Source organism: Ciconia boyciana, chromosome 6 (assembly GCF_034638445.1).
Source record: "Ciconia boyciana chromosome 6, ASM3463844v1, whole genome shotgun sequence".
Taxonomy (NCBI): domain Eukaryota; kingdom Metazoa; phylum Chordata; class Aves; order Ciconiiformes; family Ciconiidae; genus Ciconia; species Ciconia boyciana.
Window position 1 is genome coordinate 8,165,067 of NC_132939.1, and position 288,358 is coordinate 8,453,424.

The 288,358-nt window shown below is 40.1% G+C and overlaps 2 protein-coding genes and 2 long non-coding RNA genes across 10 annotated transcripts; 1 reads left to right on the forward strand and 3 right to left on the reverse strand.

Annotated features, from left to right (window-relative positions):
• Nucleotides 1-33,193: 33,193 nt before the first annotated feature.
• On the forward strand, nucleotides 33,194-42,208 carry ARL14EP (ARF like GTPase 14 effector protein). Of its 3 annotated transcripts, none has more exons than XM_072865139.1 (4): nucleotides 33,194-33,333; nucleotides 37,523-38,029; nucleotides 39,056-39,186; nucleotides 40,664-42,208. In XM_072865139.1, exons 2-4 carry the CDS (start codon nucleotides 37,607-37,609, stop codon nucleotides 40,890-40,892), a joined length of 783 nt encoding a protein of 260 aa, XP_072721240.1. In that variant the 5' UTR covers nucleotides 33,194-33,333; nucleotides 37,523-37,606; the 3' UTR covers nucleotides 40,893-42,208. The 3 variants fall into 3 exon arrangements, with proteins under 3 accessions (XP_072721240.1, XP_072721238.1, XP_072721241.1); XM_072865137.1 differs by having other exon boundaries at nucleotides 33,322-33,461; XM_072865140.1 differs by lacking the exon at nucleotides 33,194-33,333 and adding an exon at nucleotides 33,395-33,518.
• An 8,044-nt stretch (nucleotides 42,209-50,252) lies between these two features.
• On the reverse strand, nucleotides 50,253-53,045 carry LOC140653571 (uncharacterized). The gene is made up of 3 exons (XR_012043157.1): nucleotides 52,948-53,045; nucleotides 51,579-51,653; nucleotides 50,253-50,309 (listed from the first exon to the last, which is right to left on the reverse strand). It is a non-coding gene; the product is annotated as an uncharacterized lncRNA (long non-coding RNA).
• Nucleotides 53,046-65,762: 12,717 nt separating this feature from the next.
• On the reverse strand, nucleotides 65,763-77,623 carry LOC140653046 (uncharacterized). 2 transcript variants are annotated; one of them, XR_012043013.1, is made up of 3 exons: nucleotides 77,497-77,623; nucleotides 71,752-71,809; nucleotides 65,763-69,840 (listed from the first exon to the last, which is right to left on the reverse strand). It is a non-coding gene; the product is annotated as an uncharacterized lncRNA (long non-coding RNA). The 2 variants fall into 2 exon arrangements; XR_012043012.1 differs by lacking the exon at nucleotides 77,497-77,623 and adding an exon at nucleotides 73,907-74,017.
• Nucleotides 77,624-80,133: 2,510 nt separating this feature from the next.
• Nucleotides 80,134-190,613, reverse strand: MPPED2 (metallophosphoesterase domain containing 2). 4 transcript variants are annotated; one of them, XM_072864418.1, is made up of 7 exons: nucleotides 190,199-190,613; nucleotides 184,926-185,169; nucleotides 149,498-149,679; nucleotides 128,085-128,310; nucleotides 86,293-86,408; nucleotides 83,482-83,595; nucleotides 80,135-80,369 (listed from the first exon to the last, which is right to left on the reverse strand). In XM_072864418.1, exons 2-7 carry the CDS (start codon nucleotides 185,051-185,053, stop codon nucleotides 80,251-80,253), a joined length of 885 nt encoding a protein of 294 aa, XP_072720519.1. In that variant the 5' UTR covers nucleotides 185,054-185,169; nucleotides 190,199-190,613; the 3' UTR covers nucleotides 80,135-80,250. The 4 variants fall into 4 exon arrangements, with proteins under 4 accessions (XP_072720523.1, XP_072720519.1, XP_072720520.1 ...); XM_072864419.1 differs by lacking the exon at nucleotides 190,199-190,613 and adding an exon at nucleotides 188,977-189,045; XM_072864421.1 differs by lacking the exon at nucleotides 190,199-190,613 and adding an exon at nucleotides 188,889-189,006.
• Between the last annotated feature and the right edge of the window lie 97,745 nt (nucleotides 190,614-288,358).

Here is a 288,358-nt window from a genome sequence, read left to right on the forward strand (position 1 = left end):
CTGCAGCAACCTAATTCTGCAACGGCCAATATGAAGTTGGGATGGTCTGGAAGCAAGCTGGAGGACTGACTGAATAAGAATGGAAAATTATCTCCCATTATTGGGAAAATTATCTGAAACCTACAGAATTAAATCCTATCAGGAAAATGAAAAGATACTGCTCTTCACCAGAAACAATCACCTACGCAGACACAGAATGGAGAGCAACTGGTTCAGCAGCAGCTCTGCACCGAAGACTTGGACGTTATACAAGCTAAGCATCAGTCAACAGCATCACACCGCTGCAGGAAAGTGGGAATGTAAGGAGTAGAGCCTACAAGACACAACTTACTTCCACCACTCAGTTCAATGTAAGAGCCTCAGCTGAGATGTTATTCCAGCTTTGGACACAGAACTTCAAGGCGTTGAAAAACTGGAGAAAATCCACAGAAGAGTAATAAGAATGGAGAGAGGCCTAAAAAACACCTTGGGAGAAAAAGATTTAAATAAATGTGGTTGCTTTGCTTACGGGAGGTAACACTTAGGGGGGGAAACTAGTGGAACCTTTTGCATGCTTGAAGACTGTTACAAAGAGAAAAGGAACAGTCAGTTCTCCATGTTCACAGTGAACAGAACAACTAATGAAAGATTCAGAGTAGTCACTAGCAAATCTTCCGAAAGGTACAGACAGCTAGACACTGAAATAAATTATCAGGGGGTTGGGGAAGGAAGGAAGGGAGAGAGTGGGGTCTGTGGAGTAGTGACCACTACAGGTCTTCAAGAACACATTGAACCTGTTGGGAGTGACAGAGAGAAAGTTCATTTGCCATGAGACAAAGGAATGAAGCAGATAACCTCCTAAGGTCACCCGACATGTCTGCTTTTGAGATCCTTACGGACGTGTTTATTTAAAGGGAATGTGTCGGTTACTCCGGATCTCTCTTATAATAGATATTTTAACTTATTTCATTTTTAGCTTTTTTTACTGAAAGATATTAGTTCTCTTAACTTAATTTTATTTATAAGATTTATCCGCATGGACATTTTCTTTGGTCTAGTGAAGTTTTAAAAGCGCTAAAGTAATAGGTAAGTCAAATTGCCCTTCACTCATTTCAGTTTTAAACATGAGTTTACTTCAGTTAAAACTAAGCATATTATTAATTTCAAGAATTACTCCATTCTGGATGAGAGAATTTTGAATTCAAATTGAAAAATAGAGTAGCTTGTAGTAAAGAAGTATGTAAAAAAGATAAGTTTTCAAAATAGATCTGTAAACACCTGTATTGTCTGTTGTGCATTTTGGAATAATAAAAATAATTTTGTTGCACTTCTGTTATGTATGTCTTAATAAGCCAATTAAAAAACTTAAAGAGTCCACCTACGGACTTTACTTTACCACCCATACTTTACTATGCAAAAAATCACACTTTTTTTTCATGTAACTAATATGACCACCTGAGACATATTTGTATTATATGGCCAAATCACATCCAATAAAGGACTGGTATATTTTAGCCTGATCCAGTAGTGTGATGATTAAATATTACATAGTTGTAACACAACAGAACTGTGGATGAGAATAAAGATTGTCATTAATATTTTATTTAAACTATAGGGATTAGAACATGTCCAGAGCTGCGTCCACATCTCTGTCACAAATTAGCTTGCATGTAAAACCAGAAATTATACAGCTCTCGTTTCATCCATCAGACAAATGCAACCACTCATTTTAATTATGAAAACAAATCTATTTGGAACCTTGGAACTAAAACTGTAACTAATGCAGTCAAAAGAATATTGATGTTAATAGCTGAATGCTAGCAAAAAAGTCCTAATCATGCATCACTGCAAGCTTCCAGGCTCTTACTTTTTATCTCTCACACATCTTAGGTAGCAATGCTGAGGTAAATACCAAGTCCTAGAGACTCAAAGATGCAAGAAAAAGGTGCTCTCCATATAAGCACTAGCCCCTGCCAAGCAAATTATAAGCCTGTGGGAATACTTCTTTCAAACACTTTCTCAACCCCTGTCCAGTACCTAGACATGAGTTCTACCCAAATCTCTTCCATGAAGCTGGCTTTTTGAAAAGATGGGTATGTCATACACCAAAAGCTTTGTGTTTTTCAAAATATCAATAAAGGAACAGCAAAGAAATAATTTACTGATTTATCTTCTTTTTCTAATCATAAGTGATCACACAAAAGGCTCAGGAAACATCTAAGCCCTACATGAAGTCTTGCTGTAAACATCGGCAAGCTTTGAATGTATGCCTCCATTCATATGAACCTAGTGCTGGCATTTACCCTGAAGTGAAATCCATTCCAAACCATGTCAACAATTATTTGTTGTTCTACAGACTGACTGCAAATATTGCATTGTCAGTAGTTTCACTGATAGAAATTCTTACAAAAGGCTGGCTTGACTTGAAGGTATCTTGGACTACCTGTGACAGTTTGTAAGAGACTTTATCTTCTCAAAGTTCACTTCCCATTCAATGCCCCATAATCATTTCATTAAACTTACTTTTACATCAATGTTTTTCCAAAATGTTAGTGAAGGTACTTGCAAGTCATGACTATTAGTGTAGTTTGAGGTCCAAATCTGCTCTGAATTATTATTTAAGAAAAATATTTAAGAAGTAATTTGTATGCTGTCTGCCTAGCTCTATCATGATGAATAAATGGCAACTCTGTCAAAAGGTGAAAGTCTTAGTATGACACGCTACTTTAAATACTAAATTGGTGGGTAAGCTTTTAGAAACATTTCTAATAGATTCCGATGTAGATTTGCAAAAATTCCTACCATGGGCCTAACCCTTTCCTTTGAAATCAATAGAAATGCTTTTCAACTTCAATAGAACTATTCTGCCAACAGCATACTTTCCAAAAGCTGCATATTAATTCTATTTTTAAAGGCAGGCTCTGCAAAAAGCCCTTATATGTCAGACTTTAGAAACCAGCCTACAGAAACTAACTTTAGAGGTAGTAAAAGCTAAAATGGACTGAACTATCTATTTATTTACTCCCAGTTAAGTAAAATTATCTTTTTTTCTTGCATAACCCTGAAAGCACGAAACCTGGAAAACTGTAATTTACAGTTAAAGCATGGTGAAAGCATACAGGATAGAGGCACCACATAGTGTTAAACTGTCCCTTGAAGACCTTTGAGAGGGACACTTAATGCAGGATTCATTGTGTTGTAATTAAGTCTTTCAAATACCCAGATGTATAGATAAACTGCATGAAGATTATTCATCTCTGCTGCCACATCTGTGGGTGAATTAATATTTCTATCATTTATTATGCAGACAGTTTGACCTTGATCTTATGAGTGTCTGTGCCAGTTGTACTTGAAGCTCTCCAGACATCAAGATGGGAACATGAAGTGCAGCAGCAGTATTCATAGTCCTACTAATTGAAATGACCTTTAATCCCAACTGCCTTTTTAGGCAAAAAGCACACCCTGATTTTATAGAGGCAAAGTAATACACGTACTCACCTTGAAGCCATTAATAAAGCATCAACATATTAGCATCAACCCACTGTTGTCAATTCTCAGCTATTATTCCCTGCCTAAGTTCTGTAAATCATTCCTCCTAGCTTAAAACAGGTTGACACTTGCCTTTATAATTTTGGCATATAACTGGGCTCACAGTATTTTTTACCATATTGATAAATAGAAATGCAACTATCCCTACTTGTATTAACCCAACTGATGCATAAGAATTTATTAGCCATCCACAAATCCTCAGACAAATCCAGCCTGAGACAGAGGTAATTACAAATAATAGGTAGAAAACAGGAATGTCAGGACTCTGGCTCATCCATGTCAAGTTGAGGCTGCACTTAACTTGGACTATTTGAATGTAAAGGGAAAAGACAGCTGAGCATGGTGTTACTATGCCATGCTCCTTCACCCTCCCACCTCAGCAAGTGCATTTTGCTTTGTCAGTATGCAATATTTAGCTGCACACTTCATTTTCATTAAAAAATACAACTAACATCTTGGTTGAAACTACAAAAAAACTATGAAAAAAAAGAGCTAAGCAGCTATCTGAAAAATTCATTTGGAGATGGCAGCCTTGAGATTAGTGGCTCCCGTCTACTCGGGCAATGGGATCTATAAAATTTTTCTGTGTATCTCATGTTTCTCTTCAATTTATGTTATTAACATTAGCTATCAAAGCCTTGGTCTTTCAATGTGACTTACACTGATAGACATTACAGCAGCTCACAAGGCTGCAGCCTCTGGGAAATATAGAAAACAAGACAGGAGCAGGGTTAGAGAAAGGACATACTTGCAAGAAATCAAATGTCAGTGTTTCATTATGTGTGGGTGGGGAAGCAAAAGAATTAACTAGCTATGGTTTACAGTCATTAACCATTAGTTTTCTTTCATATAGCAACTCTAAGAAGCAAGAGGTAAAGTCTTACTTCACACCAATAATCTCTTAATTCACTGAAAAAATACTGAGGGGGGTCAGATGTATTACTTGTACAGTATGACATTATTCCGTATGAGAAAGGAAGGTAAATTCTAGATCTAGTATCTTTGGATTACATTTGACTATACTTATATACATTGAATAATGCTACGGACAGATATATTGTTCAGTCAGAATATGAATCTAACCCCTATAAAATATATCCTTCTTAAGATACCAACATTCAAAACATAGAAGGTAATCCAACATTATCCAATGGCTTTTAGAAAAACCTTTGAACAACTTAAGGAATCCAATTTCCCTCTTGGTTCATGTGTTTACATTTAAAGTTTCATTCAAAAATTATCTTAGCTTTCATTATCTCCTTCTCTCACTATATAGTATTGGCAAGTCTTGATGCTTTTGTGAATGCTGTGGAAATTCCCAGTCAAAATAATATGATAATGAAGAAAAATGTTAAGAAGTTAGAAAGAAAACTTTTGGTTCAGACACTGCCAAAATTTATGTCACAGTGAGGCAAAGGGTTATGGATGAGGTCTATGCCCTGGTAATACTTGCCTTTTCAAACAGGCATTTAGCATCATCAACAGCATGATTCTATATAACATGAAAGTAGGGTATGCACTTCAGCTAGCCCAATGATCGAGAAATAATAAAGACAGCTTAAAATTAATTCTTCCCCCACTTCCAAATAGTACCAAAGACAGCTCTGCCAAGCAATGGATCTGGCCCAATCAGTTAAATTTCTTTCCTGTATGATTTCTCCTTTTAGAATAAATATCTGAATCTTCATAAACCACATGTGAGCTAATGCTTTAGATGGGAGACTGATTTACACCATCAGTGTAAATGGATACAAAGCTTACCACGTCGGCTTTGTTTACACAGTCTAGCCTTAAGACAAGTAGATCCTGATCTACAAGTATCTGGATGTGTTCATATACTTGGCTTATTATGTCTGGAACTCAAAATCACTTTACACTGTGATGCTTAGTTCAGGGACAATGTAAAAGCATAACCAAATCAACTCCTGTCTATGCACAATCCAGTTACTTAGTATTTCTTATTCATCATGTACAACACATGGAGGACTGCCATTTTATTAAGCATTTCTCTAAGCAGTGTAGAAGCTACCTTGTCAAATTTCAATATCCGGCTAATAAATTCATTAGAGATAATGAAGGTGCAGCAGTTTGACAAAGATTCAGTTCACCCCAACACAAGCCCCAAACATCACCTCTAAGAACAAGCACTGTAGTTAATGGAAAGTGTGTTGTCTGGAATGGTCTTATGGACTCATGAGAACCAGTCAAAAAATATTTATTTTTGTCTATCTAACACTATAATATTTTAGAATATTTATTTTAAGAATATTAGGATAAGAAGGGGAATTACAGAGTATTCTGATATAGGAATATCCGTTTAGTTTTGCTTGTACTGTGTCGACCAATATTGCTTTAATAATAAAAAATAAAATAGCATGAGAGCAAGCCTGGGAATGAACAACATTACATCAGAATAACGAAGCCTCAGTTATGAATTTCAATGCTTCAGGGGTTAAATACTCAAGGGTTTGTGATACCCTTAAATAATTCAGTCTACGTCCTTTCCGTAGATGTCTGATCCATTAAATATTCACTAACACTTTGAAGACTAGAATAGTGTCAGATCTCAAATTAGAAAATTTCCTTTTAATGTCACTCTTGCGTTAATTTCTGTCATATTATTTCAGGTTATTTGCCACATCTCAAACTAGGTAATATTAATAGCACAAAAAAGGATCTTCTCTTTCTTGATAACTCAGTATGCCATATGAAAGAAACAAGCAGTTCTGCTTTTGACATACACAGCCCCATTGACTTCAAAATGGGAAAAGTGACGTGCCCAAGCATATGGCAATTGATAAGGGAGACTTCAGGACCTCCAGACTCTAGCAAAGCTGAACAAACAGCACAGTTGGAAGCATTATACAATTGGTAATATTACTATACTACACCAGTTTATTAAAAATGTATCCTCACACTTGATCTGAAAATAAAATAAAAGCTTAATGCCCATGACAAAAGGAAGAACAAGGGATAAGTGTCAAATTGTAACTCTACTACGAGATGAAAAGAGCCTAATGCAGACCTGCCAGGTTTTGAAAACAGATGACTGAACTGGGAAATCCCTTCAGTCTTGGCATGACATCACTAAATAAATCCTTATTATGTTATATGGCTCCAAAAACATTATGCAAACAGCTGTTCAGAAAGCATTGAAACAAGATCTTTCACATATCAGGAACTTTGTGTCATAAACGGATTTTCCTGCTTGAAACATGTCACACTCTCCAGGCGAACATGTATGTGCCAGGCAAAGTATTCCCCGCTTACCTCGGCTGATTCCTAATGAGAAATCCATGCAATTTAGTTATTCTTTCAATTTGTGAATTATTTACAAGTAGATGTTGATAACTGTTTTATTTGCAATGGATAATGCAACCCAATACCACTACAAAGCAAGATGCCTTAGTCACATTTCTTTCTCATATCAATGAGGGGACACAGTAAGGGACCTATTTTCCCAATACATTCCAACTACTGCGTGAGTAATGACATGGCAATAAATATCATTGGTCTGTTTGTGACTAGGACTTATTACTGTGAACCTGGACAGGCTACTGAACATTTGACAATCTAAATTCATGTCAGTGAAAACAAAGAAACTAAAAGCACTGGAGATCTCATAGTTAAAACAAATCAAGCAGTATCACTATGTCACAAAACAAAAGACCCTCAACCATGCAAAACAATGTAGCAAGAAATCAATCACAGAATCAAAAATGTTACCAGCAGGAATTAACTGCATAATACTATCTAGTCCAGCGTTCCCTCCCTTGCAACCTGGTTTGCCATGTTTCCTTCTACAGGGAAAGCCTAAGATGTCTGAAAGAGGGGTATTCAGGGAACAGATATTTCAAACTCATCTTAAATTTCACATCAGTAGAGTTATACAGATGGAGCGTGATGTACAGCACAAGCTTCTTCCCAAAAGAAAACAAGAGATAAAGGAAACTGTAAACTTGCTGAATTAAACAGAAATGGGCCATGTCCTCACAAAGAGACTTTTCATTATTTATCAACTGTTATGCAGTTCAATGACTGGGTCTGATGACAATTACTGCATCCCTGACTCATCAGGTATGGACGTTGTTAAGGGAAAAATATATTGTGTGGGATCCAATAGCCCAAGAGAGATGAGGCTTCTGCAGCTCTGTACCCTGAGGTCTAACCAGCAGCAAGGTGAATGCATATTCCCAAGTAGGCATACGCACACAGAGCACGTATATACACTACACATATACATGGCTGGCCACACAGATCAGCCACCAGAGTGGCTGGCACTTAATTTCATTCCCTCCAGTCTCTCCAGCGCTGGCACCCAGGCGCACGGGCCCTCTGGCCTGCGGTGCCAGGAACACAGGCCCTCACTCGCTCCAGGTGCTGGCACCACGGACACACAGGCCCCGCCGACCCCAGGGCCCACTCCAGTTGTTGCCACATAAGCCCACTCACCCTGATCTCCCCAGACGCTGGCACACGGACACGCAGGCCCTCTGACCTGTGGTCTGACTCCCGTTGCTGGCACTCAGACCCAGGTACACGCACGCACACAGAACAGAGAGTCCCTCACCCAGGAAAAGAGTTAGAAAGGAATTTAACAGGAAGATAGGACAGACTGTGCCAATCAGGGGCGAGGCATGGCCAGACAGGCGTACCAACCAGCAAGTTATTTACACCAGCCCAGCCCTTTTTATTCCCTTATTGTTTCCCACACTTGCTGCTCCCCAAATCACCTAAATCCATCCCTTTCCCCACCTTTGATTCCTCCGCTAAACAACCCATAGTAGGTCCTCCGCCATCCCAAAATGCTCTTCCCCTGCGTCTCATAATGCATCACATATGCCTAGGCAGCGACCTCTCCCAGTACGAAAGGTGCTCCAGTGTTGGCTCATCGTGATGGGGTTTCACACCTGGAAACTGGGGCTGATGGGGGCCGTCCTGGGGAGGGCCCAGACAGGGGGGTTCCTTCCTCCAAGTCCTTAATTTGGGTTCCCGCCGTGCCTTTGTGCCTCTGTGTTCCTCTGGGCTTACAGAGATGAGCCTCTGATGGGCTGACAGCTCTCCTGCGATGGGCCTGGCAGCAGCTGAGCAGAGCACTGCTTTGGCACACACCCCCACCATTTTCTCTCTATGCCCCTTTCTGGGTGTGCAGACAGACTTTTATCTCGTAACCTAACAGACATGAGCCAATAATACAGCTGAATATTTAAGAAGCATCAGTTTTTGGTGTTCACACTTACTCAGAAGTCAAATTAAAAATGCTAAACATCATCGGTTTGTTAAACACAGGGATGTGTATGTCTCTCTCATGAAGTCAAGTGTCAGTCCCACCTAGGCCTCATTAGGCTTGAACTCCACAATGCTTTATAAATTTTCCCGATTGTTTAGCAAAACTCCAAGAGAAGAATAGTCTTTCTTTGGCATTCATTTAAGGCATCAAGGATTGCTGGCCAGACAAATCTTAGTGCCCATTCACTCTCTTAATTGATGCTCAGGATTTCAGGTTGTGTAAATCTTTTTAAGGATTTTAGGTAAAAAGGAAAAAGCTACTTATTTGAGTATTTTACATTTGTATTTAGAAGTTTTATTAAAACAGCTGCTTTCCTCTTCCTTTCTTTACCACATTTTCTGGCTACTGACAGTAGCAGAGAGAGGCATTCTTGCACATTTTCGATCATGACATTGCTAACAATTCACATCTACTCCATAGAAAGTCTTTTGAAGAGCAATTCTAGTCACTTTTTCATGTCAGTAACTCTGTTCTCATTCTTTTCACATGATAAGCACCTAAAATCATGCCTACTTTTCCAAATTGTGTGCATAGCATTTTGCCTACCTTATTCAAGTTTGCAGATTAAGTGTTTCAGTATGCATATATCCAGTTATTCAGTAGTTTTGCTCTAATACTAACTGGACGCAGTCAAATTTTCAATAATTGATAAATGGCAGTGACATTAAGTACTGAAAACCATCATCAGTCATCCTCTGCTTAAGATGCTAAGTGGATGTTTTCAATACTGCCTTTGACTTAAATGCACAACAGCGTGTGTCTTTAAAAAGTCCTCAGCTGAAGGACATATGGCACAAGCTAGTCAGTGCACTGCATAACTATGCAATGCTCATATTCTGCAGTGAAAAACATAGCATAAAAACCTTCTGAAGGACTTCTGAACCGACTCTAGTTCTCTTTGGAAAAAAGCTATCTTACACAAGTAAGTCCCTCCAGATCACACAAAGGTACGATAAAGTCTATAAATAAGCTATCACTGGTATTTTTAAATGTTTCTTTAGCTGGCTTTCCACCTCTGCTGCTGAGCACAACACTGAGTCTATTTTACTGCTGTTAGAGTAAGAATCACAAAAAATAAGAGAATGAAATTGATATTGTGACAAGAAGAAATGCACGTATGATTAATGAAACTCACAAAAGTCTGCTTTCAATGTAGAACAAAAGATAATTTCCCCTTGCACCTCTTCAGCTCAGACAGCCTTTGGCATTTATTGAGCTCAATGTTTTGATTTCAAGTAATGTTTTGCTTTGCCTGGATGAGAATGACCTTTATGTGGCACCTGCACTAAAGTAAAATTCATTGCGAAACCAAGGCCAGACAGATTTTCCTGGTGAACACTTGAGTTTCCAAAATAAATCACATTGTAATTCAGTGTAAGCAATACTTTCAGGAACGCAGCTTTAGTTATCTAAATTAAAATCTCCACAAGTCAGGTTTCCTAAATCTAATTTACTCTTTAGTACATTAATGTGTCCTCAGGTAGCTCACCAGAGTAAGCTATGAGTCTGTATAACAGTTGCCTGAAGTTAGGCTCTGAAATTCCACCTAACTTGTAAGACTTCCTGCGTTGGAACAGTCCTTTCTAAATTCTTTCATGAAAATGAGACAAACTCTAAATCACAAACAGGCTTTTCAACATAAGCACCCTTCTCATCTGCCTATATAGCATTAACAGCAGCAATGAATTAATGCAAATTAAAGGTCGGGTGCTTAGGTTCAAAACTCACTTATGGGTGGCTTCCCGTTATCTTTATGACATAAGTATCCTGAAGTCTATTCAACTCCAGTGTAATTTAAGAACATCTCTGGGCTATGTCCCTTCCACGAAGTTGAGAAGAGATGAAATGGAGCCAGTTACTTATCATGTGGGAATGCCTTGATACCAAATATCTTCAAATGTTTGAAAACAAAGCACAAGACTTAGGAGAAATCAAGTGAGGCTTTATCCCTGAAGCATCATCTACAGGACTGTATGTGTTTTTCCAGGTCATATAAGTACTGTCAAATTTCTATCACAGACATCTATTTGGATGTTTTAGTTGCCCTGGGACCTGAAAAGGATATCTAGCTTTCCACATAACCGATATTGTGTGTCCTTTCCGGAAAACACAAAACATAGATACACAAAACATACAACTGTTAAGTGTAACCCTTAAAAAAGATAAAGCAGATAAATTTAAAAAGGAGAAAAACTGACCAAGCCGCAGTACAGCAGAAAGGGAATCTCTGAGTTCTAGTGATTAACAAAGAAATTGTGACTCAACCCTACATTGTTGCAGACATGTAAAATCTCATCCTAAGATCTATTAATAGAGGGCTAAGAGAAGCTATAAAACAGAGGAAGAGGTTTTTTCTCATTCCGTCAACACTGGTAAGGTTTCAGTTTGAACAGCATGCCCGGTCTGAGGGTTTCACACTTCAATTACAAGGTTTCTCAGAAACTAAAGCTACATAATTACAAACTTAACAAAGATTGACTTTGCATTCAACAGAGCAAAGTAAAGCATATATTCAGCAGCAAATGCGTGAACACAATGCATGTACGCCAGTTCTGACAATGCATATTCTTCACTTATTTAAAATCAAGAAAGGGCATACTCAAAAAAGTGGAGGTAAAGAAAGAACGTAGAAGAAAAACCTTTTAAACAGTGCTTTTCTACATAGTTCTTATATTGGCTTAAATCCAAATGATTTCTTGAGGACTATCTCTGCTTTCCTGGTAAGTGTGAAAAAATACCTTTTTTTTTTTAATCAACTGTATCTCAAAATTCAAAAATCGAAACATAGGTCCAGGCACAGGCCTAACCTGAGCCATCAGATAGCAATCTCATCACATTTTAGTAGTGTTGAAATCTGCATTTTGATCTAATACTGATTTTTCATAGCTTGATTATTTATTAGTAATTATTTTAAAGTGAAATATAATATCTATAAAAGACTCTTTGAAAGCAGAAGCAGTACTGAAGCAGAGGCGGCCCATTTTCCTGAATAATAAGTCAGTAAAACTAGAGCAAAGCCTAAAGTTGTTTTTAAAAATTTCACCATAATCCTTTTTTTACTCCCACCAGAAAATTATCTTCAATAACTGTAACATTCTGAAACAGTTGTAGTATCAGATGTGTTGATTTCCAAAAAAACCCAAACCCTGTCTATAAGCAAACTACCCTTCAGTTTCCAGGGAAATACTCTTTAAGTGGGGATGGCGAGATTCTCCTTTGATATGATACTACGATACTATTCTCTGACTTTAAAATGTACCCCAGCACTAGTCATAAGGAGTTAGTTTCCTTTTCTTTCCATGGATAGGGATCTTACCCTAGGAATCTTCCACTGATCTTTCTCATCCTGTCAAAGACTCAGAAAGACTGAAAGTTCACATAATTCTGGAGTGAAGAGAATTTTCTTTTTAATTCCCATAGGTCTTTTCTAGAAGTCTTACTACTCTCTGAATCAACTCTTACAGACACAGTATTCAGAAAATAACCTTATAGAAGTGTCCGGAACAGTACGAATAACTAGGATATTAATAAACTGATATAACCTCTTTCTCAGCTCACAGAACACTAACAAGCAAACTAGGCTGATTTATCTGGTGATTTTACCCCACAGACTGTTTCAGAATATTTCCAAGAAAAGTGGTAAAGACTCAATATCTGAAATCCTATCAGTCTTAGCAGTCGTGTTGGGTCACATAAATTAAGTAGCATAATTCTTTTTCAGCTGAAGAATGTCAACTCTTACAAAGAATCTTTCGCGTACCACTAAGCACGAGTATAAATATGAAGTTTCCCACATATGATCGTTCCCACATATAAACTAGAAATTCAGACTCCTTGAACTGCCAGAAGTAATATTCAATTACTTAAACTTATTTTAAAAGATGCTAAAACTAGCTGAGGATAGCTGAAGCACATTCAGGGTGGGGGGATGGGAGGGAACAAAACCAAAACACCTCAAACAAACCTCATCAAATATACACACAGAACTTGATTCTTAAAAACTGTCCTCTTAGATAGCATCAAATAACAGCAGAGTAGCATACACAGAACAACAGAGATACCAGGCACAGCATACCACCTCAGCTGACAGGGCATTTCATATTCACAGAAACAATATTTACCTGTTTACCTGCTTACACTCAAATGAGTGATACAGTTATTGCGTGCTAAGAATGCAACGGAAAGTCAATGGAGAATTAAGCATTGCTGTTTGATCTATACTCTAAATAAATATCTTCTGCAAACACCTATGTCATATAGGTGTCTCATTGTGCACGTTTTAGCTGCAGAACTTCCCAAGAATATGCCTTACCCCACGTGACATTGTGCCACAGTGACATGTTTGACAGAAGGAAAAACTGGAGATAAAGAATATTTATTTGTCAGTGATTATGTTAACATAAAATAGTAAAATGCAGGGAGAAGTAATAATCCTTTGGGCTTTTTACAGATAACAGATTTAGGAAGAATGCTGCTGCACAGATCATCAGCCTTGCTTGCCAGTCTAACGATACCATCGCTCTTTGCAACCTTCTACTGACTGCCCCTTCTCTACTGCATTAACCATAAGCTATTTGCCATCGCTTTCAAGGCTCTTTATGATTGATCCTTCCTAGCCATCATCTCTCATCAAGTATTTAGAGGCCTCCAATCAAGCTATAGTGACAGCTTCCATCATCTAGTTGTTAATTTTTCAGACAAGCACCTCTATACTTTCTGTCAAGTTACGAGTTGACACATCCAAAAAGGCACTTTCTGGTTCTCCTTCCTATCTTCCCTTAAAATTCTCCTTTGCTATGATGCCAATAAGAAGAATATTGTCGTGTATGAAAATGTTATGTTGTGTTATTTTAAAGACATAAATTATTTAGTCCTCTTGATAATGCTTTAGAATTGGTGGTTTATTCTGCCTCTTATGACAAGATAAATGTGCAGGTCTCCCTCTGAGATAAAGGGAAAGCACTCACCAAACCCACAGAATTTGTTACTCATTTTAACCTAGAGTAATGTAACAACAACTCCACAAGATGGCATTACACTACACCCGGGTGGAGGAATAGGAGGCACTGGCACACACTCACTCTCTTGACTGTTTATTTTCAGGGAGGATTCAGTACTCACCAAATCATTTGTAAATAGCCAGCATGCAGAAAACTGACATCCCAATCTCTGCTCTTGAAAGTAACATGAGAAAACATATAAAGGAAATGAAAAGGAAGAACAGTAAAAACTACAATTTTTCCTTTTAGCAAACATGGAGTACTCACTTCATAGATGATATTTTATACAGAAACAAACTGCATGTGAGCAGTCTATGGGATACCATAGGCTCACTGTCACTGCAGAACCAGTTCAGTTACATCCTGAGCAGTGATACTCACTCAGTTCCTACCAAACACAATTCTCTAGCTGAAGCAGTGTTTTTCACTCAAGCTGACTGGCCCATAAGGGGTGTAGGTTGACATTTAAGTATAGTGAAAATTAGCGTCGCATCAAAATGGGGACTCAGCCTCTCTGTGCAATTAATAAAAATATCCAGTTAGCTAAAGAAAAAAACTGCAGTGTAATTTGGCATTCTCCTGAGAGTCAAAGAAATTCCTTTTAAATTATTGCCAGCGCAGATGACGCATACTACCTCTGCAATAAAAACATGGCATTATGAGATTTCAGGGGCCTATTGCAGATAAGCCAGAATCACACCAAGATTAAGACAGTATCTTCTCAGAGTCTTTGGCAGGAAAGCAGTGTTGAAGGATGCACGCAGAGGCTGAGACAGAATTCTACAGCAGAAGAAAGATCCTATGACCTGTAACATCTCAGAGGCTGAGCAAGATACTCCAGGCAGCTAGAACTATTCCAGGTCTCTTGCCCATTTTCAGATAAAATAGATTTGTATCAAAGCTGTCACTTGTTTAGTCATTGTCCTGTTCAATGGTACATAGAGTCACGGAATCAGCAGTACAGCGTGCACTAAACTCCCAGTGCCAGGAAAGTGTCATACCTCCCAATAAAAAAAGCACTAAAAAACCTAACTAATGTAATCTACCCCTTTCCCAGAGATGAAGTTATGGGAGAATCTATTAAAACAAATACCCACGGCAGCTTCTGCTTTATTGTTAGTTTCATCTGAAACACTGCAGGCCAGATCTAATTCAAGGCCACCTGCTGACTTCAGTGGGCTCTGGGTCAAGCCTTAGCTGAGGAAGACTTTTCAGTTATCTCTTTAACAAGGCACTCAGTTGATTAACAGCCCTCCTGCCTGCTACTCTAATGGGAATGCTTTTATTTTTATGCTTCTCAGGGCAGCAGATATGCTTGTACAATCATCAGCAAGAAAACTTTAAAGAAAAGCTGTGTAACTGTAGCATCCCCTAGTGTATTTACACTGCTTAGCTGTTACAGAAGATCCCTAGAACTTCACTGGGGGCAAATCCTCGTTTCAGGATCAAGCTATCATCATAGCAAATGAAACACTGATTTTAACAGAACAGCTGATCTTTTAGAGTGTGGCTTTCTCCAAGTATCAAAAAAATACTGATGTTAAAAAACCCCACAGGAGATAATAGTGTGAAAAAGCAATAACTCTGAAAACTTTCTGAACTGAACAGAGATCACAGGATTTCCAAGAACTGCAAGATACAATATGAGCTCACTGTTCAGAAGATATTTGTTGGGTTAAAAAACACTGAGAAGGATATTAAGGGGCAATCAGTTAGGAAGAAGTAGAAGTCTGTGAAAAGGACAAACTAAGTCTAACTACAGCAGCACTATATTCCCCACCAGGAAGACTACAATTAGTGTGTAAGGGGGAAGGAACGGTCTGAGGCCATTTTGAGTAATAGTGTAGCAAGCAGCCCGAGCTGTTCACTCCAATCTAGCCCTTATCTCAAGCTATGCTTCAAAGAAAACTATGTGCATAACATCTTCCTTTCCAACCGCACTGGAAAATGACGAAATGAAAGTTGATACAAAAGGCTGGACGTGTGCAGTGGGTCTTGCTTTCTGAGGAATAAACACAGGACTGAAGTAGAAAACTGCTCAGAATATTTCTTCTTTGTGACTGTAAGGGTCACGTATCACACTTCATATTGATATGGTATATTTTCTATAAGTTCATAATGAATTATTCGATTTTATGCATTAGATGTCTCATGAGAAGATTTTCATTATTTTGCAAAGGACCAAGCTTAAATTCAGATGGCCATATTCACATTGCATTTGTGTTGCTACAAATCTAGAATAACTAAGTTTGAAAAATATTTCAAATTACATCTGACTACTGGAATTCTGCCCTGGGCTGCAGTGGCTTAGCCAGTCCTTAATAAAATTGATACATAAACTGAAATTAACATTAAAAATTGATGAATCACAAGATGCTTAAACTACTAAAGACAACATATCTGTAAAAAGTTTGGATTTTTTTTCTGTTTGATAGCACAGAGAGCCATAACTGTCTCTTTAGATTTAATCTAAGTTTAATTTTATTTGCATTGTAAAGAACCAAAGAAAAGTGCTAATGATCAAAAAACTGAACTGTAGGTTAGGATTTAGGGCTAGCATCAACACATTATTAAAGTGCAGTTCATGTAGAAAAAGGGACAAATTACGTATTTCTACTTATAAGATCTGGCCCCAGTCTGCTATTTACTGCATTTTTTTTTTTTTGTCTGACAAAAAACACACTTTCACTGTCTGTGCCACAGAGCAATATACAACAGAAGGCTGAGCTTGAATCTTCAGTGTTTTACACACTGTAAATTTCTACTTGTGACACTATAGCTTGATTCTTAACTTTTAAAATTGGGCAATGGCAATCAGAAAAAAATTGTATTTTTAGATGTAGACTGTTGACTAGGATTTTTGTTTTGTTTGCATTACATTACTAATACAAATACTACTGCTCGGAATACTGTTATATTTGAAAGAATAGAAAGGGTGATTTTCACAATGGCACAACATTGTGATTTAAAGTACCTCTAAAGACGAAAAGTAAACGGGCTGATATTACTTATTCCCTTCGAAATTATCCATGCTGCTTGTCACACAGAGAACTTTCCCTTCCCATTTTTTTCCTTTCTGCTTCATCATACAGTTGATGTTGCCACCAATAGTGAAAGAAACAGATATTGTTCCATAAATTATGCATCGATGAGTCAACAGTCTGTTGTCCCAGGAAAGATGGGACAATAACATCCCTTATTTTAACTAACACGCGTGGGAGAACCCTTCTTGCAAAGAAAAACTGTTGGCTGTGCTGTCTCGACACATAGTCATGGATCATCCAGTTAGCAACCCGGAAAGAACTCAGATCCTCCTTCTCCAAAAAGCACAAGTCCCTGCCACCAGAGCTAACAGATTTCACTGAACTGACAACACTCTTGGAATACATGAATTCACACTAAGAATGGAATCGGGAACAAAGAGGAGCAATGGTTGCTCACTCTAGTTTAATACGTATGATCAACGTATGTATTTGTAAAATGAATAAATCCACTTACTTTACAGAGGCTTTAAGGATACAGCTAAAATCTATGCTAAAATTTCATTGGCTCTAAAGAAAGTTGTAAGTAAATCTAATTTTGATTACACTGAAGAATATGCCATTTCTTCAAAAGTAACAAAGTGACACAAAATAAAACATGTTCTATATATGAGCAAGCAAGGACTACAGCTAGCAGAAATACAGCCAGACGCATTATAATCTCATTCCATGTTTATAACACACGGTCCAGCTCAACAAGAAATTCTGTGTTTGATCCGGGATTTTTTTTTTTAATTTTCTAATAAATATAGAAAATAAAATTGAATGACCCTAAAGATCCCTTCTGAATTTCTGAATTTATAATCTTTGACTCTATAGCCTATTTATATCTGTGAAAGGCAATAAAAAAATCACTATCAAATTCAAACTGTCTATTCATTAAAAGTACCCTCTTAATACTTGTGGGAGTCCTTTTTTCAGTGGCAACCAAGGTTAACCCTTCAGAAAGTATGCAGTTGCTTATACCCTCCTTGAAACCTTTTCTCAATAATTGTAAATAACTGCAACAGAAGAAAGATAAGAGAATTGGACCCACATCATTACATTCTAGCAAAACAAGATGATGTGCTGACATTTCTTTCCCTTTAACAACATAAATTACAGGATATTATTTCTCTCCTGCACTTGACATTCAAATGACTGACTGGGAACATAACGGAAAGTGTAATTACATGGGTATGGCAACACGTAATTAGTGGGGTAAAACTAGTAAATCCTGTCTTAAGTATTGCAGGCCAATCCCAATTGTCTGGTTCCTGGTATTTGAAAACCCCACCCAGCTTAGTAATTTGAACTGAATATTTGATTGCAGATTCACTCTAATAACCCTCTTTAGGCTTTTCTTGGTTTCCTCAGAATTTAGAAATAAACTAATTTGTCTATTGAATAAATATCCATCCCTAGCTGCTTTGATTCCTGCATATATGTAATGGATTTTAAATTACAGTTTTAACCTGATCCTTCTTTTTTCCACCCCCATTCAACTCCATGATTTCTGTTTTTCTTTTTTTACTACAGAACATTGAAATACACTTATTTCATAAAGACTGTAGTAGTCCCAGTTAATCTATCTCTATATCTAAAGTGCAACAATAGTCAGAATTGTCTGATGATGCTGAATACTGTTTCTCAGATTTTAAACATACTCAGTTTAAAATCTAGCATCACCTAGTATAAAATTCAACATTCAACTTCAAATCAGAACTCTACTACATAAGTAACTGCTCACGCTTTGGTTTTGCAGTGTGACACCGCATGGAATTTTAGAGCATCACTGACAAGACCTGAATGGAAAAAGATTTGCCAAACGTGCACAGGAAAGAGGTAATTGCAGTGATATAGCAGCTTACAGCCAAGACTAAGCATGTTGCTCTGGAAGACCACAAAGTAACATCTTACACGGATGGAATGTCAACGTGTGACTGTTGACACACCTCTAATTTGTTCATTAAGGACTAAGTTAGCCTACAAGCAAAAAGTCAAGTCAGCGCTTCCGTCTCACCCCTGCAATGGGTCTTGTATAATGCATCTCAAGAGCATTTGAGCTGGCTTCTCTTGTTTTTTTGGCCCTCTCCCTTTGTGAACTTTAGTGACATTTCTGAAGACCAGAAGAGAGGGGATAAAGAAAAGCTTAGCATACTGAACCATAATTCAGTGTAAATAAATATAGTTGCTATCAAAGATTCCCACACGTAGAGAAATTATTCTTCTATACTAACTGCTGTCAACAATTGCTTGTCTAACCGCTACAAAGAGCTACTGCGTTATACTCAAGGCCGAACAGATCCTTGTAGGGAGACTTATTTAAAAGCATGATTTGCACAACGTTTTGAAACCATTTGAGATGTAGGCTGTTAGTACAATGAACAGTCACAGAACAGCCAGAAAATTTTCTCTTCTGTTTGAATTACCATGTTTTAGTAGCACATACCTTCTTCTTGAGTCTTCTCATCCTAATTTGTTCATAGCCAAAATGTTGACATTTGGGTAAAAACTGAGTGGATCAAGACTCTTGAAATTTAATTTCTTAGCTTATGGTTGTGTAACATTTCAATATGAATAACGTATTGTATAATTTTATTCGCAAATTTCATAAAATACTGTGAAAAGCTCAACAAAGGCCACAGCCTCATCCTCTGTTTTCTCTAATACAACAATAGTGTGATTCCTCCCCCCCAGTTATGGGCATGCATTATTATTACATGCCAGTTCAAACTTGTTTGCTTCAGCACGTGAGCCAAACTAGAGTTGGTAAGCTTATTCTTAACCCAGTCTCTATAAGCTAGTTATCTCCAAACTGTTTTCCACTTGCCATCTTGTGTTTTCTTGAAGCAGTTGTTTTGACAAAATAACAAGAGTATTTATCCGGTCTTATCTAATGTTTTAATTCTTACATGCCTATATTCTGGGCTCTCAGTGTTCATAAAATCGTGCAAAACCACAGAAAAAAGTGCACAGTTGGTGACCAGGAGAGTATTCTGTACCACCTACTCAACAAGTGACTGCTATTTTGTAAACTAAAGGGAAAGAAATAATTGTACTGGATTTTCTCATACTTGCTTCCTAAAGTTAAAACATATTACTTTCCTGCTATTTCCCCTATTTTGAGAAACCAGTGTACCTTGACTGCCAGAAGGACCAAAGCCAGATTTCTCACACGTTGTAACTTTATCAAGGGAAACTAACTGGAGGGGAAAAAATTGCACTAACTTCAGAACTCTGGTCTCTTCCGTTACCACCATTTATTTTGCTTCTGCCTTTTTTGCTGTTTACATCTTTCTCTTTCCATCCTTTCTTCCCCAGTCCTTGCGTCTTACTATCTTGCATTCTCAGTTCATATCAAACTTCAGTTCTCAGTCAGTCCTCAATGTTCTTCCATTTATTCTGTCCCAGACCAGCCTAGACTCCTCTCATTTTGTGTTTTCCTCCATTACCTTTTCCCCTTCTGTTCATCTTACCAAGTTCTGGCATAAATTCGTTCTGCTCTAACATCTGCTTTAGCTTCTCAGAGCTAAACATTTTGCAAAGCTCAAAAAGTTTTCCCACAGGGTTGCAGTGTACAGGCATCAGCCTGCTTATGCTTCTGTTTAAAAAAAGATAGTTCAGACATCATTTGGTGCTTGGGGAGACAAGAGCCTGAAAAGGATTAGACAGTATATACAGTTTTTCTATGCAAATTACTATAACATAGCACATTACCTCTTTTCTGTTAGTCATGATGCTATCTGGAGAGTAAAGACAAGTAAAAATTATTAAAACCCATCCTCCTTGGTGGCATAAATAATCTATTCCCCACAAACACAAAATCTTTCTTCTGCTTTTTTATGTTTGCCATTACTTTTTGATGCTTTCCACTACTTAAAAAAAAAAAATCAGTGCTAAGACACAAAACCACACTGAAAACAAACTGTTAAATATAAGTCTGACCTAACTCCAGAATCCTTACCCTGATCCAAGCACAGTACACAGTGACCATATTTCACTTCACAAAACTAGCTTCCCCCTCCTTCAGCAAAGAGCCACCAAAAGAATGAAACACTGTGTAGAGTACAAGTTACCTCATGGGAACAAACACTGAACAAAGCAGAGGCTTCTGTGTACTTCACTGTGTTATACCACTCCAAAGAGTTTGTGGCTACTAAAAGAAAAAGCACTTACATTCAGAGACATCTGATAAATATACAAACCATTAATTTATGAGATGATATTCTCCTGAGACAGAAAACTGTGGTTCCATTGCATGTCCCTTACTTGAGAAGCCACTAATCTGAGACAGGATGAGCCTGCACACCAGGGTCTTTCAAGCCTCTCTGCATTTTGAGAAGATTCAGATTAAAATCCAGATTAAAAGCATCTCTCCAGTCAGATCAATACATACCAATATTATAACAATTCCAGCGGACAATTTCCAAGATGTTATAAAATATTAACAATACAAAATAGCCCTTTAAGGGAGAAATTTCCTCAGCCTGTCACTCGTAACCTATTTGCTGAACGATTATCCGGACAGGTTTCCTAATACCCATTTACTTGCCACAATAGAAGAACAACTAACCTCTTGGGTTTGCTCTTTTTTTTTAATGCAGCAATTGACACACAGAAATCGTAGCCCATAAATGTGGCTCCTGGTTGCCAAAATTAAAAAACTGCATGTGTATATATGACTTACATTTTCAACAGGACGCTTATACACAGCTAAGGACTTTTGATATGCTAAGGACTTTTCCAAGGACTTCCTAATATTTCAAAATCCATGGAAAGCATTAGAAAGTAACTAAATGCATGCTTATCATTTAGAGTAAGAGTCACAGAGACTTCAAAAATTCTTCCATTATAGTACAGTACCATAAAGAGGCTGTATGAACATAATATGCATAAGCTTTGAAATAGAGGAAAAGAAAACAATAGAAAACACTATAAACACAGAGATTATAGAAAAGAAAAGGAAATTACGCAAAAGGAAAATAACATCTTGGTCACAGTCCATTAAAGTGAAAAAACAAAGAAATGTTCCTGTGATATGTTTATATACTTAAAATGACATGAATTCAAGATGACAAGTGGCCCAAATGTTTGTCTCCTATAGCTGGAGGATAATAAAGACAAGAAAACAAAACAAAACAAAGCATGAAGAGAAAGGAAAATATTCATTTCAAATGTCTGAAATGTCAGCCTTTTAACTCCCTCCTCCATAACTCCGAGAAGTCTTTTCATTAGCATAGTTCACAGTTAGTGTCACTACACAATTATGAATACTTTGTAACTAAAACTAATGTCTATAACTCAGTCCTACCATATTTCTTTAAGCACAACTGTGGGCTCTGTGAGCACTTCCCAGCTTCCAGAGCCTGACTACATGGTGGCCACCATCCCATTCTTCTCTTTCAAACAAACCCAGACACGATAAGAACTGTCACACATTCCAGCAGGTCCCTCAGTCTGGACAACCAGACACCACACCAAGCACATCAGAGAACGTCCTTGGTCTGCAGTGTAGACGAGACCCTCTATTATCTGTATACAACATGTGAACTTCGGTATTCAGGTAGCTAGTTTATCATGTACATATAAAGGAGGCCATAAGCGTTGGGAATGGGGAGAGTATCTTGCTTACCAAACTTTTAAGATGATTTATCAGCTATTGCCCTTTCTTAGTTCTGCTCTTCAGATGTCTTGGAGAAACAAACACCCTGAACCAATAGCCCATGACAAAAATTTCTCAAGTATAATTTGGGAGAAAATGTTCAATGAAGATCTGATCCTACGGTGGCACTCTGACAGCACGGCAGCTCTGCCCAAACCGTAAAGATGTGATTTTGCCTCATCAGAACTATTTAAAATGCCATACATGAGAAATGAAAATAAGAGCCAGATATTAACTGCATAAAAGAAAAAGGCACCTGCTCCTTTGAAAATAAAAACTGGGAAACTACCAGGAGATTTGTTCAAAGCAATTAGCAATTGTGTTACTATGGGAAACCTGCAATGATGTATAGCTGACTAGATACCAGCTGGACAAGCAGATAAAGGGAATCTTTTTGTTCACACTAAAGAACAAGAATCTGGAATCTTGATGCAATGGTGTTACTCCCGATATCAGAACTGTTCTTTGTACTTCAGGATTGCATGAAGCAAATTTCAGAAGCAGAATTAACCCCATGACATCATGAAATCATAATTTCCCTAGGATTTCAGTCACCACTGAGCACGTTTTTATCAGCTATGCAAAAGCATGTGATACTTCCTAACATAACCAGATTGGGAGGAGGCTGGATGGCTCAGTAACTAACAAAACACCTCAGTGAATTTAAAAGAAGTCTCTACCATCAAAAAGAAGAGATTAAATATCTTGCTGCTGACTAGAAGAAGAAGATAAGAGCATATTCTATCCTCAGTCGCACAGAAACACTGACTGTCCTACATAAAGAGCATTAACACAGTACACTGACTTAACAAAAAATTGGTACTAACAATCAAAGCATGAATAAACAAGAAGGTACAAAGCAATTCAGTTGTCTGAGAATGACACGAAGCTGTTCCAAAGTAAGAAGCAGAAGAAAAAGTCCTAAACAATTTACTAACTATTACAGTTCAGGAAAACTGTAGACTCTCCAAACATAAATTGATTTAAATGGTGAATAATTTATTTTCCACAGTAAGTATGTTTATAGATCATAGTAAATTCACATTACTGACACAAGAAACAAAACTTTTGAGATATGATAGCAACAAAGACTTCTTAGAAGAAGACAAGGAATGCTTATATCAGAAATATTATTGGGGAAAAGCAGAATTTTGTCAGAAATCAAACAGCAAACTTACATGCTGTGACTACCTCCAAGACAGACAGCAGAAAACCATTACAGATAAAATGGTAGCAGGTCATTCTTGTGAAGCTAGTATGCAACTTACCCAGGGAAAAACTTAAAAAGAGCATTTGAAGTTGGCAATGAAAAGAGAAGAATATTAAGACATAAATTAAGTAAACCCAGCTCGTGGTATGAGCTGCCTTAACAAGCCATTTGAAGATATTCTAGGAGAAGGTGGTCAGATATAGTGAAAAAACCAGACTCTCGAACCCTGGAATCTCAAGGCACTCACTATTGAGCCTGCACCATGTGCCTAAAGCAGACTCCAGCTGATCCCAGGAACCAGGGGTCAGACACACACACAGAGCCTTCCCTCAGTGCTTTGTGGGCACGTAGTGACTCACTTAGAGGCCCTAATGACCAGGACCTTCCTCTTCCCCTCAGCTACGATGCTGGCACTGGAATGATACTAAAAAACCTCGAGAAACAAGAAGTCTCAGTGAAGTATACAATGCCATTCCCTCCTCCCTCCATAAAGAAATTTTAACTGCATGTTGCATGGTATCACCATCTTTCTTGATCTCTAGCTTTCAATAAAGGCATAACATGAAAATTTCTAATTTGAAAAATAAATCTCATAATTACTGTCAAAACTAAGAAACTTTTTCTAGGTTGTCTTTAGGATAGTTAAACCTTTTCAGTTCGGTAATACCTTTCTTTTGTCAATACAGCTGCTGGTGTTAACTCATATTCATTACCTCACGAAGCTGAAGTGTCCTCTTTTAAGTACGTTACTTGGCTTCAATAAAAGCTATAAAGAAAACTGTTGCTGTAACTTATAAACGACTGTACAACACTCTAGATTCACTGTAGATTGACTGACTCGTAAATTGGTTTGCTCCAGCACATGAAGTAATAGTATCAGTTTGACTTTGACGCTCTAAAGTACATCAACAAAGTGGTCTTAGGTTGAACATGTTTTATTGTGGTTTTTTGGGGGGGATGGGAAACACTTGAATTTTCTCCCATCATTTATCAGAAGCTTTCCTGTTTTACCTTTCAAAATGACAGACAGGGACAAAAAAAATCAAAAATCTGATTGCTTGAACATTTTAAAATAACACAGCCTAATACAATATGTAATGGCTTTACATTAGTTTTTGGAAGTTAAAAACCACTATGTTTAGATTCTGACTATTTGCAGTATTTGCTGGTACCTACTAACAGACCTATCAGTTGCAGACAAATGCACCATTTTCTTTCCAAATACATAATGATGCATGAAATCCAGGGGGCAACCAGTGTGTTTTTAGGTCACCAATTTTTCACAAGGCTATAAAACTGCTGGACAATGTAACTGGCTCCCATGCTTTAAGAAAAAAAAAATAAGATCACTCTCTAATTTAAAATAGAAAGGATATAAATAAACTTGATTTCAGTAAACATTTCATGGGATAACTGTCTTGTTTCTACAAGGATTTCAAGGAACCATGGCAATTCCCATAGCTACAGTTGATAGAAAAGTTTGATGTACAGTGAGTCATGGAGCAGAATGCTGTAGAACTGAAGAATACAGTTACAGAATTTTGTGCAGAGCCTAACCGCTGTAACAGAAGAGGACTGAAAAAAATCTAAGCTCACAGATACATTTATTTTTGGCTTATGTATACACTCAACTGCACTGACCATTTTAATACCAAGACTTTATGTTTGATAAGAAGTTGTGCAACACACTTGATAGTCAAACATAAGAGTTGGTTTCTGACATTCCTTGTCACAAGCATTTCAGGGCTCGCTGTTCCATGAGTGTAACTGAGGAAGTGTGGTAGAATTGATGTGTTAGTGTCCTGGTTTCAGCTGAGATAGAGTTAATTTTCTTTATAGTGGCTGGTATGGGGCTATGTTTTGGATTTGTGCTGAAAACAGTGTTGATAATACAGAGATGTTTTAGTTGTTGCTGCACTGGTCAAGGACTTTTCAGCTTCCCGTGCTCTGCCAGGTGCAGAAGAAGCTGGGAGGGGACACAGCCAGGATCGTTGATCCAAACTGACCAAAGGGCTATTCCATACCATATGGTGTCATGCTCAGTATATAAAGCTGGGGAAGAAGGAGGAAGGGGGGGACATTTGGAGTGATGGCGTTTGTCTTCCCAAGTAACCATTACACATGATGGAGCCCTGCTTTCTTGGAAATGGCTGAACACCTGCCTGCCCATGGGAAGGAGTGAATGAATTCCTTGCTTTGCTTCGCTTGCGTGCACGGCTTTTGCTTTCCCTGTTAAACTGTTTTTATCTCAACCCTCGAGTTTTCTTACTTTTGCTCTTCCAATTCTCTCCCCCATCCCACCGGGGGGGGAGTGAGCGAGCGGCTGCGTGGGGCTTAGTTGCCAGCTGGGGCTAAACCACGACAGTTAGGAACAGTAAGCTTGGCAAGCAAAGGTACTCTTGCAGCAGGGCCTCACTAAAGCAACAGGTTATACTAAAATATGCTTCCCATATGAATTATACCAGTACAATTGCACCAATAAAACCTTGCACACGTGCCCTCAGGGGCATAAGTCTACACTGAGACTTGCTAGGTGTTACTCTTACTTTGCTACTGAACTGCTTCAGGATTTCAGCATGTCATTCAACTTCTCTATGTGATATCATTTAGGACCTCCTCAATAAGATAACAAACTGATAAGTGTTAAGATAGACGTGATTTGCCCTGGAAAACATCCTTTTAGAATATAATATGTATCAGCTACTCATAGTAGCAGAAACACTTTTATGCCAGTATAGCCATGTCAAGACAGTAAAACTTTTCTTTCAATAAAAATATCACAGGAAAATTTCTCCTTTTACACACAATATCATACACAAGAGTTTCCAGGATATGGCTAATAATCACTGCTAGCAATCTGTGCTGAACAGGTTTTCCAAAATTAGGACTTAACTACAGCCCTTGTCAATAGCTGATGGCAGCTATACAACCAACACTCCTAGACCTGAATGCTGCTCTGTCCATTTCTTCTCAAATTTAGTGTTCAATTAAGAGAGCCTTAGAGCTTGCTCTCTGTGGCAGACAGCATGGAAGAAATGCAGAATAACCAGGAATCAAGCCCTACTACTTAATAGGAAACAATCATACGAGGCTTCCTGGAATGATGTATGACCCATAAACCCACACTTACATTCAGACACAATGCCCACTCATGGGCACATATTCATTTTCTGTGCTATTTGCTTCCTTGGACACAAGAGTGCATTGGGAAGAAGTAACAGATAAATAGACAAATGCTTGAGCATACACCAATGCGAAAACAGTAGTTTCCCCATTTGTATTTGATTCACCTACTGTCAGATTAACAACCTTCATTTTCCATCAAACCAAGCATGGAGAGGACATTTTTCTTAGCGAAGGTCAAATCCTAAATTCCTTGAACACCCTAACCTGTTACCAGTGAGTAAGCATTAACTGGTCTTAGGTCTGTGCAAATATTAGTTGCTCTCTAAGATACTAGAAAGATGCTGCATGAGATTGCTTTAAATAACAGCAAAAAATAACGTCCCTGCTTTCTGAATCAGAAATAAATTCAATACCTTTACAGATGGGTAAAGAAAACTCCTCCCAAAAATCAGCACCATCTGAGACACAAACGTTAGAACAAAATGCTACCTACTGGGGCTTTCTAATGAGATACAAACCTGGCAGAAAGACACTGCACCAGGGCCAAAGGACAGCAGACATCCATGTTTCTAAGCACGTTCTCTTCAGCCCTGAAGCAAAGAACACAGTATAGTAACAGGGTGATGCTACATCATCTGTGAAGTTGCTCAAACAAGAGGAGCAGATTGGAAGTAGCAGCCAAAATCCTGCTCAACACACAAAAAAGAAAGATCTCACTGGGCAGACAGACAGAACGTTCCAGGCAATAAATTTATAAAGACTACCAAGAAATCAGCCTGGAAAGGGCAAAAGATTCCCAAAGGGGCATCCCAAAGTCAGATGCCAGTAAAGCAGATGATTCTCATTGTGACACAGCGAGAATCAAAGTGTTGAGGGGATTTTAGGTTTTTCTCAGCCTGACAGAATAGAAATATATTACTCAAAAAACGCAGTGTGATATGAATCCAAATGTTCAACATGTGTGGGTCAAAATTTAAATGCAAATTTTGAAAATAATCCATAATCTTTATAACATTGTCAAATTAAAATAAAAACAAACCACAACCAGGCCAGAAAATTATTTAAGCCAGTATATGCATGCTTTTACACCCATATCTTACAAAATAAGAGTTATTACCATGTCACAAAATATCCCAAGGTACTTTTTAAGTTTGGTTTGGTGGGTTTTTTTTCCCCCCAGACTTTTGGCAACCTTAAGATTTGGTGTGAAAGAAACAGTTCTGTTGGTGACAAGTCATTAGTTCATGACTCTTAGATAAAATGCAGCACTTGGCATCACATTTTTTACAAGGAAAAACTCGTGTGGGCTACTTATTTACAACTCTCTTTATGGTTTAGTGAATGTCTTTATGCTGGTATTTGAGTTTGTTTGGGCAAAAGCATGAAATCACACTTACCCTTATTTGTAATAAAATGTATTTATTTAGGTGTCATTCAAACAAAACTACAGGTCCTTGTAAAGGGTAAAGACAAGACAACTTAACAAATGGCAACCCAAAAGAAAAAAAAAAATCAGTTGGACAACATAAATTTAATGGCAACATAATAAATTCTCTAAGGTCCTTTTCTTTCTTCCTTCCACAAACCAATGTTTTTGTTCCACAAGCAATATTTAAACAAGCTAATACTTACTCCCAGACTGTAATGATCAGTCACAAAAGAAATAAGTCTCCTGAGCTGGGGATCCCCATAGCATAAGAGAGTGTACAAGGTGTAAGAAGAGTGGCAGCTCCCAAACACATCTTAGGATTTAATCCAACTTTGTCACCTGCTTTCTCCCATCAAATATTTTATTTTTTTTTTAAACAAGAGCCTAGTAATTCACAATAACGCTTTTAACTAATACTGCCCCCTTTCTGCCTTGAGTCTTCCTACTTCTTATGCAGCTTCTAAGGTTCTGAAGTGCACCTCACACAGAATTTTGCCCCTTCACACTGAATTCACTGGGGTACTCCTTGATAGTAAAGGTTTTATTTTTTCCATTTATGCCTAAGTGCTCCCTACCAAAACTGTAAGCTTTTTTCTTCCTCTTTCCCTGCTACAATCACTCTCTTTATCTCTGATTTTATGTTTCTGAAAGAGCACATGACAATACGTCGTAAAAAAACCACAGAAAAACTCAAAGCCAACATCTATGCCTACTTAGTGTTCCAGCACATTTGCTAGGAGCTAGACACAGAGAGATGTTTGCCTAAAAACTCTGAAGAAAAGAAATAGGTTGTATTGGTTGTAACAACCAATTGGTTGTAACAAAAATATATAACCTAAATGAGATGCTTTTTTTCCTACCAAATAGGCCAAATATAATAATATGCAAATTTTATTTTCATTTAACACTTAAGTTTAAAAGAGACACTTCATGTCATACAAAAGGATACTAGTGGAGTATCTTAATCTGTTTCACTTTAATAAAAAGCAATTTAACAGCATTCTCAAACTTGCTTAGTCTGAAGAAGAAATTAAATCAAATCTCTGACCCTTACCAGCATTTTGCTGGTTGCTAGGCCAGCCTACCTGGATATTACGTAGATAAACTGAATTTCTGGAAGTTTTCTATGGATAAACTGTAAGCTCTTAAAACAATGCTGTTCATGTGATAGGTAAAGTTATGAAAAACTTAAAACCCAGGTAGTGCTCCTGGAGGAAAAAATTACCAAAAGACTTACTTTTTGTGCTTTCTCAGGTAGTCCCCTCCTGTACAAATTTTCACTTGATTATCTTTGAAATTGAGCTGAGCTACCTGGAATTTGTACTGTATTGAATACAGTGCTAGTATCATCTTTCTTCTGAGTCTATCCCAGTGTTTTGCAGGTCAGTAACAAATCTGTCACTGGTTCAAATGCTGGAAAATTGGGGCGATAGAAAGACATAGCAATTTTTAAGTGTTGATATACGTCAATACTACTTTATTCAATTTTACATGTGAGTGAACTGAGGCACACACTAATCACTGAATCTTAGCAAGCAGACCAAAACTAGATTCAGAGTATGACTTCTACTACTCTTCAACGGGAAATCCATTAAAAATTACCTTGACATACATATTCCTTTGCAGCACAAGCTTTGACAGTTTTCAGATGCACTTATGTATGAAAATGGCATATGGAGTCAACCTGCATTGGCAGAGAAACAAATTTAAATTCCAGCCCAGTATTATCAAAATATATGAGAATATTTTTACCACATCTAGTCTAGCTCATGATCCTGTTACCTTTCACCTTCCATATCTAGAATTTTTATTCTAAACCCCAAAATTCTCCCTCCTTAAGGCACAATTCTGTTTACATAGATAAAAGCTAATGTGATCAACCAAAATCAGTCTAAATCCATGCATGGCAGACTTGTTACAAGTTAACACCTGGATAACCCAAAACCTGTATCTAGCCCTATACAATCAGCCTCACAGATGGACACTAACACTGAAGAAGTGCACACACACACCTCACTGCTCTTCTTATATTTATTTAATACAAATTGATATCGCAACCTGTATCTCAAAAATCTCCTTTCATGAATTATTCCCCTTCATTAATTCCACACATTTCATTCTAAGCAGTACAAGTCAGCAGACAAAGCCTTATTGCAGCCTCCTTGAACAATAGCACTTCGCCATCTCTCTGTCATCATTGAGCCAATGCATGACTTAAGCAATATATATGGAATTTATAATGGCTTTCTTTAATGGTCAGATGGAGAAACAGAAAGTGGAACAGCCTACATGCTGTTACTGTCACATTACAATTAAAGCTTTATATTCCTGTGCTTTAGAATCCTGGGTATCTCCTGAAGCAAGTATAAAATTATTTCTCACCTCCAAAGGTTTTTAATTATTCTCAGACAACTATTCCACCAATTCTTCAACATTCTTGCAAAAAGATGAAAAGATATCCTGATTTACAGTCTTGTATTTTAAAGGATACAGACAATTGCTACCTGAAAATATCCTTTCGCTGATCTCTTTACCAGGTCTGACAAAGACTACCGTGAATAACAGACTGCAAGAGAAAGCCCCCCACTTCGCTGCTTTGGATCTTTCGTGCTGTTTCTAACACTTGTGCCCAGTTGGCTTCAGTACTTCCTTATGCTAAGATTTTTTTTCTAATGGCAAAATATAGCAGAGCCTTAAAAAACTACTGCTAGGCCTCAAGAAAGTTGTGTATTTTTAACTTTTTTAGCTTAAGTTGGCTACATATTTCAAGCCAGTTGTTTTGCCCTTTAAGGCAAATTTAGTTTCTTTTAGGCTTGGCTAGTATTTGCCAAATCCAAGATTCAGACATAGCTTCAGCTTAAGAACCCTTCCAATTAAACCAGGCCCAAAAGCTGTTTGAATCACAACTTTAACCACCTAGATCTACGCCCAAATATTTATGGTGCCTCAAGACGGGCTTCTATTGCACTAATCACTACCCTAGCTCAGTCCCAAAATCATTTATTTGTTTAGAAAGAGGTGTCAGCTGTTATGGTAATATCCATCATCTGTGGCAAGCCCCAAGTAATGAGTATGTATTACTCACTATTCTGTTATTAATATTAGTTTCTGTGGCTCATTAAAATTATGTTTTTAGGTTCATGCCATGCCTTTCTGTATTTGCTCTGACTATAATTCAGCTTCTTACTATTACCATCCACTGAAAATCTGCTGGAAAGACAGTAATTATTTAGTTATAAATGATTGGGGAGGTAGACTTAAGCCTTTGGCATGACTAACTGGGTGCCCTTAATTTGTTGCTAATGTTATTGGGCTGTGATATATTGATGTACTACGGGCAATAGCTCTGAGGGGGCAGAAACATAGAGCAGATGATCTCACAGATCTTTTCTGTCTCTTTGTGTCATAACTCAGCAATATGCAGTTATTTTGCGGGACAGGAACAACACAGGCAGAGTAGCCCAGTGCCTAAGAAGACTGCATGTCACATCTCATTTATGAGAAGGGCAAGGTTTTCAAAAGGCTATCCTGCCTTTGAAGAGGTTTGGAAAGAACAGTCACATCCTCTAAAAAGTTCTGGGTTGAATCCAATCTGGAAAGAGAGCAACCTGACAGAAACAGAAGAAAAATACTCTCATCCAGCACTTTTTTGTTGTAAACTCTTAACATTCTAAACAAAAAATAGATAAACCAACAAAAACTTTCTACAGGCATAAGTGGTAATTTAAGGCTTTCTTTTAGATACCACTAACTTCGTTGCAATTTGAAATCAGTGTATTATAAACTTAAGACACTTATTAGGACACCTGTGTTCTATTTATTAACATTATTGTTCACAAAACATCCAAACGCTCACAAAACATCCAAACATAAGTAGGGCGTGTTGTCACTATCTAGCCATAAAACAAATTAATAGTCAAAATTTCATACCTCCTCCCTGGAAAGATCCATTGTCCTGAAAACATTATAGAATTTAAAGAAAAAAAAAGTCACACACTTTTGGGAGACATTCTAGTGACCAAGAAACTCTTTTTTTTTTTCCCCAATGAAGCAACAGATTTTCAAGATTTTATTTAAAATAAATAACAGCTTCAGTAGCACCGATTTCGGGGCGGGGGGGGGGGCAGGTAATAGCGTCGCGAGAAACCTGGGAAAAAAAATATGACTCCCTGAAAGTGCCCTAGTCTGGTAACACTGAAAGCTCTCCCTGTTTTAATTAGCCAGACTTCCTCATCAAGCACCCACCCGCGCCCGTGCGCTGGTAGGGCGTGGGGGCGGCTCGCTGCCCCCCCTGCGGCCTCCGCCGCCCCCTGCAGCCGCAGCGGCGGGAGGGCTGCCCGGCGGCGGGCACGGCAGCGCTGCCAGCGGGGCAGGGCCCTCTCTTCCTCCGACTTTCCTCGGGGGAGGAGAGGGGTTGGCACAGCTTCCACTCCGACCGCAAGCCCGACATGCTTCCAGTGCCTTCGCCAACTCCAACAGGCGGCAGGCCGCGGTCTGCCCTTAGAGCAAGCGCTGCTTTCAGTACACTTCACTCGCCTGGCACCGCACCCGGCCCTTCGCGACACGCGAAGCAGCCGCTGATATCACCGTCCGCAGCCCTTCTCCCCCAGCAGCCCCCAGCGCCAGCACCCGTAAAGGACGGCTGCGCTTCCCTCCTCATCTCCCAGCCGCGACCCCAGCCGCCGCCTATCCCATCCGCGCCCAGGGCCGACAAGGCTGCAGATGAGCTCCCCTCGCCAGGCTATGCTTAATCCGCCCCACGCTACCACGAACCGCCCCCCCGGGGTACGGGGGATCGTTGCCCCGGGCCTGGGGCTGCCCCACGCCGGCCAGGCCGCATCACGGCCCGCCTCCACAGGGAGGAAACAGCGCATGCGCACCGCCAGCCCAACACGGCGGCACGTCACGTCGGGCACGAAACCACCGCGCTCGAGCCCACGCTTGGCCACGTGACCCTCACACCCCCTCCCTCCCCGCTGATTCCTCTGTAGCGATCGGTGTCGCCGCTCCCCGTCTCCAACCGGAAGCGCCGCTCCGGGCGGCTCGGCGGTTCCGCTGCTCTGTGGTAAGCCGGAGGCCGGGCGGGGTGAGGGGCGGTTAATGGCCGCTACAAGCAGCGCCGCAGCCGCTGGGGGAACGCGGAAGTCGGGTGCCGGCGTCCCGGCGCAACGGCGGAAGAAAGTCCCCGGCAAGGTACCGGGGTAACCTCCTGCCGCCCGAGGGGGTGTGCGGCCGGCACCGGGAAGGGAGGTGCGAGGCGGTGGGCCGCGCCGAGCGGTCGGGGGGGGAGCGGGGGGGCGGGGCGGCGGCGCTGCCATGCCGGGCCCCGCGGAGCGGCCGGGAGGAGCCGTCCGTGGCCTGGGGCCGCGCCCGGCTGCAGAGAGCCCTTGCCGGTGGTGCCCAGCCACCCTCGGCCGCGGGCGGGCTCGCTGCTCCCCTTCCGCCCTGCTCTCCGCCCAGCCGGACTGGCAGGCTGGCCTCTCAGAGGGTTAGTGCCCTCCGCAAAAGCAAGCGAGCAGCTGGGCTTTCCTCTGGATTAGCGCACGGTTCTCAACACGCAGCCCTGGCTAGGGGCTGTCGCCGTTTGGATGAGGGTGCAGTGCTGTGCAGCTCTTGAACATCCAGCGTAACATATTCAGACATGGGCTCACATCTGCAATTTCAGGACTGTTCCTTCCCTTCGACTTCTTATAACCCAGTACTGCCAGTCTAAACTGTAGTTTCCTCCATCCTCTGTTTCCACCTGCAGCAAGAAGCTAGAAAACCCTTGCTGAACCTCTGCTAGTGCGGCAGGCTTACTGTGCACAAGTGCTTTGCTGTGCTGATCCTCGTTGCTGTCTTCTGCTTTAGGTTATAGTGTTTGGTGCAGTAAACACTAATTCATGATTTCACAGGTGTGAATACAAGCCTTCATTTAAGTACTTGGTTTTTGAAGCTCTCTCCTCTTTCCAGCAAAGAAAAATCAAAGGCAAAAAGCTGTGTACTCCTCTGAAGGGGGAGGAGGGAAGAAATGCCTCTGAAGCTTCTACCAAGAATTCTTACAAATCAAGTGGATGAGATACATAACTTACGTCACCAGCACACTATCGTTTGAACGAACTGTGGCGATACATTTGATGTGCTTTCCCTCTGTTTAACATAGTGGTATTTAAGGTAGCATAGTCATCTGTCGAAACAGATGCCTGCCAAAGATAGCAGCATAATAATGTCCTGGTTTCGGGGGACCAGGACAAATAATTATTTTCTGTTCTATAGAAAATAAGTTATTTTTTTAATTAGAACATCTTCCAAGAGTTCTGACTTCTAATGCACCTGCAAATTTTGAAAATTCAGATCGTCAGTCTTACATTGACCTAGCGTGCTTCCTCATCTACACACACACCCCACCTGTCTAAGCAGGAACCAGTCAAAAGTCCACATTTTAACATTTGAAGCAAGTTTGGTGCATAGCCTACAACAGACTTCTTTGAATTATTTGGTATTAGCTAAATTGCTGTTAAAGTGTTAACTCAGCTGCAGTGAGCTTTGATCATACAGTTCCAGTTACCTTAGTTTGAAAGACAAACTTTGTGCACCTAATGGAAAAAAATATTAGTTCTGAGTATAGCTGGTTTACTAAGATGGTAAAGTTTGACAGGTGGTCTTTAAAGGAGAGAAAAAAAAAATCATTCAAAGTCAGTTCCACAGTAAAAGTGCATAAATAGGCAAAGGCACTGGAACTTTTATGCAGTAAAAACAGAGCACTCTTAGTGCTCAGCAGGCACTGAGAATACGAATTTTTAGAACTTCATTGATAGCTACACTTTACTCCTTATTGGTATTGTTCAGTGCAGATCTGAAGAGCTGTGCAGGGTCAAAACTTCAGGAGAGGTCTTAGTTAACTTAGAATACAGACATTTCAGTGAAGAAGAGTTCAGATAGCCTAGAAATTTAGGACTGGACTAGTTCTAGTCCTTAAAATACAGGATTTAGGTTTTCACCTGAGAAATCAGTGTTAAGTATTAGAATACTTAAGTCTTTCTATTTTCAGGTAACTTGCAAAAAACAGAACCAAGTTTGCTTTATTTCCAGAATGAAATACACACCCTTTTTTTGCAAACTCAGGTGTTTATAATGTTGTGCCTCTATTATTCTTGCTTTAATTTAAATGTGAAAGCTGCAGCATTCTTAACAATAGGCTGAGAAAACTTGTTTAAAAATAATTGTTCAGTTATACTCAGTTCTGTCTTGAATCAGATATAAAATTATACTTTTAAAACAAGTTTACTGGCCTGAGTATAGCCCAGCATATCATTTATATTTGGATCAGTTAAATCACTAGACAATAGCATGTCCTATGCAAGACCTTTAAATTACTGTGCATACAGTTTAATATATGGAAATGTGTTGTGTAATTGCTTCAGATATACACATCCGTTTCAGAAAAACTGAAGTATTACAATCAAGAGATTTCTGCTGCAAAAATGCTCCAGGCAGTGGCTTTTCAGAGTAATTTTAAAAAGCCTATTAACTTCTCATTGCATAAACTTACACATTTCATGTCATTAGGTTGTTTGTGATGCTATTTGCTTTTATTTTATTGAAAGTAGCATCCCAGACTTTTTCCATTATACAATTGGCTGATGCTTTTATTGATTAAAAAGCCGTATTACCCTGTTTGGTGGTTAGCACAAATAACTGTGTCATGGTTTAACCCCAGCCAGCAGCCAAGCACCACACAGCTGCTCACTCACTCCCCCCACAGTGGGATGGGAGGGAGGATAGGAAGGGTAAAAGTGAGAAAGAGACTTGTGGGTTGAGATAAAAACAGGTTAATAATTAAAAAGAATGTTTTTTAAAAAATGTAAGGAAAAGAAAAAGAAAAACAGGATAATAAAACCCAAGAAAAACAAGCAATGCAAGTGAAAACAATTGCTCACCACCAACTGACCAATGCCCAGCCAGTCCCCCAGCAGCAGCCCTGCCTGCCACCCTCCCCCCCAGTGTTATTGCTGAGCATGACGTCATATGGTGTGGAATGTCCCTTTGGTCAGCTGGGGTCAGCTGTCCCAGCTGTGTCCCCTCCCAGCTTTTGTACACCCCCAGCCTACTCCCCGACAGGGCAGTCTGAGGAGCAGAAAAGGACTTGACGCTGTGTAAGCACTGCTCAGCAGTAACTAAAACATCAGCATGTTCTCAACACTATTTTCAGTACAAATCCCAAACATAGCCCCATAGAAGCTACTATGAAGAAAATTAACTCTATCCCAGCCAAAAGCAGTACACTATGCTTTTTAATTTGTCTGATTTTGTCTTTGCAGAGTAGTGTGTGGGTGAACATTAAGATCTCAGGTTGTATTCATTGTAATTAAGGTTCTTGGAGGTTTTGAAAGCAAATGAATTCCTTTCTTTTGGTAGAAATTTGTCCTTTATATTGCAGTACAAAATAGCGCAAGATGGGCTCAGGCTCTGATGCTTTAGGGCCAGCATTGGATTTGCAACAAACTTTGGCATGGGTACGAGACCACTCTGCAGTAGCTAGCTTTGTATTTGGTAACTGTGTTTGTGTTTAACTTTAAATAACTGCCCAATATTTACATCGAACAGACATGGCACTTGGAGAGAGCTGCATGTAAAGGCCACGTGAGCACAACTGCACACATCTAGAACCACCGATCTTTGTGTATACCACAGGCTGTTTCTTGAAATGGCTGAGGTTGATTCTGTGTGTGTGGACTTGCACCTGGTATACACAGGAAGAACACACAGGAAAGCGCTGTTGGACATGAATTGCCAACTGACATCAGACAGCCTGTGCAGCCTACCTTAGCAGCTTTATTTCTAGAAACTACTTGGAAACAGGATGGATGAATTGTTTAGCCACCAGCAGTCTCTTCCTGTGGGCCATCTTTGCAACTGGTCTTGACTAGCAGGGATTGTGCCAAGAGAGGGGGCCCCCAGGAGACCCATGACCAGAGCAGGCTGCTGTCTGAACAATTCATCCACCTCATACCTTGCTCCCAGATTGCTTTTGAGAAAGTAATGCTACTAAACATTTTTAATTGATACCTACTGTAGCTGGGAAAAAATGCTGCTGAAAGGAATATAAGATGCATGGTTTAATTCCAGAATTAAATTCAGTGTATTTTTAGTCTTATCTAGACTAGGAGGCTATAATTTCTTTACATGTTTTTTAAATTACTTAAACCTAGTCTGTCAAGCTTACAGCTAAGGGTTTGCAGCACAAATCTGATTGATTTTAATGCTTTCTCTAGGGTGATCTTCATAGAAACTACTAAAGACTTCAAAGAACTCATTTTAGGCAAAATAAGTGAGATAAGTTGTTCTGATAAAGTAAAATGGATCCTTGTTCAGTTGGAGTTCAGCTTCAAGCTACCAATGAATGCCATAAGACCTATTATACCCGTCACACTGGTGTCAAGACTAAGCAAGATATGTCTTCGTCTGACCTCCTGTTACTTCAGCTTAGGACTGGAATAACCCTTGCAGAGAACAATACAATCTGCTTCCACCATGCAAAAATTTACATTGAAAGATTTGAAGACTTGCAAAAATCATGTTGTGATCCCTTTAATATACACAGAAAACTATCAAAGAAAAACTTACGTGCAATTGACTTAGATGACGCAACTTTTCTAAGTGCCAAGTTTGGAAGGCAGTTTGTACCTGGTTGGAAGCTTTGTCCCAAATGTATGCAGATAATAAACGGAAGCGTGGATGTTGAATCCGAAGATCGCCAAAGAAGAAAACTTGATTCGGACGTATGTATATGGACCAGTTTTCCCAACCCCCCCCTAAGTTCTACAAGCTATTGGAATTGGGCTTCATACAAGTCCTATGTAAAGAAATTAAGTTTTTTAATAGAAATATGAAAAGGTGTAGTCTTTTAGATGTATGGGAGTTTGCTGTATTTAAACCTTTATTTGGAAGACCTTAAAAAAATCCTCTTTCCTAATTAAACATTATGGCCTTTTAAATTCAAATGATTGTGTGTATTAGGGTGACTTACAGCTCCTAAGTTTATGTAAATACCAGACTGCTGCTGGTATTTTAAGCTGTTACTCAAGCCTTACAGAAAAACAAGCTCATGTGCTTAAAACTGAACATTGCAAAGGTTGCTTCTAAGGATGTTGAGATAAACTTCTGGTTTAGTCTCTTCAGTTAAAAAAAAAAACCAACACTTTCTCTAGCAGTTCATTACAAAGTGAACGTGCATTGAGGTGAATGAAGTGTACTCTTGTTGTGGTGTCTGAGCTGTGAAGGCCATGGTGTTTGTTCAGGGGCGGTAATGAACTGGTGTGGGAGGGTAATGCTTTCGGTGCTGAGTTTGGAATACAGCTTTACCATTGTTGGATGCATTGTTCAGAGTGTATGCAGGTAATCAGTAGAAGAGTGAGCAACCAAATCAGCAAAAGCTCATCCATATATGCCCTGTAGCAAAGCAGAATTGCCTTCTAGGAGCTGTTGTCCCTTTCAGCCTAGGGGCTATTGCCCAACTGTATTTTTCAATTACATGTCAGTATGATTAGGAGACTGATAGGGCATGAAACTTGAAAGCATTGATTAAAACTGCTACTGTAAATCTTGTATTGTTGGAGTTTGAGGCTGGTACAGTTGTCCAGTATAAAAAATTTTAAGACTTAAGTTGTTTCTCCTGGGAAATCCAGTGCTTAGAGTTCAGCTCAACAATTTACCTAAGTTATTACAATATCCTGGCTTGACTGGACATTTTCTTATGAATTTAGATTTGTATTTATAATTGAATGAGATTTTCTATCTTTGTTCAGGGGCGTACAGCTAAGGCTTTAAAGTCTCTACAGTTTGCTAATCCAGGACGACAGACTGAATTCACTCCTGAGACCAGTAAAAGGGAAAAAAGAAGGCTGCAAACAAAAATTGCATCATTTAATTCAGACAGGTGAGCTGTTTCCTGTGTTTACATTATCTTTAACTTTCACTTCAAAATAAAATAGCCTTGATGGTCAGTGTCCTTGTAACACTATAACATTTTCTATATGGATGTTTGTGTGTTTATGGATTGCTTTTTTGTTTTTGAGGATGTTAAAGCTCATTCTCATTACTGAGATGAACAAAGCAGAAGATACAGTGTTAGCATACAGTCCATATTTCAGGCAATTAGAATACAAACAAGTATTTGGTAAGGCATGACAATACTACACAGATCATAGATGAAGCTATTAATTTATGCATAAACTCAAATTATGGTAATGGGCTAAATTTGAATACAGTAAGATCAAGTAGACTACACTTAAAATACTGGAGTTGTCATCTTTCAATAAACTCAGTAATTACACTTTGTAAACAAAAGCATGCAAGCTAGGACCTTACCTTCCTTTTAAAAAAGGAAGTTAGTGTCCAAGTTGGACAATACTAGGTAACAAATTACAACCTTCTAACGTGACTGATTTTAAAATCATGCTTTCTACAGAGGAAAGGTCTATGCAGCTGAATTTTGTCTGTCGTTTTCCACTAAAAGTTTGGACCAATTCAGTCTTGTCCTAATAGGAGAGTGACAGAAGTCCCAGCTTTAACTAGTCATACGATATTTGTTAAAACATGCAAGAAAGATCACATTAATACCTTTCCCCTAAGTTTAACTTCACAAGACAGAAACAGACACTAGATGTGCTGTTCACAAACTACACATCCTTTTCCCCACCATTTGTTTCTTCTACTCAGTTTGGGCACAGATTGCAACCAGGGAAATTTTGATGAGATGTTAGGAAAAATTTTCCATGTATCTAGTAAAACACTGGATCAAAAGTGTTGTGGCATCTCTGACATTAGAGCTATTCAGAACTCAACTAGATGCAGCCCTAAGCAACCTGATTTGAGTTGACCTGGCTTTGAACAGAGGGTCAGACAAGGTGACTTCTAGAGGTCCCTTCCAAGCAGAGTTTTTCTGTGATTCTGCAGTTTAACAGAACTGTTACAGAGATAGGTAATGATAAAAGCATAAAAAATACTTTTAAATTAGGATGTGTGCACCCTAAATGATTCTACATGACCTCCTTTGAGTTACAGCTACACGTCACAAGAGAAAAGTAAATTAAGGGAGCTTTTCACATCATCTGAAAGGTAATCTGAAGTTTACATCATATAACTAAGAATATTCGTAAGTGGCTGAATAAGTGTGCTATTGAAGAAATAAAAACTTCCCATTCTTGAAATTATTTCAAAAGCACTATAGTGGAGATACAATTGGGACTGAGAAGTGTTGTCAAATACAGTAATATATATATATCTTTTAAATTAAGAGAGTGTTAAAATGAACACCTGAAGAAAGCAAACTTCTGTCCGCAACTATTAGCAGCTTGGCATCAAAATAGGTGGATTTTTTAACATGGAAATAACTGTTGTTTTTTGTTATACAGGCAAGTTATACCAGCCAAGAGTAAAGTCTACGATAGCCAGGGACTGCTGCTTTACAGTGGGATGGACCTCTGCGATTGCCTTGATGAAGATTGCCTGGGGTGTTTCTATGCTTGCCCCAAGTGTGGCTCCAACAAGTGTGGAGCTGAATGTCGCTGTGACCGCAAGTGGCTATATGAGCAAATTGAGATAGAAGGAGGAGAAATAATTAGAAATAAGCATGTTGGTTAGTGTATATGTGCAATGTTTATCCTGAGTGTATATTCCATGCTTTGATTAAACACAGCACATTCATCACTTAGTGGTTTAATGAAAGCCATTGGCATTTATCATTATCCACATGATTAATGTGCTCACTTTCACATTCATTTTCAGGATTATTATGGAAATACGCTTAATCATACTACTATCTTTTCCTACTTCATTCTACCTTGTACTCAGTCTTGTTAGTCATCCGAGTAAGTTCTCATTGAAGTCTTTCACTGTATTTAGGTATAAGGTGCTAAATTTTCTTGACATATCCTCAGCCACTCACCATCATCTCGTATACAGTTTTGCATAGCGTACCGTCTCCATGTATCCCTCATTTTGCCTTCTCTAGTTCAGGATCTCATGGTTTTGAATCTGTTTTATGTGAAACACTCTAAAAGTTCTCAGTGAATTTACATGCAGTATTAATAAAGCTCTCTCCAGGATTAATGCTGTATTTTCTATCGATTATCCCAGCTACATCTGATAAATTCAATCCTGTTCACTTAAAGGAATTCAAAGGCATTTAGGAGTTCAGATCATATCCAAGTTACTGGGATTTGAGATCAAGTTATCCTTAGGAATTCAAGCCTCACTGTTAAAGTGTTATTAAACTGTTAAGGCATTGGAAAATATGTTAAAGTATTTAATTATGATACTGTTTTGTTGGTTTCTGTATAACACAATTGAAATAATTTTGCTGTGTTTGTTATCAGTCTGTAATTGGACCAGACTGTTAATTCAACAGCCCTCTCCCCTTTTTTTATTTTTGCCCTTTTTTTTTTAAGGTAAATGTTTGCATGCAGCTGAAATGAATTTGAGTGTCTGTTTCCAAACCAAGAGTATCCAGACTGCTACAAGAAAAAACTCAATTGAATTGAAATTATGTTTTGTTGATGCAGTATCTAGCCTCAGAACATCAAAATTCTACAATATAACAAGATTTATGGGAAAAAGATTTTATAATTGAAATCTTAGTAACATTAAGTGTTATTCCTTGGTATTTTTGTTGTGTTTTGGATAAATTTCCTACTTCTGTGATAGACTTGGAAGATATGCATGTTTATTGGGTCACATTTATTCAAGAATACTGTAAACTATTGATTTCTGAAGACTTATTTGATAAAGTTGTATAATCTTGCTATTTGTTTAGAGTATTTTCTTTTCTGATAAGTGTCATGAAGGTTGTGTTGCTAAAATCCAAAGTTATGCTTTGAGTTGTACTGACATCTGCTGGTCCTAGTAAAGTATAAACATCAATTTGTACTACGTTTTTATTAAATCTGCTACAAAATTAAACAGACTTTCTTTTTTTAGTCGGTATTGGCTGTTCTTCCAAGGATGTCTCTCTCATTGGCCTTAGGCTCCAGCCATATTTATCACAAGAACAGTCATGTGAGTTTTAGGGAGAGCACCATGCTCTTTACACTCTTTTCCAGACAGCAACACCACAAATGCCTAATAGCCACGGCTTCCCTGACATGCAAGTGGCATTTAATACATTTTATTTTATTGACTACAGAGCATGCTTATCCTGACACAGCAATTAATCTTGTGTGCTTGATCCATGTTTGGAACCGTTTCCTCTTTTAAGCAACCTTTTGAATTAGATGAAAAAATAGATAGATACCTCCATGAAGGTGAGAGGGGGGGGGAAAAGCTGGTCTAATCTTGTAATTTTTATGTATTTATTATTTTTTACATTAGATCAGAGTCAGCAGTACCCATTGTTAATAAACTTAACAGGCTTCGAACTGTTTGATGAATATAACTTATCACTTAAGTCCACAGTTAGACTTTGGATTCAGTAACTGTTACAGCATTTCACTGAAGTGAAATGCAAGTCTACCAGTAGCTTAAATTGCCTAGAGCATCCTATTATTAGAACTGTATTTCTCCATCTCCATTACGTCTCTGGAAAGCATATTCAGTCTCTGATTTTACAGATTCACTAGCAATGAGTACTTTCCCAAATAAATCACTGAAGTTGTTTCCTAACAAAATGCATAGGACTGCTGTTTAACTAAAAACATGCGCTAAGTACTGGGTACTGTTCTAGAAACTACAGGACACTTTGGGTTTTTTTCCTGTAAAACAGGGGGGTTTGGTGTTGGTTGTTCACATGTCCTGCTTACATATTTAGGGCATTTCCATTTAGCTGTATTTCCTTAACATGCCTAGGTTGTAGTGTGTTACTAAGTTCAGTAATATATTTTTATACACTTCCATGTCCCCTTCATCTGTTTTTCTGTTAAAAGACTTTGTTGCAAGTCAAACATTACCATCTTGCTAGATATAGAATGCTTACAGCTATGAATTTCTCTGATTTTTTTTCCATGTGTTTTTATAAACACCACACAAACTTATCCCATCAGCATAATACACAAGCTATTTTATCATCATCTAGAAGTGATGCATATTGTTCCAGGTAGCATACGTAGTTCCCCATCTTTCAGAATTACTCTACAACTAAGCCTGTTAAACAGTATGTTCTTTTAACATAGCTAACAGAAACAACTGCTTTCCATAAAAGCCAAAGTTCATAAGCCAGGTATAATAACCACTTTAAACTCTGCATGCATTAAAGAAAAAAAGCTAAGTGGAGATATACCCCAGTTACTGTGTTAAAACTTGTCTTTTGATATTAATTGCAAAAATTAATGCCTAGACAAAGTTTACATATTCAAAAGAGATAAATCAATGACAATAAAAGAATCTGTTTTATGAATAATACATATCCCATGGATCAATTTGAGTTTATTGAACAGAAGCTCCAGATTTGTGATCTCTTAAGTACAGTGTTAAGTACTGTTTTGGTTTCTTCCTCTCACAGAGCAAAATTCACATCAGGTTTAGAACATGGTCAAATTTAACATCTTCTAAAGTCAGTGAGAGCTCTTTTGAGGACCTTGTGAGAGTTACCACAGACTTTTGGGGTCATATGTGAGACAGGATGTGTCCTTTCCCCCCCCCGCCCCTTAGTAGAGTTGAAAGTTTCAAACTGATACTGATGAAACATTCCCTGGGGTGCTTTCTGTTAAAGAAATAATGATTGTAAATACTCAAATAACAATATAGTACAGTCAGGTAATTAACTAAGAGAAGGGGTTACATTAACATTTTTGGCATCTATGCTACGAAAAGGCATTTATCTTTGGGAGACACATTATAACCTTATCCTTAGACACAGCATGAATTTGGTTTTCTTTTAATCAATTAAATTCATAACTCTTAGAAACTAACATAAGGAGACTCTAGCTTTTGAATCTCTTGGCTGACCGTTCAAGACATCAGAAACAGCAGGAAGTAGACAGACCTACACAAAAGCATGATTTTATAAACCCAGAAGTCAAATTAAAGCCTCTAAGGGAAAAAAAAAGAAAACTGAAATAAGGTGACTATTTTTTTTTTTTTTCCTGATTTTAGACCTGGTTTAATGTTCTCTTTAGCCTTTTTGTGTAGGTGGTTCCTCCATGGCCAGAATGGACCAATAAACAACTGCAGAAGAGCTCGCACAGAAATCCCGTAGTGACATAGCTACACAGGGGTTAAGTATTCAGGTGGACGTGTGTCACTTGGGATGTGACAGAAACAGCTACAACTTGCTGAAATCAGCATTAAAGCCTTCCAGTTCTCCTAGTCTCGTGAAAAAGCATAAACGTACAATTTCCAGTTTCAATTACTTTGTTTTCCTCTAAAATTAGAGTCACATTTTTGGTAATATTTGTGTCTTAATAAATGCAGAGTTTTAGCATTTTTCAACTGATTTCTCAGTGGAATATAGGATGTACAGACGTGTAGTAGCTTGTCCCTCATGATCCAGATAATTATCCCCAGTAATTCTTCAGCAAACATTCTTAAAGTTTTATTCACCTTTATACTGACTTCTAACCAGTCAATATCATACTAACGACAACTTTATTTAAACAGGCTAAACAGTTGCCTCCAACTTTAAGTTATACATGCTTTTAGATCCTACTAATACTAGAAGAACAGTTTAGTAAAAGGATTATATTTGTATTTAAAGATCTTTCTTTAATTACAAGTTGCATCTAATATTTACCAATGTGGAAGCCATAAGCAGAACTATTCTTATATTCATTCACTGCAATTAGAGTTCAAATTAACAGTTCTCCTCCGAGCGCATATTAAAAAAATATTGTAGGGAGGTGTGACGATTGCAGTTAAAGTGCCCCGTTCACTCCTAGGAGGGGTTTTGTTCGAAACTCATTATCCTGCTCTGAAACGGGTGTTTTACATTTTAAAAGCTCCTCAGAGCCAGCAGAGGGCATCAGCTTACTGCAAAGCTGACCATGAACGTCTCCTGGTGCACCTCGTAGAGATGCGTTCCCAGTCGCCTGAGCAGAGGGGAGTTCATTATCAGATAGATTCAGGAATCGAGCCCAAGAGGAGGAATGCATTACCCACATCTGTGAAGCTGAAATATAGCAGATCCAAGTACAAGATTAGCACTTAAAATTAAGAGAAATGGATTTTCTTTTTGTTCTTTATAAAAACTTCTCACCCATCCCCTTCCCCCAAATACCTTGCCAATTGCTAGTTCTTTAAGTAGAGATCAACACAATTCTTTATAGATACATTTACAATTTACAGTGTTTGCTTTGAAACCTTGGTTTAAAGCTTCTACCTGAGGATCCCCTTAGAAATTGAGTCTTAGGTAGCCGAGAAACCCACTCACAGCAAGGTCCTGCACCCATTAGCAAAAGGGGAGACTTTCTGACATGCACACTAGTGCTACTGCCAGCGTGCAATGCGCAGCTGAAGAGCCACGCATGTCCTGTTTCCCAGACAAACAGATAAAATACTCTGACGGTATTTTACCAGAGTAGCTACAATAGCAACCAGAAGAAGCCTAGCATAAACTGTGGTAGGCCAGGGTGGCGAAAGACAACAGGGGCAGCTGGGGATGCGAAAAGTTTCCCTGGGTCTCCTACTATTACTAAGTAGTGAGAAAATTGCCCTAATTCTTCTTCCAGCTTCCTTTGGCAGCCTTTCACATGTACTCACCAGCAAATTAAATCTGTATAGCACACTAAATGACTTGCCCTTCTAGGCTCTAGTTAGGGCAATATTAACAACTAGAGTGCAATAAACTCAGTTGTCCATCTCACCCACAGGTGACCACACTATCTACTACAACCTCCTGAGAGTAAACAGTGATTTACTGTCCATGCAGAGCCCAAGACTGCAACCAGCAATTCTCTGTAAAAACCAGCAATCTGCTGTAAAAGCAATTCTCTTCTGTCACCTTCTGATTTTTCTCCTTGTTATTTTTCCATTTGTTCTTGCATTTTAATTGATAGCTCTACCTACTTTAAATTGTTCATTTTAGCTACTGAATTAATACCATGAAGCAGACATTAATTTACACATTAAAAAAAAGAACAAACTAGTCCCAGCAAGCACCAGCTAAGCATCCCAGGTGAGCCACTTACCAGAACCATCAGAACTCAAAAACTTCTCAACGAGAGATCACTGTGATCCTACTCAATTCACAGTTCTTAAGGCCTCATAAGTCATCTAAGAAACTGGAACTAGGGATCAAAGTATGTTTTCCAGAGCCCAGCCCAGATAGAGAAGAAACAGTATCATAATTGAATGTGTATATAAAGACTACAGAGCTATTCCGTTAACACAACTACTTTGCTTAAAGGTAGAAAATCAGAATTTACCCACTTTCAGTAGCAAAGTAAGTTTCCTAAATTCAGTAGTTCTTGTTCTAGTTCATCCTTCCTAGGAGTACCTGATAATCCAGACGTAATCAAGAGAATGAGTTTTCTCCTCACTTCATTTTCTATTACAAGTTTGTAATACAAAAAATCCCAAAAAAGAAGAAACAAACAGAAACCCCTCCACCATCAAACCTCCAAGCTGCTCCTTTCCTTCTGTTTTATAGCAGGGTGGTGCTCTGGCAGGCGACTCCCTTGGCAGTTTCCAATCAGATGGGCTGGATCCTGCCAGCTCACTTCAGCGTTGGTGCAACCTTTCTCCTGACACCCAGCTCTTCTTAATAGGTATTAGAGTGACGATTATATTTCAGCTTAGTTTTCAGTTGTTATCTTCGTGCTGCTTCCTGGGAATTTCAGCTCAATCTCTAAGAAAAGAGAAAAATCAGAGTTATTCCTCTGTTAAATATACTTGCATAGTATGCTTAACCTCACGCCAGACTCCTTAAATTGTACAGGCTCCTCAGATCATCACTGAGGGGGCCCAGATCTCAGCTACACAGTTCTATCAAGCCAGTTTGTTTCTGTGTTTCATTGGCAACAGCAAGCTGTTCTGTCTCGGTACTGAGCTCGTATTAAGTCCTGTTGACTTCAGTGAAATTATATAGGTGGGTAAGCAGGCCAAGCAAATAGATGGGCTCTGCACAAGTGAAATGTGTCATGATAAAGCGCTGAAGCTGACAGGACTGTTGGGACAAAGACACCCTTCACCCTCACCTCTTATGTATGCTTTTGTTCTGACCCAGGAATAGAGCCTGGGGCCGAGGTCCTATGATCTTAAGAAGCCACTGTGGAAGGCAGCTACAGAGCAACCACCAGTGTACGCCTGAAGTAAAATCTCCTGCTGCTGCTGGAGTCCCAAAATAAAATGTTTGGGTAACCTTTACAGGATTGTCCCCTAAAGACCAGGTCCGGGGAAGCCTGAAGTCCCTATGAAATGTTAAGTGCCAAATGCCTGGGTCTGGCCTTAAATATTTGGGCTTCCCGTTGGAGTTCAGAGTCAGGCTTGGAGACAGGGACAAGGCAGCCAACATGGAGAGGTAGAATAGGTGACTTCTCATATGCTTTGTGTTGGATGTTGTCATAATAAACTAGCTGGGTAAAAAGCACAGAGTAATTAACTTACATTAATGAAGGCTGGTTATATCTCTAGCAAACCCAGAATTTTATTTTTCTCAAGAGAAGGTTTTCTTCCTACTGTTGTGTTTTGGGTTTGTTTTCGCTTTTATCAAAAAACCAGAAAGGCACAATTGATCAGCCTAGTCTGTGCCAACTGCTCTGCTTTATGACTCCCCTGTGTTAATTTCTTGCCTGTGAACTGCTGACTCTTTGAAGTAAAACATTGGGCTTGATCTGGTTTGGAGCAAATGAGAATGCAGGGCCGCTGACAAAGGACATCCATCATAGGAATCGCTGCAGAAGATGTCTGCAGTTCCTCCTCCGATGTGAGTGAACTGCAACGTCCAGCTCCACATGCATGCCCCCCACCCCAACCGGGTACCTCCGTCCCAAACTGGGGTAACATGCTGAGCCACGGTTTTCCTCCTGTACTGTCTGAGCACATACCGATTCCTTATTTTTAAGTAATATTTTTTCCTCCAGAATGGCAGAACCTAACTCACTAGCTTTGTACCTGTAATTTATTTCATTTTTAATGTTTTTAATCATTAAATTAGATTTTGGGGCACAGTGCCCCAAATGGTCTAAGGCTGATTCAGAGCCTGAACCCCATCAGGTAGTTTTTACTTCGTCCGAATCTCGGTAAAGCTGTGTGTGTATGTGCGAGTGCATATAGGACCGTATATGCAGTTGATCCAGCCAAACTCGTCGGAGCTCACCTCTCAGAAATACAAGGTGCAAATGACATGCTGTGAGTCACCACTGATCCGAGTGGATTTGTCTGAATCTGCCCAAGAAGGAAGATGTAAAACCACTTTTCTACCTAAGTGGATGTTCTGTCCCGTAAGGTACGAGTAAAGGGGACCTGCGTTTCATTGACTTTCATTGGCCTTAACAATTATTCAACAGTTAACTGGAAGGTTGGAAATTATCCTTCTGCATCTTCTGCTTCAGCGTAATCTGAAAGGCCCATTCATCACTCAGTTACAGCTGGTAGCTGGCTTGGTATTTTGATATTACCATGTGCAACAGAGAGAGCTCCTGGAGGAACGGAGCTGTAGCTCTTTCCCCCTTTACATTTCTCCTTTCCTCTGACTCTGCTAATGTCACTTTTTTTTTTTTTTAAAGTGAGTTGAAAACCTTTGCCTACCATCCAGCACTAGTTGATGACGCTTCTCACATGTCAGAAATTGCTACTGACATTTCAATTTTGCTTTATTTTTCCTCTTTCTTTGATAGTATTATAGAGACCATTTATATTTGAATAAAAAGCAAATAATGCATGTCAGAGTAGGCATCAGGGAATGTCAAATTGTTTTTTTCCAATTACAACTCTATTTCAAATAGGGTAATGCAATTAAAGGATAATTACTAGAAGTGCAAAGCCAAGGTTATGATCAGAAATGGTTACCCTTTCACTTCTAAGTCCTGTCTTACTAAATAAAATGTTCCTGTGGGGCAAGTTACTCTGCATATCTGCAGGTATCCAGAAGCAACTAAAGGTCTGGCATTATGAGTAGAGTGGCTCTTTGTGTAGAAACTGCCATATTAGGAAAAGGGGACAAATAGGTGGCTTTATCACTGATTAATAATTGCATACATTCACTTCAGGCTAGGATAGTAACAATATATTAGTAGTGTTTTACAGGCAGTATCACAACATGCTTTTAAATAGTAGCCATGGTAAACTGTTATTATTTTCTTAATACTGAGCTGTAGTTTGATTTCTCATTTCTTTGACAAACTATCAGCAACAAAATACAGAAGAAAAAAAAAATAATTACAGAGTGCTCAACGCTTTGCTGGGTGGCTATGGAGCATGTTTAGCAGGGCGCTCCAGGGTAGCCACGACGAGGACCAGGGCGGGTTGTCTCCCCAGCAGAAGGGATTCGGTGTGGCAGGCGAGGTGCAAGCAGAGCCTTCAGTCCCTGAGTGCAAGTTCAGCCCGCCAGCGAGGTGCAGCAATCTCCGCTGCTATAGATGGGTCCAGCTCTCCGCTGCAGCCCTGCAGCAATCCAAACAAACCGACTCCGGTGGCGTGGCTCCGGGTTTTCATCCCTGTGACGCGGGCCAAAACGGAGCTGAACGAGTAGGTTTGTACTGCATCCCGAGGGGGCCCTTTAGCTGCCTGCAAGGCCACGTTCGCTGTCCTTTCAGATGGCAAATCTCCATGCTCAGCCTGAAGCCCTGCCAGAGGGGACCTCCTGCCTTCCTGCGTCCTCCTGTGCCCAAGCACGGCGGCTAGGAGCAGCCCGACGGCCAGGGCCGGGGGGCCGGGGCTGCTCCTGCGATGCTCTCCAAGAGTCACAGAGCCGAGGCCACTGGGACTAGCCTAGAGAGGGGCTTCAGAGTACCCCCTCCCCTGCGGAGCAAGTTTCCCTCTGCAGTTTGGTTCTGTCATACAAGGGGTGTTGTGGTGAGTCAGAAGTTTTCAGAAGTTTAGGATTCCTTTTTCAGAGCTGCTTTCGCCTCTGTGGGGACAAATTCAGCGTTGCTGTATCCCGGCTCATCTCAGGGTCCGTTTGGTGGGAGGCTGGCAACAGAAGAAGTCAAGCTGTCTGAACTACAAGGAGCTAAAAATTATTTTCTCATGACACAAGCGTACATCATTAACTAGCATGAAGCGTTAATTAGCATTACCCTTTGTCAGCCCCCGTGTCACTGCCAGTGCCCCAGGGAACCGGGCTTTTTTTCAGTTGGCTCAGAGGAGGCTAAAGGGAGATCTAAAAGCAGCCGATAACTATGGGAGGGGCAGTTATAAAAGTAAGGGTGCTTCAAACTTTATTCAGCTAGAGTCACGGACTTGCACCCTTTAGAAGGCTGAAGCTGGTGAAAATTCTGCGTGTCTGCAGGGGCCTGTCTCCGGGAGCCCGCTGGTGTAACGCTCGAGTGTCACAAACCATTAGTGAGGTTTGGCCAATCTGTTTTATTTAAGTGCATGAAATAAACCAGCAATCCTTTATTATTAGCTGCTTTATTTGACTGGTAATAGTGCCTAAAAGGGGCCGGGACTCCAATTTGCTCCACTTTGAACCACTGTTTGCTGTGAGAGCATATACTCTCATTTTCTACGAGAGCTTCAGTGGGACGGTGACTGAGTCTTGAGCCCATTTTGTCTGTCTTCAACATTTTTATGGAGGTGGCTGACAGGCAATGCAAACTAAATGTAAACTGCATAATGAGAGCAAGACTTATTTTAGTAAATGTTCAAAATTATTGACAACACTTGGGTGAAAAATGCAATGTTTGTAACTGAGCATGCTAGCTTTCCTCTGCTGTACCCCACAAACTCATGGTATCTTCTCAGCAACCAGCCGCTGAGCCCTGGGGAGCTACGCGCCTGAGATAACCTTGAGGGGTTTTGAACAACCGGCAACCTTTTTGTCACAGAGAATTACTTCGGTGGCTACACAGTCTCTGGACAAAAAGAGAGAAACCCAGCAAGATCGCCAGGCAGGGACTGCTCTTGCGGATGCTGGAGCTTTTCAAGTGCAGGAGTGGCTCAAGAGAGGGCTGGCTGGAGGCGAAGGGCTGGGGAGGGAGAGGGTGCTCAGCAGGGCAGAGCTGTTAATCCCCTTGTGCTCCTCTAATGAGAAACCAGAAGGCGAAGCTGAACACATAGAGAATTTGCTTCCTAACATTAACATAAAATTAACATTAGCATTTAAAACAAGCCTATAATAATACTAAAAAAATATATTTATTTATAAATATTTATAATATTCATTAAATAATAAATTGGTTTATTTCTAAATGTCAGCCTTATTTCCAGGACATTTATTCTGCCTGCATCCCACTGTACCTGAGGCAGACAAAATCTCCTCCGTGTACAAACCAGGCGAGCGGGGCAGAATAGCACACCGGGAAATGAGGATCCCTATGGAGCAAACAAACAGCAGACGAGCAGGCGAGTTAAAGCGTTTCCCTCCTTCCCTGGAGATATGTCCTTATCTTGATAATTGGAGGAATAATAAATAAATAAATAAAATGTCTTATTTAGCCATGGTGGTGGTGTTGGAGTCCTTTGTCTGTAGCATAGTCAGGAAAAACTTTTGGATTGATCTGGAGTGCACAGGCCTATTTTCTATTAAAGTGTATTAATGCCAGGTTCGTGCAATTAGTGAAAAGTCAATTCCCATTACTAGTTAACACTATTGAGTATCTGCTTTCTTTAATAAAAAGCTATGTCCAGCATAAAGACTATAAATCGATAAGCAGCCACTTTCTAAATCTATTCTGTCTCCTCCAAAAATGCAGAGAGAGCACTGCAGTTCAGAAGGCGGAATAGATTTAGAAGAAGAGATCCCTGCCCGCCGAGAGCTGGCATGCCTGCTGCGGACCCTGCCTTCGCACATCCCTCTCAACAGCAGCGTGGTTCCTGCCGTGACTCAGCTCTGCTCTGGAAAAGCCTTTGCTCATTTCTACGAGCCGTACCCGTGCAAAGCGGTGTTAAAATCTTTGCATTCATTTAGTGGCATCAAAGACCATGCTGGCAGAAATCCTCCACGGAATGAAGCCTTCTTGCATGCCTGAATCACATATATGCCTTATGATCCAGCAGCTGCTGGAAGTGCCTGGCCGAACCTGGGACAGACCTTGGAGGGATCTAACAACTCCTGCCAGCGGTGGCCAGGGTAGCCGGCGTCTGCTGTGCACAAGCCCTATTGACAAGGCTGCAGAGTCATACCTCGCTCTTACGAAGAGCAACCGCTTATGCTTTAGCAATGGAAGGTCTGCAGTTTGCATACAGCTGTCACCTGGTATTGCATATTCGCTATGTTAATTCCATAAGTAATAATTACTTTTTGGTAGGAGTCCATCTCCCGTTGTAGGACTTGCAGTGCTTGTGCTGGAACAGCTGCCCGGATGGCATGCACGTTTAATCCTTACGGTGTCTAACAGAGCAGTCTACGGGTTTCATACGCAATTTGATCACGTTCAGTGATCGCTGTGGCAGACAGCTGAAAGTTATGCTGTCATTATAGAGGAGCAGCAGAGAGAAACCTCTCCTAAGTATGCTTTAGTAATGCTGTCTCCTAGGACAGATTTTTTTTGTCTGTGTATATTTATTTCTATTCTCATTTGAAGGTACAGATACTCAGCCCAGTAATCAGGAGCCAGCTGGGTGGCTCACCTCACAGAAACCACGCAGGCTTGACGAAATAACTTACGCTGTTCACGCAAGGGGACGATGTCTGATCAAATTTGGTCTTCTGTTTGGGTTTGCGGTATGCGGTAAGGACTTAGGGCTGGGGACGCTGTCTTCCCGGTTGTAATGGAAAGAAATTGCATCCTACCACGATGGCGGAGATTTCTGAAAGGGCGAAGAGCACCTGAATGCTTAGTTGAAAATCAAATAGGGACAAGTGGCAAAGGGCTGTTTGGTGCCTTTTAAGCTTCTATGTACAGGTTTCATGTCTTGTTAGCCCCCAATAAATGAGGAATATGATTAGAAATTAACCACAAAAATAAAAAGGGATGAAAGAACTTGTCCTGGGTAAGAAAAATTAAAACAAACCAAGAACTGGGGGGAGAGTGAAAGAAGATTCATTGTTCTGCTTCTGATACCCGAGGTTTCTTGGGTTTAGTATTGGTTTCCAGCTGTGGCCCATGGATGTGCAGAAACCCAAAGGCTGCTTCTAGGGAGTGAACAAAAGCTAGCTGAAAGACAGCTGTCGTCGGTAGCCTTTTATTTGTTAATGGCACCTGCAGAACCAGGAGGAAGGGGAAGAACGGTGGAGCAGAATAGATTATAGACTGCTAAAGGAAAGAAAATGTGTTTTCTTTCTTTACAGACAAGCAAGGAAATAAAGCTGGTTTGCCTATTTTAATGATCATTTGCTAAACATCTGAGCAGTTGAGTTGTTAGTCTGAATGAATGTAGATGAAATTCAACATAGACAAGACTATTTGTAGAAACTTGATTTTTATAGACACACGGGCAGTATTTTTTCCCAGAAGTATTACATTTTGATTTAGCTGAGGACCAGAAATTATGTGATTTAATTACACAATTGTGACTAACACTTTGTTACAAATACTGAGTAGTGAAAATGGAAGCAAAATGCAAGCTATATGGTAGGTAAACATTTTCTTTTAAATTGTTGCCTGAATTTGAATAATTAATAAATTGGAGGAAGTTGCAATCTGCTTGTGGAAGTTCCAGAAAAAAGAAAAAGGAGCTAAGCTCATAAGGTAAATTATTAATGTTGGTATATTCGCTTTGCTCCAGTTATTTGTAACGTAGGAAATGTGATTTGCGTGTGTATGTCATTTTAATATTAACTCAGTTGCCAGCTCAGATCTAAAATAATGAGACAGATCCAAGTCTTTCATTTCCAGAGAAGAATTTTTAATGCAAGTGAAATCAATATGGCAAAAGATCCTGCCCAAAGAAAGGCTAAAAACTGAGCGTAGCTGTAATGCCTGAGGACAAGAGGGTTTAGACCCTCCATGTTCTTCACCCGTGACAGATGTCCACACACACGTCGAAGCTGGTCAGTAAGAGGATAAAGATGTGTGCTTTCACCTTTGAGTTCAAATGCATGCTGTGATCTTATCTGCAGCCAGTTGGATTAGGAGCAACTATAACAGTATAAACAAGAGTAAAAAACCATCACATGCTTAAACACAGCTGCGTACAGCTGACAGAGCCTGAGCCAGAGTCAAGAGCTAGTGGGCAAGAGCTAACATCCTTGATGGAACGCTGTTGGGGAAGCCTGCATTTCAGCAGGAATGTTGCACAGCCTCTCTTCTTTCCATTTACAGCTCTTCCTTGTTACTCATAAATACAAATTTCCAGTCCCTTTTTTTACACTATCTATAAATATCTCCAATAAGTGCAGGAATAAAATTCTATTAAAGGGAATTTTAAATTACAGCTATATTTTTAGATTTGAACATTTTCTTAATTTGGTTTCAATGTTTCCAGAAACACTGTGATTTTAGTATTTGCAGCTGGTAACTGTGGGACAACTCTAGGCTCTGAAGCCTTATATTTTCTAGGCTCTGAAGCCTTATATTTATACCCCGGCATACACACAGACCCACTATCACTTTTCAGGCTTTGCTTTGCCAATGCTCGAGAAGGACCGTCTCTGGGACTGAGAAGGTTGTCTGGAGCTTCACGGACCCATCCAAATCCAGGCAGAGGCAAAGCTGCTTTGCATGTTGTTGAGCAATCATTGGCACTGAAAAAGGGTCAATTTATCTCATTCAAAGTCTGTGGTTTAATATCAGTGTGTGAGCAGATGTACTAGCAATGCCTGTGAAACCAACCATTGCAAAAGAGCAGGTGACCTCCCCCCGCGCCTTTGCCTACCAATTTAAGAGTGCTCAGAGCAAGGTCCTTCCTTTCAGCCTCCACCGAGGTCCTAGTCACGGTGCTAACCGTGCAAGGGACATGGTTGCAAGCCCTTGTGCTGACTCTGGGGAGCCCACCAAAATACCGTCCAAATACGCTATAACACTGCTGGCTGTACTGAGGCCTCAGCGGGGCTTGAGGCTGTGCTGGATCCATCGCACGACTTGTGTGAAACCCCCGTGCTCCTCGTGCCAAGGATCCTCACACCAACATGCAAGCCAAGGTGCGTTTAAGTTTCCTAATGCTGATCTGTGAAATGCCAATGGTTTGAAAAGTCTTAAAGGCCATAGCAGTAGAGACAAGGAGAGGACCCACATTTTGTTTAGATACCTAAAATGGGTCCTGTTTGTGTTTCTGTGTAAACTATCATTGAAATTGTCTTGGGGATCAAAAGGAAATGGCAGACTGAGGCTCATCTAGCTTTGAAGCTGCTTAAAACAAGGAGGGAACGCCCTTATTGTAAAGGGAGGGCAGAACTTCATTTGCAAGACATTCGCTAGGAAGCTGGGTAGATCCCCCAAGAGAGCAGAGCTCCTCTCGGGGCTCCCCCTGCTTTCTGGTACTGCTGCAGCTCCCTCTTCCCCATCTTCGCCAAGCTGTGCCTGGTGCATTTGTATAAGAAGGGGAAGACCGAACCGGAGAGCAGGCTCAACCCCGCAGGCTGCCTGAGCTCCCAACGCCCTTGCTGAACAGCATCCATGTCAATAGGAAGGGTCGTCGTTCTTTCAGCCCTTCTGTGCTCAGCCCACTGAAGGAGGACTTGAGCCTCAGCAAGGTCAAGTTCACTTATGGCCTTCAGAGACCTCTGCAGCGTGGCCTTCCTCCAGGTGTGAATGAGCATAATGCACAAGGGAGGAAAATTTGGTCATAAGAAAAGCTTGGTCCTATCCATATGCACTGCGGCTATGACCTAGGCTTTTGGCTTTCAAGATATGGGAAATACAAAGCATCGAGTATAACTGTGCACCTTGCTGTAGCTGATTATTTTAGATTTTGAACTGGTGGTCTGCAGCTCTTTCTAGCATCATTTAAACATCGATTGCAAATGAACTGTAGTACTGTGTAGTCTCTTTCTAACAAAATCTGCAAATCCACATTTTACAGGTCTGCTTCTTCTAATAGGGAAGGCAGAAAAGAGTATAGTCTGCAGCCTTGAGGTACTGGAAGCAATTTTTCAAAATGTAAAGCTTACTGCATTTGGTATTTCTATCAGCTGCAATGCAGTTGCTCCTCAACATCAGCCCCACGCTGGGTGGTTAGAATTTGCAGGGCTAAGCCACGCCGTATTAACTGTACAGTCTCGTGATGACTAATAGCGGCATGAGAATGAAATATTACTCATCTGGCCCAAAATCTGCTCTCCCTGGGACATGTATGGCAGAAACAATAGCGGGAGTTGGCTCTTTTTTTTGTGACTTGTTCAAATCTTGTGCCAAGTCCCCTGCAAGGGTCACTACGGGCTTCAGCGTGTGAGAAGAATAGCGTTGTCAGGCAAAATTCAGGTCTGATTTTCATACTGCAGAAGGTTAGTGACTCTGGTGGAGTTATGTCCAGGTAAAAATGCCTCTTTACTTAATTCAAAGGGTGCTGGACCAGAGGTGAAATCACTGTGGAGTTTGGTTCAGCATCTTTCTTGTTTATAAGACTGGCAGGGAGGTACAACTCGTATTGTCTTGGGGTGGATCCAGCTTTCAAACTGAGCTGATGTTGCTGAGTTGCCCTGCACAGAGGCCAGGAGTATGCTGGTTTCTTAAAGGCTTAGAAGTTTCCCTTCTTATTATTTTCCACTGACTGATTCTGTATTCCCCAGAGGCTCCTTGTTAACAGCGCAGACCATCGCCAAAAATTAAAAATAAAAAAAGAGGGGGGTGGGGGGAGAGGAGTGATGGGAATAAAAAGACATACCTGCAGCAGTCCTTGCCGTATATTCCCTCTGTGTCCCACCGACGGTGTCACGCGGAAGGGAAATTGTTCTATCAGTGACTATGTTAGATTCATGACCCCACCACAACCTTGAATTGGCCTTTAGTTGTCGCTGATGGGAACTGAAGAACAGCTCCTGTCGACATGATTGCTGCTCTCCAATGAATCAGAACACGCAGGGCACAGAGCAGCACATTAAACTAGCAACAGAAATATATCACTGTACTTTTATATAGATGTATTGCTTTTGCCCAGGCATATAAATGATTGGGCTATCCACTTATTTTTTTTCCAAGGACTATAAATTAAAAATAAGCTAAGGGTTTTGAAATTATGTTCTCTCTCTCTTTTCCCACCTCCCCTTCTCTCTCTCTTTTTTTTTAAAGCTGGGTAGCTATTTTAGGTCTACAGTAAAACATTTTAAAGGTAATCTTACTGCCTATGTCTACTTGACCATCCTTTTTCTAAAAGAAATCTACTACTGCAGTTCTGGCTCAGGTAATTTAACACTTCGTGTGATCACACTAAGTGTATGTATCCCTGTGCTTCTTTTGCTGCTAACGAACCCTTACAAGGCTGTATTTTTTAATTTAGTAAGACAAGGATCTGAAATGGCAAAATCTATGTATGTCATGTGGGGTTTTTTTCCCCTAACAAATATTTCATAAAATAAGATTATTTCAATATACCTTAACCAAAGGTCACTTTGACTTGAAAGTTAGTTTGATGTACAGCTGCATAATTTAATGTAGTGCCTCAAAAATGAAAAGGTTTCACCATTAAACTGCATTTAATTTTTGCAACTTTCTCTGCTCGCTGATTGAATCGTCTTTTTAAATCATCCATTTAATTCAGAGGTGATATCACCAAACTTGCAGAGATTGGGATATGTTTTGTCCATTGCACATTGCCAGCTCTTTGCAAACAATTTATCACTTACCAGCTTTGCAGCCAGATGTAGAAGGAATAAGCAAGCTGCTGCCCTTGCATTCTTCCCCCATCTTAGGTTTTTCTGGGATAAAATGCAGAACAAGAAGCCATCCAGGAGTCCACTGTTTATGGTAGGAGGCCGAGGCAGGCATGTAGCACGGTGCTTGTTCCAGTGGAAAGCAAGCAGCCCTGCAGGTGAGCTTTGGAAACCCTTGCACATGCCAACAGCCCCCGGTCACATAAGTGGAACAACTGACTTCCATGAGGCAAATTTTTCCTACAAGAATCTGTGGGACTGAGCCTGCCAGAACGCGTTCTGCTAGGTTTTTTTAATGTGTTATAACAAGATCTTTACTTTTTTAACTTTACTTTTCTTGGACTGGCTGCCAAAGAAGTTTGGTGTTAACCACGTGTCTGTGTGTTGGATGAAATGAATTTGCCGTCCACCATGTGACTTGGTCAAAGAAAATAAATGAGCTGGTCCCAGCTATTTCCCCTCAACAGTCATAAACACTGTAATAGTAATTCCTATGTATCTTTTCACCAAGCTTTGGATGATTGAATCTTTACTGTATACCACTTACTACCAAAACTAGTAAGGCACAAATAAAAACCTGGCTGCCTTATTATCTTTTTAAAAGACCAGTAATTTCCAGATCTAATGATAATATGGTCATTCGACATTTTGAAGCTTTTAGCCAAACACTATCCAGGATAGCAATGCTTCACCATGCCATGATCTTGACAATATTTAAAAATTAAGTCCTTTTTGGTCTTCTGAGCAGCAAGTGTAATATCAAGAAACACAGATTTAAAGGCTTCTTAGTGTGGGGAGGGTGGGAAAGTGCAAAAAACCCCTTAACCATCTAACTGCCTAGCAAGTAACGAGACCTCCGTCCTCCCGCTCTGTTGCCACCCAGCCACTGTGCTTTAATTCCTTAGGTGTTTAAGTGCCTCCCAATAAATCTTTCTAAACGCTCTTGGCATAGCCAGTTTGCTGAAATCTTCAGAGTGCTGTGCGCTTCAGTACATAGCTTGTGCTGAAATCCTATCAAGACCCACAATTAACCCAGGGATTACTGGCTAATGGGTGGAGGGGAGCAGCTCCTCTTCGTTGTGTTTTCTCAAGGAAGGGAGCCAGAGTTGCGGAGAAAGGATTTATAGTGATTATCTACGTGGAGACAAATGCTTCGCTTGCTTGGAAGGAGAGCGCTGAGATGGGGACTCAGACGTCCTTTGCTGGCCAGTTCAGGCAGTTCTGGGCCGCTCTCCGTTGACCGTGCCGTCTTCCAAAATGCGGGACCAGTGAAGTCCGGAGCGCTGCCTGGAGCGGCCAGCTGGCAGGCTTGGACTCTGCTCTCACGGTGCCACCAGCTAGACAGACCAGTCTCCCCATGGATTTAGACCCTTTCAGAGCCCGGCTGAAAGCCCGTCCATGTCTGCATTCTTAGGGTAACGGATGCCGATAACCTGTTCTCCAGATTGCTATTAAAAAAAATAAAATCATTCTATTTCAAGAAAAAAAACAACTTCCTTTGTGGCTGAAGGACTGCCCCAAAGCATCTGGTTCGCTCCCCGGTACAGCTGCAATTTGCCACCTGGCCTTAGGAAAGCCAAGTAGCTGGTACTTGTTTGCTGAGCTGGGGAATTAGGAAGTTTTGGGCTCTTTTTTTTTCCATTTTACAGAGCTGCTGTAAGTCTTGACTCTCTAATAGCTTTACCATATGCTAATTGTTTACAAATTAACTTTTGAGCATGACTGGTGCTAAACTCCAGACCTAATGAAGTTACGTGTCTGAGGGTTCGCTCCTAAGCTGCTTTAGGCTGCGAGAGTAAGTCTGTTTTCATTGCTCTCTGCTCAGGCTCGGAGAGGGACTGCTGGCTGCAAGGGCATTTCTTCCTCTCTGTGCCCATCGGTGGGGTGCGGAGGGGGCAAAGCCAAGGCTTGGCTTTTGCTCTTCACCGAGAAAGGGACGATCTCTCGCTGAGCTGGGGAGCAGCTGAGGTGTTTCCCTCTGGAGGAGGGAGCACTAAGACTAAGACTAAGGCTGTGAGGCCAGTGAGCCTCTGCCAGCTCCAGGGGGGAGCACGCCTGCATGTTGTTTTCTTCGTTAAAATACTAAGTAGTTCTCTAATCTGGTCTTCAAAGGCAAGGGAAAAGCTCTTATGAGCAGTCACAGCAAAGAAAGAAAATGAGAAATTATTGGAAACTGTCTCAAAGTGGGGCAGCGGTAGCCAGCAAGCAGCAGGGGCAAGGTGCTCTGTGCCCAGAACTATTTACATCCAACTGTAACTCAAATCTTGCCCCTGATCCTAAGCGAGGTGAAGTTCAAGTTATCAGCTGTCTTGTAACCACCAGTCCCCAAACTCAGATAAACTTAAAATACTTCCACCCAGTAAGTATAACTGGCACTTGAAGGACACATAGAAAGTCATTACTGAAAGGTGCTAACTTTTCTGATAATAAATTAGTTTTCTGACTCGTTGAATGCTTTGTCAGCCCAGACAGGAGATTGTTTTATAGCAAAGGTCTGGCATACTGTTTGCTTATTGATGTTATGAATGTCCATGATTTTATTTAGGGTTTAGGTTATCACCAGATGTTGAGATTGTAGAGGGAAAAAAAAATCTTGCAATGTCCTCGCCTGATCTACTCAACTGTTCCTCCAGCAGCTCACGTGAAGGGGAAGGTTGACAAATTTCTGATATCAAACCCAGCTGTCAGAACAACACGGGGTAATAGCTGTCCTTGTCAAACGCGCCAATTAATTCTCCAGCGTGTCAATGTGGGTATAATTGATAGACTCCACAATCTGGCTGAGTAATGAAAGTCAAAAGCATTACTAAGACCATTTCACTTCCTAAGAGATTCCATAATCTAACCTGAGCTGTCAGTGCTGTGGTGAGGGGCGCTTAAAAAAAATCCAAAACAACAGTTTTCTGCAATTGTAAATAGAGGTTTCATACGACTCTTCATTTTAAGGGTAGAAAAGGATGTGAAAAGAAAGGATATGAAACAATGGCATAATCTTGTGGAGTGACAGTTTTATCCAAATACTCCATAAAGTGGAATAGAAAATATAATTAGAGGAATTGTTTCTCTCTGAGAATCCGTGTGTTCTGGAGGTCTTTCTTCTAATGAGTGAGTTGTTTTTAGAAGAAAACGTGGCTATTGTCTTAAAAGCTGCGGCTGTGGAAAGGCAGTGTCAACTCAGCAGGCTCATTAGCATAATCCTTTGTCTCATTTAGAAATGTTTGTTAAGAACTTCTAAAACAACAACAACAAAAATTGCTATTAGAGTTCCGTGACTGCTGCGCTTACTCATCCACTTCCATTGTAGACTTTGTTGTAATAAACAGTTTGGGGTCTTCTCGCTTTAGAGGGTGGTTTTTATATTAGTCACTCGTTTTATTAAAAAGAAAAAAAAAAGGCTTTCTTCTTTATCACCGTGGCACAGGGATAAGGTGGTTGGACCTACAACCAGACCTACCGTGGTGGCATGTGCCAGCCAGAACACCTCTCTTAAGTCAGCTCTGCCAGCAGATGAGTAACTCATAGCTGTGGAGTCAACATCATAATAAAACACAGAATAAAATCTTCAGGGATAAATCCAAAAGCCATACACACTAGCAAGATAATAGCATGAAAAAGAAGGACTGGCATTCGCCAAAAACCTGAGTAGAGCGGGTGCTGCCCTGTCCTGTGTTTGAACCAGACCTCTGCCTCTGCTCCTGCCCACGCAGACGGGAAGGAGGGATGGCAGCATCTCATCTCGCAGCCTCCCCTAACATACAGCCAGGCTTTCAGTGCAGGAATGCATAGCGTACCTGAACTCCCCAGGGGAACGAGGAGGGACATTCCTACATTGACCCATGAAATCTGTCTCACCCCCTTTCAGCACACAGCATTGGCTCAGCTGGGCTATCGCGACTGGGGATACTGCAAATGTACCTAGACTCATCAGCATCATTTAAATGCCCCCGAGAAACACCTGCTGGCTACACGGAGCAGGGGGCAAAGCCAAGCCCGCTTCTCTGTGCGCAGAGGTGGCACAAAGCATGCCCAGGAGCCCTGGGGAGGGAACTAAGCCACCTGGGATTTTAATGCATGCTCTGAGAGAGTCTGAAATAAGAAAACGGAGCTTCTAAGAGAATTTAGGATGGCATTTTATGGGGAGGGACTGTAGCACTGGTTCTTTGTGCAGTTCAGGAGATGATTGAAAGACATTACAAGCACAGGCAATGATGAGAAAAGCAAGTGAAAAAGGACCGTCGATGCTGGGTAGCTCCGCTTTCCTGCTTCCTAGGATTTATGTACTTATGGATGAATTTAATACTTGGTGATCAAAAGGGTTCAAACAGTGGTTGTATTAATGATTTCAGTATAACCTCTAAATCCCAGGATGGCAGTAGAAATCTTCAGCTTGGTCTTAATCTTCTGACACTTTTTATTAAGAGCTAAATTAAGTGCTGTTGCCTTATGATAAAGCAGCTTACGGGAGTCTGAACTGTGGTATTGTCACTACGGTGTACAGCGTACCAGAGCACTCTGTGCTCTGATCTCAATTCCTAGTCAGACGAGCTAGATCTTTCCCAAAAGTGAATTACTGAAGGGAAAATCTCCTCTTTGATAGTCTTTTGGCTTTTTTGTTGATATTTGGTTAATTCTCACCCGGTCTCCTTATCTATGGCTCCGAGTTTGCAGAGTGATGCACAGTATTGCCTATGTCTGTTAGCGTGCATTACTGTTGCAGATGTCCCAGAACCCTTGGGAGCCCAAGTCCTCCCACCCATGCAGGCTGTTTTGGCTCCCCGTTGCCACTCTTTCTTCCTGTTTTCCCAATAAATGTTTGGGACCTGCTAAAAGTACCTGCATGGCTCCCAGCTCATTCAAGTATTATGCACCTTGCAACAAAGACCTACCTTATTCCGGAGTTGAGGACACCTGTGATCTATGTTTTGTGGCCAAGGAAATATTAATATGCCCCAAAGAAATATGAGAATCATCTCACCATTACTCTTCTTCTCTTCCTCCCACCTGTTCCCTAAAGTATATTGATCTTTGATGTGCTTGTTTTCTTGAGCCAATATGAAGACAGTGTGTCTGAATCAGGGATGGAAATAAGTGATATTTGAAGCTGTTCTCAAACCTCAGGGTAGTTTATTCTGGCTTTGCTATGTCAATCCCAAAGACTACTGAGTTTCTAAGTTAGGGGTAGTCTTATCTGCTAATTAAAGGTAATGCTGTCCCCAAAGACCAAAACTGTCAGCCCTAGTCTTCATTTTGGAGCTAAAAGGTATCATAAGATCTGATACAGAGTGCCTTGAATGAAGGACAGGGTCTTTGGGGTTGACATGCTATTGCATTCTCCCCATTGCATTATCGGGGGGGTGTTAAGGACACTCCTATTGCAGAATCAAATGGTAACACAGAAGCCAGATAAAATCATTTTCGTAGCTCATAGTTTCTTCGTCTTGCTTACATCGGAGGCCCCAGAACTGGACACAATATTACAGGTATGGTCTAACAAGTGCCAAGGACAGGGGTCTAATCACTTCATCTACTGGCCGTGCTCTTTCGAATACAGCCCCGACGCTGCTGGCCGCCCGTGCTGCCACGGCGCACGGCTGGCGCATGTTCAGCTCACTGCCTCCCATGCCCCACTGCTTTTTTCAGCCTGGCTGCTCCCCAGTACTGTATCACAGGGTTGGTCCCTCCGAAGTGCAGGAGTTTGCGTTTGTCCTTGCTGAATTTTGTAAGGTTTCTGTTGGCCCGTTCCTCCAGTCTGCTTCTATCCCTCTGAAACACTCCAAGCTCTTTGGATCTAAAGTGAAATGCTAATGTTATTTTAATGTTCCCAACATACGCTGTGAGGAAGGCAGGATGTTACACTGGCAGATCCTATTTCCTAAAATGCATCTAGGATATATCTAGAGAAGAAAAAAAAAGGGGGGGACGACGACACAAAGTATCTCTCCATGCCCCCCCGCCCCGACCTGAGGTTAGTTAATTCCCTGTTTGGGATAAGATACATGGCAATAATATCTCCATGTTATGGCCTTCAGTGAATGCAAGGTTTGAGACTTGAGGGAAAGACATCCATAAATTCTCTGAGTGATGAATGGTTGGCAGTTTCATTTGAGTACTTTCTGCTACAGATGTTTAACATTTTCTCCCCAAGGGCACATGCCAGAGAACAGAATGAGGAGACTTTTTCATCTGAATACTTGCATCTCTAGTACGAAGCAGGCATGGTCACCATGGGCCAGCAGAGCCAGAGCAGTTGCACATGGAGCACCCAAGTCATGAAGAAGAGTGGGAACACAACCGGGTTGTGGTCTTGGCAGAGGCCTGACAATAACGCGATGTGCTTTGCTGGGCAAGGTGGAAGATGCGACATTCCCAGCTGGCAACTGCTGGTAACTGAATACTCCCAGATGGAGGCTGAAGGCGATACGATATTCCCAGCTGGTAGCCAAGGTCTGCCTCAGTGCGTTCCCATTCGTACATGTGGCTTCTCTATACAATGAGAACGGGTGGGCGAAGTGTAATAAAGCAGCTGGTCTATTAGAAGATAAGCTTTGTGGAGAATAACACAAACATGCAGAATCCCCTTAATCTTAAACTTTATTACCCTAGATAATAGGCTTTGGTAGTGACAACAATCAGTTGAAATGCAGAATTGTCTTGGCTCCCGCAGCACCTGCCGTGTCAGTCAGTCAAAAGCCATCTTCTGCCACACAAAAAGGTGGCTGCTTGGTACGAGCAAGCTAAAAGTTTTGTTTGTTCATTTTGAAACGGCAAGGGAAAGCTGGGCATCCTCCCTTTGCAGATTTAAGCGTGCACTCTGAACCTGCTGTAGGGGAAAGGCTACAGCGATATGAAAGCCTGCTTGCTTTCTTTACCTCCGAGGAGTAGGAGCAAGGCATCTTTTGTCCACTGAAGCCCACTTGAAAGAGTATTCCTGCTCTGAATTAGGTCAAGTTTCCCAATATTCGACCAGGAACGAGAAAGGGAAATATCATGAAATCTTTCTGTAAAATCTTTATCTCTGTCATTTGCAGTATCTCTGAAACAAAATTAATTTAGTTATGAGGCACAATTCAGAAGAAGCATCTCATTCTCTTTTTGGTGGAAAACTCGGATCCCCGAAGCCCAATGCACACGTGCAATCCCCACTCCTGCAAGTGGGCAAGTAGAGAGAGCTTTCAAATGAAAAAGCATTTTACTTTATAAATGGCCTTGGCTTTATTCATTTTTCTGGGTTTTTTTTAAAGTTAAATATTTCCACAGTCCTATGGATCAAAATATGAGGCCAAAAAAAATCTGCTTACCACAAGCTGTTCTTTTGTTTAGAAATATTTCAATAAGAACTTTGGTTAAAAGAATAACTACAAAGTGACAGAGGGTAATTTTAAGTCATGAGATAAGAGCAGTTCTAACAAAAAAATCTGTGCCAATTATTTCAACTTTCTGGTGCTCTCTAGTAATAGTTGCAACAGGTAATGTAGCAGAAGCTCTCAGTGCAAGATACGTAGGGTAGGAAAAGGGGCTAGTTTGGGGAGGAGGTGTTTATACAGGTCCAGGCAGTATAGTTAAATAAGTCTAAATGTTATGAGTATTAAAGCTCGGTCTAGTGGGTTAGATTTTGATTCTTAGTTTTGCCCACAAATTCAGGGTCTTTCCCTTTTAATGTCTAGTATTTCACTGTCTCCTTTGAAGAAAGTGATGAATGGAGATTTTTTTAAAAATAAATTGAAACCAGCAGCGTATTTTGGCTTGCAGAACTATACACAGAAAGGGAACAGAAGGTGCATTGGAACCTGCGTCGCCCTCTGCCTCTCTCTGAAGACAGAAGAAGTTAAACCCGAGGGGAGGCAGCCCCGAGCGAGCGGTGGAAAAGCATCATCACAGCAGACCAGATGCCGTCATGCAAAGTGGCTGGATAAGAACTGGGAAACAAGGAAACCTAAAAGAGGAGCTTAATACCATCTCAGCAGAGCTTTAGAAGAAATGCTGCTCCGAGTTTAATTTAGCTCAGCTGAGTTGCCTTTGAAACTCGTCATCTGGTCCGAGCGATTCGAGGGCTCCGGACCAGTTCAACAAGGTTTATCGGCCTTGTGTCTCAGCAGGACCGAGACAAACTCCCCTCCTTCAGATGGTTCCACTTCCCCTGGTCGACACGACCAAGGCACCTCGGCTTCCTTCGCGATGCTGTATTGATTTTTTTGCCGTCTCTCTTTCCCTAAGGAATTGACTGCACTAGATCAAATTAAGAACAATCTGAGCATTTAATGGGGCTCCTTCAATACGATGAAGTTTGATTGCTTGAAGTTGAAGTTCATGATAATTATTTATGCTGACAGCACCCTCACAGGCAATAAAGACTGACCCCTTCCTGAAGGCCTCAGTCTCTCCATCAGCAAATTATTTTGATCCTGCTGTGCTTACCTAGTACACATACTTCTAATTATTAAATATGATAATTATGATCAGAGAAGAAAAAAATATTTCCACCAAAGGCTGGTATCAGAATTCTGATTTTGTTTCTACTCTCTGTTACCAAATAAAACCACTGTGCCTGACTAGCATTAGCAGTGCCAGAGCTTGCCTGCAGTTGTGAGATGAGTAGCAAAACCTTTGAGTCCACTGGGTGCAGGATCAGGCCTGAACCCGCTCTTCTGCAGTTCCACAGTACCTAATAAAATCCGTTCGTGATGAAAATTGCGGCATTTCTGTGTTGTCCAAGAGATTTGTCCCGAGGATTGCCAATAATCATGACTCTTTGAGTTAATAAACAGGTTTATCTGCGAGCAGCTATTTTTCATGAATGACAGAGAAGTTGAAAATAAATCTCTCTTGCAACTTCTTGAGCCCTGTTATTAAAAACCTTCCCAGTTGGGTATAATGAAAACAGTCCTCAAACTCTGTGCGTCTGTACGCGTATCCCATAAAACCAGCTGCCTTGACACGTGTGGATGCTTGTCAATGCACAAAGCATCGACGCACTTTCATTTTCGGTTTATATACACACACACATAAAAGTGAAAACATGATGATGTTGTATGTGTACACGCATATAAAAATACACACACATATGTCAAGTAGCCCTCCACCTGCAGCTGCTATAAATGAAGCAGCCCAGCTCCTCAGCAAAGTGTGCAAATTCACAGCAGCTGATGGGCTGCTTCAAAAAGTGTATGAGGTAAGTAAGGAAAGAAGGCAGTTTTCTGATTTTTTTTTTTTTGTTCTTTTGTAAATCTTTCCTTCCCCCCCAAAACAACAGCTACATCCATCCTACTTTTCTCTGGAGCATAACCGTCAAAATATAACGCATTTTGGGACAGCTCTGGCCCCACATGTATTCTGCTTTTACAGCAGGGAGAAAAGCAATGAATATGGCTTTCACACAAGAAATATAGTACTTACCTAGGTTGTTGAGTCCTCCTTCTGTGGTGGAGAGGATGGCTATAGGGCTCTGATGCAGGTTCATAAAATCCTCGTCCTTCCTTTGAGCAGCCAGCCCAGGATCCCTGCTCTTCCTGTCCCGCTCTTTCTCCCTAGCACAGGCTTCTTTCTCTACGCAAGTTCTGAGTATTAGAGCTTCCAAATGCAGGAACAGCTGCCTTGCATTACTCAGTAATTCCCCAGCCAAGGGACTGAGTAGAAAAATTAGTCTCTTAACTCGTCTAAATGTAAAAATGATGTTATTTAAGAAAAGAGTTTGTGCATCAGTTAGAAAATGTGAAGATTCAAATGAAGCTGCATGGAGGGAGCAGACCGTCGCTGGGACAGCGCTTGCTTTCACGCAGTAGTAACTCGCGTGCTGCAGCAGCACAACTCCGCACCCACCGCTTCGGCCGGACAGAAAAGGAGCAGCTGATCAAGGGGGAAGCATGTCTGAGGGGTTCCCTTAGATGGCTATGTTTGTTTCTTGTTTTGGCTTTCATTTGTCATAACTTTATCTTGTCTATACCTTGGTTCACCCGTTTTAGACCGTACGTTAAAACAGATCTTGTCTCAGTGGGTTGCTCTGAAGCCTAATGATGGCTTGTTCAATACCCTGAGGGGCCAGGCGAAAGGAGGATGGAGCTGCCGCCCTAGTGCAGGTCCGGGTGTGCCTTTGGGAGGGAGTGGGCTACTTGGAGTGGGGAGGGGTATTTCAGCAGTATGGCTTGATGCAATTAAAGAAAAGGGCTCAAACCTGCTTCTCATTTAAAAAAATAAAAATAAAAGGAGGAAGGCAGGGAGGCCAGAAGGAAGCTGCTCTGTTTCTTTAAGCGACAGGGTCTGTGCAGGCTGCTCTGCAGAGCTGTTCAGGCCATTCACAGCCCTGCTGTAAGTTTTCCAGTAATACTGAACTCTGGGTGACCCTCACAGGCAATAATTGCTTTAGCATAGGTTTGACAACAACAGCAAGAAACGCTCTAAAAATAAGCACAAGCTTAAAATAAATTTCAACCCTGGAGACCTGCTCGTGTAAAGAATCCAGTACATCTCCCGCGTTTTCCTTGATTAGCATCACAGTTCTTGGCAGTTCAAAAAATGACAGTTTTCAAGGGATTTCCAATGCCTCCTGCTCCAGTTTCTAACCTGGCAGGGAGCCAGCCTGCGCTGACCGTGGATGGCCCTTAAAGAGACCTCACGGGGCAGCTCTGGGTCAGCATCCCCGCTCATTTACCCCAATATCTAGCTTATTTAAAGGTGGGATATGGAGTAAACCCAATTTAATTGCAGTGCCTGGGATAAATGTCTTTCCTTGCTCTGTAGCTGTAACATAGTTCATTTAACATGGGTACATCATTGCTCGTAATGCAGAGTACCCAAAAGCTGCCCACCAAAACCATGCTAAATTAGTCACCCTTGTGTAGGAAGAATGAAACAACTTTCTGCCCATCAGAAGGAAAAGGGGAAATTTTGGCTGCGAGTGCTGAAGGAATTGTTTGTTCTGGAAGAGGTGCCCACAGGACACATGCAGAGCAGAGGCATGCCCACTATTCCAGAGCACTTCTAGAAGATTTCCCATTATAACGAAACACCTGGAAATTAGCCCGTATCCTGCCAAGGTTTTAAGGCAGTACATATACCTTGCTGCTACACTGAATGGGGGGTCCAGAAATCCCAAATCTTCGCTAAATTTGATAGAAAGTAACTCTTCTTTCGGTAGGGAAGAAGAAAGCGTTTTGCTTAAAGAAGATGAAGTTTGCTTTTTCTGGCCCATTCAGTAGTGGCCGACAAGGGAGTCCCTCTGAAAAGCTGAGGACCCAGAGCCAGTGAAGTTCAAAGCTGTCAGCTGTACTGTATGGAGCATAGGATGAATTTGGATTCAGTAGGTAATGGAGAAGGGAACCAAATTATTATTCTCTGGCTCTTTTTAAGGACATTTTTCTCAGTTTGCCAGGCAGCTGTCTCACAATATGAACTACTGAAAGTTAGAACGTACCTGTCCACCTTGCATACCCTCCTCTTAATTAATGTTTTAGAGCATGGTATCTTAAGAAAAGGCTGTTAGGACACTGGAGAAGAACGATGGACACATGCATGGAATTGCACATGGCAGTCAGTGAGTTATCCAAGCTCTTGTGTTTTATCCTCATAGGAAGACTTCAAGTGCTTTAAATACCAGTGGATTCCAGGATGTGGTGTGTAAGGCAAGAGAAGACATAATTTCTCTGCATACTATTATCTGCAAACTGGGGTTTTTTTTCTTTTCCCTCCCCCTCTCAGATAAAAGCTAAAGTTAGATCCCAATAGTAAACTGAAATATTCACCTGATAGCAGATATTCAGATATTCCAGGCAATCCTAATGCAGCACTGTCTCCTGTGACAAACCAGAGATCCAAACTCTGGGAAACATAAATACGAAGAAATCTACATCGTTCTCTTGTTTTCTGATTAAATACACTTCTGCTCTATCATTACTGATGGGGTCAATTTGGTCCAATGACTTTTGATGAGACAAAGTGGTGGACTTGCCGTTTGGTTTTTTTAAGTGCCTACGTCCTAGAAAAAATTGCCTTATCAGCTTGCTAAATAACAAAACTCGTGAAATTGCTTGTTTTAGTCATCATTTGAACTAGTAGTAATTATGCCTGTAATAGTAAAATGAGGTTTTAATGCTGATTAATGAAACTGCTAAGCTGTCAAGACTGCTAGTCACACTTACGGATCTCTGGAGACTGTTCCCTAAAATAGTTGCTATCGTATGTGTAATATGGCTTTTTTTGTAGGACCAGATGTGAAGCATATGGTGACCTATTACAGTAGGGATGAGCTGTAAGTCCAGGCTGAATTATATTGGACAAACTATCCAAATGGAAAGATAACATCCAGTGATTATTATAGGATCATGGCAGCTTTCTAGAGTGTAAGGGACAATGATGGGCTTGGGAAACTGCCTAGCTCAGTTAATCATTCCTGCTTGATAGAGTAATACTGGTATTCTTTTATGCTTATTTATATCCTAGAAGAATACCATTCTGCTGTGCATGCCAACACACTGTAAAACATATTGCTACTGCCTACCACTTGTTCTCTCTCCTGCCTGTTTCCGGTACCCGTTCCCGTTGCTTTAGGGAAGTCCCGTGGGGCGGCGGGTGCTGGCCAGGGGAACCTGCAGCGTTCCCCAGCGCTCAGCCTGACGGCGGGCAGGAGCAGACCCCAGAGGTACTGCTGCAGAGGAGGAAACGTGATGTGTGATTGAAAGGTTCCTGTGCCATCCAGACCACAAAGAAGTACGCAGGAAAATAAGAACTAATTACGTAATGAAACTCACTGCTCTTTTACGCAGAGACAGAATCGTCGTGTAATCGGGCACATTTTACTTCCTTATGGCCATTCAGGTGGTGGGGCAGGGTCCTCACCCAGAGGAAACCAGTCCACTGCTGCGCTGAGCTCTGGAGGGCTGTTGCGAGAACACTCGCGTCCCCTGGCAGCAGGAATGAGGGCAAGACCCTTTTCTGAATAACCGTATTTCCTCATACCCATTAACTTGATCGTTATCCAATACTGTACTCGGTCTTCAGTATGTTGGCAGGTACTATCCAGAGCAGAATATAATGGACTGCTTTTCAGTTTTGCTACTGCCACTTTGTAATACTCTTCGGTATGACTCTGTCGTTTTATGAACAGTTTAACCTATTTATTCATGTGTAAATGGACAATGGTTGAAGATTAGAGAGGCTTCATTTGCTATGAAAAGCTACTATCTTCTCTCAAAGGAGAAAGAACCAGTTGAACTACATGGCAGGTCATCTACTTCTTACTGTGGATGTATCAAATTATCATCACAGTGTTGGCCTACGCATATAGTAACAAATAGGCAATAGCGTGGCTACACACTGATTTTTAGAGGCCAGAAAAGTATAAACAGCTATTTCAGTAACTAATATACAAATTAATATGCAGGATGATTCATAGGCACATGCATTGTGTTTCATATTAATTTCTAAAATCAGTGCTATAATTGCTGCTGGTCAAACTTACTTCAGACAAGATGTTCTTGTTTGAATGTGTATTTGGAGGAGGGAGTAAATTTTGTGTTATCTCCTTCTAAACACATTTCCAGTATTTCTTTCGTTGCCATATTCTTGGGCTTTAAGATTGTTCCATCAGTAGAAGTGCTCTTCTTATAACCCGTCAGGTCTTGCTGTTTCGTCAGAGATTTCACAGCACCCAGTCCTGCATCCCTAACCCACTCGAGCAGTTTCACCAACTTCATAAAATATCAGATCCACAGAAATGCTGAAACTACTTACTGCAATTCTGTAATCACACAAGGCCGATTTGTTCCAGTAAAAGTCCTCTTCAAATTGTCTGGCAACAGAAAGAGGTATTTTCATTATATGGCCAAGCTTTCTGTGACAAATAATGCTACCACAGCTTAATTGGCATTTATACAAATATTCAGGCCTGTAAACGATACTAGTGAAAGCCACAACTACAGCTGGGGTTGTCTGCATATGGTTACTACACTCCAGATAGATAGTTCGTTCCTTGGAAAAGTCTGTTTTCCTAGTAACGTAGTTACAAAGCAGTCTCTCAAGTGCCGCTGTGTCGGGAAAGCACATCACAGACAGAAGGTAATGACTGCTGACACCAGACCAGCTTTCCTCTTGTTCCATATAAAAGCCAGCAAACTCTAAATCATCAGCGCAACCATGCTGCTTACCTGCCCCCATTGTTCGAGCATGGCTTTACAGCAGGGAGCTAAATCTATCAAAACACAGTTTAAGAAAAAAATTTACTGCACGGCGTATAGAAGTCCGACTGGCTGGTCTGAAAAAAATTAAACTGGGATTAAGATTTCAACAAAGAGCACTTCCTACCCAAGGAATAGTGCCTTGTGAACTAACTCACAAAAAAAAACCCCAACACCCCCCCAACCCAAACACACACAAAAAATCTGAAGTGGGATGGTCTTAAAATTGTTCCTGTCCTGGGCACTTCGGCACACACCCTTGCAAGCTTTATCAGAAGAAGGAAAATTTCAGTAAACAAGTCACAAAATACTGTTTGTCTAACATTTGCAGTAGTTATAGCCTACATACTTAAGCCTGGAAATCCAGTATGTCTTTAGAATGCCCTTTCTGGTATCTATTGGTTATCACTGGTTCAAATAACAGCTTTAATGTGAAATGTTTTGTGGGGTTTTAAATTATTTTGTTTCTCTGAGTTAGGATTAGGAAGCTGGCTCATTCTCATTCTAAGATCTTTTCAAATAAAAAGCTGTGGGGAACTGAACAGCAGCAAGCTGTCCGATCAAGAAATAAGGATTCAGCCCTTAATTTGGCCACAGGTCACTGGTGGGACTGTGGCTGATAAACTTAATTTTTGTCTCATGGCTGCTCCAACAGTAAAAATAGCATAGTTGCCCGCTTTTTGCTTTCCCTGATTCTTGCTTGACTTGGGCTTCACAGTAAAGGGACTCTCTTACCATATTGGACAAGTAACACCAAGTCGAGAAGGTCTTAGCCTTGCCTGGAGTGCCGCTGGCATGGCAAACAAGAGCCGCAGCTTTTCCAAGCAGCAGGTATTTGCATAGGCGATTGTTTGCTGTAGGGCATTATACTAAGAACAGTAAATTTTATCTGCAACTATCCACTGTCCTTAAGTCTAACTGGTAACTGTAGTAGCTCCCAAGTAATCTTGGAGCAACAGGTAAGATTTTTTTGCATAGGACATGTCACAAAACTGGATTTTTTTTTACCTACTCCTAGATACCATAAAGTGATAGATTTAAATGCCACCAAAGTGATGGGGTGTCCAATAGGATTTTTCAAATGCTCCTGGCAACGTAAAGATATCTGAAAATCTGGCCTCAGTTTGATAATAGAAACGCAAATCAAAGATAAAAATAAACCACTTGAGTTTCATTTTAAGCTGATAAAGCTGTTGAATTTCAAAGTTTTACATCTAGTATAATTGATTATGAATAATAAGCCTATGTATTTTGTAGTTTTAAGTCTACAGTAAATTCAATAGCACTTTGTACAAGAAGTTGTTCTGTTGATTAGGAGACCTTCAATCAATACAATTTAGCTCCTCTTAGGAACTGCCACTCTCCCAGCCTGAGTTGGGCTTAAGCCAGATGCCTTGTAGTGTCAATATGATGCTCAAATACATTGTCTCCAAAATTCTCTAGATACCTCCTAACTCAAAGCCAATGTGGTGTTACTGACAGAGCTGTAGTCTGTATCTTACAGTAATGTAAAGATTTTGTACCTGCTTCAGACCTTTTAAAGAATCTATGCTAGTGATCATCTTCAGAGAGTTTGGACTAAGCTAATTCATCACTTATTTGCCTGCTGAAGAAAAAACATAAAATGCACTTTAACACTTCAGGACGGTTGATGAAGGTTTTGCTGTGCGTCTAAGAGCTTGCTTGTTCTGTTACCAAGAGCTTGGTTTTACCTGTTTATCCTTCCTCTATTCTAGCTTGATTAAAAATGCAGGAATCGGCTTTGATTTTTGTTTTCTGTCTAGCTGGAAGTCTCCCCTGTCACAAGCCAGCCTGTGTTCCAGGATCCTGGGATGATTTTCATAGCAGCAGCTTTGTTCTTGGGGTAACAAAGGAATTGGTTTCTCCATCTATTTGCAAAGTATACAAAAAGGAAAACTGTAATTAAAGAGCTAGAACACTGCTCAGGAGATGCAGATTCAGTTCTTAGGATTGTGAGATTTCCTGTGTGATCTTGGGCAAGTTGGTCACTTTTCAATCTGTTAACTCAAGAGACTCCTTTTCTCTACCTTTTCAGCATCTTGTCCCTTTAGACTCAGCCTTACATGGGAGATCCCTTGTTATGCGTGTAATGAGCTCCCAAACCAACCAGATCCATGCTGACTTTGGGCAATACTACCTATACCGACAATTAACAAAAAAAGAAAAGTTACACTCCAATTGCAGTGACTCCCAGCAGCCAGAAAACAAAAAATACTTTGCTGAAATACTCACATGCCAGTGAATGTTGAAAACGCTTGTACACAGTATGCAAAAAAATTAAAATTTGTTGGGTTGTTCCTTTTCTAACATTTCATCACGGAAAGCCCTTGGCAACAAACTGACATGTTTGAGCCACATTAATAGGAACAGTAGTACAAAAATACATTTTAATGGGATTTGAGAAAGACTTAAGTCTTTTGTTTTATACTTTTATATCTACACTTTCACGTCTACTTTTGAATGTTTTGTAGTTTAAAAGTCTTCTCTCTTAGGACTCTTGCAGTCCTAACTCCTCAGTTCATAAAGCTGACAAGTCCTATTGTACCATGGAGCCATCTACCTAGATAAATACTACTCACTGTTTGAGGAAGACATGAAGGTAGGCCATTCATTCGGTTATCCTAAACTGAGGTACATGTTTTTGTCAGACCCTCTCCCATTAATCTAAACCTTAGGTACAAAATAAATTACTAAATTGTGTAGTACGAACTGCAGGGAAATGCTGCCTAGAAGAAATGAAGGACTCCTCTTGATTCTATTATATAATAAAGTTAATTGAGCCTGAGGAAAACTTCCTCAGAAAAACTTAAGAGGTAAACCAAAACAAGATGTATCCTTATAGCCACATCATAAATAAATCGTTACAAAACTGGCTGGTTCAAGCCAGAGGTGGAGGTATGGAAAGTGATAACTAGATGGGGAAAAAATATATCAATATGGATGACTGAAACACAATTTCGTGCACTAAAACTCACTCAAACTTCTCTTGCATTTTCTCTTGATTAGGCTGACAAGAACTGAAGTTGAAAATGTTAAATCCTGACTTTAGCCTTCCATGTTGCACTTCGGCTGCACTCATTTATTAGGGTTCCTTTCTTTGTGCTTCTATAGGTCAGACAGTGCTTTGATGGCTGGGACCTTCTGCAAAAGTGCATAGGGTGTCCTACGAGGACTGACAGCTGACATAGTTGTCCCAGCCTGATCATAACATTATTTCATCCGAGTAGCATGTGAATGTAAATTAGCAACATGATGGTGCATAAAAGACTGGTTACTGCAAATGAGGAATCTGCAAGGAAGTTAGGATCTATATCCCAAACCAGAGGAAAGACAAAATACACTGCTTTGTGTTGCAGGCTTTGCTCCTCACAACTTTTACAATGCATTTCTCCTTCCAATAAGAAGTTAGCATGTTGGGCAGGGAAAATCAGGGTCCCTGCCTATCTATAACTGCTAGAAAATATCAAGATTAAAAAAAAAAAGGGGGGGGGGGGGGGGAGAAGGGTTGAAAAGAAAATTCCAGAAATGTAATTCAATCAGGTGTGGTCAAAAGCAAGGTCTCAAAGAAATCCCTTGGGTCAATTTAACACAGAATGGAAGGGCTACGGAGTTTGGAAGTCTCCCTGCGACTTAAATTACAGATTGTTTCCAGGAGTTTCCTTAATAAAATTTGCCTAGGGAGAAAATATTGGTGTCAGTGAGGGGAAAAAATCTGATTCACGGAAAATGGAAAAGAGAAAGGCAGCTTCAACCAGGAGTTAGTCATCAATCTATTTCTTAGACAGAGTCTTGGCAAAACCCATTCTCCTGGTAGAACTTGCCTGGAGTAGACCAGATTGATTTGACAGTCTCTTAGCCTAATAAATGCTTGACCTCAAGGTCTGCTGAATTCACTAAATTCACTATGCAGAGAGAATTGGGAACCAATCACCTCTGGGGAACATCCTGTTCTGCAGCCCTCCCCTGATAAAGGCCTTGACTGCTTTCAGCCTTATCGAGATGACTAGATGAAAGCTGCTCTCAGAAGAAGAAAGGTTAATCGACTACGCTGCTGTTAATCAATCACTTGGAAAGATTCAGCACTTACAATAGGTAGGTCCCTCTTCCTGCCAAGAGGTTCTTGCATGTTAACCAGGGACCATCTCCTCCAGTTTGAAGGATGAGTAATAGACAGAAACACAATCCAGATAGATGCCAGGTGTCTGATCCAAAGCCAGCTGAAGTCAATAGAAAGACTCCCAGTGAGTTCAATGGGCTTGGATCAGACCCCAGAGAAAGACTTATTATCCCAGGTTTATTCTGCATACAGATATCGAGCTACTTTTAGTAGTGAAGGATCCTTGAAAAGCAGCAGATTCATCACACTTTTGCCTCCCTGTGAAATCAAACTTCTTCAAATCATACTGTGTCCCATTTACCCTGATTGTCAGATATGGCTGACATCCAGCAAAGGAAAATTACCTGCCTGTGACAGCAAAGACAGACACATACATTTCAAAATCTCTAAAGAGTACAGAAAGAAAAAATGCCAAACTGCTAATGTTTTCCTGGCCTTTTTGTAATAGCCAAAATGATAGCTTTCTCAGAAGAGGAAAAGCTAGATCAATTTCTGAAAGGACGAAGGAAAATTGAGGGAATAAAATTAAAAAGATCCTGCCATGGAGAAGAACAAGCTCAGTGCTGAACAACCAGTGGTATGCAAGGTGAAGCTGACAGAGCCAGAAAGGAAGAAAACACAAGAGAAAATGCACGCTCAGAAAGTACCCCTGAAGATTAGGTATCTCTCTACATTAACAGCTGTGTTCAGCACCAACATCAACGGGTGACAAAGCAGTGACTATCTTCGACGCTTGTCTAAATGGAAGTAGAGAGTCTTAGCCTGTTGTTACACATCCAGGCCCCCATATCCCAGTGCAGAACCCCTTGATAACTCACCTGCTGCACCGCACAGCCAAAAAGCCATACGGCAAACAGTTGAAACCAAAAGATACACACCTTTAGGACATCTACAGCTCGATGTACCAGTTTATTGCAGAGTCTGGTACAGACTTTTGCTTCTTCAAGGCATGGCTTCTGGTATTTTCTCACTACCAGTCTTACCCAAGGCAGACTCCTGGCTGAACTTATGCCAGCCTTACTCATCTGGCTCCGTCTGCTGCCAGAAGGCTTCAGGCTGGTCAAATCCTGGAACAAAGCTGCTGGCTTAACATTTTAAAACCCAGTTTTCACTAGAGGCAGATACCTGAAGTGGAAAATGACAAACTGGTGCCGTGAACTGTACCTGTCCTAGCTAGCGAAGATGCGCCAGGTCCTTCAGAAGGCTGGAAAGCAATCCAGATGCAGTGGCTATTCTCTGCTCGTCTGGAAGTTCATGGCACTACGAAGCATCCCAGGTGATGGGTATTTCCTCCTTATGCAGTGACAACAAGCGACAGATCAGTAACGAGAATGATCTGAGGTGCGCTATATATATGATTTCTATGTGCTCCAAGATAAACGCTTTATCTGAGGAAGGACAGCCATCTTAAATGTAGCCATGTTCTTTGCCAGTAAACAGCTGTGGCTGCCAATACCAATTCCCTAGGCCTTCCCGTTGCTGGCTGAAAAAACCCCACAAGACAGATCCTGCATCTACATCTGAAAGGAAGGACTGATATTTGGTGACTGTTCTCCCTTTGGCTCAATTGATAAAATAATCAGCACTGCAAGCAAAGCAGAGCAGAGCAGATACCATTTAAGACTGAGAAAACCTGACAAGAAATTCCACATACAAAACAATAACTAGATTTAAGAGGTACAGCAGCTTCTTTCCCAGAGAAGATGTTGGTATAGCAGCCTTATAAATCTGAAAATTTCAGCCTAACTCCATAGTTATGTGTAATGCGCATTGCATCAAAATACACAAGCAGCCATCCTCGGAGTAGCGCTCTGCTCTAAGAGCCTAGAATTTGTTGTCTATAACCTTTGTATCAAAATAATGTCAAAAGTGAACAACCTGCTAAGATAAACGGGAATACTCTGTGGCTCCCCAGATCTTGTTTCATGTTACTGCAGATGCAGATTCATGAAAACAGTGCCTTATCTTCTCATGTTTGAAAATGGATTTTCACAGCTGTAAGTTATATTTTTCAGCAAGATTCTGGTATTACATACTTAACTGTATTGCAGCAACACCAGCAGGTCCTGTTGTGTTTGCCATTCTACTGGCATACACTGAGCCACACTCCCCTGCAATTCTCTTGCCAGTGGTGGATCCCACTGTAGCCACAAAACTGAGAAGAGATCCAGATAAAAACTGATATATTTCATCTATGACTATTCATTTCTTAACCCACGGGGGATGAGCATAAGGCACCTGCAGCTCGGTACTAATGACCAAGTGAGGAAGTACAAAGGTTACTGCCTAATCAATTCTTCCTCTTGTCGCCTGGGATAGTATCCTACAAGGCTTAACTGCGCAAACTTGGCTGCACTGAATTACAACATCTGAAGACAAAATCTCTTCTGTCTAAAAGGAATGGAAAGATGGATGGCAGAGAAACGGAAGGAAAAGTCTGAGTGCTTTATTGACCCAACTGACATCCTATGAATGGTAAGCAATAAAAATTTATTGAGAAATAGAAAAGTTCTTACTTACCCTTATCACTGCCCCCCCCAATTGTTAATGCCACAGAAAAATGCAAAATTCCCTTAAACCACATATTTAAAAATCTTGCAATTTTATTTGCATATAAAGGCCGCTAGATATAATATCACAATAAATTTAAAGAAACAACTGCTTTTCTAAATTCCATTAACAAGGTAACATAAAACAGAACAAAGCTCAATAGCATTTACAGTGATAGAACAGAAATAACTATCTGCATCAATATTTTGTGCTAGCGAGATTGCATTTACACACAGTGCAAAATAAGAAAAAGGAAATAAAAAGACAAGAAGAATATTTAAATATAAAGGACAACTAAGCCTTATTTTAGTTAGGCTTGATTGTATCCATTTGACTCTATACATGCCTGAACTACGACAAAGATTTAACTCGGGCTCTTGAAGGCCTTGAGCACTTGGAAAATGTGACACATCCTTCATAATTTAGATGTGCTGTACAGCATAATTTTGCAGATGCTATACTGGCAATATTAAATCCTAGCTTAGTTATAATGCACAAAAAATACATATATATATAAATTCATATTTAAAAGGAGTCCGCATTTACATTTTTTTTTTTACTGCATGAAATACCTGCACTTTGCAGCTTTCACCCCCAGTCTTTTAAAGCTAAAATAATTTAAAAACAAACAATAAAAGGTAGATATCACATACAGGCTGTGGCTATCTATATCAGTCTTTAACGTATAAAGCAGGTAGAGACAAACAATGGAGAAGTCTATTCTCCCCTTGCTGCATTCTAATAGAAACAAGTTTCAGTACATGCACACATATCAAGAGGTAAATGGACCCCAAAATATTGTTTGTGCTACTAAAAAAATTGATATAAATGGAGATGAAAAGCTAACGTTTAGACCTAGGGAAAAAGAAGACACTTAAAAAAACCCCGACAATAACATAAGTTGTGCAAATTTGGGTGTTTTTAAATGCTGCCTATTTTTTAGCTTATAATATAATATTAAAATAAGGTCTCTCACTTATTAAAAGAAAGCTTGGCTGTCCTTTTGAGAACACTATAACAATTTACAATGGCAAATTTATTGAAAAACAAAATTCATTTTACAAATTCACAACGCTTTATCAATTTAAAATGAATGCTGCATTTCCAAAAAGCACAACCTCTAACTTTTCTTCTTGTTTCTTTTGTACCAGCGATTTACAAAAAAAAAAACAAACCAACCCAACAAAACCCACCCAAACAAACAAAAAACCCCAAACCCCAAACCCACCCCAAAACAAAACCCCCATGGTTCCCCAAAATTCTCCCTCCCCCCCCAATTTTGAAATAAACATGTAACAGAATGTAAGTTTTATAATTAGAAAATGGCAGTTTATAGACCTTCCCCAGTTCCAAATGTGCAGTAGTGCTTCATGATCCTTGAGGGGTTGGAAGGTCAAATATAATTGGAGGGTTGGTTGGTTGAAAGCTGACTGTACACGTTGAAGCATTGATGTACGTTGTGTAACCGTCTGTCATAATGCCATAACCTGTAGGGAGAAAGTGTCACACTTACTGTAATATAAACAAACGATACTGCCCGTGGGCAGCTGCACTGAAAGCTTGTCGTGGGATCAATGCTTTGGAATAAAATTAAATTAATCCCTTCAAAATGATACAAGCTCTTGAAAGCTGCCGCAAAGGCTTGACTAAAAAAATACAATGTACTGTATTTGAAATAAGAACTCGTGCTTTTGTTTTATGTACAAACTTTCCCCCTGCCATGGAAAATCCTCTGTTGCAACTGGATACAGCAGAAACAGAGACAAAACCACACAGGTACTTCTAATTACTTAGTTAGTGAGCTGTAGTTTGCATGGCTGTGATGTCTGTCAGAAGAAAAAGACCAATCAGGAACAAAAAAATTTAGAAGTGACTTTGGTTTTGCCTACAAAAACCCCTGTCTGGGCTCTGGGCAACGAACTGAACCCAATAAGCTTTCCCCATGCTAGCCCCTATCATCCAGTTCCTCATCATAGGACTGCCAAGCTGGTGTAAAATATACGTATGTACGTACATACATACGTACGTGTACACACGCGCACACACACGTATGTTATCTGCTAGTGAAAATTGTGACTAAGGAAAGGATCTCCTGCTATAAACACAACAGAGCACTGGAGGTCAATGGATGACCCCCAGCTTAAGCAGAAAATGGAGGTGAAGGTTAAAGAGATGACGCTTTTCATTATGAAGTGATCTTGATAACTCACTCCCAAATAAAAAAGCAAGAAGAAGTGAGTATTAATCACAGGTTTTTCATCATGCCAAGGACTTGACTCCTCAGTAACACTATGGCATCAGTTTCAGGACGCTGAAGGCTGTTCTCAGCCTTCTAAACATCTGGCCAGCAATGCTCTTGTTCAGACTGCGTCCGAGGAACCAGCAGCAATGCCGTTTCTCTGCTGGCCTCTGCCTTCTCTCCCACTTGCCGCACAGGAATAGGACACAATAGAGGGTTGTGCACTCCAGTAATTTTGGGTAAGTGGAACAAACTATAGCAACCCGTGAACTGAGTCACACCTGAGCCTTCAATTCAGCAAATGTGATGTGAGAAAACGAATTATAACAAAAGTACAGAGATACTGAGAAGGCAGAAGCTCTCCTCTTACAGACATTCTCTCAAGGACAAGGAGATAGGGGCTCCAGTTCCACCAGTGCAAAAAGTGAGAGAAAGCTTTGCCATTGTTTTCAGCTGACATCCACAAAAAGCTAACAAAGAAGCTAGAAAAAATCTTGGAAGAATTTGGCACCAAATGTACTTTAAAAAAGAAAAAAAATAATCAGAGTTTCATGGAGGAAGAGAACTTCCCATTGCTAACCCACAGGGAAAAAATGTTTTTCTTTTAAACCATTATGATACAGTACAGATCACTGCTGTCTGAAAGCTAAGATAAATACAGCTACCCACAGTGTCTATCAGAAAGAATAATCACTTCAGAATTGCTGCACTGTCCGCCTGTATTACTTTATTTATTTAGACTGGCAATTTTGATTTAGATCATCTCATGGTGGGAAAAACCTTGTTTGCAGTTGTTCTTGCTTATCAACCAGGGAAAAATCCTGCATCACCAAAACGTGTGTATAGCCTCTGTTGATTTAATGGAATGTGGTGCATGTTCATCTCAGCTGGAGTTAGATGAGAATTAATTGCACGGTAAGATAATGCTCTTAACACTTGGCTATTTCTTTCTGTACTGAAACAAGCTGTTCTTATGTCTTCTGCATAAGTACTAAACAGGATTTTAACTTTTTTGTAGTTATTCTTGTAAGAATGTATTTGAACGTTCACTTTTAATATGTGCTACCACCTTTCCTATGAGATTTAAATGTAAGGTGCTACACATGGTTCCTTGGTGCTTTCTCATAATAATGATCTTGTACATTAAAATACCTTCCTCTCCCATTAGTTAACACTGTTACAACTAGAAGTTTCATCATCCAGTGTGCCTACAAAGGCTGGAGACAATTTACATGTTTTAGCTGGAAGTCTTGCTGTATTCACATATTCTTAATATGCAAGGATTAATATTTATACAAAATATCCAATCTTTTCCTGGGTGCATTAAAAGACTGCTATTCATGCCACTATACTTAAGGTCATGTCAGTATTTCCATTATAAACTCTTTATTTACAGATACCTGGCATAAAACTCATTGTATGAAGTCACAAGGGCTTCAGAAAAACCAACACCACTAGTTGAGAAAGCTGTCCTTTTTTATTTTTCTTTTATGAAGTCCTCCAAATCTTTAAGCCTATGGAGAACCTAATTAGAGTCAATGGAGAAACCTCCAGGGGGGACAATATAAAGCATTTAATGTGTAATTTTGAGTTCTAGGGTCACATACCCTTACACTCTCTCTCAGGCAGAACTCCTAGTGTGTGTGTCTCAGCCACATGAAAGCTACAAAATTGTATTAAATATTTAAGTATCTCCAAAATGGATTTAATCTCTCAGTCTCTTCCACTGCCACAAACTGAGCTTATTGTTTCTGAAGCTTCACACTCGCCTGATCTGGTACTGACAGTGGGGAAATATCTTTTCTAAAATATGAGACTGCTGGAAGGTAGCATACACAGTACAAACTGTATTACAGGATGCTTTCAGCAATGTATGCAGAGTTCTGGCAATCTCTCCTCCTGGTGTCTGACTCAAGATGCCCTCTTTTTGATTGTCCTTACACGCTGAGGGAGGTGAGCTGAGACAGTAAGTTGTCTTTGATTTTCTTTTTTTTCTAGCACCTTTCTTGGCTCCTGTGCTTGGAATAATGGGGATAATTTTCATTTTGGCTTGCAAGTGTGGGGAATCTCATCTGTTTCTCTAACCAAGTTTGTCAAAATTTGAATTGCTTTCAAATAACCTGTACAATACAACCTTTGCATAGTGAAAGATGTAGGTGGCTAAATGTAGCACACGTTCCTGAAACAGTCTGTTTTAATTCTGGCATAAATTTACAAAGTGCTGCGCATGCAATCGCTCCCCTCAATTCCCTACCTACTTTAGTCCAATATGCCATTATCCGTCCTTTGCAATACACCACTGACACGCGCTTCTTTGAAACCAGCCCGAGATCAAAGAGAGGAGTAGCGCTGCTCCTTACCTTCATGAATCCCACCAAAGACATGGAGTTTGGGCCTTACTCGCCTCTGCACCGTGTTCAACAGTTCCACACAACCCACTCTCTGCAGCTCCTTTGGAACCCAGTCTCGAAAACCTGAAGGCAAAATGCAATCAATACTATTAATTTTCTCTATTCAGGTAAGGTTTCACGTAGTCTTTCAGGAAGTCATAATTCACGGAAGGTTTATTACATTATCTGTAGTCGTAACCTCTCCATTAAAGCACACAATGGCTTTTAAGAAATGTATCACTGTCACTTTGTCTTCTTTAAGATTTCCTCCCTCCACCTGCATTAATATTTTTCTGGATGTGATTTGTTTTTTTAAACTATAGGTTTAAACTCATCTTCCACCTTGAAACCCTGGGACATTTATTCCTGGCACTGCTGCAGATTTTTCTTCCCTTTCCCTTGGCTCTTACAGCAGTCAGCTTCCCAAGCCAGCTAGGTTGTTACTCCAGAAACAAAATACCTCAGGAAGATCAGCTGATCTACAACCCAATACCTCTGCCACAGCAAAGATTTAAAATACAGTCTCCCACAACTCCCCGAGGACCATGGTCTACAAATGTCAGGTTGCTTCTGAGTCCCTAGTCACCAACGACAAGCAATGTAGCAAAATAGCTTCCAACAAGCTAGTGCTAGTTGACTACACTGCCACTCAGTCCTACAGATAATATGGGAAAAGGCACAAAACTTGACATCAGTTACTACAGAATTCTGTTGCCTGAACTAGCACGGAAAAGGATCAGCAGGGCAAGGAGAATGAGGAGCAGTAAAAGGGAAATCAAGAGCCACATCCAACTGTAGCACCGTTCTACTAACTTTAAAGTAATTACACCCTGTGCCAAGTTTATCTCAGGTAGTAAAAACATGTTGTGACATGAACTTGACTGGATTTTGGAGAGAACAAAGAGTCCAGTTACAGCTCGAACTCCATTAGTATTTATGTAATTTAAAAAGCAGCATTTTGTCAATATTATCATGCAGGCTGAGACTTAGACCCCCTCCTTTTAGGCACAGTACTAACACCTAATCTGTGTCTGTAGTTAAAATAAGGTGCCAACCTTTTGAAATTGAACTTCATTACCTCCATCAAACCCAAAATTTAAGTACGCTTATTCAATTAAAGCACTCATTAGTGTCTGCAGCATCACAGTATTTCTCTATGAACCCAATTCAGAGCAGATGGATTAGCAACCCCTTTAAAATAGCACCCAGGAAACATTATAAACATGCTTGTGGGGTTTTTTGCTTCTTTGGGAAAATAAACAGATTAAAAGAGTGCTATTCAAAGCGTTGTTTTTCAATATCCGGTGTGCTCCACTGTCAGTGGATGGTGTATCGCCGCTTTATCAAAGCAGCATGCTGGTAGCTCTAGTAAGATTAAAAAGAATTTGCAGATCGTCTTACAACATTCTCTAAGTAGTATTAAAAGAGTAACCAGGATATGAAAGGAGTGATAAGTACATTACTGGTCAAAAACTTTCTGTACTTTTTTTTTTCCTTAGCTCTGCTTAGATTGCTGACTCTTAATTGTGGTACAAAACATAAGCGTGCATTAATTCCTGACTCCATGGTCACTGAGAAGCTCTGAGAGCACTGAGCCAGCCTGGTAGCACTTAAATGCTGTTTTATAATGGCACCTTGCAATTCTGGGAAGTTTTCTTTATATTCACTACCATCTCAAAAGTCAGTGACTTCATGTGATCATGTGATGATCTGACCCCTCGGATTTCAAGAGCTTACTAAAACCCTGACAAAAATCACAGTGTACTAACAATAATGGTAATGAAGAAGAGGCTGACACACTTTCTTATCCTGATAAGCCATATTTATAAAAGGCAGATGCTCAGCAGTTGTAAAACCGACTGAAATATTTAAAATACGGTCCTAGACTGCTTGCCACATATGTCTTAAAGAAAAGCAGTAAATAATACGTGATACTATCCTGTGGGGTACAGGATAGGGAAAAATAGTGGGAATTTTCAAATGGTTTTAGTGTGGGATTTAATTACTTTAGATATGCCAAAACTGAGTACTCCTGCCTCTCCTGAATGATCATCTTGGTGTCTTTTTGAGACCATCAGAACTTAGTTTAGAAATCATAATTAAAATGGGGATCAGTGAATTACTCACATTTACAAGGCAAGCAAAATTTAACTAAATGAAAAACTTCAACTACTTAATGTAAAAACAAATTATGCATTCATAGACTTGTGCTCACCTGTCATTAGTTCAAGTAAGGAACAATTATCTGAGAACATAATTTTATTCCTTCACAAATTTGCTATAAGCCAATTAATGTCTTTAAAACTACTGTTACATATTCTAAGTTTACAAGGACATTATCAAGGAGAATATGTGACTACATACTCCTGAACTCTTGCCTGCGTACTCTAAAACCTTAAGGAAACATGTCACTGTAGTGGAAAAATGTTTTAACAGTTTGAGTCAATCTCTGAAAAATCATATGAGATTGGAAACTGTTGGCTAGATGAATACTGTTCTTAAATAAAACGTCAAACTATAATGGCTACGGAATCAGATATTTGATCTTCTCTAGCTTGAGTTTAAGAAAAAATTTAGATTTTATTAAGAAAACACCTGGAAGCTCAACAGATCTGCTAAGCCTAATCATCACTTTACATTTCTTAGAAAAAGACTTTTTAATTTGTAGTTTTGAGTGAGGGTGCAATTACAGTATAGCTGTATTACAGCACTATTAATTTTGCTTATTTTGAAAGTAAAATTCTCATGCAAAAAATCACACACATCTTTTGTTTCACTTACCAAGGGGAGGTCCATGTGTCATTAGTATATCAATTCCCTCAGGAATAAGGTTCCACTTGTCTAGCAAAGACTGACCTCTGGGTAGATTAAAGCCCCATCCATTAAACCACGGTGTCCTTTGGGGGAAAATAAAATGAACTGCATCAGTGTAAAATAAAAATCTCTTCCCTTCTCCAATTTTTCTGAATTAAAACAATTTCTGTGCTTCAGAGATTACTTGCAGACAGCCTTTTTGAAGGGGATGCCTCTAAAACAAACTGGTTCAAATACATACATACACTAATCTCTACATTTGAATTTAGATTAATATCCTATGCTGTTTCTGTACTTCAAGAGTATTCAGCCCTGGGGGCGTTTACTCACTAGAGAGAAAGGGAAAAAAGTTAAAATAACACAGTCTAAAGCTAAAGCTTTTTTCCAAAGTCTGGGGATGTTCAGACATAAGAACTCCTTCCTTATGTTACCTACCAAAACAAGCAAAAATCTCAAAAGTTTTTTGGAGGCAAGAGTCAAATTCTCACAGCACAGGACAGCTAGTGGGTAACAGCTCAACAGGAAGGCTGTACGATGCCGCAGTTGTAAGTACCGTCTGTTCGACGGTATTTCACTAAACTCTAACTTGCTCCTTTGAGCACTTATATCAGAACATTGTCACATAACTTGGCTTTGAGCTCCTAAGCCACCTAGAAGTCTTGATCACACAATGTTTAGCCTCACAGTGACTTTTTCAACAGATCTTACAATTTAAAATTCATTTAGTATTTCTTAAGGAAAATGGAGATCCTCAGTCTCCACCATCACAGCATAATGTTGTTCCGAGACATTGGTTTATCCATCAACCCAGGCACGTAGTAATGAAAAGCAGACCTTCCAGGAGTACTTCTTCAATGTGTAACAGCCAAACTGAATCATTTTGATGCAGGTATATTATAATAAAGCCTTTCCTTCTCAGGTAGGTACACAGAGCAATTGTTCTGAAGAGACACTATAATATTTACACCTGTTACTAACAACTTTTCATACAGCTGTTAGTATAGCACTAATTTTAGGAGTTTTGATCCATGTGTGTGTTTCCTAGAGCTCAGGCAACATATTTAGACTGGGTTGCTTCATTCTCTAGATAGGACACTCCTGTCTCAGCCCTAGTCATTTGGGGGCATCTTTCTGAGAGTTCAAGCTACTCCTGCAGTCTTCTGTGTACTGCAGTTTTGAAAATAAAAAATAAAAATTGGGGGGAAAAACCAACCACAAACTGACCTTAAAGAAAAGCATATCTGTTAAAAAGAGAGATCATTAAGAGTCCTACATCATTTCCTTATGTAATCTGCCTCCTGCACCCTCTAAATTATGCATTTTTCAGCCTCGAATATGCATTTAAGTGGAAATTTCCTGCCGAGATTACATCTCTAATTTTTATTTTTTGTAATTAAAGTAGTTTGTTTTCCAGAGACAAGAATTTGACCAGAGAAGATTATACCCGGTTATACGTATGGTCTGAATTCCCGACAATCGGCAGCATGGGAAAACAGCAGGCGCTGCTAATGTAGGAGCAGGAAGGTCACTGGTGCCTCAGTAACAAATAATAGACATATCCCATGTAGTCCTACTGAACCAATACTTGTACTACACACACACAGGAACTCGTTCAACCTAGCAGACTTCCTGGATGCTGGATGAACGCTAACAAAAGATAAGAAAATTAGATGTTAGTTAAACATTTTATGTGAGCTATGGGTTCCTCACGTGCACAGCAATGAAACTTCACCTCTCACTGCTGGCTAACTCTGCACCCACTGAAACACTTTAAAAAGTTCATGTTGTAAACTAAGGTCAGCGTACCTCACAGGAGGTTTGTATGTAACTGAATTAAAACTGAAGCATGTGTCTTAGCTTTAACAAAATCACAAGTGTTTCTGCTTTTCTATGATTGACCTTTCTGAAACACATATCTAAATTTCCTTTCCTATTAATGCTCCTAGGTTTTAACGTATCAAGATTATCATAACCTTCAGGGCTGCAGTTAAAAGTTAAAATATGGTTTGGCTAAACATTCAGCTGCTTAAAAAACAAACACACAGAACAGAGGTTGAACTTTTCACTGTCAATTAATGATTCTTTCCCCACTTGCATTTCTCCTGCAGTAATACTGTAGTTATTATACCATAGTTAAACGTGAAATGTGAAACCACATCTGTGATCTCTCTGGAGCTCTTTGGAGACTACAGCCACAGAAAAACCTGGACTTGTCTGCAGGTTTTTTATTTTATTTTCTTCTGAAGCACTGGGGGAGGAGGAGGAGGGGAACCTGAGCTCCAATATATTCTTCATTCACCAGCCTCTGTAATTAGCTGTGACTAACAGGCACCACATGGGAATCCACTTGTAAGAAAACTTTCGAGAAACCTTCCCCATTATGCAGCATGTACACAAAAAAGACGGTCAAGTACTTCTTTAATATACCAAATATTTTCATACAAAGTGAATAAATCGGGGAGAAGAGAGGGCACGACTGGAAGAACACCTGGATTACAGATTTAGGTTTCAGACATGTAAAACACGAACCCGTACTGCATATTCAAGGAGAGTACTGTGCCCTCGCTAGGCAAACCGAGAGTCAGCGGCCCCTGCGTCTCTGAGGCAGTTCAGGCCTCACCAGAAAGCCAAGAGGAAAGAGGACGTGTTCAGAACACCACCACTAAGAAAAAAAACCCGGCTTTATGGCACAGATTCAGGTTTAGATGAGATCACAAGGAAGGTCATCCGATGTTTGCACTACGCTGTGTTGCAGTGCAGACAAAATGGAGTTGATGTACTGTGAATCCCATGAGAGGACTGATGAATAGCTGTTTACCCCCAGCAAACTTTAAATGTGTGCAGGAAAGACAAAGCCTGCACTGTAGGTAGGTAGCATCCTATCAAGGGATACCGGATAGGGATATTTTACTCCCCTTAGTTCCCTGTTTTGCATACGTAAGAGTTAAATAGAGTTGCTCTCAACTTCTAAATAATTTAGAGGAAAAAAAAATCTGCATGTAGTTACGTGCCTTCTGCAACATCTTCTTGAGCTGATTCCTTACTGGGAGAAACCACCTCATGTCTAGGAAGAAGTGTCTATAACGAACTTTGGCAGCACCCACCTGTGGTAAGTTGCAATCAGGTGCAAATAATTAGTAAAGGCTACTTAGTCATTAGTAACCATACTTAAGATCTGACATATTTTTCTTTCCTATGAGGTTCTAAGTAAAAGATTTCAGTTAACTCGTAAAAAACATTAATAGTATACTTCATTTTTAAGTAGCTGGCAAGAAAAGAAAGCAATCAGCTGTTGAATAATGCCTCAAGGGAGGCATAGACGTAAAAACCACAGGGATTAGTAATGAGAGAGTACAAATTATTTTGTCATTTTACGTTTGACGGACCAGAACACTTCCTCATACCCCATGCACGGCATGACGCGGGTCCTGCTTGCCCGGCGTGTCAGCCCGCATCTGGGAGGACCTAATTGAGCCTCCGCTCATCAGAACCACACGGCACTTCACAGCATCCTTCACATGCCATCAAACCGTCACAATAATTCTTGATCCCTGGCTCACCTGACAGCTCAGCCCTCCCCTGACTGCAAAGCCTCCTCATCATTTAGGGATAGCAGTTATGCTGGCACCAGATGTGACACAGGGAATATCCTCATGAAAGGCAGACACCTGGCCCATCGTTACTCTCTTCAGTTCTTCATTTCTACACAGGAATCCCCACAGATCCCCCTCCACCTGGCATTTTGGAAGTTACATTTTCTGCAATTAAAAGAATGCTTATGCAGCAGGCTGCGTATTATCTTCACACCTTGTGCTGCAAGAGACACAGACATCACTTGACATGATACCAAGAAGGAGGGGATCTTAAGCTTTGCGACAAGACTCACCCTCCTTTTGCAGGTGCCTTGGGAGAACCCCCTGACGAGACACACAAATCCATCTGTTTTTAACAGCAGAGAGCTGCCTCTTCAGCAGGTGACTGGATCTCCCTTCTCCCAAGTAACTTTGTACAGTTTTACTATTTTACTGTTACATTAAAAAAAGAGTACAGTGACGGAGCATTATTTTAGGACACAAAATCACAACCGCTCCTTGGTGCGTACACCTCAGAAGCAAGACTGTCTCACGGGGAAACAGGAGACACAAGGCCATGGCCAAGTTCATCCTGGTGATACAGGAATTTCAACTCCTTCTGGAACTTTAACATTTTTAAAGGATGGTATCTCTCTTCTCTGGCTCATGAATTTAATTACCTGATCCTCAGAGTTCAACAACTCAAAAGGTCAATGTACAATGAGACCTTCTAGATTCCAACAGTAAATCCATTTATTTCAACAGTTACTTCTAAACAGGATTAAAAGAAAATAAATTATCTCCCGGGTTTTTAATCCCATGTATTCATTCATTTTTAAGGCTACCCAGTCTTTTAGAAAAGCTTCAATTTTATCCTTAATCCAATGAGTAAAGTGCACAGGAGGCAAAAATCTCAGTCTGTTTCCTTCCACAGGACAGCAGCCGAGGGGGTGTCTAAAAGGCATGGCAGCAGGAAGCACTTCTACACAACTAATAACAATAATGAAATGCTCTTTACTTTTGTCAGCTTTCAAACTGAACACACAGACCTGGCTCACGAGGGAGAGAGACAGTTCCATTAGCAGAACAAAAACGGTGGGACAGGACACCGAGATGCATTCCCAGACTTGTTCAGTTACAGGACTAGCCTACAGACATATCCCCGAAGTATCTATCACAGTCCTAGATGAAAGCTGCAGCAGTGCAGCGGACTAGCAGAGAACAAACTGCAAAAGGGGTAAAAAAAAAAAAAAAAAAAAGTGGCCTTTGTGCACAGGAAAGAAAAGCCTTTCAATCCTCCTCCCTCCACCCTGAACGCCGTGCACAAATGTTTGCCAGGGCAGAGCAGCACACACGTGCCCGTCTCCATTCAGTCAATGGACAGAGCGTGCCTAGCGGGAACACACAAAAAGGGACTGTAGCGTGGGGCAGGGAGAAGGGGAAGAGAGTGTGTGTAATCATGGAAACAAAAGGCTGACTAGGGCAAGTGCACAATGTATTAAGGAAGCACATTTTAGAAGATAAGAGCTTCTGGGAAGGCTCTGAAACTTGCCTTCAGTGCTACAAAAGCATTTTTTTGGTTAAGCTCTTTCTTGTAGTGAATATTCAAATGCTTCTTCATAATGTAACAACAACCAGGAAATCCTAAAGGCTAAATGATTTCCTAAATGTGCTCACTGGATGTAATGTTGTGACACCAGTAAAAGGCGCAGTCTGGTGGCTCGAGCTGTATTTCACTCCCACTAGCATTTACCTGCTGTGCCTCAGTGTCCCATTTAGAAAGTGAGGACAATAATACACAACCAAAAGAAGCATCACGGGGCCTGGTTCCTTGGGATTTTGCTTACCCTGCATCTTTAAACAGCTGAAGCTCTCACGAAAGTGGGTTACCAGTACTGTGATTAAGTTAGCCACGTTACTGTATGTATCTCCTTATTACTGACCTGCACAGAAGTCAGGAAGTCTCTAAAACATAGTTCTGCGATTTTTACAATGTTACAAAAACCTGAAGCCTCAACAACGGCTGGTAAATTTTTTTGGTAGGTTTCTTCTCTCTTTCAACTCACATACTACAACCTCTAAACACTTGCTGGTTGTCTAAATGACAAAACATTTGAGAAACACAACCCCCACACATCCGCCATGTTTGGAGGGAAAGAGTCTGCATGAAGCAGTCCTCCACAATGAAAAGCGGCCACAACCACCTCATCACCGCAAGCTAGCGTGACCTGGTACGCTCCTTGCACCAAGCTGTTCTCAGTTTCCACCTCAGATTGTACAAACTGGTCAATGGAGGTTTTACCTTAGACTCCTCTCAGATAGAGACCCGTGCTTGGATCTCTGAGTGGCAAGAAAGAAAAAGCTAGGACCTCAACTGCTGCCATTCAGCACGTTCCATGGATGTGCTGATCTGGACCAGACTATCACCTAAAACAGGGACAGATACAGAAGTAAGTGCAGCTTTACCCATCCATATGGCTGGAAAACAGTACGTGAAAAGAATACCCTTACGCATCTTGCAGTTCTTCCCTCTCCTACTCTCTGCGCATCTCTGCCTTTGCTGCTTCCAGGCTGCCCCAACTTTTATTGACAGGTAACTGAGCTCTGGTCCCCAAATCTAAAGCCTGCTGCTTCTGTGGATAACTTTCAGTGTTTGGCTTCTCTGATGGCCCATACCAATGGCATCTTCCATCCTGTGTCTTGAATGCTTAGTGATGCATTTTGGAGGAGGAACATAAAACATCTGCTCAGTTCACATGATTTGTGTTAACAATACCAGAGCACCAGAGACAGTATTCAAGACCACAACTTGTCTTCTGTGGGGAAGAAGGAAGCTGTGTAAAGAAACACATAAAAACATGCCAGGGTTTAAGAAACTTGAGGCCAAAGGAGCAGACAGGCAGGAGGTTAAAATGCCAGCAATGTCATGGAGGATCACAAGACACGGAGGACAGCAGGACGCAGAGCACAGGGCTCCCTGAAGACAGGGGGAAAGAATGAAGCAGAGGAGGGGACGACACCAGGAAGCCAGTGGATACTGGAAAGGAGAGGAAGGGAGTAGATGAATTTTTAAAGTTTATGACTCAGACAACCTTTGCTTAAGTATCTGAATTGCTCATCAAAGAGGAAATTTCCTCAAATCTTCTGAGGTTTTCCACTCCCTAACTGTATTGCAATTATTTTATTTAGGGCTTTACTTAATGAGATCTGGGAGATATTTTAATAACCCAAAAATATGAAAATAATTCAAACTTGACTCAAGGGCTAATTTCATTCTACTTTTAAAAAGAAGAGAATTACAAAGGCCTACTAATAGAAGCAAGCATCAGACCTTGCATATTTCTGTGCTGCATACGGTTGAGGATGGCGTGAAGGATAGACCTGCTCTAAGCTAGCACCAGCCTCAGCTGGGTCCTTACAGTAAGTACACTGTGTTTCCCGCATGGCAATGGGAGCACCGTGGCAGCACCTCAGGCCTACGAAGTACCATGCTGGACTGATTTGCAGAACCTCTTCTCGTTCCAGAGTGGGCACATTCTCCCCTTCATTCCCATACTGCATCCCTCTGCAGGGTACCTGCACCCTTGAAGCGTAAAAGGATGCTGCAGGATTGAAAAGAGCCTGAACTCCTCAAATTGTTATGGTAGAATTTTGTGGTCTTTGTAGAAACATAGAGAATCATAGAATCATAGAATATCTGTCTAGAGGAAGGACTTCTTTGGCCCAGGACCTCACCACAACATAAACGGAATGTCCATTCTGAGGGACAGGCCAGGGGGAAAGAGGAAAGAAAAGGAAAAAAAGCAGCTGGCTGAAATTTTAATTCAATTTTGCTCAACAACTGTGCATGTTATACAATGAAACTTGGGTGCCTGGTTTCTTCTAGTAAACGTGATCATAATACGTTAGTTGTATTACATCTTAAATTAATTTTCTACATGCCTCTTATTATCCATGCAGGAAATGCAAATTGACACAGCTTCCACCCCAGGTAGATCTGGAAGAGAGTTTTATTAGCAGCCCTGTTTCTGTAATGACAACACAAATTAAAGTTGAGCAAAAGCAAAAGGGAAGTGAAGATCTCTCCAACACATGCATATTTGTGCCTATTTTTGATTCACCTGGGGAGTGTGCGTTCCTGTGACATGTAAAAAAGCAAAATCTGTATAGATGTAAGTGCACCCTGTAGCTTCTGTTGAATACTTTATAGAAGTAGCATTTGGAAAACACTAACTGAAGATGGCTACCTTTAAAAGAAGCAAGCTACATTTCAGCGAAACAAATGGTGCCAGATATAGGGCAGTATAACAAAGCACTCGAAAGTAGTTATGCCTGCCTGCCCTATTCGTAAATTTGGTTCTTGTTCCTAAGAAACAGCCTCTAGAAACGTCATGTTTTTGAATGCTACTTAAAACAGAATTCTTTAGCATCACTAGAGAGTCTCCGTAGTTCCTCTGAAAGGCTATGCTGGTCAGAGAACACGACTGCTTATTCATTAATAAATGCTGAAGCCACAAACCAGAGGAATTCCAGATACATCTTTTAATGTAGCATTTCAGCACCTTTACGTAACTTCACCTCTGCACCCTGTACTGCTCTTAACACATGTAACTTCATGAACCAACACAGAAGGTGAGTCTTTCCCCAGAGGATTCGTTTTGGCCGGGGACTCCCTAAGAGCCGCTGGCCAAGCCAATGTACCAGTTCACTGCTGCCCAGAGGGGCCACGGCCCCCCAAAAAACCCCTCGTCAGTCCTTGTACCAGCTCCTGTTCTTGCAGGCCCCATCTGTTTGAACCCTGACTAACAAATGAGGGAGAACACTAGATCATGTCACTAATTCTGCAAGCCATGGGGCAAAACCCAGCCACAGATGATGGGGGAAAAAGCAACAACTGGGCTACCCGAAAGAAATAATTTTTCTCACTCTCTTGTTCTCTGAAGATAATCCTCTGAAAATGAGAGAGACTTCCGTTTTATGCTTACAAGAATACCCACTAGACACCACATCTATATTTTGTGCCACCTTAGGAATGAAACCCATCACCAGTACTCTTAATCTCTCACGGCAGAACTATGGTTAGTACACACCTAAAAAGGACGCAAAATTAACATGAGTTAGAAAGCCTCTCAAACAGCGGGCTTACATCAGAGCTAAACTTAAGTCTTATTTTTGCACTGCTTTAGAGCTTTCCATATAACACACTTCCATGCTCTAGCACATAGAATCAAGAAGAAAAGATTTCGGTCTTTGTGCCCTTAGGTTCCAGATGTCTGGGCTGCCCTTGCTTTTCCTGATCTAATTTCCAGAGTTAACAAACCAGTTTGTTGTTTCTGAAAAGTAAAAAACAACCCAAAAAACCCACTAAGCACAAACCTGCATCACAATCACAGGAACTTGAAGGCTTTCAAAAACCCTTTTCAAGTACCTTACAAGTAATAATTAATTTAGCCTCAGAACAGTCTAGATAAGCGCTGTTTATACAGGTACTGTGTAGAACCAGATTGACTACACCAAGAATAAATTTGCCGGAATATATGCCTAAGTGATTTGCTTAAAGTGAATCAGATGGTAGACACAGAATGCTGCCCTCCATGATTTTCATCATTAGTCTTTAACAATAAGTCAATTATCCTTATCTACTCCAATGATTTAAAATCAGACACTGAGATTGCTTATTGCCAGATGGTGCTGTTTATCTATAAATACCATCACTATTTTTATTTATGTTTTGCTCAAAATGCTGCTTAGCATTCTTCAAGAAGAAACGGAAACTTTCCAGAATGCCTGGTAGGAAAACCAAACGAGGTTCACATGTATTAAGTCTTCCACGTACACATAGCCCAGGATATTTAATTGTAGGAACTCGTAACATGATCTTCTGAAAATTTACAGAAAAGAATGGAAACAGTTAGTTATAATTAGGCCACAGGATGCTCCCAGCATTTCTTGTTTGTTTGAAGTCTGTGCTACCTTCCTTTTCAGCTTATTCCTGAAGCTGGATGTCAAGTCGCTTACCCTCGCTAACCAGATGAAAACAGCCAAAACAATCGAGTTTCCAGTGTCACAATACATGCTTATTTGGGATTTAGGTACAGTATAGAATATCACGGCTGGACTTTAAGCAATAATACTGCTTTATGGTTTAATTATAAGTTTTAGGAAATGTCATTTATTTAAAAGATATGCAGATTTGCTTCATTTTCTTCATTTATTACAGCCTTTGCTTTCTGCAGAAATTTAACATCTGGCCTACTCAAAATTTCACCTTTACTGAAAACTGCGATGCTACTTTGGAGTCTGCAGGAAGGGAAAGTTAGCAATTCCTGTCCAATCTTCATCCAAAAACATTGCTACTTAATTTGTCAAATTCTGTCAACCAAGAAACTAAAGTCATCTGGGGAAAGGGGTGATCATGGATCTCCAAATGCATATCACACCTCCTTCTCAGCTCAGGCAACCTCAGGAGACTTGTATGCTAACAAAGTTCACACGTACAAAAATCCTATCCCCGATATTACATGCATACAACATGTGCGCGTGTGTGTATATATATAAATATATATGTATAAAAATACTTTTATCTCCTGTTGCTCTGCCTGTGACAAGGAGTCCAACAAATAACTTGAAGAAATGACGCAATGTACTCCCAAACCAACGAAAACTCCAACTGCTGTAGCACTCAAGCATGACCCCAGTAATATAAGCTAACATTTTCAGGTTATCACCTGGACGAGCTGTCTTATGTATGAGCCAATTTAGCAAATCAATTAAAGTAATACAGTTACTTGATCAACAGATGAACACAGAGAAAAAAAATGACAGAAGAGACTGAGGGGGAAAAACATATGAGGGTCATAAAAGAAGCAGAAGCTGCTGAAAAGGCTGCGGAGAGCATTTGGCATCAGAGAGGTAAAAGGAGCATTCTTTTAATTGAAAAGGATCTGTTTAAGCATGGGTCACCCGCTTTTGTTGGCTTCAACATCGTTAAACAAGGAGTTCAGATTACATGCTGGTCAATTTACACAACATTTAATTTTAGGCTCACCCACCTTCATGCTGTCTCTTCAAAGAGGTTTGTGGGAGATGCAGATTACCACAGACTGAATGAGAGTTAATTTGACTCTTCTGGTGGGAAAAAAACTACCATGAAAACTTTAATTAGAAACCAACGTAGTAGAATTTTTACCTCAGTATCAGTGACCCCACCTGCTCAACAAAATGCTATTCATGCTCTTTCCAGTTCTCACCTTGATGGAGAGAGGATTTTGACCCCCACATCTCTCCAAGGCAACATGCAACACGCAACACCTAATTCCCCTCAAGAGATTGTTAATGGAACGTAATTAAGTGCAAGCAAGCAGCAGCAAAAAAAGAGGTAGGGAAGATGTCTTTCTCATCAACCACCAGTCAAAACTCCAGGTTTTATGGAAAGCCTGAGTTGCCTCCTAGTTGGATTGCAATGTAGTTCCAAAACCTCTGCGTAGCTGGCTGACCAAACTGCTTCTCCCGGAACCGCAAAGCACCAGCCCCAGTCAGGGGCGCAGTCCAGCCAGCAACGCGCTGGCACGATCAGACGTTTCCAGTGCTGTGCATGCCGTGCTATAGGTTCACAATTACATGTTGATCCCTTGGGATCATATACAGTCACATTTTTAAACAATACACTTCCAAAGAAAAGTTGTGAGCTCATATTCCAAGTTCTCACCTGAAGTAATCTTTTTACTGGTGAGTTACAAGCCTATGAACTGGTGGTTTATACTAGAAAGGCAGACTGACATTTAAATAGAGTGGCACTAGAATAATGGCTTTATATTAGTATTTTATGGGAGGCTGAATAACCACAGAGTTAACATACTGTATTTTCTGGCAATAAAAAATCTGTTGAAAACAAAAGGTCATTTTATTTGATAATGTAAACGAATTAGATTTGTATTGTATGGTCAAGAGAGTAAAGGAAAGATTAATTCTTAGAGGAGAAGCCAATATATCAGGATGGCTAGGATTCGTTTGGTTTTAATTCTTTAACCATGCTGTGAAGCCTGTGGTTCATAACCCACAGCCGTATATGGCTGTACACTGTAGGTTTTAATACAGGTCCCGGACTTCAGTCTGATCTGATAAAAATCTGAAACTTGCAGTAGGCCATTACGTGGGCAAACTATTCATTTTATATTCACCTCCTTGTCGTGTCAGTGCAGAGGTCATCTAAAGAGGGGGCCTAATTAATCAAACTGTCAGAGCCAATGAGGAGGAGCATGTTAATAGGACTTTTATTTCACCCAGGAAAGCAGTGGTCTGACAGGAACCAGAAAATATGGCCTTGATGTTGCTGTTTATTAGCAATGCTGAGATCAGTGGTAATAGGTGCCAAGCAGCCTATGTTTGATAAAGCACTGAATGTCAAGAACCTGCACCAACTAGAAATTAGACTGACAAGAGGCAAGAATCTCAGCATATTGATAGCTACCGGAGAGCAGGTACGGTTTGGATGTGATCACAAAACCAGAAACTGCACAGGACATGTTCTCGTCTCTTCAAAAGTAAAGCAAAAAAACCCAAAACAACCCCCAAACCACCTCCCCACCCCCAAATACCAAAACCCACCAGCTATTTTCCTTCACTTAAAGGTGAGGCTTTCCAATATTTAACTCTTATTTGGCGTATATAGGCAAACACAGTGGCACTAGCACAGAAAAGCCCTAAATTTCATACAACAGTGCTGAACTTAAAGTATTGCCTTGATGGGATTCCATGGTGGTATAAGGCCAGCACACTGGTGCGGCCCTACATCCCTGTTACCCCTTGAGAGAACTGGCAGGATTGTGAATGGTCTAAGAGCAGTTTAACAGCTGACACTAACTGATCCGGACCAGTGCAGAGGCTGCGCCAGATGAAGGAAGCATGGCACAGGTAGCAGTTAGGTCTGTGCACCTCTTGCCTCTGTTACAACGGGCACTCAGTGAGTTAAACCCTGGCCCCACAAAACACAATGACAACGCTGAAATAAATGCAGTGAAGATTTAATTTCTTACCCAAAGCCTTTCCACAAAATTGATGTTCTTAACACTAAGTGCATGCCCATAGTAAAGAAGAAAACAAGCATATCTAAAAGGGAGTGAGTGGGAGATATAAGAGATGCTCACAGTTTTTGAAGGGCACTGGACTCATTTTAGCAGCAGCCACGGCATTTGCTGTGTGGGTGATATATGTAAAATTTTAAATTAATTATTTTGGTAATGCACCCCTACGTGATTTCTCAGTCTGCAATGTATTTTATACTTCAGGCCATGGTAGGCTTTATAATTAACTACTTTCTGAAGCCATTTTAATTAATTTTTTTTCCCCCAACACCATTATTTCCAAATGAATAGAGAGCTAACATTAAATAGCCTTCTAAATAGAGAGCTGCAGGAATCTACTCTTGTAGGATAAAGCACTCAGAATCACACCCCTAGCAATGCCCCCGGAAAGGTTTAAGCAGAGAATGTAGCAGCTGAAAGGAAATGTGCTTGCTGCCAAAGGGGAACCTTGGGCACTGACGCAGCATGCAAGTCCCTGGCTAAGTCGGAACCTTTCTTGGTGGAAGAGGAAAGCTGTTGTGTTTATGGCTGCTGCCATGGATCCAAATATCCTCATCCTGAATTATCATCTTTTTTTTTTTTTCCTTCCCTGAGAATACTCCATTGTCTGGATCTTCCTCTTAAAGCCAGCAATACTAAAATTGGAATCAAACGATGCAGAACCGAGTTCTGTGCCTCTCACTCGGGTGAGTCAGCCTCCCGGGCAGCCACGCTCCATCCTAGGGCTCGCAGCCGGCTGTCGGAAAGGCAGGAGCCCAGGGTAGTCCTGCCTTCTGCGCAGTGGAGAGCTGTCCCTCATGAGTGGGCTAGCACATCTACAAAGCCTAGAGACTTGCAGTAAGATGTCTACCTGTTACCCGTCTTGACCGGAGTTTAGATCACTGAGCACCAAAGTGTACATCATTATTTTCTTTGTGTACATTATTATTTTCTTTGTGTACATTATTATTTTCTTTGGCAGCAAAACCACTTGGAAAACCTCCTGCCCCTCTCCTGAGCCTTCCCTGCTCCTCCATGCCACAGGCACCGCTCCCTTCTTGTGGTACTGGTGAGACTGAGATGGGGTCACTGACATCACCCGTGTTTAAAAAAACACTGGAAGATCTTTTCAATTATATGGTTTTACAGGATTCCAGTCTTCAACAGCACAAATAAGGGTCTGGAGAACGGTAGCACTGAGCTCAGGACTGGTCATTCAGGGCAGGAACTGCTTCTCTGATGGCAAAGCTCCCTTAAAGCTTTACCATCAAACTACAGCCTTAAAGACAACAATGCACCCCTACCGTAAAAGAAACATATAAAGAACAATTAAGACACTCTTTCCTTCCTAATCTTCGGCTGTTGACAATATCCTTTCGAATGGTTAAAATTATATTTATTTCCCCTTACAGTTTCATACTTTCTAATTTAAACAACATAAGGCATGCCCCCTATACTTCACAGAAAATATGTCAGATTGAAAATAAATGCAGAAAGCTAAAATGTGGTCCAAATGACTACCTTTTGGAGCTTTAGATGGCTGTTTTCACAGCGACAAGAAAAATAAACATTGGTGGGTAAAATCTTAATGGTTATGAGCCTCATTTTACATTTCTCAGTGGCAGCAGTGTTAAAAACATGTATTAAAGTCAGTTCACCGTTAGCATACGAAGCAGCACAAAAATTTGGAACTATGTTAAGTGAATATCTTTTTAAAAAGTATTGAAGAGGGTTCTTCTGCCATTGGCAATGTATTACTTAGCCATTAACATAGTGTTTTATTAGTGTTAGGATTTTATTACCTAGATTGTACTATTAGTTTATGGGAGGGGTGGGGGGGTGGGGGTGGTGGTGTTAGGTTTGAATTTTTTATAATGTCACACCTTCATTCACTATCATTGTGTAGTTAGAGTATGACCAAGCAACTACTTCTTCAAAGGCTTTGTAGAAGTGTATTCTTTAGATTGTTTGCCTAACTTGACGGAGATATTGCTCTTATTTTGAAACAAAAGAAAATCTGCACGTTAACGCCAATGACATTGCTATAGGAACCTTATTTACAGTATGATAAAAAACCCAGTCCTTTCTTACAGCCTCATTAAATCTAAGCCTCATTTAACTACTAGGACATTTTTACAATGGGTTTACTGACATACTATGATAAATGTCTGTATAACATCCTTCAACAATAGCCCCGACTATAGCCACAACCACAATGTGTATAAACACAGCATCAGTTTAACAATGCGCTGTCCTGAATAGTAGGAAGTGAAGTAACACTAAACACATTTTTACTAACCCCCACATCTCCAAACTTGCGTTTTGCTTTAGGTTTTTTTCATTGGTTTCTGTTTTGCTTTGGGGGGCTGCTTTGTTTTGTCTTCTCAGTGGGAAAAGAAACATTCCCCTTAAAATGATGAGAGTTAAGATGCTAAACTTTTTAAATATTACAGGATCCCTTTGAAATTTTGACCTAGGCAGAAAAGTTTCCTGAAATTTGATTCTTTAGATAAAAGGGCTGGCAGCAGGATGAAAGCAGCCCTACCCTTTTTTCCATGTTAGAGAAATGAATGGAATGGCTTATGAATACATGTAACTCACCCATTCAGGAGCCACACTGGTGCCTATTTGTCCTGAAATATCAGTGTTAAGTTACTGTGCAAAGCAAAATAACTGTTAGCCAGCATGAACTCGACCCACAAGAACAATGAGGGCCAGAACAAGGTTTTTAGAGACTTAACAAACTTTTCGAACTTCAAGGTAATGCAAGGAATTAAAAGACATTTCTGTGGGAATCATGCTTTCAAAACACCTTTATAAACGGTTAGCCGTTGTAACTCCCTCTTGCAAGGACCAGAGAGCAGGAGTACCAGAACTGTATGACAAACTAAAACTGAACAGGCTCAACTGCTTTCCTGTTCGTGGCTGGCCTCTGATTTAATTTCACATCAAATGACATTGCAAAGCTGGACATGGTAAACCTACAGTATTTTCACTGGAGACTAGGGTCTGACATTCTGTCTAAATGAAATTTCCCAGTTGTCCCAAGCACTTTTTATCTTATTTCCATGCTAGCAGTTTGAAATGTCACTATGTATTGCCACAATGACAGATGAGCAAAGGCACAAGAAAGCAACAGAGCTGGTTTCTCCAATGAACCATGCCTGGCAAATGTGAAAATTTACTTTTGCCCCTGGCTCGTGGTCCAGTCCCAGGTATTAACGGTAATAGAGGTAAGCTCTGCAATGTGACTTTACACAGGCTGAAATATAGAGCAGTGGTTAAGAAAACTTGGTATGTATGTATGTACATACATGCGCACACACACATTATTAAAAAACACCACTAAGGCTCACATCTTGCAAATATTTTTTTACTTTACCACTGCAGGTTATCTCACTAAGGCTAATGAGAGACTGACAGCAATAAAGCCCCTGTAATACAGAAGATTGAGCCATGTGGCCATCATACATATTTTATGTGTATTAATAGACTGAGGCTTGGATGGTATCAATGAAAAAATAAAAATACAGAAAACATCCTTCAGAAAACTTTTGCATACAAGATGATGCCTCCTGCTCACTGGGATTTCAGAATCTGCAAAGAGTTCCTTTCAGTGACAGTGGGGAGAAGACCATGGTAACATTTATCATTACCCTAATTGATGTACTTCTATTAACTACAATGGATTGTTCTACGGACAACTTCAAGATCAAACTCTGAACTTGGGTTTCTCTTTTTTAAATCCCTTCTTCTTGCTGTAATGAAATAATAATCTTCTGCCTTTAGAAGGCAACTTCTTTATATAGGCTGGCTCATGTCATAGAGCTGGTAACCACTAGAAGAAAAAGAGATGTGTTTATATTACCAATTAACACCTAAATATTGCTTACTCTCTCTCTTCCATTTGAGTAACTGCTCACTCTGGATAACACTCGTGTTTACCTCACCCCAATGAGATACGAAGACTTGCCACTCAGGGCAATGACTCCTTCTGAGCAATGCTAAAAAAGGAGCAGTGAGCATTAGTATGCAGCAACCTCCATCTAGAAACATCCAGCACCCGTACCAATGTGCGTGAAATGCTGGTCGCACTGAAGTCAATGTTCAAAATTTCACCCATGATTTATTTTTCAGTAAGTCATCTCTCGCTGTTCTGCTCTTTGATATTGCTTTGCTTCTGAGAGCGCAGAAGATATGAAAAGGTGCATTTCTATTAGCAGCATCCACTTTAAAACTTCACATTCTACCCTCTTTATAAGGCCCTGCTGCCATCCATTCTCTGATACAAGCTGTTATTCAGCCTTCACCTTCCCTTTATACTCAGAAGAAATAATTTTTGACTATCACAATACCTTCTGTGTAAAAAAGAAGAGGTCATCATGGTCTCTCTTATAAGCATTTGGAAATGAACTTTTGAGTAGTAGAGGTGGGGTAAAAATAGGATCCTGCATCACATTTTTGCTAGATTCCCCTGAAGATGTAAATCTACACAACTATTTTCTTTATCAGTACACAACTGAGGCCCCAAATGATCAGAATCTTCCATGACTGAGATGATACGAGTGAGATATACCATATATTGGGGATATATCTTCAGAGCTCAATAGCGGGATGCATCTGAAACCTTCCTCTTCCAGGGATGCAGATTACCTGCCCCCAGGAGACGCACAGCCTGGGCCATTTCCTTAGCTTGCCATTCCCTTGCTACAGCTGGGAGAAAGAAGGGGGAAGGGAAGCAGAAGACTGCGAATGGCGACTTCAGATTATTCTATACTCTAGTGGTTAAAAAAATTCCTCAGGAAGTCCTCCTCATGAGGAGACATGAATTAAATACTCTTTAAAAAACAAACAAAAAACTAGAGAAATAGCCTCACCATCCCCTACAGGCAAGGCCAGTAAGTCTATGCATGCACGTGCACACACACATATACATGGTATATTCCATATATATTTTTTCATGTATATATGAACAAGATATGCTATATTACATGCTATGCAATTATAAACAAGTAAAAAAAGTGCACAGAAAAGGAGCATAATTTGGCATGGTAGTTTGACATAGTTGCATATCAAAACACAGGTCCTTATCAAACTTTGTTCATCAAATGTTAGAGCAGTTCAACTTCTGTCTGTAAATATGACTTTTTAGAAGGGAGAGCAGTATTTAACTTTCTGTTTCAATGTCTAATTGCTTAACTGCAACTTGTATTCAGATGAATTAGATGAATTTGCAAAGTGTTTAAAATACAAGCTATTGCTGGCTGTCATCAGGAATGAGTTTTCCACGATGCTTAACATTTTTCAGTGTCTAAATCACTGTCACGATATCGTTATTGAAGTAAGTCTACCCCTGCTGTAGCTTTATTTCTTACAGTGCATCAGGAACAAATATGATCTGTTGTTATTAGGTACAGTGAATGCAAGTCTATTACTACCAGAGTCCTTGTCAGCTAAATTTAGCCATTCAAAAGTCAAATGTTTGGTACAAGCTAGTTTGCTGGTCTCCTTTATAGGCAATGGAGAGAGACAAGCCCTTGCAAAGGGTAATTCAACTTGTCCACAGGCTGATGTTTAAAGCAGCTGGGATGGATTGCAGGTGCTGCTTTCTATCCCCTCTAACTAAAAACGGAGCTGAGGAACTCTTGCTTAGCTCCAACTCTCAGCTTTTAAATCCAAAAAAACCCCATCAAACCTCCAAACCCCAAAACCACCACCAACAAATCTACCTTAAGGAACATCATGCATTATATAAAATAAAGCTTCTGCAAAAACATGGTGAGAAAGGTGTTTGTTCACATGAGCGTGCGTGTATCTGTACAGCATATAAAATCTGACACCTAAAAAAATATATATACCAACTTCTGGCAACATTGAAAACCCTTCAGCATGTTTCTTCTTTGAAAGTGTGCAATGCTTATAAGAAGGCAACTGTGATACTGCTTTTAAGCTATTTTAGTAAGGGCCCTTGACAAGCTTCACATAAAATATTCAGCAGTGATGCTTTCAAGTCCACACAATTTAACTTAAAAAGCTCTCCATTTTCAGCCCACCTTATAAATAGGGTTATTATAAAGGTGGTGTGTGGATTAGATGCTTTCCCTTATCCATTCCATCTGCCTTTCTAAAGCGTGATAGTATGGGACTGCATCACAAACACAATTTAAATTTGAAAAAAATTAAAACTGAAAACAATTTCTTTTTAGAATTATAATGATTTAGTGAAAGTTTTAATAGTTTTTAAGAGATTTGGAAGAATTTCACATACTGTTTCAAATAGTTATGTTTACATGTCCAACAAGTAACAGTACAGTTGAAAAGCAGTTGGAATTAGAAGGGTCCTCTATTTATTTAGTCCTCCAGTATGAAACTATATTGGCCTGGGAAGGCTTTTGTCTTCTGAACTCACTTTTAAAATGAAATCCTGACTTACAGGACTGAGGAGCCAATGCTACTGATTTCAGAGGGAGCTGGCTTTTATCCCTAATCCTTTTATTTTTATGTGCATAATGAACCAATACCTGCTCAATGTAAGGAAGTTCTTAAAATAATACACCAAAATATTAGAAAACGTCTACACTGTGGAAAACACAGCACCCACTTAACTTCTCAGACTATAGCTGCAATGAAGGACTCTTTGCAGGCATAAAGCAAAAGCCATTCTCAAATTCTTACAGGCCTGGAAACTTCAATGTATTTTTCTAAGCTATTTAGATGCCAAAGCTGGCATCAAGATGGAGATACGGTTGAGCCTGTATGCTGTATTTCATAATGTAAATCTGCAGCTCTTAATCAGGCAGAATTCCAAGTACAGTATTTAAACTCTTCTCACCTGTGTCTGAGAACTTCAGGATCAAGGACATAATTTAAAGCCTCTTGAGATCAATGGAAAAAATCCTATTGGCTTCAATAAGCTTTGGATCAGACTCTGAGGACCACAGTCAGAAAGTTATCTAGGACCTAAAAATGCATCTAGTGAGTTTTCCAAAGAACCGATGCAGATTTTCTGCGGATGCTGAAGACACTTTTATGACTGAGTGCTTTCCACATGGATTTTGAAAACAAAAAGATTTTCAGTTGAACTATGCCAATTTTGCTAGCTCAGCATCAAAACTTCTAGTTATCTTAGTCTTCCTCTCAACTTTTCTACATTCCTATCCCAAACTATACTAAACAGACATTTTCTTTATTCTTTGTTCTTTGCAAATCTGGTGCCTCTTTTTTGCTCTCCTTTTTTCCCCCCTCTTCTCCCCCCTCTCTGTTTGGTACACTTGGGAATTTTACCCTTGACAACAGAATTTAATGATAAAATAGAGACTAATAACACTTTTAACTTCTATTCGTGTTATGCAAAGATATTTTAACTTCTGTTGAACTCAAGCTATAGGAAATGGTGATTTTAAACTGGACTTGATACATTATATGGTCATTGAGATATTTGCTATAAATATTTTAGATGGTAATTCTATTCTTCCCAAAGAGAAAATTACTTAATTATCAGGGCCTTTTGCTCACACTATTCATGGAAACAGATATACTTTTTTAGCATATTTAAAGATATTAAATTATGAAAACCAGTTCACACAGGGTAACTATCAGAGATAATTATTTGATAGTTCATTATGATGACTACAGTAGATTTATTTATAGCAAGTGCCATATTTTATAACATGGTACCAAAATCAGATACTACTTCATAGCCAAAATTCCTCCTTTGGCACTAGCAGATTGAAAATCACTGCAACCTGTTAGCCCAGTCCTGTTAAAATCCAGACACACTTCTCTTTGCTATATCATTATTGCATGGCCACTGCAATCAATTTCCTTGTCCAAAGCCACCCAGGTCAGTCTGCTGTCTTAGAAGAGCTATGTATGCACATAGGTAAATATGATTTGCCATTTTCTACGTTTTATAGTCTATAATTTAACCTTTAACATATGTTTACCAAAGCCTCTACAAGCACAATGTCTTGTTTTAGCTGGAGAATATCAGGCATACAATGCAAAGTTTATATAGTAACTTCTGCTTGACTGCAAAATATATCAAAACAGAGTGAGTCTCTGTCCGTCTTGGGGGGAACAACGGTCCTCTGTCTTCTCATCCCAGATTTGACAGTCATTTACAGGGACTGAAACTTTATCTCCCACTGAAATGAGGAGAAGCTTGCCCATTGATTTAAACTGTATCAAGATTTAATTCCAGGTGACTATTAGCGAGACATTTACTGCAAAGTTATTGCAAAACATATTTCACTGATGATAATGATACTAAAACATTGGAAATCCATGAAGGTGAAATCAGAAGGACCAGACCAAATGCTCACTGAAGACAACGGCAAGATGAAGTGAGCTCTGGCTCATACCTTGCTTACAAAGCACCATCTTCTTTAGAGCTAGCAAAACTTTACACAAAGGATTAGAGGCATGTTACTGATTATCTGTATAAAATCCCCATGGAATAAGATGTAAAAGAGTAGACATGAATGGTGAAAACACAGTGAGGAAGCAGGAAGAGAAGAAGTAAGACCATGTTTCCACGAACACAGACCATTACTGACATGCATTCAGGGGAGCCGCTTACAGCAAATGACATTTTTCACACCAAAATGTGCAGAATGGTCTCCTCTGCTTACTTTCAGCAGCCTCATCGCATATTTGAGAAATCAAGCATAGAAACCACAGCCTGTAAACTTCTTTGCTTCAAGTTTTAACAGCAACTTCTCAATCCTGAACAGTTACAAGTGCAGTGTATCTGACCAGGAGCCACAGAGCAGCAGCATGAGATGGATTTTCTGTTCAGAGCCTGGGGAGCTCCCTGTGCTGCTCAGCTACCTTGAGGGCAGCTGTTTTAAAGAATCACCATACCAATGAAAAAATCTAGTTTCTGGAACAGAATATAAGAACAAGCGGTTTCTATACCTTTACCAAGTTTTCCCTTTCTCGTCAGCTTTTGCCGGAGTAAAACAAATTCACCTAAAATATACCATCAGAGTGGGGTGAGAGGAGAGACCAATATAATTGGAATCAGAAGTATTACATGAAAGCTGTGATATGAAGTCACAACCCCCTCTGCCTCCACTGTTTATTCCAACTAGAATAACATATTTTGCTCACACCAATATTTACCTCCTTGTCATTTAAAGAGAAAAAAAAGTCAGACCAACTTTTAAATTAACTTACGCACCATGCCTCCATACGTGATTAATATTTCTTGAAGGATAGTTAAGAACAGCAACAAAAGAAAAACCTAGATTAGTGTAACCGTGCAGAATTTCTTCTTGAACTACAGCTTATTCCTCAAACAGTAAGATTTAATTGCTCATGTTGTAAGGTCAGCTGCTACAAAATTATGACTATCAAGATTTTTAATGCACAATTCAGCATGACGCTTCTGTATGAAAGGCCAGTGCTTTCGACAGGTAGGCTGAAAAACACAAGGAACTTCCATTACAGAAACAAAAAAGGCAAACAAGAAGATCTGTGAGAGACCCCTGGGGAAGATTTACTGCAGTGCTTGCTTGCTATCAGCCCTGATGGACTGAATCCATCACCAAAAGCACCACCTACTCCACAAGCTTCTGCAGACTTTGTGAAGAGCACTACAGCTCTCCAGAAGTCACAGCTGTACCCAAGTTCACCACGTTCATCTCAATTTGCGTTAGGTGCGTTCCAGAAAGCATCACACAAATCCAGAAGTACAGAAATACTGAAGTTTAGCTTACTGTGTACGCACTTTTAGTTTGCAACGAGTGGGATTGCTTCTTATGATCTGTTGCTAGTTTCCACTATTCATGATGGAAGAATGCTGATGTCTTCAACTCTTTTATCACTTGCAAAAGGCATTCAGTCTCCAAAAATATTTCTGACTTTACTGATTGGTTGCTTTCTTGTGCAATTTATTTTAAATAAGTTTCCATGGGAAAGGATATTTTGGAATACACAATTAGAATAATTACCAACTAAAATTAAAATAAAACCATGGTGGAATGCCATTCAAAACCTTCAGCACATTGTTAGCATAAACTTCTCATATTGTGTAACTAAACATAAAACCAAGTGTCATAAGCAGCTGCAACCCCTAGCACAACAGGGGGGGAAGACTCTACTAAGTAGAAAAGCAGGCATAATGAATTCTAGTTTATATTAAGTACATTATTACTGGTTTAGACAGCTAATTATTTTTAACATTTACCCTCAATCTGTAACTACCCACATGAAGTCTACACTTGCAACAACATATTAAAATCATTAATATCCTAAAAAGTAAGCAGTGTTTAATTGCTCCTAAAGTTAAAAGCCAAGCCACAAGTCCTGGCAGAAGTCCTCAAATAAGCTCTGTGAATCACAGTTCGCTGAAAAAGATTTTTTACAGGATGAGTCTCTGCTTTTGGGGAATATATTTTTATTGTAGCTCATACAAGTAGTTCATATTAATGTTTAATTAAAATGGGAAAAAAAAAAAAAGAAAAAGAAAAGGACTTAGAATCGGAAAAGCAAAGGTGCCACCTGCATGACTAAAATCTATGTATGAAAGACTAGGTCCATTATCTCGGCAATCTTGAAAGACTAGGCTGACCAGAACAATAGCTCAGTTTAAAACCTGAAATAAAGGTAATACTTGGTAATACAAAAAAGAAAAGAAAGAAAAAAAAAAAAAAAGATATAAAATTTGCTGTAAGGAACTTACTTTTTCTTTATGTATTTGGAAGTTTTAAGGTAGTTTTATTCTGGTAAAAGAACAAATTTTAAACCATTCGCTGTGTTCAATCATAAGTTAATTCTAATTTGCACCCAAAGACAGCTTGAATTAATGACAAAAAAAGAGTTTTAAAAGCATAAGTCATCACTTTATAACCAGAAAAACTTAAAATGCGTAGATAAAAAATATAAAGTATAAGAATGCAAAATAAAAATGTAATGACTCTAACATATATTAAGCTATTCTGTTATTTAAATAAGAGTAAGTAGCATACCATCCAAAGTTAAGAAGAATGGAACGCTGCCAATCAGCGACAATCAGCTTTCTTCAAATAAATAATCACTCATAGATTTTTAAGAAGTACAAAAGCACAAACAAGAGTAAAGCTAATTATAAAAATCACTTAGACTTAAACTGGCCCACCCTGAAAAAAACTCAACACTTTCTTTTACAAACGGGTTACTTGGCAAATGGTAACATTTATTTTCCATCTGCCCCTGAGGAATTTCCATAAGTAATACTGTCTACCTAATCTTTCTGCAGCTCCTTTACAGTGCCATCCAATGCTCTACTTCCCATAGCATGCCCTCGCTCTGCACCTTGCCCCTGTTTATCTACCTTATCAGCTCAGGAAGAAATTTCAGCAAAACTCTTCCTCTGGTCACTGATATCTCTGGGAACTGAACCCATTAAGATATTTCTGACCCCTACTCATGCTATTTTAACTGTCTGATGTACAGGAAGGAACTGATAAAAATAGGATTACAATGCCCTTACAGATGAACTAGCAGGAGGCTTGATTGTGATTGATGCCTGAATAAATATACAATAACAGGCCCTAGATTTCAACACTGCTTTTGATAGAAGGTAAGAAGAAGTGTCGGTTTTCACCGCCTGGACTGCAGGACTCTCTTCTCAAATACCTGGGAAATGCCTTTGATTGAAGATTGAATCTTCTACTTTTAGTCTGATTTTAAACACAGAGCAGGAGATGGTTATTAGTAGGTAGGAATGAATATTAGTATTATTTTGTGAGGTACAAAGGTGCATTTCTTCCCACAGGTGCTTACATGTGGCCCACCCTCAAGTTCAAGTCAAGGTCTAAATTCCTTTTAAGTCTAAATACCTTCCCCACAGATACTCACAATAGTCCCAGGGTGGGTCTATTGGAAAAATAAGCAACATCCTAACAGCTCCGTGGAAAACAAACGGGCTGGACTCGGAGTTTGGGGTGGGGAGAGGAGGGCTGGGATTGCCCAGGTCTTTGACAATTCCTCACTTCCTTGGGAGAAGAAGTTCTCAACAGGCAGCCGGGTACAGACTTCGTCTGGGGAACGTTTTCTATAGTAATGGCACATTTGCCAGCCCATTGCTGGGTTCAGATAGCAGCAAGAGAGCACAGTATTTCCAGCAAACAAGTTCAGATGGTTTTCCCTGACTCCATTCTACTGCAGTGCAGATTGAAGCCTGCCTGCATTCTTCTCATCTTTCTTAATAAACTAATTATTAATGAGTGATGTATTTACCATCCCAAACAGAAATTTCAGGAAGTAAACTCAGTGCACAGTTTTTATTAACCTTCCTCTTTTCGGAGAAGAGGGCTTCAAGTGTCCTGAAATCACACGTTATCAGCTCCCACTTCAAGTAACACAGCTATCTATTCCACTTCAACAGTATCTCAAATACGCCCCTTCTTATCCTGCAAAAAATAGACACCTACTTAGCTTTCCAGTGCCATCCAGCCAAGTGCTTAAGCAAGTACACAAACTTCAAGCAGGCAAACAGCCCCACTGGCTCCTTCAAAATCATTCATGAAAATAAGTCTGCATCTGCTCCGTACCTTGCTGGATCATCTTGCTAAAAATAAGTTAACAGTAATACTTGGCAATTTCACAGTGCTTCACGTGCTGAAACTACTGTCCAAATGGCAAGCAGTGAGGAAAGCATATAGATATTATGAGCTTCATTTTGTAGATGAAGAAATTAAGGCAAAGAAACCAGTTACTTGCTCCTCCTCGTACCGTGAGACAGTGTCAGAGCTGGGACTCCCCTTCCCTGTTCCCTCACCCGTACGCTGCATCCTTCGGGCATCCACGTGGCCCTTTAACTGGAAGCACAGTCAGCATATACAGCAGCTGCCTAGCAGGCTGCAGGTCTGCAAACAAACTTTAAAAATTAAGTTCCACCGATTACTACAGTCTGCAGCAATTAATATAGATCAAATAATATAATTAAAATTAGTCATATCATTAAACTGTGATACATACCAGCACAGTATCATTCAAGAAGCAGTAGAAGCACCAGACCTCCTTGAAGACACATGTTCTACTCGTGTAGTAACTGTGCTAACTATTCATTTCAAAGGCATTTCTGACACGCATATGCGACCAGCTCTCACAAACCATGGACACCCTTTAGAGCACTCACTCTCCGCTACACCAAGAACCCATGACCCAACAGTTCGCCTCCTGAAGAAACCAATGCGTTTATTGTATCTCCTTACCCACTTATCTTTCTGAAATATGTCTGAATTAAAATTATTTCACAGTGGTCACCTATGTGAAATTGCCTTTCATGTACATGCATAAGCACAAATCACATGGCTTTCTGATGGGAGGGTACAGTAACTTCTTAATGGATTTCTCAAGAGTTCAACACACTAAGAACATACGACAGCTAAGTAACACTGTTTAAAAATATATCACAGCCACTTTCCTTTACCTGCCTTATACAGAAAGCACTTTAATTCAAATGGGACATCCTTACGTATACAGAATTAGAAAAATACACACCAAACCTGTCACTCCGTCTCTCACTATTCATTATTAGCAGATCGTACTGAAGTACCAATTCTCTTCTGAAGTCATCATTCAACAAGACAGTAAATCCCATTTTAGCGTACCCAGCACTAGATCAAAACTCTATCAAAACCCCAAACCAAAGCACTGCAGCAACAAGATGCAAAGCCTTTATGCAGTATAAACTTGGCCCGTTCAAAATTTGGAGCACAACTGCAGGAGTAACCATGTCCCTCCGGCAGTTAGCACACACTCCCTGTTTTATGCTCTGGGGAATTAATCAGAAACTCTGCTGACTTGGAGGAAGTCACTATCAACAGGTACTATGGCAGAGCTCAGACCCAGTATTACCGATTGTGCAAATGAGATTACGTTGTCTCCCAACCTCCCCTCCCTTCCTCAACTTCAGTGGGATTTAAATGCTTGCAGGGTGACATCAAAATCGCTCTGTTTCAAGTCATTTAATACAGCACCTCACTGCTTAGTGTCACTGGAGAAGTTGCCCTCTTCTGCAGGAAGGAGCAAGAAGTCCCAGCTCAGAGCAGTCAGCAATGTATGAGCAGCGTGCACGCCACGAGTGATTTCTTTGTTCAGATTGCAGTACTCCCCAGCCCCAACCAGCCAAAAGGTAACAACAAGTGCTCTGGTTTTATGTTACTATAGCTCTGGATTAGCACAGTCGTAAATCAGGGCTGTGACCCATATTTTAATACCTTTTCTTCTCCTGGTTATGATGATTCAGTTGTGATTTGAACAGCATGCCATTCCAACCAAGCTGTGACAAATAAACTCTCCACACTACATGTTATAATGTAAAAATTGATTTTTGCACTAAGCTTGTAAAATCAAGCCAAACATACATAAAAGAAACAGAAATTTCCCAAGATCGTTTTTATTCAACTGCTGATGACACAACTTGTTATTCAAGTTCATACAGATGCACATAATGTAAATGGAAAAAGTCAGGAAGAAACAGATTTTTCCTACTGCAATTTAAAATATCTCTGAATTTGAATGAAATATAAATTCAGTGGGCAACTAACCAAATGATACCCCAAGCTGCACAGCAAGAAAGTACTTAAACCCATGTTGAACTTAAGGACATGCATACATCTTACAAACTTCACAAGGATGAAAGTGTGCACTTAAAATTAAGGCAAGAGTTTACTGTTGCTTTTGCAAACAGGTGAATGATTCAAATAGAGATATATATATGTCTATTGTATATGTGTATATACACACGCACATACATATCCATATATATATACATACATATATGTCTATTGTATGTATATATGTGTATATATATATATGTATGTATGTATATATATATTACAAAATAACAAAGCTCTGCCCATGAGGACTGCTGACAAGTAAGCAATGGACAATTCAAAGCTTGAAATATTAACAGAAGAATTCTATCTGGAGTACTCTTGTTTTCAAAATCAGATCCTCGAGAAGCAGTGGGAAACGTGGTGCTGATCTATACACCGTGAATTAAGGAGCGATACTGAGAATTATCTCCTAGCAAGTCTAAATTCAGCACAGAATAAAATTATGGTGTAATTGGGGTGGGGGGATGGGTGGGGATGGAGGAGGTGTAATTGCTCTAAAAAAGGAGAATTATAGCTACTCAGCTGCTAAGATTTCAAAGTGCTCCAAAATCGTAGCTCTATTTCATCACATTTAATTTTCGTAAATACATTAAATTCAGTCAAGTCAGTAGATGAAAATAATATAGTAGATTGTATCATCCCAGACTTTGGCAAAATGTGATACAATCCCTTTTCAAAAACCTAAAATTGGCTTGCCTGTGAGGACTATCACACAGATGAATAGTGGCTAAAGGGCTATAAACAAATAGATTACAGCAGCACAAGGGAGGTGCCAGTGGATTGCCACAGGGATTGGTATTAGGATCAGTTTTATTTAACATCTTTATTAATGATCTGGAAGAACGGGTAAACAGTATGTTAATTAAATTCACAGATTTCAATATAGTGAGAGGTGTTATAAACATGACAGTGGGGAGAGAAATTATGCAAAAGGAGGTTAGAAACACTGAGAGAAGTAAGAAAACAAACGGGATTCCTTCTGAAAGAAATGCAGGCTAATACATCTGAGAAGAATTAAAAAACATAAATAATCAGTGAGAGGAAGAAACTCAAAAGCCATTAAGCTAAAACAGAAGACCTAAGGGCAGCAGCTGACAGCAAATTATGTATGAGCTTGCAACATGAACGGGAAAAAGAATAAAATGATCTGGGCTACACACATGGATGTATCACAAGACATCAAAAAAGACACCGTGATGCAAGTCCGGACTTTCTGCAGAAGCAATGAAACATACGGTCACCACACTACATCAACTAGCCAAGTATCTCTACTCAACCATAGAGCACATTAGTGACATCCATGCAGAATACCGGGGTGTGGTTCTGAGCCTCTTCTGAAGATTTAAAAAAAAAAAAACAAAAAAACCCCCAACCAACCCAAACCCAACACCTGAATATAAAAAAACCTCACCAGAAATAAGAAAGAGCAAAAGAGAAAAACCCGAAAGGATTACAAAGATTGAATATGTGATGCAATCGACGCAGGGGCTGAAAGATACAAGAATATAAACATCACGAAAGGTACAAGAAACCTTTAGGCTCATCTCATCAAGTACGGTACAATTTGTATTTTTTTAAAACTGAAATGAACACAGGAGGAAGGTAAGTGAAATAATAGTTCCCATTAGTAACACCAATTACACTAAGGAACAATCTCAAAAGGAATTAAGTAAAACTCCTTTCCTTCGTTCATTGAAACTGGGCAAAACACTCAAAAATATAGCATAGGAGACAATCCTGCGATGGCAGAGTGACTTAATAGGTCTTTTCCATCTCTAACTTCAATGATTCCATAAGAGACAGTAAGCAGAGAGACAACCCTCTGCAAAATTAAATCACTGGGAATCAACCAGAGAATGAAAATTAAATCACAGTAAAGTATTTTCTTCTTTGTAAGCATTAGCATTAATCACATGCAAAAGTAAAATATTAGTTAATCTGATTCTCTGTGCCTTCCAGACTCTGGTCGAAATGAATCAATGCAGGAAGAGTGATTTCTCTGATAACTGGGGAAATGATAAGGAGGGAGGAAAAAAGAAGAAAGAAGAAAAAAACCCAGTAGAAATAGCTGGTGAAAATTAAATGACCAAAAGAGGACTAGAGAAAACCATGTTATGGGGCCTATTTCTTCTGAATTCCTAATAAGAACAATATATGTAAAATTTCACAGTGGTGGCTTTGAAACAGCATTATCCAAAGACAGCTAGAATTGGAAAGCAAATCACCTTGGACAGTACAAACTATTACTAATTTAAGTGACTGTTACTACTAGTCTGTAAACCTCTGAAAAATGGCTTCACTATATGGGACCTTCAAAGGGCTAGCTCTCCGTAACACCTCGGGTTTGCCGCAGGGAGAAGGTGGTGGTAACCCAGGATCCCAGCTCCTCCTCAACCAACACGACAAAGAGCGGGTGCCATGAATTTGCAAAGCACAGTACATTTGGGAACCCCTTCTCCTTAATTGCTGTGAAACAGGTTACTGGGGTGTGCGCAAGCGGCTCACTCAGCTATTTGCGTCAGGATCACGTCAGCCGCGAGGCACAACCGAAGGCATTACACCTGCACTGCGTCAGCCGAGGGACGGAGGTGTCACGCTGGCATTTCCCTCCGCTCTGCAGGCCATGAAAGGTCGAGCTGGGCAAACCCCAGGCTAATGAAGCGGTTTGTAGCTGGGGGTGAGGCAGCACAAAGCCTTTCAAATCAGCGGTCAAATGATGGCACGAAGCGGTAAGGCACCAGTTCTCAGCGTAGCCAGCGAGAATTCAGGTGTAGGCTTCACTGGCAGTCAAGACTGGGCCAGTTTTGCGAAGGCTGGTAATTTAAGCTTGCGCGCTAGAGAAATTGAGGCGTGTACAGAAAAAATGGGCATGAGCACAGCGAGAGGCAAGCACAGCTGCTGAGACAAACCCTGCTGCCTCAGGGCCAGGGTTTTTTCCAGACAGCAGCCTAAATTCTTTAGTTCAGTGACAGACTTTATTGAGCTGGCAAAGAAATTCGTAATCAACATAACAAAAACTTAGAAAAAATAAAGCCAAAGGAACAGTATAGAAAAAATAACTAGAGGTCTGGTTTGTTTCTTCTGATACATTTTAAAAATAGATACTGTCCTCCTACGGGGAGGAAATACTGTATTTAATGAGAAGCATAAATCATTATGCTTTTATAGTTAGTAATATCTTCTATAATAAAACTAGATTAGTTTCTCACTACATATGCTGTTTATTGTTCAAATTTTACGGTAAGTTCTAATAATGGAAGTGTTACAGAACAGTTCAGTTCGAGTTTTTTTGTTTATATTCCACCAACTCTTAGATTATTTTTTGTTATATATACACATCAGCAGAAATCTGTCTGGCTTTCTACCTACTGCGGAAAAATACACACTATCTTAAATGACCCTCTGAATGTCATGGGGGTAGATTTATCTTTAAAACTCTATAAAAGAGTTTAAAACTTAGCCCGCTATTTGTGATCAAAGCTTGCCTTTTAATCCTCGCATTTAAAGATGGGGCAGGTTCTTATTCAAAACGCACCTAGCAAGCGGTTCTGCTGTGACAGGATCCGTCCTGCAGCTGCCGGTTAGCTCTCTATCAACGTGTAGCCACAAACGTCACTAAATTAAGCAATTTTCTATAGGACTCCAATTATTTTCCTCTTTCTATTTTCCCCATCCTAGAGCAACACAATCAAGACGTAAACACAAAGAAAGTGCAGCAGACACATTGCTGATTTCATTGCCATTTAAGCCAACCCTAGCAGCTCTGTGCCGCGGACTGATGAGGAAAGCACATTAAGCACTTGCAACAGAACATCCAAGTAGACCTGTTTTGCAGCCTGATTAATAGAAACAACCTCTAAGGACTAATCACAAGTCGAGCCCTGTTTTGTAGATTAATAGAACAAAGGCACAAGAGAATAGGGAAGGTTACAGGATTGGAATATAAATAAGAAAAGGTGTACACACTAGGTAGTTTGACTGCTAGTAATTATCAGCTAAAGGCACATCCTTACGGTGAGGTCTCGCTGTTGTGTGCTAAAGCAGCTCACTTCCCGATGGACGAGCAGCCTCTGCATCTCTGAAAATTTTATCTGTATTTTAACTCCAAAATTTATGAAACAACAACCTTTCTCTGAAACAAAACATACTTTCACATTTTAAGTATCACTTAAATTTCTGTTGATATTAGATGATTATAAAATTTGCAGGAACTATACTTTTCCGTTATACACACACAGATCAGCGAATACAATACTGGCATATAACGAATGACTGTTACTCAGAACACTGCTGCCACTGCAATATGGTAGCAGATGCTAAGACCCAGCAGAGATCCCACATACCCCGTATCTGACCCTGCGAGGAGGTGTGCGGCTCCTGCCGTGCCATCCTGGGCAGCAGATATTCCACCTCATGAGGAAAAGGTACTCAGCCAGAGAAATGTCCTACAAATAAATCCCTCTGAAACGAAATGCAAGATAACGTACATTTTTTCATTACCTGGAGTTTTGCTAATGTTCAACAACTATTAGAAGTTATGCATGTACGATGTGGAGTGTCTACACAAGTAGCATACGGAAAATGATGGAACTTTTTCATGCCTTTGAGGAAAACTACTTCTCCGCTTTTGAAAGTAGACAATTTGATTGGCTGTAACAAAATGTAGTGAAGATAATGGCAATACAAAGTGCTGCACCCGTCCCTGCTTCAGAGTCCAAGAACAACTGCAGGTACCACTTGCAGCCAGTGCTTCATTAAAAACATGGTATCTGCTGTCCAAAATCCTGAATGAATTAAAAAAGTCCTTCTAACTTCAGGAGGGACAGATTTCATTCTTTATGTTTCAGAGTATCTCTTTATCTACAGAAAGACTAAACAATACACTGAACTCTAGTAGAGTGATTTATACTTGACTTACTTCCACATTTTCTAAGCTTTCCCAAAAGCTCTACCTCTTCCAATGCTATACACACAAGAACATAAGTAATGTCATTCGTGAACCTCATAAATCTAAGAGCTTATAAAAAAGGATCTTCAAGTTAGGCAGTGGAAGACACTCTTAAAACAGTATTTTCTAGGTTTCTCAACAAATATAAAACCTGTGTTATATTCACAAACAGAAGAGGGAGACAAACTTACTTAAGAACTGAAAAAACAAATTCAGATACCCATAAACCTGGGGATTACAGTATATTGGTGCATCCCATATTAAAAAGGGAAACACTTTAGGACTACAGCTTTCAGAATAGCACTCAGTTTGCCTTTCTCCTCCATCTTCCTGCGATGCAGGACATGGAAGTGTCCCAAGCAGTCCAGATGGAACACTAAGAGAGGTGTTAAAGAGAACACCTTTCTTGCAGTTTCTTTTTATTACCTCCCCAGTTTTGGAAACAAGATGCATTAAAGTCTGTGCCAGGAAAAGGAGATTGAAAGATTCATCCATCCTCATTACATAAAGCTTCCTTTATATAAAGTTTGAGGTGATACACAATCCGTAAGTATATTCTCAGGGTACAAACTTGTAAACCTTACTCAAGAGGGCAACACAGTTAGCAGCTGCAAGTATCAGCTTTTGTTGGTAAGATACACTGATTCACATGTGTACAGAAATAAACTGGCTTTTTGAAGAACCAGATCACACAACTTTCTTGTCAGTCCTACCCATCCAGCAACTGCTGCTGAAGCATCAAAACAGAAGGCAAGAGCTCTCCCAGAAGCAGAGGATAGACAAGTTGGCCGATCTGCGGATACAATGCTCAAGTACTCACAACATTACTCACAAAATAAATACGATGACACACGTGTCAGATGATTTCAAATCATCATGAGCTCATTTTCTAGGAAGCATTATTTCTTTTGTCAAAGTAGCCACAGGCACAGGGTTTCCAAGCATGACATGCATGTCAGTATGTAACGCAAACAGTGAAGCACATATATTAAAGGATACTGTTTTTAGTGTTTATCTAAAACACTAAAGAACAGGAACACAGCATGGAGCTACTAGGTGGTAACTCCCATTACTTTCTCCCAGGTATACCATGCATGCAGGCCATAAAACGATGTCCTTGTCTGTGCAAAATTATCTGAGGAGGTAGCAAGGCATTGCAGCTTGTGAGGCCTTCTGTACTTACTCAAGGGTCTATGCAACTCAGCCACATCTACGAAGGTGCAATGATAAGCTGTTGACATCTTCCTGCTTGTAAACCACTGCTTAAGCCTTCCCTCTGCATGCACGTATACAAACATAGCTCTCAGCCATATTAAGATTTTGACATTTAACTAGTAAAGTCAGAAATGTCAGCAACTCTCATACTTGGGATGCACACAGACCATAATATAGACTAGCACCTAAACATTTTAGAGGTGGTTATAAATACCCAGCGGTCTCATTGATTTTCAACTGAATCCATGAGTGTTGACCACTTCTGAAGTAAGGTGCCAGATCTATTCTACTGAACGGATTCTCATGAAAATCTGATGAATGTAGCTGTCACTCTTGACCTTTATGTCTATGCTCAGATTCACGATCAGTGTTCTCTTATTTGAAGTGCTTGTGCAATTTTTGCTTTATTTCATAGCCTCTGTGAATTACTTTAAGCATTTCATACACATGTCAGGGTAAAGTTAGCATTCTGATCAATAACTATTAAATAAATATGACCCAAATCATCTTGAAGACAGTCATGAGAAATCTTATCCTTCACTGGGAGCTAACAAAATTTAGTCACTTGCTACTTGACTTACTTCTTGTATTAAATCGAAATACAGTTTTTCAAACTTAATTTCTCTTCCATTTCTATTGCATTTTACCACCACCACATCATGTGAGCTTTATCATCAGCTTCACCTGAAGCAATGTAAATTCTTCCAAATTTTTTCCTGTTTGTCCTGAATAGATGAACTATGAAGCAAACTACCTGTAGACTACACCTGTTTCACATTCCTGACAATACACAGGACAAGACCTACCTTCTCCCCTGTCGCCCCCCGCTCCAATCTCATTCATTACACCGCATCTTGTAAAGACACTTGAAAGTATCCCTATTTTTCCAATTACAACTTAATTCAGCAAAGCTCTGAATATGTATATCTGTATTTAACTGATAATTATATACTTAATTAAAGCTTATTACTAATATCACTGAGTCAGTGAAACTACCCATGTCTCAACCTTGGCACATTTAGGTACCTTGTTGAAGTGGGAGGTTTTGGCTACATTTTTCCAGCGTGGGTCGACACTCGCACTGTGAAGGTACCACCTCACAGAGTCTCTTCTCACTCAGGGTCACAACTCCTGGCTTAGAAATTATTTGTGCATCCAGTACTTTTAAACCAGATAACTCCCCACCAAATGGGGAGTGTAGTCATGTAGTCTGCCTACCCCTACAGCAAAGTCTTGGTCTCCCACTCAGCTCCTCGCTGGGGTCCTGGTTTCTCTGGCTCACCAGCTCCTCCAGAGGACTCTGAACCTCCTCCTGCTCTGTGCTCCAGCAGCCAGGCCCTGCTTGCACTCGCCCACGTATCCTCCAACAGCCTCCTTGCCTGTCACTCAAAGCATTCAGCTGCTCCCTCTACCACAGAGGGGCAATGAAGGAAAGAAAGTAATGGGGCTTGAAGGGCACCATCCAATGCAAAGTCCGTTCTGATGTCAGCTTGTCAAAGCTCAAGCCCCTCTCTTGCTTCTCCACTCTCCTGCTGTGCAGGTGGGTTGTCCTCGAGTGAAACAATTCTTCAGTTCATCTTAACAGCATGGAATTTTCAGTTTTATCTTTCTCCCCTTCTGTACTAGACCACCACAAAGAGCTATGGCACACATACAGGTAGATGAAAATGGAAAAGTAGGAGTCGTGAAGTGCAGAAGTCACACGGGAGAATTTATTCAAGCAAGCATCAACACACAACGCTGAGTCCAACCCTGTAAGGAACAGCCTATCTCCACATTTGGGTTAACTCTCTCCTCCCCTCCTCTTTCCCCAGCTCCCATTCTTTAAGACGGTTCAGCCCTCCTCCCAAGGTGAAGTCTGTAGCAGCCAAGTTGAAAATTTCAGGATATTTGTAGTATTCTCATTAATCCCTACTCTTCCTAACTCCTTGCTGGGTGCAGATGCTTTCAGCGTGCTCAGTGCACACAAGTACCACGTTGACCACCGTGTCACTACAGTGTTCAGCAAAAGGAAAGCAAACTTCTTGCTTCTGGACAGCTGGCAATCGAAAAAAACCAAACCAAAGCAAGACTACAAACAGAAGCGTAACTTGTGGGTTCTGTATGCACAACTTGCATATCAAAGTGACCTCACTGTTGAGCAAACCACACTTCAACCTACGAACAGGAGACCACCATAAGTAATTAGCCCCTCAGCAGCACAGCTCATGCTCCTGCTGGCTCTTTGCTTTTTTGCGCAGCACCTGCTGAGCTCCAGGAAAATGGAGCGGGAATTAAAGAGACACAGAGCAGATTCCCACAATCATGTGTTTGGTACTGCTCTGAAGGAGTTCAAATCTCCGTTTCCACACTAGGAAAGATTCAAAAGAGTTAGGAGAGCCACCATTTTATGTCTGTTTTAACTGGCTAGACTTCCACCCACAAATAGACACAGTTTGTGTGTTACACTAGTAATGAATACTTTAAAGTTCTTATTCCTGCTGAAGTCAAGCCTGAAGGAAAGGTTAAGACTTCATGATTTGCCCCAGTGCCAGGATGCAGAGCTTTCCAAAGAATTAGCTAGGACAGGTTAGCATCATAGTATTAAAAATGACTTATGACATAATAGGTTTAAAATTACAAACATTCCACTATTTATTTATTTAAAAAAAAAAAAAAAGAAAAAGAAAGAAAGCAAGCTTTTAAAAGTAAACAGGACAATTTTTTACTTAGAAGTGAATCTGATATCAAAGAGACTGAAGAAAAATCAGCGACATTCCCAACAAGGCAAAAAATGTAAACAAACCACTGCAATTCTAGACCGGGGGGAATACATTCTTCAATCCTAAAATGAGAGACTTAAAGGACAAATGCCAAGAAAAATGAAACAGAAGCCTGCACCTTTAAACACAACCATGCTACAGTGGTGGTGTGTTTGTTTAACACACAGACAGAAGACTTCAGTCTTTGCCAATACTTTTCTCAGTTGCTGACTTCTACTGCATAAACGCCGGAATTCCTGAAAAACTGGTACAACACCAACAGTCTTGTCCAGTATCCCCCGGTTTCCTCACTGCTAGAGAGCAATGAAGAACTTTATTGCTGAGTAGTCCAATTTCTATTCCTCCCTTTTGTAGGGGCAAGCTAATTGCCAACTAAGACTATGAAAATAAAAGAAATGAGATCCATTCCAACCCATCAGTATATCTGAATCCTATCATGTGAGTTGCCAATTGGTTTTCCAGTCCTCACGCTCAATATCTGCTGTTAATTTGCTTGCTATTTCAAGAACTTGAAGACTGTCAGCAAAATCCATGATGCATTACAAAACTTATAATTGAAAAGAAAAAAACAACATCTGATGCTTTTCTGACAGGATAAACACAAAGTCTGAAAACACTGATCAGAAGAAGGGAGATGTACTAACTTAAGAGCTATTTGTATTAAAATATGATTGCAAAAGAAGCAGCGAAAGAAGCAGTGACAGAAATAAGTTCAAACTTACGCAAAACCATTTGATGAAACCCCCAAATTTTCCACTAGGCTAAAGAGAGAAGAAAAAAAATTGCACAAAACATTATTTTTAAAGGAGATGGCTGAACCTGTCTATACTTTCTTAAGGCTGCATTATCTATGCCAATTAAAATTTTGCTTCTGAAAAAGAGTTAAGGCACTTCCTCTAGAGTTACTAAAAAAAGCAAACGAAAGCCTTGGCTTTGCAGAGGTGAGCGATAGTGAGCCGTTTGTTCTTGACCTCTGGATCACCCTACAGATCAAATTCTTGGACATAAGAAAAACCCACTAGTATTCATTAAAAGCAACTGGGAGGCCAGCTTTGTGCTTCTGTTCTTGAGACCTGAACAAGCTACAACTTGACAAATGTGCAGGATATTGCTGAACAATGCTGCTGTTCCTGTCAGAAGGGAAGAGCTTTATTCCCAGCTTCATTCAGGATGAATTGATTTTCATCACAATGATGCAAATCGCAGATTTCAGTCATTATTTAAATAATCAATTTTCATCTTTTACGTTTGTGCTTTTCAGTTATTTCCATAACGTTGGTTCTGTTAACCATTAAAATGCATTGATTTACATCAAATTAGCTTTCATATTAAACATTTTCTTCCCCCAAAAAGATTCATCTATCTATAGTTATCTAAACAAATATAAATGCCGAAAGCCTTGGGTCTTCAGTTTTACTTTTCATTCTGCCAGATATGGGTGGAATTTGTCCATATATTTTAATAGCTAAAAATAATGTAAATGATTGCTTTATTAGATTATTTTATACTTATGGCTTGTGACATTTTTTGTGGAATTTTTATGGAAAACAGAATTTAAAATCCATAAATAAGCCTATTGCCTCATTATTCATGAAATTAACTACCATAAATTTCTACGCACACAAAATAAGGTTTATCAGAATACTTTTTCATTTCAACTATCTTTGTCTTTCAAAGAAACCAAAAAAGCTACCTGTAGAGCTGAACAGCAGAACAAAATAAAACAGAGAAAAATATTCTCCCTGAACAATTGTTTCTGTCAAAACGTGGCTTAAACAAATTCTGGCTCCAGTTAACTGCAGTTCTCTGGTGGTTTGAATGCTTTTAAAGCTTCATTAGAAAACAGACATTGCTAGAATACTTGTATTCAAACGTCTGTAACATTATAGTAAATTCAGTCCTTAGCATGGATGAACAATTTCAAATATAATTTTAAAAACACACGTATTTTAAAACAACATTTGAATTTAAATAAAACTTATACGTATTCACTTATACATATTCAGCACCTGAAGCTGCTGTCTAAAAACAGACTGTCTGTCCTTACGCTTTTATAGATACATCAATACGAGTTATGCTTACATATACTTCACAAAGTGAGTTTTAAGATTTAAAAATTCATATCCATTACTGTTTGTATTTTTTGTCCTGTTCAATAAGTAGCCTCAATCTCAAATTTCCAAAGGAGAAAATGTTTCTATTGGAATCTTTAAGGGTTTGGACTGCACTTTATGCAAAATATCAGTTATTTTCCCACCAAACAAGCCAGGTTCATAGGACAAAGTCAGAAGGAAGAGAAAGGAGGGAAATGTTTTTGTGGACTGTTACCTATAGACCAAATGGAAAATCTTCAGCCATTTTGCTCCTTCAAGGTACATCAAAGAATCTCCTATTTAAGGTGTGAAAATGTCAGTTACACTCTCCACCTCTGAAAATGAGCAGAACTCTGAGCGTGATTCATGTCCCACCCTTGCTCTTTTCTCTTTTAGGGGCTGATACTCTGTTTTCAACTCCCCTCCAGCTAATGCCATTTAATACTCTCAGAACCATCAGGCTAAATTCAAATTTTCTGCTCCTTAGAGGCTGTTGATATGCACCACCGCACATTCCAATTGCAAATACACATGAATGCTCCCGTGTATTGTAAGTTATTTTCTACATACAAATTCTACTAAATTGTAAGTTAGGAGGCACTACTTGAATTCTCTTAGGTCTGTAGAAAGCTTTCAGATGTACCATGAGTAATAACATGTAATGAATATGGACTGATATTTCTTTTCTGTAGTAACACTGAGTTGGCAATTTACATTTTCTAAATAGATAGATGACTTATAGCCAGTTTTCCCAGTCTTCTCGCAATTACTTCTTAGAAACCCCTGACAGGCTGAAACCTCCAGAATCACAGCTGTTATTCTTGGTTTGATCCCTCTTTTTAAATTAAAACCAGTAGCTTTATCAGCAAATGAGAATTTTTTCCCTCTGGAAATACTTACAAAAATGCACATAAATTGAACATGCCAACTTATCTCATTTTAGGGTTGGAGCATCTTCTGGGTTAATGACCAGTGTTCCACTCTGTGACAGAACTAATTGGGGTAAGGAGGCCATAAATACATACAAAACCCCCATAAATTCTCTTCGTTTGGGGTAATCTGAAGATTTATAGTAGTAGAGTGAGATGTGATTGGAGGGGAAGGAGAAAAAAATTAAGAAGTGCTAACAGACTTGTCTGATCGTTCTGTCTCCGTTTCCAGGCACAGAACAGATTTGGAACAGATTTTTCCAGTATCTGATGTGACTTTTCCTTCCCCTCAAAGACCAACTAAAATGCAGGAAACTAGCTGAATTTTCACATTTTCCAGGAACTGTCATTATAAAAAAACAGAGAGAGAAAGAAAGAAAAGACAACTCTATCCCCCGAACGCAGACTAGCTGATCTAAAAAGCTGTATTCAAAATGATAGCCTCACCCCCACATCAACCATTGCTCAAAACATGCTTTGACAAAACTTTTCCACAGCTGAACACAAATTAACTTCTCTCTCTTCAAGACAGAGAAGTCTGCACTTGGTTGGAGCTCAGCGTGCCTTTCGAGCAATCTAGCTTTATTTCCCATCGATCACTAATTGGAAAAATCTAGTTATCAATGGATTACAGGGAGGAATAATTAACATTTATCTTCCATGACTAGGTCAAAACACATATGCCATTCACTTGTTAGGGTTAAAACAACTCAGTTCCTTGACGTGGCATCATCCCTTAATATTTCGGAACAAACATTCTCAATCCATGTGTATACCTGCAAAATGAAAGAACTTCTAAATGCAGTTGGAGACAAAAGGGTAACAGATTGCCATTATGGATTCGGAAAGCAAAAGAAGGAAAAATAAGATCACTACATTTTGCCAGTACATATAAATGTAAATGTAAAGGCATATCACATGGTTCTCCATTTCAGAATACCAAGCTCTCTCTTCTCCAAAAGATACTTTTCCCCAGTCTTGGATTCTACATTCTCCTCCACATCTCTCCAGCAGCTCTGTAGTAAGCAGAGTTCAGGTAAATCTGCCCCAAATAAATCTGAAAAGATGTCTATGCTTCACAGTCATTGGATGCCTGCAGAATACAAGCCCTCTGAGTCTGAGACGTACATATAAAAGAAGCTGAACACAATCTTAATCTCGGCAGCTAACTTTCCACCTCACACGACTGCTCACCTTGCAACAAGTCTCAACAAGTCTCACGCTACCCAAGGCCTTTACGTGCCCGGTCTTCTTCTGTGGGTTATATGCTGCTATACTAAAAAAAATACTTTGAAATGTCTTTAAGAGGTGATTCCTAACCTGAATTAAGAACATCATTCCCAATTAGCTGATACTGCAGGATTTATAGTTGTTGGGTTTTTTGTTTGTTTGTTTGTTTTTTAACTAAGCAATGTCAGGCTGATTTTAACTACTTGCTAAATGCTATGACTTTTAAATTAAAAAATTAATATCTTAAGAATGTGAGATACAGAGCTAAACCACCATTATCTAGCCAGCACTAATGGACATATATGACAAAAAAAAGGCATTGTCAGAAGCATCAATGTGTGCGGTGTTGTATGAATCACCAAGGCCTGCGGACCAAGTGCACAGTCAATAGACATGAGATGAAGGGGAAAACTTCTAATGTCTGTATAGGTTTGCCCCATTCTTTGGTGCAACCCCTGCCATTCCCCCTTCCTCTCCTACTTTCACCTCTAAAGCAAGCCTGACGTCAAAAATATAAGTTATAAGCTTATAATAAACCCTTCTTATAGGTGTGCATAAATTAGCATCTAAGTACTTCAGCTGACAATTGAGAATGCCAAGCAGCATAATGATTATCACCATCACTGAAGTTCAGATTTCTGGTACAGCCTCAAAGGGTTGTGGCTGTTGTTAGCATGAGGATTTAAAGCAAGTGCTACCCAAGACTCCACAGAGAGGTGTCAGGCATCACAATTAAACATGTAGAAAAAACAAGGAAGAGTCTCCTTACTACAAAACTGGATAGCAATTTTTCCTGCATATGCTCAGCACAGGGGTGGAATGAGATCAAAACTGGCTTGAAATTTCGTTATCACAACTTTACAGGCAACAGAAAACAATGCCTAGAACTGATCAGAAGTAACGCTTAAAGCACCTGCTGCCTTGAACCTTTGTGCTGTGCGGGTGTTAAATACTACCATACTAATCTATTAGCACAGTAGACATAAATACCTAAACAGCACACAATATAATGGAGCTTCCTTCCCTGATACATCCTAAGACACCACTGCAGTTAATCCACAAGCAGAGTGGATATTGAGTCCACAATTTTTAAAGTGCATTCAGCAGGCAGAACAGAAATAATCACAATTCTTTTTCTCTTATTTCACACATATGGCTAAATATAGCCTATTTATCCACAAAAAAAATGTGGCAATTGTTTCAGAGCGGTTTACAGCTAAGTTCGATACTGTTCTGCAGGGCAATGCAACAAAGCAGCTTCATGCATTTTCAGCAGGAATGATTCCTCCTGTGGTTCAAGTAATAAACAGCAAAGAAAGTTTAAATTGAGACTTACCACGGGGCACCATATATTCGGAATCCTTTAACCGTTATCTCTGAATCTTGTAAGTAAATACTATTTGTCAGGAGTGACTGAACATTGTCAAAGTCCTCTGGTTTCAATTTGGACACAGAGGGAAAGCGGTAGTAATCTTGTTTAACAAGGTCTGCCATGAATTCCTTATCAAATGTCAGTTCATGATTCCCAGCAATCACTATTTTATATTCATATGGTAGGTTTCCTGAAATAACAAAAAAGAGGACTTAATTAGCACATTTTCCTCCCACACCAGCATTGCCGGCACAATAAGTAGACAGCTAGCAGTGACAGAATGAAATACCCAAGATCTGTGTGCATCTCCACGTCGAGCAGAAGTTATTAATGCTGCTTCTCTTCCATTGAATGAAACTGTGTTAAAATGTAAAGTAACATCACACAAAGCAATGTTATCATAAAAAGCATTAAACAAAACAAGCTGGTAGGCACCAAACCAGCTCCAAAGGTGGCATAAACCACCACTGCTCCCTTGCTTTCAACAGATGACACTCTGATTTAGATTAGCCTAAGACGTGGCTCTGAGTCCTACCACTTAATTCACGGGACTGGGGCAGAGTCAGCAGTCCCGAGTCCTAATCCACAGGAGTGACCCGCAGTGAGATACCCAGTGTCTGAGCGGGTGGGTAGAGCGGAGACTGCAGTGTGCCTCACACCTATGTCGTGAGGGTACCAGGCACGGGGTACTGAATTAGGCTGCTGGCGCTGTTGGTTTTTATTATGCCATTATTTGGATGAATTCGTATGGAACCTAAAACATTTAAGTAGTGGCATTTACTCCCAGACCTAGCCTGTTCTCCAAAGCTCCAATTCACTTGCAATGGACTTCCACATCATTATTATTATTATTATTGTTTATGGTAGTATGTCATTTCTGTAAGAAGTACACATGTAGAAGAAACCATGAAACTCAAGCAAATAAGACATATGGTAGGAAAAAGGAAATGTGGTTAACTAATTTACCATCAGGGTCAGAGATAAAGAGTACAGGCTTGATCGCCTCAAGTCAGGGCAACTATTTCCATTGTTTGGAACGAGGCATGGATCAGGCCCATGGAGCCAGGTTTTTGGAGTTCAGAGATAGATTTTCAAGCACTTGGTACCAACAACCAGTGCCAGATCTTCCAAATAAACATACTGGGTGCTGAGCTCCCTTAAAAATATGGTCCCATGCTGTGGTGTCTTCACAGAAGTTAGGTTCTTTTACAAAATCTGTCCCACTGTGACTTGCCAAAAATCATACGTAAGTTTGCATCAAAGCTAAAACCAGACTCACATCTCTCTTCTACTGCCTTCACCATAAGCCTGATTTCCTACTCTTATACCAAATCATTCATTTTGGGGTATATTCCTAATAATAATTTAGAAAAGGTTGGTTTTGGATTCCCCCCCCCCAGCAGCAAAATGCATTTGGAAATCTATGGCTCTGTCTTCCAGTTCTGGCACTCCCAACATCTGCATCGAGGAACATAGAATCGGATGCTATATATTTCTCGTGAATACAGTTCTCCTAAACAGATGTGGCTTTGCTAGTTTAAAACTTGTCTTTCAACTTTCAAAACTGTTTGGGTTTGTGTTTTTTTTTTTAAAATGTAAGTTTCAAAGTAAAGCTGTAAGTATTTACAACAAGATTAACTTTCCCCTAAAGAAGACTTAAGGGGAACCAGTCAAAACCCTCTGCTTTTCAATATTTACAGCACGGAAACAGGAAGTACACAAGATATGTATATAAGCATCATTTTTGCAAAATTAGTTAATTCTGGATAGAAACCAAAAAGCTATAAATCCCCTGAAAAAAACAAGCAGACATCTTTACAGACACCTCACACCTGAATAAAATGCAGATCATACATATTCATAACTCTCCACGGTGCTGCGTTAGATTAAAAGCTGGGGGAGATGCAATAAATGCTCCTCTACAGTTTATGCCTCACTCTCTTCCCTCCCCTTCCCCATCTCTGCTACTTGCTGCTCTGCAATTCATTTTTATTTAAAAACTCGATGTGGCAGGTACCTACAATTTCTGCTTTCTGCGACTCCTGGGCACAAGGTAAAATTGCTATTTTCTCCTCTCTCAGGAAACATAAAAGATACCAGTGGCATGAAATTTGATACACTTGTCATAACTATCAATCGCCCAAAAGAAGCTAGATGTGATTAAATTCTCGGAGAAGTAGGATGGAGAAGTTAAATTCAGCTTTCTGCCAAGTTCTCAACATTTGCCCGTTTTAGCAGAGAAAACTTCTCATCTTACTGGATAAATGTTCAGGTTTTACACTGTCTCCCATGCATTTTGATAGATTTGAAAATCAGCACATATTATGTCCAATTAAGTCTGGAACATTTTGCTTTAAGTCAATGTTTTTTTATCTTGACACCTTGAAAAGAGGGCTTAATTTGAAGACACAAAGGACAAAAAGACAAACCAATGGTGACATCAGCGATTATTAAAACATATAAATGTAACACTATAGATGTTATATCAGCACCTGAAATCCGTAGGGAAAACCAAACAGTATTTACGGCAATTGGTGTCAGGACAGCCGTTGATTTTATTAAGGCTAAGCAGAGGCTCCGCTTGGTCAGTTCTTGAGAGCCAGGAAGGCACAAGGGAGCCGGGGGTCCTTGGGAGAGAACAGCCTCTCCCAGGTGCCACCAGGGAGCTCAGGGAATGAAACCCAATGAAACCCAAGGACCAACACCAGGACTGAGCAATAAGGCGAAATGGGCCCTGGAGGAGAAACCCCACGGGGACCAAAGTCCGTCAACATCTACCTGTAAGCTCTAGCTCAGCGTACTGCGCACCCGTAGCCCGTGAGCCGGACAGTAACCAGCGCTGGCTGCGGCTGTAACGGCTGCAGACCCAGGTCCCCCGTTCAGCAATGAGATGAGATGTGCTTCACTCCATATTTGTACATACCTTAATATTTACCATAGGATGGGCACCTATGTCGGACCACGCTTCCCACTTAGTTCCCGAAATTGATAACCAGTCACATTTTGCTTTCCTTTTCCGGAGCTGGCCCAGGAGCTAGCAATGAGCAACACCACTCATCAAAATGCAAACACGTCAAAAGCCAGGCCCAAGCAAAGGGGAGCACAGCAAGAGGAAGTCTCATCCATTTCTTTCCTCTTCCCTGAGGAAAGACTATATAGCACTAATCACAGTAATAAATTACCTGCAATCAGATTAGCTATTTATTCATTGCATTCAGGTTTTCCCTCCCTGAAAGGCCCTGTGGCAGTGTGCAACATTCATTCTCTCTAATACAATTTGTGAAATATTCTGGTGTGTTTTCTTTAGGCAGTCCTGCCCTTTGTCTATAATCTGCTGACCTTCTGTGTTTAATATGGAAGCATGAACAGTCACACACAAAAAATCTCCTACTCCATGGTATTCTCGTTTCATCTTGACCAGATTAATCTCTGCATATCTACATCTGTGCTGTCTGTACAGAGAGAGACGCTGTAGCACAATACACAGGTTGAAAAGCATTTCCTCATTTTCCTTCACTAAATTTTTGTTAGCTACATTTGGTCTTTATTAGTCTAATTTCCTATTAAATTTCCCATCATGCATCAGTAGTAGTATTCATTCTAATTTATACTGTGAATCTAGAAAACAGATATAAGGAATCGCTTTCCAAACTAGGAAAAGAGTTTCATCTGTTTGCTGGGATGAGCACTTCAGAAACCCCAATTATCAAATCCCGGAGTAATAACTGAGTTTAAATTAAAAATACTTAAATGTTTAACAGGTGAGATCAAAAGGCTAAAATTACAGCTACTAAAAATGATGATTAGGGCACCAAGTCTGTGAAGTATAGTCACTTATACTGGAGTATTTGAAATCCTATATATCTATGTGTATATACACACACAGGGTGCGCCTCTGTGTGTGTGCGTGTGTACCTTCAATAGATACTTATATTATTTTGGCTGAGATGTTTTTCAACATCTGCCCTCAACAGCAGAAGCAAGGGCACAATGTAATCATTGATCAAGAAAATATTGCAATTAGACAAGTTGTTCTCTTCTGGAAGACAAAAGGTCAGCATGACTATTCCTCAAATAAAAGCAAAGACAGTTAACTGTGAATAACTTGTAAAAACAGAATTGTTTACAGTAAATACATTAATCTGGGAGTCTCAGAAGACTTCTGTAATAAGTCAACCCTCAAGCTACAGTCCCACATACCTTATTTCCCCAAGTGTTCATCCTCACTCTTGTGCCACCATGCCTCTTTGCCAACACGAGGATTTGGTGGCTGCAGAGCACAGTGGATCAGGAAACTGATCCAGCTGAAAATTGATGTAGCAAAAAAGGAATGAGGCTCTGTGAACGCTGCTAAGGCAGGACTTCTTTTGCTGGCTGCAACCACTTACATCCCTTTAAAGTGTTAGCTGAGCAACAGACTGACTTTTAATGCATCTATTACACAGGACGAGGGGGGAAGCTGGGAGGGGTGGCGGGTTGTTGGGTTTTTTTAACCTACGTAAGTAGGTGTTCCAGTGGTTAAGTTCACCTTAAGTACTTGATCCTAGGAGTCCTTAATCTGTTGAACAACCGTTCCCGTTTTAATGGCATGCTTCATATGAGTACAATTTAGTCACACAACCCAAGTTCTGTAGAGCTGCCAGACATGAAAAGGAGTCTGACTGGCAATGAATGTTAACTGCTGAGTCCCTATAAAAACAGAAAATCACATTATTTTTGAGTATTGTTACCTACAAAACCCACAGGGAAGTAGGGGAATAAGAAATAATGTAATACTAGCTGTCTCTACAGTGGTAGAAACTTGTATTTACACACAAATGCTACACAAGTGCTTTTGATGTGAAGCTCTGAATATGCATCTGCATGCATTAACTATTCAAACCACATAACACTTCCACGAAACATGAAGCGTTTTCATGCCCATTTCATAGCCTCATAGACCCTTTGGCCATATGTTGAGAAATGGGCTGAGAAACCTTGAAGTACAAATTGCAGCCCCTTCAAAAAGAGGGAAAATCTGTACAAGTGAGATGCCTGTGCAAGTGAATCATCTCCTATTTATAGTATATCATACATGCTTCCAAAATGCAAAACTGGCCATGGAGCATTCATCTTTAACCAACCACATACACGTCCAGAGATAAACACTGAAGGAGCAGATTTTGTGTCATTCCTATGGACTTCCAGTCCCCACAGCAGCACAGGTTGCTACCAGTTGCCTGGCCACAGCTGCCCACCGATGGGCAGCAGGCGAGAGCAACCAGCAGAACCTGCTACTGTTCAGCAGCAGCTCTAACTCTTCATAGAGGTTTCTCATGGAAAGCCCGCTCCATCTCAGGGCCACGGTTACTCTCTCTTCCCAGCATTTACAGCACATTCGCAACACACGCAGGCCCCTTTCAGCTTTTTAAAAGAAAGACAGAATATCTCAAAGGCTCCGGTTTCTCCTTCGACAGCAAATGAGTTAGACTGTGTAAGTGCAGCTATATAGACTCAAGCTTTCAAATGGTAAGCTGGACTTCCCACACCAACAATCAGCTGCAGGTACTGAGATCCAAAACTAGATAAGAAAACAAGCAGCTTTTCTAGGATGACATTGATCAACTGTGAAAATATTCTGGCTGTTTTAATCAAGCAGCCTTCACAAAGTCCTCAATGGAACAGCTAAAACTGATGTCAACCAATACACTGGCTCAAAACATAACCCGTGTATTTCTATGCATTTTACTTCTCTGTGTCTGCAGAAATCTACAGAATGAAATACCTAAAAACAAAAAAGCAAGCAAATAAAAGACAGAACATGCACAAAACCAGAGCATGCTTCTGAAGAAGTACAAAGAGCTGAAGTACAAGATCTCTCAAAATCTTCTTGATGAAAAGTACTCCACCAGCTTTTTAAACTATCATCAGTTCAGATGCTTCTTTTTTCCCCCCCTCCAAAAGAAAATTTTGGAGAAAGAAAAATACAGGCAAAACACACGTGGGCAACACAGCAAGAGGAGTAGACAAATGAAAGTTTAACTGTTTTGCCTTTATGCAAAGAAAACATCAGACCACAGCACAGGGAGAAGCAAAGGCTGAGACCCTTGAATTCCTGTGATAAATCTAAAGCTTGTACATTAAAGCTCCCCTTTGTTGAAAACGCTGTTAGACACAACAAAACAGAAATGTTAGGTAAGTGCAAGCTCTGCCTCTGACCTTTCACTCTGTAACCGTCAGGCTTCATTAATTTTCACAAGGCCTGACAGCTCTAGCGTTAATACTCACACTTGCGGATCGAGCCACACAGCAGGTTCAGACTGCTACCTTCTCCTCTGAAACTCATGCATTAGGATTTCTTCCATGCTGGCAATGGAAAACCAAGTCTAAGAAACATTAAACACAAAAAACTACGTTACAATAATGCCAAGGTTGAGTCATAAACCCATGAAAGCAAGGAAGTATTGAGTGAATCTTGCCTTGGCACCTATAACAGCTATGTAGTGCCAAGGTATTGCAGCAAATACGGTCCTCTCTGAGCGACCGCAGGTACAGGTGCTACTTAACCTATACGGGCACTCAGGAGAAGTCTGATACTGCAGAATCAGTGGTACCTAATACCAAGCGCATCCACTCGCTCTCTCTCCCATAGGTGAAGTGAATTTTGCACAACCCTGGGCCATAACACCGCCAAGTGCAGTATGAACTGTATACAGCAGAACCTAGTTAACTTGGGGTCTGATTTAATGATGCTTTGACATTGGTAACAATTCCTTGCTTTTATGTATTTATGTCTCAACCATAACATTATTCTAATGTAACTGTTTGTGATTAATATCCTTCTCCTCTCTGTTAAAAGAAAAAATGTAGCACAACATAAGCGACAATCTTTTGTTTCACTTCAGTGTTCCATGTCTTCCTTATCATTAATCTGACATGACATGTTGGGTTTTGATCTCAAAGTTGTTTTGAATTTCACTGGGCTACTGTTATTGAAACATTTTTCTTGAAACACGGAAAGCTTCACTAAAGTTTTAATCAATTAATACATGACATTTATTTGTTTTGAAACAGAATCTGAAGTTTTTGTTTAGTCTAACCTCAAAAACAGAAAAGCCTCCACATTTTGCAGCTCACAGCACTGCCAACTTAGGTGTAAAAAGTTCCCCAAATTGACTTTAAAGTTAAGAAATCTGAAACAGCAGGAGCACAGATTTCTCTGCTTACTAGTCCCTGGAAAGGCTTTCTTTTCGGGCTTGTAATTATGTAACCTAAAAGATGGAGCTTTCAAGGGAAAAAAAAAATTCACCCAACTTAAAATCAAAAAAGCTGACAGCTATGAAGTTTCCCTTTACATTTATCAAATTCTGAAAACACCACCCTCCCTGGAAATCACAATAGCCTTATTTTTCCCCTTCATTTTTAAAAATGCTTCTTGCAGAAACAGTAGTTCCTGCTACTCTTCTCTTTCCCATAGCAAAGCAATACAGAAAGGACTACCACGACTGCTTTGGTGCTATATGCGCGCTTTCAAAGAGATCCTTTAAGTGAAATAGCATTCACTTGGGAAAATATATAAAGTTTTCAGGCAAGAACATCTTTTGTCTGGCAGAGCTGAAGGGTGTTCCTCTAAACAGAATCACCCTATATTTACAGTTATAATGAGATGTGCATCTAACCCCCTGTAGTTTAAGGTCTATAGTGCACGTACACTGCAAATATGTAGAAATATGTTTTATTCTGTCCAACACAATTTTACATTTTCTCTTGCAACCAAGATCCTAATAATGTACCAGGGCTGACAAGTTTTAGGCCGATTTCAACTCGGTGTGGTTTTGAATGGCTCAGATCTTGAACTCTGAATACCAAGGCTGAGAACAGGAACATAAACTCTGCCTTTGCAGTGCCAGTGGGGCTAAGTAGAAATGTTCTCCTTGAACTTGATTAAGACTAAACTGAAAAGGAACATTTTTGGTTACTATTACATTAGGCTAAAATATAGAAATGAACCCTAATACTATCTAAATCTAATAAGAAAAAGCCATCTCTATTTCAAAATTTTCAAAGCATTCTCTATAAATGCATCACAGATCAATTTACATGGTACTTTTGCCAATAAGCAAAACGAAATCACAGGTTCCAATTGGCTTAACTCATATTGGAAAGTGCGAAAGCAAATGCTAGAAAATGCAATTACTGCAAACAAACTCCATTTTCTCCACTCAGGAGGGAATTTCAGGGAACATTTTATTGCCCTCAAAATAATATTTCTAAAGGCATCAATACACAATTCTATTTTCTTTTCGGAGTCCCCCCACACTATATAACCTAATCCTCTCTAAAGAAACTCACCAGATTTTGAAATAATATATTGGTTGTTGATATTACCTTGTGCACGCACATATTGTATCAATTTAAATTATTTTTCTCCATGAATCTTAAGAATATAAAACCCAACAGTCACTGTCTGACACAAACAGATCTGGACCTACTTCCCATAACGTACCCTTTGTCTCTGTAATTTACAATTCCAATTAAGTCTCTTTTTTTCTAAAATAAATGAATAAAAGCCATCAAAAAGGAGGTCATCTTGAGAAACAATTATACAGAAAGTAATTAAGCTAATCATAATTATCACAGACAACGTCTTGGTATGTTCATGTACATGTATTTTCACACTGCAAAAGGCCAGCAAATGCAAAGGACAAGATTTTCCAGACAAAGTAAAATCTTTATTTAAAAGAGAAACAAGTCTGGATATCAATTCTTCACTACTTACTGAAGGAGAACTTACTGAAGGAAATGAGAATTATGAATACAGGACCCAGATCTAGATTCTGCCCCAAATTTTTCTGCCTTATTGACAGGGACCTTTCTGTGAGCAGCAGAACTTCTTTTTCTGTCCACAGGACTGAAAAGCACACCTCTATCAGGATACTTCCAATATCTACTTACCTACCTACCTTAAGATCAATAAATCAATCAATGAGGAAACACATACAATCACCAAAAACATTGTCCTGTTTCTCTCCTCTCTGAACTTGTTCACATTATTTGTTTGCTCATTTTTAAATGAAAGTCTTTGAGGCTTACAATGCACAAAGCAGTAGGCAGATGCCTCCCTCTACCTCACAGCCTGGTAAAGCCTAGTCAGTATTTCTGAAAAAATCCCTCCAAATGCCTCCTTTTTTCTGTCTCCCAGGAAGGTGGTCAGAGCTTTTCTTATGAGAAGAAAAATTGCAAATACATAAACAAGAAACTTCTGATAACTATTTTAATTTTTGTTCTATAATACAGTATATATTAGGTAACTTCTCAATTTTTATACATGGAACTGAAATTCATCCTTTCAAAACTATGATTTTTGAGTACACTGTTGGTAAACTACAAAACATACTGGGGCTCGGACTTAACTGCCTACCAATACTAACGTAACACGGATAAATTCCCATAATGATAAGGGAAAAAATAATAAGCAGGGACAGCAAAAATAATCACAAGGAAAATAAACTGAAAGGAAAAAGAAGACATAAGATAAAATATTTTTTAAATATCGCAAAGGTTTTAAAAGCATGGGCTGCTGTCTAAAACCAGGACATCAGCTTTAATAACTCTGAGAATGTAACATTCTCCAGTGTGCTAAAGCAATTAGCTGCTTTTGAAATTTTACCCTGTGATCATGTTTTGTGCTTTTACTTGTAAACATTTAAGTATAAGAAGCAAGTCTGATATTCAAAGATATTTTTAAACATATTTTTGGATGGCGATGCTGCTGGTTTTTGGGAATTGTTTCTCCCTTTTGCAAGTCAGAAGAGGAGAAATCTAAAACCTGAACTAAACTCCGCTTCTAGAAGCAGCCCAATATCCATTTGACAGCACTAGGTACTGTATTTCAGAACTAGTTTTGAAAGAAAGAACACGGTCCTTTCCTGAAATTTTTACAGAGGATAAAAACCAAAGAGAAAGTACACAGAGAACGCAAACAGAAATTACAGTCAACTAAAAATATTGAGGCAGGTCTTTATGAATGTCCAGTATTATTTTCTGAATCCCATGTTTGAATTTATTATTCTAAATAAACCTAAACATTCCAATATAGTCTTTCAAGATGAACTTGGATACCAGGAATCTCCTGAGCCCTGTAAGGAAATTCCTTTTAATAACCCAGCCCACAGAGAGGTTTCTTAGCTACTAAAGGAGACAACCAAATCACTCCAGCTGTATCATGTTATTAGAAGGAACTGAATTCCTCTTACACCGTTTTTTTTATCCTAGCCATCTAGAATTGCCTGAGTAGAATGGCACATAGCCTCAGATACCTTCCTTGTAAGTTTAAGCACATAAGTAACCCCAAAAACTAACAAAAGAGAGAGAGAGATGGAAACTTTAAGCCTGATAAAGGTCTAGAGTGATAACTATGGAAATTGGTGCCAGTGATTTCTGAGTTCCAAATCTCCTCCCTGCTACTATTTCTTGCCACCCTCTCTTCTCCTGGCTTTGCAGCATTTCAATTACCAAATTATTTATGTTACAGCATCCCAGGACTTCATGACAGACAGTTCTGGCTGAAGTTTTTTAAAAATCCAAGGCACCGCTCTTTGAATTTCAGTGGGCAAACCTATGTGCTGAAATACCTCCTAACTGTCCTTCCCAAGAAGGAAGGACAAAACAGATGAATTTAAAATAGTATATGTAATGTAAACTCCATTCTGCAAAATGCAAAGCTTGCGTGCTTTATTTGTGACGGAATTCAGGTGAAACTCTTATCCTTCCTATCCTTGTTACTACAAGTACAGAGGCCCTCTGCTGCAGCCATCTCTGCTCCTTAAAAAGGATAATAGTAAGCACCTAACCTACTAAGGTAGTGAAATGTTTTTACATCAAGTTAAATGGATATGTGAGATTTATGGTACTTGTACCTGTGCATTTGAATTTACAGTAGCATTTCCACAAGGTGCTGCAAAAATCTGTATGATGCAGCATCTGTAGTTTCCTTTTGTATACAGAAGCACACCGAGGATTCTGGTACATGAATAAATATTTCTCTGTAATTAAACGCTATCATTAACTGTTGGGGCATGCAGCATTTGCAATTTTTCATCTAGCATGCCTTCTGCAGAGTAGGGTCTCTCCTGACTCACCCATTTTAGCCATCATTTCTAGACATTTAAAAAAAAAAAAAAAGGCATGAACAACCTACCGTAAAAAGGCATGATAAGCAGACCTTAAGTTTGGCTGAATAAAGCAACAACTATAGTTAATCAGAGCTGGTCATTAAGACAAAGCACTACGAGAACAGCTATTTCAGTCACTTACACAAAGTAACAATTTATTTCTTATTTATACTCCTTTCTTCTAAGGTTTTGCCCTTTCACCTCAAAGGCAAGCATCATTGTTTTTACAGCTGGCTTCACGGAAGCATTTGTTTATGAATGGCTATATTGCTTCCACTATAACCGTACGCACATCCTCGCTAGTAACTCACTCAAATGCCAGGACCCATTTTATCACAGCTAGGCAGAGCTGTCAGTCACCAGAGCAGCGGCTCTTCCGTCCCCCGTCCCCAGGGCCAGGCGGGCGCGGGCCGCAGCAGGGCAGCCCCTCAGCCACCCCTGCTCAGGCAATCCCTCTCCGCCGTTCGCACTCCAGCTAACGGCACAGGATGGTAACTTACAACCAGGAGACTGCAAACGGCGAACGGCTTTCCCTACAGCGCTAGTCTGGGAATTACTTCGCATGGGTTTTTATCAAGGGATGTTAGTCCGGGACCTTCACTCTCAGGACCACGAGTGTGGTACAGCTACATTATTTTATTCCCAGCGGCCACCGAAGCTTGCAGCAGGGACAGAGGAGAGCAGAAGGAACAAACTCCTTCCCCACAACGCTCAGGAGACGTCTCCTGCACAAAACGCGGGAAACTTCATGATTGCCTTGCAGCTTTTCTGCTCATCTCTCAGTAGTGAAGGCAAATGCCAAACGCTGCTTAGGGAGTGGGGAGCCTTAAGAGTAACGTATGGGGGAGAGCAGCTCAGGTAAAAGTAAGGAAGTCCAGGTAATTTTTTATCATTTGCAGCTCTGTTTTAAACTAAAACTCTCCATGTTGGCTGGTTACACCAAAAAAAATTTAATGGCAACATTCAGGAGAAAAGGAGCTATTGCACTCTGATACCCAGCCCGGCCTGTAACATTAAAGATTCTGGTTCATTTGAGAAGATGTACATAATTCTGAGGTCTTTAAAGGTTCACTTATCAACAGTTACAGGAAATTCAAAGTACAGAGCGTTCCTGAGCTCTCACTTCTTAATTTTGTTAACTGGGGAAGAAACGAAGCTCTGGAAAAGCAGGTGAATCTCCACTACTTTACGTCCCTGTGCTCTCATTTGTCTCCCTCTTCTTTGTAGCCTCTGTCCCTCCCCCAGTTTGATGTTATTTCGTTCTCTTCTGTATTGGCTTTGCATCTTCTTGCCTCTCTCCTTACACTGCTGTCCCCTGTTGTGCTGCTTTGTTCCTCCTCTACTAAATGTACCATCAACAGTAAGTGCGGGTTTGGTAACCGTCACCTCACAGCTGGGGTGCAGGATGAGAAAAGAGACCAGAACAGCTCAGTGAAGTGAGGCGCTGAAGTGTCCTGAGCCTCGACGTGACCTCAAGTCCTGAGAAACTCAGTTCCCAAAGCTGTGGAAGGGCCACCATGAACTGGCCCACACGTGAGCCAAATGCTGAGACTAGCCCGGCACCACGGGACGAGGCAGCAGAGCGGGTCCTCCCAGCCCTGCACCAGGGTCACCAAGAGAAGATGCTGCTTGTGGGTCTTGCAACCACCCTACAGAGCAAGCACCGTTATTCACACTGTCATGCTCAGGATGACAAAGCAGGACAAAGAAAACGCAAATTCCTTTAGCTCTGGGAGAAAGGGTTCTCTTCTCCTTTTTCTCCGCATCAGTGGTACCGGAGAGCCCACAAATATAACACCTGTCCTCTGAAATCAATATACTCCCTAAATAGAGTCAATAAAGATTTCAAGCTCTTCTAACAGGCGCGATGGGGATGGATGGGAGAGGTGGAGTTGCACAGGTCTTTCTTTAGCAGCCCTTTTGTGCCAAGACATCGTTGCCGATACATAAAATGCATGCAGACTTTGTCCGAGCTCAATTCAGCCCAGTGCAACAAGAGGGTTAATTAACAAGCTATGCAGGCTGGTTATAGCCAGCAAGAAGCAACAACCTATTTTTCTTTAACAAAAAAAGAAGTCAGTAATTCTTGGAACATTTATTAACCCCCTAATATAGGCAATTACTGTAAGATAAAGGTCTGCCAGTCTTGCATTAACATAAAGTGCTGCATGTTGCTTTTCTACAGCATAGTAATGTCCACAACAGTGTGAATAAATGCTAACATTTGAGTTTTAAGCTTGATTCAACACCACCACCACCCCACCCCACCCCCCAATCTAACATTTTTAGCAGATCTTCACTCTCAGTGGCTGGCCACGAAAAAAAAGTATAATTTTATACAAGCCAAAAAAATGCAGGATGGTTTTTCATTGATACTGTTTTGTAGCTCTGTTTAAGGTTATCTCACGCATTTCCTAACATGCAGAACTGAAAAGAGGAAGGGGGGCGGGAAGCACAAAACCCAAAGATCATTCCTGTTGTCTGCTAGGTTCTGTAGTCGCATACAACATTAAAAAACCAGTGGTGATTAAAAAAAAAAAAAAAAAAAAGCTTTGTAATAGACAGGACACTGCCAACCAGCTTTAAATTGAATTACACAGCCTGCTAATCTTTATGATGAAATAAAATTTCTTTGAACACTACACATTATACTAAAATCCGCAGTCCTTTCTCCCCCCAGCCCCAACCTCTCTCTGCTCAAAGCAACTCCTCCACCCTGAAACCATTGTTCTTTCTAAGCAGGAATGTGATGCTCTACTAACAGAAAGACTTCTTATTTTAATTAGATATTGTTAATATGGTGTACGTGATGTGAAAATTTAGGAGAGGCATTTTTGCACTTTGTATTTTTGATGCAAGATTTAATTTGTAAGTGATAAAATAAATTGATGGTGTACAAAGAATACATACTTTGACTGCTTTCCACTGAAATCATTCTCATGGTATGATATGCGGCTGCAGCAGCAATGCTGGAGAAAGAATCTGATGACAACGTCTATAAAACTTTCTATTTAGTGGCATTACTTGTTTCATGCCTGGTCAATACAACAACCATAAATCTCTGTTCTGTTTTAAAGTGGATTTGCAGGAAGGAGGGAATTGAAAAGAATAATTATTTTGGCTATTTTATAAGTTTGTTTTGGTTATAGTTTGTTATTTGAAACCTGATCATCCCCCGCCTTAAGACAACAGCAGTCCAGGGAAGCAGATCCAAGAAATGACTGAGCAGTTACTGTGATTGAAAGTCCTGTGCAAGAATTGTGCAATACTTTCCAGCGCTCATTGGCTCCTTTCTTTCATTGAAAACTACCAAATGAATATGTTCAGTTTAAACATATAAAGAGCCACTCAATCCAGAACATTATTCTCTTTGAAAGCACATTTCACCTGAGCCAAGTTTTCTAACGGCTGTCAAATAACACCTTAACGTTTGGTTTGACTGATCATGGCAGGTAGTACACAACTTGTACAAAGAATTTTACACTGTATCTCTAGTAAATTAGTGACTACGGTTTAGGAAAAAAACCCTCAAAGTTTCTCTGTATGCCATTAACAGATAGTAAAAATAGTTTCTTGTGAAAATTTCTTTATGAAAAGTTGCCAGGAACAACAAGAACAAAACAAGAAACAACTGATCAGATATGAATAAACTTACGCTGCTCCTCATGCATGAATTCCACTTCAGTCAGTGGAAATTTTACTATCTTGACATTCCTTTCTCTACAATTTCTTCTATTGTACCTTTTAAGTTATACTTCTAGGGTTCTGTTGCCCACAAAGCATCTAGTATCTGACTGAGAGCAGAGGATAAATATGAAGAAGCAGCTATAATAACCATAGCACAAAAGTAGAATTTTGCACTTTTTTTTTTGCACTTGTTTTCACATTTCACTGTAGATTGCTACATCAGGAAAACATTATTCAGCTTATTACCAAAAATCCACATGGCTGTATTTTCCCACTATTTTATAAATACAATAAAATGTAACATTCAAATTATTTTTGTATTCCTCTGTGAAGAAAAAAATTAAAATTAGTAGTAATATACCTCAAAAAGGTGTATGCAAATAAAAGCTCAGCACTGATGATTAATTTAGTCAACCCATATGGGAATTTAAAACTAAGTACAAATGAGAATTTAACCGTGACATTAAACACAGTTCAAGTCAGAACAAAAGCAAAGGAAATATTCTTAGGTAGTGATACTGCAATAAAATCTAAATAAACTTGGAAGAAGGTTTTCAAGACTTTACCATTAAGACAGAGTGAGATATGTAATACAAAGAGAACTAAATAAGCGAAAAAACCCACCAAACCAAAAAAACCTTGAAGCCTCTAGATTTCATCTTACAAATCTGTGGGTTTTTTTAAATGAAATTGCATCAACACCTTCCAAACTCATAATGTTCAGCATCTATTATCAACTAGAATTAATATGCAAGTAGACACAATAAAACTGTCTGTACAGGCTTGCCAGTACACCATCAGCTCTCCATTATTCTCCAGTTGAGAGCATCTCTGAAATAGGCAGCCAGTGTGGTCTGGATCCTGCAAATCACACGGAACTCCTATCAGTATCAGAGGGATAGTAGAATGCCAACACCAACAGGAGAGTCAACTGTCTTCAGCAGCCAGCTCAACCTCTTATTAAAATAAGTGTATCCCATTCCAGTGTCGGAAGCCTAATGAAGCTCCTCATCAGAGCTACTCACAGAAGACATAGCGGTTTTCAAAATTAGACTAATAGATTTTCCAGGGAGTTGCTTCCTTCTCTCCCAGAACAGCTGTGCAAAACTCATACATACTTACAGGATTAAAGCTACCTCAGCATTTTCTTTCACTTGCAATGAATGCAATTTTTTTTCAAGTGCTAAGAGTTTTGTTCATCAAAATGGTATTTTATGTTTAGTCAATTATTCATTCTAGCTATAACAAGTAGAGCCATATAGGGTTCAAAATATGTTCCAGATGGTAAAAACACAAATCAGAAATAAATCAATTTATAAAAATAGGAAGAGATTTGTTTTTATTGCCATAATTTTCCTTTAAAATATTCATAAGCTTCCTTCTGGTTCTAAATTAGTTCAGAATACTTTGAGCTAATATCCCTCTGAATTTGGAGAAATTTAGAGCTTATTGGTTTGTTTTTATAACAAAGTGTCATGTCAGACGCTAAAATAATTCACATCAGAAATATACTTTTACGGAGCAAAAGTTCTCAAGGACAAATACTTCTTCACAATGAAACTGTTTTCAGTGTACATTAGCAGAAGGAACACACTCACACAAAACCCTAAATGAAATATGCCTGGAGAGGAGATGAAGCCTAAGTAAAATGAGGGAATAACTGGGCCAGACCAGAGAGACTGAGAAAGGATACAAGAGGAATGTGACCCTGAATTTTTAAACAGTGATAAGAAAAAAGCTTGATCTTACTGTGATACTACTTTGTTACAGTTAATTTTTTTTTTTATTAAATTATACTATCTTCAAGATCAAACAGTATTTTGGCAGGCGTCTGGCTACAGTTTTGAATGTAATTCCAAGTTTCTACAGTACTAATGCAGAAATCTAAGCGTAGACTGGAACCATGCCTCTGTCCATACCTCCAAGAGCAACACCACATTTCCAGTGTTCTTCCCATTTTGTCATCTATTCCATGTAACAGCCAGCAATTCCAAGCTGAAGCTACTATTTTCAATAACATTCGCACAAAAATGAACTTTAAAAGAACTGACAATACATTTATGAGGACCACATCTACATATGCAGAGTGTAACAAGAAAACCTCCACTTTAAAATAGTATAATAATTCTTTTCTTCTCACCTTAAGTAACATGATGGAGAAACTACACCACAGAATATAACCTGTATTTTTATTTTAGCTCTATCAACAATGGTTATACTAGAGGCATGGATATATTACAGGTAGAGAAATATTTGTTCCAGTACAAACCCATATGTATTTGGCCACTAAACCATTCACAACATTCCTCAAGTCATTATCCCACAGAAATTAAAAGAAACATGCATTCAAATCAAAAGCAAGGCATGAAAGAAAAAACATGAAACAGTCAAGATACTAAATCCCAGAACAACTCAGAAAAAAAATAGCCAAAGTCTACTCTCAGCTCCACAGACATTAACCAGCAATAAGTTCACCTACTGGATTTATTCTTATCTACCACTGCGGAATTTTGGCTAGTTCATCCAGTAACGTGCCTTATATTAGAAATCTTGCGTGGGAAAAAAAAAAAAAAAAAAAACACAAAACCAAAAATGAATACAGTAAGAGATAACCGTTAGACAAAACAAGAACAAAACTGGCTATTTGAGAAAAATTACTAAGCCAGATGCAAATTATTCACACAAGTAAGGATATGCACAATCAGGCCCATACTAATTAAGCACAGTAAATATATCGTCACACATTAAAGATCTATCTGCCTGAATTTATCTTTGCTTTCTCTTCAATTCTTATGAGTTATTCAATCACTTCCCATCATGCAAGAAAGGAAATATTGCACTATGAAGACAGAGCTATAATTAGATATTCCTGTATTTCATTTCCCATATATGACTGAATGAGAATGGATGGGGAAAATAGGAACAGTGATAATAATAGTATGTTGAAACATTCAGTAAGAAATATGCTGGGCATAGAATAATGTCTTAATTCTTCCTCAGCACATAACACTGTGTTTACTGCAAGGTCAGTTAAGTTACTAGAAGAGATTTTTAATGAAAACAATTATAAATTTAAAATAACTGTGTTTAAAGCATTTAACAGTCACTAAGGTCAAGAGATTACAGCAGTTACAAGACCCAAGGGACATGTTCACACCAAAACAAAAGTGAATAAATTACCTCAGCCAGTGTATGTAATCACTAAGTGACCACAGAGGTTATTCAATGTATGAGCCCAGATGACTTTCACGCAAAACCAATAATGAAAATTTATCAGCCAAAAGGAAAAAAGTGTAAGAATTAGTAAAAGTTGCAGGAAGAGCTGAGAGCTGGAAGAGCAGGAAAGAGGGCGTGGAAAGCATGTTCCATGATTTGGCTGCAGAGATGAGGAAGAAGGATAAATGTTAATGAAATGGACGGACAAGATGCTGAACGTTTTGCTCAGGTGAGATACCCAAAGGGTTGCAAAGGGATGCAAGACCCACAAAATACAAAATCGCAGGGCTGACAGAAGTGCTTTCAGTCCTGTATAACTGTAGCACATGCAACGCCCAGTGAAGTACAAGCGAGGCAGGGGTTCAGAATAATCATCTTTTAACTTCTCCCTTGGCTTTACTGCCAAGCGAATTACAGATAGTTATTGTGTTTTAGTTATCCCATTATATAATCCTAGTGAAGATGAGGTCCTGTTGTTTTACCACAGAGTAGGTAAAATAAGCTGTAGAGTAGGTAAAATAAGCTGTAGAATGAAGCCTAGCTTTGATCTCACTTCTCTCCCTCAAGGTATAAATAATACAAATGCCTTGTCTTCATCACTGCTTTACAACACGATTGCCAGTGGAGAAAACCATGCACACAACAGATATGAAAACCCCTTTCTATAAGGACAACGTTGTATTTGACGGGATGTATTTGATGGAAAGAGATGCCTCCCACTATATGGCAGAAGAAAAAGGAATCCTGCTTGCTCCTGCCTGCCACTGGTATGTGTTTTTTAAACTATTATGTGTCATCACCTCACAACCTTGAAGGTATTCATCTTCACAATACACATAGTAAAGAGTAAAACGCAACTACTCCCATTTTGCAGATAGGAGCCTGAAATAAAGTGGCAAAAGGGCATGCCTGACTTCATAGGGTTTTGATTCCAGATAAGGAAAGGACAGCACTGGAGTGAATATTCACCAAGGCGACAAGATTCCACAGGGGAATCAATTTGCTGCCTCACCTTATGCCAGAAACCTAATAACTGGTATTGTCATCTATATGAAAATGCAAGTGGACTCTGTGCACATTAAAAAACAAAACAAAACAAAAAAAAAAAAAACCCCCAACAACAAAAAAACCCCCCCAAAAAAACAACCAAAAAAAAACCCCAAAAAACACCACAACCAAACACCAAAAAAACCCACACCAACTTTTTCTCTGTACCTGAAATATGAAAGCCTGAGGCCAAAGCCAGTAGGTCCTCACACAGTTAAAGCTTCCAGTTTCAACGACATTGCCAAAGAATGCAAAACCTGTTGTCATTCTCAGATAAATACTATGCTGACTTCTACAAGAACTATATATATGCTAAGAAAACCCCATGGTAAATTATTGAGGCTGGAACAAAACCTATTCAAAGGGTTATAATTCTTCAGTTGCAAATGTTAAACCAAGGATCTATGTGATAAAATAACATCATCATGAAAAACCTGTTAAATACAAGAAATGCCAAGTGGCTGCCAATGCTGTAAGATGCCCCATGAAAGGGTGAAAACACACTAGCAGCTTACTTGTTTTAGCTTTCAGCAGTACTGAGTTAGTGTTTTCAAATGCCAAGCACTGGGCTTGGGCTCTGGCTGTATCAAAACAATACTTGTGAAATGACCCAAAGTCCAAAGGGGAACTTTGGTAGCCAGACACCACTCTTCACAGTGCATTCAGGGTAGACTTTGGAGGTCTATGCTCTCCAGAAAGCAATTCCTCTTCTGGAGGTGCCTGGCATCTCTAACAACTGAACTCTGTTGAACGGCAGTGCTGCCCAGCTTCTCTACGAGGACTGAAGCTTGGTGGGACCACACGGCCCACTCCCAGTGAGGCTGTGCAGCCTCCCACTGCCCTTACCTTGCTCCTCCTCCTTCGCAACACTAACATTTACAGGTTATCACAAAGAACACTCAAAAGTTGAGGAAGATGACTCCTACTGTGTCTCTTCCCTCAACCTATGTCCATATCCACCTATTTCTCCTACCACTTATTTCACAGTCCTGCAATTACGTTCCTAGAAAAAGGACAGTTTTGAGCCCATAAAATCTAGTGCCACTTTCTAGAAATGAGAACGATAAAACTAAATTACAGCAATATGGCAGTATCTGGAAGCCCCAATCCCACATGCACAGCAATAAAAAGAAAGAAAATTGTTCTTTAAAATTGGGCTATGGAAATCAGAGGGGGTCAGAAGGAAGATAAAAAGAACAGCATGGCAAAAATGCAAAAGACGGAGAATGTGGAAGCTCTTCTATTTAAAAATTCCTTTTATAAATCCAAATGTTCTTATCTCTTGAAGGGTCAGCCAAGGAACTCCAATGGAATAAAATGATGCTATTAGAGGCATGTAGAGATGTGGCCATCATACAGCAGGGAAGAGAGAGTGCAGTGATGGAGGTAAAGCATGATGACAAAGCTATGCTTTTAAAGGTTTTTACATAATGCTGTAAATTCATTCTAACCTTTCTTGAAGATCAGCTGCTCAAGTCACCTTCACCTCTGACTGCTTCTAATGCAAGTGGTGACATGGCAGTACACAGCCAGCCTACCAGTGGCTTTTATAACAGCAGCATCCTGCACCAGTTCCCCTCCTTCATTTTGGTCTTCTGCTGTTGCAATGTAATTGCCCTCATCTGTAGCAACACACTATCAAGGCACTGCTATCAACTACAGCAGAATACAAAAGGTGTTCTACCGAAGAGGCATCGAGTGCCTGCATTCAAATTTAGAATGCCAGCTCTCTAACTCAAAGAGGCAATCAGGTGAATACCACCCCCAAAAAATTCTCTTCTTCCAAACAGTATTATTTATTTTTATTCTATGATTTTTCATTCTACAATTTTGCTATCCTATATTGTGGAAGAAGGACTTTCATCATTTCCAAATATGTTGCAACTTTCAGCACTGCTTTCAGTTACGGTAAACCCAAAATACAGTGAGCAATAGTTCTGGCTGTGACCATAAAACCCCACAACGTCAACTAATAGGATGCTGTATGCATTCATATGAGGTGCCACCACCCCCTCAGCGCACACAGAAGGCTACGTAGCCCTTCCTGTGGAATGACAGAATCTTTCCCCCAAGATAACGCAGAAATACAGCAAAGTCTCTAAATTTGTCTTAATTAACAGAATCATACTGAGGCTAGAAACAGCACATCACAAGAGGACAAGTGAAGCAAGGGTAGGGGGGGATTTTCAAGTGCTCTAATTCAATTAGGAGGCAGTGACTGACACTTGGACAGGAGAGGTTAATTGGGGTCACCAAAACGCAGTAATTCCTTACCTAACCAGTCATTAAACTTCTTAACCTCTGAGGGCAGTCCCAGTTCGGTGAAATCGCCCGTGTGGAGAAGGATGTCCCCATAAGGCATCTGGATGCCATCTGTTCTGGAGTGTGTGTCTGAGACGCAGACAAATCGCGTGTGGCCCGCTGGTTTTGGAGTGTCATATGGGATAGGGTCGACCCTAAAGCAGACACATAAAGATCTCGTAACAGTTACAAGGTTAAAGCCCTCGCATCTATTATTTCAGATAACATAGATCTATCTCTACAGAAGCGTGCATGCACACACATACACATCCATTTACACACACCATGCTGAAAAAAATTACTCTGTAATGCAACACTGCCAAAAATCCAGAAGGAACCACAGTGCTTCTTAAATACTTACCCGGTAAGTAAGGCAGATTAAAAAATATACAAGATATGGCCAGTTTCTGATACTAAAGTTAGTTTAAACATTGGAAAAAATGGATGAGAGACTTTGAATTCAGATATATTTTTTCATCATCTGCCTTATACATGAACAAGTGCACGGGCCATTAAATAACAGGTCTCGCAGGTGGGCCAGCAACAGGCTCTCACTTGAGCTGAGCAGCTTAGCATGTGATTTTGTTCAAGGGCATAGGCATTCCTACAGATTCCAGCAGGAATATTTGTTTACACACAATCAGGTATATTCAGGAGTGCTCTGATGAAGCCTGGAAATTGCAAAACTGAGTCTAATGACAACTTCTTACCACTTCCTACCCTCGTACAAAATCCTGAGCTCATCTTCACAAAATCTAGAGAGTCAGGAACAGATGTGGTAGAGCACTAAGCAACCATAGAAAAAACATTTTTCTCTATAGCCAATGATGTTAAAAATTTAGTTCAATTGGTTATTTGCAAGCTACATTTGTTAATTTGATCTTAGCAACTATATATGACCCAGCATAGAATTTTGGTTTTGAGGTGTTTTGGGTTTTGTTTTTTTAATTTAAGCAGAACAGAGAAAAATAATAGGGAAGAGAAGTGCTTTTTGCATACTTAGTGGTTAGAAGTTCTAATTTGTAACAGAATAACTCAAAATACAGAAGGCAACCCATTGTCTACTTTGGTATAGCAATTATTTCTCTGCAGAGTTACCATAATTTGATTTGCTCAACTCAACTCAGCATTTGAATAGCAGAGCGTCTTGATTAACACCACAGAAAACCCCATCCCAACTCCACAAAACTTCAACCCATTCCACTGACGTGCCACTTTGACCATGGTTAGAGCTTAGCTTCAGCTAGAAATTTTGAGGTATGTAGGAGTTATGTCAGAGTAATAGTCCACTTACGTCTCAAATCATCAGAGCAGTGAAACCACACTAAAGTATTTTAAAGCACCCAAAATAATGCTGTTCTAAGACTTATTGGGACAAACTGGCACAACAGACATTCAAAAATCAGTGCCTGAAAGTAAAAAGAAAATTAAACAGGTTTTATTAGTTTTGCTCTCCACACTGAATGAAAAGAAGAGCAAGTAACTAGCACACATCGCTGTGAATCTGTTCTTCTTAAATCCCCATAGTCGTAATGAGGTGTATGATCAGTAATAGAAAATAAAGCACAAATCCTAAGAAAATATACTTTTGGAGTATTTCTTTATTTACTGAACTGTATTTACTATTTTTAGTAAACTGAATCAGTATTTAGTATTTACTATACACTAAACCATGTGAAAACTTCCACCAGTGTCTTTAACTTCAGCTCCCTACGTAAGTAAGAAAGACCAAAAGCGTCCTCCAGGAAGCAATTCAGCTCCCTACACGGGGCAGTCTGTAGTGGTTCAAGAAATCAAATTCCACATGGGTATGTACTGGTCTCCAATAGAAAAATGTCCACATGAACACACTTACTAACAAGATTTTACTGAGTCTTTTCGATTTGGTAGAATGTTTACTAACAGCTAAAATTTTAGCATTGAGGGTGTGGAGGAGGAGATATTATTTGTTAGATTGCATTTTCCTAGGTACCGTAATTAAGTATTTCCAATCAAACTGTATTTACCATAAACGTACCACATTTGGTTGCCATGGTCCACTGAATTAATTTGCAAAATTCAGGCTCTACCAGATGATGTTTACTTTAATTTGGTCTTTACTTTAAAAACAGATTTTACTGCAGGATGGCCAGGATGGGAAGGGACAGTTTGGCAGAAAACTTTTTTTGATTTTGGTATTGCACCTCCTATTCCACCCAAAGCACTAGGTATGATTAGTTGAGCCATGCAACTGGTTACCACTACAGAAACCCACTGCAAAAATCTGAACTCCGACAATCAATGGATTCTTCTTCTCTGCAAGGGTCAGAAATTAATAAGGTTATTATTACAGAGGAAAATTCATTTACCCATTGAAATCACACTGACAAGCTGGGCAGAACCGCAATTATAGGCCATAGTGCTTTTGCATTTGGTGTCTTCCTCCCAATTACTGAAGGTAAGCCGAAACTTTTTTAATAGCATGTCACACAGTAAACATGGGGCTCTCCAAATCAACGTTTCCACATTTCCAAGTATGTTTACTCCAGACAACACAAAAAATGAACACCAACTTTCATCAGTACCACATACCTTGTTCAGATTGTCTCTGCTTGAGCTATGACCAGCACTGCCTGCCTCTGGGGAGTCCAATTTTGTTTGTACATAGCAGCTATGCTTTTGCTATTCTCTGCGGTTTGCTTCCAAACAAACCTTGTTTTGCTTTAGGCAATCCCTATTAGAGTATGACACCAAAATCTGGTTTAGGATTTTTCTATTCATGCAGTGACTTACTTACAGAAAATTCTATAATCTAAATTCATTAAGTTCCTGACCCTTCTTTCTCCTCTTTACAAACACTATGATGTTGCCAAGTAACCTTTTTTCTACGTGTTAGCTTAATTTCTTCTCTTATTCACTAGTGCTTGCCTACTAAGTATTTGAAAGTGAGATACTGAAGGTTATTGTGTTCAGCCCATCAGTTTATCTAACTCAAAATAGTCCTTCAACAGAAACTTAATAAAAGTGGTGTTATTGCCAGTCCTAAAGGCTCAAGTCTTCTTTTCATCCACAGCTACAGTATGGCAAACGGTAATGCGAGATTCTTCTTTTTCACTACATCACGAGAGGATTGGCCTCTGAACCTGTGAGATCAGCTACCGCAGTAGGCGAGGCTACCCTTTCACAGCTCTTGGCGACACACTGCTCGCTAGCAGGCTTCTACCTGGGCTGTGAACATCATCCGCTCTTCTGGTGGTCTGCTCACCTCAAGACCCAACATCTGGGGATTAGAGACTGGCATTTCTAAAAGCTCTGTACTAGTTATGCATCTGACCCGCACTGCAATTCAACAGGAGATAAGGTAATTACTTCAGCCCTGCCCACCACCAGTCTCTGCTGAATCAGAGCACATACCTGAGAAATTCAACTTATTCTTTATGATTTGCTCCAAACACAGTGAATCCAGCTAACCTTGACACTCTCCATCACCACCAATGCTTTATTTTTTCAGTCTTCCTGAGCTGGCAGGCTGAAACACTTTACAGATTTCATCACTGCATTTGGAAAAACATGCTCATGGAAAGACGCAGTAAATGTTATTCCACAATAGTTTAAACGTTCATACGTTAGGATTAATACAGCAATCAGGAAATGGGAAACAACCTAACAAAATAGCCAAGTATCAAAACAAATGAGGATTTTTTTGCCTTAAGTTAGTATATGATTTTGGGCATCTAACTTCCTTGAAAGACAGCTTATCCACCCTAAGATATCTGGCGCCTTAGGAAATCAGGCACTTTGGCGTTTTTTCAAAAGTTTATGTTAAGACCCAGAATGAAATCCCGTAAGGCAGTTGAGCAATGACTGCTTTCTAAGATCATGACAGTAATGTAAGATCTGTCACATTCAATGCATTTATGACAAGGGTTTAGGAATCAGAAGGGACAATGTAATCTTCATACACTTCTATAAGGACCTTGTTTATCAGGTAACAACTTGGCTTTCCTAAACTGCCCTTACCACCAGTTGTTCTCATTTAGAGTAAGAGTCCCTCAGGTACAAACCTCAAATTTACAGTTCCTCACATGTTGCTGCAGCTGAATCAAACACCAACATAAACCAGGCTCCGATTTGGCTTGCTCAGCTATCACTAACCAGTATCTTCTTCCAAACCCACGGTTCCCACGGCACTTCCAGGACAGCGGGGCCGTGTCAGGACGCAAGCCAAGCGCTGCCCCTTGCCCTGCCGGCTGCACAGACGGCAGCCCACATGCGGCGTTGGCTGGGCTGCTGGCACCCGGTGCTGCTCCCGGGGACTGCACGGACTTGGAGTTGTACACGTCCTCATCCGTCAGACAGCAAGTTTTGTCATGGCTTTACGTTTTAAAAGCTGAGATTAAATAATTAAACAACAATCAGCACCGCAGAAGTTATCAAAGGGATTTTGGGAGCGAGGTAGGAGGGCTGAATTCAGAAACTCAGAGGAGGAAAACATTGGGCCTTTCACATGCACAGAGACAAAGGACTCGAGTTAGGATCTCATGCTATGGAACAGACATATTAGCTGTGTGTTCCAGCCCAAGCTTATGCTAGTTACTCATAATGATGTCTTATAAATCAGCAGCGTTAGAAAGTACCTCCGAGACAGAAAGGGCAGTGCAGCCCTCCAAGAGACATAGCTGCAGGTAGAATTACACTGGGATCCTGTTTTCAAAGAAAATTTAGAAAAGACACAAGCACCATTTTTCGGAAAGAAATAGAAGTGATTCCAAAGGATAATTCTGCATGGATGACTTCAAAAGCTGAAAATACAGGGCTCTGGCTGGGTTAGCCAGTCCCTGGGAATGCCTGGGCTTACAGAGCTGAACCCACAGCCTTTTCACTTCCCTGCTCTCTTGGGTTTTGAGATATGCAGACCCCAAATCCCCTCTTATAGAACAATCCCCAAGAAACCAATTCATCCATGAAAACTAAATAAAAATCTTCAACATTAAGCCAGGAAGAATTTCCAGTTCCTAAAGTGGAATAAATTACTCTGATGAATGCACCACCTATGCTGGACAAAACATTTACAGATGCTGAAAATCATCCCCCCCCCGAACCCTACAACTCAAACTGGCACTATTAGTGCTTACAGTCCACTACTTTTTAAGCTGTTTGCCAGCTTTGCTACAGGTGATCAGCAGTCACTGTAGAAGACCATGTAATTTTACTCTTTCCCAGACTCACCGGACCCATGAATAGTCCCGTGACATATGGGGCCATGTCCTTCCCAGATTTCATGACATTGTATGCTGTCTTTTCATCTCTTAATAATTTCTCCATTGGGTTATATCTGTGACTGAATTTGTGGGTTTGTTTTTTATGACATCTAAATTAGTATTCATTACAGATCCATTTAAGCACAGACTTCAAGTCTATGTACCACATAAAATCTCTATGTGTTGTTGCACTTACTCTACTGTTTGGGGAGTCATTTGGAGACATGCTATCTAGTAACTATTCTATATTAAAAACATATCTATATTACTAGCTTTTAAAAAACCACCTACTCATAGTTGCTATGAATAGTCATAGCTTTATTTATTTACAGTTTAGCTTCCTCTTGCAAAACCTTCATACTCTTCCTGCTACTCCTATTTTCAAAATTTGTAAACCAAATAGTTTTTCAAAGAGCCAGTTAGCTTGGTATATTTATTTTAGGATTAAAATACAAACATTTTCTGCAAAAACACTTTTAAAAGCTTGTTTCTAAGTGCTGTTAGTTCCCTTTCCTCAGCTAAGGCAACAAAAGATAATTTTGTTGAAACTGGAAAACAAAAGCAATGTATTTTCTACTTCTTCATCTTTTTCTCTCTTTGAATTCATACATCTGCCTCTACACATGCTCCCTCTGGCATGGGAAGTTCAAGACAAGAGACTAATGGGAATTTCTGTGAAAACTCCTTGCTATGGTACTTAAAGTATTTGTAACTGTAGCCAAATCTCACTGCTTTGTTATATTGTGATATTTGTCATTTCTCTTAAAGCCAGTCCCAAGTCCTGGAACTGGGTGATCATGTGAGACCTGTGGCTTAATTATTTTTGTCAAAATATATCAATAAATCTCTCAGTTGAAGAAAAATGCATGAAATGCATCTGTATGCCCTGCAGATGTTCAAGAAATTGAATGAAAATAAAAGATGTATCATTTTCTTTTTTTTTTTTTTTTTTTTAAATCTCAGGACTCCTAGGCCAACTTTGTAATTTTAGAACCAGTTTTTAATGCCACAGACCAGAAGGACTATATCAAAAATCAAACTATAAATGTGTCTACATTTTGAAATAAAAATTTAACATCTGAATTTAAAATCTTGAGCTCGTAACATTAACATAAGTCTCAAAATGTAGTGTCATTTAGTTTAGTTGATCAGGCTGATATGAACATGGACACGTTACTGAAGACTTCATACACTATCAGATTAAAAACCAAAATTCCAGCATCAAGCGTGGAGCAGACACAGTGCCCCTGTTCTTCATTAGAACATATTCAACATCTTTTGAGCTGCTTCACTCTCCCAAAGCTACAAGGGACCAAGCTTTCTGTGCCTGTGTTGCTCTGCAGCTGCATCTCCCACTGCTGCTCTGGATGCGCTTCCCCAAATTTGAAGGCACCTTGGAAGATCCAGGCATTTTTTTTTTCCTCTACTGAAGCACTCTTATTTCTTACAATTATCACCATGACAGCACCCATCTCAACACCCAACATTTCAATCCCCTACTTGCCCCAGCTGCAGGATGCTGGCAGCCAAGGCCACAGCAGCGATGGCACGCCTGGGGACAGCCTTCCCACACGTGCTCCCATCTGCGACACCCCATGGCTGGCCAGGCAGAGCAGGCGCGTCCCCTCGCCCGCTGCGATGAAACACCAGTGAAAGGGCCATCGTTGGGCACACACCAGAGCTGACAGCGCACAGTCAAGACCAAGGCTCTTGGGTGACAAAAATCCAGAAAAAGGCAAATTACACTAAGGGAGGCTGTAAGACTGTTGGGATGGTGACTGAGGCCTTGTTTCTTCCCAAGGACTCACCAGGCCCCCAGGGTTTTATCCAGCACTCTCCCTCCTTCGCCACAGGCTCGGACACCCATGCTCGGATCGACAGAGCCCTGGCATGCACGGCTGTGCCTCCCCAGCTGCTCCGACCAGCCGCCTTTGCTCCCCGAGCTGGCTCAGCTCACTGAGTCCAACAGGCCCTGGCATCTTTATCTCCCTGAGTCATCTCACCATGGCTGCCCTTGAACAGGTAGATGCTGGTTTCCTAAGCACAGCTGTAGATCCCAATCCTAAATTAGACTCTACAGGAAGATGGCCGAGTGATAGGAACTTATAAAAAGGAAAACAAAGTACGTGCCTGGAAAAGGGGGAGGAGGTGAAGCAGACTAACACACTCAGCTGTCAGTAACCATTTTCATTTTTTTGCTTAAGAAATCCTAGTACCCATGAGTAAAGCCAGACACCACAGGTTACCATGGCTTTCCTCAGCCAACAGCATAGCAAACAAACTGGAGGAAAAGCCAGGTGGGGTGGTGGGACTGGAAGGACACCCAGCAGGGCAAACGCTCCATTAACAGCACACCACAGATGGTTGCTTCAGCCTCAGGGAGGAGAGGCAAAAGCCAGCACAGGTAAGAGAACGACTGCAAGTCAGCGATCTCCACAGGGCCACCTCGGCAGCTCTGCCTCCCCTCCCAGGAGCTCCCTTCCCACGCCTCGTACTAGAGGGCTCAGTGGTGGCCTCTCCAGGGCTAACGCAGGCGACATGAAAGCTCAGCACGTCTCCTTCACTTCGCTCCTGGCCGTCACGCAGGAGACGCACCTCCAGACCCACTGTGCCAGCACGCCTGTGGAAGGAGCTGTGGGCCTGAAAATTCACAGCAGTCAGTCAAGAATTATTATCACTTCATAACTTGAATTTAAAAGTTCCAAACAAAACAGGCCTTTCATAAATATTTTTGAAGCTGTAGTGACTATTTTATAAAATGGTTTGGCACGTAGATTAACTTCTCAGTATTTATAACCGATGTCCTGATTTTGAAAGGGAAACTACAAAGACTTTGATGAAGGGGACAGGCAGGTTATCTGATCGCGTCGTGCCCTCCACTGAAAGGCGGACCGCCTGCAAATTCTTACAGCATAAATTCAGCGCATCATATAGATATCCAGACATCTCCAGCCAGAAAAATATATACATGCACATACACAGAGCTGATTTTGTGATACAACACATGCTGAATGACACCAAGGCAAATACTCATTTCCTCTCAATAAACACAATGAATGTCAAAACACAGCATTGCTTTAGTTGGCCGCTCTCAGCCATTAATTGTTTAAATCATACACATTAGTGCTTTTGTTAACTTGACTCCATCTTCCAGTATGGTCAAACACCAAGAAAACAGCTGGTTTCTTCTCTGACTAAAAAGAAAGGGATGCAAATACCTTTCAACACTGTCACTGGTAGATCTTATTTATACAAGCACATGTATCGAAGAACAGACTACCCCAAATTAGCTAGAAAGCCACACCTCTTCTGGAGACCTCCATGTACATATGTCACCCATCAAAACCTTAAGAGAGAGTTCTGGAAACTGTAAAACAGAGGTCTGATACTTATTTCAGAAATTGCATTAATTGTGTCTCGGTGCAATGTGGAAAAAAAAAAAAATTACATTTACAAACCCACAGGAGGATTCAATGCACCACTCAGCAGCTTACTGCTAACGTTTCCAACAATTATAGCTGCAGGGAAATGATGGATCTTTTTATTACAGGTTTTGGAGCTGTTTTACTTCCAGTGAGATTTATGAGATTAAACAGAAAAGACCTATATTATCCACTGTCATCATTTGGGCAAACTTAAGAAAACCCTCCTTTATAAGGAATTTATAATAATACATCTTCTCAGCCCGATATAAACCTCAACTAATTAAGAGTCCAAACTCTGTTAATCCCAGATTCTGGTCAGTAATAAAACTAGAAAGAGGTAAAATCCAGGTTTTCTATGGTGTTCTTTGGGGGCAAATATTCACCTGGTCTTTCTTCTGAAGTACCTAACCTCCTTTGATATTAATGGGAATTCAGAAACTGAATTGCTTGAGCACTTTTGAAAATCCTATTAATCATCTCTTTTCAGATGAAATTTCTTTTTAGTCAATGAAATACCTTCTACAATTTGGGTATAAGTGGCTTTCCAAAGGTTAGAGAAGTGAAAAGGAACTGAATACAGTATCAACATCACTCTCAAGTCCAGGCAAAAGTTTCTCCTTTAAATAAACAGTAAATTGCCATTTTTATGCTGGTATGGTTTCAATTAAAAGTCATTAAGAAGCACTTTTCCCACATTCTTTTGTTGATGTTGTTGGGGAACTGCTATATATTATGCCTTCCCCCCACCCCAAAAGAACTCATTTGCTGATAAAACTGCACCTACTAGGAAGGTAGGTCAATAAGCTCTCTACACCGAAGGCACATTTTTATTTCCCTACTACAAGCTCTACAAACACCAACTCATTAAATATACCCAAAGTATAATGTGGCACCCCAAAGAAAAGAGAATTTAGATCCAATTTTAATTTAAGGACAATGAGATTGGAAAAATTCACATGTTTATATCTCAGCAAGAGTGAGGCTAAATTAATGTGTGGTATCCCTCCAATTATTTGAATTGCATGAGACATAAAATGGGGAGAACTTATTTCTAGGATGGAAACCACAGAGAAGGCTTTAGCCCTTGCTTCAGTAGTAAAACAGTTTTTCAAATTGTAACGCAAAAAAAAAAAACAAAAACAACAAACAAATAGAAGCAGATCTCCAGGATAGATTAAATTTAATTGGTTTCGCTCTAACTTGACACATCAAAAATGCCATTTTTCTCAGAAATTAGGACCATTTTGGTCAGAGGGACAGATGTAGAAAATTAATGAGGGCTTACAATCACAAGGTTCTGTCAAAAAAAGAACGGTATAAAAGAAATTACTGCAGCATATACTCCATTTCTTATGCCCATTTGCATTAAGAATGAAATCTGGAATGCCCTAAAATTCATAAGCATAACACTTTTTCTTGGAGATGATAAATTCAGCAATAGACAATAACTCTTATGTAATAAGGCAAGTGGACAACTGGACTTGAGGGCATACAAAATTTTGAGGAGAACTGATTATCTTGCAGAGTTTGCTATGAAATCTAAAATGTGTCTTCATGTTTCAGAAACAAATACTCAGCGTTTAGACACCCACAGGATTGAGCCTAGAGCATTTGCTGAGAAACACCTGAGGTTGGTTCTGACCCTCCCTGCCCCCCAAATATATTTGGTCTGAAGTATAGTAACTACTTGAAATTTCACTGACTTGCAGCTCAGGAAATACAAGTGTTCTTCTTCAATCCACAAGTTAACTATACAGTGCAAGTAAGAAACTCTGCACTTAACCTTCTCAATCATTTTACTTTCTGACCTGTAGGTATCACCCTCTCCAGGGATGAGATGCGATTCAATCTCCATGCAAGCAAAGTGTTAGCCCTCTCCTAAACAAAGTGCTAATCATGAGTCTTTCTGCTGCTCTGCCTTATGATTAGAGTTCCACAGGGGTGATGGAACTGAGTCCAAAAAACCTCTTCAAAAGAAGGACAATTCATGCTGGGCAAATGCCACGAGTTCCCATTTTTAAGTTACTAAGGGCATAGAGTGCCATCAACATGCCTATGAAATTGTCACTCATGTTAGTAGGAGATCGGTGAACAAACAGAGTGGAACATATAAACTCAAATAAAAAGGAATTTCCTAGTATTCATGCAGCATCAGATACTACTTTAAGGAAGTAAACTGGCAGACAGTGTATGTTATCTACAAAATCCATTTGTGGATCTGAACCGGTACAAAAATCTGTCTCCATTACGATGTATATTCTCTACTGCATCTAAGCTCTAACAACCTTTTTGAAGATATTAAGTAATAAAATGCTTCCCATCGAAATCCAGGCATCTAACACTATTTTCCCACTAAATAAAGCTCTTCATAATAGCTATGCTGTCTTAAAAGGCCTTTTGCCACTCAGTCTCATTTATATGAATTATTTCAGCCCTTGTCAAAGGTTTCAGCCTCTAGCTCCTCTTAAGTTTTAAGAAGCGTTCTGCAGGGAGGATGATAAAATATAGACAGCAATTTAGCTCTCCTTCTAAAGTTAAGTCCTTGTTTTTAATAGGAATAGAGAGAGGAGATTATTAACTAGCTTCTACCAACACCAAAATACAGGTTCCTACTCAGCACCCAGGTTACCGAAAAGCTCAGTACATTAAAATGGTTGATTGAAACTATGTAAGCTTTCATGCTATATAGTCACGCAGCTGGCCTAATATTGCTATACTCCTAGTAATTCCACTGCCACAAATCTTGACACCAGTCATCTTAAGCTCAACTTGAGTTCTAGATTTAGACTGGTAAGAGATCTGAATCAGTCTCAGGATGTATAGAAAAATATGCATTTACTTCATATAATTTTCTTTGAAGTAGGGAAAAAAAAACCCCATCAGAACCAAGTTCTACTCTTAGATATGCTCTCAGCCCTTCACAGCAACTTTGCTGGAGACAAAGAAACATAAAGACGACTTTGGGCATCTACTGGAGAGGATTTTGCACTTTTATCTTTCTATCATTTACCTTTCTAGTGCAATTGTCTTCATTACAGCTAACATTGTCTCCCTCACATAGATGTCTAACATGAAACCCAGTCGCAGACAGAACTGGATTCAATCAACAAAATGCTGCAATTCCTTGGTGACTGGACTGGAGATGGCTGTAGTGTGCTGGGCCATAGATACTGAAAGCAGGTTCTTTTACTTGTAAAAGATTGTGCCAAATACATTCCCAGCTAAAAAGATTATACCAGATAGCTTTCTCCCTCTTTTCTCTCTCTCCAGTATTAAACAACTTATGATGAGGAAACCACAGGTCAAATAGTATACATTCCACAATATTTCAAGATACAAACATGAATGTGAGGGAGAAAAGGCTTGGTAGATAAAGCTATAGCGCGGGGAGAAATAAAATCTCATGTCTGCACTAGCAGAACACTGCACGAACGTAGCTTCAGTTGGACATACTCCTTAAAAATGCACAATTCATTCTGACTTACTTTCCTCCCTCCTTTATTTTCTTCTTAAAATCTCAGTCATTATTTAGTGTTCTCATACACTTTCTCCTAAGCAATGAGTACTTATATGCTAGAGGCTGCTGAACTCAGCACCAATGCCTTCTTACAGAAAAAAAAAAAAACAAAAAACAAACAACACCCCAACGAACTTACGGATAAAAACCAGCACACAGTATTTTTGTGGCACCATCACTATAACTTGTCTCTGGCATTTATTTGACACACATCACGTTTAGACAATATTATGAGAAGCACTGCTGCATGTACGATCAGGAGGTTTTATCAATAATGTAGTTAATAGGCAGAGGGTTTGTGGGCAACCACAGTGTTATAGGTTATCTAAGAACATTTCTGTTTTGCTTATACTTCTATCATAAAAATTAATGACTTAAAAGTCCTCAGTGGGAGCATCTGGGACATTCATATTTATCAGAATTGTTACTGACTTCTGCAGTTAGCAATTATTCTTACTGTGTTAAACCATTTATTTCCAAATATGTATCCCCAAAAATCAAATAAAACAAAAAATGAATTATAGTCAAGATAGAAATCTACCTCAGGGATACTTCTAGAAAACTCAATTTAAAAATGCATTTACATTCGCTTCTAAGCCAGTAACAAAGGCAGGGGAAAAGAGGGAAGAACAACAGAATCATTTTGATTTCAGTATTATCTACAAGTCAATTCCAAAGCTAAATAAGCTGAAACCCCTCAATATGCAATTTCTGTATGTGAACATTAGTAAGGTATTATCACATATGACTCAGAGGTTGTTGCTAATTGTACAAACCTACTTAGTAATCACTTAATATGCAACAGAACACAAGACCTTGAAAGCTTTGAAAACTAGCTGCTTTCTTTCCAAACCTGTATGTTGCACACTATCAAAATTTTGGTTCACACGGCAGATGTAGAAGTGCACTGCAGAAAGTAATTTCTATGCCAAATACAAAAAGCAAATGTTTTGTAGCTTTGAAATTTAGAGAAAGAATATCACCCTGAAAAGCTCCAGGAAGGAGGGAAACAAGCTGCACCACATAACATTTTACGATACAAAATGAGATGTGGGCAATGTAATTTCACTTACGTGATTCAGTTACAAGCGATGCAAATGCAATCTCGCTGATTACACTTCAAAACAAAAGAGCGAATTTCGTTACTTCAACCAATGTATTAGACATGTAAAAATTATGAAACATCCTACCTGCAGCAGAACAAATAGAAACCATCATTTCACATTTCGATGGGAATAACCAAGGTGGGTGAAATTCATCCTGTTGTGGTGGGCGCTAGTAAGGCATAAACTGGATAATGCAACGTTTAAGCTCACATAGTCAGTGGTACATAAGGTCTCATGCACAGAGATGAATTCCACCAAACTTGTCATTAATAAGCTACAGACAGAGAATTTATACCTCAGATCCCCCTAACCATGACTTAAAAAAACCCCAAACAACAACAGAAAGAAACAAAGAAAGAAGAAAGACACCCCAGAAAAAAGAAAAAAAAACCCCAACCCCACACCTTTTTTTATGCAGAAGAATCTTTTTCATTGTTTTTATTTATCTTCTGGTTTCTTCACGCTTGAGAATATGAGGAGGTTACTCTGAAGTTAAGACAGGCTGTGTGAATTAAAAGTACCGTAGCTTTTCCTATATGACTCCCCAGGGAGTCTATTTATTAGACACAGTCCCGTTTTCTGATTCAGCTTAAGCACTTTAGTTCCTAAAGAATGAGTGTCCACACCAAGGGGAATTTCAGAGTACCAGCTGCAGAACAGCCTTTTCTGTAGAAACTACCTGAATCAGTTTCCCTATACGGATACACACTTAGCCTTGGTTTTCATCTTCATGCTCCTCTTAGTACTTAAAAGGAAGAGAACCTTAAATGTTTTTAATATGTATTCCGATAATAAAAACTTAAGGAAAGCTTCAGCTACTTGAAAATTCACAGTAAAACTGACAAACTGGCAAAACCAAAATACATAAATATACGGAATATCAGAGTGTACTTATCGTCAGCTATACTAACTTGGGTGGGTTGTTTTTTCTTTAAACAATCAAAACCACTTTTGCTTTGACTAAGAATACGTGTAAAATTGCACCCACCTACCCATCCACAGTAATTTTTCTCAGCGTGCAAATGAAATGCCAGTTTTTTTTCCTGTCATTATGGAGCAGGAAAATATACCCTCCAGGGACAGACTACAACAGAATTCCACAACAGCTCTGCAAGGCTACAGGGAACGGCAAATTAAAAAAAAAAGTACGTTTCTATGAGTTTTCAGCAAAAAATCATTACTGTACCTTCTGTAAAAGATAGTAACTAAAACTTCCCAGCATCTTTCACAGGTTTGTAACAATTAGGGTATTTTCAAAGTAAGGAAACAGGCTAATTCAGTAAGTTGCTCAAGGAGACAAAAAAGCCCCCCACAACTGTTAAAACCTGGGAACAGCTGTCTTAACCATTTCTTCCTTTACATCTGGATCCATTTGTTTTTTAGCTTTCTTTACATTTCAGCGTTCTGGCATTGCCACTGAAATTTCCAGTTGGACAGCACGAAGGGCTTGTGCTCGTGCTTACTGAAGTCAATAAAGTCAGAGTTCACAGTGACCGTAATGGTACAGGAATGTGAGCTAAGTGAAACTCTTTTGTTCACGTCAATACTTTAGCAGTCATCTATATTAAACAAAATTAGCAGTTAAGATTCTTAGTTCTTTGACTAAAGTGACTAATTTCCTGCAACCTTTCTCCTCCTTCCTCCCTCCAAACTTTTTGGCAATCAAGAACAGACTTACAGACTGTTTCATAACAAATACTGCCCTGAAGGGCAAAACTGGCAAGATACTTCAGTCTGTTCCAGAAATCCCTTCTGCAATTGATTATTCCATCTAGTTCTACTCTACTGGTTTACTCTGGCCTATAAAATCCTGAGCTCCTTCGTCTTCTGCAGACTGTGAAGACCTGAGACTAACTATACCCCTGAAGGGCAAAACTGTTTCTGGAATTAAGAGGCTCTGGTCAATCTGCGCTCTGGAAAATCAACTGCTCTAAACTTTTCCTCAAGAATGGCTTTGTCTGCAGGCTGCTGTAGAAACCAAACGGCAACATGCTCAGAGGCCTTCCAGTAGCAATGACTTTTGCATAAGAAACCATCTCTAGCACTGCTTTCTTCCATTGGTATTACCTATAGTAACAAAGATCACATCTATTTCTCTCCTTGTCAAGTAACACGTTAGATTTTTTTAAATAATGATCCTTTAACTGATGAAGAGAATATCATGCAGTTCCCAAAGAGCTATGCTCATCTTGCCCACACAAATGACATTTTCTTGTCTGAAACATCACCATCTCCTCAAAGACCATTTCTCACCGAAGTAATACCTTGCTGTTACTATGATTTGATACCCGTATACCCTTTCCACTGTGTCACCAAGACAGCAGCAAATACAACTTAGTTTAACATGCACAGGTGTATATTTTTTGTAAAGCAGCTAACTGAAGTGGCTGACAACCACTCCCACAAGATCAATGACATTCACTGTGTCACAATACCCTTCCTTATAAGCCACTCTCCCTCTGTGCACACACACCCCGAACATGATCCAGTAAGTCACTCTGCCCTTGACCTTTGCTAAATAACCATGCCCAGAGAACAGCCCAAATTACAGACTTGCCACTGAACTATTTCTCAGTATGAGGCGACCTGCCAGGTGTACGTACCATCAGCCCCAAGACCTCAGTAAGCAGGGGTATGCCTAGCTGCGCTCGACTCGGACAAGCCAGCTACCCGAAGGGAATCTAACCTCACAGGAATTTAACAAGGTCTCTGACTCGTGGCATGTGCCACTCACTTTTCAGTTCCCAGCCTGATGGCAAAAATGCAATTCCAATCCAAGCGTGATGGGTACATGCTTGTATGTGGAGGGACAACTGCTGTATGGTACAAAGGGAATTCAGCCCTGGGACATTAAGTGTGGCCTGCCACCAGTTTAACAAGATGTCAGAGCTGCACACTGAGGATAATAGAATGTACAGCCACTTTTATATTTTGAAGTAAGTACAGGGAAGCGCTGTTGCCTGCATAAACTATGCTGTGATTTTTCACACCACTGCGCAAAACAGAGGAAACCGTTAACCATGAAGACCTGTTGCCTCCTGGATTTTCCCTGATGGTTCCCAGCCTGTGATTCTCTCTCTCATGAGGGTCGCACGGAGCTCCGACTCATGGGAGATAACAACTTGTACTAGGAAGCCTATCAAGATTATTGCCTTCACCATCCTCCCATTCACAGATCTGGTAAAGGCCACTATTTGCAGGTCAACAGTGTAAAATACACAAGCACAGGCTTGGCCCTCCTTAAAAGTCAGAGCGTAAAAGGTGAGTGAGTCATGAGCTGTTTCATGAGTACTTGTCAGGAAAAAGGGAATCATAGAATCATTAAGGTTGGAAAAGACCTTTAAGATCATCAAGTCCAACTGTCCACCTAACACCTGCATGTCTACTAAACCATGTCCTGAAGTGTCACGTCTACATGGTTTTTTAACTCCTCCAGGGATGGTGACTCCACCACCTCTCTGGGCAACCTGTTCCAATGCTTGATAACCCTTTCAGTAAAGAAATTTTTCCTAATATCCAATCTAAACCTCTCCTGGCACAACTTGAGGCCATTTCCTCCTGTCCTATAACCAGTTACTTGGGAGAAGAGACCAACCCCCACCTCTCTACAACCTCCTTTCAGGTAGCTGTAGAGAGCGATAAGGTCTCCCCTCAGCCTCCTTTTCTCCAGGCTAAACAACCCCAGTTCCCTCAGCCGCTCCTCATCAGCCTTGTGCTCCAGACCCTTCACCATCTTTGTTGCCCTTCTCTGGACACGCTCCGGCACCTCAATGTCTCTCTTGGAGTGAGGGGCCCAAAACTGAACACAGTATTCGAGGTGCAGCCTCACTAGTGCCGAGTACAAGCGCACGATCACTTCCCTACACCTGCTGGCCATGCTATTCCTGATACAAGCCAGGGTGCTATTGGCCTTCTTGGCCACCTGGGCACACTGCAGGCTCATATTCAGCCGGCTGTCGACCAGCACCCCCAGGTCCTTCTCTGCCTGGCAGCTTTCCAGCCACTCTTCCCCAAGCCTGTAGCGTTGCATGGGGTTGCTGTGACCCAAGTGCAGGACCTTGCACTTGGCCTTGTTGAACCCCATGCAATTGACCTCGGCCCATGGATCCAGCCTGTCCAGGTCCCTCTGCAGAGCCTTCCTACCCTCAAGCAGATCAACACTCCCGCACAACTTGGTGTCATCTGCAAACTTACTGAGGGTGCACTCAATCCCCTCATCCAGATCATTGATAAAGATATTAAACAACACTGGCCCCAAAACTGAGCCCTAGGGAACACCGCTTGTGACCGGCCGCCAACTAGATTTAACTCCGTTCACCACAACTCTCTGGGCTCGGCCATGCAGCCAGTTTTTTACCCAGCAAAGAGCACACCCACCTAAGCCATGAGCCGCCAGCTTCTCTAGGAGAATGCTGTGGGAGACAGTGTCAAAAAAAAAGGCCTTCTTCCTCTCCCACTAACCCGGAGTCTCTACTGGGAGCCTACAGACAGGTAGCTGGTCACATCCTCCCAACCACTCCTCGTTTCCAGGCATGTTTTCAGTCAAACCTTTTCCCAATCCCATTCACAGTGCAGCTGCACTGACAACTGTCTTGAGCCAGTCAAGACTTCAGGCATCACAGCCTAGAAGGGAGTATTCACAGGACAGCTGTGCAGACCTAGACCGAGATCCAGCTGTTCTCCTGTGCCCACCTTGCCACTTCTCATGCCACGACTGCTGACTTGGACTAGCCCTGGAAGCTGCGTGGCCCCTCCACAAGCTGATTCAGCTCACCAGACGGACAGGAATACGAGCGCAAGCGAAGCAACAGGAGCACTGGGCACGGCAGGAATGAAGGCAGTGGGCTGCTCCTTTCAGCAGAAGCTACATGTTGGATCAACACAGCAATTAAGAAACTCCTTGGTCTAATGAGTGTTTTCTCTATTTCCAGACACAGTTTGATCTCGCATCCTATGTTAGACTTCTAGATGACTCCTTTTGTTAGAGACAGTAATTAGGCAGGGATGGGAAACAGACTTCCTAAACAGACAAATTAAAAGCAAACAAACAACATGAATGAAGAAAGAAAAAAAGAAAGGCAATTAACTTTAATATAGTGAGATAACAAGAGCCCTGACTGGAGCTTCCTTATTGTGCTAAGGGGCTGTGTTTCACAACCTTCCTCACACCTTTCTTTCCCAGCATTTCAGTCCTAACCATCCATGCTTTTTTGTTACTCCATTTTTTTTATATCTTCCTTGAACAAAACTGCATCCTTACAGGGTCTCATGTATTTATTTGAACTTTAAAAGCAGCAAGTGACCCTGCTGTATATGAAAAAGAGTTATGCTCTGCTCAGTTTTACAGACTTCGCTTTTTTCGTTTTTGTTTTCCTACAACCACTTAATTTTTTCCGGAGGGACACACTGACATGAATGCCATATTAACTGCCAACTCTATGAGAAGAACATTTCAATCACCCATTACAACTAAGAATCAGACCTCTAAAGTCCAATGGCCAGACACTGTTTCATGCCCTTCCAGTAACCCTGCAGCATGGCTATCACTGCCACTTCTTATCTTATCGCCGTTTCAAACACTGTCGGCTATGGTCAGACAAAGAGCCAGACCTAAACAATGATGTTAAATGAAGACTTCCTCCCAACGCAGTCTTGAACTTCTAATGAAACTGATCACTCCTTAGCGAGATAACAAACCATGTCGGGGTTGTACAGGCTTTAAAATCCAAGTTAAAGAGAACGTCAAAAGGAAGCAAGCTTCCAGAAAATGGCACAGCTATTTCTGCATGTAAACATTCTCTCTGGGAAACAGGTAAGCATCAACCGTATGTATATGTACATTCATACACACATGTAGAAACAAATATACACCATGTGGGTTTTTCAGTTCCTTCATTTTTTTAATCACAGAAAAAAAAGATCAGTCAAATTCTCTTCTGTTACACCTGGTGAACAGAAAAAAAGATTTAAAGGAGGCTTTTTGGCTCATTAGATTTTAAAAGGCAGCTGAAGTGGCTGGGAGTTTTCCAGAGTAAAGAACTCAACCTTTTTTAATTTCATTAAAATTCAGCACTAGAAAGTGATGTCAGTTAAGAGAAAATTATTTTTGCACTGTTTTTATAACAGTAAAAGACCTCACATATATATGTAACAAAACAAAAAACCTAAACCCAGGAAGGAGCAAGACTTTTGCTTCCATAGGTTTTTTCCACCTGGCTGCTTGCTGTCAAGAGTATAAGCTTTTTTTACCAGCATAATCTGTGTCTTCATTAGGTGGATCTGTTAACATGATTAACATTAGAACTATACCAGCAAACTTCACTAAAATAGATTTGGCCTCTCTTCAGACTAACTGCCCTTTCTTCCAGGGAAGCCACAGGTAGGAGCTCTAAATGAGGATTAAGGCTTTTCAAGGAGAGAAGATCATCCTGTTCAAGGCTCCACATGGCAAAGAGCATCCTTTATTCATCCCTTCCCATTAGCGCAGATTTAAGCGGGACCATGCTGACTGCCCCAGCTCCCCAGAGGCCTCAGTACCAGGGAAGGTCCAGAGATGCCATCCCGCAGTTCAAACCGGGTACTTCTTTTCAATCCTTGCACCGACCAGTGCCTTGCACCGTCACTCGTTGTGGCAACGCCAGCAGGACAGCTGGCCGTTCGGCACTCTCCACGCTTTGAAGCACTACTCTCGCCCCGCAGAAAGTCAAATTCCCACTGATCTCCATAGGTGCACTCAGGCCCTTCAGGATGTAGAAATTATCTCAGATTATTCTTGTAGGTTTGAACAACTGTGGGAAATTCTTTATGTCTTGTTTGGAAATTACGTGAAAGTCTCGTGTGGGTTCATTCTAGCTTTGCAATTCACCTCCACACTGAACTCTAGACCATCTGACACCACGAGACACATAAACCAACACCTTCATAGCTATGTCTCATGAATTACTTCTGCAAACGAACTGCAAAGCCAGCCATACATTAAACACAAGGCCGTTACTCATCAGTGCGGGTATAGAGTTTGATAACCTCACTTCTCAGCAGCAGTGCCAGCCTCTGCAGCTCCCAGTCCCCTCTCGCTGTGGCTGGTTCCTGCTTCAGCAGTCTCCCCTGTTGTGCCAGTACAACTGTCTGCAGGGACAGATGGTGAACAGGACTGGAGAACTGATCTGGGCTACACAGAGTTTCTCTCCCTCTCACTCCAGGGGATTATTCTGCATTCCCAATTTTGTTACATGTACAACACAGACATGTGGGAGAACAGCAGAGCAAAGGAGTGAGGGCCATTCAAGTTGGCAGTAGCACCACCCCCCCAAAAAAAGGGGGCAAAAAAGCCCTCATAAAACCACAGCTTCACACACTCATTGTCATTATGAATTTAACAAGCAGTGGCTTAAAGCAGCTCTCAAATCACAGTGGATGTTACAAGGGATGTTAGTTTGAGCAGCTTAAAGGTTGCAGGTCTTTGTGAAACCACAGTGCAAATCAGATTGCTCACCCGGTCAGGAGTTTAACATCACACCTGAAGGCAGTGGTGAACCTTGCCTAGGTGTGCAAGTGAATGCTTTCCTAGCTTGGCTCCATCAGTGATTAAGCCATATAAAAAAGGCAGAAATACCACAAGGAAAAAATAGTAATTTAAAAAAAGATATTTTGCCCTTTTTAGCAATATAACTCAGGTTAGGAAAATATTCCACAGCATCTTACTATTTCTGCAAGGATAATGCAGACTTAAACTCCAAAATCTTGATCCCACTGAAACCTGTGACAAAACTTCCATGCACAGAGGTTGCACTTCTCACTATTTCAAAACACTCCCCCAGCAACAATTACAAACTGGCCTTTCAAATGTTTATGATGGGGTATGTAGCTCAGTGAAAGCACAAGTTACTGAAGTTCTACCCTCTTACTATTTTCATAAACATTTAGGTCAAGTGCTGCAGAGCAGCATCACAGAAAGCTCCTTCAAGATGCACTCCAAGAAGAGTCAGGAGCAGCCACCTTCTTACTAAGTGCACGGAGCAGAAGAATGAGAAAGCAAGTAAAGCTATCAATACAGGGAGTTGCCTGTATGCTATTCCTCTGTAAAAACATAAGCACTGTAGAACCTTAAAAAGTCCTTTTCAGACATTGTCTCACTACTAACAGCTAATATAACAGGAAATTTTAAGTCAAATAGTATATTAGCCAAAACACCACCAATAAATAGCAAAGGCTTAGCATAAAAATGAAAAACACTAATGAAACATAGTGCAGTTTGTTCATACCATGTGCAGTCTATAATCATGCATAATGTAACAGTGCAACTGCTAACAGCAGGCTCACAGAAGATAATTTACACTTGTTTTTATGGACATGAGGAACTGATCTTTGAAGTTGTCCCTAATGAGATTCTGCTTGGCCCTAACAGCATCCTGAGAGAATGTGCCGGTTTTCTCCCCTGCATCCGGTGCATATTTATAATGCAGAATCCAGACCTATTTAAATTGCACATGTGGACTGGTGTCCCCCCATGCCATCGCAAAGTCAGATTCTCACAGTGGGGGAAATACCTACTAAAATGTCTCAATTTACCTTCAAGTCTTTTTTGTAATTACCCATACCACCTTTACTAATTACCAAAAGATACATGGGGGTTAATGAACAGTTGAACTCCTAACTTGATTAAGCTGCCATGTCACTGGCAGCTGTATCGCATATTGCGGAAGACATGTCCAAAATACAGTCATAAGGCTCCTCAGAGAAAATAGAAGTGTAGCTGTGTAATAGATCAGAAGACTTTATTTCAAAAACACAGGCAGCAGCATCAATAAGACAAATAGAAAACGTTTTTTGCTATGCCCTATGTACTCATTGCTTTAATACTATACCCACCAGTTTTTAAACACCCTTTCAGTTATGAGATCTGCAAGAACTACTGAACCAACATCACTAAAATCTCAAGTTGCAACTAATGCAGTAGCCACAACGCCTCCTACAACCAGGAGATACTGTGGTACGACTACCGCAAATTGGCGATGGGTGAAACACATAATGTTGACGGAGAACAGACCTCAACTCCGTCATGCTCAAACACAGGTAGTCACATGTATAGTAACTTCTACAGTACTGGACCAAAAATGACTGCAAAAGTTAGATAAACATTTAAAAACATTGGTTTAAATGCTGCCTAATGTAACTTTGGTACGTGAGTACCTGGAGCACTGCTGCTAACAAGTGTCATTGCCCACTCTGAGCCAGGTATTGACCCATGTCTGGTGACAAATTCAATAAGGACAGCCTAGGTTTTACTCTCTCTTCCACACTTCTCCCAGATATAGCCACCCATATACCATGGTTCTTGACTATCACTGTTTCAAGTCAAAGTATCAAGTAAACTAGAGCTGATTTTCATTTAGAGAAATATACTAAAGTGCAAACTAAGGTAGTTCAGGGAACGTTTTCATGCGCCACGCAACTCTTCCTTCTGCAGGATAACAGCCTTCAGGAGGGTGCTAAAATCGGAACGCTGGGGATGGCAACTCCAGCAGCCATCCACTGTAGCTGATACATAATATACTTAAGCTATACCATCAGCGAGTCAACATTTTAACTCCTAGTTCTCTGCCTTTTTCTACTTGGAAAATAGAGAGGGGAAAAAATCCATAAATTCTTTGAACACACTTGTCAGCACTGTTCATGCCCTATGAATGTACAGGATATCGTTTAAGATTAGAGGACTCGGAGGACAGATAGCAGGATACCCGATTTTTCATTTACAGCTCATTGTCTAAGCTGACCCTAAACAAACAGAAATTCTACCCCCTGACAGCTGTTTAGTGCCTTAAAAAAACCACAAAGGACTCTGCTTTAGTTCCTATAAAGATGTTCATGTAACAAAGACCACCACGGCAACTGGTGTTCTCTGAAGAAACTCTAGTTTGAATGGAGGCAGACTAATCTACCCTCCCGGTTCCACGTGAAGTCCCTACAGGTAAGAGACGACAGTCATTTGTGGGGAACTTATGAGGGAAGCTCTAACAGTAACTACAATAGCTCTGCGTGCGTACGTGGAGAAAGAGAATTTGTTCCCAGTGCACTGTCTGACACGGCTCACAAGCACACTAAGCCCAACAGAAGAAAAATTGTAAAGAATAAAAAAAAAAAAGTGTGCTTTTAAAGCTGCTAGGTCCTGGGCACAGCACTGAAAGGTTCCAATGACCTTGCCTCAGTATGTTAACGTACAACCTCTTGGTCAGCATTGCTAGATTCCCCTGTGAACAACTACAAGGCAGAAGTCTGGAAGCTCAAAATCTAAAAAAAGCTTTTGTTAGGACAATAATATAACACATACAAACCTGAAAGACAGACTCCGATACTACTGCTGCAGCAGTAATGTACCATATATTACTGCTACGCTTCATGCTAGAGCAAGATCGCCTTTAAACACATGTGCAGACAGTAAAATCGTAACAAATGAAATAGAGCTGCAGGTGCAAGGTGTGCTAAGAACTATACTTTAGGCCAACATCTTATCTCTGGTTATTTCTGTGTATTTGAGATCATTTATCCATTTCTCATCTTCCATTTATTATGTACTAGTCACCTCAGTACCTTCCTCTTGCATTTTATTGGACAAGTGTCTAGACCCTAAAGAAACTGCATTGCCTCTTTATAAATAGATATCCAGAAAATTGCCACTTCTTGTACCAAATCTTCCATAGACCCCCATTTAATTTGAACTAATTAATCAAAAAAACACCCTCTACCAACTTCCTGACTCTATGTGTTTCAGTTTACACCTTTTAGCTCTGCACTGAATAAAATGATTCATAAAAGGTGTCTCTCATTCTGTAGAATGATGTCTTAAAAACTTTCTAAGAGAAATACTGACTGAAAATGGTGACTCTTGCATATCACAGTATTAAATGATGGTATGAACAGACTATCAAGGAAGCCAGGTGATTCAAAGTTAATTTTCAGCTTAAATTAATATTCCTCTTGACAGCCTAGACTGAATATAAGGATTCTTTTCAGGAAAATATGCTCTGTATTAATGATATCTAGAATGAATGAGCCTGAAAACAAAACAAAATCCCCCTAAACACAGAGCATTTAAATTCCTTGAAACCAATACCAGGATTTCCTTTCTTCTCTGGCTCAGAGAAAACGAAGGCTCTACTCTACTTACATACATTTTAAAAACAACCTGTTTTCTTGAACGCATAGAATTTATGGCAACACGTAACTATAAACAAACGATGAAAACTCCAAGAGTTAAAGGTCTTCGTTTTGTTGTCAAGATGATGTATCAGGTTCTGAGAGGAACAGTATGTGTGATCCTTCCATTAACACAGCGGCACTCTCACAAGGCAGCAATGCAAAGTAGCTGCGCAGAACACCACCAAAGGTCACAGTGCAAAACAAAAAAAAAAAAAAACAAAACAAAAAAAATCATGTACCACCCCTAGAGGATATTCATCATCATTTTAATTATCATCATCATTTTAATTCTCAGAGGGTGTCTGAAACTCGTATTACAGTGTTTGATCTGTGCAGCCTCCTTATACCGACAACATTTCTAGCAGAAAAACTGTCTTAAGAACTTTGTGCAAACAATTAAAATACCCTCCGAAAGATCGAAGAAGTTGCAATATGAGTCATAACTCTCCCTCAGTAACCCAAAGAGGATGTCCTAAGTGGAAACTTTCAAGGTATAGCATAATAACGATAGCAGAACAAAATCTGTTCTTCTTGTAAATATGCCTTCCTTTCAAAGCTGCAAACATCACTGTTTAACACACAAAAGGTGATGGAAAATCAAACTAATGTCAAGAGAGATACAATCAAAATGAAAAAAATGTATTTAAAAAACCTTCAAGTAATTTCAAAGATTACACCTGGGTTCTATATACTATTCATGTATAATTATGTATTTATTTAGTTTTAGTTTATTCACTCCTTTCCACCAGAAGGAAAAGCGAATACCTGGCTGACCTGAAATTTACAAAACAAACCAACCATAAAGACGAAATTTTCCTCTTCTTTAGTATCTGCTAATTACCATAGTCTTATATGTACATTGTTAACAACCAGAGAAAAGAAGTCCCTGTAAGAATCATAGCTTAAAATTGAGGGAGCCACTTAATCTGGCATCTCTAAGTAACCGGTCCTGTCCCACCGGAAGCAATAAGAGCGTCACTAATCACTGCATTTAACAAGTATAGGACAAGGCTCCTATTTATTAAATATGCTGGACCACATGGAATTTTAATTCTAAACAATTATTTTCCCCAAAACCACTACTTCACCATTCACAGGAAAGAAAATAACCCTTTGGCAATTCTCACTGCTGGCCAAAAGTGAACGTGCTTTAAGAAACAAAAAAGCCTAGAGTAATTAAAAAGTAATGACTTTTTTCTTTGTGCTCCCTATATAAAGGAGCACGAGGGAAGATATACTGGACTAGCACCTTTTCCTTCCCATAAACTGATACAATAGCTAAACATTTAGGAGTAATGTGCTGACCCTGATGCTCCCAGTCACTACACTCAATTCCTTACACCAGAGAAATTGTAAACGTGGTAAATAGCAAGTTTCCCGGCTTACAAATACATCAGATCAAGTCCCTCTATCATACTCCTTTCTCCTTCCCTCCCCCATTCTCTCTCCATCTGCTGCCCTCCTGGGAAAGGAGTGCTACACTTAATGGCTGTGTGCTTTTAAGTCTAATGTGCTGGATATAAGTTAATGCCCAGTACAGTAAGTGGGGACTCTGCTGCGAGGAAGCCTCCAGTACTGTTTTTCCCTTGTCAACATCCAGTGGCATCTCTGTAGCCCTAGTGTCAAGCAGCATGCAAGGAAGACAGGGCCTGGGAATATGAAATCCACAACCTGTGACAAAAACAAATCTTGCAAGACACCACACAGCACAATCATTTAAATAATCTTTTGGTAAAAACAGGAGAGAGTTGGGATTTTCATATTTGTCTCTCCCCTCAACATGTGATGATCCTAAGGGTCTTTTCCGACCTAAATGATTCTGTGATTTAAATTTAGAAAATACGCCCATTATAAAATAGGGCGTGTAAAAATAGGGGCAAGCATTTCCCTGTCAGTGGAGAGTACGCAGGTGATCTCTGTTGACAGCATTCTGGTCTACAAGACAAGAGAAAGAAATAACATGGGCTTGATCCAGCAGAGCTATGAAGAGGATGACCGTATTTGGGGATTACAGATTGACTTGCTCTCTATCCATCCTCTCTGCCCCCACCTGAAAGCTTCAGCAGCAGGATGCAACACCAATGTTCATCCACCGGCGTTTTGTTTCAGTCAACCTTCATGCAGCAGATCCTGCAGGATACATACAGCTAATGTGCCGGGAGAAATCTCCAGAGGTTAAGACCAAGCTTTATAGTTAACTCTTCAGGAGAGAAATAAAATGACTGCAACTCCAGGTACCTAAAGTTTATTGTTTGGAATCCAGACTTGCATTTTCTGCTCTAACCACTTGGTACTGCTCCAGGCATGTTACCGGCTACTGTACGTGTTACTGGGTACAGGATTATCGTATGCTGTCTTTTTGTTTGAAAAAGGTATCAAAATAAAAATCATTAAATGAAGTATAGTCACATTTACGAGAGGATAGAATTGGTTTGACTTCAGTGTTTTAAATGCATACGTGTTTTGGCCACAACTTCCTCATTTTATAATTAAAAACAACTGCACACGGTATTACAAAACTTGCCCTCTGCAATGTACGACCTAAAAACTGCAATGTTAATGGCCCACATCAAAACTGAAAGTAAATGGGCAAGACCTGAACTTCCAAATCACATCAAACAAGCAGCTCTTTATACCTTCTATGAAATATATGCAAGTATATATGCAGACATGCCTACCTCCTTCCTCTATTTTGCATTGCTCTGCATGTACACATTACAGAAAAGACCAGCAAGCCAGTATCAGGCCTTCTGCAAGCAGAAACAATCATGATGAAGTCCATGAAACTACAACTGCGTATGCCAAGTGTGATTCAAACCACTGGAAACAAGAAGCCATTGCTTCAGGGACCAAAACTCACAACTTGCTGGAATCCTCTCTAGGGACTTGGAAAAACCTGGCAGGAATGAAGAGGTGAATGCTTTTACCATGCAAGACTGGGAGGAGTGCCTACCCAACGCTGGCACTCCACTCTCTCTGCTAGCGCTCGTCACTTGGGGCAATGCAGGTAACCCCAACGCCATGCTTTACTGTATCTTCAGCGAAGTAACTTTACAAGCTCACTGTTAAGAGATGCGTGTTTTAAAGAAATCTCCCTGCCTCACTGTATTTCTGCTATGCCTAAGCATGTTTATTTTCTCAAGTTATGCCATGACACCTTACAGAATTGAAAACCAAAACTCTTCAAGTGTTCTTCAGGGAAGGAGACATGCTGGCTCTCCACTTCTGAATTTTTCTGTAGATAGCCATGCTAGGCAACTGACTCGGAAATCAGGCCACCTCTCATAGCTCAAGATCAGAAATGTAAACTCCAGAAGTTACCGTGCAACATTCAGTACAAAAATCGATGTACACCACCAACACTCGATCACTTCTGTTTTATGCAGGACTATTTCAGAAGTAAGCTGCACACAGTAATTCAGCCTATAACACAGACGTCTAAATCCACATTGTTTACAGGGCTTTCCTTTTGCTTATTTGTCCAACAAAATATTCAAACAAGGATTTGTAAAACAAAATAACAAGATGTGTGGTAGGTAGGTGCAGCACTTTCCCTGGGCTTGGAATAGCCATGTGTCGCAGGGAAGACGCTCTCTCATCGCTGCTGGCAGGAAGACCAGCCTCATTCTGCCATTAGGAGAAAACCATGAGCCAAAAACTCTACAATGGGATTTGCAGCGTGGGGCCTGCAAATTTTGTAAAGTATTAACTCCCTGTTTGGAAATCCATGCTCTAGAAGTTGTTTCACAGGATAGATTACACTGTCACCCTTCAAGCATTAAACAAAAGCAAGAATCTGCTGCTTCCATAACAATATCCCTACTGCCCCGATATTTAAAAAAAAGAAATTACAAGCTTCCAGTGACAGTACAACATCCTGATTGTAATGGATATCCATCTTTTTTGTCTAACTGCCTCCTAGCAAAGAACTCCCTTGGTGAGCAGTCTCCCCCCAGCACAAGGTACTGTGGCAGGGACCACTGCTGCAAAAAGCATTCCTGGTCAGATCCCATCACACCCCTCCCGTAAGATAAGCACACACTGTACATCGACATGAAACCGTAAGTCAACTGTCCCTCAGTATCACTGACCACTAAACGAACTGCACAGGTAATACTCTAACATAGAATCAGATCATGCAATGCAAATTTCCATTTATAGCGCTCAGCTACTGAAATGGGGCCTTACAATTAAAGTACTTGCTACCTGAAGGCTTCTTTGCACGATTAATACAGCATGAAAGAACATTAACACACACGTGCATAAAAACCAAACCATTTTCTTTCTTTCTCCCTCTCGGGGTTTACCCCAGGGGCCAGACTGATTCTACGAGGTGCTGTTTCAACAGCGTGATTTCATCAATGAAGACGTAAGGTGAAGAAACATCCATCCGCTCCTGCCCCTGCCCGTGGGCTGATCCATAAGCTCACTGCCCTCTCACCTGTGCTGGCCACCCCACTACTGGTGAGGCTACACCAAGAAAGAGATCACTGAAAGTCGCTCATTGAGGGAAAAAAAAAAGCAAAACCCAAACAACACCACACCAGTGAATGGACATTTTTAACCCAGACCATTTCGGTGGTACGATCTGTACAGCAGCCTCACAAAAGACTCTGCCAGCACTGCCGGGGAGGTGGCAAAGCGTGTGGCACAGGGGCAGGACGGAGCAGCTGGGGAACGGCAGGTTCGGCGCCGAAGGCCGTGCCTCAGGAACGTCCTCCCTGCCAGCCCTGCAAGTAACCTACAGGCACAGCTTTTTACGTTCGGACAACCAGCGGTAATTGCACACGGCCGATACCTCACACTGAGGGACTGCCTGATTGATTTTGATAGGTATGGAGACTGCTCTGGCAGCCTGTTCCCACTAGCACTAGAGGGAAAGGGTTTTATCACCAATTTAAACCAGACCTGGCTTCCATCTTAGGACAGGGCAATCTGGAAATATAGTAACTAACAGGGCAATGGTGACAAAAAAATATTTTAAACCTGTCCTACATTAATAATAATAATAATAACAACAACAACAATAACGGCACTTTACAGCATCAGCCTCCCAGGGATGTCAGAACATTTTTTTTTAAAGGTGGGTTGGTATTATTCCTTTTTACAATGACTAAAAGAGAGGTCAGGAACTCAATCAATTTTTCAAGCAAGTTTAGCATATTATGACTACACTGCATAAACAGGGGCCTAAATTTGAGTTTTAATTACAAAACTGCAATCCCTGAGCCTTGTATCGCCACAGTATGAACACTTCACTTTCAGCATGCTCCGCACAAGCACCTCAAAAGGCTTTAAATATAAGTGTATCCTCACGAGAAAGTTTTTATTCTTGTTTTACATGTAAAATTTAAGTTTAGAACTCATTTTATGCTTAGATTTTGCAAAATCAGTAACTTAAAATCATTAAGATCAGTAGAAATCTTTCATTATTTCAACTCACACAGACATATGCACATGCTCCAGTCAGGCAGTTTTCTTAATGACAGTTAAAATTAGCATCTTTGCAACTTGGCTTCTATTGCACTATTGCAGGAGAATCAGAACACGCAATCAGTTAATGGCCCTCTTCTGGAGGGGGGACTATTTATTTTGGGACAGCTGGAAGGATTCTCACCTACAGCTGTCAGCCTCCCCGCCTTTCTGCTGGAATCCCCACGCCACTGCAGGGAGGGCTCAGCTGCTGAAGAGCTACTGCTCCTGGCTTCAGAAAAACCAGGTTTGTTTTACCTAACTCACCGCGCTGTAAACTGCTGCGTTTCAGAGCCACCCATGCCACTGAGGGACCGGCGAGGGAAAGGAGACTAAAACTGCACACAGGTAAGCTGACTGCTTGTGAGCCATGACCCCACTAAAAATCCCTGTGTCCAAAAGTAAGGCTCAAGTTTTAACTACGCTCGTTTAATGTACTCATGTTTTCACGATTAGAGCTTAAATGTAACTTGCTTGTTTCAGGGAGTACTGTTTGTTGGGTTTTTTTTTCAATTTATTTAGAAAAATAAGTAGTGAAAAGGAACTTAGGTGGTCTTGAGCTATGTATGCTTTTGTGAGAAGCGTTATTAATGGACAGAGCAACAATTTCCACCAAAACTATTATCCTCTCTCATATCACTATCAACTGAAATAGCCTGCCCAGTCACACTAGGCATAGCGAACTCACTTAAGACTGAATCTCTGTATTCTCTCAGACAATATTATTACATGTACGAACTCCACTATTCTGTAAATGTCAAATGAGTCCATATTCTACTAATGCCAACTCTTTCCCCCTCCCCCTATCACACACCTTATATGAAACAGAAGTTGAGAATATTACAAATCAAATGCATGATTTCCCACTAATCTCAGTGGGAGTTTATAAAACCCATTAAATGCAGAATGGTTTCCCCAAGAAAAAAAAATACGCAAGATCCTATTTCTCAAGGTTAGCAGTCTAATAAGATCTCTGGGTTTTAACAATTTAAGGCTTCGTCACAGTTGAAAGTTTTTCTTCTACGATTATACAGCTATATTTTTATATTACTATTATTACTATATATACACATTTACACACATTCATATGTTTAAATACTTTACTCAACTATACATATATAGTTCTACGAATATAAAACTCTGTTTATACACTTTGTTTTAAAATAAGGATATTCACATGGGGAATTACTCCAGTACAGAAAAGGCAGTAAAATTATATAGTTACAGATTTTTCAATGTATCTCCAGGTATACCTAAACTAATTTAGAAGACTTTTGCTCTGGCACAGAAACCTCTGTCTTTCTTACTCCCTCTACTACTGAAATTAAACCATACCAGAGTTTTAATGTGTACTCCAAGTATCCTAAAAACAAGCCACCAAGCCATTCTGGTGGGACTGGCGGAAAGCTAACGAACTCCACTAAAAGGCTCAGCCTGCAGTAGCTCGGGCTACAGCCAGTTTATCTCCCAAAAATCTCCCTCATCCTCACCAGCTGGCTCTGTCAAAACGGGCATTTTCCATGACAGGTACATAAAGATTATTTCACTCTCCCCTTTTTTCCCCGAAAGTAAATGGGGTGTTGTACCCAAACAAGAAGATTTTTTCCCTCTGGTTAAAACCTAAGTAAATAATTTTCCATCTGCATTTGTCCCATTTTCTTCTCAGCTCCTTTCCACTGGTCTGAGGACAAAAAAAATGGGTAAGACGGGAAGGTTCCACAAAACCGAGCCTTAGTAATTCCTGTTAAATTAAAATGGTTTAAAGACCCACTGTGGTGGCTGCTGTAAAGCTGCAGAATTAAAAGGAAAACTAAAAGGTCTTACCAAAAAAAGAGAACAGCCTAAGCAAATGACAAATATACCTAATGAATTCCATTATCTTCTAAGTTTAGTCATTTTTACCTTTTTTCCTCATGTTTGCTTACAATAATAGAAATTTTACCTATCCTCTCTACTTTGAGGCTGTGGTTTCCCAGGATGAAGCCTTCAGCAGCTTAAAGCATACCTGCCCCAGGCTGCCAGCTCCTCCCGTGTGTCCCCATCCCATCTCCAGGCTGCATCCTGCTGCTGCTCACTGGGATCATTGGCACCACTGACCACAGCCTCATACAGAACATCTCAAGGATCTAAACAGGCTTACAAGCTGGTTTTTTTTTTTAAAAAAAAAAAACACAACCCTTATAATACTTGGCAGCACTACACTGAAGGAGCAAGAAGCATCTGCTTCTTGAAGTCACAATTCCTGACAAAAAAATGGGAAAGTACAAAGAAAGAAGAATCCCAATAATTAAGAAGCAAAGGCAAGCACATTATAATTGTTATTATTTTGCAGCTGCCCTTTAAAGCAGGGAACTAAGGTGATGCAGTTAATTAAAACTAACTGAAAGTAAACATGACTTGTACAAAGCATTCAAATACAAACATTTTATAACATCTTCACAAAATAAGTGAAACCTGTGGGTGGGAGCACTGCTTCAAGATGACAAATATTTAACATGACATCCCTTTATCCAAAATAATTGTACAGTAAAAATTGTCTTTAGAACACCTGTTCAAACATTAATTAGTAGAGAAATAAAATACAAAGACTGGACAAACTGATTCAAAAGTGATACTATACCAGGGCCTAATTAACCAACAAAACTGCTGTCACAGCCAGCATAAGGAGCCTTAATACACTGTTATTTACCCCATAGTACATTTAAACGGATTCACTGAGAAGTGCTGGTGTAAAAATACATATAAAGATAATAAAAAGAGAACTGCATCCCTGCTGATCGAACTACATGACATTGTCACATGAAAGGAACAAAATGAAAGTGGGAGAAAAAGCGCAGGACACGTGTCCCACGGCACAGGCAGCGTAATGCCAGTAGTGCCTCAGCCACCAGGTTTATGCTGGTGATATTCCACAGACTCTCCATTTACTCTGTGTGAGAGTCAGGCCCAAAGGATACTGCAACCAGAAATGGCTCAGTAGATGCAAAGAATCCAGTTCTCACCTTTGCATGTGAAGATGCATATCTGTGAGGAAATTACTTTTTAAAAAAAATTATTTCCTTTAGGAAAGAACATTGTCCTTAAGCTGCACCCAGCCACTGATTTATGGTAGGCAGCAGGGCCCTGTAGCAATATATTGCCCTGCTATTCACATACATGTCGTAATACTCAGTTCCTGTGTTGCTTTACTCATTTTTCATCTGCCTATGATTTTTTAAATAAATTTTTCACTAGAGAAGAATAAAACCTCCTCAAACTCCCTCTTCAAGAAAAAAACTGCATGCACTACTTTAAGAGAGCAAAAAAGAAAAGCAGACTGTAAAACCAAATCAAATCAAACAATCCTGGCAGCTGCAGCAATGTGGCACTAGCAAAGATACAACAGGGTATAAAGATCACGGTTTCTTTGTTAATACTGCTTTTACCAATTTTCTGTTCGTTTCTTGCTTGATGACATCCTCTTTCAGAAATATGCATGCTTCCAGCACAAAACACTGGGAAGACAAATAAGGACCCCCTCTGAAGCCACCACATGCTCTAGTCTCTCCTCCCTAGAAATAACTCTACGGTTCTCACCATCACACAAACCCACAGCCATGGTCGTACCTTCACTTCCCTGCTTTCCTCCACCCACAACTCTAGACACCTGGTAGGATCCTGTCACTTTTTTCCTCAGCAGGTTTTCTCAAACCCATCATTTGGTCTCCAAACCTACACCTGAAGTCACCTCCTGCACTGCAACATTGTTTTCTTTGCTTCCATTGTAAATCTGAGACTAATCCCCTTCCAATTTTTCTAAATTTTGACCTCCCTTTTAGTATGCCACACCCCTCCTTGAAACCAAATCACTGATTTTTAAAAAGCTGCAGTATTTCAGTTAAAAATCCTTTTAAATACTGCCACTACATTGTACTTCATCGTTTCAGTAATTATTTTGATTATATAATTTCTTCAAACAAGTAAAATATCTTTTAAGATATTTATCAAGTCAGTATCATTTCAGAGATACACAACTTATTAGGGAAGTACCTGTATAAATGTTTGTGAGTTTCTGAAACAAAGCATGAGTAATTTTTATAATGCTGAACGCCACGCTTAGTTGGTCCTCAAATCAGCCCCCACTGAAATCAATATCAACAAGAAGGGGTTCTTTAAAACTGCTTTCTAAATTTCTTTTGTTTGTCCTGAATTCATTCTCTACATAGAATTTGTACTTAATGTCAGTCAGAAGTGCAGTCTGGAGTGCAAAACGTGCAATGGAAATTTGCTGACAAAAGGTCTGCAAAGTGAATCAAGAAATGGAAATACTTCTAAAAGAAGAGTTACATCGTCATTGTAGTCATAAATCAAATGTAATGAATGAAAACTTTTTCCACCTTGAAAAGTCACATGCATGACAGACACTCTTCAGCATCCTTCCTAAAGTTGCCTTTAGGAAGATTGTAACCACACGAAATCCTATTAGGAGGTGCTGAACTCCCACATTGTGACTCTTCCGGCAGGCTTCTACATAACAAAAATGCAATGAAGTACCATACAACTTTTCCCCCCTTATTATGCAAAATCCTTATCAAATTCAATAGTGTGACATCCTTCAAAATCCTGCCTAACAATGGCACGCAGGAGGTCAAGAGATGTCGTCTTTGTTTTAGTTTCACGTGCTTTTCAGTCTATTAATGCTAAAAGAAAAAGAACCTTCACAGAAATAACTGATAAAGATCAAACCTAACTAAACAATGGGAAGGAAATTCAGAGTTAAAGCTGGTGCTTAGCTCTTAACGCAAACCATTGTGCCTAGGTACTGTGCAGCAGAACGGTCCTGCGGGTCCTGCAGGACCCAGGAATAACAAGGTGAGGGAAGAAGCCTTCAGCTCGCCCCTTCCCATGCTTTTGTTGCTTTAAGTTCGGGCCAGGGACGTGGATTTAACGCCGTTATTTGTATTTCTTGGGAGGAACTGCCGGGCAGCCCCCGACTCCTTTGTGCTGCGGGTTGCGAGTGGAATGCGGCATGCGGCACACGTTCCACCCGCAACCAGGAGGACAAAGGATTCAGTGATCGGAGGGGACAATTAGTCCCAATTAGGCCTATTTCACAGCTGAGTGTAAGGGCTGGGGGAAGGGAGCTTAAATTTTACAGCAATGGGTCCCTCAGGCGAGTTCAAGCGACAAGTTTCAGAAAATGGACCCTATCAGTCATCGTTGGGGCAAGTTTCATGAAGTCGGTGGCAGCGCGCCTCGGGCAGAAAGAGTTATCTCCAGGAGATGACGGAGCAGGGTTTCTCAAACGCGCCATGCGAGATCTTTGATAACCATTTTGCCCGTTAGCTAATGCGACTAACCAATTTTCCCCGTTTCCAGCCCGCTCCTTCAGCAGCCGTTCCCCGTTTCAGCGCGCAGGCAGACACACAGGCAGGCACACGCAGGGGCAGCGTGGGGAATACTCACATATGCACATGCGGAGGCTGGAACCTGCTCTGATTGATGTTGTAGTGTGTAAACGCCTGCGTTGGGTTGGAGCTGTATTCATCCACCGTTATGGTAACTTTGCCTTGTGAAGGAATTCCATGAGCCATCCTTCCTCCCTATGGACATGAGCAGCTCACAGCTTCCCAAGGCCAGGAGCGGGGTAGGGCATCGTGTTCCAGGCGGCTCCCGACTCCAAGCAGCTCCTCATCAACTCCACGGACCTCTGCCAGGAGAGAAAGACAGCACACACCGCTATAAACTCAACGGAGATGTAAACGTACGCAGCCGTATTACTCTCTCCTCTCCCGACTTCCATGCAAAGATCTTTTTCTGTGTTTCTGATGTACTCATCACCCAACTCCCCGTGCATTACTATTCACATTTTTTTTTAATTACCTCATCATTTTACTCCATCATCATTAAATACATCCAAAGGATGAATGCTTAAAATAAGGCGTTATTTTCGGGGGGGGAATCTGTGTTGAAAGCTCCAGTTAAATACTCCACATTTACTATTATTTTAAATAACATCTTGTGCTAATTGCAACCATGAAAATTAACAAGTGGACCCAGTTTCCTGAAGGACAAATGGTTTTCCACACACACGCACACTCGTTTTGAAGGCCCTGTTTTAGCTTTACAAAGTCAGTCACATCTGAGAGACTTATGAGAAGCTGATGCAAAGCAGAAAATTTTACAATTGCATAGCAAAAGGTACACCCAAATACCTTTGAATCTAAGTATTTCTCTATCCAGAGAAAGGCTAGTGTCACCTAACACTAGAATCTAGACAATGTTAGCAAAATATCCGTGTTATAGTGCACTAGCAATGAAACTGGTTTGGATTCATCACCAGACAGTAATGATTTATCTGACAGATTTAAGTGCGATTTTATGCATAAATATTTCTGCATAAGATGAAAGAAATACGCTCTTCTCTCTCTATGCGCCCCTATCTTTCACTTCTTCAAAGTGCTCTTAAACTTATTTTGCATTAAGACTGGAAGCGTTCTATAATATGAGCGTTAAGCCCACGAGCCAGAAAACCTCCCAAACCTGATCTCTGTCGAGTTCCCTGCAGAGAGTCTGAGCTTCAATTTCTTCAATCAATAAACGGAGGATACCTCAGCTGCCTTCCTTTCAGAGGGACTTTGTGAAAATTGATCAGCTGATGTTCGAAGAATACTTTTCAAGATGAGCTACTCTTTAAACGCCCTGTTTACGAGCTAGATGCTCAGCTGGGGCACGCTATCCTGGCTGCAAGGGCCACGCTATCCTGGCTGCAAGGACTTACATGAAGTCATGACACTTCGCATCAGTTGATCCTCCCCTTTAGTTGCTACACGCAATAGTGGATTTGTCATATCTGGTGTGTAAAAAGTACATCGGTGCTTACTGGGAAGACAAAGAGATAGGAAAGAGAAGAGAGTGACTCGAGCCCTGGGCGTCAAACTAAGCAGTATTTTTCCAGTGTGATTTTCCTGGACTTCTCTTAGCTCCCAGATCGAAATGTGTTTGCCATGTGTAACGTTAGACATTTGGAATCTTTGATTTGTATTCAAAATATATTTTTAATACAAAGACTAATTTCCAGTTTGGCATGAAGCACGATAAAAATGCCCTGCAAATGGCAGATGGCCTGCTATAGGCCATTTATTTTACTATTTTACAACCTCGGGCCTATGTAGGCTTCCATATGTTAGTTGGGTTAAGACATTCTGCAACCTTCATTCCAGTAATTGGGTTCTATCCTTCATCTTCTTTAGCATTGGAGGCGGGGGGGCAGGGGGGGAAGATGAAACTAAACCATAAAGTTCCCATTTAAAAACTAAGTCCCCACTGAGACAGTACATCTCCATAACTAAGGTTATGGTCTGGTCTTTGCACTAACCCCCTCTCGTAAGAATAAGCGCAATAGTTTCAGGAGTAAAAATGAGCAAGGTGAGCTTTACTAAACCAAACCTTTGCTGTGTTAGAGCGATGCAAGACGCGTGCAACAACTGCTCACGAATCATAATGTAGTGGTTACCATACCAAGTTTGCAGCTGTTTCCTTAATTTCCCTTACAATTATATTTTAGTGTTATTTTGCATAACAGTAAAACACAACACCTGCTTCAAATTGCAGTCCTGTTCCAAGTACTGTAATTCTTTTGAGATACGAACTACGAAGAGTGTGCAACACAGAGCAGCGTAATTGCCCTGCACTGAAAAGTAAATACAAATGAAAACATCTTCCTGTTAGAGAAATGACTGTCATTAACGAGAATGCTAGCCATCAAAGCTCCCAGGAAAAAAAACTCAGTTTTTCTTTTACACAGCAAGAACTTCAGCGTCTGCATAAATTAGGAAGTACTGTGAAAATTACATGTCTAATGTTATTTTTTCGCAATTAAAAGCTACAATATAAAACAACACGTTAAACCAACAACAAAAATATGCTTGGGCTTTCAGAAAAGCTAAATCACACTATTTTCAGTAATCTAGCATAAGAAAGGTCAGAACATTAAATTTCATATTATAGTTCACTCATGGAAAAAAAAATCCAATTTGTTCATGAGAGTGAATTATACATAAAGATAATAAGCATTTTTTACAAGGTTTATAACAATCCATGTTACAGAAAGAAATTACAACTAACTGGCATAAAACAAATGATAAGAGGATACTTGAATAGCTGTATTAAATACTTTAAAGTTGACTTTCAGTAAGATTATAAGTATATAAGCTGCAATTGCTTCCCATTGTTCCAATCTTTAATCTTAAGAATAAGTCTTAAATTAGGACAAAGCCGAACAAAGCATCCTTTTAAAATGAAATTCAACAACAAATGCCAGACTGGAAAAAAAGTAACATTTGAAGCTGGCTTCTGTGTCAATTCTCCCATTTCCATTTAGTGCTCCATAGAGCACTATGGCTCACCTACCAGAAGTATCTAATTATTTACCTTCTTTACTGTGAACTTCTCTGAAGAAAATACCAAAAAGGAGCTGAACACTTCAAAACTTTAAAAACATTTATTTTAGGCCCAAGATTAAAAAAAAGAAAAATTAAAAAGGCGACTTTGAATCACTAGCGTTCTTCTTGCTCCAACTGCAGTCGCTCTTTGAAGATTACATACAGGAGACGAGTACAAAAGAATAAAAGTTGCATTATTTTTCACATCTGTCAAGTAAACCAATGTGCAATATCTTCCACGCCTTACGTGGTAGCTTTAAGTAAGAATGACTATATTAAAAACCTAAATAAAGATTTTTTTTTTTTTTTTTTAGCGTGTTGCGTTTTCCCAAATATAGCTCTTATCCTGGGAGCAACAATCCTTTTCCAGCCTGGGTTTGCACCGACAGCGAGACAGGAGATGTGCTATTGTATACATCTGCTCAGTTTTACAGGTATAAACCGGCACTTTTTCATAAAAGGGCTGACACAAACTTACGCGCAGCTCATTTTACATCGGTATACAACCGCAGTGTCAAAAAAACTATCGCCAAATATGCACAGATAAGTAATTTTAAACCGCAACGTTCCATTCACGGGGAGCTACACACACACACAAGCTCTACGTATGCACACGCACACACAGGCAGGCGAAAAACGCATTTCCCCCAAATAAAATATTTACGCCTTCCTCATCTGAATTTCAGAAATTTGCCTTCTGGCTGGTCTCGCGTCGTACAAGAAAAATTGGGAAAGGCGGGAGACGGAAAGGGTTAATTCCGTGTCAACACCTTCTGTTGATACAGCCACTATCCCGACACTGTTGCAACAACAAGACACGTTACACCCACCCGGAGCGCGGGCACCGGCCGCTGCAGCACCCCCGCACCCCCAGTTTCTCACGGCTTATCGCCCAGCGCCCCGGGGATCATTTAGCAACTGCCCCGGCCGCCCCCGCGATGCTGCGCTGCAGTTTGCGGGCAACTCCGGGCTCCAGCCTACCCACCGAGCGCAAGGCGGCGGCGGCGGCGGCGGCGCCGGGGGGGGCCGGACGCCGACTCCCCGCTCCTCCCCCCGCCGCCGACCCCCGGTACCTGGGCTCCCGGCCGCTCCCCGCCTCCGCCCGCCGCCGGCTCCCGGGCCGCCCCGGCCGCGGCCCCGCGGGGCGCCGAGCTCGCGCCCCCCCCCCCCCCCCGGGTGATTGATGGCTCCGGGTGGCCAATGGCTCCGGCGCGGCCCCGTCCCGGCGTGTGCCGCAGCCCCCGCCCCCCGCCCCCTGCCCCGCCCCCCCGGCCCCGGCTTGCCACCGGGGGGCATCTCCGCGGTTTCTGTGCGAGACGTGCCCCGGCGCGGAAAGTTCGCATCGCCCCCCCCGCCGCAGAACCGAAACGATCTGGGGAGGGGGGGCGCGGGGGGAGGATGCTCGGGGGAGGGATGCAATGAACTCCACAGCGAGCCGCGGGCGAGCGCGGCGGGGGCTGGGGGGGGGGAACACCCGCTGCTTTTTATTCCGGCAGCGCCAACCGCGCCGTCCCCCGCACCTCGCCCCCACCCCCGGAAGGTTTCCAAGTGCTTGAGGCCTCCGGGATCAGGGTTTCAAAGCGCGTTCTCCCGCCGGCGAAACGGAGAGGGGGAAACTCCGCCGGGGAACGGCAAAGCAACCCGCTCTACCCTCCGTACTTTCGCGGCGTGTCGCCCCCCCCCCCCCAGCCGCCCACCCCCGGGTCCCTCCGGGCCGGGAGCCCCGTCCCCGTCCCCCCGCCGGCCGCTCGGCGCTGCGCCCGCCGGGGCTGCCGCCCGCCCGCTGGCCCCAGCCAGCACAATGCTCCCCGGCCTACCCTCCCGGCCCCGCCGCCGCGCCCCCCGCCCCGACCCCGGGCCAGGAGCCGGCACGCCGCCCCCCGCCCCCGGGCCACTTCCAGCGCTGCAACCCACCCCCCGCCACCCCGGCCAAGGAGCGAGGCGGCGGCGGCGGAGGGCAGCGGGGGCACGGCCTGGGGAAGGAGGGCAGGGCAGGCTCGGCGCAGCGCCGCCGAAAAAGCCGCCTCGGCTGCGGGGAAGCGCCGCCGCCGCCGCACCGACCCGACCCGACCCAGCGGGCTCGGGGCGGTCACACCGGGGGAGGCAGGGAGAGCCGGCGGCCAGTTTTATCCTTATTATTGTTTGCAGAAGGCTGGCCCCGGCGCCGCCGCCGGAGCTCCTGCCCGCCCCCCCCGCTCTCGTCCATGACACGGCACCTCTAACCCGCCGCTTTGTGCGCCGCTGCCCCCCGCCGGGCCCCCCCCGGCACGCACACACCGACCCGGGGCCGCTCACCTTCCCTCCGCCGGCTGCCGCTGCGGGCGGCTCGGGGATGCCTTCAGCGCGGGCAGCGGGGCCGCTCCATGGGGCTGCGGGGGCGCGGCCGGGGCAGAGCCTGCGCCCGACCCCGCGGCGGTGCCCGGCGGCGGCGGCGGCCTGGGTCCGGCTCCGGGTCTGGGTCCGGGGCGGCGGCGAGGGCGGGCGCGGTGCAGTGAGCGGGACTGCCACTGGGGTCAGGGAGCAGGCACCAGGAAACACGGCGGCCACGGAGCGCTGCTCGCACACGCACACACACACACACACACAGCTCCTCCCGCTGCCTCGCACTTCACCCCCCCGGGCAGGGAGGGAGGGAGGAATCGCTGCTGCGTTTCCCAAGTGCGGCACAGCCTCCCCCCGCCGAGCCGGCAGGAGAGGCCGGCAGGAGCAGCGGCTCTGCCGCCCAGCCGGGGTCACGGGGGGAGCCGGCTGCCACAGCCCCGGGGGAGCGGGGAGGGCCGTGCCAGGAGCCCGCCGGGACCCCCCCCGCCGCCGCGGGGCAGCGCCCGGGAGGCCGCGGCCGGCGCCCGGCTCGCACCCCTCACACACAGCCGGCCCAGCACCTCGCATCGCTGCTCGGCTCTGCCTCTGCCTAAATAAATAATAAAATAAATAAGTAACAACAACAAGAATTAAAAAAAATCCTCGAAACACGTTTTCACATCTCCCGCACCTTTCATCATTAGGTATGAATGCAGCGCTGGGCTCCTTCTGTAGATAAGCTAACCTCAGCAACCAGAAAAAACATAAAGAAACACTACTGTAGGGTTAGCCTTTGAGGCTGAACATTATCTTAGGGCAGTTGGGGCTTTTCTATGCAGAGGTAGAATCAGGGAGGTTGCTGTTGTCTTTTTTTTTTGCCTTTTTTTTTTTCCCCGAAATCCACAGCAATTGTGTCAACAGCCACAACAGTAACAAAGTAAAGATTAGAGGTGTTTGTTCCTTTATTTTCAAGACAGCAAACGGAAGGGGGGACTTCCACAGTCATACACTTACAATGGGGAGAAAAAAGAAGAAAAGAAAAGGAAAAAATTCCAAACAATTCAGAATAATCGAGCTGACAGAAAATAAAACCTCCTAACAGGCCCCTAACAGCGAGTTGTGCCCTACATATTTTAAATAAGTAATGTTGACTCTGGCCAACCTTTGGATATGCATGGCAACTAGGCAGGTTTTTCTTTGTTGCTGAAAACAATGAAAGGGTCCCCAGTATTGCCAGACAGAAATCCACTAGGATGGATTGTCCTCTTTAGAAGCATGGCAAATTAAGAAAAATTCAACCTGAAAAAAGATTAAACGGTATAAGTTTTTTCCAAACGTGATATTAGACCTTTCCGTCTGATTTTTTTACTATTGTCATTTTCCCTTTTAATAGAAGTAAGCACTGTGAGCCACCAAAGGAAAATTCCTGTTTCAGACAAAATGGCCCACAGATGACTCGTCCTCCTCACCAAATCAAAGCAACGTTTCCTGGGAATCTTTGCCTGGAATGGAGTCTGAGGCCACAGTTTCACAAATATTTTTAACTGACTTACTCTGACACTGCTGTAAAATAAGCAATCCAGCATTCAGCCCGCTTACCCCACTTCTGTCCCTGCACTAGCCCTCGTGTGAGAACAGGGAACCCCAGCCGGGAAACCAATCCAATTAGCACCAGGGAAAAGCAGTCTGTTTTGATGTGGATCACTCTCCCCATCCGATCCACTTCATAACTGCACAAATGCTTCTGCTGGAACAAGGCAGGGAGCGAGATGAGCAACTGGGGACACAAAGAGGACAGGATAGCTTCACTGGTACCACTGCCAGCTGAAATACAAAAGCATGGGGAGCGGGTTTGATCCTGAACCTGCTGCATCCCTCCTCTGCAGCTGCAGCAGCAGGACTTGTCCTGTATTTGTGTCCTCATACCACATCTAGAGCCCTCAGCGTGGCAAAAATGAGCTTCTAGCACAGGGGGAGAAACAGGGTGGAAGCCTGGGTGACTGGACTGGGAATTAGAAAGCTCAAAGACCTTCTCTCTGATACCTTGTACGGTGAGAGACAAATCAGACATTACCCCAGTGTCTCAGTGTCCTAGTCCTGAATTAAGCATTTACCTAATTCACTAGTCCTTACATAAAGCAAGATATGTGGCCTGAAAGTTAGCGGTACTTGGGTTTTGCTCATACGAATCCAGAGTGGGACCCGATTCTAAGGTCACATATTTTTCACAATACTAAATGTTCAGCAACAACACCAAGCTGTAAAAAAAGCCATTGGGAGCACTGTTTTTAATGTATGACTTGACAAGCTCTGACACATTTTCTGTCAAGAGCACATAATGAAACTCTTCCTTTTTACAAACTATTTGTTTTCCGTTTCCCCAAGAACAGTATGCTTTCCAAAGATGTACCCACTTTAGAAGCGTGCTGGCCCTGGAGTTGCTAAAAGAAGGAAAAAATATTTTTCTTAAATTGATTAAAGGGTTTTTTGAGGAAAAGAGTTGCATTTTGTTGCCCTTCTTCTCCGATTCACAAGAGCAGCATCAAAATGCAAGTCTCTAAGTACAGAGAAAGAAAACTTCTTTACTTTGGCTGGAAAAGTGTGTATTTATTAATACACACCTGACAAGAGGATCTCAGTAAAAAAAGTAAACAAGATGTTTATTGTGTCACAAGACTGATTTTTCTAGTTGGGCGAAAATTTGAAACAGTGAACAAGCAGCTTTTGTTTACTTTAATACTTCCTATTCGTAATGCTAAAAGTGTATGTTATACACGAAACTTTAGTCACATTCAGAGTTTGCACTGGATTTTGTTTTTTCTTTTACAAATCCCAAGTGAGTATCATCAAAGTACAGATGCAGCAAATGCATGTTAAAAATTATAAAATGCTACAGTATCATGAAAAGCATACAGATTCTTCACAATCTATTACATCATCTCTAATATACTTCATAGGTACCATTGTCTCCAGTTTCTGCCAAGCACAAGACAGAGCTAACAACTTTTGAGACACACGTAGGGTAGTCCAGAGGGAGCCATGGACACCCATCTCACTTTGCTCTTTACTTTGGGAAAAATCTTCCCTAAGTATCTGTGAAGCAATACAAGAAAAGTATCATTTTAAGTTCACCTCTGAGAACTCATTCCTTAAATAATAAGATTTTTTGAGTGATCTTTTACACAGAAAGGAATTAAAAAAAAACTAAAAACCTTTCAAACTGTATATCATGACATTGGCCTGTGGTTACAGTACTGTCCCGATACAGATCCTACCTGGTCAGGATGTACTACATCATGCGTTGTAATTCCTGTGCTCCACAATTTGCTGCATGTTGCTTGTTGAGAGTACTCTCAGACCAAGCTCAAGAACATTCCATCGTCTGACCGAAGGAGGGAAGACCTGACTACAAGGCCACGTCTCACTGTCCAAAATGATCAACAGTGCTACTTCAAGGATGTTTCCACAACTGCCCCTCCTCTGCCACTTATTTCTGCAAGCTTATACTTCAGGGATACAAACCACACAAGAAGAACAAATTAATTTTTTAAAAAAGCCCCTTTCGAAAAGGCAAAAAGGGTTTTAAGGCAGATCACTTCCCCAGTCTAGTCCACAGCACAGCCTCTTGAATGCTTATGCTGGCATAATACAGAGTGCCACAGCCTGCAGTGCAGGACCAAGAGGGGCACAGGGTGTGCTACAGTTTCAGAAGTTAGGCCAGTGTTTCACACTATCTTTTAGTTTGGACACAGTATCAGAGGGGGTTTGTTTGTTTGTTTTAATACATGTATTTCCTGGATTTAAGACCAGAGCATCAAGGGTTCTCATTTGTATTGCAGACAGAATTCAATTTCAGCCTGCAAAGACTGGGGCATGCTGGTACAGTACTAGACAATGCATATTTCGATTTGTTAACATTTTAAGAAACTAGAGTTTGATCCACTGGACAACCACTGGTAGCAATCTACACTGAAAATCACTGGACTCACTGTATTTCAATATAGACCACTGTGATTCTGCGAAAAACTGTATCTTAACAGGCTTGTTCCCCTCATTAAAGTAGAAATTCTTCAGTAACTGTGGAACAGAAGACAACACAGGAGAAAACTGCATTAGTTTAGGCTTCATGCCCCACTGAGCAGATACTACATTCCAAATTTGCAGAATATAGTTAGGTAGATTAAAAGTTCTCCATTGCTCTCTTCTTCCATTTGTACCCCGTAAGTCACAGAGCATTGGTGTGCATGCTGGCCAACAACACGAAAACAGAAAAATATAGTATTAGATATAAAGAACAAACAAACAGAAAAAAAAAACAGGATTCCAATTTTGAAGATACAAACTGGGTTTTTAGCTCTTAGAGCTTCTTTCCCTTAAGAAAATCATAGACTGGAACTAGCAGCTAATTAAATCCTAAAAACTGAATTAAAAAAAAAAGCCTCTTGGCTTTTGATTTTTGTAATCTCTACCATTATGAATTTTTATCTGACTTTTTCTCTCACAAACACGGGCCCATACAGTGACCTGTTCAACACACCAGCAAACACTACATCTTCAGGAAGAATCGATGGCCTCTCCATAGAAGCGCACCAGCTTTTGGAAAAAAAGGACAATTCTTAAAAGGAAGTGAAACTTGAGCCTTCTGTCAGAATCTGCAGACAGAGAGGAGCACGTCATTACAATGCTGATAGAGCATCTGGTAAGACTACCGAAGGAAGTATCACTAGTTGTCTTCTGGGCATTGTTTTTATATTCGATGAACCAGAACACTGTCACAGGATAATGGTTGTCTGCTGCCTTGCCCCTATTAAATTAAATTAAATATTTGATGGGCACATTCCTACTTGCCCTCTGTAGAAATAAAAAGTGGTGCAAAAAAGCTGTAGGTGAATCATTTGCCCTTCTAAAAACTCCCACTGTAACTGCTAGTCAAGGCACCTAGAGAAGAAACCATTCCTATTAATTTTTTTTGTTGTTTTGAACATTCCACCAAACATTCTTTTTTTCAAAACTGAGAAAGATGAATGCATGATTTATTCCTTCATAATAGAGCAGGCAGTGACTTCAGTTTTGTTTGTACATCAGGATGCAAGTATTGTTTGATGCACAGCAGTTATTGCAAAGACATTACTGCAGGAACTCCCAGATACTCAGGGCACACTACAAGGAAAGGTTTTTGGTGGTCACCTTCTGGTCAATGAGCTGTGGCAGTGAATACACAACTGTGGGAGTAATGTGAGGTGTTCAAACATCCTATTTACTGCATATCAATTTACCTGTTTAGGAGCAGGTGGATGCCTTTTTCCTCAAGTGATCATTTTATCACTTAAGTGGTCCACAGTGCATTGAGTCAAAGTCAATGGATGAGAAAACCTTCAGTTTAATTCAGCTGCAGTTCAGGCACTCAAAGCTCATTGTACCAAATAATTCCAAAACTTGAAGGTCTGTCAGGAAACAGGCATTTAGTACTACAGTAAAGAGTATTACAAACCTCTCTTCTCCTTGACCTTTAACTTATTCAACAACTCCCTTCCCTCTTCATCACATAGATTATCTCATCCTGTGGCAGACTCTGTCCACATTACATTTCTGTTCCTGGATGTAAGATGAACTGTGTCCCCATGAGTTTTGAGAAGTCACAGTGGTATCAGAAAGCTTTCTGTCTACACTCTCCCTCTACCCATGTCCTTCTGGCTTTAGAGGGAAGATTCAGTGAAGTGGTTTTATATCACATTGAGTGCATTCTGCAATGACAGGCTCTACAAACTGAAATTCCTGCAGACAGAGAAAAATTCTTCTCTCTGTTCCTGAGAGAAGGTCCCTATTGCACTGCAAGGTATGTGTATGAAGTTTTCAACATCAGTCAAAACTCCACATGGAAAGCAAATTGCAAAACGGAAATAGATCTTAGCGCACAGTGCAAGTAAAGCAATTTACATGGTGGTGCAGAAGAGAGAATATTACTCCTACGCTATCTTGAAGATTGTTTTTGAAGACTACAGATTTAATGGCAAATTCATCTGATGATGATGACTGTTGTCAACAGTTACTCAGAGTTAACCTCTTTACATCTAAACAAATAGAGCTTCACTTCATGCCTTGCATAATTAACTTTACGCTTTTGACAGACATTAAGAACCATGGTCTCCAGCACATCTACATCTAGTTCCAGTTTATGGACTCCAAATTACCTTTGGGTCAGGAGCGTGGTCCCTTTATAGAAAATTGTAGGGAATTGTAGGATGAAAATAATGGAAAGCCTTTAAAGGGGTCAGGCGTTCCAACATGGAGATCTTTCCAATTTGAGCATGAAGTTAAGAACAAAAGTCCCTACAGGAAGGAAAAGACTTTCACAGTCATTCTCAGGAGTCTTGTCACTTTGAATGTCCCCAGTAACACTGCTGATCTGAAGGTACATGTAAACCTAGAGCCTGAAGCCAAAATCTTTATTATGTGTTAACTATCATAATTATCAAACTCTGTTGTACAGAAAATACAGTTCAGGATGCTTATGAATCCCCCCATTCTGTGGTGAAAGAGCAAAGCTTGAGTTCGCATGCAGTGCTCTCTAATGCAAGATAGGCTTCTGGAAAGAAATAGATAACGTCTTACGGTATAATCTCTGGTTAATGTTAATTTTTATCCCTTGATTTGACATTTTAAAAATCAATATTCCATAGCAGTTATTGTCTACATTTTTAATGCATCGAGGCTGAAAACACTTGCTAAGAACTGAGGGATTCTACACTCTTTGTCTCAGACACCCTAGGAAAAAAAATTCTGTATTCCAGTTATTGTCTAGCATTTGAGTTCAGTGTTGGCAAACTGGTCCCTGCATGTCTTTGAGGCATATGGAAATTGATGATGAAAGTGTCTAGTATAACTAGAAGTATAATTTGATGAAAACTGAAGCAGTGAACTGTGAGAAACTGCTAAATCAGTGTCATCAAACTCTGCTTGAAAAATAATGAAACAGAAATACCACTAGGACACGAGAAATGCAGGGCGAGGACTGTGAAACCAGAGAGTAAATACAAAAATTAAGGAAACATATGAGATATTATTTTAATTGTTATTTTTGAAACACATGCCCAAAATACAATACAACATTCCTGTCCAAATTCACTTTACGGAGACAGTGACATCATGTCTCCTCCAAATTGTTCAAGCCCAAATCTTGGCACAAGCTCTTCCAATAGAATACCACGGTTGGCCCTGGCACCCTCGCCTGTCTACCCATAACCATGTGCAGAATAAGAACAGCACCGTGGCCAACGCAAGTCCTAGTTATAGCTCAAGTCCCTTGGGGCAATAGAAAAAGACGAAAATAGAAAACATATTACAGTTTTAAAGCAATAATATTTCTAAGGAAAATAAAACAAATGTAACCTCAGAAGTAAGATGACATTTATTGCCTAAAAGTTAACAATTCCTGAATCTGTAAAAGTACTCTATAAATAAGACCTGAAGATGGCAGTGAAAATATCCTGATATTGCTTTATTCATACGTTTTGAATGAAACCACAACAAATTTACATATATATCTGAGAGCATGAGGAAAAAGGAAGAAGACATTGTGTGTTTTGAGGGTCTGTCTACATCAGTAAACACACTCAAATTACTGAAAAAAACATTAATGATTCTTTTCAGTTGTACCCACGTTTTGAGATAGCAACATGTGTATGTATGCTCAAGAAAGGGATATAAGCTTGCATATTCAAAGACTTGCCAGAAAATTTGTATAAAAAGTTCACAGGGAGACAGAGACAGCTGGAAAAATTGGAGCAGGGGCTCTGATTTTCATGCCAGTGTTACACCTAATGCAAAGGGAATGCAGATGATGGACTGCAAACTATATGTTATTCCTCCTGCCACTTAGCAGTGTGCTTGTAGAGCTGAACAAGAACTGGGAAGTAACAAAAAGAACCCCAAACAAACAACAAAACAAAACAAAACAAAGAGACCCAGTAATGATAGAAAGTGTGCTGTTGTAAATTAAAGTATTTACATCAGGACATTTATTACATTCACATCAACATTTTTGTGTACAACAGGCTATCATCAAGATCAAGCAGTGGATACCAAGCAGTAATATCTCTAAAGTGTAGTCTGATTTGGAAATTTAACTAAACTATACCCACAGTCTCACCATGGCATCCGCATAGTAGAAACCGTGAAATGGAAAGTATCTATAAACAAACATCTCTTGAAAGTCCTATCTCATGCTTTAAAAGAATGATAATGAGAAGTTTCTGCACATGGATTTATCCAGATTAATTATCAATAAGCCTAATTAGAAAGTTGTGCTAACAAATATCTAGAAGACTTTGCTCTATTAGAGAATACAGATAGGAGGCTTAATAGGAAAAGGGTAAGTGGAATCTTGAGAGGATTTTCTGGTAATACATTCAAGTTTCTAAACTAATCTAGGCATGATTTCCATGGGTTTTGATATCATCTTTTCCCATGAGGTGATCTCAAAGCTTATGTGTTAAAAAGTCATTTTCTCTGTCAGTTACTGTTAACCCAAGCTATGCACTTGAGGAGCCTTCTATCAGTGTTCTTCCCCTCCCTCAGACCTGTTGACCACAATTCCATCTTTTGTGATGTTATTACTGCAAATTCAAAACTGTGATCTTATTGTAAAAAATGCCTTCTAAAAGAAAACTGGTTTATAAAATCAGTTTATAAATCTCAGAATTTAACCAGGGTACCTTTCTATCCACCTAGGGTCCCCGTGGGTTCCTGTTGTGTGTTCAGATTTGGACACAGCATAGCCTTTGACAGTAGCTGAGAGAAGCAGTCACAGTGTCTGTCTGTAGCACCTTCATTGTCACACTGACCCGTCCATTGAGATGTCTCACCTCTGGAAAGGAGAAGTGAAAAGGGAAAAAATTAAGAATACAAAAATGGCAACACAAAAGACAAAGGAAAAAGTAGGGGTTCAGATCCCAACTTTCCACAAGCCCAGTGGCATGTCCAGTATGGGGCTAAGCCTACAAAACTCTAGAGCTTCTAAAACAAATCCAGACCAAAACTTCCCCAGATTAGCTGATGTCTCTACCCAGATGCAAGATAAACTAATAGTCTGACAATGACTCTTTCCCATTTAGAACAAGCTGTTAACCTTAAGAAGGTCAAAATCTAGAATAAACCTGGACAAATGCATATTTAAGCTTCTGTCCAAGCTTCAGACTAAAGGCTATACTTTATGTTGTTGGGTCAGAGAGCAGAAGCTACAGAATCACCTTCATCCCCCTGAAATCCTTGGCTTAACTTCTAGCTAAACTGATGAAATTGAAAGGAGCAGATGTTCTGCCCTGCCTTGAGATCAGACCCTTATATTTGAGATTAGACATTAGCTGTTGATATAAAAGCTTTTTCTTAAGTATACATTATTTTTAGCCAGCTATTTCATATGCAAAAACTATTAAACCATACTATTTCATCCACTGTTGGTTGTTTCTTTCTATTCTTTCAGGTTTAGCCTATCATAAAGCACTCCGTAAGCTTAAAAATAAAATTTACCACATATGGGAGTTCTACAATGGGTAAATTACTTCTTCATATCTGGGGTCACTATTAAAATGAATAGTGTGAGCCAATGAACAGTAAAAGAAGAAATCACCACTGTCAGTCCACACTTTAGTACTTTCAGTTCAGAATCTGACTAACTATGCACACTCCTGTTACTTTGAAACATTCACTTATCTTCTCATGGACTGACACCAGTGTCCTCTTTTCCACATATTTTTCAGATCGGAATGCTACAGTTACCTACATTCAATACTGCCAAATTAACAAAGCAAAAATCAGTGATTAAAGCCCACAAGCCACAAGATTGCCATAGTCTGCAAACTGCTTAATTTCCTTTTTTATTATACTTTGTTCTCGTTACATTGTTGTAAGAGTCCTTATGCTGTTATCCTATATTTATATTAGAACATGTGTACATACAGCATGTGTACTTATAGAAAACTTTTGTGGCATTGCTGCTGAATGAGCTCTGGTCTCCCAGAGATCAGTGTGACCCGAACGCTGCGCCCACAGGGAGCTCCACTGCCTTCTGATATGTATCTTTTGATAGCAGGTGGTAGAGCCTCTGACAGAAGAGAACTCCAAGGTTTTGGACTCTGGGTTCTGCACATGTTGTAATAAAAAATTTATTTCTTTGTGTGACTCACAGGAAAAAGAGTCAAGCTCTCAGGATTTTAGAAGTCTGGGTTTAAAAATAGAAACAACAGGAAAATATGCCCCTAAACTGTCCAAGAACTGATCCAATAGCCACTGTCTTAAAATACCTCTGGGCCTACTGACACTGATTTATTAGTATTGTTTTGTACTTCCCTAAGAGGAATGACAGGATGAGAGTCATCAGATGAGCTATTCCATCTGACTTATCAAATGGCAATGTTTTGTAATGACAAACTGTAGTTACAGAATAAGAGGAGTTGGAAGGGCTCAAAAGATGCTATAAACTAGGTACACACTCTACAGACTAAAATTTCTCTTTTAAACACAGGGCTGAAGCACAGGCTTCTCGAAGAGCCAAAGGCTCCATTCAGGCCTAGCACAAGCACACTTTTTCAGTTCTCCTCAGTAGGTCTGGAGCAGGGTTTTGAGAAAGATGAATTTGATTCATGTCTAGTGCCTAAAAAGCATTCCTCCCAGCATCAGCATCATCCCATCGCAAAACAGACCTTAATCTTACATTTCTTCCCTCCTACCAAATGTATTGTAGAGATCCATCACTATTTTCAGAGCCAGTTTGGGATTTACAAGGAACGCAGGATCAGTTTCCTTTCAGATACCAACTAAATATTTAAAAGTCAATCTTGCTCCTACTGAAAGAGGTATGAGTTTTACCATTAGTTTAAACAGAAGTGAGATCAGGTTGCAGACTTACAAACCTGCACCTATTAGACTTTTTCTTTAGCTTGGAATTTTATGTACAAGAAGGTCACTTCAAAAGCAAACCCAAATGTAATGTGCTTGCAATTTCAGACTCCCTAACACTGACAGAGCAGAGTAAAGGTGTCACTCTGTAACAGAGGATGTTTATAGTGGTGTCATATAGGCTGCACGAATCTATATAGACTCCCTTTTAGCTGGTGCTAAATTCGAAGTTCTTATTTGTGAGTTAAAGACAGACTCCACCAACACTTAATGATTTATGCTGCCCATTCCAGAAGCCACGCAGCTTCAGGAATTTTTTTTTGTTAAATTCCTCTTCACACACCAGTTTGAAAGTCTGGTCCAACAGATATCAAGGGAATCCCAGCCAGCAGTTCATCGGTACACAGCCTCCTGTACTGAAGCCAGGATTTGCATTTTCTGTTTTGAGAACAAGACAATTGTGAAGTAGTGGATCTAGACATATTTTATTAACAAAAGTCTCCATGTCCAATAACTCACTTGTTGCTATTCTTAATTTTGTCTCTCATAGCTTTTATTTAGTACCGAAGGATGATACAGGCTACATTTTAAATATCTACACTAAAAATGAATATTAGAAAATCCTATATTGTATTTTACCTGTCAGAGGTCATCAGAAGCTGTATTTCAAGAAAACTGAAGGCATTAGATGTAGTTTGCCCAGTAGATTAATACTGAGCTGTGAACTTTCATCCTCTGCAGCAAGATTTCCATCCAACTGACACAGAACTGACATGCAGTAACACTTACAACCAGGGGGATCCAATTTAGATGGAGTTCAAATGGTTTCAAGCTACTCATAGGTCACAGAGGTAAAGTATGCATAAGAGAGCTGGCTTTAATCAGAAGGTTTTCAGTAATGTCACACCAGAAGTGATAGGCCACATTGAAAATGAACTGGATATTAGGCTTGAGAATTAAATTACCAAATATATTTAAATATTCTGAATATATTCTTTAAGACATTTTCACAAGCCCAAAATGGTTTGGGTTTTTTTTTTTCCAGAACAATAGAAAAGACATGGAATTTCACACAAGCATAAAAAAACCTTCTTTCCCATGTGGCATCATATCTGTGATGTCTACCTTTGGAAGCTTTTGGGGAAGAAACGTGATCCAAAACAAAAACAAAACAGCTCTGTTGTGGGTGACAGTTTGGAAATACTCTGAAAAAAGACTCGACATTTTCTCCATAATGGAGCATTAGAACATAGGAAAATTGAGAGGGACAGGAAGGATTAGAGTGAGAGAGGATTTAGGAAAGGCCAATTTTAATGCAGTTATCAAATGCTGACCTACTTGTGGAACAGGCAGGTGGAATCTCCGTTTAACGTTTCATACTAAAGAACAATGTGAAAATAAGAGGACTCATTGAAAGACATGTCATTGAAAGACAACATGTTATTCTCTTGAGACTTTTAAAGGCTATATTCCACCCAGAAAGCCCCTGAATCTGTCAGGTGTTCTTATTTCAAGTTTCTCTGATCAGTTTGGCTGTATCCAAATCAGCTCTGTGCCCTTCTTTTCATGTAGACAGGCTGTGAGCTTTGTCTCCATGCCATTAGAGATGCCAGGAAATAAACTGGGAAACAGTTCAGTAATACAATGGAAAGCATCCCACCTTTTGTACAGTCATTCCTACTGGTTTGCACTCTGCTTAAGAACTGCTTCTCAGCAGAAATAAAAAAGCAACTACTGCACAAAGCCTAGCAGACAAGGTATGTTGAGTTTCTGAAGATTTTCACTGAGTTTTGTTATGAAAAGGATTAAAAATCCTTACTGCTGTGCCTGTCTACAATATCCTCTCTGCAAAAATTCAAGTCAATGCCATGAAGAGAAGAGGGAACTTGAAGTCTGTCACTAGAAATACAGTGCTGGATCTCATGTCATATTACAGCAAGTGTGTCTCAGCTCAGATCAGCAAAGCAGAAGCAAGGAACCTGGCAGAGTGGGATCCAGGGTTTTCTTACTGAATACTCACCCAGAAGCAGCATCACAACCAACAAAATTACACCTTCGTAACCCATTACTTTCACTGCATCCTGCACCGATGATTTAAAAAGTATAAGCAGGAAATAAAAACCAAGGAATTCAAAACCAGTGTTTTCTTAAACAGGATAAATTAGGGCTTGTTGAGTTCCTTACTATTAGAAACCAGATTGGTTCCAGTACCTGGCTTGCTCATTTACCTCTATTTCAGGTAGCTCTTTACAGAACTCTAAGATGTATAATACAGGCATAACTTCAAACACCGGGCTAGCTAAAGTGTCCCCATCTAGGTTAGTAAAATAAATATTTAATTTTTTTCCCCAAACTAGGAGGCTTTTAAAGACCGATCCATCACTGCTCTCTAAGTCCATATCCATTTTTCTTCCTCGTACTGAATGAACACGTGGTTTATCACAGTCAGAAAATCATTCATCTTATGAAGTGGTGCCTTTCGTTTGTTGTTCTCACTCACAGGCCAGAGTAGTATCACAAGATTAGATGCACTATTCCTCAATTCTAATTACACTGCACAGCTCAATTTCCTACACATTCTCAACTTTGTAGGAAAAATAGCTGTACTGCATGAATAGTCCACAGAAGCCAAATATTAAGAGAACCTTTCTTTTCTTCCAGCTACCAGGTCATATAATTCTTGAATTATGAAAAAGTCATTTTTCTTATTTGTCATTGGCACCTTGTCTTAACAAAATAAGATTCTAAAATAACAAGAACTAGTACATGTCCAATCGCTCCAAATCCTCCACATAACTCGTTCAGCCCTTCCTATATTCACTCTGTGTAACTCTGAAGCCTTTGATTATCTGTGTTTCCATTTCCACATGTAATTGCACAATTGTAAGCTTAAGAGCACAGGGACTGCACCTAAGCAGAAATGCAGGATACTCCTGTAATTAAAACATTTTACAATAAAGTGAGATGCAGCTCTCCTTCTTCATTTTTGCTGGAAAACCATACTATGCTGCTTTTTGCCTTTTAACACATCATAATGACTCATGGCATTTAAAATGGAGTTAAATATTTTTCTTAACACAGCTGTATATGTTTTATTTCATACTTTTGGCAAGATTCCTCATATACTCTTCCAACTATTACAGTCTTCCTTTCATGTTTTTAATTTTTAGTTTCCATGGTTCCATAAAATACAAGTTGCTGAATGATCTCTAAGCTCATGGCTGGAAGTATCTCTTTATTCCACCGCACAGCTACATAGAACCTTGGACAGACTTCAACATCCATCTTTTTGGGTTTCTTTTCAGAAGCTGTCCGTGAGACTCTAGGCCCAGGTCTCCTCCTTGCTTCCCTGAAGCACTCCATCGTCAAAGCACTACCCAAAGTTCTCTTATCTTCTTCCACTAATCATGAGTTTTATCAGCTCTCTCCTTAGAAATGCAAAAATGCCACAGCAACTGGAGAATTTAGCAGATTAGCATGTCTTCCTACCAGAGAACAGCTGATGCATCTGAGCTCTTCATCTTCCTTGAAGGATTGTATTTATTTTTACACAGTGAAATAGAGAATAATAATATATTGTTAGGAAGCATCTCAGATCAACTGAATGTGAAATGGGAAACATGTTTAGTTGTCCTCTTGAAATCCTTGCTAGCAGAATGCCCTTACGTGGCAATGAACGGGGCTTCCTTCAATCTGCCGCTAAGTGACTCCATCCTGTCCTGCTTGTTAATGATCTGGCTTCAGTTATACATCTTTCTTACCAGTGCAACACATCTGGCACGAAGGCTTTCGTGCTAAAGAAAATCAAATTAGTGCAGAATGCTTCAGTACATCCCTCTGACAATGCAAACTATCATGCTTTCACCATCATATCCTCTACTCTCTACATGGGAAAGCCTGTGAATCCTAAAGCTTTGCAATGAACTACTTACTCCTCCAGCAAAACAGATTCTTAAGCAAGAAGGGAGGGCTCATCTAGAAGGGAGCAAGCACTTCCATGAAGGCTGACCTAAAATGGTGGATTGAACTGCCTTAGAAAGAAAGGGATCATCTCAAATCTTCTCCACCATCCGCTCCAACTTCAAGGCACATTCTAGGAACTTGCTTTAAATTTAACATTAAAAAGGAATCCACACGCGTATTTAAAAAAAACAAAACGAAAACAAACATGAAGAGAAAATAAAAACAAACCCTACCAAAACAAACACCCTACAGAGCAGATTACTCCACTGGGGATCTTAAGAAATAAAACAACCCCCCCAACTGCTACTGAAGAGGTGCTAGAACATGGACATAAGATAAAGAGTTTCTAGCTCTTCCGAAGGGCTGCTTTGAGTGCCATTTAAAGAGTCAAGCACAGTACAGCCTAGAGCGGTAATTTTGCCCTAGAAATAAAGATGACAGAATGGAAACAACTATGCTTTAACATCAACATTTTATCCACGCTAAGCATTGTTCACAGATTTCTCCTCATGCTGCTCTTCATTCATTGTCTTCCCAGGCTCTACTCAGAGCTTACACTTCTCTCCAATGAATTGCCCAACTTATTTTATGTCAGCTGAAAAAAAACTCATACCGATTAAGAATAATGTTTTCCTCATTGAATTAAAAAAAAATACACAATATCCATTCCCATTAAACTGACACTGGATAGTGATGCTACATAGGACTTGAGATATTTCATATTTTTCAAATGATTAGCATCAAAATATCTGTATAAAAATAAAGTAGTGACAATTGTAACAGTTAAGCTATCTCCTCTGTGTGGCTGCACACCACCTTTAAAAAAAGTCAGCAGAGGATGTTTATTTTAGTCCTAAATATGATTTATCTGTTGATTCTTCAGCACTCATATTTCAACAGCCTCCAAACCATTAAGCTATCCCACGAGACACATATCCAAAAACATCCTTAACTGTCTCCACTTCCAGAATAACAGAATATGTGGATCTGAACATTCTGGTTAGCTGGCTTATAGTGACCAAAGAGTCGTTCACCTGGGAAATGACAGGAACCATAAGGGTTAACTTGTGGGCTACCTCAAAACACATTTGTGTTCTTTTGCAATAAAACACCAAACTTAACGACCATCAAATAATGGTAGCATGATCTGAGATTTGGAAAACGTAGACGCATTCAATTGCTTTCTCTGATTAGGTCTGTACTTATTTGGCATTACCAGAGATATCTCAACCCCTAAATAATTAACCTACAACCAATATGTATGAAATTGCCTCACTAAGCTCACTATCTAGGACTGTTTGCTGTTAAATTAGTAGAATAAATAATTTACACCAAAAAAGTGTGCACAAGATAGTGCCAATAAACCTGGGGGAACTTGTTCATTATTTGCAAGAAAATTGGATGAAACACAATTCCCCAAGTACAAGCCATTCTGTAGAGTAAAAGGTGTATTAGTATTATTGCAGCATGTAGGGAACAAATGAAGTCTCATGACTGTTCTTTTCAGAGTATGCTCTCTTCATTAGCCTTTTCTCCAGAGCTATAAATATATGTAATACACTGTACATATGAGAACATAGGAGACTGAATGTTTGCATATGAAGTATATTTCTTATAGGAAAAAAAAAATATCACAAAAGTATTGTAGATTTATCATCACTTATTACTGAATAAGCAAAGAGTTAAAATAATTATATTTAACACTGAATGGCAGCTGTGTATCATTTTGAAAATCCACAAGTCATCTTTTCCAGTGGCACAGGTTACTATTGCTAACTCTAAATGCTCAAGAAAATTGCTTTGTAAATTTGTAGTTCCAGGATTTTTATCATTTTAAGATCATTTCAAAATGAACTGTTGATAGAACTTACCTCTTGCAAAGTTCTGCACGGTCACTCATATAGCACTTGCTCCAGCACACAATGAATCGGTGAGCATCTTTGCGCTGTCACTGGGAGCTGAAACAGGCCCTGCCGGCAAAGAAAAACAATACTGACTCTTGTTAAAGCTTCAGAAATAGTTTAAAAATAGTTATTCTAAAGGCACATTCAGAATTCCCAACTAAAAATTCACATTTAGAAATAAATAAATAAAACTCACTGAGAACAATTTGGCACAGAAACTAGCACTGAGGCCAAAACAGTTTATGACTTTCGCGTGGGCCCATCTCCCATTAGGTTCCTGAAAACGGCAAGCTCCTGTACTCAAATTGTTTGTAGCGCTCGAAGGTACGGCTTTCCCTGCACAGCAAGGTACAAGGCAGAGACTCCCTCTGTCCACTGCGGCTTGAGCTTTTCTTACAGGAGCACCGCTTCCCTGCCGAACCTGGACTACACAACCCCCTGAAGAGATGCCCAGGCAGGGAACGCCCTAACCTAAAGAACCAGCTCCGAGCACTGTCTGCTCTTCAAGCTATGTTTTTCCTACAAAGAGAGATAGTCACCAGTCTTGTGTTCTTGCTGCAGCCCAGGGACAGAGCCACAGACACATTCACCACATCCAGGGAAGGTGCAGAGGAGTCCCTGTCTGGATCCAGCCTCTTGGTTAAGTTTGAATTAAATGCTAGGTCTCAGTCTGATTTGTGGCGGTTTGTTGTTTTTTATTATTTGATAGCAAGTATCCTGGGACATGTTTCCTGACCTTGCTCTGTATTTGTGCTGAAAACACAACAATCTTTTAAATAAAAAAATAAACATTTCTGCCTAGATTATGAATCATGTAGTTGCATGACCTGGGTCCCAATGCTTCCTGCAATCTATCTTATTTAATACTGAAAGAAATCATAGATATGAATGCCAGCTTACCTGTTCTTCTAGAAAACAACACTGGGGATACCAGTTCACTCATTTCACTCATCTTTAACCCAAAAGAACAACAACAACAAAAAAAAGGTTAGCCCCGTGGAGTAAAAGGTGTCCCAATGTCATTGTTGCATGCAAGGATCAGATAAGCACCTGGTTTGTTCTGTCTGTGAAGACAGCTTTATCCAAATAAAGCATAGTGCATTTTATCATTCTGTAATGGAAAAGACCTGTCACTCTTTGAATATCATCATATGGTCGGTGGCCGGCAGATAATGGACTGTTAAGTGTCAAGGTGACTGGCTTTGAATGTGCACAAAACTAAAAATTATAGACCTGTCATTCCATAGGCAGGCCACAATTAGCTGTCTATGCAACTTGAAATTTCCATTTTGCCAGCTGAATAATCAATTGGCTACAGTTTCTCAATATAGATGCATTTTTAGGCTCTTTGCACTCAGGATTTTATCTTTTTTATAAGGTTTTTCAAATACTGTGCAGTGCACTTAAGCAGATGGGGTTAGGAGTGAACTGAGCAGTTATCTCCTCCCCAAACACATACACAAATACATTCACCAATATTTTACAATTAACACCTTTTACATTAATTTCCTCTAGCTATGCTCTACCCTATAACATTTCAGCCAGGGATGTGGTGCTAAGGAACACAAGCTACATAAAATTCACAGCTTCAGACTTCACAGCTGTTTGTTTCTATCAGCCATGTAATATTCTTTTTCTATGTTTTGCTATCAGTCCACCCTGATATGAGTTAATAATACATCATGACTTAGAAATAAAATGTTTTCAGTGGTCAACTTCAAAAAGGGGAAGTATTTTCTTTTTGGAGAATTTTTTTCTGTATTGCTTACTAACAAAATTTTAAGGCAGTTGGGGCAGAGACCTTATTTTGTGCTGCTAAAACAGCAGAGACAAATACAGTGATATATCAATAATGACTCTTACACTCCACTTTGAAACTAAACAAGCAATGCAATCAAAAAAGTTCAGAATCCCATGACTTATATTAGTGTATGTACTGTAACCCTTTTCGTCCTCAATAAGTAGCAATCATTTGCTGTCTTACAGGATGTCTGCATTTGAGAAAGAAATTGCTTAACATTGTGCCTGAACATGAGGATAGGTTTACAAATAGGGGAGCTCGGTAAATTCTGGGTTTATGAACAATACAATATCAGGACAGATGCTGCTTCAATATCTATTTGATATGAAAAAGTCCTTTAAAGATATGTTACTGCAAATCTTTTTTTTTTTTTTTTAGCTCAGCCTGATTTGTAGCACATGATGGGCAGAATTCCTCCCATCTGATGTGGAAATGCTATACACAGGTTCTCTCCAAAGCCACGTGGAATAACGGAAAGACATCTGGCATCATCACTGGACTTTGAATCAGGCTGCAATATGTAGCCTTCCATTTTTCTAGTACTTCATATATTGATAAAGCCTTTGCACGCAGTCCTGGGAGGTACACAGTGATACTCTGGTAATCTAAAGAGGGCTGCTGATCATCAAAGTCTGTGACTGAGTCTGTAATTATATGGCATATGGGCTTTAGTGATGACTGGCTCAAGTGATAATGGCTTGAGGAGCTCCTGGGCTTCCCTCATAGACCCATGCTCATTTCCTTTCCCCATAGCACAGTTTACTCTTCCCTCATTTGTCCTATTTAAGTGCTCCCCCCCATCCTTTTTTGAGGATGACTTTTAACAGCAGTTATTTGAACAGTATAATTTACAGCAAGTCACAGAAGTAGCTGGATGTACAAAGCTGAGGACGTGGAAAATTACAACAAGAGGGGAGCAGAGGGGAAAGTTCTTAAATTCACATTGCAGAACTATACTGTTAGCCTGAATTTCCTCCCTGCTTTTTCTCCTCTCTCCCTCTAGAAATAGAAGGTTAGGCCATTAGAGAATTCAATTGGTTCCAGATGGACCCTTAACCCAGCTCTTCTAATAAAAACATTTTCCTGTTAAACAACCTGTGTCACATGGAATAGATGAAATTCATCTTTAGTATACCGCCACTGAAGCCTGGAAAGACAAACCTGAAGTATGAGTATCTGTATCTCAAGTATAAAAGGGTAACACAACAATGATTTATCTCACAATTAGGCAGTGGTAATTAAAAAAGTAATACTGTAGCAGACATACAATACAAGCTTCTAAGAAAAGTTATAAAAAATTATAGCTGTCTTTTTTAAAGGCAGTGTTCCATTTGCATGTTTTTTATTAAATTCTTCAGAAAAATCAAAATATAACTTGACAGTATGACTCCTAAATCATCTCTTTCATGGACTACTGCCATTGCTAACAAATTTTGTTTTATTTTACTTCTGGTTTTTAATATATAAATCAGAGAGCCAGTTTTGCTTGTATAGAAATCAGTGACAAAATCTCCAAGTTTTCTCATCAGACCATGGTCAATCTTTTTTGCACATTAGAACAAAACCTTTACTGTTCTACATTAACATTTAAGGTACTTGGAAAATAAGAATAGACTGCGATTTTGCATTCGGTGACAGGTTGCTTAAGTAGCTCCCATCCTCCTTCCTCCCAGCCTTCGTTCCGCCCCACGTGCCAACCAGTGTTTTGGCTGGCACAGACATTTGTGTTGCCATGTAGTCAGCATATATTTTATCTTTTACCAGCTGGATCTATTCCTTGATCAAGTTCACTGTGCCGCTGTGCAAACAGTTGTGGCAACAAACGCAAGAGCTGGGAACAACCCGACAGGAGGGGGGATAGATGCTCGAGCTGCTGAAGCTATGACTGCTAGTGAATAAAAGCTCTCAGTACCACAGCCTATGTAGCCTGTCTGTCTATTCTACGTCCTTAGAGAGCTTCTATTTTGTTCCAATTTCTTTCAAATACATTTATTCACGCATCACCTTTGCAAGAAGTGCTGCAATTCCCGATTTACAGCTATGGAAGTGAACTACAGCAACATTTTCAAAAATATCTTTCAGAGAAACTTAAATTCTGAGTGCCTACAATGCTTTCAAAATGAGCTTTTAATTGACCTAGACGCTCTTGAAATTATTTGCTTAAAAAAGCAACAAAGAAACAGTTCTAGGCTAGCATCCTAGCCAGCAAGCTGTCCTAGCGCTCTTGCTTTGTGCATTTCCTTCCATTTTCCCACCAGAGATGGCTGTGATATAATTTATTAGGATCATGAAACTGATTATGCATTCTGAAGTCAGCAGATTTACCTTAAAATAACACAGTGCCTCAGTGAAAACCATTACATGTTCACAGTGGAATCTGTCTGGGCAAATGAAAAAAAAATAAAATGCTACTTGTCTCAGATTCCACCCGCCCTCCCCCAACACATACACACACACACACTGTTTTATTCTGTTACCATTTGAAATAAGAAACAATTGAATGGTTTTGTCCATTCTAGAAACTAAAACTTTTACAGTCAAGGTTAGTGGATTTTCCCTCCACGTTTCCGGAGGGACCTGCACTTAGAATGGTTTGTTGTCTATTTGATCTTTCAGTACTTTGCTTTGAGAAAAGGGAAGAGCTTTTGCACGGCAGTTAAGAGCTTCTGTGCAGTGTCTCAGTCTATACAAGCAGTCTGCATACTTTGCTATATGCTAGCACAAGTTTGAAAGAAAAAAAAAAAATCACACCTCCACCTTTTTCTTTCTAACATCTCTTCATCTCAGAGTACAGCTGTGTTGCCACCATCCACAGAAGGGTGAAATAACTCCCAACTGAATTGGCCTTCAGTCAGACCAGAGTCACGCACACATGGTTATGGGCTGCCTTGTAGAAACACAACTTATTTTCATCAAACAATACTTTCCTGTGGAAGTTTCTTAGCGTTGAGATAGGAGAGCCCTACATCCCTGTAATTCCTGTTTAGAGCATATGAAAACATCTTAGATCCTCAGTTATATGGAAACTTAGGAAATGGGAAAAACAGGGTAACTGGCAAAATGAAGACGGGGCATTTGCACAAAGGGCTAGATTATCTAATGCAGAACTGAACGTGCTCGCCCCACCCTTCTGTGCTTTTGCTTCTTTGAGTAACACTGCTTCTGCAGCACTGTTTGTGATCCTTTTTCCTGTTTGTACTGGTAGGTCTTTCAAATCGGAAGGGGCAATACCGGGACGCAAGGCATTCACCAGGGTAACTGCTGCTCTTCTCAGTGAAGCCGCAAGGAAAAGAATCACATCAGCATCCCCCCGCTGCTGTCTGAGGTGCTATGAGACGCACTGCCTCTAGCAGCACTGCATTTTATGTACAGCTGTACGGAGAGTTGGAGAAGTTACCATGACATCAAATCACCCCCTCCCCTCCATTTCACTACATGGCATTTACATCTCCCTTCGAGGTGAAAACAGATGAAGCAACAAATACAGCATGAAATAAGCCTGGACCTACCCCTGCTCCACCTGGAGCTCAGCCACCGGCTTCACTGGAGCAGGGACAAGCCCTTTACCTGCACCAAGATCAATATAACTTTGACCAAAACCAAAAAAATATCTGTTGACTCTTGGCTGCTACGCACACCTTACGGTTGAAGTCCGGCCAATTAAACTCTCGAAGCAGTAATGCTGTCAAGACATCCAGCTGCTAGATGAGGCGCGGGCGAAAGATTTTGCCTAATTTCTGAGAATGAGAAAATATTTGCTAAAAACTACCACACTCGAAATTCTGCTGCTACTTCACCTCGAAAGCATTAAGTCTCCAAAAGCTGACTGCTGAAGGAGTGCAGTTTTCCTTCTTAAAGCCAAGGGTACGTTTAGACTCTACACTAAAATGACCATAAATAATAGAGCGGCTGCACGTGTCCGGTTAATATTAAAAACAGGGGCTGCGCGACGCATACCAAGTAGCGACGTTCTCCACCTACGTAACAAAATACCGGCGGGTTTCACCCCGGGAAATCCCCCCGCCTTGTTTCGGGAGGGGAGCGCAGGAAGCCCCTCTCCTGAAGACGACTGTGTCACGCCGAGCGCACGCGGCCGGCCCGCGGCCGGGGCTGCCGCTGACCGGCGAGCGGCCCGCGGCCGGGGCTGCCCGGCCCACCGACACGGCCGGGGGCCTCCGCAGCCCTTGCGCCTGCCCACGCCGCCGTGCTCCGACGGCCAGCCGCGGCCCGGCGCGCTGACAGCCTCCATTAGCGTGAAGGCTGCTCCCCTGTCTCCCGGTGGCCGGCCGGTGGCGGCTGCCTGCCACCGCCGACACGGCCCACACCGCCAATCGGCTCCGGCGCGGCAAGGTCACCGCGCCGGCCGGGCTCGGGATTGGCTCCGGCACCGCGGCGTGTTATTAGTGTCTGATGTGATCGGAGGCAGGGGGTGGTCTCCAATCAAACAGAGAAAAGGTCCTGGAGAAGGTAATTAAATCCTGTCAGAGGCAATTATCGGTTCCAGGGCCATGACTCTGGCACTGAATGCAGATGATCTGAAGCTCTATTCTTGTAGAAATTCAAGAGGGCTTCTGGCACGGATCAGTTAGACATAAAGGAAACAGCAGGCTTTTTGCAAACAATGCGGCGCTGTATTTTGAAGCTTTTGGCACATCTTTTTTCCTCCCCGTTCGCAGAGTTTGGTTGCCGCTGATCAAAAATATTTCCTTCTCCCCACATTCTCATTAACCTAATAGATAAGATTTACTTACGTATTACACACATAATGACAAGCTACATAAGAGAAATCTTGTTCCGAAACACTGCCCACTTGAAACGTCTTTCATCAAGACAGAACCGCTTTAGACAATAGAAACATATCAAATTATTGATGTTTTACTGGAAAAAACGAAAGCATCAGAATTGGATTATGTATCCAGAAGGGCAATGTCTCATCTCTAAATCCTATGGATGCCAAAAGGGAATAAATAAATGACTTCCTCCTACCACGGTATACTGATGCCAACACAAGTGTCTCAGAAGTGCCCTGACATGTTGAAAAAGGCATGCATTTCACTGACACAAACAACGCACTGCTTAAATTTAGTTCCACAAAGCCCAAAATATTATTTTCTATATATTCTTTTTATTTCACTCTGATGTGACAAACTGGAGCCGGGAAAAATCTGAAATTTATACCAGAGATTAAAAAAAACAAACAAAACAAAACAAAAAATCTCACAGCCCTTTAAGAAAAGAATTTTCCTGATTTTAGGTAAGACCTTTTTTCCCTCAAGTCTGCATCAATTTATTATTTCAGAGCCAGATTACAAACTCAGTTGTGCCACGGTAAATCAGGATTGACACCATTAAAGTAAGTGGAACTACTTTAGCTTTTACAGAGAGCAGATGCGGGGCCTCTGCCTGCCTCAGCCTGGGCTGCAATCACTTCGTGCACCCATGCATGGGGGGTAGAAGGGAAAAAAGAGCTGGGGCCTGTGAAAGGCCATGCTGGGAAACACACCCACAGACTAACTGCAACCGTAGGTCTTCCTGAACAGGTTTCTTTCACTGGTAATGCATTCTGTTCCAAATTAGTTTTAATTGTCTCAAAATGGCATGCATTCAATACAAAATAAATTTTTGCCAAACCCTTCCTTCCACTGAGTTCTGATTTGCTGAACTGACTTCGTAAGCTGCTGTTTAAATATAAATATTGCTGCTGCTGAAACATTTCACACAGTATTAGTGTAAAGTTCTCTGTTATTTCTGTGAGGGCACTGGCTTTTTTGTCTGGTTGGTTCCCTGCATTTCCCGCACAGCCCCGCAGAGGCCATGCACTTGCATAGCATCATTTCATTTCATATGAATGCACACCTGGAGAGAGGGGATTACAGCCGCAGTTTCACATTTCCTCATGCAGATAAGGCATAGGGCTGGCCGAAAGAAACGACCTTAAGCTTTTCTCCAATGTTTCAGTCACCTCATAGTATAGGAAGAAGGGGTGTGTGTGGTGGGTCCTATAATTACTAAGGAGGCAGCAGATTATTTCCCCTCACGAGCAAGCGCAGCAGAGGGAAAGACCTTTCTCCCTCGGACCGTGCCTGGAGGCAGGGCCTTCTGTCCGCCTGACCCACAGCTCACTTGGGGTCCTGCTCCTGCGACCACGTGGAGTCTCATGAAGCATCTCCTTTTGGCCAGGAAGCCCACATTAAGAAAACACAAGAAAGAAAATTGCACAGAGAAGCATAAAGGGAGAGACTCTACCATAAGCCTAACAGAGCTAAGGCTCAAATCCCATGAGTCTTTATAAATCCATATGGATGCTTTCAGTTGTAGAGAGGAGGGCCACTACAACTTTAGCAGCAAAGGAACATCTATGTCTCTATAATTCATTCATTCTTGAATTTCAGTGCAAAATTACCGAGAAAGGCATGGCAGTTGGTGACAACCACCGCAGTAGTTTCCGAAATTCAGCATATTTGTCAACTAAGAGTTGAATGAAGCATGAACTTGGTTTACACAACTATCAAACAGCTGTCAGAGAATGACTACTTCAGTTGCTACCAGCTTCCAGCAGTTTCTAACCAGTGACACATTGCCTATCACCGGTAGTCAGGCCTACCCCCTCTCCAAATATTGATCAGTTGGTATTAGTAAATTTTTCCTATGAACCTTTTTGGAAAAGGAAAATTTTACTTCAGACTACTGTCTGTGAAGGAAAGTACTGCTATTCCTAGTTTTCAAGAGTAACTTTTGAGCATAAAATAGCAAAAAACCAAGCATCAGATAATGTTGTCTTCGGCTTTACAGTGCCATCTCTGTCACTGCGCTATGATAACACAGACCTTCATGCACCTCACTTTAGATTCTTAGCCTTTGCAACATAAACATATTATATGCATATTCCTGGGCCACTTTATAAAGGCCTTTGAGAATTCAAAAGAAACTTAAGAAATTACTGATGGTTTATACAGAATTGAATGATGTTATTGAGAGAACAAGTTGTCTTACAGAAGCTCATTTGCACTATCATTATCACATACTCTAGTATTCTCTATAAAGGCACATCAAAAACAAAAGATTGAGGTAGCTCCCTGTGCTATAGCTGTCAAAGCTGACTTCAGGATTCCATACATTTCTTGTGAAGCTGATACGATCTTGATTATGCAAATGTTTGGCTATTAGAAGATAAGCACAATGCCTTAAATTCGTATCTGTATTTTAAAATATGCTCATTCATCATTTGACTCTCCTCATATATAAATGTGTGTGTGTGAGAGAGAGAGACTGTATTTCTGTATGTTCCTTTATACTTGAACATTACATACTTTAGCCTTGTGAAGGTTATTGAGCAGTAATAAAGAGAAATAGCATTAGTTGTTCTTACACCAAAACATTTGATTTTTGATTCACAGGCAGGGCATGTGACTAGTTCTTATTTGTATAAAAGCGAATCTTAATCATCTAAGTAAACCCAATATTCTGTTTATGATGCAAAAAGTGTTCTGTTTCATGGACATTCTACAACATTCAGTTCAAATCTACTATTTCAGTTACTAGGAAATTTGAGCAAGCATGATAATAAAACTTGAAAAAAGCAGAAACAGTGAATATCAAGTTGATTACAAATAAATACTTCTTGAGCTTTTTTGCAGTATTTGTTTATGTGTCATTAATATTAATACTCTTTAAAACATAAAAACAGAAAGGTCAATAAAATAGTTGATTCTACCAACCATGAAGGGCTAGATTCTTTTAGACAATCCACAGTCATCACATTACATACGTAAATTTCAAGGAGCCAATATCCAATTTTCTGTGGTTTCTTTCTTCCCACACATGTCACACTTCAAATTCGTTTTGACAACTAAACAATGTTTCCTTTATTTCATTATAATTCCCTTATCTAGAGTCAAAGCTTCATGACAATTTCGTAGAAAGAAACATGAAAAGACTTTCTGGTAGATAGGTTCCTTATTTTAAAGATTTCTTACAAAGATAGGTTGGTAAACAATCCAGCTGCATGGGTTTTTGCAGGCAATATCTAACTCTTACCCTACCTCACAAATCCCACTGTAGATCCAATTCTCATGATTAATATTCTACCTCCTAAAAAAAACCCAAAACAAACCAATGATTCTTCATTACCTCATTTCTACATTTTTTTTCCTTGAGGCTGAAGTATCTATGTTAATACCCTACCATCAGCATACACATTTTTAATTTACTAAATGCAATAAAAAAAATCAGTTGTAATTTGTCTAAGATATAATCACTCATACTTTTTTCAGTTTATGTATAAATGTAATTTCATTCATTAAAGCATATATATTTCAGAACAGGGGTGAAGCCACTGCTTACTAATGCACAACAACAAAGTGAATTAATGCTTTGCCAGGTTCCTGTCACCCAGCAATTGCAGAAAAACTGAAGGCTTACCAGAAGAAAACTGCAAAAAGGAATTGGCAACACAACAGCTTTTTGATTCGAGGAGCAGTTTTCATGCCAGACTTGAGTCCGAGCATGTCTCAGAAGGAGCCACAGAACTGCCTGGCTGTGGTTCCCAAAAGGGATGCCCCACCTTGCGCTGACCAGTGACGCTCAAGAGTACTTTAGTCAGTGCCCTCTGACCCCCCCATCCACCCCTGCAGTGCCAGAGGTGTTAGGAGGGTTGTAGGATGCAACCCCATAACCTGAACAGAGTCAGGGAATTCAGACCTACTCCTCAGCTGAGGAAGTCTGGTTTCTTCCTTCCCCTTTAGTGCTCTACAGGGAAGGCTAGAACTGGCCAAATATTCTGACATCTATTAGCACAGCAGAACTGCAAGAGACAGAAGGTAGGTATAAAACCAGCAAACTAGTGAGGTCATAAGCAGTAAGAAAGAACTCAAGAAAACAGGATCTTAAACAATCTCAACTGGTATATCCCCTGATTTTGTGACACAGTTGAAAATGACATCGTTGGTGTTCCCTCAGTGCCATGCCATCACGTTCAACACGCACTCTGAGGCAGGTGGGAAGACCACTTAATGAATCCCAAATACAGGGCAGGAAGGAACCTCCTAAATCAAAATTAATTGCCTGCTACCACAAGCCACATCATCATACAATCTGGTTTATAAATTAATCATACTTCATCTTAACAGTACCTTGGCATCTTTCTCCCATTGCTACTGTCAGACAGCATTTCTGGCATCTCCCTTCTCCAATCCTGAGAGATCTCATTTCCAGCCCAAATGTATGCATCTAAGACCAGGTGATACACAACTTGTTCTGGTGCCAGTATCTTCTCTTCTCTTAAGCAGCTGTTTAGTCTGGTGTTCACTTCTTTAACATATTTGTAAAGAGCAAGCAAGCTCTTTTACAGCTTCACTTTGCTAGGCTGAACAACCCAAGCTATTTGAGTCTCCTCTCAGCAGAGAAGTTCTCCATCCCATCAATAATCCTTGCAGCCTTTTCCTACACCTCTTCCAACTGGAACTATATTACTGAAACAGGGGCAAGAACAGCATGCAATAATTTAAATGACATGTAGCACTGTCACATGTATGACCTTAGCAGTTTGCTGTCCCTTTTGGGAATACTTCTCCAGGTGTGTCAAAATATTGCTTTTTTTAACAACCCACATCACAGTGGTAGCTCACCCTCATCCTGTAATCTGCTAATATATTCAAGTTCTTCTTTTTGTTGTCATTTCCAATTGATTAGCTCAGATCTTGCAAAAGAAATCCTTATGACTAGTTTTTAAAAGCATAGCATCATCCTTTGTAGTATTAAATGCTTTCCCATTTCCATTATCTTCAGTCACCAAATTCTGCCTTTACGAAGTTCATTTCTTAATAACAATGACTTCATAATTTGGGGCTTTGCCATAATTTAATTATGCTGTACTTGCTTTTTATTCCAATGTTATTATACAACAATGATTCAAAGGTGGCCTTTAAAAAAACTCCATTCAATCTACTTCCACTCAAAATTTTCTACTTTTAGAACAGATTTTTGTAGAATTCTTCAGCTACCTTACACTTTTTCTCTTTTTTCCCCTCTAGCCCATCTTCATGGTTTTTCCCACATGACACACACAGAATGCTTTACCGAAGTCAGGATTAAACAAAAAAATCCTTTACATAAAGAATTTAATTTATCAGAGAGAGATGTGGTATAATTTATCTTTGGTAAATTCAGTGTGTGTTATCCCATTCTAAATCAATCTCCAGAACTTTTTGTTTGTTTATTCTTAGTATGTTCTTTTAACTTCTTCTCTAAAGTTCTGATTACTATTAAAGCTAGAAAAACAGACAGTTCCCTAGGACTATCCTCACCACCATGCATACACTTCTTAAACAAAACTTTTATTCTCCTTTTTTTGTCACCATATACAATTTTACTGATCTCTTAAAAATAAAAAGGAACTACAGGAAACATAGTTTCACATACCTTTTTTTTTTTGAGAGTTATTCAGGTTTTTTTTCTCTCCTACTTTGTAGGAGAGATTGGCAGGAGACTCTGCCAAATTTGTATGTTACGCTTTCCAAGTTTTCATTTTATTTTGGCTTTACTAAGATTATATTTTCATACTTTCTATTCTCATTAAGAACTGTGTTGCTTCCTTGACACCCCCCCCCCCCCCCAACTCCAACTGGTTTGGCCAAAACTAGATTATCCTCAGTCTACACCTCATTTACATTAAATGCAAGTCCTACTTTCTCTCACCACCTTCTTTTCTTTAAAAATATAGATAAGGAACTATTTACCATTGATTTACATTCAATTTCTTTCCCAAGACTAAGACATCTTGACTTTGGCACTTGTCATGTCATACTTACTAGACAGTTTTTCTACCCATGACAGATCTCTTCCACTGTTCATCAGCTTCTTCCCTCATTTCTAGGGGGATTTTTACTCTTAATAATCTTTTAGATGGTTATCCATCTTAACATGACAAAACTGGACCTCAAAACATTCCTTAAAAGCTTATTCCCTCTTGTGTAAGATGCAAATTTCAAACATTTTTTAAGTCAAAAGTAAAGAGCGATTCCAGGTCCTGAGTTCTACAGTCCAAGTGACTCCACTGAATAGCTCTTTACTTTGATTTCTTTAAGTCATTTCTACAAAAACAGTCTGAGATATATTTCTATTTAATTTGAAATTAATCAAAGGATCAGCCAAGCCAAGGCTTTTCTCTGTGAACAGCTTCTTATTATGTACTCACAGCTTACCATAGCATAGTATCACCTTTTATTTCTTCTGTAACAACTTGATAAAGAAACTCATCATTCTCACACTGAATTAAAATGGGGTCCTACCACCAATTTCTCAGTTTTTCACCGATTTTTATGTGGGACATTAAACCCTTTCACCACAACACAATTCTCATAGCGCTCTGTCAAACCATGTAACAAAAAGTTCTTTACTCACAACCAAAACTTAGCCTGGTGGTATATAGCTCACTGCTGATACTTTTCCATTAGGTCATTGTTCAACCAACCATGAACCATTTTAGTTCCAACCCCCTTGTTTTAGTCATTCTATTCTTTTGTATTTACAGATTCATTAGCACAGAAAATCACCTATCACTTTAATGTCTATCTTTCCTAAATGAAGCATGCCCTTCGACAGTCATGTTTCAGACACCACCACTTACCTACCTTGCGTTTAGACTCTCTATAGCAGCTGGTGTCCAGTCCATGCTAAGTATGTCTATTCATCTTACTGTCGAGGTCCTTGGCATTGCTTAGCCCATAAACATTTCAAATGTTCCTCATGGCATCTGCCAGTTTTCTAATCAGATTAGACAGTTCTCTCAATTACCTTGCCACATACCTGACTATTGTTATCACCACCATTATGCCTTTCCTGATTAATGTTCGTAACAAGTGCTACAAGGCTACAGGGAGCTAGGGGAATTGTCATAAATTCTTCTGAAGTTTCATTTTCTTTTAATGATAGATTAGTATACTTTTAATCTCCTTAGTTTCCTTTTAAAGGGTAAAATTATTTTACACAATTATCAATAGTTCTTTATATCTATATTAACACACTCAGGTAAGCTGCCATAGTTGTCATAGAGATTTTCTTTATATCATTTCCCTTTTCATAAAAGAACTTCTATAATTGTCACTCTCATGCTTGAAAAGCAAGCAGACAATATGGCTGATAATGATTAGCTCAGAGTCTGAGCATTGACAGCAATGCAGCCAATTCCCACTCGTGGCAATCGGATCAAGATTTCATTCCTACTGGTGGTACAGTTAAGCATTAAACCTACTGCAAGGTTTGATGTTTGAGATCAAACAAATTATTATTAGTTTAGTTGGCATCTGGTGGATCCTAAAAATTGTGCTATTAAGTCCACCTTTGCAAAGTCTCTTGGTATTATGGGCATTACTTAAACAGAAATCCCAAGTAGTATCTCATAAAATTGATTTGGGAAGAAGAGATTGGACCAAAGAATAGGGCACAGAAAAAGAAATTAAATCATTTTTGTTATGGACCTTATACTAATCATCTTTCCCAATGCAGACTTTAAAAAAGAACAGAATTGATGAGCAATTTTATATCTGTTCCCTATTCGACACTAGTTTATTACTATATGATAGAAATATTTCATTTTGAATCACAGTGTTCCTTCTTGGGAAGTAAAAGAAGTATAGTTATAGCAAAGGCTAAGGTCTGGGGTTTTTGAAGAAGTCTCCTTTTTCTGTGATGTTTCATGACCCTTTTATCTTGATGGACCCCATCAAATGACTCAGGCTGTCAAGAGTATGTTAGAAAGTTTGATTCTTCCACAGAAAAATAAAAGTAAAGAAAAAAAGTTAATTGCAGGCTCCATGCCTTTCAGGAAGCTGTTATATCTCTGGATTTAAAAAAAAGAAGTCTGCTACTTTGGGACTAGTGTTTCTGGAGATGAGCAAAGGTGTTAAAAGGAAGTCTCATTAGAAAGACACAGTCCTCCTACCACTGAACTTCTCAAACAAAATAATATATTTGAAACCATCCAAGTTTAACAGAGAAAATTCTGCAGTATTTACAGTCTGCCATGTGACAGGTATTCATCCTCATGTAGAAAACCTACACACCAGAAAAGGATGAGAAGAAACATAGCCAGCTTCCTGCTTTGTTCTGTTCTGACACCTCTGTATTTCTGCCTGACCCAAATCTATATCAAAAAGGCTATCTGACAAAAATTAAGGTAACATTTGACAAGTAATTAAAATAAGAGAATTAAATTAAGAGTAATTAAAAATTCTGCAGTATTTCAAAGGTTGGTTTTAAATACTAACTTCTGTTTCTATAAAGAGCTTTCTGTCTCTATTGATTACTACATACACTTTCAAAAGCATACAGATATCATTTCACCCATTGCTCACATTTACTGCAGCTTAGAAGAGGAATAGTTTTATAAACAACTCTTTGAAACTGCAGAGAGAAATGAAAAAGAATTTAGTTGCCCCAAACCAAAATTAAGTAATACAGAAAGAATATAGCTCTGGACTTAAAGCTCTGGTCAGCTTTAAGCCTTATTCATCAGGCAATACCCTGAGTGTAAAATCATTCCCTTTGCACTACAGTGAAAAATACGCTCAATCCTGACCATCAATAGAGGCTGCCTGGTAGGTCATACAAGAACACAGTACATGTAAATGCAATTAGGGAGCAGAAACCACCTGGCAGTAGGGAAAAAAAAATCAAAACAACAAAGGGTCTTAAATGCTAGCCAAAGCCCTGGTAATACTGACTTAGTGTGATTATACATGGAGACGTATCCCATCTGCAAGCAGTTGCACGTCTTCCTACCTATTTTGCATTTAATGTCACGTCTCATATTAGCTGTAAAGCACCAAGATGCCATACAGTGAAACCGCCACCGCAAGTCTGTAGCAAATAAAATATGCTGAAGAAATAAGGTTGCTGCCTCCCCAAAATATTCTGCTAAAACGCTTTGCTGCCCTCTCCCTTCCCAGGCAGCGTAAGGGATTATTTTTCCATCAAGAAGAGTCAGGTTCCAAAATGCATTCCTAAAATTCATTGTATTGTGCTAAATGGCCAGAAGATTGCTTACACTACCATGTTTAGCACATATTGCTGGTTTTGTTATATCTCAGAAAAGTTTTGCTTTAGTCTGATCATCAGTACCTACCACTGCCATTTTTAGGGTACTGACAGATTTTTCTGACAATGTTATTCCAACATAGCAGCATCGTACTGTAGATACCAAGGTTTGACTGGTAAAGCAGAGATGTCTTGCTTGTAAGAGAACATCACAGATGTGAAGGAATTGGGGGTGTCAGACTTTCCTCTATGTGAATCCCCTTTGAGAATCCCAAACCTTTGAGAACAAACTGCATTCCAGAGAAATAACGTCACATATATCTTTGGTTTCTATACTCTAAACCCCTTTTACTTAAGGATATAAAACTTTTTTCCCTCTCAACAGAAAAACTAGGAATTTCTGAGAAAATATTTAGTGTACATATAAAATAAACTAAAGCCCACTGCTTGAAATAAAAGCTTTTTCAAGTTATTTCAATCAAATAATATTCAAATATTTATTTAATGTATAACATGCTCCCTCGCTAACGGCATGTCATGGTTTAACCCCAGCTGGCAACTAAGCACCACACAGCCGCTCGCTCACTCCCCACCAGTGGGATGGGAGAGGGAATTGGAAGGGTAAAAGAGAGAAAACTCGTGAGTTGAGATAAAGACACTTTAACAGGTAAAGCAAAAGCCACACACCCAAGCAAAGCAAAGCAAGGAATTCATTCACTCCTTCCCGTGGGCAGGCAGGTGTTCACCCATCTCCAGGAAAGCAGGGCTCCGTCATGCATAATGGTTACTTGAGAAGACAAACGCCATCCCTCCGAATGTCCTCCCCTTCCTTCTTCTTCCCCAGCTTTATTTACTGAGCATGACATCATATGTATGGAATGTCCCTTTGGTCAGCTGGGGTCAGCTGTCCCAGCTGTGTCCCCTCCCAGCTTCTTGTGCACCCCCAGCCCACTCGTTGGTGGGTCGGGTGAGAAGCAGAAAAGGCCTTGACTCTGTGTGAGCACTGCTCAGCAGTAACTAAAACATCCCTGTGTTATCAACACTGTTTTCAGCACAAATCCAAAACATAGCCCCATACTAGCTACTACGGAAAAAATTAACTCTATCCTAGTCAAAACCAGCACATATTTGTAAATATTTGAAAGGCCATATTTGAAAATATAAAAGTTGAGCACAAAGAAACCCAAACTGACTGATGACAGTCAACTTTTTTACTGAACATCCACTGTTGTTGGTTTATTTTCTATTATTCTTCATCTGAGAATTGTTTGAAAGTTAAAGAAGCTTGACCTCAAGAGAGTTACTGCAGTTTATACAAGGATCATATTGGCGTAGTTTTTCAGTAACAAATTTTTAAGGAAAATAGGAAGACATTTTTATTTGTCTGTTGATAATCATTTTCCGAAAGTTAACATCTTCTCAGAATGAGAGAGAAGCACTGAGAAGAGAAGGTTTTTGCAACAATCTGCACTTTTACTTTTCATTTAGAAGAATACCTGTACTGGGCAAACAAATACAATGCAAACATTCCAGCCCTGGGGACAGGGGGGCACCATCACAAACCCGTGGGCTGAGAAAAGAGGAAATTTTCTTCAAAACATGCATGAAAGCTCCCAGAGTGTGTTCTTCAAATGAAATATTTCTTTAACTCTACAATATTATAGCAAGTGTCATTAGTTATGCTACTTCCTGCAAGTAACCAAAATATGAAAGAATTTGGGATGAATATCTAAATCCAGATCATATTGAAGACTGAGGTTGTCATGTATTCATACAATCCAGAATAGCATTGCCATCCACCTGCAGGTACTGATCTGAACAGGTGTAAACCACTAACACAGCTTTGACCAAAAACTTCAGATAAGATGAAACAAGTACTTAATGAAAAGAATTCCACATAGTTTGTGTGATTTTAGGGGCTTTCTCTGGCAGTACAGTTTTGTTCTTGCTAAAATGCAGTTAAACATGCACCAATAACAAAACCATAAATCAGAAAGTTGCATTAGAATCCCAGTTAGTACTGTTGCAGACAGTGCTGTTGCAGCAAGTTGTTGAAACGTAACACAAAATAAACCAAAGTTTCTTTTACATATTTTTTTTCATACTCATGTTATTACAAAGCCATTAAATACTTGTAATAGCAGTAGTACCCACGTGGACAATAGCTCACACACAGCTTAGGCAATTAGAAACTGTTTTATTTGGAAAGAATACATTAATATTGGTCAGGACAGCATAAGTCATGGTGTTACTTGTGTGAGACTGACCATGATAAGGAGATTATATGAGCTTGGCAATGTGATAAGCCTCTGTGGATTGAATAATTTCAGAAGCTTGGGAAGACTGAAAGCATTTATGCTGTACTGAGTAGCACAGAATGCAAAGATCCCTGAGCCAGGGCTGAGCATGCTACCTGCAGAACTAGGAGCAGAATAGTCACATCAGTGTAACGCTGTACCACGGTTAATTACCCATTCTTGCAGTTCACTGTAATCATTCAAAAGTGGGGGGGCTATGGAATAACAAACGTAATCAACAAGCAAGGGAAAGTAAATAAGAACCAAATGTGCTGAAAAAAAAACCCAGAACACCCACCCTGATCATTCAGTAATAATTTATCAGAAAATTCCTCCTGCACACTTATAACTTTACCTGATTTGTGAACAACTTTGTGAACAGAATAAAAGACTGGTAAGGCAGACACACCAGGATATTATTTTAGAAAGCCACATAGAAATGGCAGAATCAGCATCAGTGATTTGTGACTACTACTGAAGAAATTAGAAATAATTGCAACCTTTCATTACAAAACCTGTCATTTGGTATCTGCAAGCAATTTGGTGTAAAACTAATCTTGACGACTGAGTCATTGCCAAACCTAATAATTTGCTGCATAAACTTTAAACCATGTAATTGCTCAAGGTGAATGCAAGAATCTATAACATTAACTGTTACTATATCAAGACCCAATCATACAGTTCTCCGTTCAAAGAAATTGGTACCGTAGGATCAGGCTCTTAATTAGTTTTTCTCTGTGAACATAATATGGCTTAATATGAACTTAAACTTCATGAAAAAAAATCCATCAGTGAAAGACATAACACTTAAATTTAGCAAGCTTATTTTGGATTACTCACATGAACTGCTGAATTCACAAACATTGCTTGACTGGGTTTCAGGATTTTGCAAACTTATACATAAACTCCTTCAGTAGAAACAACAACAAACGTAACTGCACAAAGTGAAAAATCCATTAGTATTTATCACAAATCAGATTAAACCCAACAGATTTTTTCAACATGCAGACTGTGGATTAAGCATCCTCACCACACCACAGGTAACAGCTATGCCTGGATGCTACACCCTACTTCTATTTCTAAACAGTTGGCTAGCCCAGCATTTCTCTTTGCTATACAAAACCCTACCTCTTATTTGATTATATTTTTCCCCTAGAAGAGTTCCTACTCAGTTTGCAATTAAAAAAAAAAAAATTATCATTTTGTAAATGTTATTTTATACCATAAAATATCATTGGTCTGCCCCTGCACCACCTGAACTTTCACCAGTTACTTGTAAACCTGATGTAAAATCAGTATTTGCTATTAGTATCTGTCATGGAAATGATGTGAGAAAGCTCAATTTGCAGCCTATCTTGTTTTGCTATCTACCTTTGTTATAAAATAATTACCATATACATATATTTGTAGCATATGTATATGTACACACCATTTTTCTGGAGAGAAAGGTGGATTGGCAAGGGATTTCAGATGCTCCCACAACATGTGAAAATAAAGTTCAAGTCACGGCATGGTGCAAAGCATTATTGGAAGAGAGAAAGAAACAACTCTGTCCTACAATGTGTTGAAAGCTTCCCAAATGGTGAGAGTTATTTCAGAAAGTTTATTTTAGGTAAAAGAAAGCTTTTTCAAGGAAGTGGTAACATAGGATTACAGATTACAAAAGGTTGCTTTCCAAAGCAAAGTGGAATTGTTTTACTTGTAATTCTCTTTTCAACGTATCCTACTTCTCTAGGAAAAAGGTACTAGAAAATGTCACCTGGTTGACAGCACATATGTATGCACATGTTTAGATTTTATTTTTTAGCAAAACCCAAAGCTAGAAACTTGTTCCTTTGAAACATAAAATTATTAAATGAAAAAACCTCTCCTTGTTAAGTACTGAGTAAAAAATGTATTAGGTTTGCATGCAAGAAGTATAAAGATTCCTTAGAATACTATTTTTTGCACATTTCAAGGAGCCTTGAAAGATGAAATGTTAAAAAGTCATTCTACCAATTCTACCCCAAATCAAGTAGCTGCATGCCGAGGACCAAATATGGCCTGTGAACTTAAGCTTTAATGTCGCGAGATCTCAGAAGCTAAGATCTCAGACCCTCCTCTCCTACACCTCTGCTTGAGCACAGCTCCAAATTCTGAAACCAACATTCACCAGAGGCATGGCTGAAACCTGAGCATAGGCACGTACGCCTGTGGTGGAGAGAGGAGTTTTAGACGCAGCCTTGTCTTTGACATTTCCTAGCATGTGCTTTTGTAGCATCCCAAAGCTCAGTATGGTGTCCGCTATCGGTCACAAATGAGACATCTAACTCTCTGCAACAAGTTCAACAATGAGCCAAGATTTCCAGGCCATACAGTGCTGTCCACTTCCACAGCTGAGCCCCAGCCTTTTGGCGCTGTACTGCATAATGCACGCGTCCTTTCGCCTTTACACAGTTCACTCCAAAAGAGACTGCCCTCTGAAAGGGTACACACTAATTCATACATATAGGGTGCATGATCAGTTCAACATTTGCAGGGATGAAACAAACCATTCCATAGTGAAAAGAAGTTAGAGTCATTATGTCATTAAAGACATATCTATATCATGAAGATTGTTTCCCCAGCTTACCTGACTTGCACACACTGCCACAGTGTTGTCTATATATACTTGAACCTACATCTGCTTGATAGGTAATCATCACTTCTGCTGCATCTTTCACTAGAGATGGGGAGAACAAGGGAAGAGAAGAAAGAGGAGACAGAAAGTAACCCTGTCTTTAACATATGCCAATACAACTTGGAAGCTCACCAGCAGGTAAAGTCAGCCAACAAGAACAGTGAACTCCCCTGAGCGTAAGCATGAGATCTTTTACAATGAGCCTGCACTACATTACTGTAGAAACTTTGTGCCTATGCAGCAATGCAGCCACCCGTTAGTCCAAGAGATAGAATTTACAAAGTGTTTCTGAATGAATAATTGGGAAATTAATTTGACTGTGATGTTGTGAAGCAAAACTTACAAGACAAATAGATTTTTTGCAGTGAGCTTAAAAATAAAAGTACATCTAGGATTTTTTTATTATTATTACTCCTACAAATCTCACAGAGACTACAAATAACGTAGCTCTAGTAGCTACAATTAAGAACAAGTCCCTGGAGGGAAAAGGAGTAATTTTTTACATATTGAAGTTGTCCCTAGATTCAACCAAAGCAGGTAAAAGATTTGATTTCTCTCATGCATTTCCAGTGCAAGTGACCTCTGTATACAGCCAGGCACCTACATCAAGTGTAAAGTTAGCCCTGTTAATGCAAACAAGTTCTCTATTGATCTACTGTAGTGAAGACTTGAGCCTGCACAGTAAAATAACAAGGGGAAAAATCCACGTACAACTAAGAAAAAGGAGTTTTTGGTTTGTTTTAGTGTTTGTAAGAGCTCACTACCATCAAACGCTACTTCAATAATTTTCACATAAAAGTGGAAATCTTCAATCATTTTTCCCTTTATCATGATAGTCCAAGTATTCCAAGGTACAAATGACTGAAACAACAAAGAAAACAGACCGAAGTTTTATCTCATTAAAGCTATTCAAAGAAATTATTTCCCCCCTTGAACACAGTGGTGTGAATGTTACAAGCAGGCACAGTGTGGAAGGTCTGGGCCATGTGGGTAAGTAATAAGCCATTGCTTCTTTATGAGACAACAAGAAAATACATACAAAGGTAAAAAGGGAATCTTTACAAGGAAAATCAGTAAATGCGAGATCGATTTTGCCCTTTTATTCCCCCAATCTTGTCATGCTGTAATCCAGTTTCAAGTTTAGTTTGATTTTCCCTGCGCCCTCATCTAGAATTTAAGCAAGCAGTGTGTTAAATCAGTGCAAATGGACTCTGGCTTTCTAGACCCCAAGAGAGTATATATGTAAAAATAGTTTCATTTTGGGCAAAGCTCCTCTTTGTGCTCCTGAAGATTAAATGGTGAATAGATTTTGGAGGGTCAGTCACAGTGAGATGAATTTTACTTCAGTCAGAATTGGCATGTGTCTACACTGCAATTCAATGAAAGAAATCCAAGTTTTCTTCCTTTTACTCTAAATGATGTCATTACCCCACTAATTCATTTCATTGTATAAAGCATGAAAACCTGTGAGATAACACATAAAATATTTTCTTCACCATTAATAAGTAAGAAGGACAAAAAACTTGAGAAGGCTTCTGCATAAGTATGAAGAAAGAGAAATACTTGCAAAGAGGAAGGTGGTCTTCTATACTCAAAATAGCTGCTATGGTTCCTTCTGCAAAGGTTCTCTTTCACCAATGAACATTGCACTTCAGTTGCTAATGCCAGTATACACGGAAATAGGCTTCAAAGTTTGTATGGAACTTCAGAACCTAAAAAAAAAAAAAAAAAAAAAAAAAGAGAGGGAAAACCTATATTCTTGCAAGATTATATTTGCATAGATTAAGATTCTGTTGATAAAGCATACAGAAAGCAGAAGTCCAGTTAGTAAAAGGAGCCTTAAAATATCTATTATACAAATATTACAGTTATTCAACCTAAACTCCTGGAAGTCCACTGTAATTGCTTCTTTTATATCTGGCATTGCACTTCAACTGCTGAATTCCTTAGCTTCCAAGAGCAGACTTATGGAGATGCTGTACTGTTTGATTTGGCACTATTCGCAAGCCTTGGCAGATGATCAAATAGAGGGCACAGAAGAGCAGGAAAAGCCTTAAGAAACTGTCTGGGCTGCTGTCGTTACTGCCTCCATAGAGAGACAACTTACTAGTAAGCACAAAGTAGCTGTATGTATTACTCTTGTTTAATTTTATACTGCTTTTTTATATATCTTGCTAAAATAAACATCAGCATTTCCTCAATAGATACTAATTTGCACCCAGCTTAACTTATATCTCTTCACTCTCCAACAGGTAGAAATTTTATTTTTTCCTCTTTGCAATATTTTGGAATATGAGTCACTAATGTGGTACACTAACTGAAAACTCAAGAAAAAGCTGTTACAAAAGGCAGCATGAAGGAAACAGGACAATTTAAAAGGTACTTTAAAAAACCCATAAATTATAATATGATTAAAAATGGAAGATTTAAAACATTATGTCTATAAATATCCAAGGGACATAAAACTGCATATTTTGCAACAGGGTGTAAATTCAGAGCAGTGTTTTGAACTTCAAGAGGACCCAATAATAATTGGACCCAATAATTCTGCTCATGTAGAATAGCAGGGGGAGAGCGGGGGGAGGATGTCCAAGTCACCCAGAGGCAGCAGAAAGTAATCCTGAGATCCTTACACATGACTCGAAATTCACGGAAATGCCTTCCATGTAAACAGGAATCACCAAATATCAATACAATCACAAAAGCTTTTACATGCAGTGCTCAACTCCTCATAAGATCAGGCCATGTCAAGTGACAGGGCCCAGGGAAGAGAGAAGAGCTGCTTGCCAACATCCCAGTCCTCCTGTTTGTTGCAGCAGGCAGCCGATAGTCGAGATAAAGCACACTGTGTAGTGACGTCTTCCCCGCCTCTGCTGACAGCATGAACCCTCCAAAACCTGCATGGGCGTAGGATACTTCCACTTCTGCTGAGCATTGCTCCAGCAGGAGCAGGGAGGAGAAAGAGAAGGCTCAAGACTATAAGGGGAATTAATGCTTCGAGCAGTTTAACTCCTATTCAGATTTCGACTTGGAGAGCTGCCAGGTTACCAGGGAAGCAAGTCATACAGAGCAGCTGTTGCCCAGTTATGATCTTCTCTCTTCCCAGACTTCCTCCACATACATGCAGCAGATCCTTGTTGGCAAGCTGGGGCTTCTTAAGGCCCCCACGGCAGAGAGAAAGAGCCAGAGCTCTTCACTTGGCTATAGCTTTGGCTGTATTTCCTCCCTGACTCTGCACTGTAAGTAGAGAAAAGCACATTACGCTCTGTGCTGTATGGCAATGCTGGGTAATACCCTTAGGGGAACAGGCAGTGGGGATGACACCCAAAATAAAGTTTTCCAGTTTGTGCAAGAAATACACAGCCTCTTCTAGCTCAACAGTTATGAGAGTCAGATGACTCTCAACCTATGATCCGGCCACCAGCAGACATAGAGCCACCCTTTGTAAGTGCAGCACCATGCTCGGCTACGAAGCTCAGTATGACTTTCATGCACATGAAATTAATCCTCACAGAGGACCACATAAAAGACATCCTACAATCTTCCTCCTTTTCCAAGATTTTGAGATTACTTCCCCCTTCCTCCTCAGCTGCCACCCCTTCATGCACCATGCCTGGGGACAGACAATGTACCTTCGCCAGCACGAACGCAGAAAAAGTGTCCCCTCCTGAATGACACTTTCATCTCCTTATTCCAAGACTTCGAAGTCTTTTATGGTCAACTATGCTCAGATTTGCCACATTACAGAAACTGAAGGGAAGCTTCCTAAAATCAGATGTTTTGTCTCATGTCCCTTTTGAAAGCAAGCCTGAAGGCTCTACTGCTACATACTCTACTTGCATATGTACTTGCACAAGTGCACTAAACTGAAGGTCTCAGTTTCTAGAAAGTGTGCATTTTTTAAATGTTCGACTGCTTTACTGTACTACTTGTGACAGTTCAAAAAAAGAATGCATTCCCTACAGACAAACACTTTTTACTGATTTCCTTCAAACTTTCTTGCAGAATGCACTGTATGATTACTGGGTTTATTGTTCTAAAGCAGAGCTACCCAAGTGAGCGGCATCCAGGAGTGATGCATGTCTGTACAGTTGCTTTAGACAAAAAAATTTATCTAGTGGCCAAATTCCAGTTGCAGTTCTGGTCCCTTAATGAAATTACATCTTAATGGAATTGACCTACTTATACATTAAGACTACTGTACCTAAAATATAACATAGATGGAAACATATTCTTTGTCATTTTAGCTGCAATTTGTGATATTGATTTTAACCCCGGATCAGACCTTGATCTAACTAAGTGCACTGTGAATCCAAAAATCCTGACCTTCAGACCAAACATTTGTTCTTTATTATAAGTGCAAGCAGACTGCCTCACATTTGGGTGACGGATGTGACCCCAATCTCTCAGTTAACACTCTGGTTCAAAGAGTAATCCTGCCGCACACAACTTTATTGTTATGAAAGCTATACAAGAGTGCTCACCGACACAAAGTAATGACTCCTGTTCTCAGTGACACCAAGAACCACCAGGGTATTTTCTTGTGAAATAGGGAAAAAAGCAAACCCAACAGTTAGGGTGCTAGTTTGTGAACAGAAAAAGAAATCTTTGATTCCTTTACACCAGCGAAAGTTAGGGGGGAAAGAGTGGTTTAATTTTCTTTTAAAACATACTAAGCATTCAGCCTGCCATCACAAGGTCCTCCTGCCCTGATTGAGACATTCTTGAAAGATTTATTCATTGCAAGTAGAAGCATAGGAAACCTCCAGAGATTTGTAATACCTATGTGCTGATCCTCCCTATAGTAAGTGAAACGTTAGATCTTTCACAGGTATTTAGATGCCCATTTCCTATTGGTTTAACTGGGCACCTAAATGCCTTTAAACCTATTTATGCTTCACCACCCCTCTTCCTCCCAGTAAATGAAGGTAATACTGTCTCCCTGTTTCGAAGAAGGTTCATGAGAATGAACTACTAACATCACTGTGTCATTTCAAATTATATTTAGTTGCCTAAATAACTTTGAAGACTTGGGCCTCAGGGACTCTAGAAACATGGGCATAGAGCAGCCCCTTACAGTGTTATAGGCTTACTACCTGTAGTGAACGGGATTTTGAAAAGTAACTTAATAACGACAACAGGATTTTAAAAAAAGGAAATTGTGATTCTAATTCTCCTACAAGTACAGGAGACAGGTTCTCTAATTCTCCTCTGTGCCTTTCAAAGAATCTCTCTAAGGCATTATTAGACTTTTTATGACTGAACTACCCCCTCTTTACAAAGCTGACTCCACATCTAAACCACGGAGCAAATCAAATGTAGTGGACCCTTTTAATCCAAGAGAGCCTCTCTACGTGCCTAGAAAGGCTCTCTTTAAACTGATCTATTTTGTTTCATAGGCAGTTATAAATGTTCATCTCTCTTTCCTTCTTGCAGACATGAAGGAGGGAGCAGTACTGTCTCAGGACTCATACACTGTCCATCATTTTACATTAAATCATTAGAAAGAAATAGCACATAGGAAGAACAATAGGAAGTGGAGGCAAGTGTTCCGCAGTACTATAATTACTATAATCTTCATTTTTAAAGAAGGAAATCCATAGGAAAAAAAAACCAACCCAAAATATAATCAAACTCACATTTACCAGTGGTTCAGCTGATTTACTCAAATGGAAGCAGCGTGGTCTGCAAGGAACTGGGATGAAGACTATATCTGCTGAACTGCCAATACTTCCAAATTGTAAATGAAAATACAAAACATCACAACTGCAGAAAACTTAAGAGCACTATCCAAGTTGTTAACAACTGCAGAGGACACATTTATGCAAGAGACGTGAAATTAATTCATTGGATGTCCCTCGACTCTACTGAACAGCAGTAAACAGAAACTTTCAAAATGCCAAACGTGAAAGAAAGACCACAATAATTTCTGACTTAGCATATGACCTTCAATCAGTCATTTTCCCCTTGGCCCATCATTTCTGGGTTGTGTTTACTTACACGGTACAGTGTTGCATAGACTTAACATGGGTTAAGTGAGTCCAGTGCTGGAAGTAGCTCAACACTCATTACGGATGAGAATGCTTTGCTTTGGGTGTCTGGTCTCAGGAGATGGTGCTACAAAAGGAATCTACTTCATCTTCACCACTACAAAAGACAGTAATAGTGCAAAATCCTAAACACTTCAACTTTTTTTGCATGCCTCAGTAAGTCTTCAAGATAAAATTCTGGAACAAAGACTTAGCATTTTTATTTAGTAAGTGATTTCAAAATGCTAAAGAAAGACAAAGAGAATGCTAAAAAAGAGAGAGGGAGGAGTGAGAAAAGATTACCATCTCATAGAAAAAAAATGTGTGCTCTTCACAGTAATTTTCCCTACTCTGTAACAGTTTACTTTATGCCTGCATAATGCCTTTATTTTTGAACAGGATGACATGGCCGTTCTTGGGAAGGTACCCCTTCATGACTATGATACAAATGTATCAATAGTGCAGGTAAGATTAGAGAATTCTGAACTTTAATAACACAAACCATAACTTTCTGACCAGATGACAATCAAGAAGATTTGAAAAGATCTAAAACATCATCAACCACATGAGCAATCATAAACAACCCACCAAACACTCTTTCCAAAAAGCAGTCAGTAAAAGCAAGATTGTATCCCTACCAGCGCACAGAAGCAAACAAACTTTCTCTTCTGTTTTCATGGAAATATTTACAAATGAGAAAGCTCAAACCAAAAAGCCCACATTTTGATAGATGCCCCAGTAGCCAAGAAAAAACATTATTTTTTGCACAGTAGCTATGTCACTGTGACTGTGCTTCGTAAGGTCTCCTGTACGTAGCTCCAGAACACATCCAGTTACCACCTTCCCCCAATAGCTTCTCTGGAAACCCCAAATCTACAGGGAAGACAACATTTAAAATATTAAAGGAAGTCTGTGAGAGGAAGCAGCAAAAAAATACACCACAGTGTACTTCAGCTGTTTCAGAAGCATATATTACATTTGCCCTTCAGATCAGCACAGTGGTAGCCTTACATATGACATGCAATTCTCGAGTGATATATTGAAGTCCTCCTTTTCCTCAAAACTTCCTTATGGAAGAGAAGAGTTGCTGTATGCAGCAAAGCAGAAGTATGTGTACCTCAATGTAATCTCATATTCTAAGCAAGTATTGCTTTAAATTATTTTACTAACACAATAGATAATTTCTTCTTACATCTGTTTATCTGCCCTTACACTGAGGGTCCTGTAAGGCACAGATGGGAGCTTTTTGGAAAGCATCCCACTGCCCCCATCAAAATAATGACTTTTGCTTAATGAGAATTAATTCAATTATAATAAAGCACAGCAAACAACAGAGATGCTCTGGCTTGATTTTACAGAGACGAGTTGCAGTGAAACTCTGAAATAAATGATAATGCCAAAGGAAAAATTCTTCACTGTTGTCAAACTGTTCAGAAAGCGTTAACACGGTTCATTCATTTTCAGCTGCAATACCATGTTGAAAACATACTTTTGCTGGTCTGCAGTTGATTGATGTACATTACTCATATCAGGCTAATGGCACTTTATTTTCCAACAGTAGCAAGTAATGAGTGACCTTGAGTGCATATTGTTTTGCTGAAAGGTTTTGTTGCTCCGTGTACTCTATGAGCACCCCCAAGGAAATGAGGGCCCTGTATTGGTGTTTTTCAGCAAACCTCATTTCTTTCATGGCTTTCTGTAAAAGAATTTGATACAGGGATAGAAGCTAACCTCAGTGAGTAAATGAAATATTGATCCACACTACTCTGGCCTTGCCTTCACCTTGTCCCAGGGCTGTGAGTTACTGACTTTTCCGTTTTGGCTGTAATAGGAATTATTACAACAGGCCTGTGCGAGTAATTACTTGGCATGGCAAAAAGGAGGGTCCATCATATATTTCTGTAGAGACGTTAGTTTCCATCAGCCCAGCAGTCTGCTTTTTTGGCCCTGTCTTTCCTACTCTTGATTCAATTCTTTTAACCATCATTAATCAAGTTCCTTGTCAGTAGAAGTTTATCAAAAGTATTAAGTGAGCAAGGTTGCACGGCCTCCTTAAAAAAAAAAAAAAAAAAAAAAGGCAAGCCAAGAAAAAGAAGCACCAATGCAGGGCAGTAAATTTCAAAATACGGAAGGCTGGTTCCATGATATATATGAGTGTCTCTTCAGCTGGAATAAGCAGTTTGTTTTAGTGATAGATATTGTAGTTTGAGCCGTGATAGAATCCTTCGCAAGTTTATATGTCATAGACTATCGTTTATGAGAGACCATGTGTTTCTAAATGGTGAAGGTCATGGCTGATGGCAAAAGTAAAAGCAGTGGTGATTCATTAAAAATAGTTAATAGGGCCTGCTGTTGACAGGGATAAATAGCAACACACTGCATTTTCAACCCACAAGCAACTAGTTTCGGCAATGTTTCTTCTGTGTTTTCCACCACTCCTGATTGCCAGACAGCTGTGAACATACATAGAGACATAAGCAAGATTGCTTCCACCCTGTTAATAATAGATGCAGGATGGGTTTCCAGTGTGAATGACTTCTCTAGATACAGATTTTCCAACCAGCAGCTTTGGCAGACTGACTAAACATTCAGCTCGCAGTGATTTGTTAGCTAATAACCAAGTTTACACTGTACACGGAACTCTTCGGGACCAAACACATCTTCTAACTATACTGCTGGGATCCCATCCTTCAGTTTGAACACCAACTAACGTCCCAGTAGAGCCCATGTAACATCAATGGAAGCTTTGCTTGCATAAAGGACACGAAGATGGGACCTCACGGCATTGGAAAGGCTAAAATACTAATGATCTTTATTGTATCCTCAAACGGAAAAATGTAATTTCCGTAAGCTATTTTTGTGCTATTCAGAAAACAAACTCTTAAAATCCAGTTAGAAATAAAAGATTTTAACTGATTGATGTGGTGCTGTTCCTTTTTTTGTTTTGTTTTTACTTTATTTTTTAAATGCAAACAAACAACAATCATCATTAAAACAGAGGTTTAGTCCACTTAGAAAAGCTTACAAATATATTTTGCCAAACAGACTTGGGGTTGCATTTGAAAAAAGCGTTTGGCAAATGTTCTCTCATGGACACAACTCTACAGTACATAAAAATGATAGCCCATGGATTGCCTATGGTTTTGTTTGGTTGGTTTGTTTTTCAATACAGAGGGCTATGCTACTAATATATAGTCATTATTGATTTAAAAAAAGAAAAAAAAAAGGCAGAGCAATGATTCATAGCTTCCAGAGATAACACCACATCCATCTAATTTTATCACACCTGAGTGTTTCTGGGTCAGTAGAAAAACTGGACAGAACTCGACACACTGTTTTACCAGACATAGGATCCAGATTATCTTTAGTGTAAACTGGTGCAATTGCACTGAAGCCAATGAACATAAACTGTGTGCTAAAATGAAAGGACAGCTTCCTGGCCCTTTAGCTTCATCAAAAACACAAGCTTTAGCCCTGACAGATTCTCATCCTGAACAGAGCAGAGGCAGACCAAATATCTCTTATCAACTTCATTGCAACAATTACATATTGCAATAAGGTTTGTTGCATTCATTTTTAGTGACTGATCAACAGACGGGAAAGCTGGAGAAAGAGGTGGTTCACATTTAACTTCTGACCCTCCTTTGCTAACTGAATGTTTTGTTCTGTTTCTCCTGGCGTTTTCCTACCTTTCTACCTAGCTAACACACTAGCTAACATGAGCACGGGGGGGATTCTCATTTATTTTCGGAGAAAATGATGTTTATCATTCTGCTCAAGTGGTTTCCTCCATGATCTTTGTCTCAGCTATTTAGAGAGTTCCATTTCTTAGTTGATCTTGAAGTACTATCAAAATGAATATGATTAACAACTTCCCTAGGAGTTGATCATGCTCTGCTTGAGTGGACACTGGAACAGTAACAGCAGCAAATAAAAAAAGAAAAAGAAAGAAAAAAAGGAAATCTGCTGGTTAATTAAAAATAGTAACAAAGAGAGCAAATGAAAGAGTGAATCCATTAAGGCTTGGTTAATTCTGCCATCTCCAGTCCTTTGTTCTTCATATGATACATATGCTTTGCAGCTGCCCAGATCAGAGCTGAAATCCTGTAATTACAGATGCTCCCTCACTTTCCTTCCTCTTGCTTCACTGTGGAAAAAGAAGTTTGATTTTTCCTTACTTGCTAGCCTAATACAAATGCTCTTTTAGGCAAGCTGGGAGACGGGTCCGTGCTGGCTAGCTGATAACCCTTCTTAAACGTAGTTTTGTCTCAAATGTTTTAACTTTTTTTAGGCGCTGATTAAATGCTACTGCCCTTGGCCAATCATCTGCAGCAACAACACCAGCCTCTAAATTAGAGAGGCAGACAGTGAAAAATATTTGATTACTAAGTAGAAAGGTAAATGGGACATGTGTTGTGGTTATTTTAATGCTTATATTTTGATATTTCTATAAAAGGATCCGTTACCCTAATATAGTCATCTTGAGAAAGACAGTCTGCAGTGGTTACAAATTGACTTTTTATGGAGAAAATAAGACTGTTCCTAACCTATTGCACCGATATTATATTTTGTTAATATTTTATGAAATAAAAGTCCTCCCATTAAGGGTGGCAAATTGCTTTATAATTATAGCACTTCGCACACTAGAATGACTACTTCATTTTATGGAAAAAAGCTCAAAATACAATTTCATTATCATCCAGTGTCTTTTCATCCTTCTAAAGGTTTCAGCAAAAAGCGCTGTTATATGCATCTCAAATCTCTCCCTTTCCAAATATTAGTTCAATTAAAAAAAAAGAAAATTACGACTCCTGTTCCATGCTGCTCGCTGATAATGAAATAGTTGTGTACAGTGAATATCTGTGCATAGATCTAGATGTATCAAATGAACAAAATGAACAACTATAAAATATGGACCTTTTAACTTCTATATCTGAAGGCTGATTTATATACAGTATGAGCACTGAGTTAACTCAAGTGGTTTAGAAACAGATTTAGTTAAATCTGTGCAACTCCCTGGTGCAGTCTCTCTTAAATCAGTTTAAGAGAACCTTAAATCGATTTAGCCTGATGTGGTTTACAGACCTGAATTGGTTTCTAAACCAATTTAGTTAAAATTGGTATCCAAGTTGTAATCAGACAGCCTCCAAGTCAATCACACTGATCTTAGTCCGAATCAGTACACTTTGCACTTCCCAGATGAGAGAAAAATTGCAGCACCAAATATTTTTTTTCATCTTTCCTCTTTGAACATTTTGATAGAACCATTAAATTCTTCTGCTAGAAAGCATCAATAGTCTGGCTTATGTATAACCATCTCTCCTACCTGAACAGTGACAGTTTTGGTGCCTACGACTGCAAACCCAATGGTTATTTGATTTCCAGTGGAGTGCTTTGTTTATCTGCTAGAAGATCATCACTGCAACACTATCAATATTACAGTAGCCATATCGCAAATGAAAACTCAGCTGATTCATAATACTGGGAAATGTTGTCACTAAAATACTCTGATTCTAGAGGCACTAATTTTAAAATACCCTAATTTAGTCAGACAAGATGCAGAAACAGCTATCAATCACAAAAACAAACGAAAAAACTCCAAACAAGCCCCCCCTCCCTCAACTGCAAGAACTTTGTGGAATGATCTCTAGAGACAATATTGACTCCACACTCACAAACAAAGCAACAGTAAAACAGAAAATCACCAAAAACTCAACCCCAAACAGAGGTGCTTTTAACTGGCCTCCTGAACGGCAAGTAAGTCTGAAATACAGCCTTTGAATGCTGAAGATTTGAGCCAAGTTAAATGTCAAAGTTGGAATGAACTGATTGTCCCTACACAAGCCCAAGACTTAGGGACAGGAAAGGATCAAGAAACTCCAATTCTTAAGTATTGTGAACCCTTTCCAAACACTACCTAATATACAAAACCTTCTTAATATATAAACCTTTCTATATGTTTAGCTTCCCCCCCCCCCCCCCCCCCGTAAGCATAGAGAGCAAAAATTTTACTTTTACTCGTTTTTTTCTTTTCCCCTTTTGATCACTGCCATGGCATCTTGTCCTACAGTTTCTAGTTTTCAGGTTGGATTGCTAACCAGTGAAGTTCAGTGCCTGGGGAAGGTGCAGGATGCATCTTCTGCATCTGCAGGATAAATGCTGTTTCCTCCATATATGGAGCATTGCCCCTGCACCACATATATTTAATAAAATCTGGTATTTATTTGCCAAGAAGATGCAAAAATAAGTTGCCTTTAACTCTTCCACTACAATTATGTGTTATGAATTTCAGCCCTTCAGAGCTAGTTCATTGCACAGAAATACTTGGTTTGTTTAAAAAGGTAAAATCTCCCTGTGGCACCACTTGTAAGGTCAGAGACTGAAGAAAACATGTCATTATTTCTGCTATGAAAATTGTTCTACCTAATGGATTTTCATTTAAATATATTTCTGAGTTAAAAAAATATTAGAAACCAACAGAATTCTAAACACTGGACTAAGGACATTAAAAACTAGGCACATCTTTCTATTCCCTCTGTCCCTCTCTGTAGATAAAAAGTAGTCAGGTTTTTCTTTTAAAATAAGCAAACGATATATTACTCAGTCAGGATTTTCTGAGGTTATTCTTCTGTGATAATCATTTCATTATTATATATTCACCCAAAGGCACAAGTAAAAATATTATGGGGTGAAATCACTCATGTCCTAATTTTTGCCTAACGTAGTTTGCCATGATGCTGTCAGTCTCCGTTTTAAGGGACCTTACAGCAGAAGTATAAGGGGTATTGAAAGGGCAACCAAGACGCTGAGTGGGCAGATGAAGCTGAGACAGCATACAGACATTTGTATGAAACTTGCCTTTGTGTGTGCTTGAAGTGAGTTATGCAAGTCTCATTTATTTTAAATGGTTTGTTACTGTCAGGGACAGATTCCAGTGGTTTTTTGATACTTACTGGAACTTCAGGATCCCTGCCTACCGAGCATGGAAGGGTTATTAATGAAGGAGGATGTCCTTACCCATTCAGATTATTAGAATCCAAACCAAAGATTGATTACTATTTTGGCCTAAATACCCTCTTGCACAAGACACTTTCACATCTCATTCTTTGTTGCATTTAAAGACTGGAACAGGAATGGCTTCAGATTTCAACTACAGTGTGGAAGAAGAGAAGGGTTTGAGCCATCATGGTAACAGAGAAAGAGGAGGGAGGGATTTTTTTTCCTGGGTTGTTCTAGCTTGCAGCCCCCCTTCTCACATGATATCTGAGCTCTGGGATGACATCACTGCAATGTGAACCCAGACCTCTCCCTCATTCCCAAATTCTGTTACATACTACAGTTTTTACACATAAGGACCCTTCAATTATTTCTGCACTGGCTCTGGACCAGTATAAACACTGGCAAAAATTCAAAATGTTTTTCAAGGGAATGATTAATTGTATAAGTGTTCTGAGATATACAAAAAATATTCACTCATTTGAATTACCCTCTCAGGCTCTTACTGGCTGAGATGACGTTGCAAAAGTTTATAGAACATCTTGACTGATTTCAAACAAAAATTTCAGGCGCATATACACTAGCCAACAGTCAGAAGCAGGTTAAACAGACATTTTTCTCTTTGCCTTCCCTTATATGACTTTGAACATTTATTTTTCTGTAATGAAAAATATTTTTGCAGGCAGTTGTAAGGCCTCATTTACTTGAACATAATGTAGTGCAACAAGTTTCACAGCATGTATGCTTTCTGCTCCCACCCCAGCAGGGTACCAGAACTGCTGGGTGGTACATAAGGCACTGCCCCTGCTAGACCCAAAGTGCAGTAGCAGGCAGGCACCCTTCTTTACTGCGTTCTTTTCCACTTTACGTGGCCTTTTATGAGTAACTTATGCAGACCCAAGCTTTAATCTGACACTAAGGATTTGATGATTCATTCATTAGTATATACTTACCACAAAAGGTAAGAATGAGTCTTTATTTTCAGTGGTTTTGGGAAGATGATCATTCTGCCATATATACCCTGTACGCTTTTACAGTACTCGTGTCTTAGATTAAAACACAGCTTGTAAAAATGGTTGAGGCACTAGAGGGAAAGCATGGTCTTCTTATCCAAACACAAGTATTTTTTTAATTTAGTCTTATTACTTATCTAGCTTATGCTCCCCCACACTTTAAATCTGAATTGCTTTGGTACTAGACAAATAACCAAAGTATGGATAACCAAAATTGATAGATACTGCTGTAGTTTTGTAAGTGGATCCACCTGGGAGAGATCAGCTGACGTCGTCTGTTTCTTTCTGACTTTTTTATTTTTTATTTTCCTTCTAATGACATAGCTTTTGCTGCTATAAACAAAAAGGTGATACAAATGCATATTGAAATGCAGCACATTACATTTCCCAGTTCCTCTCAATGGCATAGTATTTCAACAAACTGTCAGAATGGTTAAAAACAGCTCCTATTGAGAGTCTCCTGCTTCCAGTAGTACAAAGAACAAGAGCAGCTCATGTCACTTAGTCTTACTTTTCCCTTATGTTCTGTGTTACTTATATCCCATTACAAAAAACTTAGGCATCTCTTTAAAGATTATTTTGTGGAAAGAAAAAAAAAAATATATTGGTGTGTGTATATATATATATATATGCGTATATATATATATATATATATATACACACACACGCATACCCACCACACTCCAAAGTAAATATTTGTACTTTTTGGTAGCTAACAGTGCATCAGAGCCTACAGGGTTTTTCTCCCCCTTCTGTTTCCTGCTCTCATTAAAATATTTTTTAATGAAAATGTCATTGGTATGTCACATCATTTCACCCACAGTCAACACTCAGATGCTCATTATGCTTTTTCTTGAGACAAATGTTGGACTAAGAACAAAAAATATTTTTCCCCTTAGGAGAAGTAGGATAGTATGAAAAAATAAAATATAAATCAACTCATCAGCAAACCCCATTCATTTCAAGACATTGTTTCAAGTGCTCTAGTATTAATTAAATACCCCAAAATTGCAACATTCACTTCATTCTAAGTGTTATCTTAATTTTCTTCAGTATACATTTGTATTTGGAAAGGAACCTCTATTTAATAAATAGAACAAGACCATGGAATTCTAAAAGCAAAGGGTTAGAAATGAGAGAAAATTTGATTAAAGATTAATCAGAGTTAGATGCAGAAAAATGTAGATTCACAGAACAAAAGTACATGTAAGAAATCAAAGGCCTGGAAATCTAATGCTGCTAGCCAATGCTCTCAACCCGACTGGTTAATTAATATTTTTCAAATCATCATTATTCCTAAATGAATCTCCACAGCAATTATTAATCCCTAGATAAAATTATTAGCACACATACATACGTATTCTTTCTAATCAAGAGAGTCACGCAATCAAGAATTGAAAGCATGAAAGGACAAATACCAGAAGCAGGTTGAATGCTTGGAACGTTAAGGCTTTGTATCCAAATTTCATCAGCCAGAGAAAACCCAACTAAGCCTTGAAATAAAAATGTAACTTGCTTCTGCCACCTGCAAGTAAGGATGCTTTCCTGTAAAACTTATTTACAAAATATTTGAGGAGTTTTAGGGTGGCCCCACTGCATAAGAAGATTTAATCATAGCAATGAGTTGTAGGCTTTGTGGGTGATCTGAATCATTTTTTCAGGCAGTGAAGAGACTGCTAGTACCACGAGTGGACACATTTATTAGAACAAGAAACTTGCACAATTTGAGACAAAAGTTGCATTATCTTAGTTTTAAATTACCCACATTTATAAAGACCTTTGACTTCAAAAAGCACAGTAAATACAGCTTTTTCTTTGAGTTCACTCTTCGAGATCACAAACCTGGGTCCTGTCCTAACGTGCACACTTTTGGGGAGACGGTATTCTTTTTATTTTTGTCAGGAGCTCATTTCTGACATGCATGTTGGGAAATAAGGGGCAAGAGAAGAATCTCTTTTCTGCCAGTAATATTCACAGCAAGAAAAACATTCAAATGCTCCCTTAAAATTGGCAGGTTATTTAAATTGTTGCCTCATGTAAGTTTATCAATGGGAAAACAGAAAATCAGATACAGCTTTTGAAAGTCTGTAAATTGAAACCTTTATTTTCAGAGGTTTTTGGGTCATGGCAAGGCCCAAACCAAAATAAAGGCGTAGGTAATTATGAAACAGAAACTTCAATTCAGATTCCATCTTTCTGATCCACAAAGCCCGTTTTTTCCCTAGTGCTTTCCCTTAAGCCAAGTAATTAGTGCTTTATGAGAGATCCTAATAGTAAAACTGAAGCTCCATCTGTGACTATTTATACAAATTATATATCTCATCATGTATTACTAGTGGTATACTGTATGTATTACATATTCCTATATTTTCTTGGTATGATGCCTTTATAAGCTGTATTTTGTTTACAGAAGAAGTAAAGTATTGCCAAATAGTGATTCCAGAAGTAGTTGTAAATTACCACCAAAATTAAAGTAACCTTCCAAGACCATTTTGTTCCAATACATATTTAAATACCAATTTCTCAGGCTCTCCCTTACAACCTTCTTAAGACAGGTAAATAGTATTTTTATACTATGAAAGAGGTAGAGTGACTACAGAAATACATAAAGAAAGGAAACCTTCCTTTTCTCTCCCTACGAGTTTTCTGAAGCTTGATTTTGAAACATTGGGGAAAACCAAAAAGAAACTGTTAGGTAAAATACTGCTGTACTGTAACAAATAAATCATTTGTATAAGCCTTGAATTCAATGGCAAACATGCAAGCCAGGGCAGAAGCTGAGGAGAGGGATGAAGTTTCCCAAGCCTCAGGCTGTGCTGGCAGGGCTGGCACAAGCAGTCTTCCCCCTCCCCACCCCAAAGAGCAAGGCCTTTGTCTTCTCCGCTGCCTGCCAGGCTGTGTTTAGCCAGTGCAAGTTCTCCCTCAAAGAGGAGCACCACAGAAAGCTGCGTGAGCACGTGGGGACGCAAATGATCAGCCTGGCCCAGAAGCCACTCAGGCCAGCCCAGCTACCAATAGCAATGAATTGTAAAACTGCGTCCCTACGATTTTCAGATTTCAGTTACAGAAGTTACAATAAAAAGCTTGAATGGTGCTATCGCACTTTTCACATTACGTAAGCAAGCTAACTTCTAAAAGTTGTGATACACTCATATCCAAACAGACAAGTTTCATACACCTTGATGATAATACAGAAATACAGCTAGAGCTTCTTACAACAGAGAGTTTAGCTCATCATTTAAAGTTTGGATGTAAAGGCAAAGTGCTGTTAATTCACACTATTCTACCCTTAACTATAATTAACGCCAGTCTGGCAGACATCTTCATACCCCAAGAACTGGCTTTGTATCCACATGAGTGCATCTACTGGCATCTTACCACCAAGTCTTGTAGCTTCAGAAGCAAACCAGTCCCCCTCCCACAAACACACTCTAACACCACTGATACTTTTCATTAGCTATACTTCCTCCTGCATAGGGGTGTATTTTTACTTGGTACCTAAACAAGCAACACAGTTTAGTTTTAAATCAGGAGCGTGCTTGTCACAGCTAAGTAAATAATGTATAGTTTCTAAAATAATATATATCTAGCCATATTCTCTAGAGGGTTTTAAATGAGTAAACAGAAATTCAGTTTTAACATGCAAACAGACGCTGTAAGTACTTCCCCACGGCTCCCATCTCCATTTTGGTCCCCACAGGGCCTTCGCCCTTCCCAGAACATTCCCTATCCAGAAGCAGGCTAATGACTTTATCACATAGCAATATAGAAATTACACCATTTTTGACTGAGATCATACTTGAAGATCAAATAATTTTTTAAAAAAGGCAGCAAGAAAAAGCACAGTGTTCCCAAAGCACTGCCTCGTCCCTCCCCAGGTACGCTAAGCCAGTGAGGGGTGACAGGGACATGGGGGCTGCCTGGCACCCTGCCGGTGGGATGGGACCGGTGCCCTGGCCCTGGATAAGGTGAGCTCTCTCGATTTCCACAGAGCTTGACAAAGTTACGATGCCACCCATACATGCAAAAATGTATGCTGACTGAAAAGCAGAGATAGAGGCAGAGTCAGCCTCCCTATGCAACGCGACAGGGAGGTAGAAAGATGCAGCCATGTTCTCTGCCAGCCTTCTTCCTCACCCACCTAAGCCCGTCCCTCCACAGGCACCAGGGACCTGTGCCTCTTCCCCACAAGAGCCGTTAGAAAGAATAAACTCTGTTTCCACTACAGATCTTGTTCAGTCACAGGGGATTATCTACATAGTCATCATTTGTTTGTTAGTCATTGCAGCATCCCCATCCCTGGGACGTTTCACCTCTTCTGTGACAGGATCCAATTTCCACCCGCACAACTGCGCCCGCCAGCAGAGCTGCTCCAGGCCTGCGCACAACGAGCAGCTGAGATGAGGACCGTGACTACAGGGCATTTTCTCTGCTTTGCTTCATTTCTACAGACCTGGCACATTGCAGTTCATCCAACACCCTCCCCTGCCACAGTTTGGGTGTCTCGTAGAGAGGGAGAAGTCTCAATGGCGTCGACAAGGCAGCTGCTGCGCAGGAACTTCCCTGTCCCCCAGGGAAGCTCCCCAGGTACAGAGGGCAGCTTCGGGGCTGTAAGAAACCCCCTGATGTTGCAATACACTCCGATGTTGCCGTCTTTTTGATGTGCCTAACCTTAAATATTGAATGGGTCGCATGAATGGTTATTTTTCAGCATCGTATTCCAGACTCCTAGATCTCAAAAGGCTGCTCATACATCATGCAGTATAAAAGCTAATACAATTTCAGAGGGTGTAGTACATGGCCAAGGTCAGGAACATTTTCTCTCTACTGGCACTTTCTAAGCACTTAACAAAAGCTTGTCTTAAACAATAGGTTTGTTATGATAAAGACAAAAGAGACTACACTCCTGACGAGGAATGATACTGTATTTATTGTTTTAACCATTGCAGACAATGATATTTAAGAATTGAGAAATCCAACGTGATGCACAATTAATGGTCTCATTTGCATGGTCATTTATCACTAGTTTTCACACACAGAGTGCTACTTATGAACGGCCTGCTAAATATCCATTTGTAAATAGATACAGGATTTGTACGTGGCAGATACCATGCCTAGTTTGACTGCACAGCTGCAATCCCAAAACATTAGGAAATAATGAATGTGTGGAAACCAGAATGCAAGTATTTAAATAATTCAGAACTACAGTATTCAAACCCAAAGTTCTGCTTTGTTTATTCTGAAAAAATACACCCAAGACAAAGGTCTTCTATTAAATGAAGCTCTAGAAAGAAAAACCTTGTAATTACAAATTTTCTATTCCCAAATAATACTATTTTTTCTAAGTAAATATTCGCAAATCAAGGAAAATGTTACTTTACTACTGGTAATGACTATTAGCAATACATTTACAAATGCTACTTGAGAAACAGTGGAACATAATTAAATGCAATATTACCAAATAAAAACAACATGGTTTTGGGGCATCTGAATGTTAGCCTTCCTCATGAAATAGATTAAAAAAAAATAAATAAAACATACAGTACTTTGCCCACACTGTAATTTGTCAACTGTTGAGGAAATTGGCATGTCTTTTCTGCTGATTTATTGGTTAATCCCAACAATTCATTGCGGAAAAGGCCAACAATGAATTACAATGTGAGGAAAAATTAAGCAGTGCATTTTAAAAGTGTTTAACTATACAGCCCTTGAAGCAAATTTCAAAGTTCTCATAGACCTAGCTAAAATATTTTGGGTAATACTGTAGATAATAATTTAATAGTTTCAAATGTTCTCTCTCTTCTGACTGTTATATCCTGTAGAGTAGCTTTGCTAATATTGTTTCTTAGATTTGATTTCAAATATGTTTGAAAAATATATAACCCCTGTGTTCCCAAAATATAAAACATGAAGGACGCACTGGATATATTATGCTGATTTCTTAAGTACTGGGACTCTAGATATTTCTATGCATCAACTAAGCAAATTACTTAATTTAAGACAATGACCAATCCTGCTTATTGTAATGGGACTACTTCTTGCTTAGCATTAGACAGGTTTTGAAATTTAAAAAAAATATACGTATGACAACACACTTCTAGACTTACCTTATTTTCACATAAAATAACCCACACACCTTTAAAATGCTGTTCATTTAAAGTAAGTTTTCAGATTAAGTGTTACAAAAGTTAGAGGTACAGAGTTTCCTGAACACTGAAGAGGAAGCAAGTAAAGCAACAGAGAAGACAGGACCTCAGGTCCCCCTTTCCCTCTTCACTCCCACACGCATATACAGCCTTCACTAGGAACGAACTGTCAGAGTCAAGTTTGATATTGCTTTTCGCATTGTGTTTCTATGCCTGTTTTCTTCCCCTCTTTTTAAAAATATCAGCTGCAGGTAATATGCGTAAAATATTGGTAATCAGACTTTTCTTTCTCTTGGGCTTTACTGTGCAAGAAATGGAAAATAAGGAATATCTTCAGTGGAGGTACTAGGAACTATGCAAATTAAACCCCACTTGCTGCTTTGGGACATAATTCAAAGCCTTTTTGTAGTCAATGGGAGTCCTGAAAAAGTACAGCAGGTTTGTGACAAACACATTTCGAGGGTAAACCTACAGTGTGCAATACAGTACAGTGCAGACAAATACCAGAGGCAGCTTACAGTTCACATCTGGTTTACACCCTCAGCTTACACCCTCTTTTTAGGTAATGTGTTCAAATGGGATACATTGGGCTCCACCTTAACTTCATTTAGGTCTTCTCTCTCCTGATGCTTCCTTTGGAGAGCTGTGCCAGAATCTCAATAGCTAGTTTTCAACTTGAATTTATTCAAAGCAAAATTATGCACGTTTGTTCTACCAACAGATCTGCATTAGCTTAATTATAGTTTTGGGGTACGCAATGAACATGGTTATTTATGGGTTTCATCCCTTAATTTTGGCCCTAAATTATCTATGTAGTAACGGTACCTGATGCTCTGTAATTAGGTCCTTGGTTGCAAATTTCGCACTGCACCTTGGAATTTCTCTAAATTGAAGTTCCAGAGCACTTTTCAATTCTTCAGTCCAGTTCATTTAATTGATCCTTAATTGATACTTTTCTCAAATTCTTCCCTTCTGAAATTACTTTGGTGTTTGCGTACATCCTTCCATGTAATTTAAACCAAATCACTTGTGATCACTTCTTTCAAAGTTATCATCTCCACGTTCCTCACAACTTACTAAAATTAAATCTAAACTATCATCATCATATGGTTGGCCCCATACAGTACACGCAAAACTGAATTTTGCTACCTTAAGAATAAGCATAAAAAGCCTTCCAAGACAGAATTCACTGCTTCTGTCTCTTCTCAGGCACAAAGCATCACCTTTATACCCCTACCAAAAGTAACCAAGCAAATCTTGTCTTTGCCATGGCCACCTACTCTTCAAGGCAGTGAACTCACCAGGAATTTAGTCAAGAGCAGTAGCCTGCTTAGCTGTGAAATGTGAGCTCCAGGTGACCTTGCTCAGCAATGCTGTCTTGTCATCCCATTTTGCACTCCCACGCTTTGCTCAGCAGTAGTAAGAAGAACAAATAGCAATGTGGAGGCATGCACAGGCTGAGTTCATAGATTACAGCAGTGCTATGCTACTGCCTAGAGAAAAGCCATCCCTGCATGTTTATCTGGGCACATTGTACAAAACTGAACAACGCATGGCAGAGAGTAGTACCACATGAAACAGATTTGGGCTTTCAGGACAATGGCAGTTCCATTGACTAACTAGCACTTTATCTATATTTAACATTTAGCCAGATGATTCTTTTAATCGGGTAATAACTCTATCCTATGTATTCATGTCAGAGAACAGACAGGCTTATTTTAAAAATAACAATAACAAAAATAAATCAACAAAACTCAAACCAAATCCAGACAATAAATTCTGCAGATTCTAGAAATTATTTGTCATTATTCTAGTTATTATTTCAGTTGGTTTCAAAGTATTTGCCTTGTAACCAGCCAGCCAGGCTGTAACTGAACCAGAGAACCTAGCAAAGAACAAATTTCTAAAACCCCACAACATTATTTAGAATAAATATTCTAAAATAACAAATAGCTGTTCACAGAATCATTTAGGTTGGAAAAGACCTTTAAGGTCATCAAGTCCAACCATTAGCCTAGCACTGCCACGTCCACCACTAAACCATGTCGCTAAGCACCACATCTCCACGTCTTTTAAATACCTCCAGGGATGGCGACTCAACCACTTCCCTGGGCAGCCTGTTCCAATGCTTGAAAACCCTTTCAGTGAAGGAATTTTTCCTAATATCCAATCTAAACCTCCCCTGGCACAATTTGAGGCATTTCCTCTCATCCTGTCACTAGTTACTTGGGAGAAAAGACCGACCCCCACCTCTCTACAACCTCCTTTCAGGTAGCTGCAGAGAGCGATAAGGTCTCCCCTCAGCTTCCTTTTCTCCAGGCTAAACAACCCCAGTTCCCTCAGCCGCTCCTCATCAGCCTTGTGCTCCACACCCTTCACCAGCTTCTTTGGATACGCTCCAGCACATCAATGTCTTTCTTGCAGTGAGGGCCCAAAACTGAACACAGTATTCGAGGTGCGGCCTCACCAGTGCCAAGTACAAGGGCACGATCACTTCCCTAGTCCTGCTGGCCACACTATTTTTGATACAAGCCAGGATGCTATTGGCCTTCTTGGCCACCTAGGCACACTGCTGGCTCATATTCAGCCAGCTGTCAACCAACACCCCCAGGTCCTTTTCGGCCAGGCAGCTTTCCAGCCACTCTTCCCCAAGCCTGTAGCATTGCATGGGGTTGCTGTGGCCCAAGTGCAGGACCTTGCACTGAACCTTGTTGAACCTCGTACAATTGGCGCCAGCCCATGGATCCAGCCTGTCCAGGTCCCTCTGTAGAACCTTCCTCCCCTCAAGCAGATCAACACTCCCGCACAACTTAGTGTCATCTGCAAACTTACTGAGGGCGCAATCAATCCCCTCATCCAGATCATTGATAAAGATATTAAACAGAACTGGCCCCAATACTGAGCCCTAGGGAACACCACTTGTGACCGGCCACCAACTGGATTTAACTCCAGTCACCACAATGTTCAGTTAGCTCTAAAAATTAACCCCACTTTTCAACCTTACAAGACAGGCTAATGTGCTAAATCTAGAAGTACCTGAGCAATGAGAATACAAAATATAAACCCATAAAACAAAAGAGCTACTTTAAAATAATGAGGAAATCTAGGGTTTGGGTTGGGTTTTTTGGTATGGTTTTGGGGGGGGTTGTTTTTTTTTCTTTCTCTTTTTTTTTTCTTCACAAACTCAGGTACCAGTTTTGGTTCCCACCCAGTCCAGAGTACTTGACACGAACCAGTAGTACCCACCACCTTTCAAGAAGGGAGACACAGGCTTGTGTCTGCTCTCCCATATGGGCAGACCTGGTGTACTACCAAGGACTGACAGGTAAAGCTGATAAGCTTTCAGTGTGGCTACTCCCAAACTCTGTATTTCACCAGGATATATAATATTCACTGACCCATCCTCCATCATTGTCAGGTCACATCTGCCACTTGGATGGCAGATTGCAAAAAGAAGAGGCACTTTGCCACAAACCACTTCAGTCAAAGGACTTCTACTATTTTTGTAACGGGAGTGCAGGCTTGAAGGCACTGAACTTCCTGCATCAGAGCAGATCTTGAACGTCCCAAGTCATCAGGAACCATGAGATCACTAATGAAGTCTCAGAACTTTATCCAAACTGAACTACTGAGTCTTCCTGTCAGGGTACTGGTTACAGACCCATGACACATAGCTATCTGGAGGGGTTGGTGGTGGCTATCGTATATAGAGGTATATGTGTATTGGGGACAGGCTGGAAGCAGAAAGCAAATGCATGGAGTAGCTCTCGTGAAAATACTGCCCATCTAGAAGACTACAACCTGCCTCATTTATGCAAAACTCTTCCTGCCTCCTAGGAGTCTTTCCTGTGCAAAGAAAGGAAGAATGGGCTCAATTATAGTCATATCTGACTACTGGCAAGTACTTAAATGGACAAAACCTGATTCTAAGTAGAATTCTACCACTCCAACATTTTTACTCTTACCTGAGATCAATAGGAATGCAAAGGGCTTTGCTGTGTTACAATTTTTAGTTAAAGCAAGCAGATCTCGTTTGATTTGCTCTAGATACAGTAGTTAGGTTGCAAGAATAAAAATTCACACAGTTTGGTGAGCCTGTGTGCAAAAACATGCAACAGTCATACACTAGAGCGGCTTTTCTATGAAGTCTTAGAGGATTTTTAGGTGCTTTAGCAGTTCAGTCATGAGACCAGTACACTTTGATCAGCCCAGGAAAACACACTATGGAAAAATAAGCAGATTAGGCTTCTTCTTACACTGCACAAAGCACATTCACCAGTGCCAGTGACTGTTGCAATTCTGAAAGTAAATAGCTCCTGTACAATTAAGAACATTTTTATTTGTTGAGTCTTTAATACACTCGCAAACTGCAAAATTTGGCAAAACATCACTTTAACCACATTTTTTTTGCTTGGTGCTGAAGAGGACTAGCATGCAGACAATGCCCTTTAAAAAAAACCCAAAATAACAACAAAAAACAAGCAAGTACATGCATGCAAAATTGAAAATATTATCCAAGTTATTTACCGGAAGGTTTAATTTGGGCCACCCCAAGACTACACGGGCCAAAACTACCAAGAAATTTGTGAGAAACCCATCGAAACAGGCTTAGAGAGTGAAAAAACCTTTTTGAAGATCAATTTTCTAACTTGGCAGTGGAATTGTGAGCAGCATTGTCCAGTAACAGCAACGCAAGGCCATATTCAATATATTTCTCTGCTTTGGAAAACCTGAACCTTCATTTCTCACTCCACAAGCCAAAACCATACACAGCTTCTGTCTATGTACTCTCAGCTTCTGCTATTGATACTCCTCCAGTTAGTACAAAATATGTAAATATTTACTGAGACCAAACCAAACCCCCAGCATATGAAAGAAAGCGACTCTATTGCCTGGTCTTACGATCAATTTTCAGAGAGACGCAAGTTCAAGTTCTTGTGGGAAAAGTAGTCAAGCAGCAGTCTTTTTGTGCTTATTTAAGTTTGAATTATATACTTTGTTCAATTTTCCCCTCTTTCATTGAGATGAGAAGATAAATAGCTAAGATTTGCTCTAAATCAAAGTAAGTTTTCTGCCAGATTTTTCTTCCATCAGCAGCTGACCTAAAGACTCAAGGAAAAAAAAAAAATCAATTATTTCCAGATACTTAATTGTGATTGCTATCTGGAACCAACAGGATTACCAAGAAGAAGGGGTACGAGTATGAGGACCAACTGTTGGCTGATATTGTCTAGAAACTACATGGGACCTATTACAGCCCACCAACAAATTACATGCCAAGAAATCACACCGGAGAACATAGCATCTGACAGGTTATTATTGGGAAACCTATTGACAGTTTATCAGCAGGCAATAGCAATTCTGCCTCAGGGAAACTACACTGTACTAATTCAGGAAACCCAGAGAGATCGCTCTGAAACAAACAGATGACACAGCAGATGAGAAATACGGAGCACAGCAAGAGTTGGTAGCATGATAACCCACCTCACCAGGGTATGAATCTCTCCAGAGGATGAACTGAAGAGATGCACCTGAGAATTATATGAAGGGACAAAGTAGCACTTTCAAAGAGGTATTTGGCTGCACCAGCACCAACTCACAGCAAAATTATCACTCACCAATTTAAAAAATAAATTTTGTGACAGAATATATGACACCAGAGTGTACACTGCAAAGCTTTTGTGTGTGTGACAAAATGATCTAATTTCAGTTGCCAAACTGTATTTGCAAAGTCCAGTGCCTCTGTCTTGTACACATGCACAGACTCTCGCCTTTTAAAGTGATGTCATTTATGTTACGCTTATATGCTCTATGTAATGCTGTCATTTTGTAGAAATCCCGTATTTGTTTGACTGTTATACATACCTTATCACTCTCTACAGCTACCTGAAAGGAGGTTGTAGAGAGGTGGGGGTCGGTCTCTTCTCCCAAGTAACTAGTGACAGGACGAGAGGAAATGCCTCAAATTGTGCCAGGGGAGGTTTAGATTGGATATTAGGAAAAATTCCTTCACTGAAAGGGTTTTCAAGCATTGGAACAGGCTGCCCAGGGAAGTGGTTGAGTCACCATCCCTGGAGGTATTTAAAAGATGTGTAGGTGTGGTGCTTAGTGACATGGCTTAGTGGTGGACTTGGCAGTACTAGGCTAACGGTTGGACTTGATGATCTTAAAGGTCTTTTCCAACCTAAGCGATTCCATGATTCTATGATTAAATGTAGTTATTCAGTAAGAACAAAAGCTACCTTATCTCCTTTCCACATTACTTGAACTCCTTAGCTGCTTTTTATTTCTTATATTGAGAATTTTTTAATCTTTCCAAACTTGAGATTAATGATCACTGTTCATTGCAATAGGTCATTTCCTTGGTCCTTATTCTGCTGTTCCACGGGAGTTTATGGGACCTAAAGCTCAGCTAAAGGGGCAGCTGGGAGATCCTCAACTATAGGGACCAAGTCAGCCAACTCTGTGCTACACTTCAAACTTCTGCAAGAATCCTGGTGCTCAACAGCATGAGAAAGGCACTGGAGGTGGGGAGGGGGAGAATGGTAAGGCCGGCACAAACCATGACATACAGCTCCCAGCTGGGAAACAGGCCCTTGGCAATAGCTGGAGCTGGCGGAGGACAGTCCAGCAACATCGTTCAAATATCGAGAGCCTCCCCAGAGAGGCCACAGGATCGAGGATGGCAGAAAAGGTGTTTTGTAGCCACATATAGGGCACAGTTGAAGAATAATCCCACAGAATGTATGAGGTGCCCAAATTCATTCTGATTTTAATGCTTATTGATTTTATTATACTGCTCTTATATGTTGTCTGGTAGCACTTTATAAATGTTTTATGTAAAATAAATAATTCAAGAAAGACACCACTTTCTTCAGTAAAGTTTATGACATCATGAGAGCTATTTTTTGTTACTGTGCTGACTGCAATGATGAAAGAAAAAGGAAAACTGGATCTAGACATTTCAAACGTGACCATTTTCTAAATCACAGCTGCTTTTTGTGTTGCAGCAACACTATGTTCAGGACTGTATTAGATATACTATATAACATAGTTCTGTCCCTTTCTGGTGCTGCTTTTTACATCTTTCCTCCCCTCTGGCCCTTGATTACAAAACCATGTCCTTAAATAAAACAGACTGCCGTTTGTTGTATTTTAATGTTATTTTATCTTTATTTCCCCATTATTTATTCTCCTTTTGTTCTACTGTCTTCAGTAGCACTTGCATTATATCAAAGGGAGAAGCTGCAAACTGAAAAAGCCACTTTCAACTTAACTGAGTAAAGTGGCATCTGCTTTTTTAACACCTTTTTGGTCTACTGACATGACAACAGCCATCATAATGGTTAAAATCTGGTTGGCAAATTGCTCTAATCAGTCCATACCCTTCCTTATGTACACTCTCCCTGAAACACCTTCTGGTCAATTCTTGTGGACTACACTATAAGATCAAGAATTTACCTATATGATACCTTTAACAGTGGTGTCTCAGTGTCAAAGGATTTTATGTCAGCACATTAACGTTTACACTCATCACTGAAAGGGAATTAATAGATTATAAAACATAGTTACATATCTGTATTTCTTACAGCTGTAAACCCAGCTCTTAATCCTTCTGTATAGAATGTTTCCTGACTTTACAGAATCATTGCAGGATATTGTAAATTACATGAAATTAATAAATCCTGCCTGGAGCACACACACAAACAGATAGTGTTGTGCAAATCTTGCTGCAAGTCATCATGAAGTCAGAATACTGCTCACCTCTCAGGAGTCTGTTCTGGAGGGCAGACAGAGCAAAACAGGGAAAGGGACTGGGAGTCAGAGGCATTCTACTTTGTAAATTTTGTCCAGGTGGATTTTTTCATGCATTTTTCCAGTGGTCTCAAAATCTATTCAAGACAAAGTAGAAATCCAAGGATAACTCTTTTTTCTTGAAATGTAATAAGCATATGGTCAAACCTCTCCCCTACCTTCACTCCAAGAAATCATCACAGCGCTTTATAACAGAAACTTGCTAGACTACAGGTAAGCTCAAACCTCACAGACAGCAAGTAAATAAAATGATAGCTTCTCTTCACTTTTCAGTGAAAATATTGAGCCATTAAGTGTCAAATGCCATCCACCATCTTTCACTGCCCTACTCACTAGATCCTACTACTTCAGCATGTTTCTTACCTCTGACTCAGCACTGTTAATTTGCTAAAAATTCTAGGTGAATGAAAAAAGCGAGCTCAAAAAAAAAAAAGAACATTGTTTCGGAGAATAATGAAAGTCATTAGCATCTTTTTCACCATTATTGTTTAACAATCCAACAATTTTGGTCTTACGCATCCATACATTATATCCTTGTCATAATCTTAAGAAGCGACACAGTCTGAAGGCAGCTAAAAACCAAACCCTGACAAAGACTGAAGCAGGAATAACAGACAGTTGGAAAGCATGATGGATCTTTACTGCAGCTGATAGAGTCACACACATCAGTGCTGAAACAGAGATATTTCCAAAGCACAGTGCAGTTGGATAAGAATCTTTTCATCTCAGGTACAACCAAAGAGATTACAGCTGGCAACAGTAGGAAAGAGATCCTTCTGTCAGAGAGTGAGGTGTCTTTCTGAAGGAACAGGAATCTTATGCTAATGTCTGCAGAGATTACAGGACCAGAAGGAATAGTTATCATCATTGTTTAATCTTCTGAATATACATAAGCCTTTCTCTCTTGTAACTTGCTCTTATCCATTCAGAACTTGAACACAATTATCCAATGTGCAGTGGCAGACGATGGGCAAATGGTACCAACCGATACTGGAGAAGTGGCACAAATAGAGTTCCATTCAGCACCAATCCTACACAATATATCTCTAGTATCATAACAAAGCTGCCAGTATTTCTTCTGGTAGAATTCACATTAAAATTCAAAAAAACCACACCACATTATTTTTCAGCCTTAATTTGTAGACTCCTGATGCTTTACTGAAGGTTCACATCTGGGGTCTCTGATCTGCTTCTCGACAAGATGTGCACTTTTTTTTTTTTTAAGACTGCAAATATCATTCCAGCTGTCATTAGGACTTAGAAATCAAGGAATTGAAAACTAGAAATGTATATAAACATCAGGAAATTGCTGGTGTGAAATGCTTAATCTTCACTGACTCCAAATGTGCATAGCCCATGAGAAAGAGAAATAAAAAGGCTGGTACACAACTGAGCAAGAGCCTTCTAGAGCACACCTTCTTCCTAACCTCATCTGAGAGGAAGTCAATGCCCACAGGTGGCTCAGTTCACCAGACCATGTTGCCTTCTCATGCCAATGAGTAGTGGTCCCACAGTGGGCTGTGTCCTTCTGCAGATGGCCATCTGCAAACAGCCAGGTCACTGCCGAGTACACTGTGTAGCAAGCTAACTCTGTTTTACGTTCTACACTCAGTCTGGATCCATAGTCAAGATTTTCAACAAACAAAACACCAACACCATCACCATGACACCAGGACACATACGGCTGCTTCTTACTTCCATGGCTCAGCACATTGTCTATAGCAACTGCAAAGCATTCTGTGTAGCTTGTAAATGAAAAATAAGTGTCTACAACTAAAACAAATTTGCAAGAGGTTTTTTTTTATTTTTTATTTTCCCAAGTCTAAGATGACCAACTAACTTAAAAATGAAACTTGATACTATTTTCTTCCTCTGAATTGGTTGTCCTAAAGTTCTCAAGGACCATGAAGGCAGTGCAGGTAGCTACAAGAATGAACAAAACTAGGGGCTTTGCTTGTTTGTTGAAAGAGAACTTCCAGCATTAATGTTTTATGTAGGAATCAATAAAACTTGTCTTACAGGTACCAGGTTTCTTGCTTAAACCCCACTGAAAATATTTAGTATTTTAAAATGCAAAAATGATATATGTATATATATATGTATTTTTACTTAACAGCAGAGTTAAGTCCTACTGAAAGAAGGTGTTTGCTATTAGTAATAATACATAGCATACTCAAGGCCTCTTCTGAGAGAAGGACACTGTGTGACAGTCTTTGTGCAGCCAGAGATGAATCTATAAAGGGTTTCTAATCTAAACACATAAGGTACAGAAAGAGTTAAAAAGGTCTGTTGATTTATTAATGCAAAGTTTTGAATACACATGGTACTGTATGAACAAGCAGTCTCCACACTTTTCACAACGATATTATGTGTTACACAATATTATATATAAAAATCAGATAGGTAATACATATTTAGAATAGCAATGCTTTAAGATATTTTTGTATTGGTATAAAAAACTAGCATGAGGAACAGTGCAGAATCAGGTCCTCTATATTGTAAACTGTGTGACATAATTATACGTTAAGATTGACAGAGTTTCACCTTGCGTGTTTGCTTTTTCATTTGTCTTATGTCTTAAACGCCAACATTTCTCCACAACTTGCATTCAGACACAATTTGGCATGTTCAATGAACTCATAGATCCCATCTTCTTCCTCTGGATACTGAGGCAGCTTTGATGTGCCCTTGTGCTAGCAAAGGGTTAAAAACTTTTCTTATGTTCCTACTGGGTTGTAAAAGAAACTGCTGAAGCTGATCAATGACCACTGTTAAGACCTGGAAACCAATTATAAACCTGAAATTTGTGATGAACAAAGCTCTGAAACACTAGGATGAAAACTACTGAATTAGTCCAGTTCATTAAAATCATTAATAGTCATGAAATGAAAACCACCAGAGTCCAAAAAGGCTTAATGCCCTATCCATATTAATTAGATGGGAGCAAATCTGAAGTGAAAAGCAGCACATGCTTTGTAGAATTAGCAATTGCTCTCTACAGACTACACAGATCTCTATTAAAATTCAGTTTAATTAAAATTGATCACGTTAAGAAACTGATGTGGTTAATTAACTGAATTCCTGAACTTCTTTTCATACATTTCACAAATGCATTGTACACTGCTTTCCTGGGTGACAGCTTATGTTGCAGTGAAAATCTTGATTTCACAGGTTAATGCTGCATGTTCCATGAGGCCTAAAGTTCCCGTGTCCCCCCCAGGAAACCCTGGCAGCGCAGGGAAAACAACAGGCCTTAGAAACTACCAAAATCTACCACCAGAAAGCCTGGCTGGAGTCTAAACAGTTTCTCTTGTAGATCAGTGTGAAACTCTGGGCACACATAAGGAAATGCCGCAAGAGCTGTGGTCTCATAAGGTCTATCATTAGAACTAAACAAAACATACAGGAAGGGTATAAATAGATGCATACACTGTATCAGCACAGACTGACATAAACAGCCAAAGGATGTGGTCCATGCAATTAATGAATATAAACATGCAGACTGCAACCATTTCAGTTTTTGAAACACATTGTCCCTATGTGTCTCACCAGGACGCATGAAATAACAGGGCTTGGCTAACTGCTTAATCCTAGAGCTGCCGAGGAACACAGAGTTGGCACAAGCTTCAGTGGTCTACATGGTGATTCCCAGAGGCCCAGCAACCAGGTACCTCCAAGAGTTTGCAGTATCATTCTCTAAACAACGAGGTAACCATTTCCAGAGTTTTAAAGTGGACTTGGCAGTGTTAGGTTAACAGTTGGACTCTATGACCTCAAGGGTCTTTTCCAACCTAAATGATAATATGCTTCTACAATAAACCAACTAGTGCGCTACCGGCTTCAGAAGAAAGGCTGAATTGCATCTAATGAAGATTCATTTTTATCATATTGTTGTTTGAAATGATAAGGCATTGTGAATTGTGCCATTCTGGTTTTGGTAGGAAGATTTCAGGATTTTCTTTTCCATGCCCTATTCATTGGCGTGGTTTAGTCTATGGAAGCAACTTGGTTATGAAGTACTGCTGCAAACAATTCTCATCTTTTAAAGCATCACTTCTTACAAAATATCAGCAAATGGTCCAGTGCTTGCGCCTTACATCATACTGTACAAGAGGACATCAATGCAGCTACTATTTGAAAGAAAGTGGACGGATGAACATCAGTACTGATACAGCATAGAGGATCATGCTACAACATCTAGATTATCATCTGAACTGCCATGTGAGTGGCTTCCAAACCTTTCAGGGAGCAGAGTGGCACATGGAATCTCAAAGACTCATAAGCAATGACACTTCAGGATACAGCTCAGGGGAGACTTCAAAGATAAAAACCAAAATTTTTAGAGGAAGGAAGACTGTGGCCAGACAACTCCTGAAGGAGAGTGGGTCTAAGGTCTGAAAATGGCACGAAGTCTAGATGGAGGTTATAATTACCAAGGAATTATAATACAATAAATATATAACAAAGAACACAGTTTTACATATGAATTTTACATACCTTTGATTTATATTTAAATCTATATGAACAATGGCACTGAACTTGGTATAATCACATCTCGTTCTTCATTACTTCTGACCACTATGTAAATGCTAAAATGGTATTTTCTTCTCCAAATACATTTTGCTAGTTGAGGATCACTATTAGCATTCAGTGGTAACGCTGTACTTTACATACAGATGTTGCATACAGGCCACCTGTATATGTGGATGGACACACATATGCTCTTATCTATATATGTTTATATAGAACCAACTGCATTCAACTCCAGCACTACTTTTTTTTTTTTTAAAGAAAAGAAAAGCAACATCTAACTAGGATATAGGATACACGACTGACTCTTAATTCCCTTATGGCCAAACCCTTGTTAATGTCTTGGCCTGCTTCAGTAAAATGATCATGGTTCAAGTAATGTAAAACACACGCATTCAATCATTTTCCTTTTCCCTAAAGGCAAACACTTTCTTATCATGGTGAAACAGGAGTCGTGTGCTGATGCACTGGAGAGCCAAAGTTCTTTTAAGCCTCATCAGAAAATTGAATACTTACTGCAACCTATCATTCGGAACTGCAGAGTAAAACAAAAGCATAATGCAAACAAACACAGGAGGTTCAGTCAGCATTATCTAGTATTGCATAAGCCTAAACAGCTGCCTTACAAAATGAGAATACACAAGCAAAGACCCAAAATCAAACAGTAGAATTTAACTCCAGTAAAAAAAAAATTACATCTATTCATATTTAAATCAGGATTTCATAGTCAATAGTTAAAATACAATCAATTGAAAGGAGATGCTCTTGACATGCTTGCCTTGGAAGAGGGGTTATTTTAGGACAGCATTCTCCCAAGTAACCAGAAAGAGGGCAAGGCCTTAACACAGCAGGTGTGCACTCTTTACTTGAACAGCATCTTTTTAAAATCCTCTTTTTATAATAGAAAGGGAATATTAATATTTTGAAAAATTGAATGACAGTACCAGTACAACTGGATAAAATATAACAGAATAGAAGAAACCACATGGTAATTAAAGCAGGCTCTGCACTGGTAAAAACACCTCTTAGAAAATGATATCCTAAGTCGCCTTACTCATGTTTCCTAGGGACTTCTATATTAGATCTTCTGTTTCTCAGGCTACCAGGTCAAACCGCATCTCTTCCTTGCGCAATGGAAGAATGAACGGGAATTGTCCCTTTGACCTACGAGGATCAAATCCATCCTTTACAGAACGGGCCAGACCCGAAACCCTGAGTGACCTCCCAGGCACTCACTGCCTGGAGTTCAATGTTTTCTGGAGCCACTTCTGGCCCCAATCTCTCTCATACCCTGCTCTGCGGAGCTGCAACTCCAACAGCTCCCAGCGTGCCATGGGTCCCCGGGCACCCACAGGCAACATACGCTGATTTCCAAAAGGGCGATAGGAAGCCGTTCCCCATCCATCTATGCATCCATCCTTTCCCTATCATCTCCTTCCTAAGACAGGTAAACGCCAAAAAAGAAGATCCAGTTATAGAAAGGGTCATCTCTCCACTGCTCTCCTACCAACGCCCTTTTCTTGCTGTTAACATGGTTTCAATAGAAGCATTAGATCCATTTCAGCAGTGGATGACACAACCTCCTGTCAATGGTTTAGAATGAAAGATGGCATTAAACAATGACTGGGAGCAATCTTCCCTAGTCATTAAAAAAAGGTTCAAATTCAGATTACACTTTCTAGTACCTTCAGCCCCATAAATGAGGAATTACAGTTTATTCAGCCCTTTTTAGCACAACCTTAGCCTACAAGTATTTTTCTGGTAGAGCAATCATTTGCACAGTACATGTTTTCTATAAGTTTCAGGGGAAAGAGGAACAGGGCTCATGAAACAATTCCATGCCATGAACAGACAGACCAGTTCCAGCAAGTCAGACTCCATAATAAATACTTATGAAGAAAATTATACCCAACAAAACTGAATGATACTTAACACAGAGACCAAATCTTCATCTATTTCATAACCACACAAAGCTACTATAACTCTGTTAAGTTAGTGGCCTACTCCTGACTTATACATGAAACCGAAAAAAAGAAACAGAAAACCCTTAATTGTAAAGACAGCATATGCAGCAGCCCAGTTTAAACAAATTAGGAGGACGAAAACCAAACAAAACCCCACACCAATTTCTTTCACAGTTAAGAGCCGGAAACATCAGAACCAAAGACACCTTTACCAAAAGGCTAGTTTACAATCAATAATTGAAAAGTATTATACTCCATTATGCTGTCAACATCAGTCAGACTATTTTATATGACTTTCATATGCCTCATACACAAAGTATGTAAATTCAATAACCCCTCATCTGGCCTTCTAAATACATCTTGGGCCCATTACCTGCAACAGTAGGTACAGAATGCAGACTTTGGCTGGGGACAGGGTAGTAGATGATGTGAATCATTTAAATGAACATGTGGAAAATGGAGGCACTGCCAGAAAAAGTTACTGCTGGACCTCATTTCCAAAGTCTGTCTGAGCGCGTTAAAGGGAAACTGTGCACTACAGAAATTCTTGCAGCTGACTTTGGAAAAAAACAGGCAATATTAATTCTCCATAAAGCAGTACTAAAGCTACACTAGGGTACAGTTTAGCCCAATATCTTGTCAACTTGTGAGCATCAAATCAATGAATATAAAAAAATTGTGTGTCTCATGCCTTCCTATGCATAGATTTAAAGATTGCATGGAATATTAAGGATTGTTTCATTATTTCTTGATGAATTCCTAAGTAGGTAAGGTGAAGTAACAGCTGCAGTCAAGATGTAGAGCTGATACCTACTTCTCCCTAGTTTCTATTTCATAACTTCATTTTATTTCCATAATGATTATATAATTTCCATAATGATTATAATTTCCATAGTGATTATTTGTATTCTTGGATACCTAAAAGAAATGCTGTGTTCATACACTGAACATTAACTATTTTCTCAAAGTTCAGGCTCATCGGGATATTTCAAGGGAATGTTTATCTTGGCTGTTGTCTTCTAACTTGAGGAAATTCTCAGCAGTGTCTGACAGGCTTGTTAGTGACCTGTGTTTTGTCATTTACTTAGTGTGACCCTTCATCCTACAAAAATTGTCAAAATTTAAAATGCTTGGAGTGGAAATGGCCAAACTAAAATTTCAGGAAAAGGAATTAGTAATTGGCTTTTATATGTGAAAGTCTCCCACACTATATAATTACATTTGAATGAAAAAACCCTATTCTTCTTGCAGTTTGGGAAGGTAATGCTTACTTTGGATGTACAAAGCACATAGATGCTTCATGCGAATTATGTACCTTGTTACGCTATTCTGAAAGTAGAATTATTATATTTAGCTAAACACACAAAAGATCGTTATTGGTAAAATATATGAATTATTCCTACAGTCAGATTAAAACCTACATCTTGCTGCTGAATGGAAAAAAAACTGTTTAAAAAATTACAAGTTAAATCACCTAGAATGACATGGAGAATACTGGACAGGAAGGAAGATGATACATACAAAGTGCCCATCCTCAGTAAGTTCAGTTACAGTTCATCATATCATACCAGAGCCCCTGTTTCAATAATCTATTCTTGTGCTATGCATGGAACAAGGAGCTTTGAAGCAACCTCTTGCGTTAATTTTGCATGAAAACACCATCTGGCCCTAAACAACTATCTAGGCTATGGATCTGTTATAGCCTAGATATGGTCAACATGATATTGAGAGGTCAAAGAAGGGTCTAATTATATGCCTTAGTACTTAGAAGCCATGGTCACTGGAGCATGAACATAATCACTCAGGCCAAACAAGACTCATCTATAATTTTAATTATCAGTGAATCAGACATCTCTCAAAGAGTTGTTCCATATAAAAGAATTATATGACTGTTGCTCAAAATAACTGTCTTGTCTTGTTTGTCTCTAAAATAACCCCTTGAGCTACCCTCAGTTAATTCCCTGTTGATATATTTAGAATCCATCAATCTTCTCAACCACTGCATATTAACATATTTGGAGTATTGTATAATTGCACACAAAACCCCCCTTGTGCTACAACAGTATGATCTGTTAAACAGAGTTTTCAAAAATCTGGAATTCCAAACCTGAGAAATACCAAACTAGGGATGACCATACAATTCTATTCACTCCCTTGTGTGTCATGACGCAACATGTACAAAACAGACTGTAATGGTATTTTAAAAGTCTCTTGCCTCATTCATTGCACATGGTAGAGTTTTTTTTGGGAGGGAACTGAGCTGCAACTAAAGGAACACCCACTTTGGTTGTTGGGTGGTAAAAAAAAAAAAAAGTTATGTTTTGAAAGATACCATAATGATACAAAACAAAAGATATGTCCGTTGATAACCTGACCTGGAAAGTGTATACAACTTCTTCACCTGCCCCAGATGCTATATGATGCTACACAAATCACTCAAATAACTTTTTTGCCCTCAGATGGTCACTAATTCCTCAATTTTCTTTTTGTCAATCCTGACTTCAGGCATGGGGTTTGATTTACAGAAGTGTGAATACAGTTCTGCAAATAGAGCACGTTCAAAAGTGATCTCAATGCAAGCTGAGCTCTCAATATATGAAGTTCTTGTTGCCACTAAGTATGCTAAAGTGGATGTCCTCAGCATCTTACATTCAGTATCCAAAAATCAGTGTAGTGGTTCCCAGCTCTTCTGGAACAAGCCCTGTAAGCACTGTCTTCCCATCCTACTCATCCTCAATTTTCATCAGTTTTACTTCCCCACTGGACATTATCTGTGCTCCCACCTCACCTCTACCACCAACACTTGACCAGCAGGAAGGACCACAGCTCAGTGTGGCTTGGGAGCATAAACAATGCTATTACTGCAGCCAAAGAGGACCATTGGAGCCATAGTCACTGCTGAAGGCATGGCTGTGTTGGATAACGTAGCTGTAATCATTAATGAAAAGCTTATGAGTTGTTAACTCAGGGTCAGATAGAAGCAGTAGGCACTAAGATAAACACTTCACACTAGAAGATAAAGTACGATGTACAAATATATTTATACAAGCTATAAGGGACATGAGTTTATAGTGTTAAAAATAGTGTACTGTGATTCCTAAACAACAACAACAACAAACCACTACTACTACTCCAGAAAAAAACCACCCTCCGTTTCCTTCTCTTTTGAATACAGTCATCACTCGGATCACTGATAAAAGACTTGAGTCTGTTTTGGTCTTCAGCTAACGTTAATGTCACTATACCTGTCAATTTGTTTTGTGTAATTAAAAGTCCAGGAAGTGTTTATCTGCACTTTCTTTACATATTTTATGTACTACTGCCTTATTTACACAATGAGCATAAAAATGGTCACCCGCTTGTCTGCTGGACATTTGAAGATGTGTGAAGAGACATCTCTCATAGCCTCTGTCACAGGGATGGCTGGACTCTTATCCCTCCAAATAATCTCAGCTGGGTCACGATGGGGAATGAAGCCTTGCCAGGTAAGCTTCCTGGGGAGCATCCAGCTATACTGTGAGCCCAGCTTCCCTCTCTAAGCCCAACTGCCCTCATCACCTGCCCTCTGCCAGGTTGCTGATGTAGCCTGGTCGCACTTCAGACAGCACATCATGCACAGGCTGCATCTTCTCCTGCTTGATGCCTTAGTCACTGACTGCTTAGAGGGCTTCCTTTTCCCAAACGGTCTCAAGGCTCCCCTTACAGCCTTAACCAGAAAAAGAAAGTAGTCTACAGCTCAGCAAGTTACATACGCTCACATTTCACTCACATGAACTTCAAGGGGACCATTCACACACTTAGAAGTTAAGAAAGTACGTAGCATTTTACTGAACCTGCGCACTAACAGGGATAACACCCTCTAGTACGCAGCTAAAATGGCTTCATTTTCTACTACCTTATACCCATTAAACACTCTACCACCACCGAACCCAGCGGTTACACCACCACCACCACCGAACCAGAGTAACCTACACTGTGTATACACTGTGGATTACAGTATGCTCTATGGTTATGCAGAGGACTCCCCAGTCCTGGTCACCAGATTTGTTGACCTCCTGTACTTCGGCTCCCTTCTTGCCCAAACACCCCATCTCCTTCCAGAGGAAAGCAACAGTGATGGGAGGTGATGGGTGCTCAGATCAGGTCTGACTGACTGTCAGCAGAAGTCTCAGTACCCACAGTCTGCATGCACAGCTAACACCAGTGTCACAAAGCGCTACCGAATGTACTCACCCCGCAGTGCAGACACAATCCTAGTGACTGGTACTCTAAGCGCTATGCATACATAGTCTGTTTGCAAAATAGGCTTTCAATAGTAATAAATGCTTAGCATTACAATTTAAGTCTCAGGGAAAAAAATCTCACACACACAGTTTCACAGTACTGCATTGAATTTGCAAATCAAAAAAGGAATGCTTAACACATTTGACCAAGTTTAATACTACATCGTATACTGCCATTGTTACCAGCCATTTTACACATGCATAGGTTAATGCAGACTTCTCCCATGCTTATAAATGGCTAGATAGAAAAAGAACAGATAGTTTTATAGTCAAAGCAGCTGGAGTAAAACGTAGAACTAGAATCAAAGACAAGGATACTTATTAAACAGAAAAAGGTAATAAATTGGATCATTTGCTTCCATATTTATGCTTTCAATCGTTAATCAAATCCATTTCCATTTCTAATTTTACAATTTTTCTTTTCTTTTGACCTTTAATAAAATGTTTCAATTGATCAGGGTAATAAAAATGTGAATTATATGAGCTGGCACAGACAAAGAAAGACCGTTGTGTAATCTGTGTTCCAGATATAACAAGGAAAATGCCTGTGATTAAGTATGGGCTAAAAGATATCTTAAAAAAAATCCAAGTATCATACTTTTCACTTAAGAATTCAACAAAGAACAAACTTTAAAAAAACAAAACAAAACATGAACAACCAAGCTAAAGGGGTTGTGGGACAGTAGCTGCCATTCAGTTGACATACAGAATCTATTTTCTCATTAATACAAAAAATTTTTTAGCACAAACAAGAACATATTCTCATCTGTTCTTGAGGTTTATTTCAACTATATCCAAAACACTAAATTGCTTAAATTGTTTCATAGCATAAGTACTTAAAAATGTTTTTTGGGTTTTCTAAACACCAGTGCAGTACTATGTCAGCAAGAATGTAATCAAAGCAAACAGCCTGCTGAGCCTGCCAACCAGTAATATTATTTGGTTCAATAGCTTTCCTTTGAATAGCAAGTATTGATTTTCTACATCAGAACTCTTATACAAAGAGCATTAAAAGAGAAATTATACTTCCTATTTTTTCTCCATCTTATTAAGGACCATTGCTGAAGACTAACAATACAGTCACCAGAGATTCAAAAGTTTGAGCTGAATAGATCGACATTTAGGAATTCTAGGAAATCTTTCTTCTTTTTGAAGAGTTCTTACTATGGGGCAATGCCACTTCTGCCAGAAAGGATGGCTTTTTTCCTTGGATAGAGGCAATTAGCTAAAATGCATTATTCCATTACAATCTGGCCTCGGTTACCTGTGTTCCTCAAAGTATTCCTCACACAAAGTTCAGGTAAGCAAAGGCATCATGGAGGAAGGAAAGAACAAAAGCACAGAGCAAAGGGTACCAGGCGACCGGTGGAAAGAAGAGGCTGAACTCTGGGAAAAGAGATGGAGCTCAGAGGTGTGTTTCAGAGGCAAAGGAAGGAGCAGAGTATGTATAGGAAGACTAGGGAAGCAACAGAAAGGCTGCAGGAGAGGTAGGTGACAAAGGGAACTATGGCTACCAGGAAACAAAATTTAAATAGATTCAGCACTTCAGAAGACTTTGCAGTTCAGAAAAATATCTACGTGCAAGGAGAAATTCAAAATGACAGGTGGTTCAACAGGTTTTCTTACTCCTTCAGCAACATCCACAGCCTGCCATACTTATCAACAGTCATAACAGTCTACGAGGACTCAGGGGCCTCAGTTAGCAATGCTCTTTAGTATCTCTCTTTCAAGTAATAGCAGCATTTTTTTTACTTCCAAACTTTGTAGTATCTTTTCTTAAAAAATACCAAGGAGCTAGAGAGCTAATATTGAGTCAAATTTAGTGGGATTAGTCATGTATATTGGAGAACAAAGACTGGGCTCAGTTTTAAATTTTGACTTGGAAAGTATCAACTTTTATTAATATGCTTGTTATCGTCAGCTGAAGATCAATTTTCGGAGGTTGCATTTCCATCATACTACAATAATTTTTGTGCACTGTTACTTTCACATCAGCATATTTTAATTAGAGTTAACAGAGCTACAAAGCAAAGATTTGGCCCCACTATAGTTACAGCATTGTTGCCAACATTTAGTTGAACAAGGGTGACCCTTGTGTAGCCTACAAGTAGCCCTAGTGACAATTACTGCAACAGGATCACTAAAGAGACATGAGGTAACATACTGTCTTTGCACTCTGCCTACACACTTGGGATTAGATATGTCCAATAAAAGACACAGGGCTCCATAAAGAACAAGCAATGACATTTCACTTCTAGGCTTCTGATCCCAAGGAGGGAATTCAGATTGCAGAGTGTGATGTCTGCAATGCATGGAGGAACTTGGCATTTCAGAGTGGGATTCAAAACAACCAGTGCACTGAAGTCCAGAGAAAAATCTGAGCGCACAGAGCATCTTAAATGCCAGAGTGAATACATTTATTCAGAGATGCAGACAAGTGCTAGCACACCGAGTAATGGACCTTCTTCGGAGGGTAGGCTTTTGCATCTATTCTTTATGAGAGCTGATCAGGGTTTCCTGTTTTATTTTGGGCATTTTCTAAATGTGACCGATAACAAGGTGGTGATTGCACCCTTCACCTCCATATACTATCACAACACTCATACCTTTGCTTAGGGTGTAAGAGGTCAGGCTCAATACCTTCCTTACCTAACGAGGTTCAAGTCTATGTTTTCCAGCTCCAAGGAAAGTGCCTTTCCCCCAGGATGTATATCAAGCTGTAAAGTGATTCCTGTGATTCCTCCTGCTAACCCTGTACTATTATGCAGAAAGAAATACTGACACAAGGGGGGGCGGGGAAGAAAAGAAAACCAAACATGAGAAAGAATGAGCATAGCTGGTTTTATAGATAGGGTACTTTGCCCCTAGGTTCCCAGATTATGATCTCAGTTCCTCAGCCCATTTTGGGATAGCTTCTACCCTAGTGGCAGCTTTCTGTTAATGCGTAAGTTGTCCTGAGAAGAGAGAATTGAGGCTCTTTTCTAACATTGTCCCGCACACACGCTACTCCACCACCTCAATCATTCAGCTGTTCCACCAGCTGCACTGTAACATCACTCACACCCTGCAAATTTCTGGCTTTCCTTTATAATTACTCTCATTTATTTTTCTATATTATAATCCACTGTTTTAAGCGCTAACATATTTTACGTTATCATTAGCTCAGTAGGGCACCATCTCCCCACAGAAAAACTCCCACCTTTGTGCTTGAGGAGCAAACGAGTAACTAGAAATGCCACCTAACAATACGATATCGGACTAGAAGTCTCAGAAAAAGAGCAATGGCGTGGGGGAATCCAACTAAAGAATAACTAACATGAAAACTTCACCCCCAGCTTAAGCAAAATCTAAGAGGAAGTCTTAATTACTACAGTATGTTGGAGTATCAGCACCAGTTCTGGACTAATAAAAGAATATTCAAACAAAAAGCATATTAACTCAAAGTGCACATTTTTATTTAATTAAAGGTAAAACAGAAAGAACAGTAATAGGTCAATAATAATGACTTATTACTTCCTTTATGTGGCACATTTACAATAAATGGTAATTTACCATTAGAGAGACATATTAAATTTTTTTCTGCTAAAGAAATTAACATTACTCATGTGGAGAAAGAGAAGGCTCTCCATTTCCAGCTTGAGGATTTGCATTCAACAAGGCAGTCTGAGGATATTACAGACCCCATTCCCCCTTTAGCAATGCAGGAAGAATTAAAGCATAACCATGTATGACATCATTCCAGCTGTACGCTGATGGGCTACAGATCGTTTCATCCATGCTATTTGAAAAACATTCCACTTTCCAGTCATTAGACTTGCTAAATGGATTCACCTGCCATACCCTTGGAATCATTAAAAAAAGAAAAAAAACCTTTGGCACACAAGAGCCTTGCTTTAATTTTATTCTTATAGCTGACATACTATTACTTTTACTTCTTAAAAATAACTAAAAAATATTTTTCACTCACTCCATTGGAAAAAAAACCCCTACATGTACGTTTCCTGCTTTTATTCTTGCTCTAGGCTTATTTCAAAGTTTCTGATTAACTATCTTCACAAAACAGATACAACATGACTTCCTAGACAAAACTTGTCATTACCGGGGCTGTACTGTGCCTTAGTATTTTTAAATAACTGCCTGTTAGCCTGTTCCAAAGAAAAGAGGATGTTTACTGATCTGAAGTCTACTTCTGGTAACTTCCTTAATTATTTGACATGGAGATAGAGAGCTGCTATTTAACACTCCTTCCAATCGCAGGAAAATATCACACCATTTGTGCACTCATTATGGCTGCACTCTTAACTTCAGACTCATTTAAAAGCTTCAACTCTACAGGTGGGATTTTCAAAGCTGCCTCTAGGTCATTGATTTCTAATTGGACACCCCAACCCTCCAGGCAAGCTTTGAAAATCTCATCCTAAATAATCAATATTCTACTTCCTAATAACCTGGTCTGAAAAAGAGCCGACAGGACAAAACACTTAGCAACTGGAGGGAGACTGCTGTGAATGTGGCAGGAAAAAAACCAAATCATATATCCTCTTCTTAATAGTAGGATTATTCGCTACTCCCCACAAGGAGTGAAAGGGACCAGACTGACAAAGGAGGGAGGAAGAGAGGGAATCTTCACAAAAAACAAGCAAACAAACAATCAGGAATGAAAGCTTCATACATCTCATGAAAACAGAACAGATTCAATGGCACTGTGCACAGCTTGGGTGTACGTTTAGAGTAAGTTTAAAACAAAACGGTCCAGATGGAAAGAAAACCCCAACAACCAGTTTAAGAGGGTATTAAAATAGCGTATTATGCCACAAAGCAACACATCTGATAAAAATCAAAACAAATAAGGAATCATTACAAATTTAAGCCCCCATTTTTGAAATGCAGAAGATAGGAATTTAAAACAGCAAGATAACTATCAGATCCTATTGGGTTAAGTATGTTATAAATACTAGTTAAATATAAAGTAAGAAGATTTCATTCAGGATATACATCAGCCTGAATGACCTAATGCAAAGGAGAGAACTAATTACCTTTTTCCACGACTTTTTTGCCGCAGTCTTCACTGGCAAGTGCACTAGCCACAGTGCCCAAGTCACAGAAGGCAAAGGCAGGGACTGGGAGAATGAAGAACCACCCACTGTAGGAGAAGATCAGGTTTGAGACCACCTAAGGAACCTGAAGGTGCACAAGTCCATGGGATCTGATGAGATGCATCCGCAGGTCCTGAGAGAACTGGTGGATCAAGTTGCTAAGCCACTATCCATCATATTCCAGAAGTCGTGGCAGTCCGGTGAAGTTCCCACTGACTGGAAAAGGAGAAACATAACCCCCATTTTTAAAAAGGGAAAAAAGGAAGACCTGGGGAACTACAGGCCAGTCAGTTTCACCTCTGTGCCCGGCAAGATCATGGAGCAGATCCTCCTGGAAACTATGCTAAGGCACATGGAAAATAAGGAGGTGATTGGTGACAGCCAACATGGCTTCACTAAGGTCACATCGTGCCTGAGAAATCTGGTGGCCTTCTACAATGGGGTTACAGCATTGGTGGATAAGGGAAGAGCAACTGACGCCATCTACCTAGACTTGTGCAAAGCATTTGACACTGTCCCCCATGACATCCTTGTCTCTAAATTGGAGAGACACGGATTTGACAGATGGACCACTCAGTGGATAAGGAATTGGCTGTATGGTTGCACTCAAAGACTTGCGGTCAACAGCTCGATGTCCAAGTGGAGACCAGTGACAAGCGGCATTCCTCAGGGGTCGGTATTGGGACCGGCACTGTTTAACATCTTTGTCGGCGACATGGACAGTGGGACTGAGTGCACCCTCAGCAAGTTTTCTGACAGCACCAAGCTGTGCGGTGCGGTTGACACGCTGGAGGGAAGGGATGCCATTCAGGACCTTGACAGGCTTGAGAGGTGGGCCCATGAGAACCTCATGAAGTTCAACAAGGCCAAGTGCAAGGTCTTGCACATGGGTCAGGGCAATCCCAAGCACAAATACAGGCTGGGCAGAGAATGGACTGAGAGCAGCCCTGAGGAGAAGGACTTGGGGGTATTGGTTGATGAGAAGCTCGACATGACCTGGCAATGTGCGCTTGCAGCCCAGAAAGCCAACCGTATCCTGGGCTGCATCAAAAGAAGCGTGACCAGCAGGTCAAGAGAGGCGATTCTCTCCCTCTACTCCACTGTCGTGAGACCCCACCTGGAGTACTGCGTTCAGCTCTGGGGCCACCAACATAAGAAGGACATGGACCTGTTGGAGCAAATCCAAAGGAGGGCCAGGAAGATGATCAGAGGGCTGCAGCCCTCTCCTGTGAAGACAGGCTGAGAGAGTTGGGGTTGTTCAGCCTGGAGAAGAGAAGGATCCGGGGATACCTCATAGCAGCCTTCCAGTACCTGAAGGGGGCCGGAGAGGGACTTTTTCAAGGGCATGTGGTGATAGGACAAGGGGTAATGGCTTTAAACTGAAAGAGGGTAGATGTAATTAGATATAAGGAAGAAATTCCTCACTATGAGGGTGGTGAGGCACTGCAACAGGTTGCCCAGAGAAGTTGTGGATGCCCCATCCCTGGAAGTGTTCAAGGCCAGATTGGATGGGGCTTTGAGCAACTTGGTATAGTGGAAGGTGTCCCTGCCCATAGCAGGGAACTAGGTGGAACTAGAGGATCTTTAAGGTCCCTTCCAACCCAAACCATTCTATGATTCTGTGATTCTATGGTAATTACATTAAATCTAAGGCAACAGCAGGGGAAAAAAAAAAACAAACATCAGTGAAACATTTGGGAATATCTCACCAGTTCAAGACTGTAAATAATTTGAAACATACCTCTCCAAAAATACCAGAAAGGGTGAGGAGATAAGGTAATCTAATATAGACCATCCCTACTCTAATTAGCAGGCATTTGAACAACGGAATTTTCTAGGAGGGAAGAAGAAAAATAACCTAGCCCCAAACCCACACTCATTTAAGATTTTAATTATTCGTTTCTCTCAGTTTCCTGCATTCTGTAACAGTTATAGAATTGGGTAATAATTACGTTGTGAAGTCCTTCCAAAGTAAAATATCCTTAACCACCTTGAAGCAGAAAAAGGATTCCATCTGTTTTAACATACTGTATTAAAAAAAAACCCAAATCTTTACATTTTGAAATCAAGGTAATTCAGTGTAATCAGAAGGATACAGCTCTTTCCCTTATGGTTCAGCCTATTTGTTCTACCTGCCACTCTGACACCTGACACAACTTAGGGCACAGTAGTTCTTATCACAAAAGACTTGATCCTTAAAACACTAATTACACGTTGGCATTTACAGTTTAGATAGCACACTACGTTTGATGTTACACTGGGCAACAGAGCATGATGAACAGCAACACAGGCAAAGTAAAATCTGGCAACAAGCACGGCTACAAAACCCATTTGAGAATGCAAACCTAACAGCTGCATATGGCAAATATATGTGTCTATACATACATATGCACAATCACTTAAGGTTTATGGCTGAAGGATACTCAGTGCAGTAGTCACAATTATTATATTTTCATACATATAACCTGCAGATTATTTTAAGTGACAAACCAAAATGCTTTCCCACAACAGCTCATAATAAGCATCAGTGCAGGTTATACAAAAGTTTAATGAAGAGTCGTACTTCTCCAATGGTTCCCAGGTTCAAATTTTCTAATATCTCCTTTGCCTCTGCCTTGATTTTTGCACAAGTTACTTGATGATATGGATTATGCATGCAAAAACACAATAATAATTATCCATCTTCAACTAAAATTTATTTTTTTAATCAGCCTTTTTTGGTAATAGGTGTATCGAACATGATCAAGATTATAGTACAATATCTGTCAAGCAAATTCAAGTTTCCCTACTTTCCTAACTTCACAGCTGACTCCTGTTATGTTCTTGTAAATTACATATTTCACATTTAGTCTGACTGGAATTGGTAATCTGAAATATTTAAAAATATTCTGCTATTAATATTGCTCAGTAGCTGATCTGTAAAGTCAGCAGATGATGTCTGGAAAGATGTAGTGTTATAAATTTCAAACATTTCAAAATACTTTAAACAGATTTTTGTATTTTGAGCATAACTAGGACATGCATTTCTCACTGTTTTATTTTATAAACTCACTCTGTATACATTAAAGGAAATTTTGCATAACGAAGGAGTTCAGGTTATACAGTGAAGAGGCAGCATGGACTGAGCAGGTGGAGTTCCTGAGTAAGTTCAGCATCAGGATTTAATGTGCACAATTATTTTTGAAACTTTGTCCAAAGACTTAGTTCAGACTCAATTAATTCTACATTCTCCACATTTCAAGCTGTGGCAATGCAGTAACATTGAGATTGATCATATTGGGACATTCTTTGAATTCCTCCTACTCATAAAATACATTAATGAAGCTTTTCTTTCTAGTATATCAGTAGCTGGTGACTTTCTTGCCTTTCTTTAAAGAGGTATTGCTGCCATAATGCGTATAAAACTCTAGAGCTGTATCCAAGACCAGTAACTGTTTTTTAATAATTCCTGGTGTTGATTTCAAAACACTGGAAATCAATTTTGCGGACTAGTTACACACAGTGTTGGGATCCCAAATTTCATTCAAAGGGACAGAGCAAGCATTTCTGCTAGACTAACACTGGGGCTTTCAAAAGGCGAGCAACACTGGATACCATCTGACCAGTAATTTATCTTTCGTATTTTGATACTACAGTTTTGAGCTGTGAACGAAAGGGACATGGTGTCTGCAGTGATCCTGACCGGAAGACCACTGTACATCGAGGAGTTAGTGATCCACCTAACAGTTAACCTGAGCAGTCCCAGGTTTGTGCTGTGCTGCCTGTACAGCCTGGCCTTCAGGCCTGTGATGGGCTACGCATATCCCTTGGCCGCAGGATAAACTTAGGATAAACTTAGCACTAATTGTAACGGAGGAGCCTGTGGGCAGCTCCCACCTGGTAGCGGTGATTATGCCACCTGCCTGGCCTTGCCTTTATCTAACAAGTGCAGCAACAAGTTCTGATGTGAACATCCTGTTTGACAGTAGGAATGATGAATAGAGTTGTTTTCTTGTTAGAAACTGCTATAATAGCTTGAATGACCAAAATGGGGTAACACTTTCCATGGACAGGTCCACATGGTGTGCTGTACGTGGATCAGAGGCCCATTTTGATGCTTGTCCCGGTATGGCTGGGATAGAGTTAATTTTCTTCCTAGTAGCTAATATAGTGCTGCATTTTGGATTTAGTATGAGAATAATGTTGATAGCACACTGATGTTTTAGTTGTTGCTAAGTTGGTGCTAATGTTTACACTGGCCAAGGCCTTTTCAGCTTCCCATGCTCTGCCAGGCACACAAGAAACTGGGAGGGGGCACAACCAGGACAGCTGACCCCAACTGGCCCAAGGGCTGTTCCATACCATATGGTGTCATGCTCAGTATAGAAACTGGGGGGAGTTGGCCAGGGGGCAGCAATCGGCTGCTCGGGGACGGGCTGGGCATCGGTTGGCAGGTGGTGAGCAGCTGTATCACTGTTTTTGTTTTTTTTTTTTCCCCTGGGTTTTGTTCCTCTCTCTCTCATTATTTTCCTTTTCATTACAATTTATTATTATTATTATTATTATTATTGTATTTCAATTATTAAACTGTTCTTATCTCAGCCCACGAGTTTTCTCACTTGTGCTTTTCAGATTCTCTCCCCCATTCCACCAGGAGGGGGGAGGGTGAGCGAGCGGCTGCGTGATGCTTAGTTGCCAGCTGGGGTTAAACCACGACAATGCTGCACAGCTCAGGGTTCCCAGCAGCTAAAGGGATGTAAGATTTTACTATTCTCTTTCTCTTTTTAGTGTTAGCTTAATAAGTACCATTTTAATGACACTTTACAGAGTCTGAGTGCCTTTCCTACTGGGATCATCATGGATCAGCATCTCCTGGTGCAAAACAGTCCCAAAATATATATTTCTTCTAGCAAATGCAGGCCTATTCTGCACTCTTCATGGCCACTGAATTGTACTTGACCTTTGTATGACCAAATAAATATTCTTTACATGGATGGTGTACAAGTATCAAGAGAATACTTTAAATGCATCCAAATCATCAGGAAATTCACAATATCTGCCATTCTCCACTTTTCACTAACAACACAGTTTTGCATACAGCTGTACAGATTCAAGTTTCTCATTACTATTTCTAACGCTTATACTAGCACCCAGTTCTTAATATTAGGTTAGCCTTTCAAAGTTTTAATGAAAATTTGGAGGAATAGAGTGAAAATTAAGCAACCAGTTAAAACCTGAGAACTACAGTGAGAAATTACATTATTATTACTTGCCCTGAATGATCAAATATGCTCACATAATATGGAATTAAATTATTTTTTTTTTAAATTAAAGTAGATACACTGCTGCAGCCAGACAGACCTCAAAACACTTTAAAGAAAGTGAGGCAGGCACTTTACAGGAGAACAGCAACGGGATTTTAAGTTAATTCACCACCATGTGAAATATTATACTATCCGGGAAGCTGCCATACTTAACTCATCCATAAACTGAGCAGCCAAACGGGCTAGATTACAACTATAAGATGAAGTGGAGCATGGTCTATTGCAAATTATGCATACATACATTACTTGTACCAGTGCCGATCCACATGCAAGACGCTCTGCATCCCGGGCATTCCCAAGTTGCACAGGAAATTGCTTTACCCAGTCATTCATAAAACACACTATGTTAGAGGTAACTTTAACCCAACACTTGATTCCTTCTGCGAAGGTGGGTGTAGCCACTGGAAAGATAATGGCACTTTCCCTACCTAGGACAGTAGAAATGTGTCACAACTGCATATATAGTGTTTTGGATTAATGAAATCCTTCGTGTCTTACACATCGTCCTTAGCGGCTAGGTGGGGAGAGGAAGGAATGAAGAGACACCACATTGTGCATCAGTGATAACACAGGCAAAGCCTTGACACCTTTTCTGCTGCCACTGACATTCATGCACTAAGGTACAGGGGGCTACTGAAGAACAGAGTCCCCAGAAGAGCATGGATCTTCTTTGTCCCAACTCATTTCCCCCCACATTGTTCTGAACCACCCCAAGCAGTTCCTCTGTGAATATATACAATTTTCCACAGAGATAAATAGGCAATTGAAATCTAAAGGCCCATGACCATACACTTTTTATACACAAAATGCTGTAATCTTGTAATCAATATGCTATTTAACACAAAGCAAGTGCAGCCCCTGGGGGAGGGGGACTGTGCTGTGACTATTTAGTTCGGGTGATAAGGTTTGTTGCTGTCTTTCTGCTTCATGGAAATAAAGAGGACCTTAACATTACTGCTCAACAATGCTATCTGATGGTCACAGTGTCTTGAATTCATCAAAAACAACTACAGAAAAGAGCAGGTAAGGCAGCCCTTGAAAACAGAGCATAAGCATACCTGTTGGTTCAGGCGTCTGCATCCTAGGGCTCGGAGGGAGTTCACTGCCACACTTACCACAGCACTGACAAGGATTTTTGAAAATTTGCAGACAGCTGGGAGAGACTGAGAAACTAGAAAAAAGAAAACACAGCACTGTTTTTCGCACATTCTGGCACGACTAGAAAGACAGGCATGCTCCTAATAATTTCTATTATGAAAGTGTCATTATGTAGGAACAAACATTTATGGACTTTGAAGCTTTAAAAGAACTCAGAGAAGAAGCAGGATAGCATCTACTGAATACCATTGGTTTACAGAGACTATTTCAAATCTAATGAAATTACTAATCCATTCTTTTCATCTGATAATGTTCTATTAGGTGAATGTAACTTTTTTTTTTTAAAGTGAAGCATCTAATACTAGCATCTCTTTTACATTTAATTAGACAATAAGGAATTAAAAGCAAGATAGATAAAACTAGAAACAGTAAAAAAATAACTTGAAATCATTACACAATTTCTAGATGTGTATTTAAGCAAGCTGTTGCCTTGTCCCTTCTACTGATGACCACTGGTGGAGACAGAACAGCAAATTACACAGATAATAGCTCTAGCACTGTATAACAACTGACTTGAAACAGGGTATTAAATATAGAATTTTCTCATGTGGAATAGGAGGGTTGTTATTTTGGTTTTAGTTAGCATTTTAATTTGTAATTAGGAAAACTGTGAAAAAACGTACTCATATTTACAGCTGGTAGCAATTTGAGATAAATGGCAAAAATGCATGAGATTACAAAATTTGAAGAAACTAGGTAAATTAGAAACACACGCAAACTTAATACATGGCAAATATAATCCAAAGCACAGAGGGAAGAAGTAAACAAGCAACAAAGAAAGCAAACTATCAAAGAAGAAGATTTCCTTGTGAGCTCTTCCAAGTCCTATTAAGAAAAGTTCAAGTACTTTCTTGGTGTTGGCCACCCTACCTTCTGCTGAAAGCTGAAGAGGCAAAACCAGGTGATGTGTCCATTCTTCAGTTTCCAGTTCAGAGCCAGGCACATTATAATGTAAACCACTATTGATTTCAGTTCACTTTAATACCCTGGACTGTGAACTGTGGTGGTGGAGGGCTCCAATTCATAATCCCTGTCAGATTTAGCTGCCACAGCTAAATCCACAGAGGTTGTGAATAAGAGACCTTAGAAATAATTTTGACGTGAAATATGAGCCAAATAGGCAAGTACAATTTGAGGATATATACACTGAATCACAAGGTAAATTATCAACTAGCTCTTCTAAGATGGACACAGTTTAATTGAACGGATACCACGATGAACCAGGAGCTCAGACACACTGTGTTTTGAAACCATTGCCTGAGTGGCAGGGGCGAAATGAAGCCATGGCAGTCGGCACCTTCCGTGTTTTGAGCACCTTCCGTGTTTTGGACACTTGTCCTGACCTCTGCATTGCAACACAGCAGCCCTTCGGGGAACTAATTCTCCCCATGTCTCTTCCCTTACTCCCAAAAATAATTCCCCCAGAAGGGAACTCAATCACTTCATTAAGCCAGTCCCTTGACATTTTGACTTTTTGTGCTTTTTCTTTCCAAGCCTACATCTGTTCAGACCATAAACTTCTACATACACCCACCCTCCAAATTATGATGGTTCAGTTCCTTGGCTGAGGCCAAGGATTTAAATGTCTATACTGTACAAGCGTTCCTATGGATGAAATGAATCATGGTACAGATTTATTCTGTCTTTCCACAGACAGAAGTCCACAGTCAAGACATTTAGCCCAGTGGCAGCTATTTATCTAATTACTGATACCTTCAATACAAGATTAACTCTACCTCAAGTCACCAGAAGAATAACAAGGAGTAAAGGAAAAAAGAATAAGAACATCAGCTTAACTCTAAAAAAAGTTCCTTCTATACATCAAATAAAGGTGCCACATCTTGGATTAATTTTTTTTTTTAAGGATTAGGCAGAAGCCTCTAATAGATGTCCCATAAGTAAAGTTCTGCTAGATAGGAAAAGTTGATGATTTAGCAGACTTTTTCCATGAGCAAGTCTTACTATCATTACTACCTCAAACAGTAACAGCAGTCAGTCTCTGCAGCCTCTTGGCATCCAGAAATACTTCTCCAGCATTACATGACTAACCAGAAACAGACTAAAATTTACCCCCATGCCTCGACTACTTCTGTGATTTAAGATACCGAATCAAGACTAAAACAATGTGATTCAATCAAAAGGAGATAACAGGCTGTCATAATCCCATTTTGTTTGCATTTACTTTTGCAACATTTTAGAGTCTAAACTTTGGCAGGCAAGCACTGCTGTCATATACACACAAATATGTGTACGAAATAAATATGTCCAAGCACTTTCTGCATGCCATTATAATGCGTGTAAGTTTTGAAGATGCAAGCTGCAACTCACATATACATAGAGGAATCCCAGGGACCCGCCCAATTCATAGCCCTGGGGAACTTGGCAGTTCACAGGGGCCATATCAGAAGATGAGATATTTGCGGTGACAAACTGGCACCACTGAGGCAAATACTAATGAAGCAGTGTCAGACCAGTGCCCACAGGGCTACAGGTATTTTAAGAGAAACCTATGATCTCTGGTATCAAAAGCCACAGGAAGATCAGTAAGAATTAAAATTGACAATGTGCCAGAATCCACCTACTATAAAACAGAAGGTCACTACAAATCCTCATTAAAGTTGTCTCACTGCTTTGGCCTGATTGAAATTTTTCAAACAGTTTATTATTACCATGAAGGTAAGGGCTGCAGTTGCCCTGCCACAACCTTTTTCCAGGACCTTTGCTAGAAAGGTAGATTTGAAACAAGGTGGAAACCTGAGAAATTGCCTGTGGACAGCGAAAGGCTGCTTAATCAACTGCTCCAATCTCCAGCAAAGAAGAAACTCTTACAGATGCCAAAGAGGTGTTAATGATAGATATTATATCTAAGGACTGCTACAAAAGCCTTTCTGGCAAAAGATCAAGAAAAGAGCTTGCAAGTGCAGGACCATATCTATAATAAAAGTACAATGTGACAGGTTTAAAATCCATAAGCTATGCTGAAGTACATAGTTCAGAATCCCCATGACCCAGCTGGAACTGAAGTTGTTGAAAGCCTTGGTATTTAACCACCATGGGAAAAGAAAAGACCCCAAAGCCTTCTCTCATCTTCTCGTGTCTCCTCTCCACTAGACCTTATGCCAGGAACCACAGCAGCCCAGATTGCTTCTCTGTGATCAGTTGGTTTCCACTACCATGTTTGGAAAACTTCAGCAGATGTTAACCGTGAAGAATATTCAACCGTAACAGAATGGTAACATCAAACAACACAAAACAAAACCAGCAAGCCCACCACAGATGCTTGAAACAATGGGACATGCTGAGCAGCTGGCTGTGTGAAGATGGCAATGACGATCTCACATGAGCTCCTCTGGACTTTGAGGCAATGTTTTAGCAGGCAATGGGGTCATCCATTCAAAGAAGTACACTGAATTCCTCCCAACCCGGTTCCTCTTGTCTCCTCACTTACTGTGCTTCGGTTCCTTTTGCTCACCAGATGCATTGTGGTTCTCCCTGTCTCCTTCACAGCTAGAAAGACTTTCCATTCAACATTGTTTATAGTTCTGATTTCAGGGTAAAACTTCACAGAAGTTAAACTCTATTAGAATAGAGTTTACATCTCCCTGGTAATACTCTATATCAAGCAGACATTCACACAAAGACATTTAAAGGCAAGCAGTCAGAAAAAGGAAAATGCATTGTATCCAGAGCTTTGTTTTGCTTGATTTTTAAACTTAAAACTTGCCCTAATTTAGCTAGGGCTGAACCAGAACACAGCGTAAAACAGTTCAGAAGAGAGAAAATAAAAGAAAACCCAGAATTAAGCCTCATCCTTAAGTCTGAAGAAAACTAATACCTCAATACGGCAGCCATCTTTCTAGGTCAGAAACCAGAAAGAAAATCTGGAAATGTTATCAGATGGTTGCTCCTTCAGTTCTAGTAGAGTGTCACTGTACCCCCAAACCCCAACCAACCAACCAACCAACCAAAATCTCCCAAAAATCCAAACCTTCCTGCCCCCAGCTCCCAAGGATGACAAAGGAGCAGCATCTCAGTACTGCCCTTGGAGTTCAGCCTGCAAAGGATTAGCATATGTTCACATCTTTGGCAATCTCGCTTCTTTGGAATGTTATTTTTATAAGTATTTTTTGCTCTACAAGTTAATATAGTGAGTTGTTATCTTCTCTCTTTTAACCTAGAGAAACTTTACTTTAACTATATTTGGCTCAGACGAAAACTCTTTGTCAGGCTCATGTGAGCTTGCTGAGAAACTGGATGACAGACAAACCCTTCTGTACTGTGTACTGTACAATTATTTTTTCTAAAGTGTTGTGTTTTAGGGTGGATGACCATTATCCCACTTCAGTTTTGCTTTTCCATTATCTGATTTTGTTTATTTCTAACAACGACTTTGCTGGTTCCAGGCTGGAGCAAGCAATCTGCTTCCTAGTGGCATTTCAATTGAGCCAAGGTTGGATCAAATTTGATCCTACTAAACATTTTCTTTCATAAATGCTAAATATACCATTACCAAATATTTGTAATAACAGAAACTGGCTGTAGGTCACAATCCTGTAGGGAAGCTACTGGGAAAGGAGCATGTGCTCACACTCAAGTCTTGAGGAATGGACTGCTGAGAGTATTCTGAAGTCTTGAAAGGAGAAATAGCGGTGGCTGGAAGAGGTGGTGTGACAATGAATGTCATTAGAGGAACACGCAGATGCCAGAAGAGATGGAATGAAGGGAAGGAGATGCACTAGTTCTTCATATATAGACAGAGTTCAGGAATCATGGAATTCACTAAGAAAAATGGTTGAGTTCTTCGTAAATCCTCTTGTGAGATTATTAGTGAATGGGCAACAAGGGAATCAACAGTGGAACAGGTCATCAGTGACACATGAAAAGGAAATGAGGAAAAACAAGTAACAGCTGAAAACAACAGCCCACATTTCAGTTCTTGGCTATCTCCAATATTAACAGAAAAGAAATAGATAAATTCTGGGTCAAATCTGTGACCTAACATACCATCCTCTCTACAACAGCAACTGGTGCCAAAGCTCCAGACAAAAAAAAATTCCCATAATAGAAAGCTGTGATTTCCAGAGACACTTTCTTTTTGTCTTCAGCTTATGCCCTCCTGTAACTTTGTATGCACATACACCACCTCTGTCATAACCTCAGATAATGACATTACTTATACAAAACATCCACTTCTTTCTCTCCCTCCTGAAACCTCCACCGAGCTCTGAGTTACCTTTATAGCAATGAGAGGATGCAGCTGTTGGCTTAAAAAGTATTTTTCTGTCTAGGGAAGGTGGAAAACTTAAAACATCCAGCATCTACCTAACTTGTATCAGTACCATAGCTATTTCACCTAAAGAAAGAGAGGATAAAAAGTATAAGGTTATGTCACTGTGATTGAGTAGTGAAGTCAGATCTGCATATTTTACACCAATTCTGTCTTTGCTTTATACAGATGTGAAGACCTACGGGCTTCATTATTTTGTCCAGAACAAAAAAAAGGTCAGTGGCATTTCTTACCATATCGTCTGTTTGCCCTCCAATAGCTGCTTATTTATTTCATATTTACTGTGAACAATGATCAGGGTTCTCCACTTGAGTCCCTTCATCTCTTGTTGTGAAACCAGTGCTGTACTATTTGGACGTCACAAAACTGTTTTCATGTCTGGGCTCCTGCAGGGCTAGTAGGAACAGTTAGGTGATATTCCAACACTACACTATAATAAATGCATTAACAAAAACTTTAAACACTTTCTTACAAGCTGGCTTCCCTCAGACTTGAGCCAAGCAAAATACAGAAGTGCATTGCATGTGTGCTGAACACATTGACGATAGGTGTGATTGGTACACAAATCACACGGTAGGCATGCTGAGGGCTCATTTTTCTGAAATGGAGATGTAGGTCCCTGGTCTGGCATCTAGAGATGTGAAACTTTGCAACAGAGTTATAAAATCCATCACAGCTCTCACACAGAGCCAGGTCCGTATTTCAGTTCTACTGGTCTGGACATGAGGAATATGTGGATGCTACAAATCTAGCTAAGGAAAAAAAAAATGAAACAAAAAACAACCCACAAAAAACCCCCCAAACAACCAAACAAAAACCCAAATAGATGGGTATCTCCAAATTCTTGCCAAGAGAAGAATATAAGGTATGTAAAATGCAGTTTCTCTGCCTGTGTTTTCAGTTCAACTACTATATGCTTGACTACAGGTTATAATGATAAATGGTATTTCGTTTTGAATTCATTCATTCATTAGGAGTTTTTGGCAAAGAGGAGTAGTCTGAAGTCTTTGTGTGATGTTGCTCAAAGTTCCTTAAAGTTTCGTCTACTCGCAGAAGCTCAGCATTTATATCATGAGAAACACAGAAGGACACAGAATTACCTAATTCTACAGCTTTGTCCCAAGGAATATATCTGGTGGAACCCTGTAGTTTTCCAATACATGGTCCTCTTAAAGCATGATCTATTGCTTAGATGTCCACATACAAATCAACTGATATTGCCTGATATTGTTTCACCTAAGAATTATGTCTGAAACTTTTCTAGGAATATGGTTCACATAATTACCCTTTTGCATGCATGCAGGAATTCTCACAAAAATCAGTCAATTACCAATACCTGTGGGAACAAAACACATTTCACATCTCGACATTTTCGAACAGTGAGAAAAGCTCAGGGTTTCCACCTGTTCTCACAGCAGCAGGAGCCTGGGCCCTGGTCATCTGAAACATCACGTGGGGCTCCACATGCAGACCGTCATCTGCTTACTCGACAGACAAGCATTCCACCACCCCCAGTTTAACTTCCCCACCGTGGCACACAGATAACTGGGGATGATATCAGTATCTCTGTTAATGAATGGAGCGGGGACATGACTGCCAATAGGAGGAGGATACATGGGTGGAAATCAACCCTCCAGTGCCTGGCTGTGCCTTCATGGTGAGGTTTAAACTGATCAGCAATTTGGGGACAGAAGTTTCTCCAGGTCAGCTTGCAATGACAGACTAAGAAAAAAACAACATGGGGGAATTTCTGCTTCCTGTTAATCATCTGTGAATTTCAGTTGTCACAAACCCAGGTATTCAGTTGTCACAAACCCAGGAGGCCAGGACCCCAATACTAGTCAAGAAGCCAAAGATGCTATGTTATGTAGTAAAATGCTAAATGTTGCACACAAGCGTCTCTGTTGCGCAGATCAAACAAGAAACTGAAACAAATACAGGAGAGCAGGAGCTAAGAATCACCATAAACCTCCTCACTTCTGACCCCAATAGAGAGCAAACTATAACCTTGTCCTTGCCAACAACACGTATTTACAAGCTGGTCCACAGAAGAAAACATTTCACCTTCCCTTTCAAAAAACATATACTCCTTGTTTGGGAGATAAGAAGCAGAAAAGATATTAACATATCATTGATTACGCAAACAGAAGGTGTTCAGATGCCAGGATTAGGAGACAATACAAGAAAGCATTGTTATAAAACAAAACAGGTAACAATGAAGAAAAATCCATTCTGGCAGAAGTTTGGTCATTCTTGCATGAATATATGTATGTTTTGATAAGCAAGATAAAGAAGATCTAGTTACATTGTCCATAGGCAGAATATATTTTAATTTGTCCATAAACTGCAAGCCAAACTAGAGCAAAGACATTGCTTGCCTGGAAGCTTACCAAATACATTTTTCCTGAGGTAGCAAAGTACATCAATAATATTCCTTCAAGTCTTTTATTTCTCACTTGTTAGTAACTACTTTACTTACTCGGCATCATCATTTCATCTTTGTAACGACACGTGCAGACCCAAAATAAGCTTCTACTTCAGCACAGCATTTAAGCACATGTTGAACTTAAGTACCAGTAGGTTCAGCTGGGCTGTTCATATGCTCAAATATAATCACCCTTCTGATTTCTGAGTTCAGACATAAACAGCAGCACCACTGGAAACAAGGTATCATTGAGCACATACCTTACCTGTTTATTGCAACTGAGAACAATGGTTCGGTCTGACCCCGTCACCTCCTGACTGCTTTTTCAAGTAGCTAAGCACCTTCGTTTGTGCAGAAGCACAGGGCAAATACCAGAACACCCTCACTGAGGAGGGAAAAGACACTCTTTCTCCAACACAAAATACTACAACACTGATGCTATACAACAAATAGCAAGAACATTTTGCTTTAACATTAAAAAATGCTATTAGAAGTGCCATGGGTTGTGTGAAAGAAATGCTTAAGCATAAATGCTTAAAATTAATAAAGGAACAAAGGAACTGCCACAATGGACAAGACCAATTCCATACTTCTCCTCCAACAACATACAGTATTAGATACCACAAATGAATATGTAAAACACCCTGGCCTGGGCAATCAAATGGCAGCCTAACTGTAGTGAAAATCTCACTGTAACCTCAACATTTAAAGGCTGGCTTCTATTTAAAGCCCAAGAGTTTTTCTCTCTTGAAAACTTTTAAAACTCCGAGACATGCCTGGCCGGGTTCTTCTGTGCTCCACAAATGAAGAAGGAGGCCTATATCAGTTCAAAAAGGCTCAGCGAGAAAATCAGTACATGTATTAGAACAAAAAAGCTGATAAAGAATATTCTGCCTCAAAGTTCATGCCAAGCAGCAGCAAGAACAGCGTGACGTTGATAACAGGTATTTTCAACCTCAGGTCAAGGATACTTGCTATATGTTCTGTCAATACACTGTTAACCATGATTGATTCGGTCCAGTGACAGATAATCTATTATGCACTCATACTTCAACCCCACTAAATCAAAGATAGTTTGTCTAGCAGAACAAAATGACACAAAATAGGAGAAAGCACAAAGACAAAGTAGAAGCTTTCTTTTCACCCAACTTATCCTTCTATGAGAGAAGGAAACCAACGTATAGCAAAAGGTTTAGCAAAACACAAATTCAAATCTTTCTGGAGGATGTAGGGGAGGAGAAGGAGAATATTGTAAATAAAAATATATACTGATGAAAGAGAAGTAATAGAAGTCCTAGCGAAACATCAGAAAAAGCTGCAAATAGGCTAAGTATAAAGAACAGAAGGGGGGAAAGTAAACTTGCCCTCGGAGTCAAGCTGTGTGGATATATTTATATAAACCCTTGGGGTGGGGCAATAGAACCAGGCTCACTGTTTGTCATCACCTACAGTACAAGGGGGGAAAAATAAATTAGATTCTCTCAGAGTATCAATTAGCATAGCTTACATGCTTTTCTATTATTGCTTGGGATAGACTTGCAGCTTCCACCTTACTCTCCCTCCTACTCTTTCCTCATTTGATGCGGATATCTTCCTATAGACAAGATGTCTGGAGACAACATCTTCTTGCTACGTATATTCCAACACTGATAGCCTAAAGCTAAAGACTGCTGAGTGCCTAATGCTAATCCACCAGCCTATATGAAAATAGGGGCATTCATTCCCTTTCATTATTCACTCTTAATATCCTGATGTTCGCAGTATCAGTAGCCTGTGTTAGTAACAGGCAACACATTTCTGTGAAGCAAATGATCTCCATTAGTCTGTCACCCAGGCACCCTTTGTTGGTCACAGTGACTGAGGAGAAATGGACGGATAAAATATAAAGAAATAGCAGAGGACATAAGTAAACAAAGAAGACAGGTGCCCTGTGTACGTATAGAGCATTAAGTTGAACATGAAACATTCTGCTGAGTGGCGTCCCTTCTCTACAACCATCCATTTTTATATGGATTATGAAATAGCAGGTAGTTGCCCTGAGATGGATAAAAGTGCAACAGGCAAAAAACCAAAGGACTGTAAAGACACCTGCAGTGTGCGATTATAGCATGGCCCCAGACCAGAAGCACTGTATAGACTCTCGATCCAGTTCTGCCAGTCCAGGACTAGAGGGATGCGCTGCTCTTAGCCTACCTCTGAGCTGGACTGTTCTTTGCACACCAACCAATACCTTCCACAGCTGCACAAATCCATTTCTGGCTGTACTGAAGCACTTGATTGCTATGCAGGGGTGTAGAGGGTTATTAAATAAAATCTCCCCCTCAGGCCTTTCCTTTTAAAGGTCTGCATGGCATGGGCCAAAACTAATTTTCTCATCCAACCACATCTAGTGAGAATAGCTCAGCCATATACAGAAGCTGTGGAATATTTGACAAGGACAAAAATCCTCGGAGAACAGTGAAATATTCACCTGGACATAGTGTTCATCCCCCTCGCCATTTAATATGGGACAGAAATAAGTGGGTCACCCAGCATCAGAGAGTAAATAAATGCTA

Coding starts and splice junctions, on each gene's coding strand:
- MPPED2 (XM_072864418.1), bottom strand. CDS start 185,053: ATGGCTCATGGAATTCCTTCACAAGGCAAAGTTACCATAACGGTGGAT. Junction 128,311..149,497: donor GAAGTTTAATGACTGGTTAG/GTAAGGAATTAC, acceptor TTGTTATTTCAG/GAAACCTACCATATGAATAT. Junction 80,370..83,481: donor CTTTGGTGGGATTCATGAAG/GTAAGGAGCAGC, acceptor TTCTCCCTACAG/GTTATGGCATTATGACAGAC.
- ARL14EP (XM_072865139.1), top strand. CDS start 37,607: ATGGATCCTTGTTCAGTTGGAGTTCAGCTTCAAGCTACCAATGAATGC. Junction 38,030..39,055: donor GAAGAAAACTTGATTCGGAC/GTATGTATATGG, acceptor ATCTTTGTTCAG/GGGCGTACAGCTAAGGCTTT. Junction 39,187..40,663: donor GCATCATTTAATTCAGACAG/GTGAGCTGTTTC, acceptor TTTGTTATACAG/GCAAGTTATACCAGCCAAGA.